At 35.4% G+C, this 288,358-nt stretch overlaps 1 protein-coding gene and 1 long non-coding RNA gene across 2 annotated transcripts; both read right to left on the bottom strand.

Annotated features, from left to right (window-relative positions):
- Positions 1 to 3,505: 3,505 nt before the first annotated feature.
- Positions 3,506 to 243,339, bottom strand: LOC136286003 (uncharacterized). The gene is made up of 2 exons (XR_010719670.1): positions 243,303 to 243,339; positions 3,506 to 3,576 (listed from the first exon to the last, which is right to left on the bottom strand). It is a non-coding gene; the product is annotated as an uncharacterized lncRNA (long non-coding RNA).
- On the bottom strand, positions 222,828 to 230,885 carry SLITRK6 (SLIT and NTRK like family member 6). Its single transcript, XM_066176346.1, has 2 exons — positions 230,351 to 230,885; positions 222,828 to 227,015 (listed from the first exon to the last, which is right to left on the bottom strand). The coding sequence occupies exon 2, from the start codon at positions 226,998 to 227,000 to the stop codon at positions 224,478 to 224,480; it is 2,523 nt and encodes an 840-aa protein (XP_066032443.1). The 5' UTR covers positions 227,001 to 227,015; positions 230,351 to 230,885; the 3' UTR covers positions 222,828 to 224,477.
- Positions 243,340 to 288,358: the final 45,019 nt, after the last annotated feature.

Genomic DNA, 288,358 nt, shown 5'->3' on the forward strand with positions numbered 1-288,358 from the left:
TAATGTCTACATCACATTAGAACTAAATCAGTCATCTGAGACAGTAATTCAGCTTTTGCTTATAGAGATGAAGGACTATCTTAATACTCAAAATGGATGGAAAAAAAATAATATTTTAAAAATGTCCACATGATTTCAAACCTTCAGGCCTTTCAAACCTTGTAGTAAGGGCCAACCACAATCAAACCATAACTCTTGATGAGAAAAAGTCACAGAACAGCTCCAGACTTTTTCCAGCTTAACACTTCAGCAGCACCTTTACCTTACAGATTTATTTGTCAAAGAGTGCCTCCAGTTTCAGAGATCATTAGAATTACATTTAGCATGAATATGCTTGAATTCATTTGAAAAGCAGTCCAAACTGTTTGCACTGTATTTTTATCACACATCAATATCTTAAAACTATGAATTTATGTCAGCTTTGTCTTTAGAGGACACTGTTCCATTAGGTTTTGTATTTGTGTTACTTTTTGTTTTATTTCACTATTTAATGAAAGCTGCATGAAATTCTGAACTATCCACTTGTGTAACAGCAATATAAGAACGTTATGAAGTACAGAAGTCTTTCTTTTTGCTTCCCATTCCTTTCAGGACTTAGTTATCACTGTGTGCCATTTATCTTTTCCAGGTTTTATATTTTGATAGATTAAATTAAATAGGTATAAACTCAAGAATAATCTGTCTTTGAATAAATATTTCATGTATCTGTATTCTGAGTCTGCTCTGTCTGGTACAAAATTCAAAGCACCATTACAAAAATTATATTGTTTCTGTAACAAAATATAGTAGGTACACCTGTCTGAAAATTATATAAATAAGTAAGAAATAGAAAATTACTTAATTCATCATCTATTCATTATCTTAGTTTTACACCTGCCTTACAAGCAATTCTGTTTAAATATTCCTTTCTACAGATGAAGTTTGAGGTTTCAATTTTAAAAATTCCAAAATGGTTTCCTCCCATCTTGAGTTTAGTGTTTACATCTCGTAATATGTTTTGAGTTTCCTTTGCAGTTACAAATGCAGGAGTTCACTATTTGACCCCTCATTTAACAGTCTATTTCTTTTCTAAATTGTTGCAAATCAATATATTTGGAAGAACAGATACATTAAAATAAAACTTCCAAAGCTTTTTAAGAGACATACACACATGGAAACACATGCACACTCACACACACAGTGTCACACACTGTCTACAACATCTGTGCTCAGCATTCCTCTGGTATGTGGTTGAATTGACTGACTTACCAGTAAAATTAAGCAAAATTAAGTGTTGAGAAAATCTCTTTCTTTTGTAGTTTTAGTATTTTTTTTTTGTCCCTAAAGTAAGCGGCTTTTTCTGGTTGCTCCATCTCAGGCTTTTTAACTGAATGCCTAAAAACTTGAGGATGCTTTTTCTGTGTTATTGGGCTACATCAGTTTAACAATGGGGTTTTTTGGTTAAAAAACAAATTTCCTCTAACAATTATGTTGCTAGAATGAACTGCCCCATGAATTCATTGAATGCTAGTCAAACTCAGGAAGTTTTCTCCTAGATCTATGTCAGATGTATCTGGTTACAAATGTGTGATCAGAGAAGATGTTGCCTGCATTTTGCCCTGGGGCATGAAATGTTTCACTAGAAATGTATCCAAGCAATCACAAAAGGCATTTCTTGAACTTTGGATCAAAAAACCTATTTCAACATTTTCAACAATACTTCCTTCACAAATTAATCATCTTTTTTATAAGTGGAATTGATACTAAACCAAGGAAAATCTTTCCATAAGGTGTTTAGAATAGATAAATCTGTTACAGGTTCTCAAAGATTAATGAGAAAGTTGCTTGCCAAGTTGAGCTCTCCTATACACAAGCTTCTTGTAATTTAAGATGTAAAGAAACATCCTTTTTGTAATCTTCAACTTTTAAAATAATACAGATTTGTTCCTTCTAACTCCCCTTTTCTTCTCACCAAAAAAGTTGTCCTCAGAATTACAAATATATAGGTCACCATGGAGCCTGGTTAATTACAGTGAGGAAGTATTTGCATGCCTCTTGTTATGACTTGACCAGACTTTTAATAAGGATAAAATAGCCTATTTTTTTGCATAATAATATAGAATTTTAATGAAGCAATACTGAGGTCACAGCAGTGAAATTTTCAAGCACCTTTCTTTCAGCCTTCATATTGAAATGCCAAGTAACACTCACTGCTAATTTCCTATATCATAAAAGATTTGGGGATTTATCTATTCTTAGTACTTATATAAGGAACAAAAGCAAACTAAACAGTGAAGATATTAAGAAATTTTGCTGTAAACTCTAAACAGACTAAGGCATCAAAGTCACTGCTGCAGGCATAAGCAACATACAAAACAATCACATTTCAAGCCAGTTCCCATGCTTATTTTTTTTTTTTTCATAAAACTAATCATACTTAAACAATGCCCTTTTTGAATTGTAATTTGGCAACCATTGTTTGAAACCACATGCTTTTCTTGCATACTATAGAAATAGCCTAAACCACTCTTCCATATTGTATATTTCTGTGCTGGAGGAATATGCCCATAACTTAAGATTTATTTACAGACTTAGTGTCCAGATTTTCTGTGTTTTAACTTCTCTTTTGTCAGACAAGGGATTATAACTAGTAATGAAGGTATTAAAAATAAATAAATGTTCTCAAGCACTGATATTTACACAGTGGGACAAGGGAAAGAAATATCTAACTGCTGAATACTGATTTTGATTGGCATTCAAACAATCAATTACCAAACAGGAGTGAGATTTGTGTCAATATTTCTACATGAAAGGATGTCTTAATATGTATGCTTTATTTTCTATGTAGCCACATGAAAATATTTTTTGGTGTAACTAAGTACCTCTTTTAGCAGTTTTCTGCAAAAACAGCCTCCCATGGTGAGTTTCAGCTTTTGGCAATACTGTAATGCAGATTTAAACAAAGAGTACATGCAGAGTCAGGATTAGAAAAGGATGGAGGGAGGAAGAGTATAAAAGAGATGGTCCCAGAACTACTTGAAAGCTCTGCAGAGTATAGTATTGCTGCTTTTAGTCAGAAAAAGAAAAGGAAAACATCTAACAGAATTAATTGGAGAGAGGGGTAATAGTCTCCTATTCACAAGCACTGAGAATTCAGAAGAACATTTTATGAGATTTAAATACAGAATACTCTGTCTCTGTGGGTGACTTAACTGGCGAGTATCCTCTTTGTGTAATATTTGCTACTGACTAAACTAGCAATGTCTATTGTTTTAAATTTTTATTGTTCTCTCCACACACATAAAGCAATAATATAGAACTTCTGAGACAGACATACTAGAAAAAAAAAACCACTGAATCCAAACTGCTCTTTTTCTCTCAACTTCCCTTGCAGAGGCCCTTGCATAAACTTTGTTTCTATTCTTCCCAAAGTAACAAATTCAGTGTAAATGGAAATACACACTGATAATTCTGTCCCATATCTCATCCTTCAACACCTGATAGATCTTACAGTCGTTCTCTTGCATTTTACTTTTTTTTTTTTTTTTTTTTTTTTTTTTTTTTTTTTTTTTTTTTTTTTTTTTTTTTTTTTTTTTCCTGTGAAAATATCTGAAAGGTTTCCAAGTGAGTAGTGCTGCAGGTAGATATGCTGGGGAGAATGATGCAGCTTTCCCACAGCTGCTAAAAGTTATGCCTGTGCTTCTGGGCATGGATTGGCTCCCAGGACCTTGGAGTGTAAATTCATCTCTAGTTTGATTTTACAATGAAATGCAATGACAGGAGGAATACCATCATTCATTGTAGGCTTTCAGTATATAAGACAACAAACACAGTTCTGTATGTATTTTTCTAGTTTTTTTTAGCTTTTTGTGGACAGAATAAGTCCTATGCTGTTCTGTGTGCAAACTTGCTAGACTATGTACAGGTGCCATCTTAGAATCTCTTATAGTCATTCAGATTACATTTTACACACTGGTTTGGTGGGTTTTGCTAGGGACAGATGGAAATAATTCACAGAGTCAGCAGCTAGCATCCTACAGGTCACTCTCCCATATGCTGAAACAGCCTCACATTACTAGGTAAAAACAAGGGTGAATGTAGTGTGATCCTCCTTATATGTCAAAAAGATTTCCTAAATTAATCCAAATGTCAAAAAGCAAATGATAGAGGACTCCTCTGAATATAGGAGTTTAAAAGTGAGAATGTTTTGAAGTGGAGTGAATCAATGTAAGGGTGACCTCAGAATTTCACTCTCATATTCTTAGAGGCATACGCCCTTTTACTACCGTCATTAAATTTTCTGAACAGTTTTCTATACTTTATGTTGACTACATGAGGAAATTGCTGTATACTTACATATATCAAAGATCAATGTTTAACAATTGGTCCTAGTTTGTAGTACTGTAATATCCCCCTTAGCAGCAACAATATTCACACATGGTCAGTTCAGTTTCTTGAGAAAATTAGCTGGAAAAAAGTGTGTATATGCTTTGTTCCAAACCTTGCAGTGCTCTCTCTTTAAACTGTCTCCGCATAAAAAGTAAAGATAAATAGACACATAAATAAAACACTGAAAAGAAAGAAAGAAAGAAAGAAAGAAAGAAAGAAAGAAAGAAAGAAAGAAAGAAAGAAAGAAAGAAAGAAAGAAAGAAAGAAAGATCAGAGTTAAGGAGAAGTAGGTTTATGTCTGTAAGCAGGAATTGGGAATTGGAGTTTATATTTCACCATATTGTTACTTCTAAATTTTAAGCATCTACTAAGGTACCACAAGTAATTGATCTGAATTAGATAGAAAATCAGGTTTAGACAGATACACTGGCTCAAACGAATTAACAATTTATCCAAGGAGATGAGTAAGTTTGACATGTGGAAAAGAAAGTTTATTTCAACAGTCAAATGTCAGTAAAATTTGCCTTTTTTTGCCTATTCATGTAGTCTTCCAGCAAAGAGGGAAGTAGTCCTGGTATGAGTTGCTTTGTTATGTTCATTTAAGCAAGATCTCTCTTTTCACATGGGCCACTAGACTACATAGTCAGGTCTACCATCCCATTGACAAAATACCAGTGTCAAGGCATGCTTAAATCTGCTATACCCTCATTCCTATTTTATTCAACAGTTTTCTGATTAAACTTGTTTTTAAGAGGTTCACACTTTCCAAAAGCAAAAAAATAGGACTGTGTAGATGAATTTTAAAGCCAGTAAGTTGCTGTAAGAAAAGAGAATAACCTCTTCCTTCACTTGCTGCTGTGTAGTACTAGCCTTACGAGATCACAAGTAGTGTCCTGCAGGTATTAAAACAAAACAAAACAAGACAAAACAAAACAAACAAACAAACAAAAAATCTGAATCATCAGCAATACCCTTAGTTTATGAACTTTGAACTTGTGTTTTTGTTTAACAGTCAGTGTCCTTTTGCTTAAGGAATTTCTGTTTCCCTCCAGAGGCAAGACTACTGACTAGATCTATTTTGAAGGGTGTAGCTTCTCTACCTTCTGAAGTATTTTTGTTTGCTTATCACCTGTCTGGTAGATGATTATAAAGAGTCTAAGGTGAAGGAAGCAGAACCCCAGTATGACTTTTTTTCTGCCACCTGTTCTGACTATGAGACTATTGAAGTGCAGGCCACATCAAGCCATGTCTCTGCAGAGAGCCAGGAATTCCACGAGGCACCCAAAGTTAGGTGGGACAGGCCTCGTGAAAGGGTAAGGTGCTGCTCATGCTTTGTGTCATTAAATACCTTATTGTCATGCTCTCACATTAAATTCCTTATCTTAAGATGTCTTTGCTTCAAGCTTTTCTTAGGCTGAGGCACTGCATTTCTCAACTGCAAGGACACAGCTAATGAATCCTAACTCACACTACTGCTTAGATAAAATGTTTATTTGCCTCATAAGCTGTCAGTAAATCTGGAGGTATGATGTAGAAAACTGCAGACAGAAAAGGGTATACCCTTGAGAAAGCATGTGTCCTCTTGGTTGTTCAAGTAGTCTGGTATTTATTTTTAATCATTCTCATTTTTTGTCATTTATGTTGTATTTTAATTTTTAATCCCTTATTCCTGTCCCTCAAATTATAAAATGTAAAATATAAATCAATAATCTGATAGTCCAGGAATTTAGTGAATATGTATATATTTATTTTTGCTACAGGTAATGCTGTGTTAGGCCGGCAGCTTGATAGGTGAATTATATTTAGCTTTTAGTTTTGTGACAGCAATGCAGTTCTGAAATTCTTGGCAATTTATCAATATTTTTGGCTGGTAACAAGAGAAGATTCAGCAGAAATATTGATGTGTTGGGTATCTTTTTGTTTGGTTATTTTAAGTTCCTGCCTGTTGGTTTGTACCTACAGATATGCACTAGATGTGTAGTATGTATCTGCTACTATATAAATAGATGTACTGCAGTTGAAAACATATTTACTTTCAAACACTGAACTTCAATTGTAATAAAAATGTTAGGGAAAACCAAAAAAAGAACTTTGACTGAAATGTAGATGACCTTGACCTTTTGTATACATTTTTCTCATTGCATTTGCTGGGCTACTTTCTACCTGTGACTTAATGTAAATGACAGTTCTGGGTTACATAAAACCAGAATTCTCAGCTAAATTCTTACTGCAAAATTGGTAATACTATGTGAAACTGAAATAGCTGACTTTGATTTCTAGGCCCCATGGTGAGTTTGAACAGCTGGTGCTTAGTGATAAAAGATTTTGTTCTTAAACTGAAGAAACGTTAAAAATGCAACACATAGAACCCTAACGTGACATGTTTAGCCACTCCCCAGGAATATAACAATTGAAGCCTAGTTTCTCTGACATTTTAATCTTTATTTTCAAGTTCTTCAACCTCCATTTTTTCTATGTTTATTTAAATAAAGCAACCACCATACCTATAGCTGCTTTCATAGTCCTTGTAAGCAGCTCTTTCCATATTTTCACTGATGAGAATTTGATTCTATAAAGCTATTCTGTTTTCTGATTATGCTTCGTTTTACAGAGCAGTCTAATTATTTTTTCTTTGACTCACTTTCCTTCAAACTATCCAAGCTATTTTTCCTGTCCGTCATTCTTAGGTAGTGCATTGATCTTGGATGAAATTATCTCAGACTGTTCTCCGTTGAGTTCATACAGTTAGTCACTTCTAGAAAGTAATTCTTAATATGAATCCTTTTGAAGGATTATTTCTAGCCTCTGTGAGACCTTACTTCTTAATGGATCTCCAGCATAAGGAAGAAAGGATTATTAGCAGACAGTCTGATGTCCCCCATTTTTCATCAAGCAGAAGCAGGGTATTGTCCTCCTGCCAGCAGACTTAATGTTTCCGTAAGGTTGTTTCTTGTGGCGTGTTTTCTCAGGATGAGGTAGCACAAAATAGATAGGGTTCTCCTAGATGCTTATATTCCTTAAGGAGTACTTTCTCAAAAGGTTCAGTGATCCTGATGTTCTGACTGTATGCAAACTTTGTCAGTTTTTCCTGTTTCCTTGGACAGTTTCCTTCATCTAGTGGAGGGTCCTTTGCCTTTGTTAGCACTGGGGGAGCAAAGGCACTTTCCTTGTTGGCCTGCAGCATCAGAATCCCGCTTGTTTATTCCCTCTGATGCTGCCAGTCTTGCATTCTTTTCAGGGCAGTCCAGTTCCAGCAAAGGGAATAATGAATGTGTGTTTCTTCTCTCTCTTTTTTTTTCCTCTCCAGCCTAGGGTGTTATTGAGGGCAAGCTCTGGGAAGTAGGAACAGAAAGATTAAATACCCTGAGGGTCAGGAAATCCTACAGAAAATCTCCAGCTCTCTGAGTGGACTAGTCAGTAGAGCCGTAGAGACTGTAACTCTCTATCACAGGGCTTGAAGTTGATGCTGAAGCCCAAATCAAGCAAGATGTCACCCAGTGTGTTTGTTAGTGGCACAGGCACCCCTTGCATGCTAAAGTCAGTTACCCACATTCTTAACTGCCACATTTTCAAAGCCTACTGCTGTTCATTCTTAAAATGAGGAGTTTAGATTTCTAGTATTGCAATGAGTGACGATTTCTGAAGGCTTTTTCTAAGTCTGATCTCAATATTTAGAGTGAGGATGCCTAAAAATTTTCCCTGAGTCTAATCTCTTATATGTGAGGTACAGTGGCTTAATTCAACTCTTGACTTAGATCACAAGAGAAAATAAATCTTAGTTCATTTCCTGTTCCTCTACCATACTACAGTCCACATGGTTAAGTTCAGTTTACAAAATGTCTGTATCAGAGGTAGTTGTTGTTGGGAAACAGAATTTGTCTTCAGAAGTAGGCTTATGTGGAGACCATAAAAAATATTTTATATTTTCTAAAAAAAAGTTAAAGTCACACACTCATGTTTTAAATATGGATTATTTATTATTTAGAGACACTATTTCACCGATGTGGCATCACTGAGTTTTTGGATGCTGGTGCTTCTAATTACTTGCTAGAAGAGACTGAGAGGGGAATGATGGTGCATATTCTAGAAAAGGCAATGCCAAAAATTGGTACCTGCATACTCTTCTACTTTTCTAAAACAAATGCAAACAAAAGAGTGAAGTTGAAAAACAAGCAATTAAAAATGTGCTGATGCTAGTTTCAGAGAGGCAATTCATATACTGCTCACATCAGCAGAGTAACTGAGTATGTCTGTGCCTTGGTTTAGATAGACAAGTATCAGCTCGGGAGGGTTGGAGACTCCTTTAAAATGTAAGCCCCTCCTCCCATTTTCCAAATTATCATAAATTTGCAATTAAAAGGCTGTCAGGCAAAGATTTTGGGAATAGGTATAGCAGTTTTTTACTAGGGATATAAAAAAAATACAGATGTTGTAGTACAGAAGAATAAGCAAACAAATAAACAAACAAGAAATGTTAGAAAAACCCTGACAGAGTCAGAAATACAACCTGACACCCTGTTGGTCAGGGTGTTGGAAGCAGTCCAAAGTAAGCCCTCCTGGATTGGCAGATGTGGTTCTGTTGGAGTAGAGATGGTCCCGTTGAAGAAAAAAAAGGGTCCAGGAATGATGAGATGAGTCTGGTCTTCTTCCAGGGATCTGGTAGAAAAACTGGAAAACTAGTGGTACTGTGGCTCCTTTTTATCTAGGTTAAGATGGTTTGGCTCCTCCTCCTCCTCCCTGTGTGGAGCAGCTTACAATAGTACAGTGTAATGTGTAATGTCATTGATGAGCTCTTAATGGTCCATTAGCAGAAGACATTCCCATGGAAGTAGTGAAACAGTGAAGAGAGATAAGTAGCACTCCACCATCTGATAAGTGACACTGACCCATTTGGGCAAAGATAAGCAATTCTGCTCCACCCAGATGGAATAGAATAATATGCTTTTTACAAAACCCATGACAGTCTGCTGTGCCAGGGTTAAAGAGGTGTGGCTGTTTTGGGCTGCACTGTGTGTTTTGTCAGAGGGAGAGGATTTTGTGTACAAGAATTTCCATTAGAGGGGTTTAAAAAGAAGAAGGGGAAAAAAACCCCAACAACTTGTAACTATAGGGGCTTATGTTTCTCAGCAATTTCATGTTGCCACCTACTTGCTCTACTCATGTTTTCCATCTTGTCACCTGGCATTGCCTCTAACAAGTCCTCCCAAGTGCTGAGCCATCCTCTGATACTATTAAGCCCTCAGTAAGCATAGACCTTTTTTTTTTTTTTTTTTTTTTAACTTACCTCAATTTTTAGTATTGTATCCTTTTTCATTGTACTTACCTTTCGATGGACTCTCCAGGTATGTTCTCTGAAGTGAAGGGAATTCTCAGCTTGGAAGTGTTGGTATGGGTTTATAGGGCAGTGACTGATCCCAGTAAAAATGTGAAGCCAAATGAAAACTTGTTTCGGAAGCCAAAGAGAGAGAGCCAAAACTGAGGAAAGAACTCCTGTGGGAGGAAAACGAGGGAGATTGCAGAGGCACAATATTGAGATCAGTTGTCTTTTCTGATAAAATGTCTCTGGCTTTTACTCCAAGAAGTCTTGAAAAAAGAAATATCCTCTTTTACTTTTGATTTTCCTAGATGCCTTTCTTCCCAAGAGTGTCCGCATGAATATGAAAATACCGACTACATCTCATTGAAAATATGGTCATGTGACAGTGGTAAGGATGTGAATGGCTCTGTGACAACTCATGGTTGTGACTGATTTCATGCAAAAGTAACAAAATTGTCAGAAGATATAGTGTCTCATTTTCTTTGAATGTTCCTTTTGTAGAACTGAAATGATATATCAGTTATATGTATGTTTGCTTTCTTTAAGTTTTTTCCTTTTTTTCTGCAGGTTCAAATAACTATAAATTAATAAATTGTTATGTCTGGATTTTGCAATAAATACAATCAGCATTTCTCTGTGAAAGGAATTTTGCTCTGTATGAAGTTTGGATTGTTGATGCTCAATCACCAACATAAAAAAAAAAAAAAAGTTTCAGAGTTACGCAAAACAGAAAAAATATTTAATCTACTCAGACTCGTAAACCTTCTATTTTTAATAAAAGATTTTCAGATGTAAGGCTTTAAATGCCATGCAAGGTTTTGGACATAACCTGTTTATGGCAAACTGAAAAAAAAAACAAAAACAAAAACAAAACAACAAAAACAAAAACAAAAAAAAAAAAAAAAAAAAACAAAAACAAAACAAAACAAAAAAACTTGTGAAATTTCTTATTGTATCTGCTTCAATTTAAGAACAGCAGCTCTTATCCAGACTAATGTTGTAAGTCTAGAAGCCACTTGGAACATAACTGAAAACTTGATGCATCTTTTGAATTAGACAAGCAGACTGATAAAATGTGCCTTAAATTTTCATGATGAGGAGAGTGGACTCATGATATGGTACCAAAAATACTAACTGAAATTATGGAAGGGATATTTACTAGATTGAAACAAAGGTCTCTTCTAAAATAACATAAAACAATGAAGTAGAACAGTACTGTTTTAGAGTGTCCATGCTGTTTATTTCCTTCTGTTTGACTCTGAACATTAAACTGAATTTTGCACCACACAAATCCCTTCCATGCTCTGCATCATGCTTCTCTTCCTTCCTTTCTTATCTTTGTGCTGCTGTTAATAAGTCTGACTTCTCTGCTGGTGTAATTGAGCAGAGCTGCTTGAGCCCATAGATCTTTTCAATGACTGGATGGAACAGAGAAGGAGAACCATTGTCAAAGATCAATTATTTCTTAATTGTGAGTAGTACCACAAGTCTATAAAAGACACTTCCTATGGGAAATGAATTATCAGTGCAACGGGTACTGGTGCCAAGGTGCCTCAACAATTCATACTTATTCAGCTAACTGTGTTCCACTTGACTATGCCTCAACTACTCTAAATAATCCATGCTTATAAGTTTTAATATCTCACCGTATTTCTGAAATGCCATGTATTCTTCCATTTTCATTAATTGTTCCTTAGCTAAATGGATACATACTTGACTTATTTTTTCCTTTATTTTTCACCTATTTTTCCTTTTGTTTAGTTACTCAGGTCTTTCTAAAGTCTTTTGAAATTAAGATCCTGACATTACAATTTTCTGATTACGAGGTAATACTTCAAATGTGATCACACTAGAGATTTGTAATAAGGGCTGTGTCTTTCCTGCGCTAGAATAATCTTCACACATAAATAACATCCAAAAATTATTTTTGCTTTCCTTTTATAAAAATATTGCTAATATTTTTATGCCTTTTTCATTGTAAAAGTCATCCTAAAAAGGATCTATCACTGGAAGGATGTTCTTTAAAGAAAGAAGCAGCAGTGTAATCACAGCCAGAAATGCTCCAGTGAGCTGGCATGAACTACCCTGTCACTCTACTAAACAAATGAGGAGTTGAAGGAACAGACTTAGTAGAATACGTTTTAAATTATATTTTTTCAATAAAATTTCAAGTGTTATGGTTTGTTTGACATTTGCACTGGAAATGGCATAGCTCCTGACAACATGGGTACTTGTATAAGGTAATGTTTTTGCTTTCTTCTTAGATATGTTACCGTAGGATTTTTTTTTGTCAGTATATTTATATGCAACATCAGCAACATCTTTCTTAGGTCACAACATACTCATACTCTAAGTACTTCCACCTTATCCACTTCATTGCTTTTTTCCTATAAATTGGCAAAACCAACAAAAGCACATACTAGAGATCTCCAGAGCTGTGACCTTTGTCCCACACTTCCATGTTCTCCCTTCTCTGCTTCCTCACACTGCAGGCAATAAATAGTTTAAACAGGGAGAAGCTTTAAAGGTCGGTGTTCTGCAAGTGCCCTAGGCAGTGCTGGAAAGTCCCTGACACTGTTGGGATATGACCTTGTCATAAATTCTCAGGTGCCACTCTCTGCCTTAGCACAATCTATTTGAGTTATGTCGGAAAATCTGAGATAACTGATTCATGGTGAAGGTTGACTTCACAAAGTCAGAGGCTTCTCTAGTTATTGATTTTATTCTATTTCCACACTATTAAACCACAGTTTAGCTGCTGGCTGACAGCCCTAGTACTGAGCAGTAAATCAGGAAATGAATGGTAGTTCAATGGAAATACTAGCACTTCAGTGGTGTATCTAAGATTCTGACTTGTGATGTGAACTCTGAGTACAAAAAGAGGTGTAATATGAAGTAATGATTACTCTACATTTGTAAGTGTAGCTGCAGAAAGACAATACAGGTTAGACATCCCACTCTCTTTCTAATAGTCCTGCTAAGCTTCCTGAAGATGTAATGAATGTAGCTACAACATGGAGCAGCCTAAATTTTATACCAGATGGTAAACACAGCAGCAAAGTAACAGTAGCTGAAAGTTACAAGGACCTGTTCTTAATATCTGGGAAGCAAAGGCATTCTGAGTATCTAGCTGCTAATCTGTGAAACAAAATTTTGAAGTATTATATCACAGCCTATGGTTCAAATAATTTTGACACTTCTTATCGATTTTTTTCCCTTTTCTTTTCTTAGCAGAAAATCTACAGTTTACTAACTTCTGCTGTGGATTTTTTTTTGCCAGTACAACAAACCAAAATTATACAAAGCCTATTTACCAAAAAATCTTTCTGAATAAACATTTTGAATTCTTTTCAGCAGTATTTCTAAATCTAGTCCGAAGAGGTTGGAGTCAGACTATAAACTTAACAGCTCCATCTTATTCTCTGTCTCTGGCTTACTGTCTGGGCAAAGTGCCCATGGCAGAGCCAGCAGTCAATAATGATTCAAGCCCTTTAGTTTTTGTCACCTGAATTAACTCCCTTGTCAGCATCTGCTCTGAGTTAATTCTGAATGTGAGCCTACTTGCTTCACAATTTTCTGGCTTTGTTTGTTTCACTTTCTTGAACATTATTGCATCAAATGTGTAGCAAAGAAACTTTCACTGACTTGTCTGTGTAGCCAAGATAACAACGGTCCTTTCTTAGATTTCTAGTTTCTTTGGCTGTCTTGGTTACTCAATAAAATAGCAAATCTAAACCTCTCTTACACACACACACACGAATATATATATATATATATATATATAGTGATTGTAATACTTTGGCTGGTGCTTTCATTTATCAATCTGAAATTATGTTTCTTCCATGTCTAAGTCTAGAAGATAGACAGAAGTCTTTGTGTCATTAGTTAATTAGTATTTTATATCTTTGTTAGGATTACTCTCTGAGATACACTTTTCCCATCCATCACTATCTGCATTCTTCCCTCTGGGATGCAGAACTCTATTTTAGACCATAGTAAAATAAATGCTTTCTAATACTGTAAATTTTGCCGTGGAAAGCAGACTTTTTAATATCATTAAACTAATTGTTTAATGTAACCTTAACAACAGTAATCTGTTAATTTCACCAGTGACTGTTTTCAGTCTGTGTAAATGATAAAAAGGTTAAACTTTGTAGGCAGACTAAGAACAGCAGATTTTGTGACATCATTTCTGAAAGTGGATATTAACTAGTCCTATCTATATAAAGCCTGATGCATCCTGCATAATAATATGTATTGTGAAGAACTTATTCATCTACTATGAGATCACTAATATAAATAATTCCCCTAAACTTTTAACTATTTGAAATAATACATCATTTAATTAGTTCTACAAAACAAATTTAAGCTTCAGTAAAAAGAAATATTGAAGAGAGAGAAAACCAAGTTTTGCATCAGTTCTGCCATAATTTTGTCATGAGTGCCAGAACTGTAGTGGCCTAATTGACTTATGAGTTTTTAACAATATAACCTACCCTATTCACATTTTTTAGATATTGGCACCATACTGGTTTTCTCTCAGGCAATTGTAATTTCATCAATTCCAGACATTTAGTGGAAATTGACCTTTATCTTCCAAAGCTTCCAGCTTCTAGGTCTTTTAAAATTGTCTAAAGCACATTATCTAGGTCTGATAGCACTACAGTTCTTACATTAATAAGTGCCCCTTATTGACCTCTTAATAGTGATGAAGTGGGAAAATCCTTATCACATGACATGACATTGACTTGGCTTTTTCATCTCAAGCAGTTAATAGGAATTTCATATTTTATATATGTGAATATATAAATATAGTATATATTTACAGTTAAATGTACATCCTGACATTTTTACCAATATCTTTGTTACTGTTTAGTACTTTTTTGTGCTTGCTCCCTACATTTTCACTTCCCTTATTAATTTTCTGAAGTTATTTCTGGCAGTGACTTAAAATGATCAATGTGTGCCCCTTTGTATATTACATGTATAGGTATTTTTATATATGTACACTTGACGTGCACTTAATGTTATCACAAATGTAATATTAACCTACCTAATCAATTCTTCAAAATGTTCGTTGTGGCAACTAAGGCGTGTTCAAATACAGATACTCTCTCAGCATCTTTTTAATTATGAGTATCTTATGACATTTATCTGACCCTTTTTGTTTAGTGCTTCATTTCTCAAGATGCTTCTCAAGATGAGGATGTTTCTGGTTCTGAATGTGACTTTTTACTTAAAACATTGTTTTGTATCTGAGTGCTTTCAAATCTGTGTTCATACCATAAGAATGGAAGTTCACCAAATTGAAATTTTTTTGCACATTATGAAGGATTAAAGTGTCTGGTCTTATTGCATGATTTTATAGCTTGTGGGGTACACCTTGTACTTTTCTTAGGCTTCTAATCCATAAGCAATCAAGATAATTTTTCAGTTATCAGTGACTCAGAAAAAGAAAATGGATTTTTCATATATACTATTTTTTCTTGTTGACTTATCTTCCTAGTAGTTTATAATATTTTTTCATTAATATTTGAGCCATGTTAATCTTTCTGTACAATTTGAGTAATACTGTTCAGAAATTTATTCTGACAAGCATAAGGACTGCGGTGTATAAGCAATTTTTTTCTATTCTTTTCTTCCTCATTTGCTCTTGTATATTGATTTCTTTAGTTCTAAATGTGTGGAGATTTGTTCTCTCCTTCTTCCATTTTCCTAGTTTGTTTTTAGGAATTCCTCAGTACAAAAAAAAAAAAAAATACATTCAGCACACAGAGAGGTTGGATCTTCTATAGGACAAAATATGACTGATCTAGAAGAAGTCTGGTGAATTTTGTGGTTACATTCTAGAAATGATGTGAGAGCACACACTCTCACATTTCATAGGAGTACACATCATCATGAAGCTATGAAATATCCCTTATGAGGCAAGGATGGCTCTTCCTGCATTTGTGCGAGCTAGGAAGTAATGATGCTAGAACAAGGATTGCCAGCTTCTTCAGAAAATTGTGTAGTAGCTCACATCAGAAGTTTACCTTACTGGGTCTCACTGTCGGAGCAAGAGGGATGAATGAGTTCCCACTAACTTTGGATTGAGCTGTCTGAAGAGCAAAGGGGCTTGAATGCACCAAAATATTCTGTCTGGGCTTGGCTGTGATGTGCAGGTGTAATCTGCCTGCTGGAGCTTCAGCTGGCAGCCGCAGGGTCACGTGCAGACAGCCTATCAACTGTGAAAGGACAGGGACCTAGCTCTGCTGAGGGACTTATTTTGCCATGCACACTGAATCAAAGCTGCAAAACACCAGGTGAATGAGGAGTGTAAACTCTGCAATACTTTCTCCTGGCCAGCTGAGCATCCAGGAGGAGTAGAAGGTATCTGCATGATTGAGTGTTTTCCACTGACTTTATCACCCTTTACTTCAGATAACTACTTTTGATAAAACTAGGTCAAAATTTTCTTGTATCCCACTAGTCACGTCCTTGGATATCAAAATTTAACGGATTATTTTTGTAGGGCTGTTTCCAGATTAAATAAATGACACATGAAAAAATTCTCATTTTCTGTTTTGATAATAAAGTAAGTCTGCAATAATTACATGGGAATTAAATTACAGCTGCATAGTACAGTATAACTGTCCTTAAACACCATAAAAAGTACAGTAGCTTGAGTGGGAACTGTTCTCCCCCTGTATCCTCTTGTTACTTAAAGCAGTGAAAAAGAATCCAAACTTAACTTGATTCTTCTCTTTTCTGCTTCAAAGACTAATATGAAAGACAACATGCCTTCTTTTATCAGAATCATATGCCTGAATTTATGTGTTCTAATTGAACACATGTATAAATTGTTTTGTACTGTGACTGCTGCTACCACAGTGGTCCTGAGGTTAAGACTTTACTCATAACACAAAGTTCAAAGGTCCCATCCAGGAAAAAATTCCTATGATTCCTACCATAATTGCTGCCAGAACAGTTTTACCTAGATACTATATAGCAATAGCTACCAGGCCACAGATGGAAATAAGAACAGATGAGCCCCAGCCAGCATGTAAATCTCCTTTATTTTGGTTATTAACCTGCAGCATGATTTCAGATTGTGGCCCTATAAGAATTTAGGTCCCTGCAGATGTTATGGTGCACCTCCATATGACACATTTTGAGGTTAGAGCATAATATGGAGGTATTTCAGAACAAAAGAACAGAATTTCATTTGGATGCATGTGAATTGCAAGATTTTTCCAAGAGTGTGTTTAGTGAACACCAGTTGAAAATGAGCATCAGACTAATTTGTGTGAATTTGGAAAAGAAAAAGAAAAAGAAAAAGAAAAAGAAAAAGAAAAAGAAAAAGAAAAAGAAAAAGAAAAAGAAAAAGAAAAAGGAAAAGGAAAAGAAAAAGAGACTTGAACTTCTTACCTTCAGTCAAGTGAGATTTTTAGCATCAACAATTCCTTGCTACAGATCCACTAGTTTTAGTCCCCAGGATATATTGACATTGACAAAGCCATGAAGTATCCTGTTTCTAATATGTGGAACATAGCTTCTCTGAAATTCATTGCCCCTACCCCCACCTCCTATGGATGAGGTAGGTTGTTGTTGGTGACTTCTGAACAAAGACCTTTCAAGTAAGCCCTGAGGTGCCCTGTAAAATAAAATTTGAGATGACAATGTCCCTTTAGACTTCCTTCTTTCTTTTGAGATATTGTATTCTCTGGATAGGAATAAAACTGAAAGATACTTCAAATAGATCCATCTTTCTTAGTCTTACCTGAGAATATGAAAAAAAAAAAAAAACACAAACTCATCAAGGTTTTTTCAACCACATACTCTTGACACTTTAATCAAAACCTGCATGCATTGATTACATTTGTTTCTTCTCTATCTTCATCCTGATTATAGTATCTCGAACAAGATTTCCTGAGGAGTAAATAATTGTTCTTTTCATAAATTCAACACATGACCCTATAGAAGGGTAACTGCATGCTTGACTGCAGATTGCCTGTTTACTCTTCATGGTCTGTCTGGCAAGGTTAATTACTGGAAATCAAAGAAAAGCTTTTTGTTTTTTCCTACTCAAAATAAGAGAAAAAGTACACATGGTCCTCATATTACAGGCATTGGAGGTTTTTGATCCTGTTCCTATTCATTTATAGTATAAAATGAACAACCAAGGGCAGAAAAGGCAGAATCTGCACCCAAATCAGAGGGGCTAACAGTGCTCTCATCTACTAGATTGAAACCATGGATCTGCTTAATGAGGTTTACCTCTCATCCAAATTCCTCCTTCGTGTAGAGGAATTTTAGTCGATAGTGGATCTTTAGGAGAAAAAGAAGGCTGCTCATTACATGCAGTCCCTGTGCCAATGTTATGCAATTCAAATTCATAAAATTACCACCTTAAAAACTTATACTGGTTGCTAAAGAAACTATTATAACAGTAATTTTAAAATTTGACACCCAATTGCTCTCTATCTCATAAGACTTCTGTGAATGACTGCTCTTCAGGAGGAACATATTTATTTCTGTTATCAAAGGTAATGATGTTAGGGGAAAAGATATAAAAGAAATGTGACTGAAATCTCATGGATGGCAATATGGAACAGATTCATCTAAATCATCTACATTTTTTCTGGCAGGAGTAAAATTACATCCAATGTGACTTGGAAGAAAAGTAAGAGTCCTGAATTTCCAAAAAAACATTTATATGCTGTAAATATTTAAAATATGGATATTTTGGAGAGAAACAATGAAAATATGTTAACTCAATTGTCCTAATTTTCTGTCATTCTTTTGCTGTTTTTTTTTTTAATTTTTTTTTTTTTAAATGGCATTTCAAGGTGAAAATCCCCTCCATCCCTTCCATTAAAATGATAGATGGTATATTATATTTGTCTTCTCAGCAAATCTGAATTTGTAGAATTCCTGTAAGGCTTGATCCCTGGCATTTTATATTGTTTCTTATGATAGAAGAAAAAAAAAAAAATCAGCTTTTGCATATCTAACTTGCCAAAGTATTTCAATGATCATTTTTGTGTATTATAATTGTGTAAGCACTGACTGTACAAGAAGGTTAATCGGTGCAAAAGTGCAGGGTCTGTGTGAACAAGTGGAGTCTGCTTCTGATACAATTTCCCAACCTCCTTGTATATACAGCGTAATGAAGACTTTTCATGTCTTCACCAAATGTAAGAGACCTAAAGGACCTGCCCAGAAGTAGATAAGTTTAATTGCACACAAAGAAAATAAAAGAATAATCCTTTCATATTTTACAAACACTTTTCTACAGCAGAGCACAATTGAAACCCTTAATCCTACTTAATTGATGACACCTGTATGATTAAAGGTTACAAAATCTTAAAATCTGGTGTGACCTCCTGCATGTCATGGAATGCCAAGTTTCATGCATAACTCTTGACCTCAGGGATTTGTTTGACTACTGCAAACATTCCAGAATGGAAAAGCAGTCTTAAAATTAATGTTGCAAAAGACAGAGAATTTCATTCTCAGACCATCACAAGAATCAGCAACAAATGAGATCAAACTCATTCAGACTACAAAAGATAAACCCTTTAAATGATAGACAGTAATTCTGGGAAAAAAAGTACAAAGAAAAAGAAAGTACATTGTACTTCAATACTTATGGCTTGTTGGTTTTATTTTTTGGTTTGTTTGTTTAGTTGTTTGGTTTTTTTTAATATTATAATAGTTTTTGAATATTATGACTCCGAGCAAAACATGAATCATGTAAGACAAGGATCCTTAAACTTATGCATAATATTAATGGCATGTAAGCCACAGGCCTGAACAGAGCTGCTTCTGCTGCTGTCTTCACTTACAACACAGAGCTTAGATCAGTTTTGGCTGCTGTTTTACATCATCTTTGAGGCCATCATTAATCCCAAACTTCTAAGAGACACTAGAGAGACCGCAATGCCTGGAAAACAGTAAGGCATACTCAACTATTTATAATGATATTGAGGCAGTGCAAAGGGACAAGTGTTTTCTTATTCACTTCAGCTCTGTATTTAGACATTGAGAATCGTAAAGAGAAAATTTGCTTCAATCAAAAAAAAACCCAAAACATTGTTTTAATTCAAAAGATAGAAACAGTTTGAAAGTTCTAGAGAAGCAAACTTCCAGTCAAAATAGGGTGATCATATAAGAAAATAAACTTATGTGAACCTGCTGAAAGTTGCGATTTTAATTCTCTAAATTTTGCTTTTAAAATTTCAATGGTGAATTTTATTAAATGTTGTTTTCTATTCTAAATTCTGCTGATAACCTAAATTGGCCAAAAACGTACAAGCAAGTGTGGCACACCATGTGAAACAAATAAAACTTTTCTTTTCCCTGTGGAATCATTGTTATGAAGCAACTTGTCATATGTACACATTTCTCTAGTGGTTGGTTGGACAGGAACTAAAAATAAATTCACCAGCTCTGCGTGCATTGTGTAGCCTTTGACCAAGATATATGAATCAGAACTGTCTCAGTCAAACAGTCTGGGTGAATTTAATTCTACACTGCAACCAGAGGCTGTTTGACAAGGAGAAAGGGTGCTGAGTTTTGGGTCTCCAGTGTTAATAGTTGTCATATAAGGTATCTTTAGAGAGGTCATCTTCATACTTAGGGACAGGAGACGGAGCTTTCTCTTCCTGCCGCTACTGCATCTATCTCTTGCCTGTAGAGAAGTTCCTGTCCCCAGGACTATATTGTTTATGCAGAATTTTATAGGGGTAGTCAAACTTGAAGACTAATTTAAATAAATCTTAAGTATGGAGGACACCATACCTAATATGTTGGAAACTTGTGATTGCAGCATGTCCTCAGAAGGACTAAGCTCTAGGCCTGCTTGCTTGCATCCACTTCCTTTAGTCCCTATAAAAGCACTAGAAATGCTAAAGATGGGCCTTCAGAGTTGCAGGCTGTGTACTTTTTGGTTTTAACTACCGCATTCAGGACTACAAAAAGGGATAGGGGGTAATTCTGTTAGGTAATGAGGTTATTGTTCTGTGCATTCCTTTTGTCAGTTCCACAACACACGTAATTTAATGACTGTTAATTCAAAAGCTTCATATAGTAGTGTCTTTAGCAGGACCCTTGACCCCAGCTGCTGCAGTTAAGAGATTCTTTTGATTTTACTGACCCAAATAACTATAATAATGTTTTGTTTCAAAAACCCAGGTTTCTTTTTTGGGTTTTTTTTTGTTTTTTGTTTTTTTTGGTATATAAAACATTCACTTCTCTTTAGAAGTAGTGAAATTATTGCAGATTAACATTTGCCCAGTAATGCAGCCAAAGTTCTCCACAAAGGGAAATCCTATTCCCCAAGCTTTTAAAGTTGAATAAGCACTGCTATTCATAAGCTAACTTTAAGTAGCCTCTTTTAACCATCATTTTAAACAATGGGTTTTCCAAGTCATTAATTTTGACGTGATTTTGAAAAGAGGGAAGATAAATTATTAAAAAAAAAAAAAAAAGCTGTTTCCTTCTCCTTCATCTTTGTCCTTCACTGCAGAGATTCCATGATTTTTCAGTTATTTTCAAATGCTCATTCTCTTCTATTTTGGATGTATCTAACATGTTGATGTAAGTGTGCAAAATCTCCTGATACAGTATTAAAGCAATTAAAACAGTAAAGAAAAACTGTAACTGATTTCATGGCTTTATGTCCACCAAAATAAAGCACTTGAAAGAAATTAATAGTACACAGAAACAAATACTGTTCCACATAATCAATATCTGGGATTCTATTTTACAGTCTTTACTTATGTTGACTGCTCTTTTATGGTCAGTCTGAAAGTAGATTGCATGTGTAAGTACTGTTCAGCCCTAGTTAAGATTGTCAAATAATGTCCTTTATATTGATTAGTGTTGTGCCAACATCTGCAGTGCTGCCTGGACACCAAATAGAATTGCTATTTAATTAAATAAACAATCACTCAACAGCTGACCTATTGGGAAAACAAGCAAAAAACTAACTAACCTTCTAAATCGCAGGAAATGCAGCAAAATCTAAAGAAATTCTCTGAAACAACACCACCACCATCCAGCCCTTTAAACAGAAACTTAAATAAAAACCAGAATCACTGGAAATGAACTTCAGATGTGAAAGAAAAGCTGAATAATGTAGTTGTAGTTAATTGACTATAGGCACATAAATATTTCAAATTGAATTTGAAAGAGTTGGAAGTTTCCAGAAGGGATCAAATTAAAATGACATTCAGCACAGTGTGCATTAAAGTTATTCTTATTGCTAAATTAGCTCACTCTAACTTCAATGGATTTTAGAGGGAAGGCTTCTATCTGTGTATGTATTTCACATCTCCCTCATCCCAAGCCTGTGTTTCTATAATATATTTAAAGCATTATATGCTGCCACTTTTTCATCATTATTTCAGCTCTGAGTTTTTGTTTATGCAAAGTCTGGATATTACTTCACTACCAGAGAAGGAAATTCCTTGTTTTCTACTTTGTTCTCTTCATTGAAATTTGCATAATGTCCAGCTGACCAACAACAACAACAAAAAGTCAAATGTAAATTTACATAATTCCAAAAGATTGCAGTATGTGCCGAGGCAAATGTATGTTTTGAGAAGGTACAACATGTTGCTGAAATATTTGCACTGCATTTGTATTTAAGCTGGAGAAATAACAATTAATACTCAATAGTTTTGTTCACCTCGAGTTAAATCTAGAAAATTTTTACTTCAAGACTAGCAAGCCAATAGTTGTGACATCACTCAGGAAAGTAAACAGTGTTTCCCTTTGAAAAGGAAAATTAAGTCATAAAAGCACCAAACAACTCTCTGTGTTTATCATTCTGTAATCTCCTTCTTCTGGGTCTTTTCAAATGTATCACAGGTTTACCTTATCAAAGGCACTAAGTGTCTAATGAACCAGTGAAATTAGAAATCACTGCTAATGCATCTGGCAGGATTTCTGCATTGTGATGAAACTGAGACTGAAGGCCTGCAGCTGAAGTGAACAAAACTGGACTTCCAGCAAGTGTGTGCCTGACATCCAAATGTATTATACCTACACCAAAAGGCTGCTGAAAGCCAGAGTGTCTCCAGACATGGCAAGAATGTATGACATACATAACCAGTGTTACACACACATAAAATATTTTGTAACAAATTACCAAGTTTGTAATGTGTATGTGTGAAAGTATTTTCTTCCACAGGGAAATACAGCAAAGTTTAGCTTTAGCTCATGAAGAAATAAACAACTCTTTTTGTTTCCTGATCAGCTTTTTGATGTTGTTAGATATGGAGACTATGGAAGAAAATGACTGCTGGCTGATGGAAAACATGTACCTTAGAAACAGCTGTACATAACACACTGTGAAAAAACAAACAACCAAATAAACAAACAAAAACATAAAAAAACCCTAGAGAAAATTTCCCCAGCTAACCAGGACTTTGGAGTTTGCACAATATAAGCATGCTATCATGCCTTGTGTGAAATGAAAGGAGGGAGAGGTGTAGCACTGTAAGGAGTGTTCCATTTCATCCATAAAATAGTGTCGTGGATTTTAAATGTATGCACTACAACAGGAAATAAAAAGGATTTATCTGTCTTCATTTTCTCCTCTTTCCTTTTGTGGCTGCAATTTGCCTGTTTTGAAGGAAGTCTGTTGTTTTAGAAACTACCATGGGAAGACAATTTTCTCAATTGCAGACCTGGTAGGCATATAACATTGCTAAAACAGATATAAAGAAACACAAATCAGAGTCTGGGCATAGATTTCAAACTCTTTGTGGACTATGAAGAAAACTGGTAGTATTCCAGATGAAATAAATAGAAGAGAATGCTCTTTGTGAATTAGTTTATGAAAAGGAAAGGAAAGGAAAGGAAAGGAAAGGAAAGGAAAGGAAAGGAAAGGAAAGGAAAGGAAAGGAAAGGAAAGGAAAGGAAAGGAAAGGAAAGGAAAGGAAAGGAAAGGAAAGGAAAGGAAAGGAAAGGAAAGGAAAGGAAAGGAAAGGAAAGGAAAGGAAAGGAAAAGAAAGGAAAGGAAAGGAAAGGAAAAAGAAAAGGAAAGGAAAGAAAGGAAATTAAAAAAGCTTGCGACATGATTTAGTTCAGAGGGAAAGATACAAATATTTTATCCATATTTCAAATAAACGTGTCATGTTTGAATAAGCTAGAGACTACTCCAGTGTCTGGGAAGAATGCCATAAAGTACCAACAGCTGACCCCAGCAATGAAGGAACGTATGGTCTAGCCTAAGAAAATGATTGTTCAGCTGGTGAAGTAAAATGAAGAAATCCTACAGGATCAGGAAGCAAATCTTTGTTTAAATCTTCCAGATATCTTACTTATCTATTTTTCCAATAGTAGTTTATAAGAATTTGATGTACTTCTTTAGCTTTTACTCCTCTATGCCAGTTTAGGTCAGAAGTAGAGTACCTTGTGGGCTTCAAATCTAGGCAAACCCAACACAAAAAAACTGAAAAGACATGGTCCTGATGTCAAAAATGTTACCCAATAGTTTTGTTTTAGTTATAAAATCACCCAACCATAGTCATGCTCAAATAGATAATGTTGACAAACACTACTTACTTTCCCAGGGAAACAGAAGCTATGGAGATACCAGTGTACAGCTAAGATTAAACCACTGTGTTTTGACGTCTCATTGTTCATGCTCAGTCTGCTGTGTGATGTATTTTAGTTTAATATACTTCTTTTATAATTGAGGCTGACTTAAACTTTCTTCACTGGCAATTACAGCCTTACAGTACATGTCTTAACACATGGTAGTACAACTGGTCCCCAGCTTGTACCCTTATTTTCAGACTAACTGCATGAGAATGAGACAGATAAAGATCTTCATTGCCAGGCACCAGTCCTCTGCTTGGGATATTGTTTAACAGAATGCTATTGGTATGGGAAACAAACAATTGCTCTAACATTAATAACACAAACCCACTGATTCTGATGTAAACTGAGAAAAACATAAAGAAAATCAAGTCATGAAAGAACAAACAAGAAACAAAACATTTTAGTTTTCTTTGACTAATTGCTCTGTTTCAAGCTGAAATCTTCCAGTTTGACATGGAAGGTCTGAGACTAATTTGGATATTTATTTTGCCCTTTTATAATTGAATAATGTTTAGTTCTAAGAGACCTTTTCGTTCTAATTTAAACATTACATTCTCCATGAATAAATATTTATTCATTGCATATGGTCTTTTCATTGCATGCAGACTGTTTAGTTTTCAGACCGAAAAAGGTCAGTTCATCAAAGAATGCAGGTATAATAATGAAACAAAGCAACCATTTGTATAGTTTAATGGCGGCAAGAAGTCCAAGCTTACAGCCTGACTAATGACTAATTCAACTTCTTTCAAAATTCTTCACTAAGGAAAATGTGACAACATCAAACATTTCTCATAGGAATAGGTTAAAACTGTGTATCTTCTAGCACCTAGAATACGGACTGAAGTCTCATTTATTCACAAAACTGGGTTAAACCCCTGAGGATACATGTATATTAAATAATGTTTTGGAATGTCTTGGGACAATGGAATGAGCTTTTATCTTATGTTCAAGTGTTTTAACAGTTCTCTACACACTTTTAGGCTACAGTGGTGATGATTGCCCTGGTCCATTTATCCAGTTTGATACTGCCACAAGTTGTCACTTTGGAAACACACTGATATGTCTTGGTTTATAAATAGTACCAACATTAAGAGTCATAATCAAGTTAACAGAAGAATCATTCTCCCTAATGAAAAGCATGTTTCTGTTAAAGGCAGCATACATGTGGTTTTACAGTTAACGTTTTTATTACTGGTTGAGATGAGTATTTATTAACAAGGTGAACTTAAACTTGCACCAAAACAATCTTTTTCTTTTCCCCCTCAAATTAATCAATCCAGCTACTAAGAGACATGGATACTGGAGAGAAAAGAACTCTAAAACAAAAGCAAGTGAGAATTATGAACTCTGCCATTTTTCAGTTATAGTCTAGGCCTATCCCTTTATCCTTTTTATGTTATATAACTCTAGATAAAGGCTTTTCAAAAAAAGGACAAAAAGGTTGGCACTGAAGACTGTATTACAATACTTCCTTACAAGGTTTGAACAAATTGAAGAAGTTTGAAACAAATTTTTAAACTGATAAATTTGGGAATGTCATTTTTTATGTCTACAGTAGTACTAATTGAGAAAAAAAAAGTTAAAATAGTTTTAGTTTTTGTTTTTTTTAAAAGTTCTTTCCTTTTCATTTTGCATTTTAATAAATGGAAGTGAAGGAAATATATGGAGATAAGGGTCCTATTCTCTGATCCAAAGTAATTTTTAAATAAAAAATACTTTCACCTAATATTTTCAAGTGAAATGAAATCGTTAAAGAAAGATGCAGGGCAGAAACAGACAGAGAGCAATATGTTAGAAAAACATTGTGTTCAGTGGCTGCATTACACTGCCTATCTCACAGAGCATGTTGTACCAACTATCTGAAGGCCAGAATGTTAGTGCACCAACCCATCAACTACACCCATAACCATACCATGCCAAAGATTTAACATAATTATCAATCCTTGTGCAATGGCAAAATGTCTATTTGTTGCAACTTGGGGAAATTAGGAAATTGAAGCAAAATAAGTGAATTCTAACAGATGCTGATATTACAACTTCCATGGAACTAGAAGGAAGTTATCTGCCAGTTTCAATGACTGGTAATGTATTTAAAGGCTGTTCTATCAAATTTCCCTTCTCTCTTTCCAAAACCAGAATACTATATAGCAGCTGAGACGGAGAACTAATGTCTTATGTCATTGCTTTTTGGTTTGGTTTTGGTTTTTTTAACACTCGTGAGGAAATATAGGCACTTTTTTCTTTTCTTTTCTTTTTCATATATGTGTCCAAGACCCATCATTTCGCAACTGTGGTCTTGGAGGTGCCATCACCTAGGAAGGAAAATACTGGGGCAGCTTCTGGGTTAGCTTCTCTGGGAGAAGACATCAGAACCATGTCTGACTTCCTTGATTAGTGGATTTCTAAGTGTTTCATGATCCATTGCAAATTTTTACCCTCACCTTCTGCTAACCCTTATTATTCCACAAGAATTAGTTACATCTCCCTCCCTCTCTTCATCTCAGTGTATAGTTTCACAAAACAATGGCTTTTCTTTCAAAGCCACTTTGGAGTAGCTGTGCCATTTTCTCCCTTTGATCATAGCTCACCTGCCCAACAGCTTGAGCAGCAGCTGTAAACTGGCTCACTGAAATTACCTGTGCTGGGAATATGACACCATTTTCACCCCTAAAATTTCATCCAGCTACATTTGTAGAAGGACACAAACAGGAACTATACAGAGAACTCATAAATTGTCTTCCCTGAAAAAAAAAAAAAACAGCGTCATGAAATTACATCTTTTACCTACTTGCTTTATCTTTTACTTCTCTCCTTGCTGTCAGCTGACTCCAAATGCTAACTACTCTTTTCTGTCAAACTGATCAGTTAACATAATGAATCCCATTTCATGGCAACTGTTCCCAGTGCCACTATAGTATCAAGTTTGGTTCTTCTATTTCAGACCTGAAGAATATTTGAAAAAAAAAAAAAAAAAACAACCCGTGACTACTTCTGTTTCTGTCTTTTTTTTTTTTTTTTTTTTTTTTTTTTTTTTTTTTTTTTTGGTCTTTTTTTTTTTCTTTTTTTTTCCCAAGTGCATCAGTGAAACAACAACAAAAAATTATTTCCTTTCAGTTTTGGCACCATGTAATAATGTAAAATAGTGTTAAATAGAAATGCAGAAATTGGGGAAAGAAGGTTTTGCCTTCAACCCAAGTCAAATAAAATTTCTGCTCAGGATTTACAGTACTCTTGTCCATGACATTTTTGTAGCTGCAGTATGAAATTCTAACTGTTCATTTGTACAGGCATGTTTAATTTTATTTTCTCATTTAACACTCCACCTCCATTATAGTGACATTTACAATTAAAATAGCAGTGCATTACACTGGGATAAAAAGAAACTCGAACAGCCTGCTGAAGCAGTGTCAAAAACAGTCTCTCTCCCTTTCACATTCCCTCTATCTGTAAAAGCTGTTAAAAATGTACTTTAAGGAATTACTGACCTAAGTTCATTATGCAACTATGTGACAGTTTTCCTTTTTCTATCAGGTAAAAAATAGTTCTGGTAAAAGATCTGGCATCTTTATTCACATGCATGAATAATCATTTGGATTAAAGCTGGATTGAGACCCAAGAGAGGATAAATGGTATACAGAGCTTCCATTCAATTATTAAATGGACTAATATCTAATGTATTCTAGAAATTTTTGGATTTATTCAAGTGCAGAGAAAATAGAACTTAGCTTGTTAAATTTGTTCTGGTTTAAGTTGTTTGACTTTTTCTTTTTTTGGAGGGGGAGGTAGGGAATATTTTTTTGTTTGTTTGTTTCTTTCTGTGTCAAAATATCAGGCTTAGTTATTCCCTCTCATATTCATCTGATATTCTAGAAAAAATTGGTTTAATTTCTTTTTCATAATGGAGTGTTTTATTTAGGGTTTGATCTAGATAACACTCTGAAAAGCTGTAGCCCACAGGACACAGCCCCTGCAGTGAAATTCTTCTATTTGTACTAGGAAAGATATTGTGAATCATGTAGTCCCTTACGTTTTTTGTGGGGGGTTTTTTTTGTGGTTTTTTTTTTTTTTTTTTTTTTTAAATTTTATTTTATTTTATGTTTATTTTATCTTGTGTTTTCCATACAGGCAAAATCTCTACAATTATTTAAATCAAAAAGCAGGTATATGAAAGCAGTTATCAATCTCCATTATTATATTCACTGGCATAGTAATATGAGTAAAGATACTGAAGACTTGAAATTCTGCATCAATTTAATTTGGGCTTCAGAGAAAGCCCAAAAAATCTGTAATAAAGAACTTACTTTAGGAACTGAACTTAAAGATTTTATTTTTGCCTGCTTTTTCTTCCACTTCTGAGAGCACACAGTCATAAGATGATTAATGTATTGAGATAGGTGGATAACAGTAACCATTTTTAAATGGATGTTTTTCACGGTTTTTAAAGCTTCAAACACCACTTGCATCTTGAACAACTTGAGTAATGCTGTCTGAGTATTGTTTGAAAAACAACAAAGCTCCTTCATCAGGATGACAGTCTGGAAAAAAAATTACAAATAATTCTTTCACGCAGATATTTTGAAATGTTGTGTTTTGATGGGTGAGATTAAGCGTTTTAGATGGAGGACACTTCTTGCTTAGAGGGACAGTGTCAACTTTAGCATCTATTTTCTTAAATAAAGCCTTTGTTTTGGTGCTAAAAACCACCTTATACTCAGACTTGACTTCTCTTCACCATGTTTTCTCTCACATATTTTGCACTCTTACTGCCTTTAATGTTTCTCATATTTTGTAAGTACAGGCAGTGTTGTCTTTTTTTCTTTCTATTTAACTACTCCAACAGAATAACAGCACATTAATAAACATTACCCAGAGAGTCTCCTCTTTTCATTCCTAGCAGGATCAAATTTGATATTCTTATAACGTCTTCCAGAATTGTGAATGATAATTGGATAAACTTTTTCTTGATTTTTGAAATAAACTCGGCTTAAAATTCAACTCACATCAGATATTTAAGGAGATAATATTTTATGTAATAACCTATTGTACGGTCTTCTTATCAACTGGAAAAAAATGGCACTCTGGACAACAGTTGCATTTTTATTTTTAAAAGGCCATCCTAAGTATTTGAATTCTGTTATCAGCTTTGTCTCCAGTTGTACCAAACTCACTGTTTTCAGGGATCCTAAGAAGTCAAAGGATGGTGCTGTTAATATTACAGGAACTAAGGGAGCTTGATTCATGCACTTTGTTTTACCACAGATGAGTTCTGTGATATTAAGCAAGTTGCTTTTCCTCCATTCCACTCAGTTTCATGCCAGCAATATAAGACAACAGGATGTAGCTCCTTTATTAGATTGTTGTGAGGCTATTCAAAGCCTGATCATTGCCCAGTGATGAAATCACTCAGCCAGAAGCAAACGACTGGAAAGCCTGTTACCTCATTTAAATTTGTTTTCACTGAACAATTGTTAAAGAATTAATTGAAGAGAAGGATCGTGGCCCTCCAGCCAGCTGCAGAAGGGCATAGCTAAATCAGATTCTTCCCTACCCCCTACTGAGTTGGGCCAAATGACTCCTGTTGGCAATATTCAATATTTCCTGTGCAATACCCTAACCAGCATATTTCTGTGCAAAAGTACCGTCAATAACACCTCTATGTTTTAGTTTAACCTAGCTAGTGTAAGCTGACTGTTGGAACTAAAGATGTTCATCCTTTTGAGTTTCATCTGTAATTTTATAAATTAATAGAGTACTGACTGCCTCTTTGGGCTTTTAAGAACACAAACTACCTACATGGTTTTCTTAATTTTCAGAAAAAAATATTTTATCTAAACTTCAGAGTATTTCTTTCAGTTGTGTACCAATTAATATACACAAGGAAATGTCCACGAAGACATTTCACTTCCTCACTTAAAATATCTACAAGAGGAATATAAATACTTGTGCACATAATAACTTAGTTTTCACAAAGTCTTCAAATATGTTTCTTAAGTGAAAATAAAAATGAGAAAACTACACTTTCTACTTAAATTTATTTCTATACATTAAGATATGCATGAGATAGGGGTTTATACTGAGAATTTTATAAGGAATTTTAGTGTTTCACTAGTGTGTTCTAAGGATGATTATCAATGGTAGAGGCTTATTAGCTTTACACCCTGACTTCAAAATATTTTTGCTCAATATTTAAGTATCTTTGCAACAGCATTTAATTACTTGAAAACACAGTGCATGAAAAGTTATCTTTGTTACATTAATATTTACTTCTCTAAGCTTGTTTTTTCTTTCTTGATTAATACCTCACTCCTTGGGGTTTTCTAACGTGGCACAGGAAAATAAATATAGACTATGTCTCATTAACACTAAACACAGTTTCTTCTTTTAACTTTCCCACATGGTGAGTGAAATTATCGTCCCATGAAAATAAATGGAAGAGATGTCATTAAGATTAGTATCATAAGAATTTCACCCATTTTTCTCTCAGCTACTGCATAAAAGACAGATCTTCTTAGATCAGGGAAATAAGATCAGGGGCTATAGCTCAGTGTTGAGCTTATCCTGCAAGCATGAAGGAAGCTCTGAGTGAAATCCTGCGTATCTCTTTTGGCTTGTCTGATGCTTTCCTCACGTGGATGACAGCGATGCATAGGACTGTCATTTCGTCACACGGCACTGCTGTAAAAAGAAGGGATTAAGGTCCCAGTTCAATAGGCTTATGTTGCATGTTTCTCAGGACATTTGTCTAGAACCATCCCTGTCTGCAAATACCTTGCAAAATAACACACAAAACCTGCACTTTTTGCCTATGTTATTGATTATGCCTAGGCCAGAATAGCCTGGAACTCTCACCAGTTTAACTTCAAGGTTCACTACGGCTCAATGACTTTCAACCAGAGTGTGACTTAACCATGCAGCAGTTTTCCTTGAGCCCTCATTTCTATTGGATGAAAAAATATGCTCCATCTGTGCTGGCAGGAAGCCATGGACTGCTTCTGAATACCTGAATGATGAGGGAAAGGAGGAGCCCAGGATACAACAGGTGTGTTTCAGCAGGAATTACAGGGATTTTCAAATGGGATGATTGCACATAACAGCATGTGGGTGCTTATGTCTTTGGAATACAAGGACACATATTTGTTAGAAACTCAATCCATAAATGATTTGATTTTTAAAATAGAATATATTTATGCTATATTTTTATAGTATATTTTATACTATATTTATGCCAACCATGTTTATCTCTCCTTTTTGTTAGTGGACTTTTTGTTTGATTGGTTTGGAAGTTGTTTTTATTTCTTTTCTCGCATTTTAGTGAGGATTCTGTAAGGTGAAACTTTTAGATTTATGTACCAGCTCAGGAATTGTCTACAGTGCAGTAAATATTTTTACTTATATTTGCTAAACTAACAAATCCTTAGAAAACACTTGGAAGGAAAAAGAATGCAGTCAACTTGTCTTGTAATAGAGGACAATTGTACTACATCATGTTAAGACCAAAACTACATAATTTGGAAGTAAGAATTTTACATTGTCTTGGGTTTTCTACCAAAAAAAGGAAAAAAAAAAATGTTTATTCAGTTAACTGAAACCCCGTTGAGGGGATTTTTTCTTTATCTGTTGTAACTCCAGAAGAGAGGGGATAACTGCCTTCCCTGATAAGCCAGCTGTTAAAACCAGGTGGGGCATTGTTTCTTATCTCTGCTCATCCTCCCGTTCCCTCCGTGGATGTATCTTTTGTTAATGGGCTGTTAAAGCTCACCAATAGCATGACACATTACATCATCCCATTGTGAGATGCTCTACCCAGAGAGGAGGAGCCAAACCATTTCCCCCTAGATAAAAAGAACCCACAAGTGTCACCAGACATCCAGTTTTCCACTGGATTCCTGGAGGAAGACTGGGTCCATCTCTCCATTACTGGACCCTTTTTCTACAGGACCATCTCTACTCCAAGAGAACTTCATCTGCCACTCCAGGAGAGTTTACTCTGGACTGCTTCCAACACCCTGAACAATAGGGTGTCAGGTTGTATTTCTGACTCTGTCAGGGTTTTCTAGGATTTCTTACTTGTTTGCTTGCTTATTCTTCTGTACTACAACTTCTGTATTTTTGTTATATCCCTAGTAAAGTACTGCTATACCTATTCCCAAAATCTTTGCCTGACTGTCTTTTAATTGCAAATTTATAATAATTTGGAAAGGGAGGGAGGGGTTTACATTCCAAGGGAGACTCCTGTGTTCCCTGGCAGATACCCGTCTATCTGATACCAAGACATACATATATTCTGCTATTATTGTTTCAGGTTGGAAAAGAGATTATTTATATCCCAGAAACTGCATAATAAAAGAATACTCAAGGATTATGCTATAAATATTTTTTTCATTAATCTTTGGGTCAAGTTTTATAGAAAATAGACCAAGGGTATATCTGCTATAAAACTTCTGACAGAAGGACACAGCAAAATCAGTAGTTCATTGACTTAAAATCTCTGTGTCTGTCTTCCTCTCTGTTGAGAGATCCATATCTTTGTGATCCATATTAAAACAATATAAACTTATTTGGATTTCAAATAAGTAGTCATCATAATTATCTTAATTCCTTTTAACACTTCCTGTAGAAATTTGAAAATTATTTCAGTAAACTAGTGCATACAATAACATAATCCATGTGAGAATCATTCTACGTATATCTTTGCTCATGATCTCTGAGCACGATCATTGCTCATATAGTTCTGCTTAGAATAGAAGTATTTTTTTAAAAGTAGGTTAAAAAGTTTAAGAAAATCCCAAGGGCTTTCCTTTATTTTATTATAACTCCTCAGTTTGTGGATATTACATTGTTGAAACTATTAGAGTTGAAATGCACAACCTTTTTATTTAGAATTTCATATCTTCTCATCATCCCTTTATCATAAGTAAATATCAGTGACCAGCCCTCTATTTATGGCCCTTTTCCTCAAATGTTTTCAGACAGAGCTATTCTTCTTATTTGGAAAACTAATTTTTCAGAATTTTTTATTTTCTGACTGTCCCTCTGATCTTTGCAGCCCAAAGAAAGGTACCTATTTTTTAAGGAACAAAAAGGTCTTCTGTTTCCTAGTTAAAATATCCCCTTAAAACAAAAAACAAACGACACCAAAACCGCCCATATGATTTGATTTATAACAGAGACTCTTCATTACAAACTTCCCATATTAAATTTTAGGTCTTTTTTTTTTTTTTTCAACCGAAATTCGACCATTCTTCTGATCCTTTACAGATAATGTAATTGCCATAAAAAGAAAGCTCTTCTGAGTAGTTCTACATAATCAAATAAAACAGGTCACGTTCATAAATTTTGCAAAAGTACTGTCAGAGTACTGCACATCAGGAGAGGTGTAAAATATTATAGGACTGTTGAAGCAAAAACAGGGAAAGTCTCCTTAAGTGTAATGTCCCCTGGCAACCAGCATGATATCAAAACTTGTTTAAATATTTTGAAATGTTGGCAAACTCACACTATATCATTGGAGCTGTAGTGGTTTGAAAGCAAAACAAAAGAGAGGCTCCAAATCAGAGATACAATTTAATAGGAAAAAAGAAAAGAAAGTAAAATAAAATAGATACAATAATACAAAAGACCACTGACAGAGTCAGAATACAACCTGAACAGAGGGAGCACTGCCTCGCCTGGTTTCAACAGGTCATGAAGATGGTGATAGAATAGACTTCAAGACAGGACAGGAAGCTAATTTGAGATTCAGGTTCCTGGTGTACGATGAGCTCATTTCCTGAGAAATGTTGATAAAAAGCCTCTAATTTACATAAAATAACATAAAATGTTACAAGCTATAAAAATACTCGGAGATATCTCTACCTTTATGAGAAGGTTCTAGTCCTAAAATGAAGAAATACAGAGAAAGCAGAAATGGCAGGGAGAGATGAGTTTAACTCTTTCCTCTTTACATAAAACAACAAGAGAGGGATGATGCTTTTCTCAAATACTTTGTTTCTAATCAATAGATTAGAAAATATATTTAAATATGTATTTTATGGGCAAGGAGTGGCTTTGAAAAGCAAGTGGGGACAGTTGCTTTTTTTCTGTAGTTATTTTTACACAAATTGGGTAAAAAGGAATTTTAAACCTGTTACATCTTCACAAATTTGAACCTGTTTTTACCATTTCTTTGTAATCAGAAAAGAGACCTTTGTCTCCTGAAAGTTAATGCTGTAACATAATCACCTTATTGCAAGACAGGGATTTTAAAAAAAAAGCATACACCAAAACTCATGGAGAACCAGCAAACATTAGCAATACTGACATATAATATTTGGACTCTGAGATAGGATTTCTAGCCTCTCAGACTGCCAGGGACCCTCCTTCCATCTTTATCACAGTCAAGGTCTGAAAGAGAATTTGCAGTCTGGTTCTCATCAGCACCACTAACTTTTTGAGTAGAGGTCATTCCTGAATGGCAATCAAATGGCAGCAATATTGAACAGCTGCCTCAACAGCTTTGCCAGTGCAGGGGGGGAGAGAAAGTGAGAATTAAAATGGAGGTCCCCTGGATGTTGTGCTACTGAATACCCCTCTCTTTTTTTTTTTTTTTTTTTTTTTTTTTTTTTTTTTTTTTTTTCATTAGAGGTTCACTGAAAGTTTGAAAGGCTTCAAGTGTGAGGTCAGTATTGCTAGGTCGCTTAGCTGCTTGTCAAACACTGCTTAGAATTAAACAAATCTGTAGAGGTCTCAAAGTATACAAATGCATTTTCTAGATGGGGCCAACATGCTTTTATCACATGTAACATCTGATTGAGGAACTGTCTTCTACAAATATTTGATGCAAATGAGAGCATGCTCTCACTTGAGGAGTCCTGCTGTTTTCTGTGAGAAATAGTAATTTGCAGCATTGAGACTGTTGTGTGGCCAGTAAGGCTCAGCTGGAAGCTTGCCACAGTCAGTTCTAAATTTGTGCAACATAGAAATCAGTCTGTGCATATTTCCGATAACTGCACCTTTGACTTAAGGTGGAGTTTTTAGCTGGTTGGTTGAAATCATTGCAACAACACTTTTCATTTATCAATTTATTTAACCAAAGAAAGCCACATATTATTGAAAATTTATTTTTGCTTTCTTTTTTATTAATTTTTTTAATTGCCTAAATATTTACCCTATTTGTGTTTTAAATATTCTATGCCAAAGCTAATTGAAAAATAAGAATTTAAATGTTTTCATCATATCAGTTGAGAGTTTGATCAGTTCATATATACTTAGGAAATAATCTCTGAGCTGGAAAGACGCTGATGAGGACTTAAATATGGCAACACCAGAGCAAGTCATATGCATTTCAGCCTTTTAACAGCTCTGATTCAGGCACCCACAGGATAACATGTTGAATCCATTTCTTTGTGAAAGTTGTATTTGGAAAGAAAGGGAATTTAATTAAATGTGTGTGTTGAGGAGGATAAGGATACCGGACGCCTGAAATTAAGTTTGTCTGTAACCTTCAAGGCAGTACGCAAACTAATGAGATGTAGAATTGCCACTACATCTGTTACCATTTGCTCATATTTAAGATGAACACTTAAAAAAATCCCATTATTATTATAGAACCCTTTTCGTTGAAAATAATATAATTTGTGCATACACATTCATGCTGTGTCTTTACAGTGCTTGAGGAAAGCAACTAAATGAGATACTTTTCTTCTCCTTTTTATTAATATTTAATTAAAAGCTCAAGATACTCTTGTTTGACAGATATTCTTTTAGCCATAGGAAAAATATATCTACAGTAACAGTTTTCTTGTTTGATCTCCTTTTTTTTGGGTCAAGTTACTTTCATACACAGACTCGCACAGATACTGCATTCCATGATAGAGACACAATGCTGTTAGCAATTTTTATGCTTAAGGCCAGGGAAATTGTATCACACTTGCTTTTGACTCCAGATCAAGAACTGTGGCTGTAGCATGACAAAAATAAAAATAGAGAAAAGGCTTTGAAGGTTTCAAATGCTGAAATTCTTAAGTCTGGCTTGTTAAAGTGGTTACTTGTTCGCAGTAGAATTTGCTGCCTTGCTAATGGTCTTCTGGTTGGGATGGATCCAGCCAGTATATCTGATACAGAAATTTGAAATTCCACAATTAACTGTTTCACCAAGATGTTGAGGGAGGAAAAGTTGCGGGGCGAAGGGGGGGGGGGAGGGCAGGGAGGGAGGATGAGCGAGACGGTGGGAGGAGAGGAGAAGCAACAAAAAAAATTAGAAAACAACCAGAACCATGGTATCGTGAGATAAAGAACATTCTTTTAAAATTATTTTTAAATAAGTGATTTCTAAGTCAAAGAATGTTATAGAATTGATACCCACAGCCTTCACTTATGCACGGTCAAAATTCTCACTGGAATAATCTTCTTTATAATCTAACAATCACAGTTTTTGAAATTTTTCATGTACCTGTCTTGAAAATAAATAAAAGAAGGGAAAATAGCATGTCTTCCTACCTTATAGCTGCATAACATAAGCAAAAGAGAGCCCTGTGTGCCCATAAGGCACAGACACCCTAATTAACAGATCCTCAAGCAGACAAAGCTGTCTGTTTTCAATTAAATTAAGGATTGTATAATGATTCTCAAAAGTGTCTCAATTCACCATTCTGTTTGCTTCTGAAAAATTATTACTCTAGAGGCCAAATCTTCTGTCAATGATTTACAGGCATTTCAAACAGAATCGTTTGAAAAGGCAAAAGGGCTCTGCCACAGGAAAATGTAGACACATCTGGAGATAAAACATTTTTTATTGATTAGTGATAATAAATATAAATACTAGTGTAAAGCTGTTGTCTCCTAATATTAATACTAGCACAGATGCACCTTCCATTAATATAGTTTCACCTCAACTGAGGCTATGATGAAAAGTGGAATATAGTTGTGTTCTTCAAAATTTTTGTCTTAATATTAATGAATGTGATGGATCACTGGGGAATTAAAGTATTACCATAGTAAATCTGTCCAATAGCATTACCGTTTAGGCAACATAATGATGACTTTTAATTACACGCAGATGTCATGATGCTTGGAATATACATTTCAAGGTGTAACAAGATTAAAAAAGAGAATTAGTGTGGAGAAAAAAAAAAGTAAAAAAAAATATTAATAACAAAAAGAAACATATATCTTGAAAAATAGTTAAGAGCAGTATATTGTGAACTAGCCAGGGTGAAAATTATTACCTGCATACAATAGCTGCATCCAGACTTCTTTCTTAGCTGCCTAGATGGCATCCTGTGCATTGGCACAAAAACCATGCACCTCTAAGCCTACACCTGCCACCTTACAAGACATCCCTATGCACATGCATCATGCATGAGTTCTACACATTTGAGAAAACTTAATTGCATCTACTCCATGAGCTGTCCAGTGTATATCTCATTTAATGGACCTTTACAGATTTTGTGTTAGAAGACTACTGAAAAGAAATGTCAGACCCAGCCCTGGGTAAATTTAACCACATGTGAGCATGGGATATAGGCTACTACATCTTTTTTCCCTGGAATTCATTTATTTCCCAGCTCTTAGCTTCCTGAAATTTTTCATTGTTAAGGTGGCAAGACACTGGAACAGCTATCTAGAGAAACTGGGGATCCCCCATCCCTGGAAGTATTCAAGTCCATGGGGCTTTGAGCAACCTGGTCTAGTGAAACATTCCCTGCCCACGGCACTTGAGTTGTAACTCAATGATTATAAAGGTCCCTTCCAACACAAACCATTCTATGATTCCTCCATGCAAGACACAAAGAAAATAATATCCATTTCAAAGCTTGCATTTGCAACTCTCAGAGAAGACAAGAAATCTTTTTTAATGGTACAAACAAATTGCCTTCGGTTCTTGTGGTGTATACCTATGTTTGTTTGTTGTTTTTTTTTTTTTAATCACAGTCATTTTCTGCATTGTCCTGGGTTGAAGTATATTCTATCACCATCTTCACTATCTGTTGAAACCGGGTGAGGCAGTGCTTCCTGCCTCCTCCACTCTGGATTATCTTCTGTTAATGGGCCCATCAGGCCTTATCATATGACTCACCATCCCATTGCGAGATGCTCTGCCCAGAGGGAGGAACCAAGCATTCCAACCTGGATATAAGCTGAGACTCTGAACACCAGAGTGGGCCTTACCCACTGGATTCCCAGAGGACCTGAGATACCAGACCTTTCTACAGGATCACTGCATCAGGAAGACCACCTCATCTGGACTGCTTCCATCACTACGCTCAGGTTGTATTCTGACTCTGTCAGTGGTCTTTTGTATTATTGCATCTATTTTATTTTACTTTCTTTTCTTTTTTCCTATTAAATTGTATCTCTGATTTGGAGCCTCTCTTTTGTTTTGCTTTCAAACCACTACATGCATGTAGTTAAATAGCCATCCAGATGGCTATGTGGGGCAAAAAAAGTTAATTTTCAAGCCATTTTAGAAACGTTTTTTGTAAAAGTAGCCAGAGAGCTCTGAAAAGGTTCAGGGAGCTCTAAATGCCACTGAAAATTGATCAGAAGCATGTGCATGCATTTCAATATTTAACGGTTTTTTAAAGAAATATTGTACCAGCAAAATCCAACACAAAATTCTAGAGAGGAATTAAGCTTATTACGACTCAGGTATTACAAAGCTGGGACTTCTTTAATTAAATTTAGTTTTTGCTATCAGATGGAAGGGAGGAAGAAGTTATCTTAGAAATCCTAGGCATAAGGAGCTATTCAAAGATGAAAAGCAGTCTGAGATATTATCTTATTTTTAGGTAACATAACAACCTCAGTTCTCTAGCTTTTTTATAGAGGAAGATTTTGCAAGCGTTTGTTCCTTTCCCTACTGCTCTTACATTGCAGACACACAGGGCTTCATCTTCTTGAGAATAGTTAGGCAGGTATATACACCAGACAGAAAAAAAGGGGGAAGACAGATTACAACATCCATGAATACACCACAAAGCCTATCCCTGGCATTCAGGCTAATGGATGCAGCAGGGCAGCTACAACCAGCTTGCAAAGCGTTTATATCCAGATGGAGTTCTCTATCATTCTCTGATAGAATTGCTATGCTGCCCTGAAATCCTGTGTGTTATAATCATATGGACCTTATGTCCCGCCAGAGTAATAGTTTTATAGAGGAAAAGTGAAATAATACATTTCTTGTTCTGGGTGCAATGAGAAGAGATGGGGTCTGTGAGGCATAAGTCCTGCTGAAACATATGTAGAGAAGAAAGAGCCAGGGCTAGTAAAATATTAACTGCATTGTCTTTTCTTTCAGTAATTCCCACATCTTCAAACTTCACCTTGGGTTTTCTTAGAAGCAGCTGGATGTTGCAGTCAAAAAGACAGCCAGGTAGAGAAAGTACATTTGTGCAATAAATGCACAAGTATCAAGGAATCAAAATGTAATCAAGGAATTGAGGAATCGAAACCAGGAGTGAAAAGAGGACTAAATTTCTGGAAGGGAAAATGTGCACTTTAAGAACCTGTAGCTAAGAGAATGCTAATTTTATAGTCATTACAATTTCTATTTCCTAGGTAGCCTGGTTAAATAACATTTTATAAAGACCAATGAGCTGTCTATGCTACTGTTCAAGATTTTATTCTATGCATGAGGTAAATCGTGACAGAAAGCCCTAAGGTAATCTTCGAAATTCAACCTACATGGGTTATGATGAAGAGAGATGAGAATTGGGCTTTTCACGCATTGTTAACCATTAAGAGATAACAATTAAGGCTAAAATAGGCTGTGACAGTCATCTGGATGAGTGTCTTATTGTAGGTATAATGGAAAGATGCTAATACAGGAATAATTTTATCGAAGTGATAAGCTTGGAAAAATAGAACAGAAGAGAACAGTTGATTTAGAAGGAACCTACAGTGACCATCTGGTCCAACTGTTTAAATCCGGTCCAACTGCCTCCATCCAGTTTAACTGTCTAGACAAAGAAGAATGCCAAACAATACATCCAGCATACTTTTGAATGGAGGTACATTGAACAATATCACATTTAAGTGCTGGAAAATAAAAGATCATAATAAAAAAACCCACAGCAATATGGACTTAAAACAAATCTTAAATATGTTACATAAAAACTAGGTACTTGAAAAATATATTGACGTACATATTATTGCTTATTGTTTAGATGTATTACTTCAGGTGTCTCACAGAAAATAAATTATTGTCATCCCCTGATTCAAATTAATTTGCAAACATTTTCTAAAAATAAAAGCTTGGATTTTTGTCAAAACAAAAACTGAAGCAAAATGCCTCAACTGGCATGAATGGATAATTTTTGTATCAATTTTATTTATTTGCTTCTTTGATTTGATCCAAAATTTTCATATCAGTTCATCCACAGCAAAACAAACAAACAAACACCAAAAAATAATTAATAATATTAATTATTTAGCCTATTTCTATAATTCGTAACAGCACCAAAAATACACCTATGAAATTGTGTTGATAGAAATCTTTAAGAAACTCTGCACTTGTTTTCTTGTATGGAATGGAAATGTTAACTCTCTTTTAGGATTAACCTGGCCTAGCTTTAAGTACACATCTGCAATCAGGCACAGGTGTCACAAACTGGGGATATCAAAACAACTAACTTATATAAGGGATTATAAAATATTTCCCCCCTGGAGATATATCTGGATGTTTATGCACTTTTTGCTTCTCAAGTGGAAAGTAATGTGGATCATTAATATCATCTTTCCGTGAATTAGGAAGTTTGGTTTTTTGTTTGTTTGTTTGTTTGTTTTTTTGCTAACAGAAATAGTGTAACAAGATAACAGAAATATGAACAAAAAGCTTTCAGCTGTTGTGAGGGTGAAAAATTATGACAGTGTGGTATACAGATCTTCTAAAGGCATCTGAACAGCAGGATCATAAATTCATTTAGTTGTACTCCTTCCTTCTTCCACCCATGTTTTCTTATTATTTGAATGGTTCAGGGACTTAGCACCAGATTCTAAGGCAATCAACACCCTGAACATAATCTTTCTCTATGCATATGTTAGTTAATAATCATCTTATACATTCCTAATTGCAAGGCTTTTCATGTCTTAGTCATTTTAGAATCCATTTTCTCCTGGAATGACCTTTAGGATGTTCTGTGTGTGTGAACACGCACACACATACATTATTCATGTACTGAAGCACAGCCCAGTAGAAGACCAGGGATGACATGGGCAGGAGCTCTCTCTACTTGCAGAATTTCTGTGACAGGAAAAACTAAATTTGTAAGGAAACCATACAAAGTATGTAGTCTTTAAACTATAGCTTAATTCAACCTTGGACAAAGAGTTAAGGATTCTTTGGGGTTTTTTTTGGTGTGTTTTTTTTTTGTTTGTTTGTTTTTGCTTCTGTTTTTGTTTTGTTTCGGTTTTGGTTTTTTTTTCTTTAAGGTTCAAAATAGCTACAGTACTACCGTAGCCTGTTTGTATCTCCACAAATCACAGTTGACCCACACTACTTGATTTCCTTTAGCATTTTCTCTGTAAAACATCTCTTTATTTCAGTGGCACAGCAGATAAGCTTTTAAAGAGGTCTGCAAGTACTGAAGGTTTTATATTCATACCTCAGTAAAAATATTTTAAATGGATTATGTGAGCAGAAAATCAGTGGCCATAATGTATGTTTCTCAGGTCCCAACTTCTGCTTCAATTAAATTGCTATCCAAAGAAAATCATAGTAGTGACTTGCTATTCTCTTTTAAAGGAAATGGAGATATTCCCTGTGATACAGAATAAGTCCCTAAATTGCTGATATTGAGCCTGTACCTCAGAAAGCTAAGCCTAAATACTTTCAAAAGCAATGAGAGATTACTTTTTTTCTTCCCTTACCTTTTTTCTGGCTTTTTTTTTTTTTTCCTTTCCTAGGTTTCTTCACACTAAGAGTCTCGTGATTGATGTTTGTAGACCTGCTATAAAAGTTTCTTTAATTGCTTTTGGATACAGAAATTCAGTTAAAAAAAAAATCGACCTCATTACATATCTGGCTACATATTTGTAAAGACGAAACACCTTTCTCCCATAGGGACCCAGGGGAGATCCAACAGTGCCAGAGGGAGTCTGTAATGCTATTGTAAGTCAGCAAACATATCCATATTTAGATTATATATGTGGGAAACCATGAACAGAACTGAAAGCCTGTTTCTTTTATTTCTTTTTAAATAACATTGGAGGACAGACTAAAAAATTAAAACAACATCCTGTGTTTAAAAAGGCTGGGAAAAAAAAGAAACTGAATGAACATTCCCCTTACTGCTTCACATTTCTTTTGCTTTGTTGTGAGGAACTTCACATGACAGTGAAAAGGGGAAAGAGCATAAAAAGCTTTCAAGTTATTATTCAGAAAAAAGCAAGCACCACTGTCATGAATATACATTATGATTATTCAGTTTTGAAAATTCCAGCTGAGTATAAAAATTAGTACATTGTAACTGCTTTTCAAGTTTTTATTTTTGTAAAATTTTAAATATTAAATAGAAAAGCCTTTGATACATGAAGGAGAGGAAACGTAAAATTTAATTTTGTCTTCAGATATTTACCATGGTCAGTGTAACTTGTTCCAGGTGCTTGATGAGATTGTTTTTTCTTTTTTTCTTCCTCCTTCTTTAATAATTAAAAAAAAAATTCCCTTAAAGTTTACAATCTGAAAATAAAAATTAAATTTAATTTTTAATGTTTCTTATAACATATTTGCTATCAAGAGGCAGATGTAGTCTGAATGTTATTAAATGTAGTTTTCTGTCCAGATAATTGACTTTAATACATTGCTTCTACCCTCTTGATAATTTATCAGTCAAGACCTGGAAAAAAAATTAAGGAATTATGATTAATTTCAATTTATCTATTGATAAGCAGTGATAATTAGTGTTTGATTATTGTCAGTTTGGCAATATTAGGTTATTCCAAGCATTTGTTTATGAATTATTATTTTGAAGTGGTTTTAAATTGACAAACTTTTGAAGATTCCATTCGTTTTGCTTTTCACATGCACACATACACTCAAGTGAAGTCGGATGACAACTGAAGCTGAAATTAGCAGTAGCCTAAGGGCATTACTGTAATTACTAGGCCGTTTAAAATATATCAGTATCATGTCTAATATAATAAAAGTAGAGTCATTGCTGTAGCACAGTTAAGTACAACAGACTCTGCAAAAGGCTGTCAGATTCTGTTAGCTGGAATCAGAGCTAAACTAAATGCATTATCTGTGTGATTATGGCCACTGTTCTTACCAGAAAATCATCTGCAAAAAGAGGCCCTTTGATAGGTCTGACTAATTTTTTTTTTGCTTTTTTTGTTGATGTTGTTGTTGTTTGCTTGTTTGTGGACTTTGTTTTGCTTTTTCCTAAAGTTGAAACAACATGAGTAACAGGGGAGCAAACAAAAATCAAGATGTTAGGTTGCATAAAAATGTAAGTTTTGTCTTGGAGTGTAACATAGAATTTGGATTAAAATTTCATATTATATTTTTTAAGAATTTCCAAGTTAAAGGGATTTTTTCTCTGCATTATGAAGAACCACTGACAGAAAAAGTTAGGCAAACTTCAAAATGGAATGAGAAAAAGTGCATCAAGGTTTTGGTACTTGATGTCCTGAGATTGTGAACTGATTTCCAAGCATTCAGATCTATTCAGGGACAAACTAATGGACATGCAAAGTCTACTGCTGTGGCTAGGAACAGGATGCTAGAGCCTAAATTAGGTCCATACAGTTCTTTCCACCAGGTGAGACATGTGGCCAAAACCAAGGCCAGGGCAGCAAAAACACCAGTCTGGAGAACACAGGTGTTTTGTAGAAGGGGGTGAGACACACAAAACCTGTTAGGCAGAACAACATCCTGCCAGAAGCCAAAAGCAACAAATAGATTGGCTTTGTAATTAGGGAATAGGGCACACTCATTCACTCCTGCAATGCAGTCCTCCATCTCCTTGAGAACTGAGTGCAGCCATGTGGCTATTTCCAGGCTTTGGCTGATTGACAGTGTGTGTGGCAGCATTGACAAGCCTCTTCTAAGTTCTTTCTATTTTTGTCTTCTGAGCTTGAAATGCCCCAAGCCGCAGAATATTTTAACTAGTTAGCTTGGCATTTTTATGGCTTTGAGGGTTCTGGTTTTGTCTTTTTAGTTTGTTTGGTTTATTTCTGTTTTTCTTTTTATTATGGAAAAGCATTTTTGTACCTAAATAAAACTGCCTTTGCAACAAGCATGTAAAAAGCCCTGAAAGATACCAACATAGAAGTCAAACATTTTCTTCCACTCAATTATTGCACAAGGGACACATTTAGTTCAGGATGTTCAACAGCTCCAAAGAGAAAAGACATCTGGGTTCAATTCATAAAAGCCTAGGGCAACTAAACAAACCTTCTAAAATGACATTAAAGTAGGAGGAGGAGGTGATTGTATCTATGGCCACAAAGAAAACTCATCCATTATGCAGGGACCAACAAAAAATACAGATATTTAAAAGGAAATGAAGTAATTAAGGAATATTTAAGGCAGGGAAAAAATTGAGGTAATGACTCTGGTAGGTTGCTTTTGTGAGAGGTAGGTGATTGTCTCCAGCCCTCTTTATTGCATTTCTAGAGAGAGACAAATGTGTTAAAGACTAGCTTTAGGGAAAGGCCTGGAAACAACAAAGTGTTTTATCTACATGACATTGTTATGCCTTACCAATTATCCAGGCCACCACTTGGGTGAATTCCTTCACTCTACAGTCTACTACTCTCTTTTCTTTAGTGATTTTTGTGAAAACACTTTGATATTCATATCAACATGCATATCTATACTCATATTCATATTTCATGTTGCATGTTTCATATTTCTTTTCAAATTTTTCAAAGGTATGTTGTAGAATAATGCTTCTTTGAGTGGTCAGGGTTGATCAATATTTTTGTGTAATCAGCAGAATAAAATCTATCACTATTTCATAATTCGTGTAACTTCAGCCTTCTTGCTTGATATAAACCACAATATTTAACAAAACAAAACAAAAAGGCAGGCCGATATATAGTCATTGGTTAAGTGACCAATAATGATCATTAGTTTAATTTCCCTTCATAGCCATTGTTGACCTTTTACAAGTTTTTAGTGTAACATAATGACAAAGCGTTTAAGAGCATGAAAGAGATCTATATAGCATTTAATACTTTTAATCCATAATTTTTTCTTTAGTCATCTGGTTTCTAGTCATAGACTGCTTTGCTTTACTGTTATTTTTTGTTTTGGTTATAATTTCTCCTTGCAGATCACTTTACTGCTAAAAAAAAAGAAAACAAACTAAAAAATCTGCTTTTTCTCTATCAAATCTATACTTACAACTGTCAAATACACTGACAAATTTTATGATATTTAAAATAATTTATGATATTTGCTCTTAATGGAAAGCATTTAGGGAAATACATAACTTGCACAAAAAAAACCCCAAAAAAACCCCACCACCACCACCACCACCCAACCAACCAAACAAAAAAATTCTGGGTAAAATTTCTCCCCCTTCTCCTGCATAGTATGCCCCCATGTGCTCAGGAATACAGGACAGTAGGGTGACTTTCAAAGAAACATTACATGAGATGAACATCTTAATAAAAGCATGAAAGAGGGAAGAATAGAAAATTGCTGTGCTAAGTTCTCCAGAGAATGAGCTACAGCTTGCATCTAGTAGTTTGCACAGGAGTGAAATACCTGAAGATTAGGAAGGTGTAATTTGCAGTTATTCTTTCTCTTTGATCTACCATGTTCAATTCAAGTGAAGAATGTGCCAATATAACATTTCTAAGCCCTACTGCTGAGGCTGTCAGGCACTAAAATGGAATTATCTAGTACAAAACAGATGTTCTATCTCCTTAAGTATTTACTATTTATTTCCATAAACAGGAAGAAACAAAAGCTGTCAAAAAAGTCTTAAACATAAAAAACAAGGGAAGAGAAAGACAAAGCCATTCAGAAAAAAATATTGCAACTGTAAGTAAAACTGAGTAAAAGAAAATGAGAAGCACTAAAAAGCCCAGCTAAAAAAAATACTAAAAATTGATAAATATTTAGCAAAGTAGAATACCTGCTTAGTTATTTATTGTTCTCTTTCTGAAAAACTTAAAAAAATACAAAGCACACAGGCATGCTTCTCTCACGGGAAATCAATATGCAAAAGTTGTGTGAGATTAAGGTTAAATTCAAAACATCCAAAGTGCATAAACAGATAGTTCTAAACCCAGATTCCCTAAAGATCTCTAAACTAGGGCTTTCAGTTGACTATGCACAGAGAAATTTAAGTTCTGTAACATTTTAGAATGAAAGGAGTTTCATTTCAGAATGTTTTTGATATTGGCATAAGATGCTGAGATTTTGTGGCTTTTATGACACTTAGCAACATGTCCGCTTGAAAAACATACCTCAAGAACTTGGCTTTCCTCACGCACTTTGGAAAGTACAAATCTCACAGGAGAATAAAGACACTTTTTAAGGAGAACAGGATCTGTCAGATTGAAAGACCCAGATGATTCTTCCCTCCTGTCTCTCTAGAAGCAATACTACTAATTTTCTCTGGCTTGATGAGACTCCTTTCCCCAAAAGACCTCCATGTGCCCCTTGAAGATCAGCCATCTCCTGCATGCCTCCACCTGAACTGTGACCTGTCAATGTCTCACAGCACTATTGGTAACTTCTGCCAGTTTCTCTCCCTGCTTTTGGACATCTTCAGTCTTTTCTCATCCCGTGCTCAGCAGTTTCTCCTCATCTGTTCTGTAAGGTGCAGCTCAGGCTTCTGCCTGCAACCTTAGCAGAACTGTGTTATAATACTGGGGAAAAACCTCTCATTACTTACCGTTGTACAACAGCTTAATGTTCACAACTCTCCTCTCAGCCCAGCAAACGAGACCCAAACTGAATTCCTAATGAAACTATTGGGTAACAGAAACTGAATTCTCCCGTCTTTCAAGGAAAACACCTTAACTGAGAGGCAATTTTGGCTACAAGGCAGAGGAAAGGTTATTTGTTGCTCCTCTCTGGGAGTCTTCATGCTCTCTAGTAAATAGTTACAGATTTGCCAGTTCAGACAGGGAACAAGAGAGGACATCACTCTTTAATGTCAGGGAGTGAAAAATCTCAGACTTTTGGTTGTTTGGTTGGGTTTAGGGTCTTTGTTATTGTTTGGTTTGTTTGTCTGTCTGTTTGTGTTTTGTTTTGGTTTTTTTTAGGGGAGGGTAAAATAGAGAACTAGGAAGGAAAAAAATCCAGCAATCTCATCACCAGTCTGGTATGGGTTTACAGGAAACTCTGTTTCCTGCATACTTTAGTAGCTACTGTGTCTGTGTTCCTCTTAGTTAATTTTATTACTCCAAATACTTGACTTCTCTACTGCATAGTAAAGAACTTTTCACTGCCCAATGGAGTAACTTCAGAAGACTATGTAGTCCACTTCTGATTTCAAGCTTAGCTTTGTTTTAGTTACCAAAGCATTTTTTGAAAGTTGAGCTCAGAAAATTTGAATCTCCTCAGTAATGAAAAGCAATAATTTGCCTGACAAATAATTCATCCATTAGGCAGTAATAGAAAGACTAAGCCCAGTTGTCTAGGAAATAAACCAACCACACTGTATGTTGGTGGAGTTCAAACATTTAGGCAAATAGCAGGAATTCTTTGTCCATTTTTATAATGAGTTCCTTGGACAGGATGAAAAAAATTGCAGAGTCCATTTAGGATTACACCAGGACGTCGATGACAACACACTCATCTCCATCAAGGCTCAGAGCATCACTTCCAAGCAACTCTAGGAATGTTTGGAAAGTGTTACATTAATGTAACTCGTGGGAGTGATCAGGATCTGAATCTCTGAAGTTAGGTCGTAATATTAGACCTGGTCTCCATTCCACCTAAACCTTACTTCAGACCTCTAAGATATTATCTGGAACTTGTCATAAGGATACTGTAAATGTTTTTGAGCTTTTCTAATCTGCAAGTTTTTCTCTTTTAACTGAATTTACTGATGTATAAATATGAGATATAAACACAAGACCTAATTTATATTACAAATTTTTTTTTGTATTTGTTTAAAATTTTATTTCTTTTGTGGCAAAAGTAACATCGGAGTTTAATAAATACGTTTTATAAAGTAAACTGTCCTCTGCCTGAAGGAATAGAAACAATAAAAAAGCTCTTTAAAAAAACAAGTAACAATTATTTTTTTACAAGTCTCTTCTAATTTTTGTTTTAAAATTCCAGGACATCAATGAACCACATTTTTTCCTTACTTGATGGACGAAACTGGAAATAATATGCTCAGGATTTCTTACTATTAATAAAAAAGGAAATCAAATAAAAATGTGACACTAAGAATGAAAGCATGTATCTCAATCTCACAGAAATATATATTCCAGATTGTATGAAACATTCTAAAATAGTATATTAAAATTCTTTGTTCTCACTCCCCCAGGTAAAGGAAAGAAAAGCTGAAACATAAATCTTATCAAGTGGCATCGAAAATAGTTAATTTCAGTGAATATTACCTCATCAGTTTTATGACTTGTTATTCATTATTCTTTTTTAATTTCTTTTAGCAAACGGAGATTAAATTTCACTATTCCAAATTAGGCTGTGAGTTATCTTCTATGGTTACTATGTGACATTGCACCCCAAAAATATCAACTTGATCTTCTTGTCATTTCTAAGCTATGTTGTGAATTAAAGTTTTATATCTATCTATATATTCTTTTTTCCAACTAAAACAGTTTTCTTAACCAGAGCAAGAGCCACTGAGGGTGACAAATGGAGGATGTACAAAGGGATGGAGGCAGGTGCAATGAGCCTGCATTGACACTAAATTCTTCATAAAATCTATGCACACAGTGAGTTTTTTTGCTTAGACTTCCTTTATACGGGATAGATAGAAGTAAATTAAGTCTGAAAGTCTGACACTAAACTTTAAGAAACCAAGACTTTTTCACAGTCTTCTGGTAGTTATACGTGATAATGTTTCAGGCATTTTAACTGGACATATAAAGCACAGGGACTGCTGCTCTAAAAATAGCTAAGTCCTTAGAAACAGGCTAGAAACAGAAAAGGAACATGCAGAGCTAAGAATGAAGAATTGTTCTGAAGCACAGTGATCAGTTTCTTGTGTGCCAGTTTCCTAAGACTCTGTCTTTTTTATCCACTGTTTTGTCCAATATCAACAGGGAAAGACTGGTTTCACCTTCAGAAGTCTGGGGGAAAATCAGTGGTTTTGAGCTTGCCCATCAGAAAACATTACTGGTGTCAAGAGTCATCTTTCTCCTGCTTTGCTGCATTCATCACAAATAATATTCCATTAATATGAACAGTATTGTAAAATATACTTTCATTTAGAACCATAATTCTAGTATCTAAAACATATCTTCTACAATATGTGACACAGCTTTATCATGATTATAGAAGAATAAGTGCTCTTGGTCCCCAGCTTGTTCTTCTGTTGTAAAATTGAGCTTTGTCTTTTTCTTTTCTAATTTAGAATGTTTTCTACTTAATATCATATTTCATTTTGACCAATAGAAAGGATTTGATAATCTGTTTTTAATTGTTGTCAGATGTTTAAGCCATTGTTACACTGGAATGGACTTGGGAGGGCCACTAGGATGGTCCAGAGCTGGAGTACTGGTCCTCTGAGGAGAGATTGAGACATCAAAGCTTTTTTCGGCCTGGAGAAAAGGTGACTGTGGGGGACCTAAGAGCAGCACCCATAGCTGTGGGGAGGTCAGGAAAGACACAGAACCCGGCCCATCATAGCAGTGGGTGGCTGGAGGACAAGAGAACAAACAAATAATTTAAACAAGGGAAATTCAGAAAGTGGTTGCTTTTTCGTGTTTTTTTTTTTTTTTTTTTTTTTTTTTTTTTTTTTTTTTTTTTTACCTTGTGGACAGTCAAATAATAGGATAGATTGCCCAGGCAGGATGTACTGTTTCAGTCCTCACTTGTTTTCAAGACCTAACCTTAGGCATCCTTATTTTACTTCAGACTTGGTTGTGCTCTGAGCAATATATTGGACAAAAGCCTTCCCAAGGTCCTGCCCACCTGAATTATCTCATATCTCTATGAGGATATGATTACCTTAATAGATTGGAAAACTATTTTTTTACTGTTTCTTCCAATTTGTGCACACATTGACTTGAAAATTACATGGCAACTTCCACCATCAAGTAAATTGCTCCTCATGGATAAAGTAAGTATTTTATTTATCTTGTTTTTCTTTTTTTCTTGACTTAAATATTAGTACATCATTCAAAGTGACAATCAGTATTTATAGTGATTATATATTCTTAGCATATTAATAAATATTTTAAAATAAGTATATAAATATAAAATGCATTAGTAAATAACTTGAATTTTGATTAAAATCTCCCTATATTTTTTTTTTCCTTTCCTAATTTTTTATTCCAATACATGATCTGTTCTGGGCTTACCCACTTCTGGACTTATACACTGACTTTCTGTGCTCTTTAAAACTGCAATAAAATAAGCAGCATTATATTTAAAAAAATTATGGTTCCTCTGAGGCATGAAGCTTGGCAGAAAATGTACTCTTGGAAAATGGGTGTACTAAGTGTTGCATGAAGTCAAAGACATTAGGTCACCCTTGCTCCAAAGGTTTTCTTTCTGAATACATCACAGGAGACATACAGATAGAAAAAGGTAAAATACAGGGAATCTGAACTGTTACTTTCACCAGTAGTGGCCTTTTGGTTAGGTATCTTTGAGCCTGTGTATTTGTAGGCTTTTTGGAAGTCTGAGTTTTTATTCCTAAGGGTTGTATTCTCTTGGATTCTCTCTGATTTCTCCTTTTTTTTCAGACAACATATGTTTGAATGGGATTTCCTGAGATTGAATTTGTGTCCATATTCCCTTGTCTATTACTGGATGGGTCTGAGCACAGCTGGTCTCTGTTTTCTTTACATCACACTTTTTTTACATGTATTGCTGAGGTCCTCCTGAACCTTCTGTTCTCCAGGCTGAACGGATCCCTGCAGTGGGGAGGAATTTTCTCATGCACTGCTGCTATTTTCCATCTAAGTGGTGGTACAAAGCACACTCAGACTCACCTAAGTGAGCCCTACAGATGTCAAACAGGAGGTGATCCAGATTCTGGAGCAGAGATTGCTCTGCAGCCCTCAGAGAACATGGTTAAGAAGGTTATCCCAGTTCTGCCTAGGAAGAACTGCAGTGGAGTAGATAACCCACCCTGTCGTACAAGAAGGACTTCACACAGTGGACCACGAAGAGTGTGCACTGGAGCAGACTGCTGGCAGGAGTGGAGGCCTATATGAGTGACCATGCTGGAACAGTCTTTTCCTGAATGACTGCAGTCCATTTAGAGAACTAATGCTGGAACAATCATTGTAACAAAGTCCTATGAGAAGGACACACAATGGAGTAGTTTTTGGAGGAAAGTATCCCACAGAAGACACCTCATGTTGGAGCTGCGAATGAGTGTGAAGAAAGAGTAGAAGAAACAAAGAGTTATGAACCTTCATTCCCCATCCTACTATACTGTTTGGGAGAGGGGAACGAGGTAGAAGAGCTGGGAATAAAGCTTAACATGGGAAGAGAAAGATGAAATGAAAGTACATTAATTTTGGTTTTGTCACTATCTTGATCTGGTATTAACTAGAAATAAATTAAATTAATTTCCTCAAGTCAAGTCTGTTTTGTCCATGATGGTAACTGGTGAGTGAGCTCCTTAGCCTTAGCTTGTCCCAGAAACTTTTATATTTTGTTTTCTCCTCCTGTGCTCTTGATAAGGGCAACTCACCACAGAAATTTACAAGAATTTTAACTTGGCAGAAAGGCTGAGATTTCATTTTGGACAGAAATAAATTGATCTACAGAAGAGATATGCATGTATAACTCTGTGCAATACTAAGCTGAGGCAGAAGAAAACCAGAACCAGAAGGAAAGAATCCTGAGAAGCCCAAGCTGAAAGCTGAAACAAGTGACTAAGATTTTCTAAGGAAAAGGAGAAATTTTGTGTGACTGACGGAGTGCATTTTATCTTCAAAAACAATTAATCCAAATTTTAAAATGGTGTTGATAAATATGTGTATGCTGGACTTTTGTGGCCCATTTGAGAATTTTGTAGTCTGCCAAAATTAACTTTAAAGGCATTGAGGCCTATAACAAAGGAAAAATTTTCTCCACCATTTTTTATTTGACATTTATGAGTTGGTAAAGGAAGTCTGCAACTTGAGGAAAATGTCTATTTTCTCCAGATCTTCTTTGTAACAAACATTTCCTTTAATGGAAGAAAAAGGTAGTTGAAAATTGGGTCCAAAGCTGAATTAAGCCTTAGCTTTCTCTTGAAGTATATATTTTAAAAAGTATATTTATTTATTTATTTATTTACTTACTTATTATTTCAAATTTCCTTCTTCAGAAGGAATACAACTAGAAATTCCCCATGGATGTATATAATATACTTAAAAGATTGAGATTGAAAAAGTGGACTCTGAGTTTAAGATTTCCAATACAGAATTTTATTTAAGCATAATTATTTATTATCAGTGTCTTGCAAAAATAGTAATAATAGTTACTTTTATAATTGTGTACACTGAAGTTTCTGTCCTAGCAATTTCTCCATATTTAAATTTGTAGCATCTAATGTCTTAAGTAATGTTTGCAAAGCTAAATAAAATAGAGAAAACTATTAGAGAGGAAATTTTACAAATATTTGGAATAGTTTCAATTAATTTTTCCTTGTTCTCCTTTCATTAATATTTCAGTTACTTTACGGAGAGGAACAATCATTTTCAATGAGCACATTTTTCAGTATTTGTACTAGAAATGCTTGTGTACTTATTCAGAAAGAACTCCTTCTGTACAGCGCAATATAGCAGGAATATCTAAGCTATAATTGCAGACAAAGTATACCTCCAATTTAAACTCTTTATTTAAAAGAAAAACAACCTTTTTATTTAATATAATTAATTTTATAATTTTGCACTAATCTTTAATTGTGATATTATTGTTGTTCATTTTATCCGTGAAGTTTTTAGTCGAATTTACAATATGTTAGATTTTTTTTAAAAAATTGCACATCTTTCCCTTGACCTTTTTATTTTTCTAAAAAAAAAAAAAGGGAATTCTGCTAGATGACTTTTCATTTAGAAAAGGAAGACATGTAGAGGTTAATATTCACATCTCAGGAGGAAGTAAATTTTCTGCCAGTGAAATCAGATGGGGTAAGGATCAGCTTAAATACGTAAATGAATGGAAGTTTAGGAGTACCTGTGTTGTATTCAACCATTTGGCTCTGAAATAAAACTTAAAACTTGCACTGAATACCTAGATATTACTATACATTCTTTGCTTATTTCTTTTATTTCTGTTCTGTAGACTAATCTTTTGTTTCTGTATCTTAATTTGGTGTTATAAGTTATCCTGAGTCAAAATTAATATTAAAAAATAGTTTGATTCCAAAATATGGTGCTATGAAATAACCCTTGCTTCCATTTTTATAAGGGCATAGGGAGAAAAAAAAAAAAAAAAAAAAGGAAAAAAGAAAAAATAAGAAGGAATTAGCTTTTTGTAACAATAAAATTTTCAGGAGTTTACATTTTAAAATAGCAACAAAAACATTCACTGCCTTCTTTTAGATTGCAGGATCATCTCTGTTACCATTGTACCCTGTCAGTCTATTTATTCTTCAGAAAGAAAAGGTAAAGCACTGATGGGAACCGACATTAATTTAGAAAGGGAACAGATATGGTGAAGATGCTGACAAAAACCAGCATACAGAGAATAAATAAATACTTAATGAACCAAATCTGCCATCTCCAATTACTGCCCTTTCTTTCTTGACCCTGTGTCTTTACAGATTCCCATGGGATCAGGTTCTCACTTGTAAAGAAATGACAACAAAGAACATCAGTTTCCTGATATTGAAATATATTTGAGGGGTTGTTTACTTAACAGAGCAGCTAAAAATAGCTTGAAACCTTAAAACTTGAAAAATTTCACTAAAATAAAGCTGGGCTGAATTCTAGGATGGGCTACCAAGAACTTGTAAACTTCTCTCTCCTTGTAGTTAACCAGGTGGAGAAAAACTCTGTGGCTACAGTATTGGAGTAAGATCAACATTTATGAATGCCCTAAAAAGACAATTATTCAAATTTCTTATGACATATCCATGTTCTGTATGTGCTATGTGGGTGAGTCCAAGCAAGCTGTGAACTGTTATTATAGAGTTTGGCAGCCATCATTCAGGAGCTTTTCTCTAACCTTCTCAGTGTCTGAGGAGCCCCAACTCCTTTAAATTGCAGGCAAGAATCTTTTGAAAGGAACTAAACCATCTACATGGCTGCTTTGCTGTTTGGACTACAAAAAAACACAGAAAAGATGAAAAAAAGAAATTGCTGCTCCTAAATCTCTTGACAAATGTATCTATGCAAGACCCCTAACGAGGAAAATTTCTCAAGTGCCTGGTTCTATCTCATTGCTGAAGCTACAGCACTCTCAAGTTAATAGTGAATAAATAACAGTCACAAGAATGAGGAATAAAGGAAGTTTTTACAGTTCATACTCAGCATTGAAGGGAACATTGAGGACGTTGAAGTAATCTGAAGGGCAAAGAGGTAGTTTGTGCCATTTCTCTAAAACGTAAAAGTATTTCATAAGGAATTTACTCCTCTGGAGTGAAAAGAGAAATACTTATTTAGGTAAACCCTAAGAATGTTTCAGACTTTCAGTCCTAACTTGAAAAGTATATGACTGAAGTCCAGAATATGCAGAGTTTCAGATAGATGTATTGCCTCCTCTTGTCTTTTAGATTTAAAAATGTTTAAGCCTCTGTTGCTGTTAAGGAGATGTTTGTCTTCATCCTTATTTCTAGGTACCATATCCAATTCCATCTCTGCACAAGAAAATGCTGTGGAAGCTGATTTTCATGAATGTTTGGACCATCTGTTTTTATGCATAAAGACTACTTGAATTAAGTGGACAAAAGACACCGGAAATATTAAAAGCACCTTAGAATAATAACAAGGCAAGAACTGTGATTTCAAAAGAAAAAGTTAAAATTGCTGTAAACACTGATGCCACTATGTAAATATTGCAAAGTAAAACTAGAAAATTTGGGGGAAAGTGTAATGTATGAGAAAAATAGGGATTCAGATGTAAGCACATAATTAAAACAAGTGTTGTCCACATTGTATAGAGCTTGACTTGCATTATGACAGATCTGATATAAATATATGACAAAGATGTTTTGGTTTGCATCAGAAACTTCTGTTAAACATCCTTTCTTTACAAAATCTTCTCAGTTTTTTGCAGAAATGTTGACAATGACAAAGGTTCTGGAGCATTTTTATGTTGTCACAGACCAAGTGATATTCTGCTCTGATTTTGGTCTCGTACTATATTGTACCTTTATTCAGAAGGGATACGGTGTAAAGTCTCATAAGAGCCATTGAAAAAGTTTATACTTTAAAAAATTAACTTTGAGGTACGTACTGTGGTCTTGTATATTAGTGCACGCATACATATTTGTGTAAATTCTTTAACATATGTCCATTTTTTTGAGGTTTTGTTATGTTTCTGAATCAGCTGAGTCTTGTGCAGGGACCATGTCTGTCTACATATTTGCATATGGCTGAATTCACTGTTGATATTCAATAATTGTAACGAGCTGTCAGAAGCTGCTTAGACAGGAAGGGTATGACTTTCTCCTTTGCATCTTTTTGTTACAGGCTCTTGGTGAGGAGAAGAGTGCTTGCTTGGCTGCCCAACTGATTCGCTCTAGGGTACACCAAGAAACAGCTCAAAGCTTTTTAGTCGTGCAGGCAAAATTTGGGTTTGAGGTGACAGCAAAAGGAATTTAAGGAGAAATTGGGGCCTATTAGTATTTTAAAAGGTTGATGATAGAAGGGAGAGGTTTGCCAAGGTCTAGAGCTGTTCTTTTGGGAGGTCGTGAATGAGAAAGGGAGTCTGAAAAAGTTAGGAGAGTGTCCTGGGAATGAAGGTTAAATTAGAGGGCACGGAACAATTAACATGACTTTCACAGTCCTATAGCTTGCTGGAAGAAAGCTCCTTTACTCACCTTCTTTAGACTTTTTAACATGATTTTACTCTCCTACCTTCTTTCCTGGGAATATGAAGCAGAGCTACTCTATTCTCCCATTCTACCTCCTATTTGGGCAGGTGATCCTCATCCATGACACAGACAATCATTTCCCTCATAATTATGTCTGATTTCCCTGTGATCATTCCTCCTGAGTTCCCTATGATCTCCCTTCACTCAGGACACCTGTTTTCTCTGCAGCAGCCCCAGCACACTCATCTGTGCCCATGCAGCAAGAAAGGGAAGAACATCATGAATGCCACAGTAGAAGCTGGGCTGAGAGAAAGACCTACGGAAAGCAGACCTTTGTCTGTCTCTCCCCAGGACTTGTAGGGATAGAGAAGGTACAGTAAGACACATCACATGCTGTCAATTTTCTCTTAAAGAAAGAAAGGAAAGGAAGTCTCTTGGAGGACATGTTGGTCATATAGGTAGTCTGTATCTCAAAGGAATAGAAAAAATTAGCAGTTCTCTGTAACTTTCAGAAGTGATAATTTTTTCAAAAATGCTCTTATGACATGTAATACTCAACTTTTATGTTAGGCATGCATGGAAAATCATGGTGTTGTGATACAAGGAAATAACTAATTCTTGTTCAGATATATTCAAATATGCTCTACATGTTCAATTTAATTTCTATAATGTTTAGAGTACTTGCAAAGAAAGGGTGAGCTTTGAAAGTAGTTCAAATAGAAATTAATGAAGTGAGAATTAGATAATTAGGATACTAGGTTGCTTAATCAGTTCGTCAGTTTTGTCACTGTAGTTATATTAAGGTAAAAAGTATCTGCCTCCATATCATTACTAACATACAGGTCATTTGTTTCTTCCTCCACAACCTGCCTTTTTTTTTTTTTTTTTTTTTTTTTTTTTTTTTTTTTTTGGGGGGGGGAGGGGTTTGGGGGATTTTTTTGGGTTTTTTTCTGTTTGTACTGAGAAAGCATAATTTAATGGCATTATAACTACTTTTTAATGGAGTTTTGACTAATCACAATTTTCTGTGTATAGAAGCATAAGAGCAATTCTTATAATTAGTCTTTCCTAATATTTTTCATCATTAATGATATTTACCACCAACTACAAGAGAAAATGGAAGCTTAAGGGAGGAGTTAATGTAAAGAAAACTGATGAAAGAGCATTCATTACAAAGTTATCACCTTTGTGAATTGCATTTTTGAAAGGCAAGCAAGTATTCCAGTAAAGTACCACTGTAATTCTTATTCATTATCATTTCTTTAAATCTGTACTGGCCACTGTAAGAGGCAGGAGAATAATTTAGATAAACCTTCCTCCTAACCCAGCAGGTTTTTATGTTCTGTCTTTATTTTATGGGTGATTTTTATGTGTACACATACTTGCTTTTCTAGGAGGGAGGAATAAAACCAGTGTTTACAGCAAGCCTCTAAAGCTTTGAATTCCCTAGGGTAAAGATGTACCATTTTTTGTCACCTGTGGGTGTAATAAGCTTTGTAAGATAATATTTAAAATGCCTGGTGTTTTTTGGTGTTTTATTCACAAATCAATATTTTGGGTTTATGTACATAAAATAAAGTTATCTAATAGTAATCTGAGATAGCAGTCAGCTAGGGCATCCCAGAATTGCAAAATTGTACCCTTATATACTCTTGTCTTTAGTTATATGATGATGTTTTAATTATATGATTACTGGTTCTCCAGTCATTTGCAGACATGCCATTTCTAGCCTCAGTACCAGAATAAGAGTGTATGACATAATTTGAGTGATTTGCATCATTGCAGACAGCAGGCTACTTGCTGGAGACTTTCCTCAGTGAGTAGTGGAGAGATGGAATCCCCCAAGATGCTTTGCTAAGTCAGAGTCTGGCACATTACTAAAGATAACACAGAAAATTTATTTTACTTATTCAGTTTAAACACTTAACCTAGATACCTAAATTAATTGCCATGGGTTCCTTGGTTCTCTTTGCAGTCAATGGTGGTGCAGGACTAAACTCTTCTTACTAAAGGCCTTAAAATTAGGCAAGATATTTTTGAGTTTTTATTTTCACTTGAGTAAAAACTGCTAAATTACTTAATGCAAATCCTTCTTCCCAATTCTTGCCTGACTATATACTAAAAGCAGAGTATATAATCTCCTATTGTTTTTCCTTCCATGGGATCTGTACTGAAATTACACATCAAAATAATTAATGAGTTCATAATGGTAAAAAGAAAATGTCTGGTATGATGTCTTAGAAAACTGTGAAGATTTATATGTAGGAAGAAGAAATTAAGAGTAGCTGAAACAATAGCTTCCCACACCTGAAAAGGAGTATTATTGATGGATCAGCAGGCAAAGACAGGGAAACTTAACTAATAGTAAAAACCGTCTTTCCTCAGAAATTTTGCAAATTCCTTAAGACATGCATGATATATACACACATATATACACATATACATATATACACACACACAGAGTTTATGTTTGGATACAACTGGTTAGAGGTACATAATTCAGTGTCTGGAGAACAAAAAATATAAGCAAATCAGAATTCAGATTCTAACATTTTATTTAAGTTTGCTGGAGATGAAGGAACAGCTAGACTTTTTCATGCTCCTCATCAGAAAGGATGGACTTAGGTATGACACATTTCTATTCCCCTGCACATTTATTAGCATTTGCAAACACATTCCCAGCACAAAGCTACAATAAGCATACAGAGCATGAATCATCATTCGTGCTCCTTTCCTGTCTGTGAGATTTTCCCGTCAGCTGCTCTGTTTAGCCACAGTAATCTCCTGTATGACAAGCTGGGTCAGATGGGATGGTGGCATTGTTCCACTAGCTTTGCCTTATCTCAACTAATGTTCTTTCCAAAAGTTTAGTTTAGTTTAATTAAGTTAACCCAATTAATTCTCAGTAGGAAACTCAGAGTTTCCAAATGAACTCCATGTAGATATTCATTTTTGTACTACTCCTTAGGTATCAGCTTTCACTTCAAAAAATATAATGGTACAGAATAATGCTACATGACAATATATAAAAAACTTTCAGATATTTCAGAAAAAGGACTACAGTAGTGTGAAGACTTATGACACAACTGAATTTTAGTTCATAGACTCACAGAGGAATTGAGATTGGAAGAGACCTGGAGATGGTCGGGTTCAAATTATTTGCTCCAGGAGAGCCAGATATAGCCAGTGTCCCAGGATCATACTGAAATAAGTTTTGAATATCTCCAGGGATGGAAATGTCACAGCCTTCTTGGGCATCCTGTTGCAGTGCTTAGTCACCTGCACAGTAAGAAAGGTTCTGATGTTCAGAGGTGGCAGTCCAGAATGAGACACAGGGTACGACCTCACCAGTGCTGGACAGGGGGAAGGATCACTCCTCCCACTCAACCTGAGGGTGAAATTTCTCCTGATGCAGCACAGATACCATTAAAACATCCTTCACCATAAAGGCACATTGCTGGCTTATGAACAATGTGTCAGTCAGCCTCCAGCATACACTGATGCAATTGTTGAGTTTTAGTTGCTAAAAATGAATATAAATCTTCTGGTATAGTCTGCATTTGCTTACAGAAATGTCTTAGTGCTATCATACAGTAACTTTTCAAATCTTATTTAAACACATGCTATTGCAAAATGCAATTAATTTAATAGAGACATTAAACTGATAAACATTTTACACAAATAAATACCCTCCTTAAAACCACAAGTAAATCCTTATAAAAAGTTCCAGTGTTTTATATTTCCATATACAATATACAAATACAGAAAAAAGCAAATTAATTTTAATACTTACTATTTGTAGATCTTAAAATGTGGAATTTTTCTTTTCTTATACCATTTTAAGATAACTATATTACAGACTTTTGAAGCACTTAGAGAATCTGTTGAGGTTGTGTTGGCTGCTGGCAGCATATACTTTATGTACTTTAAAAAGGAATAACTAACACCTTAAATATTGAAATTAGTTTTATTTGGATGTGATCCTTACTCTGAAAATTCTTTTTCTTCTTATTCATTATTATTATCAGTCTCTGAAAGTACATACTGAATTCATTAACTAGTCCTGACTAGAAAGCATAATTTTTACTGATCCTTCCTTGTGCCTATTACTGAATTAGAGTATTTTTCTTTTGCGATTCTAGAGAATGGAATTCTGATGTAATTATCTGTGCTCTTTTTTTACAGTAGAGAAACAAAGATATTTCAGTGGTGTGTTTTGACTATTTAAAGGTAAATGTCAAAAACTTATCCTAAGATAATCAGCTCAGAAGGCTGAAGTGACTACTGGACTTCTAAGTGTTTAGATTGCAGATCTTAAAGAGAAGGTGAGTTACACTCTGAACACAAGATCTAAAATTTATCTCATTTTCTTCCACTGAAGACATTCAGTCTTTAACAGCACAATCATACCTTTAAATTTAAAGTTTTATGCTTGTGGGACTTCAAAAACCCAGCCCTGAACCTTCATTTTTGTAATGTGTCTATATTGAAGAAAACTTGTCAGGAACTGAAGCTTTGTTAGTGTAGAGTTGGCAGAAATTTTGAGAAAAGATTCTATGAAATGCAGTGCTAAGAAATAGTTAAAATCCTTCTAAATAAATCCTTCTAAATATGATGAAGAAAAGGAAAGAAAAGCAAAAGCATTTGTTTCATTAGGAGAATCCACTGATATGTAGTAACAGTTTGTCTACTGAAGAGAAACTGGGCTTTCTTCATCTTCTCTCACACTTAGATACTGAATTTTAAGAAATTCTAATTAGACTCCTAAAGCCTCACTCTGTCCTTCAGTTCTAGGCTCATTGCGGCTCCTACCAGCTGTGCTGCAAAGAGCATAGATTAAAACATAGAAAGTGGTCATAATAGCAGAGAACAGGCAGTTCTTCCCTCCAGGAGCAGCTTGGCTGTAGAGATGAATGCCTTTTTCTAGAAAAGAAATAATTTTAACCTATGCCAGTCCATGCTTTCATGATTCCCTTGATCACAGAGCAGTAACTGCAGTCTTAAAAGCTTTGTGCAAGCTTTGCAACCACATATCACAATTTCCATATGACAGTCAGTTAATGAGAATTTAGCCTAAGTGGGAGCTGGTTTGTCTGGACAAGGATGAGTTCTGTCATTAATTACACGACTGCCCACATGGCCAATACAAAACACTGTCTACAAATAAAACATGCATAAAATGAGGTAGAATTCTGACCTTCATCTCCCAATGCCTTTCTTGCATTGTGAGGGAAAACACGATATCACAGACCAGATGGAGCTATTCACAATAGGCAGGGATGGTAAGATGATACTGAATTACCACAGACAAATAGGGCACACATCAGGAAGAAGCCATAGTACATTCTGTGCATCCCAATATATATGGAAAACACATTTTCTCCCTGATCTACTCAGCTGAATTTGCTGTCAGCTCAGCTGGGCTGAAAACCTGGAACCCTGTAAAGTCTTTTTTCCCTAATAATAGTAGCACTGTTGTCTGCCTCAGGCCAAATATGTATCTATGTTTACACTGCAACACTGCAGTCTATTACAAAAAAAAAAAACAAGTGTGTGGGAAGGTGTGTTCATTTTGTTGCTTTTGTTGTTTGTAATTTTTCTAAGAAGTTAAACCAGAAGTAAAAAATGTGGAGGAATTTCCATGCCACAGATTTTTTCTTTAACCAAAATACCTGATCTTATCTTCCAAAAAAATTGTTCTGCAAAATATCATTTTTATATGCTTGGTACTAGAGCCCAGCATATTCTGATTGTGCAAACCATGCTTAGCCCCTGAGGAACATTCATGTGTTGTAATAATTATGCACATGTATCCCTGGTAGTTTTCAGCTCAGGGCTTGAGAGTTTCAGTCAGGAATTTACTTTTGGGGTGGTTTCCTTTTTTTGTTTGTTTTTCCCCCTCATTAGGAGATATCATGATATTAAAAAGTGAAATTTCCATGTGGTATGGATTTAAGTTTCCCTGTGTTTTCTTCCATGAAAATGAATGGTCTATTTCAAGATTCTTGAAATAAAAAAAGTAAACTTTCCAGCATTGATTAGGGGAACTTATCTCTATATAGGCAAATATTTTGAAATTTAAGTTTATTAGTAAATGATATATATATATGCAAAAAAACCCAAAATAGGCACAAGTTATTTTATCCCCATACCTGCCAGACTGTCTCAATATAGTTCCTGACACAGAACCTATTTTGATGGGTTTTGCACTAGGCTGCCGCTGTGGATTCCTTGCAGTTCTATTGCAGTCTCTCTGACTTACTTTGATTTGGACAGAAATCCATGTGTTCAAATGAAATATGTTGGAGGGATACCTATTCTTGAGGCAAGCCTCTCAGGCCACAAGATAAACAATTAATTTCAACATCATAATGTTGGCTTTTATTTTCTTGTTTCAAAAATGCTCACAGAAGCAATTTTAAAATAAATAAATAAATAAATAAATGAATAAATAAATAAATATTAGGGTACAGACATACCTGTGAAATAGCTGGATAATTGCCAGAGAGCAAAAAATCAGAGAGCACAGCTATTTGGAAACAGTGACATATGAAGAAAGGGTGAAAAAGAATGTTCCTTCATTAATCACGTGCAATAGTTACAACAGTTAAAACGTTATGTTTAGATGAAGATATAAAGTTGCCTGGTGGTTCCTTTGACAGGGTTACCTGGCAGTTTGTTAAGGACATGAATTTTTACTCTGTACTTACAGTCAGATTCACTGTTCACCGGGCTAACATCAACAGAAGGCATTGCAAGGTGACCCTTTCAGTCTCTTGCAGTTTGCATGTCCTTGAGCAATTTAGCAAAGGAAGAGCATTAGCATTAGCCTTAGGGGAGATGAACCAGTTCTACTTCTCCTTCCAGGTAAAGAAGATGTAGCTTTTTTTATGCCTCGGTATGATGGGATGAACTGTACAACAGCCTGACCTAGGAGATTCTATTTCCTACCACCTTATGAACCCTGTGTTCCTGATAATGTTATAAATTATTAAGAGCCAATCAAAAAATCAAAGTATTTATTTAGCAATTTCCAAGATCAATTTTGAAATGCCACAATAAATCAGGACGACATCGATCGAATGTTGGGTGGACAAATAGAACAGCAGCAAAGGTGCCTTCCAATCTTGCCCACAAATGCTGGGTCTCAGTGTACGGTTTTTATACAGCTTTTCTGCCCAGAGGCAACATCCATTGAAAATTCCGAATATTCATGTATTCTTTTATTTCCAAGTGAGGTTTTGAAAGGATTTCCTGGTGAGTTGAAAAGACATCCCAAAAGATCTCCCACATCTTCTTCTGGGGCACTTGATGTACTCATCTCCTAGATCTTCCACCAAGATCAAGGTTTCAGATTCTTGAGTAGCTGTGAAAGTGAGGCCCACCCTTGATTAATGGCCCATCTCCAGGTTAGCTTCACTGTTTCTGTTGCAAATTTGGTAGTTTTCACAGCTGGACAATGGACTTTGGAATTTTGGAGATGCCCTCGAGTTGCTTCCAAGAATCCCGGTTTTAGTTACAATGTATAATTTTACCACTTACATTATTTTAATACGCGAATTTATACACTGCATCTATTACAATAAGAAATCTGAAAACTTGCAAGGGGTCTGGCTGGGCTGTAAAGGGCCTGCTGTTTACTCCTGAGTGAGGATCCCTGAAGTTAACTCACCATTGGTTATCTTCCTAGGGATAGCTGCAGAACTCTCAGAAGCAGAAAAGCAAGCCTTCAAACACCCAAGCAGGAGGCTAACAGGGAGTTCCAATCTTATTTGAGAGAAACCTGGCAGTGGACGTTAATGGAAATTATCCTTGGACAGATTTTATAGGAAAGTAGGAGATAAGTGCCATCACAGTGTAAATGGAGGAGCATAATGGGGACATGAATTAATGACATGTAATGAAGCGTCAAGCACTGCCATTACCGCTTCTTCCCAGCATGTCTTAAACAGCTGCAGCTGCTGTTGAAAAAACTTGCAATAGAGTCTTTTTAAAAAGAGTTTAGTAGAAATTGCACAGGGTTTTACAATAAGCTGACAGTTTATAAATTCTATTTCAATTCCCCCATTATACAATATATACACTTAATTTTACTATTTGACAGCACAGGTTCACTCAACTAAATCGTGCAGAATAAATCACCCTCTGTGTTCTCATGTCATAGCTCTCTATCAAGGGATAAATCACTGCACTTTGAGGCCACCCAGAATGAATAGAGAATACCTGTCTGAAAACTATCTGCACACCAAAATAAGCCCCGAGCTCCTAGGGAACTTTAATTGATATAGCCCCATTTATGTGCAAATGATGGGAGATGAATTCCCACTGATAATATTAGTGTGATGCATTACTGAAGGAAAAAAAAAAAAAAAAAAAAAAAAAAAGAAGAAGAAGAAGAAGGAGGAAAAGATAAGGTATCAGGCTGTTAAATGGCATGGTAAGAAGAAAGGGTACATTCCCTATGTTCAGCTACTGGATTACTTTTTTTTTTTTTTTTTTCCCTCTAGTCTGGAAACAGAAACCAGTCCTGTATTACTGTATTCTTCCCCACTGTGCTGTGTAGGAAAGATCCATTATTGTTTTCCAATTAGCTGATGCTTAAGTAGAATTAATACACTGTTCTAATGCATAAAAACAATTAACAAAACCCAAAGGAAACAAATATTCACTGTTAAATTCTAAGGAAATGTAGGCAATTTTTAATTATTGTATATCAATTATGCAGTTGAAATGGAGATAGTATCATTCTCTATAAACATTTCCAAACATCTGAGCATTTTAATTAGCTAATGGTTAATGTGATTAGTCCAAAATAGCATAGGAGAATAAAGATTTCACAATAATAGATCCAGAAATTATTAAATCAGAGAATCATGCATGTACAAAGACAAAAGAAATTGCTGTTATATTAGGAAAACTAGTTGAGGGTATATATTTATCCATTTCTGTAATCTGCTTTCTAATTTATGCAAATAAAATATCACAGTGGCTACTGGCCAACAAATATGAATAAAAATGATGGTCTACCAAAACTGTGTTTTATTTCTTTACATTTTTAATTTTATGTTTCAATGCAATCTCATAAATTATCCACTCTTAATGACTTTTAGCTGTATAGTGAAAGACACTGAAGATAATCAGTTAAAAACTTTTGAGAAGGTTTTAAAAATTGGGGTTTATATTAAACTTGCAGGACATGTGTACATACCATAAAGAGTACTTATTTTGTTTGACTGTGGAGTAAAAATCTAAAACTTATGCATATGAGTTTAAAGGAAAAGAATGTTTTGGTTTTTTCGTTCCAATTTAACAATACAATATTATGTTTCATTTCCTGCTACAAAATATTTTAAAATCAATTTCAATTAAAATAAAACAATGACTGAGTCAGAAATAATTGTTTGGTTTTATTGTGGTTTTATTGCCTACACAAAACCCATGATATTTCCTGTAAATAAGTTGCTATTATTTTGACAAATATTTTTATTCCCATGTAAGGAAATATCACTCCTTATTAAGTAGATGCTTGCAGGTTTTGGTACACACATCTCTTCAGACTCATAGTTAATTGATACATGGTACATAGAGATTTCCATGTTGATAATACTGAGATAGCCTTCACATTTATGCTGAAAAATTTAAGCCAGGGTGTAAATCTATCAGTACCTTACCTCTGCTTTGCTTTTATGTGAGTTATTTAATTCTGGAAATGGTACAATGAAATGCGCCTTATATGGGCAAGAACAACAGTTTACAAGTTGCCAAACGTGAAAGGCTAAGATACTTGTTGCATTAGGATGTCTTCGAAAGCCTGCTTAATAATACATACAGGGATTTCAACTTTTCTAAGTAGTGTTGAAAATCTCAGACAAAGTTTTATGTGAAAGACTTTTTTAGGTAGCATCACTTCCTTGCCCCAAAAAAAAAAAAAAAAAAAAAAAAAAAAAAAAAAAAAAAATCTATGCAAGGAAGCCTTGACACAGTACTTTTTATTTCTGTGAGCAAGACTAGTAGATTAGGCATCTAAAGAGAAGTTCAGACAACTGCCATGCTTTATTGTAGTATGCTTCTAGATGCTTTAATATGGTAGGTTAATTTATCCATCATTCATAGATATGGATAAAAAACTATATAGATTCTCAGAATAAAATATTTTGAAATTCATCTTGACATAATACATATATTTTCTCCCTTGTTCATACACTTTTTATCTAGACAAAAAATTGATTTTTAATATCTCTGTGCAATACAAAAGTAGTCTGGTAGTTATGAGTTCCTGGGGTTTTTTTTGTAACATAATCAGGCTTTTTTATATTTTTAAGCATTGTTTTTTCAGTGGTAAATACAGATCCAGTATGGACTACCTTATCCTGCAGTTATATACAGAGGTGGCATACATTCCCCAAAATGGTCGTGCTGTGATTCCAGCTTGTGCACTGTAATTACAGTACTGTCTCAAGACCAGAAGCAACAAGGGCTCTCTCCTTCCCCCTCTCCCTCCCCATTCTGCATTTCATTCCTGTCATTCACGCCTTTCTATGATCAAGGTACTTGCTTGCATCTTGTGTACAGCACTGAGGTCCTGTGAAAGACAGGAAATACTTATTTATTCATAATTACATTTCCCTTGCAACAGACTCTGCTAGATTAGATGAAGAAGATGGGGAGAAGGCACCTGATCCTCCTGTTTTCTATGCTGCAATGTTTAGTGCTGTCAGCTGGATGCTGTAGTTTAAGATGTATTCTTTCAGTGTGACTGTCACTAGAGTATATAAGAACATACCAGAAAATTTGCTGACATTTCTCATACATTGTATATTTTCATACTTTGTAGTAAGATGGAAGCAGGTGAGCAGAGTTCTTAGTTTTGTATGAATCTGTCAATATTTGTTCAGAATTTCTTTGTCCATGAGTATTCTATACACACGTTGCCATGTGAATTTATCACAGGCTACAAAGCCTTTAGAAATGTCAGAGGACCAGCTTAGGTTCCGTGTTCCTAAAATAGTGCAGCAAGAGTGACTTCTCCAACCTGCTTTCCTCAGGCAGAGTCCCACCTTTGCCCCTGTGACAAGCCTGGGCTGGCCATACAGAGCAGGTCCTGTTGCTAGTGGGTCTGATCAGGACACAGCCCCATACTTGCTCCTGCCTCACAGCAATTCCCCCTACCTTGATTCCTGTCTGATAATCTGGTCAGGTTTCAAATAGTTATAGCAGGAAAGAAACTTCCCTCAATTATTTTCTTTAAGGAAATGGAATTTCATTAAAACAACGGTGCTGGAGGTGCCTTGAGAGGCTTTCACAGCAAGACTACTAGCCCTAGTCAGTGCTGAAGTGTCTCTTCTGGTGCATTGGACCTGTCACTACCCTGGGAATATGTAGTAGATCTACAACAAATTGGAAAAAGAAAAACATTGCATCGCATTTTCAGTCTCTTAATCGGTTTCAGTCTTTTTCTTTTTCTCTTTTTCTTTTTCTTTTTTTTTTCTTTTTCTTTCTTTTTCCTTCAAAACAAAGATCTTTAATAATTCCTTTATTCTAAGACACTAGATTTAGTTTATCTGGAATTCCTCAGTCTTGGTTTTTCTTAACTTTGGAACCACACCTTGATTTATCAGTTGGAAAAATACAAGAATAATTTACTTTAAAAATGTAAGGTTGATTTGTTTCCCATCAATGTATACTTAAAAATTTCTCGGGTTTCTTTCAAACTTCTGCATTTATCCTCTATCAGGTGATAAAGAAAAGAACCACATTTTCCTTTTGTGAAGTGCACACACATTCTGCAGTCAGTAAAATTTACCACTAGCCTAGAAGTCTCTCAACACTGTTAAAAAAACCCCACCCAATAAAAACCCAAAACCAAAACAAACCAACCAACCAAACAAACAAAAAACAACAAAAACAAACCAAAAAAAAAAAAAAATGAGAAGAGGAATATCAGTACCCAGAAAATATTCTGAGGCAAAAACCAAAAGACCAGCAGGGACTATATGTACATTTGAATTTCAATTTTTTTTTTTTTTTGTGAAATCTTTTCCTTTCATCACAATTTCAGATAACTCTGATGTAAATGCAAAGGGTGAGATCTGAGCTTGTCCTCATCCTCACTACACCCTGTGTGTAGAGAATGACCAGCAATTCCCAGGAACATGAAAACTGATTTTCTGTGAAAAATGAGTGGCATAAAAAACAAACAAACAAACAAACAAACATTTTCTGTGAAAAATGAGTGGCATAAAAATAAAAAGAAAAAAAAAAGAACAAATGCCCCCCACAAAAAAAAAAAAAAAAAACCAACCAAACAAAAACAAAAACAAACAACCCACCAGTTTTGAATAACAATGATTAAATTTAAAATTTAACAAGGACTAAAATTAAAAACTAGCCCAAGGAAGTCTTATATGAACTCACCTACATACTCACCTATATACATAAAAGTATTGCCTTGCCCACTGTAGCATATTTATATTAATTTGCTCTGTGAAAGGTTTTGCAGAAGATGAGAAGGAAAAGGTATTCAACTGTTTATTCAACTGTCAGATAATCACATCATCTGACACCGGTTTACATTGTTGTTTTTATTGTGAAGTTGCACTACAGTTCTTGCACACCCTTAAAGATTACCTTGTTGCAATTATACTGAGGTAGGTGTACTTACACTATACAATCAGTCAATTTAAAGATTAGCCAAATTAGTGTTTCAGCAACTCAATACCTTGGTTCTGAGTCTTTCCTTGTTTAAAAGACTTTTTGTATATGTAGGTATGGCAAATGTGACTTCTAGGTCCCTTTTCTTAAGTGTCTAATTTATTTTTTTTTTATCTAAGATAACTAGCACTTTGAGACCTTATGTGATACAAAATACTTTCAGTGGTTAAATATCCAAGGAAAGAAAAGTATCTTTCTTCTACACAAAGATTAATTATCAAAAAATTCAAATAAAAGATAAGCACTTTTTAGGAATAAACTTCGAGTTTATGTACATCTGTCACAAGAAAAGTCCTGCAAACACTTTTCCTATGAATACAGAAAAAATAAGTCTGTGGTTAATGTGTGAATACACTAAATAATTTCCAATCTTTTCTAAACACCACGGGAAGGAAATTGAGACTTTTAGGAGTCACTTGATCTTAACAAAGTTGAAGTCTTCTGCTTCTCCTTCCTGTATTTTAATCACATTAAGACATTCTTACTAGAAAAAATTTATTGATTGCTGTGCAAGTTACAGACATGCAGAGAAGACTTCCCACTTCATCTTTCATTGTTTTTTATATCTGATGTGAAAAGAACCATTTTCTTCAGGAGATTTTTCTGTTTCAACCATCTAGTATAATTTTGAAACCTGGTCTTTAACGGCTATCTTCAGCATATGTTTTAATATAAAACTTGTACGGGACTTTTTTTGTTGTTGTTTGTTTTGTTTTGAGTGCATTGACATTGTGAGCACAGTTCAGTCAGTCCTTTTGAGAATATCTCTCTGGTAAAAGTATTCTACATAATACCTTGTCTCTAATAGTGTCCAATGCCAGATATTACTGGCTACAGTGGAACAGACTGAACCATACAATCCCTCAGGGTTCATCTGAGCTGATTTTTCTTTTCTTTTTGAGTAGATTTTATTTTGCTCTTTTTTTTTTTTTCCCCATGATTTTTTTTATCACTTTTAGAACCACCCTATGACTGTTGTGACTTTTGACCTATAGCATTATGATGAAAGATTATGATAAGCATTGTAATCAAATAACTTGATCGTCCCCTTTATTCCAACAGCTGTGTTCATACCTCCTATGCTGTAGATGCATCTTTTTGCACGAGGGAAGAGGAGAGAAAAGAGGTATTCTGAGATCCCTGAAACTGCAGTTTGTTTGGAGGCTCCCTCCTGTTCACAGATATTAACTTTTAAAATCCAACAAGAAATAACCTTTGAAAAATTGACTTCAAAGTCTCCAGGTGCAATAGCAACTTTTCGTGCTATAGCAGGTTTTAGATTTCCTTCACCGTCTCCACTGTGAGTGACACAGCAGGTATCTCTTTTTGTTCTCTGATACACACATGAATGCCTACCCACTGGCAGACAAAAGGGCCTAAAATCATAACTAACACATTTGTGTTCATTTTAAAGAAAACCAAATGATTCGTTCCAGGCTTTTCTATAGAAACCTGGGGAAATAAAAATTCAAAACAGTAATTCAGAGGAAATGCTGAGCATGATTTCATACAAAAAGAAGTGTAGTGTACTTTAATCAAACCTATCCAGAATAAGATCAGATCACAAGAAAGAGAAAATTTTATATGGCTTTCCATGCATGGAGCTGAAAGAATTTTCTGGAGAACCTAAACCTGCTCCTGACTGCTTTTGCCAGCCAGCCAATATATGGAAGTCACAAAGCAATCTGGCCTTTAATTGTGCTTTTCAATATTACCGTAAATAATTTTAAAATGCATTCCAGAAATGCTCCTTCTATGCACATGCTTTATATTGCTCAGATATGAAACTTTTCTTTGGATATTCACTTTCATCTCATGATATAAGAACACCAATGTATTGTCATTTCAGGCTTCATGAGAACTGTGACTATCTTAATGACCCAAACTTGCTTCAGAGTTTGTTAGTCTGGTTGTGGTATTTCAATATTCTCACCCAACATCCAGAGGAAGCACAGTTTTGGAAAACCTTTTTTTCCCTGCTCAGGTTTCTACAGCTTCCTCATCCAGTTCCTAAAAGGCACTTCTTCTGTTTCCTGTTTTTAGTGCTGGCACTTCCTAATTGCCGGTTTATTATTTCTGGCAAATTACAGGTTTTATCATTCACTTCATGTTCCTTTTCAAAACTCATTAGTGTACTTATAATCAGAGTGAATCAGAAAATGTTTTGCAAAGGATTTAGATCTGAAGTCTGACATTTTAACGCATACTAAAAGTGCGTTGTCAGGTACTAAGCCCCTTGTTTAACAGTGAGCAGATTTAATGTTCCTAATTAGAAAATAAAACTCACTAGAGCTATTACCATCAGACTTCAAAATATCATGTCATACTTCCAAAACTTCTCAATTACTAAGTCGTTCCTAAGATGCTATGACCAAGTGTTATTATTACAATAGTATATATACATTACTAATGCATATTACACAGTATAAAATATTTAAACTCTTTTGCCAATGTGCAACACCCAGTCACTCTTAAAATTTTAATGTTATAAGAAGCAACTATTTTCTTCTGGTGTGCCTCTTGCTTCTGTTTGCATTACAATCAGCTCATATTTCTAACTTGACTGTGAAAAATCTATTTGTATATTTTTAAGGTTGGGCCTTAGGCTGGAATATTCATTTCCTGCAAAAAGCCCACATGATTTTTTCACATATATTTACGTGTAACACTCAGCCAGGGGGTTGCAATCATCCCTTCCTAACTGTTGTATGTCAAGAGTAAAATACAACATTTTTTAGGGACTCAGAGGTCCCAGTGACAATTCTGCAGACCCAGGCAGCCATCAGTGAGTGCCATGCTGGCCTATAGAAGGCAAATTAAATCTTTCTGGTTTTGTTGGTGGCTTTTTTTTTTTTTTTTCCACAATTAACATATTCTAATGGCAGATGGCCATTACGTAGGATCTTGTTTTTAGGGCAGGACTCCAGATACTTTCCATGATAACATAAAGCAGTATATTATCATGGAAACATGATCATGAAATGTGTGACCAGAATTTCTAATGGGAGAAAGACTGGGAGTGGCAGATTTAGTTTGCTGTCACACTTGCGCCACAAAGATTACAGCAGACAAGATCTAGAGTCATGTTCCTATTAATTTTAAAAAATTCATTATCCCAGAGTGCACGTGCTTTTTTAGTCAGGTTTTCACAGGAATTAATATGACACTATATATTTCTTGATATATTGAAACAACAAAGATTAATGATGTAATCTCAGAATTTGTATTGCTACCTGACCTAAACTGCTGTAGAACTTTAGATTGCCACACTCACACTGATATCTGCTAGTAGCTCAGAAGGTAATGACTTTCTTGGAGCTGCACAGAAAGAGAATGCTGTAGCCACAGAAAAGAGTGTGTGTACTTTCAAAGGAGAAAAAAGGATTGAGCATGACATTAAAGAAAAGTGTCTTGTAAAGAATGGATAATAAGCAATGTATGATAAATTCCAGATAATTCTGAGGTCTCCTGGAAATTCTGGTCTTTTTAGAGTTCATTTATATAATCAGCTTTCCCATTTATCTCAAAAAGAAGAATGAAAAAAAAATTCCCTCAGCACACTTTTAGATAATATTTCACTGGATATGTTTAATGAATTAAAAATGCCTCTGTATCTTCAGTTATGCTGCATGGACTAGTAACAGAATAATTTAGGGTCATGCGCTTAAGATCCCCTAGGATATCTTTGTAGACATAAGGACCCCTTAACAGAAATTAAGTCCAATTGGCTTAATTTATTAATGCAGCAAAGGTACAGTACCTTAAGGATTAAATATTCTTTGATAAATCACAAAAGATTCATTCTTGCTGAAATGATTTAAGAAACCTTCCTGTGCAGCATGAATTCTCTTTTCTTAAGTCATCTTTCAAAAAAAGGCACACGCAGATAAATTCACCAACTACTCTTCAAACTATTGAGGATCGGAACATTAAAACATTGGACAAAGTAATTACATGTCCTGACATGTTATCTTCTAAAAATAGTAATTTAAGAATAATATTGCATCAGTTGCCTTTTTCCTTAAAAAAGGCAACTGTAACAAAGACCAAATAAAAATTCTGTCTTGTTTGTTTGTATGTGAGAACTAAACCAATCATTGTATTAATGACTGAATAGATAGCTTTATTGATACTTTTCTCAAGGTAGCCACATACTTGAAGGAACTGTCTGAGTCAGTTAAAGTGGGAAATCCTGCTTCTTTATTATTATATCGTTGAGCTATGAGATTGTTAGAATGATTTAATAGTCTGCTGGAAATTCCATGGCCAAGTAATTGGCCATGGAATTGTGGTTTTAATGTGATGGACAAGGGGTGGAGTGTGTGATAATTGACCACCGTTGTTGGTATTGTGATGAGGTTCTTTTGATTTTGGTGTGGGGAATTTTATTGCAAATCTGTGGACACCATTTTTGTGTCCAGTTCTGAGCTTCTCAGTACAAGAGACACAGAGTTCCTAGAGTGTCTTCAGAGGAGGGCAACAAAGATGATTAAGGGACTAGAACATCTTTTCAATGATAGTCTGAGGGGGCTGGGTCTGTTCAGCCTCAGGAAGAGACAATGGAGAGACAACTGTCATCAATGTCTATAATTATCTGAAGGGAGGGTGTCAAGAGGATGGAGCCAGGATCTGCTCAGTGGTGCCCATCAATAGGACAAGAGGCAGCAGGCAGAAGCAGGAGCACAGGAAGTTCTGCTAAAATAGGAAGGAAGAACTTATTTACTGTGCAGGTGACCAAGCACTACAACAAGTAGCCCAAAAGGTTGTGGATTCGCCCTCAGTGGAGACATTCAAGAACTGCCAGGACACAATCCTGTGCCATGTTGCCTAGGACCCTGCTTGAGCAGGGAGGGTGGACCAGATGAGCCACTGTTGTCCCTTCCAACCTTACCCATTCAGTGATTCTGTGATTATTGGTGAAAGTGAAGTTTTTGAAATGATGCATGCTATGTGGGATATTCTTCCCACATCAATCAAAAGGAAGAATTTGAGCCATTTTCTGTGAGTTCTCATAGTGGAATAATAGTTGAAGCAGAATTTTCAGATAAATTAAGTTTCTTCTTCCTTTCTCTTTCCTTTCCCTTTCCTTTCCTTTCCTTTCCTTTCCTTTCCTTTCCTTTCCTTTCCTTTCCTTTCCTTTCCTTTCCTTTCCTTTCCTTTTCCTTTCCTTTCCTTTCCTTTCCTTTCCTTTCCTTTCCTTTCCTTTCCTTTCCTTTCCTTTCCTTTCCTTTCCTTTCCTTTCCTTTCCTTTCCTTTCCTTTCTCTCTCCCTCTCTCTTTCTCTTTATTCTTTGCTTTGCTTTTCTTTGTTTTTTTTTTTCTTTTCTTTCTTTTTTATCTTTACCCTCAAAGATATACATTACTCAAAATGAACCTGCAGGTTTGCAACAAGGCAGTCAGTTTACTATAGTAAACCTGACAGTAACATTGTTGCTTTCTTTAGTACCATTCTTGTTTTCTTTCCAGATTTAGAAATAGAGGTTAATTTTCATTATGATTTAATTCTTTCTCGTAGACCACTGCAATCTACTGAAAATTATGAGAGCAGTTCCTTAACTAAATACTGTTGTACGAAATTGAATGAGATCAGAAGTGGTTCTCACAAATGGACTGTAAAGAATGAAACCCACCAAACAAGAAATAGCACCAAAAATCTACTGGCTGTTTACACAGAGAAATGAAAACAAGAAAGATCAGTAAAATAATGGGGGGAAACATTCCAGCTTAATCAGGCTGTCTCAAATGCCTGCATTCTGCTAACAACTGGAAAACTCAGACTGATATGCGCATTGTGTTGCAGATTTGTTATGGTTCAATTTTGCTTGTAAAAATTTGGATATGCTTGGAAGTCCTTTTGTCTTTGATTTAGTGCTGTCATACCTACTTTATGGTAGATCAAAATTCTCTTGATTATACTTTACTGTGCTTATATACACCTCTTGATTCTTGAAGCTCATTTTAAAAGAAGAAAAAAGCAGCTGTTCTCTGGGGGAAAAAAAAAAAAAAATCCCACTAAAATTCATGTCTACCACAACAGAAACTGTGTGTGAGATAATCCACACCAGTGATTATATTATCTGTATCAGCTATGTTTTTCCAGTCCCCATGTTCTGCAGTTTTTTAGATGGATTTTTTTAGATGAAAGTTTATTCCCAGTGAGACATGAAAAAAAGCACATGGAGTTTGTATCTGTATGCTGAAGAAATCCTTTAAAAAGAAAAAGATCAATAACTGTGTCAAATCCATGATCCTGTAACAGACCTACATTTAGCCTCAAAGAACATTCAGAAAGTGAGAGCAAAAGGACAGCGAGAGGAAAAAGAAAGCACAGCATTTCACACAGCTGTCATTGCTTATGTTTTTCTGTAGTGGTTTTTTTGTTTGCTTGTTTTGTTGTTGTTGTTTTTGTTTTCTGTTTTTCCTGAGGATTTCAGTAGTGATGATGACCCTGCACTCCACAGAATGAAGAGCATTTCTTTTTTCACTATTAATGAAGGTTTGCAAGCACATACTTGAAGTGTTAACAGATTCTCCTACTGTTTCTTCCTGCAGATATTTGTATTTCTTTTTTTAAATACAGGCTTTATGACTTCTTTAGTAGCTAAGGTAGTATGTTTAATATCTTCATCTATCTTGATATTACTCTTTAAATTCTTACCTTTATTCTGAATTCAGAAGTTTAGGGCTTTTAAAGATTAAAAAAAATAAAATTGAAAGTTCATAATTTTTTCCTCCCAATGAAGGAAAACTTAATTTTTCACTAAACAAGATGAATCTGTATATATCTAGGCTAAATCAGAATTTCCATGTCATCCTCTCATGGTAGAAATTGCCATTATTATAATTCTTACTGTTGTTACTCTGTCACTACTGAAATCACTTTTGAAATCACTATTGAAAAGTCTTGCTTTCATAACCAAATTTTTTGCTGAACACACAAAAATGCCTTCTCTTCTATTCTTACTTTGGATTTTGGGTATTCCTACATTGGAATATATTTGTTTAATACATTGAAAATTTGCTAGAACCTCTATTTATCATTACCTTACCACACTCAATTGATGTTGGAAACAGTGTGGGCACATGTTGAAAAGGTTTTGTAAATCCCGCCAATAGCCCAGGTAGTGACTGAATTATCAAAAGGAATTTGGAGGATTGATCTATGATCTTGAAAAAATTCTGTGCAACATTAATGTGAGCCTCATACATTAGAAGAGGTTTATTGTAAAATGATCTCATGTATTAGATCTTTAGATTTTAATAATTCTGCTACCTTTGTCTTCTGTGCATTCTGTAGTCTGATCTCCTAGGTGAAATCACACAGCTAAATTTGAGATGCATATTTAGATGCGTATGCCTCTGAAATGCATATTGATCAATACAGGTTCACCTCTATGAGAGAGAGAGGGAGAGACTTTTTCAAAGGCATGTAGTGATAGGACAAAGGTGAATGGCTTCAAACTGAAAGAGGGTAGGTTTGCATTAGATATTAGGAAGAAATTCTTTACTGTGAGGGTGGTGAGACATTGGAGCAGGTTGCCCAGAGAAGTTGTGGATGACCCAACCCTATGAGTATTCAAGACCGGGTTGGATGGCTCTCTGAGCAATCTGATGTCATGAAAGGGGTCCCTATCCACTGCAGAGGTGTTGAAACTGAGTGATCTTTAAGGCCCCTTTCAACACCAGTCTAAGACTCTATGTTCTGTGGGTCTATGACATACTGATGTTCGGGATATATTGTCTTCCTTGTTGTATGACATGTCTCCTAAATTCCAAAGAGAAAAATACCTTCTTGAATGCCATACTAACTGATTCATTATGCTTCTGTTCCTGAAATGGTGGTCTAGATTTGATGGAGTTTAACAGATGCATAAGTCTTCATAGTATACCCTCAAAATAAAGATGTCAGTCCATGAATAGCAAATGTATTTGTGAAAAAACAAATATAAAGATCCCCTTTCATTCCTTGAGTCACAGCACTATTCATATGAGATTATTTACTGTATCTTGTAGACTCAACGTTGTTTTTTTTTTTTTTTTTTTTTTAATTTCTGTGGAAGATCTCTCTATATTAAATACAGGAAATTCACCTAGAAACTTAGAATCATGTGATATATCATATGATCTAAATCAAAAACCAGAAAAAGAATGTCAGGGAACAAGATAAGTTTTAACAATTGCTATTACTATCCCAATTGAGAGGTACTGTGATTTCACATCTTCAGAAGGAATTTTCATTGTATAAATCCTCCCTTCTTGGGACAGATTACTTGTTAAATTAATGATAACCTAGGACATCTCAGGTCATCTAGTATAGATGTAGGCAGTGTTATTGTATGGAGTCTCTCTGGCTATCTCTGAGATGTCTTTGCAGAGACATTTACTAATTAAAGAATGAAGAAATTGTTAATCTCACTGTTACTGTCTTCATTAATAGCATTTCTTACAGAGATGGCAAAACAAGATAAATTTTTTGACGTCATATTAGGACAAAATGGTGGTTATTTATTTAAGTTCTCATGTATTTGCAAATGCATTTTCACATTTGTGAAGAATTGCTGGAAAGCCACTTGGTTTTGTAGGAACAGATATAATTATGAAGCCTTCCTTAATATCAAAAACCACACAAAACTTCGGAGCAAAGTCTTAGAAATCTGTTCCAACTTGTTTGCAATGTACCTGTTTCTATAAATGAAGGTAACTTCATGGAGGACAGAAATCATTAATGGAAGAAAAGGAACAAAAAAGGGCAAGATTTCAGGCTCTCAAATCTTTCATTAGGTGAGAAACAGATATGACCAAATAAAGTACAGGTGTGATGTACCTGAATGATTTGCCTGTTACTTTGTTTTCTTTTTAATTAAGGAAAAGCCTTCCCTGTGAAACAGAAAGGTCTGTTTCACAGGTCTTACTGATACGTGATTGTTTTTTGTGGATTAAAAAAAGTAAGAAGTTGTTTGCAATCTGAAGTGTTTCATACTTTTCAGCTCTGAAAGGGGTATGAAATAGGTGCATGCCATGTCCAAGCTTTCACCAGAGCAGTAAAGTGTGAAACAGAGAGAGTGCACTTAAGAAAGGGGAAGAGCTGCTAGCGAGATCTGGGAGAAATCTGTGAGTTCTTTAATGCAGAGTATCTATCTATCTATCTATCTCTCTCCCTATCCCTATCCCCATACCAACCTTAAATAAAGTTTTGTGAGTGCATGAAGAGTGTAATGCAAGTAATTCTCAAATGTTTATTTTGGTAGATTTGGGATTTCCTGCATTCTTCACAAACAGAACTTACTCTTTCCATACATGTCAACTTTAAGCATAACTGTCTACACTAATGTACAGTGTTCATTTTCCAAGTGGCAAGTGATTGCCAGTGGCAAAGTAGCAAATGATTGTGTAATACAACGCTGAAACAAAGATGTCAAAGTCTACCATTCATCTCTGGAAAATGTGGCAATATTTATGCTACTTGTAACACTGAAGATTTTATTTTTTTTAAAATAGAAATTCACTGTCAAAAATGAGAGACATTGCAGCTACTTTCAATCAACTAGGCCACTGTTAAATGAATTTCCAGTTGTTATCCTTCTGTTTTCAAAGGTCAGAAGATAATCTATCTTTGCTTTACAGTAGTGTCATGCAGCATGCTATTAAGTGGTGTTAAGCTTATTCAGTATTTTCTGTACTGGACAGGCATTTCTCATGGTACACATTAAACTTGAATTATTTTCACAAAAAAAAGGCAAATATGACAATCTGTAGGCATAAACACATAAATATATAATGCCAATGAACTTGTGTTGTTTTACACATCATCAGCTGGATGCATCTAAAAATAAAGCAGTGGGTAGTATCTCTGTGTAATTAAATATTTGGTATTTGGCAAATTCATCTATGATAATGTTATCCTTTTATTTGCTGTAACGGAGTTACAGTACAATGAGTACAGGTTCTACTGAACATTTAATTTCTAGCTGTTCAGAACTTCAATAGTTCTGAGCTGTCATCTTCCCAAGATGTTTGTGATGTAAGTTCAAGTACAGAGGAATCTGAAAACCTTGTTTTTATGTTAAATCAGCTGAATTCCTGAAACTATTACTGTGGATTTTGTGCATCTTGTGCATGGAAATGTGAATATTTGTTTTAAAAGAGTGTATTATCTAATTCAATTCCTAAAATGTATAGCATTTTTGAAATAAAAGGATGTATATTTAACATCTATTTTTTTGCATCATTTTTTACTACCAGTAAAGCTAGTATTTTTCAAGCTAAAAATACGGGGCTAAACACGAACATTGTATTGATATTGTATTATATTGTATTGATATTGTATTATATCTTCATTTGATCTTGAACAAAAAGTTCACATAGATGGTTTGTGTCAATAATAGAGAACTCTTCAAAATGCTTGGGAGATGTATCCACAGGAGGGAAAAATTGGGGGGAGGTATTTCATAAATAAAAAAGAAAGAGTTCTCTAATTATTTGCATACTGAAGATGGTGGCTCTCTGCCACTTTTAGATTATAAATGTGCCATCTGTGCTCAGTCTTGTGAACGTGTCTATTCTCTTTATTTCATATTTTGTTTCCATGTCTCTTTTAAGCCTTTCAATTATGGCTAGATCCTTCAAGGAAAGTAATATTTTTCCTGATGAGTAATCCCATTTCATTCAAATTAAATATACTGCAATTACAGATTATATAAGTGTGTCAGAGACCAGCTTATTGTCTTATTGGTTTTGAGGTTATTTTTTTTTCTTTTTAACTGAAATCCATTAACTAATATAAAAGAAAAGCAAAAACTGTGAATGACTAAGTGGAAAGGCTTACTGAGACTTTCTCTAAGGATTCAGCAAACTGAACCCCTTCATAAATTACCTTGTGTTCCGATTATTTTAGACTTTTGCTATTGCTACTCACTACTGTGGTAGTTTGTGATTAATGAGTTATGATTAATGATTCATGCCTTCCTGATTTTATTTGGCAATCTTTCATAAATGAAAAACACTTGCTTGACAAATAAGACTATTTTTTAAAAAAATAAATTTATTTAAATCAGTTGCCTTCAAAAGCATAGAACATTTAAAAGAAGGACAATTTTTGTTGTTTTCAAGAGCAAAACTTGTAGCAAAACTGTTTACTTGAGAAGTATACAGGAATTTCTGTTCCAATTTTCTTGTCATCATAAGACTCAAGATAAAATTCTGTTTTATGTACATGCTGAATTCCCCATTGATTTTGCCTTAATTATGTATGCAGTTTCTTGGATCAAGTTCTGCCTTCCCTGTTCACCTGTGGCAGTAGTTTCTTACCCTCCATGTTGTAACTAGAAAAGAATCCCACACACAGAAAGAATCACACTGAATATTCTGAGTTGGAATGGACTTGTTGAAATAATTCTCACACATGGGCTGGGCAAATTGAATGTATCATAATCTTGCTCACAAAGAGCCTTTGCAATGTCACCAATTAAAATTTGTTTAACCTTCAAGAGCACCTGCAAAACATGTACATCATTATTATATATTTAGAAATAATATTGATAAAATATCAGAACTTTTTCTTACCAGAATTCAGATGAAATGCACTTTGCAACATGAAAAAAAATACAGACGTGGTAGTGGGAGAAAGAAGAAGAAAGAGAGGAGAGAGAGAGGGTAATTTGATGTTTTTCCAAGATGGTCTACAGGCAACCTTGTCCCTGATAAGTCACAGCTGTGTTAATTACCAAAAAACAACCTTGCCCTTAATAGCTGTGTCCAATAGGGATGACTGTGATAAAAGAGTGGGGTGAGTGATTGGGGGAGGTTGGGCCAAAAGGCTGAGAGAATTGCTGTTGTGAGGTTAGAGTCTGCAAGGGAAAGCCTACAGTGGGACTTTGCAGTAGTCAGTCTACTGGAGTTGGAGTTTGTTGGCTGAACTGTGAGGAAGAATAAACTGGGATGCTTTCACACTGATGCACAAGAGTGTTTGCCTTGGCTTATTTCTATCTCTACTGTGAGGTCTGCTGTAACAATGGACCTCCCTAATATCTTGCAAAAGATAAAGACAATAAGTTGCTTAAAAAAAAATTACTCTCCAACTATAAGTATAGAACTATCCTAATTTCCTGTTTACAAAAACCTATTATCTCTACCCCTTTATATTGCATTTTGTTTCTTATGTGTCTATTTTCTTTTCTCAAAGTTTTATAATCAATTATTTAAAATTTTCTACCAAAAAGGAGAGGAGAGTGATATTATCCATAATGCCTATTTTTACTTCTCATTCAGTCGTTACTAAAACCACTGGTATTACTGTCATTGACTCTGATTTATGCATCTGCAGTTTTAAGCATCATTCAAGTATGAACCTGAAAAGTATTTTTAATCAATTCTCATGCTCCAGGGATAGAGTTATGATATGCAATTATATATTAGTCAAGCATCAAAACTCTCCTTAATGCTTTGCAGGTTTTTTGTGTGTGTGTGTGTGTTGTAACCACTGTGGATTCAAAGCAGCCTCCCAGATAAAATGCAATTTTTAAGATAATGAAGAATTCAAAGGTCTGTTAATGTTCATGTCTAGCTTGTAATTCTGAATACACTGTATTCATGTCCCAAGGAGCACACTTTGTATTCACCACTGTAGGTTTTGTTAGAATTGCCTTATTTATTAGAGAGATGAAAGGCAGTTACATTTTATTTCTTCTGATATTAAATTCTTGCAAACAGGTAAGAAACCTGTTTGAAACCTAACTTAGACTCTAACTCTTTAAGGCAGACTACCTATTTCAGTAAACATTCTAGTCATTTAAGAGATGGTCTTTTGGGGTGTTGTTTCTTCAGCCTGTTTCAGATATCTACTCTGATACACAAGACTCCTACTTTTGTCAGTATCAGTGAAGGTAGAGTAGGGTAGACAGTTGATGCACAGATAGTTTATGTCACTAGTGTGGCCTCACCTGGAGTCACTAGTGCAATGTTCTAGCGTTTAAGTGTTTTCAAAACACATTGGAAATACTCCTCTTGTATATGGGGAATACAGGATCTTGTTTCCTTTTCTAGGACTGTGCTTATAGTAAGATTCCAGTGAAGGAGACTTACCTTGTCCTTGCTTGCTTGCCAGGTTCCCCAGGACTGCCGTGTGGGTGTGCTGACCAAAAGGACTTACTATCCAACCTATGGTCTCCCTGTCTCTCAGCTTCCAGAAAAGGCAATTTAATCACCTGATGGCACTGGGTCTCTTGAAAGAAGAGGAGGTTACTGTTCTCAATTCTCTTTGCTTGGCTCCAGGTCTTTATGTGCCTATTTTTGCGTAGTTCCTTCTCTTCCCCAGGACTTATTTAATTTCATTAAAAACACCTTACCTTCCAGAATAGCTCCAAAACACCACACACACAATGTTGCTCTGTACTATAAGGGCGGCAATTTCTCTAAATCATCTCTGAGTAGGTTACAGAAACCACAAATTAATTCAATGTACCTTCCTTCAGTTTCTCTTAATACTACTCTCTGGTGCTAAAACTGCATTTAACGGATTAAAAAAAAAAAAAAAAAAAAAAAAAAAAAAAAAAAAAAAACAAAATAAAAAAACCTCCCAAAAAACCCTGATTTAATGGAATAAATAAAGAATTATTATGGTCTGTCTTCAGTTTGTGGAGTCAATTAACATTTTCTAGTAGAAACAGACAATGGCTCTGAATTTGTTAAACTATATGTGAAGTACCCTGCTTTCTTGAAAAACAGAACAAAGAACTAGTATTTCAGTAAAGCACGGGGCCTGTTTTCAAGTTGTTTATCTTTAATGATGCATTCTCCGTAAACACTGCTATACTGTGAGACTATACAGATTTTTTTTAAATGCCTTGTGAAATGAAGAATAATCAGATTTGGGAAATTGGATATTGCACAAGTTCTTCTGTGCCTTTTGCACTCAGATGTGGGGATGTTAAAATCTCTCTTTAAGAAGTTCGGATATGAAATGAGCCTTTTAATTCTCACACTGAACGTTAGCAATAAACTCTGAATTCTTGTACAATATCACAGTACATATCTCAAACAGAGAAATAACCCTTAGTAATAAGAAGAAAACAATTCCTATTTGAAACTTCAATTTTATCCAGGTCAGCTGTAAAGCAGAGAGCAACTTATTGCTTTCTGGAAGTGGACAGAAATATAATATATCTTGTAAACACCAAGTTATTTGAAGCAAGAAAGAATTTTGATGTTAGAGTTGAATAATTGGTGTAAATCTGTAGAATAGGTATTTCATTAAAATCGAAATATATGAATTATATGGTATGACATGTGAAGGCACAAGTAATTTAAAAATTAAATGTAAAAGGACTTTCAGCTTGTCTGTTTTTTAGTTTTGCCAGACTGATGCTTGTTCTGGCAACTGAAGTCATTACCGAAGACATTATATTATTTTCTAAGGAATATGCCACTCATGAGGAAAGCTCATAGTTTTTTAAGTGGTTTAATCATCAATGTACTCTTTCACAATCCAGAATTTATGAAGAAATAAGATACTTTTTTAATATGTTAAATCCTTTTTTGCTTTATATGCAGGCACATGTACATCGGAGGCTTAAGGAGTTCTAATTAGAAAAAAAGAAAATAAAAAAGGACAAGATTTTGAAATGAGAATGGAGACCAGGGCAGTAAATTTACACATTTATTTGTACTTAAAGAATTTAGATCAATTCACCAGAGAGATCAACCATGCAATTATTTACTCATACTTTTTTCTATATTGTTAATGCACATGCATTAACACAACTGAAAGTTGCTAAATTCTGAAAGTAGTTACTGTAATGCATAATAGAACACTATCCTCAGGGAAAAATAGAAAGTACAACTCTTATCCACCATGAAAGCTCTGATATTAATGAGATTTAAGTGCTCCCATAGGTCTTGTGTTGAGGGATAAAAAATAAAAAGCTGATTACAGATACAATTATAAACAAATAGACTTAATTCCTTATTTTCCACAGAAATACTTAAAGATTTCTGTGACAATTTCAATGGATGAAATACAAATAAAATCCCAAGATTTTGCTAAATTTTCTGAATGTCTTCTTACCAAATACAAAAAATTGTAGTGTCAAGTGAACCATTGTGTGACAAACATTAAACTTTTGTAGCATCAATATTTGTTAACTCTTAATCCAACTATGATTTTTCAGCATACTACTGGTTATTGTGGAAAGGTTGTAGATGTTTACCATATTTATTACCAAAAATTATTTGTCTTTATTTCAATTATTTCAGGTATGTCAGTCTAACCATGCTAGCATGAAATAAATTAAAAAGTTGTATCACCTTTTCAGAAAAAAATTTTGGGAACAGATTTTTACTCAGTGAAGCCTTTCATACTTGGTAGAACTCCATGGGTTTCAGTGGTATGTAGGCACAGACTGTAACTAAGGTCTTAATTTTGTTACTGAGATCTACCAGACAAATTATATACTTACTAAAGAAAGGGCAACTTCAGTGTAAGCAAGTGTATTATGGAATGGTTTAGATCAAACAAATATTACACCTTTGGAGGCAGAGAATATACAAACATTAACCACTGAACAAAACTAGTAGCTTCAGGAATGCTGTTTGCTATGAAAAGATATCTTAAATTACATCTGAATTATGTATCTGGGACATGTCAACCTTGAATATTCTCTGTGATGGCATGAGTTCTACATCCTTCCTTGACATAGTTCATTAAAAACTTAATTTCAGGTTAGCTTTTTCTTTAATATCAAACAAATACTCCCCACTGCTTCCTCTAAAGACTATTTTACGTTTGTTCTTGCTAATAAAAGAAAATAATGTGTTACTACCTTTTAGTTTCCCTTTATGGCTTGTTTTTGTTTTTGTTTTCTGGCAAGTTGGCCAGTCTCCTTTCCTCTGAATTAGCTGAATACTTGCTCATAACCATTCATAAGGTGCAAATTTCCTCATACTTTTTAATAAGTTTTTTATTTTGTGTTTCCTGATTCTTTTCTTTTCCCCCTCTTTATCGGATGTATATCACTGTATTTTCCACCACTGTTTTACTCTTTACTACAATGTCTTACCACCTGTTTAATTTTTCATTAAATATACACCTCTTTGATTTTTCTTTTATTCTTTTGTGAATTAGAAGACATCTTATGCCATATAAAAAAAGTGGCTGTAATAATTTTAAAGACAATGTAAATGAATCATTTTAATACTCCTTTAATTCTAAATATGCATCTATATAATGAGCCAGGTTAATTAATTTATTTCAAGAGATTGTAGTGGTTTGAAAGCAAAACAAATGAGAGGCTCCAAGTCAGAGATACAATTTAATAGGAAAAAAAGGAAAGAAAGTAAAATAAAATAGATGCAATAATACAAAAGACCACTGACAGAGTCAGAATACAACCTGAGCGGAGTGATGGAAGCAGTCCAGATGAGGTGGTCTTCCTGAAGCAGTGATCTTGTAGAAAGGTCTGGTAGCTCGGGTCTTCTGGGAATCTAGTGGGTAAGCGCCCCTCTGGTGTTCAGAGTCTCAGCTTCTATCCAGGCTGGAATGCTTGGTTCTTCCCTCTGGGCAGAGCATCTCACAATGGGATGGTGAGTCATGTGATAAGGCCTGATGGGCCCATTAACAGGAGGTAGTCCAGGAGGGGGTTATCTGTGAGCTGTGTAGCAAAGGTGCTGATGGGCCCATTAACAGAAGATAAGCCAGAGTGGAGGAGGCAGGGAGCACTGCCTCACCTGGTTTCAACAGTTCATGAAGATGGTGATAGAATATACTTCAACCCAGGACAGAGATGTATTGAACAAACTTTTCTTTTGTACTTAATCCCTCTTTACAAAGCAAGAAGTGTAATGCCCCAAACCCATAGATTAATTTTATTTAACTGGGCTTTAATTTGCTTGTTATTCATGGAAGAAACACTAATAAAGAGACAGATGGTGAGAGATTATGTGCTGTGCCAACTTTAATAACCTTTGTCACTTAATGGGGTTTCTAAGGCTGTTTCTTGTACTTTCCCTGCAATATTTTTGTTTATTAATTTCTTTGTCGATGACTTATGTTTCTGAGTTCCCTCCAGAACTAACATGAACAGCTCTAGAACTTTCTTTGAAACACAGGAGGAAACCTGCTTACAAAAGGGCTAAGTAAAGTCCATGTACTGCATAAGCCAAGTTAAAGAATCCTATCGCTTAAACTAGCAATTCTGATAAAAAATGAAATCTCATATTTTAATGATAGCTAAATTCCTTCTACTTTATTGATTGACAATAGTGTAGACAGTAATAGATATTTTGGTGGGTATTACTTAGGTTTTCAGTGTAATATTCAGCTCAATAAACTTTTGGGTTAGGTTGTTGTTGTGGTTTTTTTTTTTTTTTTTTTTTTTTTTTTTTTTTTTCCCCTCACTGATTTCATCTCACTGAAATTAGTCTGGTCAAAACAGGAAGATAAACATATTCATTTATTTACTTCTAACTCTAATAAATCACCCTATAGCAATTTTCAGGTTTATCCCCTGAATGAGATGTCTTTAAAAAAACACCATGAAAGAGTTTTCATGAATCCATGAAAGCTAAGATTTTTAAGAGAGAGGATGTTTTTAAGAGTTTATTCTAAAGACAAATATCTCTATTAAAAGGACTTTGTATGACCTTTTAACAGAGTGGCATCTGCATATATTCTAAACCTTAAACTGAAGGCAGGGAAGTGTCAAAGTCCTTTAGAATCCTAAAATTTCATCAGGAATATCTTCTGTTATTTACCTTCATTAACGGCAAAATTATTTGTGAAAGATGCATGAAAAACAGATGGGGAAAACAAAACAAAAAAGCAAAAACCACCTTAAATAAATTAATCTATAGTAAGATTTTTGTGCAGTGCCTATGCAGTGATGTGCACAGAGAACTTGTTGAGCTGAATTATCAAAAAAAAAAAAATTACATTATAGTCTAAAACAAATTTCTGATAGTTGGTTGAGATTGAAAGATTTACTAACTTATTCCAAAGAATTGTACTAGATTTCTGGTCTGTGACAGCCATGACTCTCAATTTTTTTTTTTTTTTTTTTTTTTGATAGATCAGAGACACCTTATTAAGGACAAGATAAAGTTTCTCAGTATATACAGGTTTTCCATTTATCATCTCTAGTTAAATATGGAAATGATATTAGTAGATGTCTGTAATGTTGTTTGACACATTTCAATGCCTGGGCAAATGTGTTAACCTACAAAATACCCTAGAGGGGGGGAAAGGGTGGACTAATTTTACATGATTCAATTCAGTTGTTTATTGAATTTGGTACAACAATATTGAAGAAGTGAAAATGGAAAATATGCATTTAGAATAAGAGAACAAAAGTTAAACTTCACACATTGTCAAAGTGATTAATGATCAATAACTTTAGAGGAATTAAGAATTCCATCTTTTATTGTTTACATCTAATTGTGTTTTTACATACCAGAAAACTATTATGTTCAGAGAACCTTGCAGCAATATCCTTTTTTATTTTATTTTTTTTTTTCTCCTGAGTACCTTGTTTAATCAGGGCGAAACAGATGTTTTGCACTATTGTAAAAACATCTTTTTCTCTTTCTCGAAACTTGAATGAGGAGACAATGAATGATGGCAGTGTTTCATGGGTATTTATACACTGAGATCTCTGAAATCAACATAATTGCAGTAGAGCTAGATTAGATCTTGGATCAGCCTCAAAGATTTTGTGCTGAAAGTATGTTTCTTTTATTACGGAGTAATAATTAAAAAAAAATAACAAACCAAAAAAAAACCCCAAAAAACCCCTATTGTTTTCTTTTTCTGTCATCAATATTATTGTATAGCTATTGAATGCTGTTGAATTGGTTGAAAGTCCCCACTGAGAAATATTGTTTCTCTGTATTCTTATCAAACAACGATGAGTGAATGAACTCAGTACACCAGAATAAAATGTGGTGAAATATGCTGACACTGATGTAATTCTTCATCGTGGTGTTAATAAATTCTACACAGGAGTTTTTACAAGACACTAATATGAGATATTCAGCTCATGGACTTTTTGATTGTTACCAAGATTGGTATTTAGCAAAGGCTTTTTTCATTAGACTTAGGGTTTCCCCCAAAAGTGCTTAACAAGAATAGCAAATTCCTAGTTACTTTCGGATAGTCTGGACCAAATAAACCATTTTCAATGCATTTGTTAAGATTCAAATTTCATAGTATTTTTCTGACTTTTTTTTCAGTTTTTGAAACATAACACAAAAAGAATGACAGCCAAAAACAAAAGAAAACAATTCTTGAACATGGCAGATGGAAAATTTTCAAAATTATATTTTCTCTAATGTTTACACACCATATTAACAGGCTTATCTTCATAAGGCTTCTTTAACAAGTAGAACTAGGAACCCAATATTTCATTTAAGAAATCCTGGTAATGCTTCATCTGAAGAATCAAAAGTGCTTCTGATCAGGAGTCTGTGAAGAAGCTGGAGAAGCTGGCACCTGAGATTCCTAGGAACTCTTAGAGTTCTAGGTTCTAAGAAATTGACTTCTCAGGAATTTGTGGATGTTTTTGACGACCCACTAGACAAATCTCCCAAGTACAGTTCAAGTGATCTGTTCAGTAGTTAAGGGAGTGACAAGGCTAAATCGAAGGCAGTGGGAATCCATTCTTGAATTATACACCTGTATTTGAACACCTGAAATGCCAACATCTAAGTGTGAGCAACTGACCACATTTTCAGTGCTGACAATGGAGTCGAAATAGTCACATATTACCCAAGTTGCAAACTTATGGTAAACACTTTAAATTGATTAGTTGAATGTGGTCTCTAACATCAAAATATAGAATATCCAGAGCTGGAAGGGACCCAGAAGGATCATCACAGTCCAACTCCTAGCCCTGTTTAGGACAGCCCCAAGAGTAATACCACGTGCTTTGAGAACATTGTCCAAATACTTCACAGACTCTGACAGCCTTGGTGGTGTGACCATTTCCCTGGAAAGCCCATTCCAGTGCCCAACCATGTGCCCAACCAATTTTAGAACCTTTTTGTAATATCCATTTTGTAATTCTATTTTGTAATATCCTAAAAGTCCCATGACACAGCTTCATGACATGGCCTCGAGTTCTATCAGTGAGAGGACCATTATCACCACAGAAAAGAGATCTGTGTCTGACCCTCATGAGGAAGTTGTGACTCCAATGAGATCTCCCCCCAGTCTCCTCTTCTCCAAGCTGAACAAACTGCGGGATCAGAGGCATTCTTCTTACAGTTTAGGAAATGAGTTTGTATTCTACATCTCCATTTACATTCCATTATTGCAAATGGATTTGCAGGAATACTTGGAAAGGTAGGAAAGTTGATTAATCAGAACTGGATCTGAGTCAAGAAATTACACTTATCTAATGTGATTTTAGCTGTCTGTAACAATGACAGCATAAGGGATTCTATATGCCCAAATTAGAATAAGAAATTTAAGTATTACATACAAAGCTGACAAAAATGTCATAGGAGTCAGTCAGAAATATAAAAAGGAGTTAGGATATGGAAAAGAAACAAACCCATAACCAAAATGAGGCAAACAGAGATAACCTAAAGCTAACTGAAAGACTTTTCCACAATCAGAAGGAACCTAGATCAAGAGAAAACACTATTAAATTGTATTATAAAATCTAGAATTCAAAGTGCTATTCAATAGCTATTAGCTCCTCAAGTCTTTTTCATGTGGAAAAAAATGTCCTTTTCTGTATGCGCTGGTTCCCATCCCCTACCAGATACAAATTTCAGTCACCTCACATCTTTACTGGGTTCATGCTTTGGGTTGATCAGTGAAGTACACAGGAGAATTGAATTGAGAAGGAAAAGGAGGAATAATTAGTTTGTATATTTTTTCAGTCTTAAGCTATTTATATTCATTCACACACACAAGCAAAACACCCCAGTGTAATAATCATACTACAAATGTAAATTCAAAAATTTTAAAATTCAGAAAGAGCCAAGGAAAGATTTTCTTTAAAACTCTAACAAATTAACTCCCTTATACTAACACATTTCCATTGTGGTTTGGTTTTTATCCCTCTCTTTTTTTTTTTTTGAAAAAACAACCAAAAATGTTAACTGAGGTAGAATTCAGAAGAGTTCTAGAGGGCAAATAATTACATGAAGTAGTAATGAACTAACAATTATTGTGACAGGGGACTGTTTACACAGTAGTCTAATGGATAAAGTTGGCATTAAAGTGGTTGAAAAAAAACCAAGGTAAAACACTTGTGCACACACATACATATAATTATAAATGTGCTTTGTAAGCTGAAAACTGTTTGAATGATTTTTGAATTTACTGAGCTACTTGATTTGGTAAACTCCCCTGAAACATTGACTCAAAAACTGTAAATATTTACCGTGGTGAGATATATTATTGCACAGTATAAACAATTATGTAGCTGAGAAAATGGTTCCATGTAAATTAAAAGTCTGGCTTTGTGTTAGGGAACCATATTTCATTAGTAACTTGTCCTTTATTTGTAAAGCAAGCGACATGAAGACTGTAGTACTGGTACATGTGGCTAAGCTATTAGAAACGGCAGAACAGTGTGGCTTGCAAAAGCAAAGGACAGTATGGATTCCATAAAAGATATCTTTTAAAAGATACCAGGGTTAGAAATTTTCCCAATGAAGAAAACTATAGGCAGATTTTTTTATTCCTTTGTATTTGAATTTCCAAGTAGAATTTGAAAGTTAAACTTTGGTCACAAGATGGTCAAACATGTTTTGTGTCATTGTACATTTAACATGAATTACCATATTGCAAAAAAGTAAAGTAGAGGAAGCTTCAGTTCAGGCTGCATGAGTTTACTATGAGTCTTGGGGTTTTATTCATGAGACTGACCTGTGTTGAAGTCTATAGTGGTATAGGTCAGTCATATATTTGGTGTAGTTTTTATAGTTAAACAAAGTCAGATTGTGTAGTTGTCCTCATGCTGCCAAGGAGAGACAACCTTAAAATACAAATCAGAATGATCAGATTATTTAGACATTATTTCAACGCTTTACTTTCAGTGGACCCCACTGAAGAAATAGTATCATGGATTCAATACCTTCCTCTAGTTTTTTTCTTACTTGTAAAGTTATTTCAAAGGACTTCACTAGCCAATAGTACAAGAAAAAAAGAAGAGAAAAAGCCACTGGTATTTCAATTTTAATTTCAAATTCTTGAAAAAAATACAGGTTACTGTTGTAGTCCCATCTAACAGCTGTTTCATACTATAGTTTTAGCTGCTATGAGATTTTTAACTAATATGCTTTATTTAAACTCCTTTCCTTTTTCTCTCTCTCTCTCTTTTTTTTTTTTTTTTTTTTAGTCTTTAGCTAATCAAAGGACTTGCTTGAAAAAGTGGGGGAATGCATTTCTGAAATTCATTGTATTAAGAATTTATGGTACACTTCTTGCAATGTTTGAAGTAAAAAGTTAAAATCTGTGTTTCTTTAATGCTTATACAATTTTATAGCACAAAACTGGAAATCTTCATATTTGGAAATTAGGATTAATCTTATTTAAGCATTAGATTTAGTTAATGCAATTTAGTCCTGTGGAGAAAACTGGTTGCAAATTAATCTCTACCCTTTTGGAATTAATAACCTAGATCAGTTGAAGGTAAAGTCTGGGATTAGTTGATAGGTGTACTCCAGTTTAGTGTCCTATATGGACAAATATTTTAGGTGGTTTTGCCACCTGTGTGGCTAATAGTAATCGGTTTCCTTTTATACAGTTACTTTTCGAGGTTCTTTTTCCGTTCTAAGTTGAAATGAGTTTTGGGCAATCTATTTGAAGAACAGATTTGGAAAAAGGGCTTTCAAATGGCCAGTTCTATGATGGCTGACATAAAAGTCCTTCCATTGTCTTCTTGATAGCTGTGTGATTACTTTTGGTCTTAATTTTTTTCAGTAATGCTAAGAATTAAAGCAAGGCACAAGATGTTTTACTATAGGTCTCACTGAATATTCTCCTTAATCTGAGCTCCTTGAAGAAAATGTAAAGGATCTTTCTGAACTGAAAAGGCCATGTTTTATCAGAAAACTAACTAGAACAATGAATATATTTTGAAACACTCAAAGTGATCAGATAAGACAGAATAGAATTTGTCAACTCAGTAACTCCCCCAGTTCCTATAGACTCTGCTATCATTAGCATTGGTTGTGCTCTAAGTGGTCTGTTCTTCAATACACTTCTTTCCAGCTCTACCTACCCTTCCATAAAATCTGGAAACTGCTGAGCTTGCTCATTCACTGCCAAAGGCAGACACAATCTCATGTTCTCTCCAGAATACCCATGACCCTCAGACATCAGGTTTTTAAGCAATGATATCATGGAAGGGGAGCAAACAGATAAAACACATTATATTCATCACAAAGGCTAAGACTTGCCTTGTTGCACTAAACAATATTGAACAGAGACATTTAAGTCATCACTCTTGGCAGCTCAAAGGAAAACACTGAAGAAGTGAAACTTAAGATAAAAAATGCTAGTGTTAGCATTACAGAAAATACAGAACTTTTAATTGGAAAGGATCTTTGCAGATACTAATACAGGACTAAGCTCAGAATTACATCAAGATCAAGGCCTTGAAGGTCCCCAACCATTATTATTTTCCAAGAATGAAATTTTTACCAACACTCTGGGCCTAACCACTCTCATTACAAAAATCTTCTTACCCTTAAAGGTAATTAGAATTTCTTCTGTGTCCGTTGTTTCTCCTCCCTTTGTATGTACCTGTGAGAAAAGTCCGGCTCCATCTATCTTTTAACATTTCTGAAAGTCACCAATAATATCCCTTCCTGTGGCATCTCTGGTCTAAACAAACTTGTCTCCTTCAACCTCTCCTGGTACATCTGGTGTCCCAGGCTCACCAGGTGACCTGTTACAGATATTTTTTAAGTTTTTGGCATTGTTCTGGCTCCGGAATCCCAAATCTGGTCATGCGTGGCCACTGGAGAATCTCTGGAATGATAATCACTGTCCCCAGTCAGCTCTTGCTGGGGCCACCTTTGTTCTCTGCAGGCACACTTCTACAATATACAGCTTGCAGTTCAAACTTGCCCACCACCAGAGCTAGAAAACTTTCCCCTGCAGCTAAAACTGAGCTCCTCTACATATGCAGCCCACTGGCAGTCATATTACCTGACCTACTTAAATTTAGAATTTATTGCCCCTACTCTGGGTAAGCATGAAATAAATGACAAGAATATGATCACTAAATTTCACTAGAAAACCTGTGTGAACAGCTTGCATGAGCAAAAAGTTTAACATCTGTCTCTATCTCTGATAAAAACATAAACACTTAGCAGAACAGAGCTACCACTTTTGAGAAATTTCTTAAACACTTTGCACATTCTAGATGTGTAAGCATATCTGGCAAGTGCCTGATCACTTGGGTCAAAGGATCTCATTGATCCTTTTTTCTTCCCCAATGACTTAGATGGGTTAAGAAGGCAAACATCATTGATTGAGTTCCTAATCACAGATGAAATTAATCAAGTTCTTTGGGAAAGGAAATCTAGTAACAGGTACTCAGTGCAAAGTGTCCAATGGTATTGATAACCTCAGGGTGGTGGTGATTTACCTAAATCAAGGGTACAGTGTTTCTTTGTAGGAATTTTTAAATAAAACCCATGCACATGGCACATTCTTGTTTTAGATTAAACTCCAGAAGGTTTGTGTATATTGCACCACTTTAATAGTATTTTGCTATTCTGTACTATATCTTTAGATTCTGTTATGGCAGGAAATTAAATTACTATTAGCCTCAAAGATAGACTTTTTTTTTCCTGTCCAAAAAGTATAAACAGAAAGATTTCCCTGTTTAACATTTCTTTGTGAAGTGTTCAAAAGCCGCAAAGGTACACTCGTTCTTTTAGAAATTATGACATTTTTTGGAACTATGCAGATTTTGCAGTTTATGCTGCCTTTGTTTTTTCTTTGTCTATTTTTCAGGGTGTTTTATGTGGAAATAGCCTTCCTAAAATTTAGACAATATTCCTATATCCACTCTAATATAAAACGGGAAAGTAAGTTCAGCTGTAAGTAGATTAACACTGCAAAATGTAAGAAGTATATTTTGATTACTGGTTTAAAGTGCTGTAAACTTGGATTTGTATCATTTGGAAGTTAAAATTAATTTAAATCAGTCTAATAATACTGACAGCTAAACCCACACATTTTTCTTTCTGTTTTGTGTCATGAGCATCATGCAACAAGGGAGGATTCCCCACAAGTAAAGAGATTTCATTCAGTGGTTCATGAGCACATGAGCTGAGATGAGGACAACCTGTATGTCAGATATGGCTGGCCTGACAAAAGCACAGTGTTCTGCGCACAGTTAGCAACCAGATTTTTCATGTCATGTTGGAAATGAGTAATTTGAGTTAGATAGTTATTAAAGGTACTTTGGCTTGATTACAGGTGACAGATGTCTTCTATTCCAGGAAACAGACATTTCTCAAAAAAAATTGGCATTTTTCTTCAAAAAAGAGGAAAGTGCAGGGAAAATCTGGATTAGGCTTAAGCACTTGGACTGCTATAAAGCTCATTTTCAGTTATATTCTCATTGCTACTAAATTGGATTGCAAACTAAGCTGAATAAAATAAGGAATGAGAAGGTAGGAAACTTTTTTTTTTCTTATATTGCATAACTAAGCAGATTTCTTTTTTAACAAGAGCAGCTCTATGTTGTAACTTGAATTTTTAACTTAGCTGTAGCTGAAAGATCTTCCAAAATAAACAAGATTACCGATCAATGAACAAAAGAGCCATATATTTTGCCAATTCATAAATTCATATATATATATATATATATATATGTATATATATATATATATATATTCGATTTAAATCTACAGAAGTTTTCAGTCTTCTGATAATTTTCATGATTAGATTTAAATCTACAGAAGTTTTCATTCTTCTGATAATTTTCATGATACATTTCTATGAGCAACCTGCCTATGCAGTAGAACAACTCCTTGGCCAGGTCATCTAGTTCTGTATAGGATGGGAGTGGGTAGTTTTCACTATATTTCTCCTAATTTCTAGAACTGTATGCTCATGGGCATAAGAAAGTAAAAAGTGAAAGTGAAAAGTATAACTTATACCACTGAGAAAAAAAACATTATCTTTTTCTTTATTTTACATACAGAAGTATGATATCCAGTTATTCCAGTTATTATTTAGAATTTTTTTAAAAAGTTATTTGTGTTCTTGTTTGTGAGCATATGAAAAAAAGGAAGCAGTTCTTTCCCAATTTTAATTTACTATCTTTTGTTGTTGTATATTAACATTGATTAATAATACTTACTAAATTGTAACATTTCAAATGAGAGAAAAGTTAGTGCAAAAACATTCCTTCTTAACAGTACCAAGCGTTGAAAAACAAAAAATAAAAACAATTTATTCCTACAATGAGACAACAGTAGTTTTAATGAAATTGAAATTAAGATGTATTTGATTCAGTGAATTGTTGGTTTCCTTCCCACAGTACTGAGTCAAACTATTTGCAGTCCCTGACAACATTAAAATTAGAAATTTAGCTTTTCCAATTGAAGTAAGTATGCCAAAATCTTGTGGCAATAGCCTTTATCCTTGCTCTAACAAAAACAAGCTTCTGTTCTTGTTAGGGCTATTAACATGATCTAGGAAGCTAAGATTTCTGTTTGTGCTGAAGAACCCAAATGCCATCCCACTCTGAGACACGTTGAAAATGCAACAATTTCTTCTGGAGGTTATGCTTCTCTCCAGCCATATTTTCCATTTGTTTGTTTGGTTGGTTGGTTGGTTGGGTTTTTATTATTTTAATTTTTTTTTTATTTCCCCCCCCTCCTATTAGCTGCTATATTATGTTTTAAGCATCTGTTTTGCTTTCTCAGTGGCTTAAGGTCACCAGACAGCCCAAGGGACTTACTTCTAGTACCCAAACCTGGAAACTATCAATGCAGCATGATTTCTGAAGCAGTAATAATGTCATTGGGTTGTGTTTCTTCCCATTTACAGAACAACACCTTACAACTCATGTTAGTGTTTGCATATACACATATATATCCATGCAATTTTATATATAGGTAGGTATATGAGAAAGACAAAGAAAGACAGAGGTTATATAGATCTGCAGCTATCTCTGCACATGTATATGTATCTCCATATGTATAGTATATCAGCTTATATGCAGCACTATATTCTGCACAAATTTGGTAACTACATTGTTGCACCTTACATGTGTAGGTGTTTGGGCTTTATCTTCAAAGTTGTGATGCTTCCCAAGATTATTCTTGTACTGGGACCAAAATGTATAAAAATGTCTTCCAGAAAACAGTCTTCTTCTCTAGATTTTATGAAAACAAACACAAACCTAGATACTTAAATGGCTTGATTTTTCAGTTGTAGAATGATCACAAGTTTATTTCCTAGTATGTTTTAGTATTAATCTAAAAAGAATCCTGAAAAAATCCAGAAACAATGGAGTTGTGTAACAGTATCATGCAATGAAAAATATGTGGTAAGTAGCATGCATTTTTCAGATGAGTCCAAACTTAACTGATGAGTAAAGGAGCAATAATGAAGGCCTTTGTCAAATTTTATGACATGGTGGAAATCTTGGTTTCCACCATCTGTTAACTGTCTGTTAATTCTGTTGCTGTATTTAACACAGTTGCTTCAGTGCAATGATGAAGAATATAAAGAGAAAGGTATGTTTTTCTAAGCATTATCAGCTGAAACTTCAATGTTTAAACAAAATATGAAGATTTTGAGTTAGTACATTTTAATTTATGGGGGGTCAGTATAAAGTAATTGTTTATGGGGCAGGTCCCCTTAGTGCCTTTTGAAAACTGTACATTCTTGCTGGTTGCTTCCTACAACATCTGTGAAATTTTCAGTTACTGTTACACTAATACTGTGATGAAAATATTCTTGTCATTATCTAGACAGAAAAATTGATTTTTCCAAAACTGACTGAAAAGTATGATTTATTTTAAATTCCGAGACAGTAAGGTTTGAAATAGAAAATATCCTATAAATTTTTTTTCCCGATTTTTCATGTAAGCCACATGTGCATGTACTGAAAAGTGTACTGAAAGAACACAATAAGATCACCGTGCAGCATACTATTGTGCAGGCTGAATAAATACAACTCTCTTGGCCTTTCCTCATAGTAGAGGTGCTCCATCCCTTAGATCACTTTTGTGGCCCTCTCTGGAACCACTCCAACAGTTGCCCCCTTGTGCTCAGGGTTCCAGAGCCGGATGCAGCACTCCAGGTGGTGTGTTGCAAGACTGGGGTAGAGGAGCAGAATCCTCTCCATTGTCCTGCTGACCACTCTGCTCTGGATGTAGCCCAGGAAACTTTTGGCTTTCTGGGCTGTAAGTGCAAATTTCTGGGTCATGTCCAGTCTGTCAGCCACCAGTACCCCCAGGTCCCTGCCATCAGACCTGTCCTGGATCTGTTCAGTCTGTATTGATATCAGGAATTGCCCTGACCCAAGTGCAGCCCTTTTCACTTGTCTTCGTTGTACCTCATGAGGTTCACAGAGGACCATTTCTCAAGCTTGTTGTCCAGGTCCTTCTGGATGAGATCCTGTCCTTCAGGTGGGTCAACCACACCCCTCAGGTTGCTGTCATCTGCAAATCTGATGAGGGTGCACTCAATTCCACTGCCTATGTCACTGATAAAGGCATTAAACATTACTGGACCCAATATGGACCCCTGAGGGACAACACTGGTCAGTGATCTTCATATCAATATTGAGCCATTGACCACTACCCTCTGGATGTGACCACTCAACCAATTTCTTATCCATCTAACAGTGCATCCATGAAATCCATCTCTCACTAACTCATGGAGAAGGATGTTGTGAGGGACCATGTCAAAGGCTTAACAGAAGCCCAGAGAGATGACATCCATAACCTTGCCCACTGATATAATCACTCTATCATAGAAGACCACATGTTGGCGAAGTAAGACTTGCCCTTGATTAAATCATTCTGGCTGTTTTGAATCACCTCTCTGTCCTTCATCAACCTTAGCTACTAATGTATTAGAATTAATGTTTACAAAGCCAAATATAATGCTCTTAAAGAGACTGTTTTCAACCTAGGATATGTTTATATGATCTCCGAAGTCTTTCACTTCAAAGGCTAAATGACTTCTTTGTAAATGGAATATTAAGTCAGGCAAATCATTTCATTATCTGCCCATTACATCAACACATGAGGATTCCTTCTGAATGCAGCCTGTTGATATTCCCCTGTCTTCTTTCCAGCTGGCAGTTTCTGGCACTACACTGAATTTTACAGATCAGAGTAACCACAACAGTAGAGTCCATTCATAATCTTACACTTTGGAAGTCTTTCATATAATTTAGGTCTAAATGCCATACGTACAAACAAATTCTCTCAGAGTAGGGTTCCAATAATATTTTTGGCTATTCTTTAAGGGAATTTTAAAATGTCACATATTTTGCAATACATATGGCATTTTTTTACCTGTTTACAGCATATAAATCTACATACATTCTGCATGTATGAATGTATACATCTGCATACATTCTATTTAAAACTACTACTTAAAACTATTTTTTTAAATGCAGCATTGGGCATAGACATGGGGATGTAAAGCTGTCACATCTGATCTCACCTTTATTTCTGAGCGTACTTAATTCTTATCATTTTTCCTCCTTTCTTTCCTTTGTTAAGTATAAACAAACAAACAAAACAACAACAACAACCACAAAAAAAAACCACCTCAACCTAACAAAATATCAAACATGCTCTGCTCTCTTCCAAACTTCACTGTGTGGAATTTGACTGGTGGCTGTTCAAGTTCTGTCTGAGCCAGGATATATGTTCTGCTTTGTAGTGACACTTGGCAAAACATATAAAATGAAAGCCTGGCTGGCCATGCTCCTCTTTTACTAACAGACTCCCAGAGGCACGGCATCTCTGAGAAGTAACTTCCTTTCAAGACAGGCTTCTCATTTGATCTGGGTATCAAGGTTAAATTCTTGATGAAGATTCATCCAAACAACTCTCTTAACTGTCTCCCCTGAAGGCTGTCTGCTGCAGCCTTACTTGGTAAGAGGAAGAGTTGACAAACTCTGCTTTTAGAAAAGGAATTTTGTCATTAATGGTAATGGAAAGAAAAGGATGTGTTGTCATAAGTGCTGCTTGATGTTTTGTTTTGTTTTGGTGGGTTTTTTTCAATTATTAAAGCGATATTTTAGCAAATACATCTTGCTTTTAATGGTTATTTTTTTACAGCCATTCCAATATCTCCTGATAAGATCTGTAGTTTGGAAAAAAATCTGTAAACTTGCTGAGGGTACATTGCCCCATGATCCAGACAACCATCTCTTTGGGCCCAGCCATTTAACTAAATTTCAATCCACCTCGCTGTCTGTTCATCCATCCCATACATCAACAGCTTGTCTATGAAGATCTTGTGGGAGTTTAAAAGGCCTTACTGAACTCCAGGCACACAGCATCCACTGTTCTCTCTTCTACTCAGTCAGTCATTTCATCATAGAAGTTTATCGAGTTGCTCAAGCATGCTTCTCCTTGATGAAGCCATGCAGATAGCTCATATTATCCATGTGCCAGGAAATGGTTTCCAGAATTAGCTGCTCTTTCACCTTTCCATGATCTGTGTAAGCTGCTTCTCATCCTCTCTTCCTGTTCTGTCAAGCAAGGCTGAAAACCCTTCCCTGTTGTGCTAATACAAAATGACAGTAAGAAATGTTTTAAAAAGTCAGTTCTGAGTTATTCACAGAACTCTAGAAGGCACAGTATGTAAAGGAAAAGACAGCATGAAACACAAAATGGTGTAGACATACTTGAGGGTAAGTTCTATGTAAGACAATATAGGAACCTTGGGATGTGTACTTGTATCAACTAGTTTGAGTTAATTATCCCTAATATAGGTGATAGACTTTCATGACCTTCTGCTTCTGCAATTACAGACGTTTGAACAAAAGCTTCTATCATTACTCAGGTGACAAAAGCAAGACTAGGGAAAATGTGGACCCATTGCTCAACAAGATAGGGAACTTGGTTATACAGACTGAGAAGGCTTACACTAATGTACTAATGAAACAGGGACTGAAAGGATCTTTTTGTGGTCTTCTACACCAGAGTCTGTTTATCTACTGGTTCCTCCTGGACAGTCAGAGAGGAGCCCTTCCTGCTCACCCCGCCTGGCCAAGCTGCTGCGTCTTGTCCTCACTGTTGTGTCACTTAATTCCTGACATGCCACACCCCCTCTGACATGCCATGATCCTGTTTACTCAGGCTTCTCTGAGCTCTACTTCTGGTTGGCTGCAATGCTTCTGGGTTCTGGTGGGGTTTAGGGATGCTGCTTGGGTGTGCCTGAGTTTGGGCCTCCCTGTATGGCTCAATCCAGTTTTCTCCCCTGGACTTACCCCAGTCACTGCTGCTGCCTCTGTAACTTACTGATTTACACAGCATTGTGCCTAAGTTGTTTGAAATATGATAAATATTATACAAATAAAAACAATTTTGTAAGAAAACACAATAAAAAAAAAAACAAAGAATAAAATCCATAGCAATGAACTGGAACATAATTTTTGGGGGGCAAAAATTGTTCTTCAAATGTGTCAAAGAGATGGAAATACATCTTTTCTCTCATTTATCAGTATCATGTGTTGTAGTTAAGGCTTATAAGTTCTGTTACTAATGAGCATTAGAGGAAAAATACAACCCAAATGCAATCATGCCCTGGCTTTTGTGGTTTGCAAAAAGAGTTGCTTGGGATGGAAAAAAAAAAGGATGACCAACAAGAAGACCGAAGGTTTCAAAACATTTTCTCTTCATATGAAACTATACTTTGACACATGCTACAAATGTAGAAGAAAGTAGGTGCAGCATTTCTGCAAAAGGATCCACAGCTCTGAGTTTCTGTGTCTTACTAAACAAAATTTTAACTGACATCTACAGAGAGATACTGCTTTGGTTTTTCTCTGCCTAATGAGTGATTTATTTTCACTCTAAAAGTCTGTGGTATGTTAAATATAGGTAATTAGAGAAGGGAACCAGCTCAAGAAAATAAATCAGTGGGAACAAAATAAAATATACAATTTGAAATCCCAACAACATTCGGGGTTAGGGTAAAATTGTATATGTAATATATATTAACCTTCATATATTGTATAGATTAGGAACACAGGAATATATTTTCCCCCTTAAATCTCCCAGTGTTGGGCCTGTGCTCTGTTGCAACAAAAATGCAGCTGCATATAACAACAGCAAGAAGCAAATCACATCATAAAAGTATTTCTGCGTGCAATCATACATTACAAAAAAATCATTTAAAGACAAGCACTCCTAGCTAAACTACTGTAGTAATGAAAACAGTCTGACTCGGGGGATTTATTCTTAATAAAATTTATGTCCAATTAGCAATGATTTCTGATCATTGATTTCTCTACTGGGCAGGGAGGAAAAAACACATGTTACAAACAAAATAAGAACCTAATTATATAGCTTTCCTCTCCCTTCTCAACATTCAACTTCAGACAAACATCTATTCTCACTCATTGTCTCAGCTTTCCTTGATTTAACTCCAGGTAACTCTCATTTTGTCCCATTTTCTTCAATGAGGTGAAGGGCAGCATTGGAACTGGGGTGTGGGGTCATGTGCTTTAGTGTTTTTTTACTGCTGCTTTTTGCTCATTAGTGTACCTGTCTTGGCATGTGCTGCCCATGGGCATCAGTCCCTCAGAGGTCACCCCAGCTCAGCACCTGTGGACAATCTTTCAGGAGCGTCCTTCCTTTGGAATGCATCCTTTCAAGAGTGCTTCTCCAGCTTGCTAGTATGATCAACAGCAAAATTTCCTACTATCTAAGGAAAAAAAAAAAAATAAAAAAAAAAACCCAAAAAACCCCCACCAAAAACAAAAAACAAAAACCAAAAAAACAACAACAAAAAAAACCAACCAAAAAACTGTAAGTGCAAGTAGCATGGATCAGAATGAGCAGATCTAAAATCCAAAACGTTTGGTGTTGGGGATCTGATGTTTACTTTACCTTAGACTATCTATAGCCTTGCCCCATTGACTAAATGCCCTTTTGCAGCTGGAGTGCAAGTGTCCATTTGACTTCATCTCCCATTTCAGCAAAGTCTGGAAATACACCAGTTTGTGCACACAATTATGTGAAATAAAGCATGATAACTGGACACAAATATGAGATTTAGTTTAAGAAATTCCCCCTGATCTGAATAAAATTTTTATGTGGATTGTATCCAAGAAGTCCCAAAAGAAAATCAATTACACATAAGTCACATATGGTAATATCATTTTTTATTACTTGAAACATGTGCATTGCATAAAGTCTGAGAGCAGTCTTCTTTTATATCACCACTGTATTTTTTTTTTTCCTTAAAATTTATTGTCTCAAAGGAATCTGACTGACTTTACCCTTCCTTGTAAGTATTCATCCTTCAGAATACAGTGAAATGTCCTGTTTGGGAAAAACACATGAAAAACTATACTAAGATGAGCACAGTTGACCCAAAATGTCCTATACAGAACTCCACAAATTAAATTCATCAAGTGTAATCCCACTGAATTATAAACAAAGATCAGCTCCTAATGTAGTGTCAGCTGCATGGACTGCTGGATTGTTAGGACACACAAAAAAAAAGAAAAGGGAAAACATGATAGGGTTCCTCAAAATGAAATTTTCAGTATAACTTACTTTGTCTGAAGAATTGAGGCTACTTTCACAAAATGTATATTAAAATGCATAATTTAAACCATGTATGCAGTGAAATAGCAATTCTGTCTAAAATAGGCTGTCATGATCATACCCAGAGCTGCCATAAAGCTACATGCAACAGCTGATTGAAATGCCTTTAATGTTCTGCAAATGTAATGCTTTTTCTAAAATCTATTAGTTGGAAACATAACTAATATGGCCTCATGTATCAGGCTGGTTTAGATTGGTGTGATTTTTAATTTTCTCATTTTCTCATTGTGATTACTCAGCAGTAGCCAAACAAAAGTGAGTATCCAGGATCTGAAAGGTGGTTCCACATCAGCTAAAATTTACTTTTCATTTGTCTATCAGTTTCTTCTGGTATTATTCATTATTGATGTTTGCTGATGCTGACAAATTACCTCACAGATATACAACTTTTTTTTTTTTTTCTTCCCCCCCCCCCCCCGATACAGGCAAGCAGAAAAGAAGGTATCAGGAGGAAATGATGGTGTTGATAAACACATGTTTGTGACAGACCAAAATGTTGATGGCCATGTTGGCTGATTTGTAAACTGTCACAGTTTATTTGTTACACATCAGTAATGTCAAGAACCATTTATTATGAAAGGTACTGGTTTTTAAATAACCTTTAATGGCCTTATTTAAAATATGCATTGTGTACAATAAACATGGAATGAAAATTACTACCAAAATTTTAAAATAATTTCTGTTCTATTATGATGAATCATCTATCATTTTGTGAAACAATGCTTATAATTTTTTACAGACTCACAGTTAAATAAAATTTATTATTTTTAAAGAATAAAGAATTTAAGGAGCTTTATGGATTTGACAAAAAATAAACCTATATTGAAGTGGCTTGTGCTTTATGAGTAAATAGAAAGATAATTACAGATATTTCACATCAATCCCAACTCTTAATGCCTTTTTGTTGTTAAATGGAAGTGCTCTAACTATTATTATTTACATTATTAGTCTTATTTCCCAAATATCAAGAAGAAGCACAAAGCTCATGACTTAGGAGAGATAAATGATGCCCATGTACAATTTAAGGCCATATTTTAATGATGAGATTTTTTCTGTTGTTTTGGTTTTTGTTTTTGTTTTGTTTATTTTTTATTGACCTTTCATTTTCTGTGGCTAGTCTCCCAATAGAAAAGAAAAGAACTAGGTAAAATGTAATGCATATTTTCTCCAGGAAAGAGTTTTTCTGTTTTTTCTCTATTTGAGAGATACTTTTCTCTAGTCAAAAAATTCTCATCACCTATCAGAAGGAGAACATATATTCTAACTTGAATTCTAGACTCCCTCATTTTTCATGCCAAGAGAAAATTATAGGCAGAAGAATGTGAAGTAATTTGAGCAGGCAAAAAAAAAAACCCAAACAACCTGAACCCCCCCACACCAAATGCTTGTGAACATATAGCAATTGAACATATCAATAATCAGTTTTTCATGTTCTAAAGCAATTTACATGCAAGCAGATATTGGGCTCTATCAGAAGACTGCAGATTAGAAAGAATTTCATCAAGAAATAGGAAAAAGGTCACACGTATTAGGATGTTATTTCTATTGTGGAATTTTTGTACTTTCTGTAGGAATATTTCTGTGAAAATTCTTCTATTGAGCCTAAACTCAATGTAACCCATGAGTATGAGCAACAAAATCGAAACAATAGATTGATTTTTGATAAGCCATGAATGCTAAAATTCCTAACATATGTCTATTTAAAGGCAAATTCCATTTTTTATTGCCTCTCTTCTCCTGGAGCTTTATTGATAGACTTCTTTATTTCAACATCATCACTGCCTGATCATTTTATAAATTCCATTTAGAAGCCACTCAGCTCTAGTGAGATAAAATAGTGTTTATATACCCCCTGCTCTTCTCTGTGAGGGGTAGACAAGACATGATGTGTTCTACACTTACAAAGCCCACTTATCCTTGGAAATTCAAATGCCTCATAGAGAAATCTATTTATTTCTTTTCCAGAGTGTAGCTGAACCTTATGTTCTTGATCTGAAGAAACATAAACATATATATTTACTAAATTTTAAAACTCTTATAATCCATTTTAAATTTGTCTTTAGATATACAGTTACTAATGTGTCTAATAAAGTGCAGATGCACCACATTTTAGAGTTCTAGGTTTTGGAGGAAAACACTGAACTAGAAGTCTAAATTCTCTGTGTTTCAATGGACAAGAAATCCAGCAACAGATAGTAGTGTGCTAGTAGACAGCTAACACTTCTCCAAATGGAAAAGCAGTCTTCTTCTGTTACACAAGCACATATCTTATCATCTTGCACTACATATAACATTACCCAGCAAGTGGGAGAGCCTGATGATAAATAGTCCTAAGCCTCACAGTATTTGTAACATTTGCCAAAAAGAAACTCTTAGCAAAATTCAATTCAATTGTTTTGATTCAGCTCTGCTGATTTCTCTTCACTTCCCTTTTTTATTATTGACTGAAAAATAGTTCATCTGCCCTAGGGGAAAGAGATGAGGTTTAGTTTTCTTCAGCTTTGAAGTGGTCTCTATATTGTATATATCTGATTCCTAAGATTTAATGCCATATATTTAAAAATAATAATTGAGGTAAAATATGGAACTATGTTAGGAAAATGAGTGAGGATAAATACTTTTCACATGCAGGGGGTAGGAGTGCCAAAAATCTTCTGATTCCATGATAAAAATGTTAGTAACTTATTTGTGGAGATATTTTCATTGGTTTGAATTGCAAATTCAAATAGTCATCCTGTTTTAAATTTCCTCAAATCTTCTATTTAGAGAAGGCCTACTATAATTTAGTCTTTGGATATAAAAGACTACCGGTAGTCTGAATTCCAGTTGGAGAAGTCTATTTGTCTTTATTGATTAAGGAATGCAGGAACTGAAGTTCCACATCAGAATTAATTCCTTAACCCACAAGGTGCACAATAAATAACTTCCACCCTTTCTTTGGTTGTATTTAAGGATGATATAGAAAAGAGTCTTCAGGTAGGTAAAGCTTTCATTCATTTTTAGAAGCAAAAATGGGTCAGCTCTCTGGTTCCTGCTGGCTGACCCAAATAAGGTAAGTTGAAGCCTGTAATTACTAAAGAATCTTAGTGGCTGGTTGAGGGAATGCTTGAAGCTTATTATTGTAGAATTATTTAAATTAGGGTTCACTTTTGGATTTAATCTTGTTAGCTAATGAGGAAGTCATCTGGTACTACAAAGCCAGGTAAAATAAATTTAATTTTCTGTTAAAGAGAATCACAAATCAAAACTTTCTAGCATTTAAGAGTTCCAAAAGAGGAAGAGAATAAAAACTGATTTTAGGATAAGCAGTCAGGAAACTACGTCACATTTAACTTAATTGGTGCATTCAATCCAGAAAATACATCATAATGACAAAACACTGTAAAAGACATTAATACTTTGTCTACTAATAAAAAACATAGATATGTAGTTTATTATTTTATCTATACTTATAAGTGCAGTGGGATCACACACAAAGTGGAACTTTATCTTTAAGATTTGGTAAACAAATTCCTTCTATCTCAAAAAAATCTCTTCAATGTAGATAAAGTTAATTTGGGAGATTGAAGATGGAATCTTTAGAAGAAATAGAAAGAAAAGAGTTGGACCTTAAGAAAGATAAATGACTACTGAAAAATCTCCATTTTATTTTTCAATACCACAAACATTTTTTCTTTATTATTCTTGCAGACAGATGTTAGTCAAGCAGTAACAATAATATTAAGAAAGCCTGTTTCAAACTAAAATCAAGAAAATATATTATTTCACTGTTCTCAAAATCCTTATTAAATATGTACCATCTATAGCTACAAAATCTTGTATGAGCTGACATCAGAAAAAATGCTACACCTACCTTACTTGTACCAAATTCTGTTGCAAAAAATTAAAAAAAAAATACCATGGCTTTGTAAATAATTCCTTCTTGAACTGAAATCTTTTGAATTCTCTTTTCAGAAACTGAAATTTGGTTATGAAGCTTTTCATAAAAACAATTTTCTTTTTTACTGAGTTGAAACTCATAATAACATACAAAAAATTAATTAAACTTCTCACCACTAAGCTAAAACATGTTTTGTTTGAAGCTGAAATTTGGTGCGTTCCCTCAATCTTTATACCACTTTCCAAAAGAGTATCAAAAGTTTATCAAAAGTGTTTTCCTTCCATTTAGAAAAGTAATGACAGACTCTGTCTCCATTTCACCTCACCCCTTTGAGTTAATACCTGAAAAGAATTTACTGGGGGAAAACAAAACTCAGAGAAACGAATACATTTTGTTCAAGACATGATGATGTTTGAGGACTTTATCATCATATTACTGAATTCCTTAATTTTGTTTCCGTTGTTGTTGGATAATTGCCCTCTTTTCTTAGAAGTCTAATGAGCTATAGGTGTCAGGTGGATGAAGACTGTGAAACAGTAGAAAAAAAAAATGTTACCTAATTTACTAGTTTCACAAAATGCTTTGAAGCACAGACAGAAATGTTGAAGAGAGATGAACACTTAATACGAACACACTGGAAAGTGATTAAGACCCTGGAGACCTGTGTTTCTGAGAAAACAATCTTATAAACTGTGTGCAAATATGGGAAGGGGAGGGACTTTTTGTTGTTTTGCTTTTCCAGTATATATATAATATATATGTATTTGTTTTTTAGAGAAAAGAAAATCAGAAATGGGCAAAATAACTCAGAGTGAGTCTTAACAGATGGGCAAATCTTGCAATCCTTCATAGATCCTGTGGAACTGTTTATGAGGTGTGACAGCCCCCTCAGCACTGGATTCACTTATCCCTCAGTAGCTGCAGGAGAATATTTTATTTGGAGTGCTCCCCTTCCTCCAGTACGCTGAGTTTGGTAGAAAAAGATATATTCCTTTCATGGATGATCTAATTCACTGACATTCTCTAAACAAAGTATTGAAAAATTTTTGTTTGGGGCCACAATCAGTTTCAGCTTGGCCACTATTCCATACAGTGAGCCTGGAACACACCCTCAGAAATGGGAGTGGTATGTATGACTTCCAGAGTATGTAATATTTTGTTTAGCTGCCTTCACTTACTAACTCATTAGAGAGGATCCTTCAGATGGGAAAACAGGGTAACTCAGAGCATTCTGTGTTTACCATAAAAATAGTGTAGATCAGTTTAACGCTGAACAAAGTGAGATGCCGTGGCTCAAATTTGTCTGAAAAAAAGAGGAGCAGCTAAGCACCAGCACTTTCATGCAGATGCCATGTCATAATTGCTATGTCAGTGATAACTAGAAATATTGCTTGGAATAAAAGTGTTGAATCATAAATTTGCTTAGTAATAAGTTCATTAAATACATTTTTTGTTCAAGGATGGAGACCTTACATTTTGAATCAATTAAACTTGATTTCTAGTTCAATTTTGTAATCTCCAACCATTTAAAGCAAAGATAAAGCTGCTGCTTAAATGATGCCTTATGTATAGATTTATACAACTACAATAGAAAATAAACGGAAAAGGACAGGAGAAAAATCTGTTCATCAAAAGCAGCTGAAATGTCTCAGACTGTCAACACATCTAGTTCAGTTGGATAGTTTAAGAAATGAGTCATTGCAGCATTTATCAGTGGTATTACAAGAGGTAAATTTTGTTTTCCACTCTGAGGAATCAGGACATGCTGACTCCTAAAACAGTCCAGTGGTGTATTGTTTTGTATATTTGTTTGTTTTCATACATGAGGGAAAAATACAGTCCCTAACATCTTAACTGATACAAAAATTTGCCTCTTATTGAAGTCAAATAAACTAAAGTCTTTGGAAAATCATTAGTCCTTTCAAATAATTCTGGAAATATGTGTTGCACTATTTCTTTTCCTCCAACTTATTTTCATTGTATTAAGTCAAACAGGTATTAACTAATGGTTTTACTTTCTAAATGTAAAAAAAAAAAAAATATGGATATATGGTGGATTTAATTTTTATCCTCACAAACAAGCATAATAGAACTAGAACAAATTTCACTCTTTCGTAGAGAGAGTCTCCTAACTTGCTTGATTATTACAATTACTGAACAGGACTGCACTTATTTGTGTGACCTGCAAAAATATAAGGCCAGGAAGAAATTAATTTAAAATCATTACGTTTCATGTGTATGCTTTAGAACATAATAAATACCAATGGCCAGTGAATGACTACAGTTTTTACTATTTGGAAAATAATCACTAAGGAAAACAAAAAAAAATGCAAAGAATTTGTATAAATAGCCCTGCTTTTGATTTATAGGATTTTTGACAAAGAAAAGTATGAATTATTTTTATAGCACTGCCTTTCATGTTTACAAACTGTCTTTCTTGCTGTTTCCAAATATATACAGTTTTAATCTCTGGAGCAGCTGTTAATTTGTACTGTCAGATAGATCAGCTTGTTATTGTAGATGGCTACATTTGGACCCAAATGCCTAAAAACTTTTTCTATACTTTAAAAAAAAAAAATATTCTCTGTGTTGCCTTTGATCTCTTTTTTCCCTTTCTTATACTAAAGTAAAATGTACTTTTATAGCAGTTTTTTAATGGTTTAAGATCTCCATGTAAGCAAGAGACCCAGAACAAATACCATGTGCCTTCAAACATAGTTCTTTGTTACTATTTCATGCTGCATTTTTCATAAACATTGAGACTCAGAATACCTATTAAAGACATTTGTTTGACATTTTGATATTTTAACAATAATTTTACCTTGATTTATAGTTCTTCTTGACACCCACCTTCTGCTTAATGCATCAGTTAGAAGACAGCAGAACTACAGTTTCCAGAATGATCTTTTGCTTGCTTATACAACAATGTATGCAGCTGTTCTGCAAAAGATGAACTTTCCTCCAACCACATTCTGCTTTATAAATACTGCAACCTATGACATGTCAACGCAAACTATGGAAAGTTATACTGTAGTTATAAACAGTTGTTTCCTGAAATAACCATTTCCATGTCCTGTGGCAGCCAAAAAAGCCAAAGAGGTACTTAGAATGAACATGAAACACTCTAGGATGAAGAGAGAGAACATTATTTCCTACCACATAAAATACCAGAATCCTGAGAGCTGTGTTTATTTCTGCTCTCCTAATTTCATTAACTTTGAGGTGGGTGTAGATGAGGTACAGAATAGAAAAGCTATACACAGATGATCAGGATATTATACCAGACTTAACAGTAGGGCTTAATAAAGCTGGAGTTCTTGTAAAAGAGTAGGCTGAGGAGAAATAGGGCTAAGATTCAGAAAATCATGAAAGGAGTAAATAAGTTGAACATTAACAGTTAGTCACTAAGGGACAATTTGTGAAACTTGAAGGACATTGGTTTCAGGTGCATAAAGGATGTCATTTTTTAAAACAAAAGTTAGGAAACATCCAAAACACACTGAAAAAAAAAAAAAAAAAGTGTAGAAAAGGTCTATGAAAAAGACACATCCAGAAAACCAGCTAAACATCTTCTAGGAGGACAACTCCAAAACCACATTTCAAGCAGATTTTATTTGGCTTATGTGACAAGATTTTTGTAGCAATAGAACTGCAAAGGTGGTGATTGTGGAAAAGAGATCAGGAGCTGCCCCTATGTGTTAGAAAGACATCTTCAGGTGGTACCAAGACAGATATGCCACTGGCCAAAGTTGAGCCAATCATCAACTTTGGTGGCATTTCTGTGATAACATACTTGAGAAAGGGGAAAAAAAAAAATTGGGCTGGAGCTATATGAGAGACGAGTGCGAAAAATGTGAGAGGAAAAACCCTGAAGGCACCAAGGTCAGTGAAGAAGAACGGGGAAGAGGTGCTCCAGATGCCTGCAGCCCATGGAGAAGACTGTGGTGAGGCAGGTTGTCCCACCACAGCCTGTGAAAAGAATCACACCAAACCAGATACCCACCCTGCAAGCCATGAAAGTCACCGTTTTGTGGTGGATGGAAGGAAGGAAGTAGCTTTCCATAGATACCCTGTGAAGGAACCTATTTTCTGGCAGAATCTGTAACCTGTGGGAGAGGTTCTTTAAGGAAGGACTTCCCATGGGAAGTACTCCATCCTGTAACAGGCATAGCATGAAGAGAAAGGGGCAACCAAGACAAAGTGGTGTGAATTAACCACAACCCCATCCCACTGCACCACTCAAGGTTAGTGAGTAGGTGCAAGAGTCAGAAGTGACACTGAAGGGTGTCACTTCTGACTCTTGGGGTCAGAAAGGGTGGGGAAGAAGGAGTTTTATTTTGATTCTTATTTCCCCTTATATTAGTCTCTTTTTAATTGGTAATAAATTAAATTGATCTTCCCCAAGTAAAATATTTTTTTCCTGTGTCTGTAATTTTTGAGTGATCTCCCTGTCTTTATCTTGACCCGTGAGCTCTTTCTTATTATTTTTCTCTGCCTTTGTAGCTGAGCAGAGAGAGTGAGAGCAGCAGATGGATATCTGGAAGCCATCCAAGGTTAATTTAGGACAAGGACTATGCAAGGGGATACTTTGTAATGTCCCTATTACAAGAATTCTGGATAGTGAAGAAATACAAAGGGGATGGAGCAAGCCATTATCTTGGATCATGCTCTTTTCCTGAAGAGCATCCCCTCTTGTCACTGTCTGAGACAGCATACTTAGCTAGACAGCTTGACCCAGACTGTCTGACCCAGTAGGATATTTCATATGTTCTCACATAATGGTGTGGCAATGGTAGGAGCACTAGACTTACTCTTCCATTTTCTTAGTATTTTAAGCACTAGACTGACTTACTTTTTTTGTATTTTTATTTCCTTTAAAAAATTGCTGGTTATGAAATGAAGCTGACTCGTGCATGCGTAGCATGATATCAGAAAGACAGACACTGACAAAATTTGATGTTGACATAGATAAAAAAGCCACACATAGTCAGAACTTATTCTTCTGGGAGTGTTTTCAGTATGATAGATATAAAAGCATGCAAACCTGTGCAGTTTATTAACAATTCATGGCATCAGGTGTCAGGAAGTACAGTCAGTCATTATTTTTCAGTCATTATCTTACCTGAACAAAGCGGCAAAACTCTTTGTTCTGCTTGACTTGGAATTAAATGAGGTAAGACTCATAGGGAGAGGTAATATATTTTGTTTGACTGGGGTAACTGAGAAAAATAGTTAAGCTTTTGTACACCAAAGGATTTCTATGGCTCTACAAGTGAGTTTAAGTGGATTCCATTGTCTCCTCTTTTCTTATGATCTCCTTATTCACCACATGAGCTGATGTCATGAGATATGATCTCAGGAACCGCAGCTCCACTTCTCTACTTATAAAAAGAACACATTTATTTCTAGTGTGACAGTAGTATTTCAACATTTTCTATGTGTTGGAAAATTGATGACCAGAACAGAAGGAAAATTAACCCATTTTTTTTCCATTTTTTCCCTCCTTAATGGCGGAGAAGAATGTCAGATATTATTGCTATGAATAATTTATATATATTTTATTTTTACATCTGGAGAAGAGTTCAGAATGCTCACAAACCATGATAAAGCTGAAACATGGATTTGGCATCATAATGAAAGAATTTGGAAATTCCCTTCAGGTTCTTGTGATAATAATATCTCAGAATAGTAAAGAAAGTATAATCCACCTATCATGGATTTTAAAGCAATTGAATGTCAAAGGCTTTCTCTCTAAACCAGAAGAAAATATCACACAATTTTATTTAAAAAAAAACAGTAACAAACTCTTAGATCTCAAATCTGCTGCCTGGGTGCTCTTGCCTCATTGGTTCAGATTCACTAGTTACCACCAGCAGCAGTTCACTGGCTCCACAGTGCATTTGTAAATACAGATACATGACAAAGAGAAGCAAGAACTGACTGCTTTTCTATGCTGGTTTTCTTTCATGGTATAATCATTCTACTCTGAATGAAAATAAAGTTGAGCAGCTGCTCATCCCGGTTTGGTTTATTAGCAAAACCAGAAAAAACACAAACAAACAAAATGCATGCTTAGGTACTAAAATACAGTGGAAGTTTTGAAATGTTTGGCTGCTTGAACTTCTTGTAGAATCAAAGCAATATCTCTCGTACATCAGCTTCAGCTTATAAACCCCATTGTTATTTTTGTAGATGGTCAGAAGTGCCCAGTAATTTTCCTAGAACAAAAAAGAAGAAAAAGATTGGCAACAACTCCCCCCCTAAAAAACCTCTTTATGACCATACACTCTTCTCCCTCCCTAAACACCCAAATAATCAGAAAATTAATACAAATTCTATAGATGTCAGAAAAAAATACCCGCAAAACAATGGATTCTGCTTTATAGGATAACACAGTACTTGCAGGTCAGGTTTAGGTGATTTATCACTGTTTATGCAAAGAAAAGGCCCTGTAAGTAAGATAGATGTACATGAGAAAGAAGAGTGGCAGCAGCTTTGATAAGGGTGGGTTGGAAACTGAGCATTGCAGTCCTGTAATATGAGTTTGAATTCTGTCCCTGTGTCAGGTGTGACAGTGGAAGCACAGCCTCCTCAGATAGTTTCAGGTCTCTTCAGGCTGCACTTGGGAATAACCATACAACTTCATACAATATCACTTTACCTTCTATATGATACTTTCAGGTGATTGCCACACTCATTAATTTTATCTAGCTCATAGAATTGACAATCCAGTGAAAACTAGAGCTCTGCAGGACTGACAGTGGGAGGGTAATACAAAATGGGAATATACAGAGGGAACAAATTTCTTGTTAGTCTCAATTAAAATAGAATGTATATGCATATAAGAGAATACAGGTCTTGATATATTTTATTAAAATCCGATTGAGGTTGTCACCTGCCATCACTTAAACTTTAAGGCATACCAACTTTATATACTATTAAATAAAAAATTCTATATTAAATACACAGTCTTAAACAAAAGTATAGAAGAGTACTGAATTTCTCTTTCTTCCCCTTTTTTATTTATCTTTGTTTAGTGGATTTTAGTGTGGTTTTATGATCCCACAGCATAGCTTAAGCAAAAAAACAAGTGTCTTCTTCATAGTGTAATTGGCATAGTACATCATATAAAGGATATTTTTAAACCATTAAATTTCTCAGGAGGGCTTTGCTTGAGAGCTTTACAGCGTCTCCAGAAAACTGAAAATAATGTAGAACAATTTATATTAAAATCAGTAAATGATGAAAAATATTTTAGGTTTGGTTCAGATATGCATAGAAAAAAATTTAAATGTGTATGAATATAATAACTTCTTAATTTATGAATCAAGCTGTAAATTAAAAACAAAACAAAATAAACCAACCAACCAAACAAACAAACAAACAAAAACCAGAAAAAAAAAACCCACAAAAAAAACCCAAAAAAACACAACAACAAACCACCAAAACATCTCTCATAAAACTTACATTTCTAACAGTCGTTTCAGCACACTGGGAAGTCTGACAGTACTTTTGTTTCCCTATCACGTGTCACTGTTTCTGTTCTGAATCATGAACAAATCCAGACAGTGTAGATATATACTCATACTGGTGACTGAGTGGGAAAGCAGAGGAGGAAGCAAAATTTCAAAAACCTTACACATTAGCAATATTTACTGAGCTAATCAAGTTTCACTTTAAGTACTGAAATATCCTTTTAAATATCTGAATTACCAGACTAATTTAAAGAGTAAATAGAGCTCAAAGAATCAAATGCATTCGAGACATTCTTAAGGAATTTTTCTCTTGGACATAAAAAATAGTTCCAGGTGCTAAAGAAATCCCAAAGCAATTTTGAAGTGATGAAATCAGGTATCTATGGTCATGAGAAAATACACAAAATATGGCTTTTGCTTTGTCCACTCTCTTCTCTTTCCACTTGCTTTCCCATGCGGAAAAAAAGTTTTCCCTGGTTGCAATTTTGGCGAAGATTCCTTTTCACCAAAGTGTAATAAACTGACTTTTTGCCAACAAATCACAGCATTTGAACTGTTTGGGAGATTGCTTTCTTAATAGGTTTTTCACCTTCAGCTATACTTACTGGGGTCTAATGCAGACCCAAGTGCAAATTTTTGTATAGTACGGACATGACTAATGTGCTCTTGAGGGTAATAGAATATCTACAGGACAGCCTGTGTAATTTGACCTGTGACTAGGAAACACTGTAGCCCAGGAAGAGTGTGAAGTGTCCTGTCCTGAGGCGGAAGTAGTGACAGTGACAACCTGTGATGAACTGATTGCAACCTCCATTCCCTGTTCCAGTCTAGGGAAAGGAGGTTCAGAAAGTCAGGAGTAAAATTCAGCCCAGGAAGAAGGGAGGGGTGGGGTGCTTTTAAGAGTTGGTTTTATTTCTATACTTATTTGTTTGGTAGTGAATTTATTTCCCCAAGTCAATTCTATTTCACCCATGATTGTAATTGGGAGTGATCTCTCCCTGTCCTGATCTTGTCCCATGAGTCGCATTATATTTTATCTCCTTGGTCCAGTTGTGAATGATAGAATGACTTTAGTGGACACCTGGTGCTCAGCCAGGGTCAACCCATCACCCTTCCTTCCTTCCTTCCTTCCTTCCTTCCTTCCTTCCTTCCTTCCTTCCTTCCTTCCTTCCTTCCTTCCTTCCTTCCTTCCTTCCTTCCTTCCTTCCTTCCTTCCTTCCTTCCTTCCTTCCTTCCTTCCTTCCTTCCTTCCTTCCTTCCTTCCTTCCTTCCTTCCTTCCTTCCTTCCATGTTCTAATATGAGTGTGCTTTGAGAAAAGAATAAATAAGTAATGAATAAAAACAGGATCTCAAGATGAACCAAAAATTTTTACATACTGGAGGAAAGATATGTTCTTCTGCTTTGGTATTATAGGATGATCAGGAAGAAAGTTTATAGTATTTTTTTATTATTATTTGATTATAAAGAAATTCACTTGTCTGTATAATTGACTTAATAGAATATAATTCTTGTAAAGAAAGAAAAAGTGAAATAGTCTTGTGCATATAGTTTGACTGTATTATATTCTGACTAGACTGTCCTATGCTTGATCATCTTTGGTACTCAATCATAACCAATAATATTGAAAAAACTAATACAGTGTCTATAAGATAATGCTATGGAAAAGGAATTGGAGACAAATTATTCACGAATATTGAAGCATTCTTATTTTTCCCACATCTGTATAGCAGAGAAAAAAATCCTATACCTCTCTGATTTCTGTTTAATTTGGAAATTGTATTTTTATATTTCCTATGTAACTTAAAATGCACAAGATTTATGATCCTGAGAAATTAGAGAACTAAAAATTGCATATTTAGTAAGGAAATTTCATTGAGCTAACACAGATGGTGATATTTATCTAATTAGATGCAGATATTTGCACTAGACAGTTCAAGTCAATCTTCTTTAAATGACAATGAAGAGAAATAATTTTTAAGATACAATTCATGTAAGTCTTACATCCATATTTTATCAAGTTAATTCATTAAAAAATGCTCTCTTTCCCTCTTTGTAAAGGGAGACTAGAATGTCTATTTCAGCCATAAATACTCTGAAGACCTTTAAGGAGGATGATTCCTCTAAGAAAGGAGGAGGATCTCCTTTAAGAGACTGAATAGTTATGAAGTCATTAGTCTTAACATAGCTAGTATAAATCAATTAAATCTGTACTTTCAAGGTTTGTGGTAAACTCAAATGATCTATTGAATGTTCAGATTTATTCTGAATGGCACTGCATTAATAAAAAGAGAACTGCGCTGTATCAGTAAACTTAAGTATGGGTTTACATCAGATCACTGAATATTTTGTCTTTCAATTTTCATGCAAAAAATCAGAAATAATAAATCCGAACAGATTTTCACTTGGTTGAGAAGTATAACAGATACTGGAAACTCTATGTCTTATCATAAACACAGGAAATGCTTGTCCAGGAAAGCATGTTCAGCATTTGTGTTTGAAATGTCATCAGCACATTGTGATTTCACCTACTCCTTATATTTTTTAGTGTATTATTCTTCTACCTCTTCTCACCTAAACAAACTTGTAAATTGCTATGTTTTCACTCTCATAACATTGTATTTTTCTGTGCAAAGGTCAGTTTTCATCTGGAATGGTCTGTTTTCTCAGACATTCATATATTCCTTAAAAAATTCATCCCAAAATATAAGATTCAAGATTGATTAAAATTCATCACTTCAGCCTTTTCCATCAGCAAATTGCTTATGTAGGAATTCATGCTCATTTTGAAACAAGTCAGGTCCCCGGCTGATATAATTTAGAGTTACACTTTGAGGTACACTGATCAACACCATTTGAAGATTTAGTTAATTATTTTTAATGGATGAATGACCAAAGTATCCTTCCAGCTTCTGAAGGCGTTTTGATGTCAAAAGAGGTGCACAGAACTTGCATTTTCTGTAGAACTATTTATTATGAGTGTACTCCAATATCATCAGCATCAGTCTTGTTACACAAGATGCAAGATTCAATGTAAGCAAGCTGTAAATAAAATAAATTTCTTGACAAAGTGAAAGTTCTTTCTCTATTTTTCCCCTGTCAGCACTTTCAGAATAGAACATAAATGAATTAATTCAAAAGGTACTTTTGGAAGATGATTCCATGTGTATGAGTTTTGTATCAATTGCTTCTTAGAAGATTTATTTGATTGGTCTTTAGATAGCTGGGGGTTTTATTTCTTGTTATAATATAATAGATGCACAACATAACCATGAGTACAGTTACTAAAGAATATTTCTTACAAGAGTTATGTGTATAAGGCATAGGGTCTTTTTGTTAAAATCTGAAAAAAGAAAAAGCCTAGAAACTTTGATGTCCTCCGTATCAAGTTTATCATGCAGTTATGTTCTGTAGGAAGTTCAGTATCTGTGAAATTCTGTACTGTGAGAACTACAGCTCTGCTTCGTTAAAGTCTCTTAAGCATCATATACTTTTTTAAACATTCATGAATAAATGAACTCTAGGGCTGCTCAGTTGAAATTGTGCTAAATAGCACTTTCTTCTCTCTAGTCTTCTTTGCAAAGTACAAAATCCTCACATGGGTTATGTTAGTCTTTTGGGAAAAGGCAAAGCTGACAGCACAGCAAGCTGTGGTGATGACCTAATTCAACATCGCTTTCAAGGAATTACTTTTTCAGTACCATTGTTAGAGGATTTCTATAAAAGTGGTATTCCTTCCAGAATTATCTTTTGAACAAAATACAAACCAGTGACCTCTCTGGCACTAATATGCATAACATACTGAATTATCTCTGTGAGGATAATTCTCAGCCATGCATTATATTAAATTTGAATGCGTTCATTCATATTGAATGATCTGCTGAGACTTTCTTCTAGCTGCAATAAGCCAGGAACTTTCATGTGTTTCTGTAATCAATCCTAGGTGACAATAATAGATCTTGGGAAAAAAAAAATAACATCTACACGACAACAGAAATGAAGACATAATTCTTTTTCATTGTGATAATACAGCTGAAGAATAACTGTCTTTTATGCAGAAACATATTAAGTTACTCATGAAGCCTTTTTGATTTCTTCAGTTAATCCTTACCTTCTTTTTTTTTTTAACACTTAGAGCAACATTTAATGTTGTACAAACACCTCTGTTATAGTGCAGTTTTAGCTGATTGATAAGGGTTATGTAAGGAACAGGGGAAAAAGAAGTTGCAGAAAAAGATTATCTGCACATTATTCTATTTTTTGTAGTCTTTCAGGTAGGTAAATATTGAATACTGTCGTGAAAAACTAGAAGTTCTAGGCTAGTGCTCGTTAATGTGAATATTTAAATACAGAGTGGAAGCATAGGAATTACCTGATGTTCAGCTCTTGAACAATGGACAAGTGGACTGGTAATTAAGTGTTTTTTCTTCTGACATTTTACATAATTAAAATAACTCTTAACCTTAAGAACAGATATATTTCTTTCTGCTTTATTATTAAATATGCAATAAATAGCTTTACAAACCTACTCCCTGGTATAATAATGGTAGAAATATTAGTATTTTTTCTTTCTAAGCATCTAGAGTTAAAAGGATTTCTACATTGTTTGCCAGTAAGGTGCAGAAAATTTCTGACTTGATTTCCAAGTGTGAGCTAATGAAAAATACTAAGAAAAGCATAAAAAATTATCGAGGCGAAACATATAACCAATACCAAAACATATAACCAGATATTCAAAAGTATGGATAATGATGATATAAGGATTAGAAAGCAGAGATTAGGTACTAATTAGGAATTTTTTCATCTGTTAAGTAGAGTTGCCTTTTTTATTGCGTTGCTCTTACTTGGAAAGACTCAAAATGAAAGTTGACTGAACAGAAGTAACCTGTGCTCTGGAACACAGGACTACATCCTGTCCTTACATTTCAGAGGAATTTAGGTGAACATATGAATTCTCTGCTCTGAGGCATATTAGCAACTCTGTCTCCCTACAGCACACCCCCAAGCATAATAATTTCTATTCGTCTTTTCTCTGGTGTCCAGACCAGATAGTTGATTTTCTACAGTCATTTGAACTCAACTCAAATAAACACAAAATTGAGTTTTCTTGTAGTATGAAACTTCTCAGCCTTCCCTATGGATCTTGTGAATGTTTTCCTAGAATTCTTGCATCAGTTCTGCACCAGAATTCATCCAATTCATGCTGCAGTCCGAAGTTTCCTGCATATCCATTTCAGTGTAAGTGAAAGAAGTAACATTTTTTTTGTGGCACAGTAATTGAAACATCCGATGGAAGACAAGGTCAGATTTTTATTTTTATATGAATAGCCTAATGCTTGATGAACTTTTATCAACCTCTTTACCTCAAAAGATTCCAGTGATAGAATTTACTGAAATATTTTTTCATATAGCAGGTATTGTTGGCCAAGCTTATAATGGTCTATTTAATGAAGTTTAAACTATGTCACTTGAACTTAATTTTTAAGATGATGAATTCATGTAAAACTTAAAAGAAACCACCCCTTATCCTGGAAATCAGCTGTCAGGTTTCAAGTCTTTTACAAAGTTTTACTTAACCTTGGCTTTCTAGCATAATGCAGCTTGAGATGGTAATTCTATACACTACCTTTCCTTTTGGATACGACTACTTTCTAAACTGGAAATTGCAGAGTACGCTGGCAGCTTAGTTGGATCTGATATTCTTCTACATTATTGAAAAGGATAAAGAAAGTAGGTCACCCGTAATAGTTTACAGTAACAAAGCACATGAAAGCCTTGATTGTCCGAGTGTCTCAGCAGGAACACTTCAACCTGTTATCTTGCAGGAGGGCTAGGTTTGAGTGTTCCCTCTATTGGCTGACAAACAGAACTACCTTATCATCAAGTTCAGCTGTCAGCAACTCTGCTCACTTTAAAGGAGGAGAGCAAGGTGGTAAGAAAATAGGAAGGAAAAGTATTACCTAAATAAAAGACAATTTTCTTCTGTATTTGAGAGCACAAAGAAGAAACCTTAATACTTCTGAAGCTTGTCGTATTACAGTGCCACATTTTCTGCTATAATTAAAAAAAATATATTTTATTATATTTTATTATTCAAAACATAAGAAAATAAATCTTCAAATTCACGCTGTACAAAGATGTCACATTTTAAATGTATTATCTATTTAAATGCTGAAGATACTTCTTTTGTAGAATAGGCTGCAACATGGAAGAAAGTTGAGTGATGGAAGTGTAATGTCATGCTCCTTTATCAATCTGGCCTGTAATACATGAGAAATTAGTAGCAATGAAGCTGACAAACACAATTTGCTTTACAAACAGAAGCTTAGTGAAAATTTAGCATGCCATTTAGACACAGCCCAAAGGAAGAAGTGTTGTAGAATTTCACTGGTCTGAGTCAGTGTCCTGAAGGGGTTTCTACCTGGAGGGGAGAATTATTTTCCAGACTCCCAAAATGTACAGCTGGTTGGTAAACAGAGAGGTCAGACCATAGTTGTCTTTTTATTTCTTCATTTTTCTTGCATTCAAGAGTAGGAAGCACAGTGTAATAGGGATATATATGTGTACTTGAAGCTGAATCCAGCTTTCTAAATATAAGAATTTGTAAACGCTTGATACAGCCTTGGGTATTCTACATGATTCACAGTTGCTTCTCCCTAAATGCAGGAGATTCCTGTATATCATAGAGTCACAGAGCCACTAAGATTGGAAAAACCTTCCACGATCACTGTCCAACACTTGACCAAACAACACCATGCCACCTTGGTACTATAGCACTAAGGGGCACCTCCAGTAATTTCTTGATCACTTCCAGGGATAGTGACCAACCACTTCTGTGGGCAGCCCATTTCAATGTTTAACCAAATTTTCAGTGAAGAACTTCTCCATAGCTTCCAACCTCCCCTGATGCATCTTGAGGCAATTTCCTCTCATCCTGTTGATAGTTACCTGGGAGAAGAGGCCAACAGAATTTGAACATTTTCTGTCATTTGTGTCAAACTACTCCCATCTCTCCCCACATTCTCTTTCTCCTGTATCTCTATCTTTCTAGAAGGTTTACAAAATGTCATTGATTTATAGATGATTGAATACTTATTGAATTTTTTGCCTGATTTCTGCCCTAGAATCTAATCTCATGATTCTTTAAAAGGAAGCAAAATAAATGTATGTGGTCAGCTATTCTTATTCCCTGGCTGCTTGAGGAAACAATTATTAGACTCAGAATCTGACAGGGTTTCTGTTTTGTTATAAGGCTTTTTATGACCTGAGAAGCTGTTTTTCGTCTGCACCACACTCTGTTGCATGTATCAAAAAAACTTTAAAACTTTCAAATTCTCTTCCTGTGCAATGCAATTCCATTTTCAGATTCTTATGTATCTGAAAACATTCTTCTGAAAAAAAAAAAAAATCCTCCTATTGATGTAAGGTGAACCCAATTTTAAATACTTACATCTAACATTTATGGAATTGTTTCTGCTACCCATGTAGAAGGCATAACCTAATCATGACCTTTGTATATATTATCATCATGCAAATTCTTACTAAGGAAGCATCTATATGAAGAGGTTTGAATTTCTGTAGTGCTCAGAGACTGTATTTTCTAGTATGCAATTTATTTCATAGGACCACACCTCCACACCCCCCTTTTTAGTTCAATTCTTTTACCATAATACTTATTCAAATAATATGCTGAAGGTGCCTCACTGTTAAGATTATTATTTTCTGGTTCAGAGAATTTCTATCCTTTGTACTTTTACTTTTTCATTAGTTTCATATTATACATCAGAATTACTTAGGCATATGGTGACCATAACTCTTGGAAATTATGTGATGTTCTCCAGGTGAAGATTATCTCTCTAAGACTAGCCTAAATTTCTGTATATTCTGTCACTGTGAGTCTTTTGCATACTCTAAAACGTCTTGACATTTATTTTTCCTTCTTTTAAAATTGAGGGGTATGAGCAAAGTTGTGACTAAATTGGTATTTTTTGGCAACTCTTTTTCCATGGATACTTGGTGATTTTTAGGTAATACCTACAATATCTTTATAAACATTTTTTGTTTGTACTTACCACTGAGTGAATTTAGCCTGAAAGCCAAGGCATGATGATACCTGATTTTCTAACTCAATAGGCTGGACTAATGTAAAAAATGCTATCTGAATATAAAGAATAAAACCACCTGGAGGTAAAGAGAATCAACAACTCACCTCCATGCTACCCCCCAAAAAAAACCCCTATGACTTCCCCTCCACTGCAATAAAAGTGAAGATCACATTATTTCGAATTCAAACACCTAATATATCTATTTTCAACCCCAGAGGAAAGTTTCCTCCTTTAATACACACGAAATTGCCTATGTAGGACACACACATATGCTCCTATGATGAGCAATTTACTGTTAGATACTAAAAGCACTCAGGATATTCCTGCAGTGCTTTTTGAAGATGGGCCACAAACTCTTCTGGATATGTTTCATATGTGCTGCTTCTTATCTATGTTACAAGCTGCTATCATTTATCTTTTAAACTGGATAAATCGGGTAGAGTTGTTTCTATGTGTCATACCAACAGCAGATGGGATCCTACAAAGATGATACTGATGTTTTAATGCCTATCCCTCAAAGCAGAATACAAACCTAATGTCTACCACTTTTAGTGTTGGAAGAGATTTTACAGTCCAAAATGGTTGAAAGGTTTTCTAAAGTTAGTCACTAGAAGACGTGGACTCCAGAAAATTCCTGAATCCCTGTCTTTTTACACAGCTCTTGCACCTCCATCAGATTAGCAAGGCTATATCTTCACCTAAGATGAAAACACAGAACATTTTCAAATGTCCATAACTTTTTTTTTTCTTCAAAAGGACTGATTACAAGATATTATTATCTATCTTTCATGTAATAGCCCAGGAACCAGAAACCTCGAAAAAATCTTGACATCAGGGTTGTAGAATGTCTAAAACACATCTTAAATAAGGATTATAACAAACATCTGTCTGCTGAGTGTGTTAATTTTCATACAAAAAAAAGTTTCATTCTCTTCTTATAAATTTGTTTTTTGTGTTTCTTTGTTTGAGTTTATGTTGGGGAGTTTTTGTGATGCTTTGAGAAGTTTATGTAAGTTTTACTGGCAACTACATCACTATAAGTCTACATGACATACCAATCAGTTTTATAATTATAGGAAGGATTGTTGAAAGATAAGTTTTAAACCTTTGTCACATTCCTGCCTGTTTGACGAGTGTCATTTCATAGGACATAGTTGATAATACTTATAACCTGGCTTCCCCAGTGAGAAATAGAAGTACAGAATAGTAAAATGCTTGCCAGAATGCATTTTTTTTCTGCTTCCCTGTGGTTTTTGAACCATATTTTGAACCACTTTCATAATTTCATACACTTGAAGAGACATCCATGTCACCTAACATTAACTATTTTATAGGCATTTTCTCTGATCTGTTTGGCCTGGTTTCTTTTATAATTAATAGAAAAATAAGGGACTTCTTGAACTTAACTTGTCCAAATTATTTTACAGATCTGTTTTAAGATTAGATTAGTCACTCTGCTATACATGCTTACATATATGCCACCATTGTTTACTAATATTGTGTGTACTCCTAAGTATTTGCTATTTTTTTGAATGCCAGAAGATTGGTGGTTTTAACTCTTCTCAGCTTCAAACAGACCATCTGTCTTCTCCTTTTCAATTTAAGATCTTTTGTCTTTAGAGGCATATAAAACCAGTGCAAGTTATGATCAACTAATTACCTTTTATTTTTCATTCATGACATTTGCTTGCTAGGATTAAGAAACACATTTGATACAACAATGGGTTGCTGTTAATAAGCCCTTGGGGTGTTCTTTAGTGTCTCTAAATATGAGCTAACATGCAGCAACTGAGTTTACATCTTCTTCCTTTTATTTGGACATAGTAGTGTGACACTTCAGTCAATTACTGTTTCAGACTACGTGAGAACTTCCATGGCAAAAATGGCAACTCCAATGTGGAAAAAAGTCTTCTTCAGGCAATTGTATGGATTTCTGGTGACAGTGGAATACCCAAATGGACTTGGAGGCCAGTCAAAAGATTTGTCAAAAATAAGAGGTAATATCAAGGCTTATCTTACTTGGCAAAGTACTATGGATATCAATATTCAAGATAATGGCAAAAGCTGATTTTATTTGTGTAGGCTCTATTTGTCTAACAATAATAATTTGTTCCTTCTTTTCTGTAGCAGTACTGCTAATACTTCATTTATCATGCCTACTATTTATTATATTTCTAGAGAGGAATTTATATTAGCTGAATATTGATTATGAAATCTGTTGGATTTTTGTATCACCAGAAGCTTACCTAGTCCATTCCCTGGAGTATGATTACTGATTGAAGTACCCCTATTTATCCTGTGCTTCTACACTCTCTAGTAAATACAAACTAAAACGTTTTTAATGTGAAATAATTTTTTCTATAGTGTTACTCTGATTTCACTCTGCTATTCTACTATTTCCCTAGACATTTGCTGCTGGTCGCTGCCAGAGGTAGATTTTGGTGGAATTTTATCTGTTCTTATTTGTGCACCAGATTCCTGAAATGTCAGTTCTACTGAAGGATGTTGCATCAATGCATAAGAAAGGGGCAAATACCAGTTCCATCACCTTTTCATTCCCCACATTATGACCAACAATAGCCTCTGAGAGGAATCAGTTTCTAAAACAATGAGCAATCAATCACAGAATAGTTGTCAATATTTCTGACCCAGTTTTTGAGTATCCTGTTCCTTTTAAAAGAAACACAGAGCTTGCCAGATGGCAAAATAAAATGAAAAACACTGACAACAATAAATCCAGCACAAACTAATTATATTTGCATCAATTTTAAAATCAGGTCATTTACCAAAATTGCAAAGGCATGCTCAGCAGCTTGTATCAGCATTTACAAATTCTTGGCATTGCTACACGGAAACTTAAGCTGACAAAACTGAACACAGAAAGCAGCAAAGAAACCAACACAAAAGTTAATGAAAACAACAGTATAGTGAGAAATTACAGTTAAAACTGAGGGAAGGTTTCAGTCTCTACTGGAAGGGGAACTAGGTGAGATATAGTGTGGAGTTCAAGAGAAGGTAGCGTGAAGGACCAGGCATAAGCAAGTCCGCATCATTTATCTGAAGCATTCTGTGTTGCAACAGGAGAGTTCTGGTTGGAAGAGAGGGTCCTGTGGTGGTAGAGCTGTGCTGTTCTGAGCTAAATTCCTTTTAAGTTGCTAGGTTTCAAGTTTGCCTTCAGACTCATGCTCAGTGCACCTGCATTAAGGGAAGGATTAAGTCCTTGGTACCTCATTAAAAGGGGCTTCAGGACCACCACAGACTCCCAACTTCCCCTGACTCATTTCCTGGAGGGTCTAAAGGTCTAGCTGTGTATGTGTAAATAATATGGCACAAATGGTGAAAAAAAAAAAAAAAATTACATAAGAGACATATACCAGGTAAATAAGGTAAGATGTAAACTGATTAGTCTCTCTCTCCTCTCTCTGTCTCTGTCTCTGTCTCTCATTGACTCCAGATCCACACCATCCATGGCTACAGACTGGTCTTTTTCCTCCTCTTTCTCTCCTTTTTCTCCTCTCTCTTGTTTTATCCCAGCAACTGTGTCAGTCATATTCTACTCCTTCATATCTGAAATTTGTTCTGAGGCTGGGGAGTTTGGTAAAGTTTATTTTAAAAGTTTAGAGCTTGTTAGCCAGCACTTTTGACACTAAATAGAAGGCTAGTTGCTGGAGTTAAGATGATTTTACAACAAAACGTAGGAGCTCCCTGTCACATGGATTGATGTTTTTGTTCAGCCTGTCAATTATTTATAATGAACACACACCTGCTTCTGGGTTGTGACAGAGGGTGATTGCTGACTTGTACTGTAAGATAATCTGCATGTTTCACAGTTAGATACTGACATAGAATCATAAAAACTCAGAACCATACAACAGCTTGTGCTGAATGGGAGTTTAAAGATCATGTAATTCTAATGATCGTGCCACAGGCAGGGACACCTCCCACTAGACCGGATTGCTCAGAGTTCCTTCTAACCTGGCCTTGAACACTTCCAGGGATGGAAAATCCACAGCCTCTCTGGGCAACTGGTTTCACTGTCTCACCACTCTTACCTCAGTGAACTTTCTCTTAATGTGTTGTCTAAACCTATCCTTTCTCAGTTTAAACCATTACCTCTTGTCCTCACTACATGCACTTGAAAAAAGTCCCTATCCATTTTTCTTGTAGAACTTGGAAGGCTGCAATAAATTCTCCTCAAAGTCTTCTCCAGGCTGAATAAAACTCTCTCAGCCTCACTTCATAGGAGAGGTTATTCTGGCCCTCTGATCATCCTTGTGACCCTCCTGTGGATTTGCTCCAATCGGCACATCTTCTTCTTCTGTTGGGAACTCCAGAGTTGTATGCAGCACTCCGGGGGGGGCTCAAAAAAAGGAAGTAGAGGGGCAGAAACATGTGTCTTTTCCTCATGGCCACACTTCTTTTGGTGCATTCCAGCGTGCAGTTGGCTTTCTGGGCTGAAAATGCACATTGCCCGATCATCTTGAGCTTCTTGTCAAATACCACCTCCTTCTCCTCAGGACTGCTCTCAGTCCATACTCAGATCATCCTGTGTTTGTTCTTGGCATTGACCTGACCCATGAGCAGCGCCTTGTACACTTGCCCTATTGAACTTCATGAGGTTTGCAAAGGCCCACCTCTAACACTTGTCAAGATCCATTTGGATGGAAAATGTGCGCTAGAAAAATCTCACATTAACAAGAAAGCCCTAAAGGTATCTAAAAGCTGATCTTCAGTCAAGATGTTTAAAAACATCAAGGTGACTGGAAGCAGTGAAATCATAGTGAGCATCCTGAACATCCTGATTTTGACACTAACAGCTGACACAAGAAAAATGAGTAGAATAACAGGCCAGGACAAAGGGAGCTGTGACCCTCTAACTCAGGAAATCTGATACTGTCCATGCTACAGGCTACAATCCATGATAACTCTGTGAGACCTTAGGACTAAGCCTGGGTAGGTGCTCTGTGTCTGCCCCTACTTTGGTCTTGGTTGGAACTTTGTTTCAGTTAGTTTGGTTGCAGCACCAATTGCCTAAACCCTGTTGTTGGGGGTTGAGTTTGTTCCTTCTTTCTCTGGGGAATTTTTTCCCCACGGGTTGCCAAGGGGACCGAGTGTTGGATACTTGAGAGTGCTTGGCTGAAACAAAGAGGTGGACAAAAGGTGGAAGGGGGAGATAACGCAGGTAAAAGACACAGCTTGAGGCAGCTGCGTGCTTTTCTGCTTCCGGCGTTCGGGAGACGCGTGTCGGCCGCTCCTCGAGGATCTCAGCCGCCGTTTTTCTGCCTCGCCGTCGAGCTGCTTCGGCGCTGCTCCTCTTGCTGCAGCGTGACCCTGCACTCCCTGCGCTGCCGGGACATCCTGCCCTTGCCTGCCGGGACACCCTGCCATCCCAGCTACCAGCCCGGGACTTTTCCACTGTTCCAGCTTGGTGCTCTGAGGATCCTGCAGGGACACTGAAACCAAACTGCTCTGGGTTTTGTGAAACAAAGCCCTCAAGGTTCTTGGAACTGTTGTCGTTTGTCATTAATGCTGTAGTTGTTTGGTGGGGGGGGAGTTTTTTTTTTGTGTTTGTTTGCTTTGTATTACATACTAGTAAAGAACTGCTATTCCTATTTCCCAAATCTTTGCCAAAGAGCCTCTGATTGTAATTTTACCTAGCAGATACCTGTCTTCCTAAACCAAGACAGATTTTGGCGCCCAACGTGGGGCTTGAGGGCACTGAGAAAAGAAAAGAGAAGAGAAATAGCAGTTCTTAACTAACCTAGTACTTTCTTTTGTGTGCGTTGAATATAAAAACCTCATTAGGCTGCATCATGTGGTCTAACTTAGCCTGGTTTGGGTGGCATGTGGTTGTGGCTGTATTCCTTCCATTTGCAGGCCCTTATCTAAACATGGGCCCTATAACTAAGGCTACTGTGACTGTCATCCAGTTTATTTTATGGCTTAATAAGGTAAAGAACTCATGGATTTTTAATTTCCTCTGGAAGGCAGGCACATAGATTCAGGGCTATCGTACACTAACTGTGTGTTTTTGGAGTTACTTTAACAATGGTACCTACTGTGAGGAAATGACACCGGGGGAAGTTTCTTTTTCCCAACCCTTTACCCATCTCTTTGGGTCTGCCCCACCAGTTTTTGAAAGGTTTAAATCCTCTCTGAATGCTAATAATATCATACAATGGCTAGTGCTGCTAATATGCGTATTCTGTTTAGCATTCAGAGATAAGGGAAGATTGACCTGGATAACCACCCTGATACCTACCCCACAAAATAGGGATGATACCCCAGAGCCTGACTCTGCCCCACAGCCTGCCTCAGAAAGGACCCACCTGGATTGCGTTGAAGTTCTGGTAAAAGAGATAGGCCAAATGCTGAAAGAGTACATTTCCCCAGCTCATGAAAAACCCTCCCCCTGCCCTGAGAAGGCGGAGACTGATGGTGCAGCAGTGGAACCCACAGATGTTACAACTGTCCAGGTTCCAGCTGAACCACAAGGGCAGCCACAGCCAGCAGCAGTCGCCCCTGTGGAAACAAGGAAGTGTAAAGTGAAATCGTCAGATCCTGATATTAAGGGTAAGAAAGGAGGGTCCTCACAATCCACAGAAGAGCCACAGGTTGAGATCATCACTGAGTCCCTGACATATGAAAGTCTACGTAATCTGCAAAAAGATATTGCACGACGAGGACGTGAGGCTTATACAGCCTAGCTACTTCGAGTCTGGGACCTTATGAGTACAGGTGTGCAACTGGATAGTGCTGAAGCAAGGAATTTGGGACCCTTGACCCAGGACTCAGGTATAAATCAGGTATTTGTAAGAGAGCAAGGGCCCCTTTCCCTTTGGGAACGACTTCTAATGAGTGTGAGAGAGAGATTTGTCCACAGAGACAGAATGCAAGAGCACAACAATAGAATGCGATAAAAGACCCTTGAGGAAGGAATCCAACAGTTGAGAGAAGTGGCAGTATTGGAAGTACTTTTTGGAAAGACCGGACAGCATGATAATGACCCCGACAAAGTTAAATGCACAGGGCACATGTTGTGGAATCTGGCAACTCATGGACCATCCCAATACGCCACATTCATCGCAACAATTAATGCCGAAGATAACCGAGAGACAGTGAGTTCTGTTGCCAACAAGCTCAGAAATTATGAAAGTATGATCAGTGGCCCAATGCAGGCTCATGTCTCTGCGGTGGTGAAGGAACTCAAAGAGGAGATAAAGGAGGTAAGAGAAGAGATGAGAAGGAACAGTTCCCATGTAGCACCGGTGCGAGTCACAGGCCCCAGAATCAGAGCCCAACATTCCCCAGCGAGAGAGAGAGGGTACACCCCTCGAGCTGACCTGTGGTTTTATCTGCGGGACCATGGGGAAGACATGAGAGCGTAGCATGGGAAACCTACTTCTGTCCTGGCAGCACGAGTACGTGAGCTCAAGAAGAGAAACGCTAACAGAGAGAGTTCCACTAGAATGAAAGTAGCCTCAGCCTCCCATGAGCAAGCTGCCAGGTATTACGGAGGTGGGAATGCTGTGTCAGATTCCCTCGAAGGAACCTCTACCATGTATGTCCAAGAAAAGAATAATAACCAGTGCTAGAGGGGCCCTGCCTCTAGCCAGGAAAAGGCACGGGAAAATCGGGTTTTTTGGACTGTGTGGATTCGATAGCCTGGCACATCAGAGCCACAAAAATATGAAGCTTTAGTAGATACTGGGTCGCAGTGTACTCTAATGCCATCAGGACATGTGGAGGCAGAACCGATTTCCATTGCCGGGGTGACGGGGGGATCACAGGAACTGACTCTGGTTGAAGCCGAGGTGAGCCTGACCGAGAAGGAGTGGCAGAAACTTCCGATTGTGACCAGCCCAGAGGCTCCATGTATTCTGGGCATAGACTTCCTCAAGAATGGATATTATAAAGACCCTAAAGGACTCAGATGGGCTTTTGGAATAGCTGCTGTGGAGACAGAGAACATTAAGCAGTTGAACACCTTGCCAGGACTATCAGAGAACCCATCTGCAGTGGGACTCCTGAAGGTAGAAGAACAACAAGTACCTGTTGCCACCTCGACAGTGCACCGTCGGCAGTATCGGACAAATCGGGACGCCGTGATCCCCATCCACAAGATGATCCGTGAGCTGGAGAGCCAAGGGGTGGTCAGCAAAACCCACTCACCCTTCAACAGCCCCATCTGGCCTGTGCGCAAGTCTGATAGAGAATAGAGACTGACTGTGGACTATCGTGCATTGAATGAAGTGACTCCACCGCTGAGCGCTGCTGTGCCGGACATGCTGGAACTTCAGTACGAGCTGGAGTCCAAGGCAGCGAAGTGGTATGCCACTATTGACATTGCCAATGCATTTTTCTCCATTCCTCTGGCTGCAGAATGCAGGCCTCAGTTTGCTTTCACCTAGAGGGGCGTGCAGTACACCTAGAACCGGCTGCCCCAGAGGTAGAAACACAGCCCCACCATCTGCCATGGGCTGATCCAGGCTGCACTGGAGAAGAGTGAGGCTCCAGAACATCTACAGTACATCGATGACATCATTGTGTGGAGAAAGACTGCAGCTGAAGTATTCGAAAAAAGAGAGAGGATCATCCAGATTTTGCTAAAAGCCGAGTTTGCCATCAAGAAGAGCAAAGTCAAGGGACCTGCCAGAGAGATCCAGTTCCTGGGAGTAAAGTGGCAAGATGGACGGCGGCAGATCCCCACTGAGGTCATTGATAAGATCACAGCAATGTCTCCACCGACCAGCAAAAAGGAAACACAAGCTTTCCTAGGAGCCATAGGTTTTTGGAGGATGCACATTCCTGAGTACAGTCAGATCGTGAGCCCTCTCTACCTGGTTACCCGCAAGAAGAACAATTTCCACTGGGGCCCTGAACAGCAACAAGCCTTTGCCCAGATCAAGCAGGAGATTGCTCATGCAGTAGCCCTTGGCCCAGTCAGGACAGGACCAGATGTGAAGAATGTGCTTTATTCTGCAGCCGGGAACAACGGTTTGTCCTGGAGCCTTTGGCAGAAGGTGCCAGGGGAGACCCGAGGCCGACCACTGAGATTCTGGAGTCGAAGTTACAGAGGATCTGAAGCCAACTACACTCCCACAGAGAAGGAGATCTTGGCCGCCTATGAAAGAGTTCAAGCCGCCTCAGAAGTGATTGGCACAGAAGCACAACTCCTCTTGGCACCCCGACTACCAGTGCTGGGGTGGATGTTTAAAGGAAAGGCTCCCTCCACGCACCATGCCACCGATGCCACATGGAGCAAATGGACTGCCCTCATCACACAGCGTGCCCGTATTAGAAACCCAAATCGCCCTGGGATTTTAGAGATAATTACAAACTGGCCAGAAGGAGAAAACTTCGGTTTCACGGACGAAGAGGAGCAAGTGACACGAGCTAAAGAAGCTCCTCCATACAACCAACTGCCAGCAGAAGAAACACACTACGCCCTTTTCACTGATGGTTCCTGTCGCATCGTGAGAATGAACCGTAAGTAGAAAGCAACCGTATAGAGCCCCACACGACAGGTTGCAGAAGCCACTGAAGGAGAAGGGGGATCAAGTCAGCTTGCTGAACTCAAAGCTGTTCAATTAGCCCTTGACATTGCTGAAAGAGAGAAGTGGCCAAAGCTCTACCTCTACACTGATTCGTGGATGGTAGCCAATGCTCTGTGGGGCTGGCTGGAAAGGTGGAAAAAGGCCAACTGGCAGCGTAGAAGAAAACCAATCTGGGCTGCTGATGAATGGAAGGACGTTGCCACTCGTGTAGAGAAGCTGCCTGTGAAAGTCCGCCATGTAGATGCCCATGTTCCCAAGAGTCGGGCTAATGAAGAACACCAAAACAACAAGCAAGTAGATCAGGCTGCCAAGATAAAAGTGTCAAAGATAGATTTAGATTGGCAACACAAAAGAGAGTTGTTCCTAGCCCGATAGGCCCATGATGCCTCGGGTCATCAGGGCAAAGATGCCACCTGTAAGTAGGCCCGAGACCAAGGGGTGGATTTAACCATGGACAGTATTTCTCAGGTTATCCATGACTGTGAGACATGTGCTGCAATCAAGCAAGCCAAGCGGGTGAAGCCCTTATGGTATGGTGGGCGGTAGTCCAAATATAAATATGGAAAAGCCTAGCAGATTGACTACATCACCCTTCCCCAAACCCGCCAGGGCAAGCGTTATGTGCTAACCATAGTGGAAGCCACCACTGGATGGTTGGAGACCTACCCTGTGCCTCATGCTACTGCCCGGAACACCATCCTAGGCCTGAAAAAACAAGTCCTGTGGAGACATGGCACCCCTGAGAGAATCGAGTCGGACAATGGGACTCATTTCAAGAATAGTCTTATAAGCATCTGGGCTAAAGAACATAGCATTGAGTAGGTGTACCATATTCCTTATCATGCACCAGCGGCCGAGAAAGTTGAACGGTGCAATGGCCTGCTTAAAACTACCTTGAAAGCACTGGGTGGGAGAACCTTTAAGAATTGAGATACTAATTTAGCAAAGGCCACCTGGTTGGTGAACACTCGAGGTTCCACCAACCGAGCAAGTCCTGCCCAATCTGAGCCCTTGCAAAAGACAGACAGAGATAAGGTTCCAGTGGTACACATGAGAAGTATGCTGAGAAAAACTGTTTGGATTAATCCTGCCTCCAGCAAAGACAATCCCATCCGTGGGGTTGTCTTCGCTCAGAGACCAGGTTGCACCTGGTGGGTGATGCAAAAGGATGAAAAGACCCGATGCATACCTCAAGGAGACCTTGTTTTGGAGTGAACTACCCATGACAATGTGGCTGCATCCATATTTGCATATATATATATGTAGTTTTACTAGTTAAAACTCAATGTAATATGTTTGTATGGGAAAAAAATTCGGGGTGGATAATGTTGGGGGTTGAGTTTGTTCCTTCTTTCTCTGGGGAATTTTTTCCCCACGGGTTGCCAAGGGGACTGAGTGTTGGATACTTGAGAGTGCTTGGCTGAAACAAAGAGGTGGACAAAAGGTGGAAGGGGGAGATAACGCAGGTAAAAGACACAGCTTGAGGCAGCTGCGTGCTTTTCTGCTTCCGGCGTTCGGGAGACGCGTGTCGGCCGCTCCTCGAGGATCTCAGCCGCCGTTTTTCTGCCTCGCCGTCGAGCTGCTTCGGCGCTGCTCCTCTTGCTGCAGCGTGACCCTGCACTCCCTGCGCTGCCGGGACATCCTGCCCCTGCCTGCCGGGACACCCTGCCATCCCAGCTACCAGCCTGGGACTTTTCCACTGTTCCAGCTTGGTGCTCTGAGGATCCTGCAGGGACACCGAAACCAAACTGCTCTGGGTTTTGTGAAACAAAGCCCTCAAGGTTCTTGGAACTGTTGTCGTTTGTCATTAATGCTGTAGTTGTTTGGTGGGGGGGGAGTTTTTTTTTGTGTTTGTTTGCTTTGTATTACATACTAGTAAAGAACTGCTATTCCTATTTCCCAAATCTTTGCCAAAGAGCCTCTGATTGTAATTTTACCTAGCAGATACCTGTCTTCCTAAACCAAGACACCTGTGATTCTTGCTGAACTTCACTGCAACTTTTTTTTGTGAAGTCCCACTGCAGCAATGCTTTTAATATGGTGAAATATTAGTAAAACTGACACATAAAAGCCACTTATTATGTGTAAAAAAAATGCTCTTCAGCCCTAAAATTAAAAAGCAATTTGCAGAAATGCAAATTTGTGATGACAGCAAACACTTTGAAACTGTAAGAGGTTCCAGAATTATAAACAAACCACTAATAGGCATTGATTTGTTATAAAAGGAATGTAACCTTGGAATCTGGGGTAAGCCCTTTTCTTTCAGCAGTAACAGAGAACAAGTATCCAAAGAACAAGTATCCAGAGTAAATAAACCCCAACATGTATAGCAAATAAAGATATAATGAGGAGTTGTGGAGCAATGGAGAAAGATCAAGGTAGGCAGTGTTACAAAAGACACAGAAATAACCCTAAGAGGATCTAGGGACAAGAAGCACTTCCCCATAATACCATACTCTCATGGGAAAGGGCTCATAAAGCTGACAGCTCGGTGTAACACACCCTCACAACCCCTGAGGGCATCAGGCTTAGGAATCACACTGGCAGTGGGTGAGCATAACAACAGCAGAAGGAAGGAGTAGGTGCACGAAATGTAAGCAGAGTAATTCTAATCAAATCATCAAATCATTCATCGGTGATTTTTTTGTTAGTTTTGTTTTGTTTCGTTTTTCTTTTTTTGTCTGGCTTTAGCTGGTTTTAGATTTGCAGTTTGGTTTATTTTTTCAATTTTATTTGTTTTTCTCTAATAATTAGATCAGGATTAAAGATAATTAAACAGTTGATACTAAAATTAGATTGAACATTAAGTTGGCTTTAAGTATGAGGTGTATCTCTTTTGTCCTTATAAATTGCATAACTCACAGTGCAATAAATTGGTGGAGAATGCATGCAGGCAAAGATGTAATTCAGATATAATAAGTCAAAACCAAAACCACAATAGGATCAGATGGGAAATCTCAAAATTACCTAGGCTTTCTTGATTATATTATACCACAAACCTAAACCTTTGAAAATGTTCCTTTAGTAGTGGAGGCTGATGACAGTAATTCTGATAAACATATTAAAGCATTTAGACAATGGGAAAGACTTTAGTGAGGAGAAAAAAAGCAACATAGAACATCTCTTACAGAGGAGAGAATTGAAAGAGTTCAGCTTCATCATTATTAATGATTAAAGATAGTGAGTCTAAAAGAAAGGGTGAGAGTGTTCAGAGTAATGGACTTTGCCTTCACAAGAAGCCATTACATGTGATGGCACCCTTGTTTTCCTGGAGATGGTTGAACACTTGCCTGGGAAGTTGAGAATTAATTCCTTATTTTACTCTGCTTCTACACATATCTTTTGCTTTAGTTATAAAACTGTCTTTCTCTTGAAACGTGAGTTTTCCAATAACAGATATATCCCATTCATCACCACAAGGAGATGAAAAATAAAAATTAAACTGCAGTGAAATCCACATGGATAACGAGACATGATTCAACTTCTAAGAACAGCATTAACACACATTAGCCATGAAGAGCTCACCTTAAAGACCCCCAGAAAACTAACAAAGAAAAAAATCCCCCAAATGTTAATTACACTTATTAGGACTGCCTTTTGTTATCCTTCTCAATAGCACTACGTACTGTGAGAAAAGTTAGAATTGTGTCAAGCTTCAAGAAAATTCATGTATCAGAAGGGCACAAATCCTCCATGAGAACTAAGCTCTTTTATCTACTGGCATATTTTCTTTACGCTTTCCTCTAAGAGTTAAAAGCATTGTAGTATCATGTTCAGAAGGAAGTTTGAAAGAAAAGTAGATGTTATTTAAATGGAAAGAGTCAATAGACTCCTCCTCTCTTGATAAATACAAACATCTTTTGTACAGTGCACCTGGTCTTGTGAACTATTTGCCACTGAGGAATCCAAATATTTTTTGTTAGGCAAATATTTACAAAGTGAGTATGAATAGCATTAGCCTCAACTGACCTCGCAAAAAAAGTACATTGTACTTACTGAGATTGTATTTGCTAACTTACCCCTTTTCAATTGTGACTAAGGCTTAGGAGTAACTTTTATGTTTAAGTGTTGAAAGCAGAGAATGGAATCTAAACTCCATCTCCAGGTTCTTTACTTCTACTGATCATGGAAACAGCAGGTGTTTTGAAAAGTATGCTCACCAACGAACCACTGACATTGTGAATAGAACACAAAACTTTATATCTAAACCAGTAAATACAGACTAGAACTAACTGACATACAATAGCTCAGGTCAATCTAATTCCTCCTCTTAATTTCCTAACACAGGATGGCCTTATCAAAATCAACTGCTGAGAAGAATACTTGGCCCATGTTTTATTCCTCACACTACAGTGTTGTCAGAGAAGGCATACACAGGGAAAGAGTATAGAAACAAGTATGTTAAATTTAAGGAGCGTGGAAGATTTATTAGATGCTCAAGCCCAGTTGACCAACTCTTGCTTTTCTACTTAGACAGGTTAGGAGACTGGAATGAATTCCAGAAATCAAATAAACTATTTTTGCTTTTATTTAATTGCATTCCTATCACAGCTGTCTCATACCATTTGAGACGCCTAAGGACACAGTGGCTGTCATCCCAGTGCCACACTGAGAGTCTCCAACAGGCTCTATGCCAGATCTGCAACAGTCATATCTGTTAGATGTCTCAGCTACCTCCATGCTTAGGTAGATGAATGGAGGCTCTGATCTCTGCTGACTATAGTGGAAATTTAAATATCTAACTTCTGTGCAGACTGTAGCATATAGGTGTTTACATGCAGTCTAAACACAAACTCCACTACGACTGTAGTTTTGATTTATTTTCAGAAAAATCTTTAAAATACATATCTCTTAGTAAACTTCTCCCCCTACCATCTACTAAGCTTAATATTGTTGGAGTCTGTCAGTCATTTAGGATGTACAATGTTGGCAGATTTTTTTGTTTATGTGCATTTTGATATAGACCTTAATGACCTGTTTATATGTCTCATGTCCTATCTAGTTGGAGTTTATAATGTATTTTACTGATCAGCTATGACTGTAAATTGTTATTCTACTTGTTCAATTTGAAATATCACAATTTATTCAGCTCACATTGTGTGAACACTTGTGTGAACAAAGAATTATGGACTAATGCACCACAAAAACAGTTTTTATAGGCATCAACTACTTTATAGTCACAACTGTGTTGTAAGAAAATTAATGCCATACCATTTCTACAAAAGAAAAACTGAAGGAACAATATTTAAGGTCAAGCTGTCTGCCAGTTTTGAATAGCCAAATAAACCATACTCTGGTGGTGTATGGAGCACACAGAAATGTGTATTACCTCTGTGCAGAACCTCATTCTTTCAAATCTTAAATTCCATTGATTTTTCAGTTACAGCTAAAAGTACTCAGCAATTATGTAGCTTATACCAATGAGGCAACTAGTGGATACAGGAAATGAGAAACACCATGATTAATGGGTCCCCAAATCACTTTTCAATAAATTAGTATATATCAAATAATAAGTAAAGCTCAAGCATGGAGAACCTGACCTGAGAGAGGGGTGAAATTTAGCTACTAAAATTTTCATAACATCTCAGGCCACCCAATGTACAAAGTTTCTCAATTTTCTAAGAACCTATTAATAATAGGTAGCTCAAAGGAGAGACTTGCAATCTCAAAATTTCCTAAGGGTAAACACTTTGTTTACTCATGGAAAATTTAGAATTGTAGTGTCTTGTTTAATTAGTAGGGTTTTTTTTTTGTTTTGTTTTGTTTTGTTTTGTTTTTCTTTTCATAATAGATTAGAGAATCTTCTGAGGTGTGTAAACATCAATTCTAAATCCGTTTTCTGGACCCACAATTCTTTTTTGGAACAGTTCTCTGTTATCCAGTTTATGATTTTGGATAGAATTTGGAGGCACCTCCTGAAATACAGCACTGGAGACACTTCCCTCACAACAGGGAGTTTCTGAGAGTGCATGAGTTTATCTCCATTGAAATTTTACTTGCACATCACCTCATGCAGATTTCACTATTTCAACTCTACCTTTATATTAAAAATCCCCTATTTTGTATCTCAGGTGCCCCTCTTTCTATGGTGCATGCATGCAAAAGAAGTAGAATATAAAGTTAAGTAATTAATACGATTATGACAAATCAGATGTCATAATCAAAAGAACAGAAATGCAATGATTATATAGAAATAAAAGTGCCAGTGGCATAATTAAAGTATTTTATGGATTGATGTACATGTGCACTCATAAAACTTATATATTTTACCACTTGGACATGTGGTATAAACTGAACTCCGAAATGGAAGGCAGGGCTCATTTTCTCATGTAGTTCCCGAAGAATCAGCAAATCAAGGATAGGCATAGTTTATTTGTTGTCTTTAGAGGCTGAGATAGGAGCGGTTCCCTAACTACAGAAGTACTGATTCATTGACATGTCAATAAAGGGATGAAGCAGAATAGGAAGATTTTTGAAAAAAGAAGTATAAATAAATAAATTGATTAGAAATCAGATATTCCTTTCTACATAATTTCACCAAGGCTGCTCTGCAGCAAGCCTCCATTTCTACCACTGATAAATACAGCTGACAGACTTACTAATTGAATAGAGATGACTGAGTATGATCAAACACGGGAATTTATTTCCAGAAGTGACACATACCTCTGTCATTAATAATACACTGATCTTTCATTTTTGAGAAACAGATTTCTCTTTCTTACACTTTGATTGATAAAGTATAAAAAGGGGTGATAGCAAAGCTGATTTTCAAAATGCTGGGAGCTGATTTGCTTCCTTGTGGGTTTAATAGAAGCTCCTTTGTTACAAGGGAGAAAACAAAAAAAAAGTATTTATTCATGCAGATAACATGGAAGTGTTTTAAAATTAATTTTTTAATATTAATTGTGGTTTATATCTCTTATAATTTATTTTAAATAGTGACAAGAAGGGGCTATTTAACCCACAGGGAACATAAATAAATACAGATAGGTTTGACACTGAAGTAAACAATGTCCATCAGTTAATTAGGGCTTTTGAAGTCATCAAGAACTTTTATATATTGAAACACTATGACAACTAATGGAGAATAAAAACAGGAGGTTATAAAATATTAGCAAAATTGTGATTATTTTATTTATATTCCTAAGGTCTTAAAAGACAGTATCATCACTTACACTTCAGGTAGTCACTGAGATTTGTCTGCATATTACACATCTATGAATTTTTAACAGAAAATTAAATTTCTTTGTAATGAGAAAGTGAGCATTGAAAAAATATTACTTTAGGCGAAGGAACTTTGTATTGTGCCTTAACAGCATAATTTGTGTAATCCTTTGCCATCATAGTTAATCAGAATGTAGAGTCTTCCAAAAATGTTTTTAATATCTCCCTAAATTGAGGTAGTGCTTTCTTACTCATCACATGACTGCATTCAGAAATTAATTTCTTATTGTTTATATCTCATCTGAGGTTGAAAAACCAAATAAATGAATCATGTTGACAGCTGTAAGCTGTAGCTGCATACATATGCATTTTTTACAAACTTCCTCTTTCCTAAGGTCCTAATTGAGCCTTCTCTTAACTCTGAACTCCTAAATTGGGTGCTAGCATTAACAAATTATATCAATATAAGGACAATATAGAGCAAATTAATCCAGGTTAGATATTCTAATAACCAAGGTCCTTTTATTAAAATAGTGAAATTTTAAATGCAATTATATTACATTAAAATTAAAACAATTGTGGGATTATTCTAGTAATTATTATTTCTTTAAATTTGTTGAGAATGCATATGAATATTTCTTTTTAGAATTTCTTTGCACTCTGTGTTGTATATAAGAAATATCTTGGTGTACTGAACATGTTAGGATTCAAATATGTTCACTGCATAAGTCTGTTATCTAACTGCACACATATAGACCTAAATTTAATATCTTTGACAGATTGTCTTAACATGGGTTTTTTTGTGGGGCTTTGTTTCTTTTTTTTAGTTTTGGGCTTTTTTTTTTGTTGTTTGTTTTGTTTTGTTTTGTTTTGTTTTGTTTTGTTTCTTCAAATGGGTGTTAAAAGGAATATTAGTAAAACACCGAATGGACTTGATTCAGACTCTTATTTCAGAGTTAGTATTTGAAGAGTTTGCCCATTCAGAGAAAAGAAAGGGGAAAGCAATTGCATGATTTTTTTTGTCTGGCAAGGTGAATGCCATATGCACTTAGGAAAAAATGTATTTTTATCAAGGATTAAAAATAGTTGACTTTGTCTGCAAAGAAAATTGTTTTTGAAATTTGTCTTTGAAAATTGTTCCATTGAGTTGCACTGAGAGTTTGCATATCTCTGTTTAGCTTCATGAAAGTTTTGGGGACTATAAAATGAAATGCAGGTATATAGAGAAAAACAGAGAACAAAAACACATTGGAAAGGGAAAAAAAAAAAAAAAAGAAACAGAAAAAAAAAGCAACAAAAAACACCAGGACAGGTTTTTCTTTCTGCAACTCATGAGAGCATGACATTATTTGCATTAGAATGAACAGATCCTATGGCTCAGGAAAGCAGAAACTTTTTGTTACAGCTGACCTAAATTTCACTACAGATACTCTGATGGAGAGAGAAAGGGTATGTTAGAGTCACATTGATATGTCAATTGGACAAAAGACACATAAGGTGTCTCAAATGCTAAATTGAATTTTGAACAACCTAAGAATAAAGGTTTAATAAAATATTTACTTTCTCAACATTTCAACAGAAAAAAAAAAGGATAAGAAAATTAATAGTACAAAAAGCTTTGACATTTAAATTGATCAATTACTACAGGAATCCCATTGGATTACAAGTCTATTTGTCTTGTAATTGTGTCATTTCTAATATTTTTAAAATAATAATAGCTGGGAGCAGTGTGTCAAAAATAAAACGAAAGACTGGTGTGGTAATGTGCATAAGTTAAATAATTTATCTTGATTTGTATTGAGTTTAACTGAGATTGTGACGAACTATATACTTCCACTTCTAAAGAGTGATCCAAATGAAAAAAGGGTTTCTCATATTTATTCAAAGATATGGCAGAATAGAAAGCAAACATTTTGGTGTCATTCCACTGACTTAACCTTTTTTTTTTTTTTTTCTTTCTTCCCCCCCCAGAGGTTTTGGTGACTTTTTATGTATTTCATTCATATGCTCTCGTTGACAAATTTCAAGGAATTTGCATCTCAGATGGACAGTGTGGATAAGCTCAGAGAGTCAGAGAGTCTTCTCACTGCTTTTGGTATGAGATTCTCTGGAGAAAAAATGAGATGAAGGAAGGATCAAGTTGGTATATAAGTTGTATGTTCTTATTCTCAGATCAAAACTTAAAGGAGGATTTCATTTGCCTGAAACAAAATTCCTACTGAAAGGTGACACAGGTCGGTCCTGCATCTCCCATGACTAAGGATATACTTAAAAAGAACTATTACCCTACCGTATTTTAAAAGAATTTTATTGCCTTTTGGGTTTTGTGTCACTTTCTAAAACTCATATTGCTGCATATCTTCAAGATTTTGCCCATTATTAAGGTATAATTCAGTGGTTTAGTTTTGGGTTTGATTTTTTTTTTTTTTCCAATAATGTGCAAGCTTAAGAATAGTAATAGCTCCGTGAAGGAAATACAGGTATCCAAACTTTCTGTGCCACAAAGCTTTATATTTGGTTTATTAAATGTGTGTTTTCACTAGCAGCTTGCAACTAAAGTCATCTGAGTCCCTGTAATAATTGGCACAGTGATCTTTCAACTACAAAATTAATCTAAAATATAAGCTGGCCTAGATTTTTTTTTTTTTTTGGAGCTACTTCTGTGCTGACTTTTACCAGTATTGTATCAATCAAATACAACATTGATTCAAGAGGCATAATAATAAAATCCAAAGAGTATCTTGCCCTACAATATTTAATTTGTGGCATATTTCAGAAAATAATACTGTGTGATTAATTTGCCTTGTTCTACATACAGTTAGTCTCATAGCACTAGATTTCATTAAAATATTAAAACTCTAGTGTTTTCCTTAAGTTATGATTAATCACTGTTTATATCCTGCATATAAGGAAGAAATTGAGTCATCAGGTATAATAGAGTGAAATACTTTTCATAGAATCTTAGCTGTTAAAAAACTTTACTATCATAATCATGATATATTATATTATTTTTCAAAGAAAGAAAACAGTAGAAAATTCAGAATTTTAAATATGCAGCTGAAGAATTAGAAAATATCAAATAACTCAGCATTGCAATTAGGAAAATACTGAAATCCTTGAAGTCAATAGAAACAAATCAAAAATCAAACATTTCAGAAACAACAACAAGGCAAAAACTAAAAGAATTATCTTTTCTTTTTCAGGAAATCTGAGCTGTGTATTCTGTACCTCTGAATAAAATGCAAATTATTGTGATGACACTGAAAAGATACAGCAAGCCATTATTTCTCATTCTTTCTCTCACTTCCTATACTCAGCAACTGTGAAAACAGCTTCCCGTCTGAAGTGATGCTCAAAAAGAAAGGAGCAGGTGCAGAGTACCCATGTCTGATCACATAGCCTTTTATTCTCTCTCGGAGGTAGGACTATGAACAGGAGCAGTTAGCTTGCCATATGGCCCTTTGTCCCAGGAGACCAGGAGAGAATTTAGGTCCTAATTCACTGGCCTCTGAAATTACTGGTAGTCATTTCACTGATCTCAATAGGTGTGGGACTGAATCTTTTAATTATGGTCCATCAGTCAGAGAGGAAATTTAAACAGGTAGGATTTTTGTCATGGCTAATGGCTAAAACATCCTGTCAGCTATGTAAAAACCTAGGCACCTGCTCTCTGACTATTCTTCAATGTTCTATGCTCTGCCTCGTATTACCTCTTCAGACACAATTAAAAGCCTCAGTTAAAGGGTTAGAGGTCTTATTTCCGATGGCACTTTGGCCATAAAATTATAGTGGCATAAACTCCATAGCTGAAGATGCAGGGCTGAAAGAGAGTAAAAAGTAAAAGCATCATAGAGCAGGAATATGCTGATAATAATATGTTACTCTTTTAAAGTATAAACAGCTGAGGCTTCACTTTCCTGTGGATCTGTGTTTCTGTGTATGATTTATATAATAGACATGAGTCATTTCAGTTAACTCCCATAATTATATGTTTATACAATATTTATTTTTCTATTATATATTATTATAGCAATTAGAAATATATAATAATTATTTTAATCAATCTTCTTAATTTGCATGCCGGAATGAAGACTTCCAGGTACACTTGTACTTAATATACGGTTAAATATAGGTTTAGGGAAACTGATTCTTCCAAATTTATTGAATTCTTGTCCTAGATATTATAGATAGATATCCCATGAAGAAATGTGTACATACCCTGGTGAGCACAAAAGGCAGGCAGACACATGTGCATCAGCAGTCTACTTTAAGATCTCCACCTCTTACAATACCTCATACATTATTTAAATAAACTATTTAGAAATCAACCATTAGTTATCCTTGATAAAAATACATTTCTGCCTGAGTGTGTCAAGCATTCACATTGCTGGACAAGAAATTTCATGCTGGAATGCCTGATTCAGCCTCACTAGAAAGAAGAGACAGGAGTAACCCAGAGCTGTGTGAAATTCAGCTGCACAAGTGTTGCCCAGACTCATTACTTTCATTTAGTATATGACACACCAGTACCAGTAAGGCTGGGCTGGCACTGCCTCCTGCCAACATGATTCTGCACATAGGAAAAATGGTACGTATTGTACGTACTGTGTGCACCTCCACTTCTGGCCATCAAATCTTTTATTTTGTCAACTGTTTTAATAGATCCTATCCCTCAGGGAATCTCTATCCTGCTGAAACGGTCATCCCATTTTCTTTCTAAGCTGCAAATGTGTCACATCTGTCTCAAACACAAAGAGAGATAGCATTTAATCTTGTTACAGTTTCCTGATGAGGATAACCTTCTCAGAGGATGAAATGTCAAATGAAGAGGAAATGACATAGCTCTCTTCCCTTTACACTAATTAGTATCTTTTAGTGAATTTTTCAGTCTTCCGACAAATATTGTTGTGTGTAGTCAGAATAGTGAAAGCAGTATTTATGTCAGTCTATAAATAATAGTTAAGCCTCTAGCACATTTTTTACTGAATTTTTGCCAGTGTTTTCCCTTTGCACTGAAAGTATGTTGACATCTTTCACTCTGTGTGGACTTCAGTAACTTGTTTTCATGAAACCTTTGTTTCATAATGCATTTTTCAGTGATCTGATAAATCTCATCACTTGCATTTATTTGAATTTTATCTGACATAATTTTTACTATGCTTCCCATAAGGAAGACCCCATGATATACCAAGAGACTCCTCTCCCTAAGCAAAGTAAAGAAAGATCTTTAAAGCTGGCAAACTTTTTAAAAATCCCATATTTTGACTCCTTGCACTGTTGGTGAGAAGGAAAAAAAGGCTGGGGAGAAAGATGTTCTAAAGGTTGATTTTAGTTGTCATTATCCTCTTTTAGTTCTGGGTTTTTTGGGGTTTTTTCTTTATACCTTTTAAATTTTTGAGCCTGTTCTGCCCTTAAAGTGTTTTCTCCTAATCCTTATCTCACACCATGAGTTTTCTTTTCCCCTCCACTTCTTAACTATAGCCGAAACGAATGAATAAATAATTTTCACAGGTGCACTGGCTTTTGGCCAGCATCAACCTGTCGCAGTTTTTCATGCACAAATATTTAAAATTTTTGAATTACAATAAAATTATTTTCCAATGAAAATATTGTATAAGATGTAAAATCAAACATTTCAATTTTATGAACTTGTGTTTACTTGGGTTTTTGTTTTGCTTTTGTTTTTGTTTTGGTTTTTTTTTAATTATTAATTTAGGATCTTACGTATTTTTTTGAAGTTAACAAAACTTATCTTAAAAGAACCTCTTTTCCATTAAAAGTAACTTTGAAATTTACTCTAGGTACTTAAATGATTTTAAATATTATATCTTTTTTTCTTTTCAATAACAAACTTATGCAAACTAATAATGAATGTATATTCTATCTTTTCTTGAAGTCAATATCTAATTTAGACATCAGTTAATATTCAATTGTAGTGGGTTGACCCTGGCTGGATGTCAGGTGTTCACCTAAACTGCTCTGTCACTCTCCTCTGTAAGTGAATGGGAGGCAGAAAATTTAGTGAAGGATTCACAGGTTGAGATAAGGACAAGGAGAGATCCCTCAGTGATCATCATCATGGTCAAAACAGACTCAGCTTTGGGATATTAATCTGATTTATTACTAACAAAATCAAAGCAGGATAATGAGAAATAATAAAAAAAAAAGGTCTTAAAAAACACCTTCCTCCCACTCCTCCCTCCTTCCCAAGCTCTACCTCCTCCCCCCAAGTGGTGCAGGGAGACAGAGAGTGGGGTTTATGGTCTGTTCATCACACATTTCTGCCTCTGCCCAGGGAGAGGAGTCCTTCCCCTCCTCCAGTGTGGGGTCCCCCCATGGGAGACAGTTCTCCATGTACTTCTCCAGCACGAGTCCATCCCACGGGCAACAGCTCTCCATGAACTGCTCCAATGTGGGTCACTCTTCTATGGGGTGCAGTCCTTCAGGCACAGCCTGCTCCAGCGTGAGTCCCTCAGAGGATCACAAGTCCTACCAGTAAACCTGTGCCAGACTCCTCTCTCCACAGGACTGCAGGTGCTTGCCAGGAACCTGCTCCAGCACAGGTTTCCCATGGTTCACAGCCTCCTCTCAGGCATCTGCCTGCTCCCTGAACCTCCTCCACAGGCTGAAGTAGGATCTCTGCATCCCCATGGAATTTCATGGGCTGCAGGGGCACAATTGCTTTACCATTACCTTGAACATGGGCTGCAGGGGTATGTCAGCTCTGGTGCCTGGATCACCTCCTACCCCTCCTTCTCCACTGACTTTGGCGTCTGTAGTGTGGTTCCTCTCACATATTCTCACTCCGATCTTCTCTGGCCACAATTACATATGTCAAATAGTATTTTTTTTTTCCCTTCTTAAATATATTATACAGAAGTGTTGCTGTCATTCCTGATTTGCTCAGCCTTGGCTAGCAGCAGGTCTGTCCTGCAGCTGACTGGCATTGGCTCTGCCAGAGAACAAGTGGGGGAACAAGCTTCTAGCAGCTTCCCATAGAAGCCACCCTGTAGCCCAGCCCTGCCACTACCAATACCACACAAACCTCATATGTCAAGATAGTTTGGATATTAATAGCGTAGCTGATTTTAAAATTTCAGATTGGTGTAGGCTGAATAATAGTTGCATAGGGTGCAATAATGCCTGAAATATCCTCATGCAAATGTCTCAAAGCTTTGCAAGTCACAGACAAAATGTGAAGGTGATAAAAGACCATACTTCATTTTAACATTTCTCTTTATTCCCTCATAGTTATATTTTAATCACTGGAAAGATCTGTGCTTTGGAAATAAGAAGATGGAACACAATTCATGAGATAGCTCTTAAAATTTTAGAAATCACTCTGTGGAAATTTCTGTTTCTCTACTAACAAAGGGATATTGGGAAAAATAATATTCATATTTCTGGGAAATATAATATTTCCCAGACCTTTCTCAGAGGCAATCCTGGCTGAAAAGGTAAGATTACACTAGATTATGTATTCTAATTGACTGGCAGTAAATAAAAAGCCCAAACCTGGTATATAGGATGTCCTGTATGTCACAAAGAGGGGGGTGTATATATATAAGTATATATACTTGTTGTTGTTGTCATCATTTACGCAGGGAGGTTTGTGATTTTATTTGGTGTGTCTGAGTGCATGGAACCAGCAAATATGCTAACATGTTCTGATTTGCAATAGTAGTGAATCTGTAGAGAGAAAGGGTTGTTGCCTATGGTCAACTCTGTGCTACTTTAGAGGGTTCCCTTATGATGAGTTCTAATCTAGTCACATGGACTGGACCATATTTAATCTGAACTAAAACTTGAATGCAGACGCAGTAGACACTAGATGACAGCTTCATGTCTGCTACTGACCTCCTGGGTAACCTTATCTGAATCATTTTTTGTCTTTGCACTTCCTTTTTTCTCTCTAAAGATGGTTAAGAGTACAAGCAGGTAGAATATTACCAGTATTTCAAGATTTCTGATAGACTGGAATTTAGAGTGGAATGGTACTGTTATCCATGTGTAGGAGAAAAAACAGCCAGCTAGCAACAGGTTTTTCCTCAACTCCAGTTTACTATTTCAGTGGTCATACAGGTGGAAGTATATTAGCAATAAATCTGGGAAGTCTAGCAGTTGTGAAAAACGGTTTCATGTGGGAGAAGAGTGTCTTAATGATTGTCTCTATCCTTGTTTTTCATCCTTATGAGAATAAGTTAAAGGTGTCCATTAATGAAAATTTAAGACAAAAATTGAAAAAAATAACAGATGAAGGAGTACAGACTTTATCACAGGAGGATTCTGCTTTGATCTCTTAACCAGGCAATTGAATTGTCTTTCCTCCGCTTGAGAAAGAAGGATTTTATTCTCTTTTATAACCTTATTCAAAGCAGTGGGAAAACTCATGGCTCTGCTCCATGTTAATAAGGATTAAAGATTGATGGGCTTTGTAAAATCAGTCTTTTTTTCTCAAATGTGTTGGCTCTTATGCAGTGCTGCCATAGAACTCAGGTATCATAACAGAGGGAACAAGGAACAGTTCAAAGCCAGTGAGTAACTTTTCCTGCAGACACCACTTTTTGGTGCCGTACAGCCAGGCATGAGTGATCCCACTGCAACAGCAAGAAGCATGTAAAGGCCATGTACCTTCTATGACTCACCATTTAAATTAGGTAATAGCCAAGTCAACCACAGGAGTCTCCTGTGTAGAAAAGACATCAGCTCTAATTCTCATTTTTTGCCTTTTTTTGGAGATGTGCCTGTGAACTTGTATGTGATGCCTGCTGCTTTGCTCCTCCTGAACATTGCTGCAGAGTAGTATGGATAATCTGCATTCAGTTGTTCTGTTTGACTTCAAAAATATGGTAACAACCACAGTTTTGTATTGCAGAATAAAAAACACTGCCTTTCAGGTTTTTTGGCATTCCATATATTGATGGGAAGCATGTAAACCTGACAATTTCCTTTTCCTTCTGCTTGCAAAAGAAAGCCAGAAAAAATAACCACTTGAAATAAGCTTCAGGGGAGGGTTTTTTTGGTGTTTTTTTTTTTGTTTTGTTTTGGTTTGGTTTGGTTTTTTCCCCTAAGGAAATGGGCTGTGTTCTTTGGAAACATAAACTTTTACCAGAACCCCTTCCTGAATCTGCAAACTATTTTTTTTCCAGATTTCATGTGCATCTAGAGAAACTGAAAAAAAATATTGAATTGAGAGCCTTTTTACATTGAGTGACAAGAGAATCCTTGCAGAATAATTTGCTGTACAGTCAAAGAATGTCAAGTGGTTGACCTTTTTTGAGTCTGCACTAGTTTATAAAATATACACAAAACCCCCAAGAGTTTTTGCCAGGGGTTGCAGAGAATTTGCCTGGTAAGCCTGCTTTGCACATATTAATTTTGAATATTTGGGAAATCCTATTAAAAGCCTTAAAAACACGAAGTTCAAAGCTTTTTAACTGTTCACTTCCCTCCAGGGGAAAGTATCTACACCAATTCACAGGGAAAAGAGAAAAAAAAAAAAAGAAAAAAAAAGAGAGAGATAGAGAAAGACACTATAATTAAAGAACAAGAACACAGAAACATTTCATAATTTTTGCATAGGGCAATTAGCTATATTTCTAGATCTGCAGCTTATCAGTGTATGTCTGACATTGTAAACATTCTGCAAGATGTATCATGATTAACTTGAAATATGGGCTAATTATAGTTGAAAAGAAAATTATTCTGTAATTATCTTTCTAATCATATTACAAAATGCCAGTGTATACCCTAATCAACCAAAATAATAACTGACATTTTTTAAGCGTTGTGTCTGAACATCTGTGTCTATATCTGTAAGCAGGTAATGTAGCATATATATGTCTGTATATATGTTTGCTAATAGATAAACAAACAGTGTGAAAAAAGCATAAAACATGAATTGAAACTCTGTCAGATGTTTATGAACTAACCCTGTAAGGAGAGCAAAAGCTTTAAATAAAAAGGAAATTCAGATCACTGTGCTCCTCTTTCTAAATCTTGTAGATGATTATATATTGCTTAGTGAAATTATCCTCTGTCCATATTCAACCCAACAAATGCAAATCTTTGCTTCAGCAGGATAAGAAATTCTCACACAAGATTTTCAATTTTTTTTTTGTAATTTAATTTCAAATGGGATAGGAAAACTTTGTTCTTCATTTGGTCCCATGACTAAAGTATAAGATACCAAAGTGTTTAATTTTTTATATTATCATTAAACATAAAAATTCCTTTAGAAATTATTAATGTATAATTCAATACTCCCTGGTCAGCCCAAGAGGCATTACTATAGCTAATTTCTTCCTTTAGTTACAAGTAACAGAGAAAAAAAGGTTAAAATCATCAAACAATTGTGGCCAGCCAACCTGAAAAGATTTTAATGTGCTAATAGAATTGTATATAGTTATTTCCAAACATTTCAATTTTCCAGTATTTTTCAGTCCCAGCCTCCAAGCCGGCCATGCAGCACATGAAAATGGTCTGATATACATTTGAGCATTTGAATTCCCACTGAAGCAAATCTTCCACTTTGCTATTCTTTCTGTTCATTTGCCCATTTTGCAGCAGTCTCAGGAATCATCAGCTGGATCCCTCATCCCTAACTAACCCTGACTCAGAAGATAAGCCATAAGAGGGACACTGCTGTGCTTCAGCTGCAGAAGTTTTCAGTTCCTGGGATAAGATCACACCAAGTGTGGGCTCAGAGTCCTGAATCATGCAAAAAATACATGTCGTGTCAATAGCACCAAAGATCTGCCAAGTCCAATTATGTTTCACACAGTATGTACTGCTTGTGCTGGCAGCAGCAATGAGCCCTCCTGTAAGACAAGCAATGAAATCCAGAGAGATGATCAAACAACAGTTTTTATATAAAGGTGGGAGGAACAGGTTTTCTGTGTTATACATAATTTGGTTCTTGGAATTTGCTTATTTCCAAGCAAGCTGGTAGTTTACTTGTCAAACCTGAAATTGTAAGCCCTTTTTATTTTCTCCTTGAAGTCCCCTACCGTATTTGTTACTGAAAATACGACTTCAGTAATTGAGACAGAAATCATACTTAGAAAAAATTTCTTTCCCTATGACAATGTAATTTCTTTGTAGAACATTATTTTTCTTTGTGAAGAAATGAATCTCTGGGGAGTGGTGGTGGGGGAGAGTTAAAAATAATAATTTTTTTAAAAAGTAAAATTTTATCTTACTCAGGTTTAGTCATGTGAAAATTAAACATCTACTCCAGTCTGTCTAAAGATGTAAATGTTTCATAAAGGCAAAGGATTCCCTGTGATTTCTTTTTGAAATAACTACAGAGACAATCTACATATCTAGCTTAGATTAGAAAGCATTATATGGATTGATTTTTAAGAAAAATTTCCTGTCCATGTAATCTTATTATGTATTTAAAAATGGCTAGAAATGCATCAAATAAAGAATTAATTATTCATCATAAGCCCTGATTCAAATGTCTGCAATTACAGAATATTTGGTCTTGTTACACTAATATATTCTTAATTATGAAAAAACAAGGCTGCAAAAGATTGCTGTATAGTATACTAATGTGAACACTGAGATGCTCAAATCCATATTTCAGTTTCTTTTTTAACTCTAATTTTTAAAAATGTGATAAAGATATTTGCTTGCTTTGGGAAAGATCTTTTTTCCCCTCTAGTCTATTAACATGTAATATTCATTTCAACAAAAAGTTAACATTTCATCAAAGATTACAAGATATTTATGTCCTCACAAACAATTATCTGACTTATAAAGTCATTAAATAATTTTGATTTGTAGAACTGAAAATTTTATTGTCTATACATAATAGCTGCTTTATAAGAAATACCAAAAAATAGGCAACCAGCTTAATCAAAGTCTTTTTCACCTCTGCAGTCTTTTCCCCAGCTCCTGAAACATGCTTTAAAAAAAGAAAAGTTGAAGTGTTCTGATCTATTTTTTCAGATAGGTTGCCCCACATTTCAAAACACAGAGAAACCATGTTAACATGTATTACATCTCCAGCTGTGCTGAAAAGCACTTTGAAGGCACATCGCTAAGTGGACAAAGCCAATATGAAAGAGGCACCCCACCAAAGGTGCTTTAGTCACTTAAAATAAAAAAAAGGTGATCCATCTTCAGTATTCTCACATAGTAGTCAAGACTGATGCTCAGTAAGAACAGTCATCATCATGCACTAGGCCAGCCGCTACATTATTGTATATATTGTCAAGTTAATCATAGATTCAGACCAGTTAAAAATAAATGTAGTCCTGCAGATCTCTTCCTTTGGACTTCAAATGGAGACTACATTTCATTAAAACATACAAATATGAAATTGTATACACTGTAATAGTTGAACAAAATTCCTAGCCCTTTATTTTAGGCTGAATGCATACATAGGAACTGGCTGTGGAAAAAATCTCATGGCAAAATACACATTAAATATATAAACTTAGGACTAATACAGTGAGATACATGCTCCCTCTAAACACCTTCATATGGGATGCCTGAGATTATTGTTTTGGAAGGCATTTCTGATAAATCACAGCAGGTTGTTTACATCTTGTCTAAACATTGCATATTTTTGACTTAAGATTTGTTTTCTGTTTTCAAAACCAGAAACAATAGTACAATATACAGCCATGTTGAATTGGCAATGGGATATTTGCCAAGTAATTTAGCCACACCAATCCACAGAGGCTAAAAGTTGAAAATAAAAAAAAAAAAGAACACTTATTCATTTCTTGTTTATGTGGAAACAAACAAACAAACAAAAAACCCCTACAATTCTATAAGAAATAAATCATAGCAACTCTAGGAAGAAATTAGTACACTCAGTCAGGAATTCCCTTCTGGCATTTAGCTAACATGACTGACTGTACACAAACTCAAGCTTTTGCAGCTTACCAGCACCCTTCAGCCAAATTCAGTGCATTAATTAGTTATCTGAAAATGTTTGTTATGTGTGCTTCTTAGATATTCTGCCTACTGATGACCCTTCCTAGGGGAATATTTAAAAAAATCCATTGTGATTCTTTTTTTTCCATTTAAAGAAATGTACTTTACATAAAAATAATGTCTTTTATTTGGTACCATAGGATACAACAGATCACCTAATTCAATGTAGTACTAATCTTATCTAAAATAAATATTTCTGCCTTCCAATCAGAAAATCATGTTAACATCTAAAATAAATTGTGTTCATATTTTCAGAAAAAACTGTTTCTATTGACTAAACCTTGGAAGTTATGTTAGAACCTCTTCACTCTGAAGAAGACACAAATAATCGAAGATGGTGATGATAAAATTGTTTGAATGCTCTCTTGAATTTTGTTTCTACAGCCACATCTGCATGATGGCACTAAATGCCTGGCACTGAAGCCAGCTGGCATAGTGCAGCTTGTGCCTAGGCAGGCAATTTACTCTGCCATGCGTACACTCTCTCTGCATGGCACAGGCCCTAGCATGGTAGGGAGCCTACTCATTTTACTCATACACAGGTATGACCCAGCAGCACGTCATGGAATACACCCCTTCTTCTGTGTCTCACATGGCACATAGAGCACACCAAGGGGATTTAAAGGGGCCCAGTAACCACATTGTCAGGTGAGGAATTACTCTTGGGATTGTCCCTCCACCCTGCTTGTGTTATGCAGGGGCACCAGACACAAGATTATGTGTGTTCTCTTTCATCTCTCTCCCATAGTCGCCCAGTCTATATTTCCTGACAGCAAGGACTGAAAACAAGCTTTATGTTCATCAGACATAACTTCCTTATCCAATCTGATGGCAGTGGAATCATAGAAAAGTGGTGTTTTGGCAAAGAGCCTTCTGGCCTGCATTAGGAAAAGCATTATCTGCAGATTGAGGTGGCAATTCATCACATCCTGTGAGGGAGGTGGTCCTTCCCCCTATGAAAGTCACATTTATTGTGCTGAGTCCAGGTTCAGGGTCTCCAACACAAGAGAGATATGGACATTCTAAAGCTTGTTGACAGGACTTAGAGCAATAGTCAAGACAAGAGAGCTGGAAGCATTCAGCCTGGAGAGAAGGAGACTCTGGAGCATGCTATCAGTCTGCAAAAACACTTGATGAGGGGCAGCAAAGAAGTTAAAGACAGACTCTTCCAGCAGGTGACAGGACAAGAGCCAAGAGAGACAAACTGAAATAGATGAAAGTGCATTTCAACATAAGGACATTTTTACCACAAGAATGGTCAAAGACAGAACAAGGTGCCTTGAGATGTTGTGGAGTCTCTGTCCCTTGAAACTCAACAGGGCAGGGCCTTGAGTCACCTGCAGTATTTCACCCTGCTCTGAGAAGAGGGAATTAGACCGCATGATTTGCAGAAGGCTTTTCCCACCTACAGTAATTCTATGGTTCTGGGAGTCTGCAGTTTCAAGCACTCTGTGGTGTCTCCCCTCTGCAGCCAGATCTTCAAAAAGATTTTTTTTTCTGAGAGTTGGCAAGTCTGTGGTGGTTCCAAAGGGGAGATCTGAAATCTCCAAACCCAGATGTAAAGCAATGAGGGGACAGACATAAGAGCTAAGTATAAAAGCAAATATGCTGATCTGTGCCAGCATGTTAAAAATAAAATCCGTCATTTTTACAAAAAAAAAAAAAAAAAAAAAAAAAAAAAAAAAAAAAAATCTTTCTCTGCAGTAATTTTTGAGTGTTTTTTTTCTCTGCCTGACATTTTGCTATTGATAAACTGATAAACCTAGCCAAAGCAAAATCTGCAACCCCAGCACACTTGGCCAATACCCCTGCAGGCTAAAGTGAGGGTGACCAACAAATAGGAGCACAGCAAATACAAATGCACAAATGCAGTAGTTTGTACAGCAGTTTGTACACAGGGGCATGTGGAAGGGATCCAGCAGCAAATGAGGACAGCACAGGACTGCTCAACACGTTGTGATGAGCCACAGGGCACAAAGCACAAGCCTCAACAACAGCTACCATCCCAGCAGATCAGAGACTTCATCTCAAAGTCTGAGCTGCAGGGCACCCAGAGGTCTCCCACTGAAACGAGTGAAAATGGTGCATATGCCTGCATCTGTTCTCTGGCTGAAAAGCTGGGCTGCCTAGCAAACAAACAAACAAAAGACCAACAACAAACAAAAAACGAAAAACCAAAAACCAACCAACCAACCAAAAAACCCCAACAACAATAAACAAAACACACTAAAAACAACAACAACAATAAACCCAAGCAAACAAAAAACAACAACAAAACAACCAAACAAGAAAAAAGCTTCTGGAGGAGGTGGACAGACTGCAGCACCAGGAGAAATGAAAATGAGGTTGATGGGATCCTTTCAGAGCCCCTGCAGAGGCATGAACCCAAGTTCCCAGCTGCACAGGAGGAGAAACAGCCATTAGATGTCCAAGAACACCAAGTCATCTGCATAGAACTGCAGACTGGACAGAAGATTTATGGGAGACATTCATCTGGAGTGGAGAAGATGGAGACCAGGAAGGGTATTTCATCAAGTCTGAAATTATTCTAGAGACTGATGTTTGAACAACTGAAGCTTACCTCTGTGTTTGGTGTGAGTCTATCGGTTTGGGAGCCCTGGACACACTGGTTGGTGTGAGTCTATTGGTTTGGGAGCCCTGGACACACTGGTTTGTTCTCTGCCAGACCCAAAAAGTGTTTAGCTTAATAATTTTTATTATATTTTATCTTAGATATTGAAAATATAGGTGGAAATTATGTTTTGAAAAGAAACAATGCAGATTACCATGGTTCCTAAACTGGATCATGTAATCTGTAGATTACAAATGTGTTTTGACAAATAAATCTGATTCCATGTTCGTAAGTGGCAGCAGAAGTTAGTCAAACAAGAAAGGAGAAAAAGGATGAAAACTAATGGTTTGGACTTTGAGGTATCTCCTACTCTTTGTTTCAAAATCTATATTACTAATTTTTCTACTTATGGATCTTATGATTGCCATCCTAACATCTCATCTGTTCATTTTAATATGGATATTGTATCACTGTTTTCAGATTCCTTAGTTTGAATTTGTTAACATATTCAAAAATTCTGCTTCCAGTTGAGGTATCTATAATAGTAAGATATAGCAAATTAACTGTATTTGTTGGTGGGAGAGAATATGGATAGTATCTTTAGCTACAATTGTCAATGAAGCAGAATTGAAAGTATCCTAAATTCAGATGTAGATGTTGTTAGTGACTGATATTTACTGCCTGCTGCTGAACAGTTGCACAAAATTGCTATAAGAATGGGATTAATATCTATATTCTTCAGACAACTACTGTTGAAGGTCTTAAAGGTTAAAAAAGTACCATTTTTTTTTGCAGACAATTCAGTATAAGGCTTTTTAGCAAGCACAGTCACTTTGCAAACTTCAGAGTATGAAACAGTTTTTTTGGTGTAAAAAGCATGCAACCCTCCAGAAAAGTAACTAAATTTATACATTTTGAAACAGTTTATGACAAATGTGAATATGCCTTTGGAATTATTATGCAAGAAAAAGGAAAAAAAAATAAAAACACAGGTTAAACATAAAAAAATTGCTTTCTAAAGAACAGAAAAGAGATCCATGAGAATCTCAGCATTACTGAAATACTTCAAGTTCATAGCAATGAAAGGGAATCTAGTTCTCCAGGCTGTGACTTTTAAAAAAGTATGGGTTAAATTATTTTTTTCCATATTTGTGATATCTTCAAAGATCTAATTTTTATGTGTTTTCCTTACATTAAAATAGATACATACTTACCTTACATTAAAATAGTTAAATACTTCTCTTCAAATAACAATGATACAATTCTGGAAGTGATTGTCTCTATTAATACTAGATAAAATATAGGCAGCTAGCATAAAGACTTTAAATCAAAAAGGAATCTTATTGTAAAGGTAAATATTGAAAAAATCTTATTTTTTATAAATATTATTTTGAAAAAGCAAAACATTTTCTATTTTTTATGTCAGAATTGAATCTCATTTCAAAATTTCCCTTTGAACCATTGTTCAAATGCAATTTGATATGTTACTTTTACTTTTGTTTACATTTTTTTTTACAAAATAAGGAACTGTTCATGCATTTTCATTTGTTTTTCAAGCCTCAAGAGTTTGGCAATGTGTGAAGCAAGAAGATAAGTGACAGCACTTGAGACGCAAGAACTTAATGTACCGCAGAACTGAAAGCAGGCAATATTGATAAAGACAGGGGAAAAGAGATGTAGTGAAGAAAAAGTCCAATAAGAAAATGCAATTTCTGCTGTAATTAGTGTATTACTTCTGCTTAATTAAAAAACCTGGGTTTATACTTTTAGAAGTAAATGAAAATTTAGGGATGAAACTTAAAAGCTTTGTGTGTTTTAAAGGATAGGCATGCATAAAAGTTGAGTTAAAAAAACATGGTTCTCCAGAGCCTAAAAATTTTAAATTAGTTTGCTCAGAAATTTGGGTGAGCTTGCATCAATGAATAACCTCCAAACAGAGAGGTTGTGGTACCCCTCAGAGCAGTATACATCTTTTTACTTTAACTGCTGAGGTTTTGAACTGTGATAATCTGAATAGTAAAAAAACATACTTTTGGAAATTCATGAAGTGAAAAGATAGAAAGAGGGAAACAGCTACAGTAACATATGAAGTGATACTGTTGTGATATTCCCTGACACCTCATAATTGTGACATGCTAAAAGTGGTCCTTTGTAGACAGTGAGTAAGATGACCCATGCTGCTCTTATTTATCTACTACATTGGCTGTGTCCCACAGACTCAAAACTGGTCTATGGATTTCTTTCAAAATTATTGTGCTCCTAGTACTGGATGTATCTACAAACACTTTCAACCTTATTGTTGTCTAAGGTACCAAGAACAGTTAGAATTTCTTTCACTCAAGCTATTTTGTATCTCAGTGCCAGCCCCATTAATATTATCAGGTATATCACTAGAAGCCCTATAGAATTTTCCGGTCTTTCAAATGCTGCAGGATTTCCATCTGTCCTATGGACTTCTCTATTTACATTCTTGGATAAAAAAAGAAGTCCAGTCTATTTGCTTTAACAAAGGCCAGGAATCATTTGCAGTGCAATTGTTAGACTCAACGGAAGTGTAACTAAAGCTTCTCCTCAATGATCTCTCACCACATGTTCTCTACGTATCATTCTCTGTATTATTTACTATTTTGTAGCTTTAACTGAGACATTTCTTACATCCAGATGGTTTCTTATCCTGGTATTAAGTACCTTTGTAAGAGACTAAACTTGGGCTTTTGCTTCTAATGTTTATTAAACGGTTTTCTTTTTGCTGGGTGCTTCAGCATACACATACTTCAGGCTGATATTACAAAACATCCATCATCATATCTTGAATTTTCTCAGCCAGGTGGGGTTTCATATATGTGAGTGACAATATAAACGTGACATTTTCTGAAACAAAAGAAATGAAAATCTTCCCAAAAAAAATATTAAAATATGTATTTGTATTTGAAAAAAAAATCCTATTTTTAAGTAGAGAGAAAAGAAAATATATAACTGGATGTATTTTGCTTTATATTCATTTGCTTTATTTCTTTTTATTTCTAGCGAAACACAGCAGAATGGTACCAGTGTTTGCTATTTATCTGCAAGTGTCTCCCCAAAAAATAATTACTGTTTGAAACCTGTTGCACACTCATAATAAATAAAAGGGTGCACAGAAGAGTGGGTCCATTAACTAAATATCTATGAGAAAGCATCACATTTTCACATCCAAATAATGATCCCAAAATAATTATTGATCACAATTTCTTGATAGTCTAGTTTGAAGATAATTTCCCCCAAACAATTTCACTTCATCCATGGAATTAATGAACAGCAAGAAAATGTTAGATAAAAGAATTTTTAAAATGTGCTATAAAACACCCTTTACAAAAGGTTATAAAAATCCACATGTACTTAACATATATACCCGTAAAACATATACTTAATTTGTAGATTCTTTGGTGAAATTAGAAAAGGGACAGAATACTTATGATAGTGGCTAAATGTAGTTTTTCAATGATCATATCTTTAAAAAATGGGAAAAAAAAATAACTCCAGTATTGCACTGGATTTGGCTCTGATGGAATTTATTTTCTTCATGGCAGACAATATGGCTAGTTTAGATTTATGACCAAATCAGTGTTGACAGCTTACCAAAGTTTTAGCTACAGTTGAACAGTGCCTGCACATGGTTAAGGTCTTGCCCAGCCCCCAAAAAGTGGTCTAGGGGTGGGCAAGAAGCTGGGCAGGAACAGAGCTGGACCAGCTGACCCCAATTGGCCAAAGAGATATCTCACAGCACATAACATTTTGCTCAGCAATAAACTGAGGGGAGCAACTGGGCAACTGTGTGGGGACTTACCTGTCAGCTGGGGTCAGCCATCACAATTAAGATTCAGGCAAAATATAAATTTCACCAATACTCATATATATACACCTTTAATAGAAACGTGTGAGACTCATTTATGGTGACACAAGGTTCTGTCTACATCCATGGTGTGCAGTATTCATATTTGACCTGAACTGTGTTGTTCTATTCTCTGAAGAGTTCACAATATTATAGGTAGTGATGTCTCCTCTATTATTTTGTAGAATTTCCATTTTCTTAGATGTGTCATGTCGAAATATGCTCCCTTACCTACATTGCCTTTTATACAACTGTGTTGCCTAGGGGCCCTTGTCACAGGCTAAGTCTCCCTTGAGCATTACAAACACTGAACAAAAAGGTGAACTTATCCCCCAGACGTTTCATAAGGTAAATAGAAAAGAAGATACTGCAGACTGATATAAGAAGTCTCATTCAGAATACAAAGAAGCAGTGAGAAGGTATAAGTCATGATGTTAGGTGTTTGCTTTGGTGAGTAAGATCAGTTTTCTAACACTTAACAGTATAAATGTTAAGAACAAATCCATAAGACCATGATAGTGCTTTTCAGGCATTTGTGGAAATGGGAAGAACAAGAAGGATAAAAGAGGTAAAAGAGATTTGATTATTTAGTACAAGTCATAAGGGCCCTTTTGTAGCATACTTATTTATAACTGAAGGAAATATGAATCAATGACTGGGAATGGTTCAATGATTTGGACTTTTTTGAAACAAGAAGTCATTTTATAGAGACGGACTAGGATGAAAAGGCTAATGGCCACACACTGCCTGCACCCCACTCCCATCAAAAACATTAAAACTAAAATTCCTTTTGGAATACTGAAGGTCAAAAGAAATAAGAATATTTTTAATCTCAAAAAATGGGTAAAATATTTATAGAAAATATTAAATTTATTAAAGTATACCTAAAAATATCAGGTAGGTCAGGTTTTGTAAAAATATCAATCCCAGTTGTGTGCGTGTGCAACACATAAGAGGGACGTAGTTTGTTTCATTTTTTTTTTTTAACTGCATGAGAGTTTTATTCTTTTATATGAATGGGTTTAAAAATGGTTTGCAAATGAAATATCTAAACTGGGAAATATGACATATAATATTAATTAAATAAGTACCACTGTCATACCACAATTGCCAGACAATTTCACAATGGAAAAAACAAACAAACAAACAAAAACCACAACAAAAACAAAAACAAAACAAACCAACCAACCAAACAAACCCCCATAAATTCAGGTTTAGAGATGAAAAGGGATCTTTATTTTCTAACACTTCTACCAGGATATGTCACATCAAATGCATCACCATCACCCTCGAAATGTGTTGTGAAGGGATGAAAAATAAGAGGCAACAAATTTGAGCTTCAGTCTTATCCAAGGATATGACCCTTACAATACTATTTTTCATTCAGTATGACTTAGTAAAATATCAATTAAAAAGTCAAATGCCACTTGAAATTGCATCTTTTTACTTTTGAAGTCGGTAAGAGTTTATATTTCTACAAATAAACTGCAAAGGATTATGAAGCTACGTAAAATATATATATATATATATATATAGATAGATAGATAGATAGATAGATATTCTTTAAATCAGAATCACACCAGTGGACTAAAAAAAATTCTAATATTTGAAAGAAATAAAAATAATGAAGGTAGGTGGAGTCCATATTATGGAAGGAGAATTCAAAGGAAGACAATGAAATGCAAGTAACTATCTGCTATTTATATTAAAAAAAACCCATAAAACCAATGTGCTATTTCGTCTTACATCAAAATTGTACTCCTCTCATTACATGATCTAACCTTTTTGTCCCAGAAGGTGAAAGTTAGGCACACAGATGTGTATCAACTGCTCAGCGTGCTTGTGTGCTGTATAGTGCTTGCTGAAGTATTTGGTATGAGTTTCCATTTAATTAGAATTACATACAGTCCATTTCAAAATCTATTAATTAAATTAATCATGATTTAGCACTTAATATTTTTTACTTGAATATAACAATAATGTTAGGTTCAAATTATAAAAATAAGTCCCATGCTATCCACCAGGTAATTACTACCTGAGAAAAAATACTTTTCAGATACTATTGCTAATAACATGCTTTCATGTGCACACAAACACATACAAGTTCACACAGAGATAGCTGTTCTATGTGTATTGTATTTGCACTTGAATACAATATAAGGAGGTTTAATACTGTAGATTTGTTTGTTTGTTTGCAGGCTCTTATCCTAAAAAATACATTGAAAAGTTTTAGAAAACTTCACTGGCATAAAGCTTTTCCTAGGACACATAATTTGAAGACCTTTTACACAATACGTAAATTTAAGCATAAAAGTCTTCACATCACATTGTGCTTGGATATTAATTTAGGTAATTCAAAGAAGCATGAATTTTCAACTTTGTTATTTCAAATATGGGAGTACACAAAGCAATTAGAAACCATGAAAAATCAGAAGAGCCATTATATGTTTACACTATTTTTTATTCCTAGCTATCTTTTTTTCCAAACTGTATTAACTCTGGAAGTGAAAACATGCAAAACAGATAATGCCGCATTTTCAAGGTGGTGAATGTATCTGGAAGAGGAAATGCACTCCACTTTTTTTTTTTTTTTTTCTTTCTTTCTTTTTTTTTTCTTTTTTTTTCCCCCCATTATCACAGTGACTGAGAAATTGTTGGAAGCTCATATAATGTGTCACATCCCTCTCATCTAGCACAGACAGCATAAGCTTGTGGCAGATGGATTACAACACATGCCTGTTGTGAATATTCCTAATGTTCTCAGTTCTCACAGGCAGCTGAGACCTGTGGTAGAACTGATCTGTTTCCTATTATTATTAATAAATGAGGCAGATTAGTAGAGGTTATATAAGTCTGGGAATATTATAGAAAGTGGATATGCCCGATGAATTTGCATGTTTTAAAGTATAAAACATTACATAATATTTGAAAACTATTAATTAATGGTAGCAATGGGAAAATAATATAATGGGGAAAAAAGATATTATAGCTACTGACTAACTGATTTGTCACTTTGAAACATTGAAGAAAAAATGGGGTTTTTGACTGGTAGGAAACAAATGGTTGGGATAGCAAAACCCATTACAGCATAAAGTCACAATGTCTTTCTTTTTGTTTGTAACTTTCTGTTTATTTAGAAGGAAATTAATTTCTAACACTGGTGTGTTTTTGATTAATTGTTTCTGCAGTATGAATAATTAGAAACAAAGTACGAATTTCATTACTACCTCTTTTTTAAAATAAGGGTAAATTTTTAATGCTTAGATTTTTAAAACACTTCTGTGAATGAGTTTTATAGAAAAAAATCAATCTGTAATGGATTCACAAGTAAGGCCACAGTCTAAAATTTGCAGCATCTAAATATTTTTAATGTGACAGGATCTGGAAGATTTAAAAATAATAGAAATAAAAAGTCCTTGCAAACCTCAGCCTTTTTCCTGTTGAATTGCTGATGCAATGTGGTTATTATACTTGTGAAATTCTTTAAAAATCAGACAGGGAAAAAGAAGACAATGAAAGTTCTTTTGAAGTACCAGTGAAATATGACTTAGGCAATGTAGTAGCTAGTGTGGAGAGACAGGATGTACATGTGTCTTGAATTAAGTAAAGTTCAGTATAAAAATTAAGTTTTTCATCCTATGGATAGAAAAGAAAGACATGCATTTCAAGTCACTTTTTAACATTTGCATTTTTTGTATTTTCTTTCCTATCAGTTTTCATTACCTTCAAATACAGCATTAATTTACCATAAAATGGTATCATTTTTTTAAAATGAAACTTACTTATCAGTTTTGACAGTTTAACTACAGTTTAATTATAGTTTAACTTCCTTGGTGTTTTAATAATTTGGTACAGTTTTGCACATATCCAAATTTACATAACTTTAAATTGGGTCTTTGTTTTCTATTCTACTTGCAAAATGAAAACGTAATTTCTGCTGCTTAGAAGGATGTTGACAATCCATTCTTTAAATGTGAAGGTGCTAATGAATCTTGGACTTGTAGCTAGAACATTTAATCCATTTCAAGCACAAGCTTCTGAAGGACACAGGATATCTCTGTGCACTCCATGTTCAGGACAACTTCCAAACCTTGACCATCGTGTTAGTTTTCTTCACTGCAAGTGTTGATCAGATCATGAAAATCAAGTACTTGAAGTTCTATTACAAAATTTCAAGATGAATTCAAGAATGAGAGAAAATCTCTACCATTGAATTCAATCTCTTTATTTTTACTGTGCTTTACAATCATGTGTTTACACATCATGAGTTGTCTTATTTACCCCATGAATGCTGATATTGACACAGAGCAGGTAGAATTCATTTCAGCCATCTGCAATCATCTAAAAGAATTCTTTAAATTTGAAGTACCTATCTTCATAATCTAGTAGAGATAGATGCTTTAAAAGTGTAGTCTGTGAGAAAGAAAGATGTTTGAGGCCACTATATTTTTTCAATTTAGACAACTTGGTTAAACCAGAACACACTTCTCTTCATAGGCATATTATATTAGCATATTTTAAAACTAATCTTTCTAAATAAATCAATCAAATACATTACTTTTTCAGTGTTTTTAATGCTTTTTCCAAGAAACAGTAGGACTAAAAAATGACTAATAATATTTGGAAAATTTTTCTCTAGCTGCTTTACTGAAACCTCCCTTCTACAAATGTTCACATCTTTGGACCTTCTAATTAATAGTTGCATAATGTGGACATTGCTATAGTGTTAAATAAAGAGAATAAGCATATATTGCATTGTCTATTTTGATTTTTGGACTAGCCCTTATGTGACAATATCAACATACACGAATGATTGTAATTAAAACAAAATCTATTTAAGGTTTGTAACAATCAAGACCTCATACTCAAGCCTCACTTCTATGCTGGAGCTGTAACTCAGTATTTCACAACTGGTTTTCTTTCAAAAATTAATATAATACTTGTGAAAGCTCCTAGAATCATAATACTGGAAAATTCATCTATCCAACAGCAGAACAGATAGAGCAGGGGCAGTGATGGCCTACAGTCTCCAACGTGGTCTGAGTCACTTTATGTCCTACTTACAAGTACAAGGACAGCTGTTAAAAACTGCTGATAAACTTAAATAAAGGACACTATGTAAAGGAGTGAAACTGTGAAAGTAATACCATTTTCATTCGTTAATAAGGTCTGATTTTGTGAACTTCTCAAACATTCCTTCTAAAGTATTAAACATAAACACACAGATCAATATTCTTAAGTCTGTTTATGCAACATAAAAAATATATAAGCGAACAAACAAACAAAAATCCTCATAATCCTTGGCTCCAAGAGTATAATGCTTTATTATATCAAGGAAACACTTCTGTACCAAATACGCTAAATATTAATAAAATGACATTAAAGTAAAAAAAGAAAGACAAAGCAGAGTACAACAAAAGTTTTTAAACCTGTTGTTTCTTTATACTTTTGGTTATGTTCTCTTGCATCTGGTAAACTAAAAAATAAATTAAAAAATTTTGAGAAGGTAAATCATGACCCCTTGTGCTTTAGGATCCTATAATTGTAAAAAGTACAATACAGCAATTTGGAATGTCCAGCTTTTTCCTGGTCTTTTCTGTCATATTAAAATGAGAGAAGGTATTTTGTTTGAAGGAGCAGTCCACGTTCAGATCAGAAATTAACAATTAAAAAGCTCTAAGTAAATGAAAATTAATTTTAAATTTAAAAAATTGAGAAGAATCACATTAATTTTAGTGAGCAGGAGCTCATATTCTTTACAACTGAGCAATCCTTTTATTGCTGTTACAGTTTCACCATCATTAATAGAAAGGTATGTGTGAGTGGAACTGTGAAATCTTAGGGGAAAAAAAAAAAAAAGCTGAAGCAAACATGCTGCCAATGAAAAGAGGAAAAAAAAAAGCCCCATCAAACCTAAAAAAAACCCACCAAAAACCAAAAAACAAACAACAAAACAAAAACCGAAAAAACCAACACCAAGCAAACAAGCAAAAAACAACCAACCAAGCATACAAAATTTGAAAGACAGAATAAAGGAAGTAAATTTCTCAAGCTGAGCCTGGGGACAGTTTAATTCAAATCAACAAGACCTTTAAAAATGAGAAAAATATCAAGGAATAAATTAATAAATAAAAGGCTGCACATTCAATTGAGCTTAAGAAGACCTGAATGTTTTTGATGTCATTTCTGAAAGAAATGATTTGGTTTACTAACAGTGGTAGCCAAGTAACATGGGAATCACTCTATAAGCACTCTATAATCCATCAAAGAATCTGCAACATTATCCCCAAAATGGGTTTGATTATTTGGTGACTTGTTCTGTAAATATTTCTGCAAATATTTGACCATTTAAGATATTGAAATTAGTGTCTATAACATACTTTTACATTAAGGGATGCCTGTACTTCTTTCCTCATTTGGTCCCACTTCTTTCTTAAATTAAATTAGAAACTTAAATTACACTTTCAGATGCATGAACTCTACTGGCTATTTTTTTGCACCTGCAAGCCAAGGGCCAGTATCTTCTTCTGTAGGAAACAGGCCACATCCATGTTACAGTGGTGTGCTACAGCTCTAAGATGTAATTATAATATCTTATGGGTTTCTTTCACCGCAGAATATCTGAAATAATAGTACCGAGCAAAGACAAGTGTTTTTTCCATAGAAGAAAATTAAGCACATATCTCATGTGAAAAAATGTGTTGTTTAAGGGTACCATGATGGCACTGGAGGATCGTGTAGATTTGTGGAATATGTAGAGTTCCAGTCATAACAATCCTACAGAATTGTTTTGGTGGGGGGGGGGGGTTAGGTAAGTTCCCCTTCCTTCCTTCCTTCCTTTCTTTCTTTCTTTCTTTCTTTCTTTCTTTCTTTCTTTCTTTCTTTCTTTCTTTCTTTCTTTCTTTCTTTCTTTCTTTCTTTCTTTCTCTTTCTTTCTTTCTTTCTTTCTTTCTTTCTTTCTTTCTTTCTTTCTTTCTTTCTTTCTTTCTTTCTTTCTTTCTTTCTTTCTTTCTTTCTTTCTTTCTTTCTTTCTTTCTTTCTTTCTTTCTTTCTTTCTTCCTTCTTCCCTTCCTTCCTTCCTTCCTTCCTTCCTTCCTTCCTTCCTTCCTTCCTTCCTTCCTTCCTTCCTTCCTTCCTTCCTTCCTTCCTTCCTTCCTTCCTTCCTTCCTTCCTTCCTTCCTTCCTTCCTTCCTTCCTTCCTTCCTTCCTTCCTTCCTTCCTTCTTTGTTGTTGTTGTTGTTGTTGTTGTTGTTGGTTTTGTTTTTTTCAAATGGAAACCTGTCTTTTAGCTTAAGTATGTCATCTGGGATTAAATTAACACTTATAGAATATGAATTATAAGGTGATCTGGGATGGAGAGTTGAAGTGTTTGGTGGCACATATAGATCTTTGGGTTTGAGTTCTTTGCCATAAGCGTATATTTGTTGCAGTACTTAGGAACTAAATCTTTCAATAAAACCCTAAACATTAAAAAGCATCAGGCTGTCTCATTCAAGCCATCTCAGACACTATTATATATAAAGTTTGCCTACTTTGAATATTGGCCAAAGAAGAACCCCTCTATTTGATTTTCAATTTGTAATGAATTAAGGCTTCCTATAAACGAGTAAAATGTCCTTCTAAGTTTGCAGTGCAAAGAAATCTGGTACTGTGACCTTGACTCTGCTCCAGTTATTTAATTAAATTCTCATATCACTGGAAAGGGTATAGGAAAAGCACCAATTCTGTAGATTTTTGTTAGAGCTCTCAGTCAGGTTCTGGGAAACAGGTTCATGTCTTCATCCAGCTGGTATTCAGCTGGTCATAAACTGTGGAACAAGTTCAACAAGAATACATAGAAAGGGAGAGACCTGCCTAAGAAAACAGATGAGCTTGTTCCTGGACTATATTCTTGAACAGCCTGTGGAAAGCTTGTTCAGTTTCAACAGAACTTTATATCAGACCGATATAGGGCTAATACACGGATAATACAGGGGCTTGCCATTCACTTATAACAAAATAAAGAGGTCCCTTAAATGTTTAGGCTTCTTTTTTTTTTTTTTTCCATTAAAAGCTACCTTAGAATTACAGTTGAAAATAGATGAGATTCTCATTAGCAAAGAGAAAGATTTAGCTGTGATAAAGACATCTCTTTTCCAGGGTCAACTTTTTGGTGTCTTCTTGGGGAAGACAAGTTGGGGAAATTTTTGTAGAGATTATATCTTCATAAAATAATACCAAGCTGTTTTTTTCATTAGGGTCTGTGTCAAAAAGTCTAGAAAAGAGTTTCTTGTAAAGGAGTATGATATTATTGACTTGCACAAGGGAAAACAGTCTACGTGCTCTGTCAAAATTAATTGTCTAAACAACAAAATTATTTATATTCCTTTGCATTACTGAAATGTTTCTGTCTTTCAACTTCCCCTAGAGTTCCTTTTCTTTCAAAATAATTAGATTTCTCTCAATTTTTTTTAATCTAAGCTTGACTTTACTATCAATAAATAAAGACATGGGATGCAAATTCTGCTGAAAGAAAGCTGAATATATCAGCAAAAATGGGCATCTACACATTAAAGTTGGATAGGTGATTGCCCAGACACAAGAGGAAGTAAACAAGCTCACAAGGACTGGTATAAAAATAGGTCCACTTAGATCTTGTTATATACAAGTAAATAAGTCCGCCATTAATAGTAAAAAAAAACATGAGTTTTGTATTGGCCTGACAGTACAGGCACTTGGGGCTGTCCTGAACTTGCCTTGGGCTAATCTGGCAATCAAGATTAGTGTTTCTAATAATAGAAAAGTATTATTATTGTGACTTTTCTATATTGATTAGGACTGCGAAGAATAGTGTTATTGTAACAGGAATTATTGTAATTGTTGCATTTTTATCATTCTGTTAAAATATTTATTGGGCTGTCAATAAATTCTTAGCTCCATATAGAGGTGGGATTTTTTTTTTGTTTGGTTGGTTGGTTTGGTTTGGTTTGGTTAAGTTTGGTTATTTTTTTTTACCACAAATAGATTTTGAGGTAACTTTGCAAAAAATACTGTTTTTAAAAATTATTACTTTCAGTGGACTTTCACTGAAGTGGATATTCAAAGTGCACTTAGGTTCAGCCTAAGTGTTATTGTGCTTGGTGCGTTTCTTTGCACCTTCTAATCTAGAATTGACATTACACCTCGTTCAACATCATTCATCAGTGGCAGAAGTTTTACTGCACCACCTCTTAAAAAGAAAATTAAATGCCACCAGCCCTTCAACAATCCTAAATCATGACAGCTAATTTGATTTCAAATATATGATGTATTCCATTTAAATTTCTAATATTCATGCACTCTACATGAGAAAAAAACATATTAACAATTATTTTAACATTAACGTATTTGATGTCCTAGAAGCTAAAGATACATTATTATTTCTCTTTTACAGATGGGTAATTAATGTGCAGAAACAATAGGGTGGGCTGACAGAGTCAGGTGTTTCAAATGAGATTAACTTCTTATCAAGTCTGCATTCCATTGGCTTGGAATGGGTCTCAAGTGGGTCATCAACCATATATGCAGAAATCAAAAATACATGCATGATTAAACTACATCTGATTGGTATCACACATGGTAATACTTGTTCAATTTTATATTTGATTAAAAACTGTTTAAAAAATATCTGTTGTAGTTTTAATATTTTCCAGATCCTTTGCATTCAGAGAGCTTCCTTGAGTGCATGTATTTCACTTTAAATGAGAGCAAACATCATTGAAACAAAAAATTTTCCAGAAGGCACACTTTATTATTTGGCTGTTAAGATAGTAGGAAGAAATTTAGCAGAAATTAAATGCCAGAAACATGAATTTTTTGCATGGTGCTGAAAGGTCACAGAACAAGATTGATCTTTTAAAATAGTTCAAGTGATTAAAAAATTATGTTTCTTTTGAAGAAAGATCTGTTGGTTTGTGTTGGTTTCTTTTTTCTCAGTTGTAGATCTTTTAGATATGGAAAGAGTCCAATAGAAAAAGGTCTCAATATTTACAGTACATTTGTGATTTAAATTAAAGTATACTAAATCATGTTATTAAATTCTGTAAATTGTTTGACTTTACCTTATTTTGTATGCTAGTGTGTTACTAACCTTTGCACCATTAAATGAAAAAATACATTAAAACCTGTAGTAAAGATACAAAAGAATTCTTACAGACTCGATCTTATGTTGACATAAATAGCCACAGAACACTGCAAAACTATCATACACTGTTAGATAAAGTTCAGTTTTAGTTTTAGCCATTAGTGCTACTGAAATGCTTATTTCTATATTCTGTGTGCATAAGTTTGTTTCAAGCAAATTATTCACCACTAGAATTTATTGCTATGAAAATATCATAGAATCACAGAATGGTTTGAAAGAGACCTTAAACATCATCTCTTGACAATCCTCCTCCCATGGACAGGGATGCCAGTCACTAGAACAGTTTCCTTGAGGCCCTGTCCAACCTGGCCCTGAACTTCCAGGGATGGGACATCCACAACTTCTCTAGGAAATTTGTTACAGTGCTTTACCCCTCTCTGAGTAAAGAATTTCTTCCTAATATCTAATCTAAACCTGCTGTCTTTCAGTTTCAAGCCATTGCCCCTAGTCCTGTTGCTATGCATACCACACTTACTATAAAGTGAAAAACATTCTAATTGGGAATATGGAAAACCACAGATTGGACCACATTTCAATGGTTATTGTCAGCAGATCATGCACACTGTCAGGAGCCTTGAATACCTGGCATATTTTGCAGGCACTGGAGGCTCAAAATAATCTAATACTTCCTACCACAGTTTGAAAGAGCTGCTAAGATAGTGTCAGTAAACTCTTCTTGGTGGTAGCAGATAATATAATAACGTCTAACGCCTTCAGATTCCAGCTTGGAACATTTGGACAGCAGGAAGTGGCTTTTGTACTAAAAATATTTGGATGAAATCTGAGTATGTTGCCCAAAGATGTTGCAGAACATTGGTCCTTGGAGCTTTTCAGGAGTCAACTAGACAAAGCTAAAGCTCAACTGGTCCTGTGATGGCAGTAATTCCTATGAGTTGGAAGTTGTTCTACATTACCTGTATTTCTATGATTCTTTATGAACAAAACAAAGCAAACAAAAAACCAAAACAAAATCCCAAACAAAAAATAAATAAACCCTCCAAAAAAATCCCAAACCAACCAACCATCCAACAACAAAAACAAAAAACAGCAAAGAAAGAGACTCAGACATATACCAGTTTCAATTTTTTTCACTGACAGAATCACAAATAGTAAGCAGATGACTGAAAATGGCCTGAACTTAACAGAATCTTAACATTTCTTAGAACAAAAGTTTGTTAGTCTGGATTTCATTATGTGGACAGATTTATTATTTCATTGTTCATAGAAGAACAAGAATAGCAATTGAATCATTAAGCAGAGAGAGAAGAACAGAACTGTGCATCAGTACTGTTTCACTCTTTTAGTAAAACTTCTTCCACTTTCAGACACACAGACATTTCATTGGACTTACAAATGAAGCACAGTTCAACCTTTCTGACAGGCTCACTGAATTTGCTAACTGAAAATTTACATTAGGCAAACTATTCATCCCCAAATCTAGTGTTAACAGCAACAGATCTTCAAAAACAGTGGAGTCAACATTGAATGTAAGCTTGCAAGTCCTGATCTTTATAAAACCATCAATGCAAGCAATGAGATTGTATTAAAATCTTGAGGAAGTTCTGTATCGTGTTGTGTAATAATGCTTTGTTCCTTTTTCCCTCTGTTTTTGAAAAATGGTATGTGCCAAGTCTACTTTTTGCTGTCAATTCTCCTGTATCCCTCCCAGCCTCCTCCTCTGAGTCCTGTCTGTCATTTGATCGCTCCCCCCTGCTTCTAGAAAGTTTATGGAAGGGCATTGAGTGATAGGATAGGAACAGAGGAAGTTCCTACCCTTCTTGTTATTATTGGATCCCCTGACATTCCCTCAAACCCTAACCCGCTCCAACTTTGTTCCCTATTGGTTGATGGTTTGATCCCTCTTTCTGTACATGTCCTGTTTATAAGTTGCTGTCTCCCCTCTGTCACTGCTCAGCTGGAGCAGCTCCCCTGAGACTCACGGCCCCATCAGGGACTGAAAAAAAGTCTTGGACTTTGCCCTCTGAGTCAGGCTCCTTCCTCCGCTGTTGTCGCAGGCCTCTCCCATGACAAAGGAAAGTTCCCTCAGCTGCCCCTCTGGTTCCCAAGATCCAGAGGAGTGTCCCCCGCATGTCTGCGGTGTCAGGCTAGCCCGGGTGGATGGAGACGCTGCTCCATGAGGGACACCGCGACAAGGGAGTTGCTGTGTTTGAGGAGTTAGTGACCTTGAGTGACACATATCTGGTCTATTGGAGTTTGTACTCAGGGCTTGAAAAGCCTGCATAACAGTGTGTGACCAGAGTGCAACCCCCCATATATAAAAATGCAAGGGAATGTGCTAGAACACCCCAGATAATTGTTGCTCTTGTGTGAAGTTCTTAGATATGTGTAGCTAGACATGTTCTAATAGGCATAAAAACCACCAGATTTCTTCCTTTCAAGACAAAATGTTTATTTTTCTTGCATCAGATGTAAGGAGCCATGACAGGGTTGAAGGCCAACCTCTTCATGGATAAGATATGCACAGTGTGCTGTGAGAGGATTGATCTGGTGTACATTTGGTGCTGCAAAAAATCAAGTTCACTGAATGTGAAGGGAAGTAAAATTTACTTGTTCTCTATATTTTTCTTCCTCTTTCTTATTATTAAAGACTTTTTATTTTATTTATTTATTTATTTATTTATTTATTTTATTTTTTTTTCCTGTGTTGTTTGGTCCTGTACCTTCCTTCCTGTGATCCAGCAAGGACACTGCTTCTTCTTTGTAACAGATATGAGTGAATAACAGTCAAGCATTAATATGTAACTCCTGAAATACATTTAGAGGCTCATATCTCTGAAAAAAAACAGGCCTACATCTATTATACCTCAGCAAATATGGTCTGTCTATAACTTAGACAAACCACCCCAGTTTTTATATAAATGCAAAGTTAGAAAATCAATTACTCTCTCTGCTTTTCACAGACTTCTTTTTCTGTGTCAGACAGATTTCAGAATAAATACAGACATACACAAGCTAGAGGTCTGGAAATTTTGCTTACATGGAGAAATGATTCCTGGTCACTTATTACTATAGGCAGCAGTAACAGTGAGAATACCATATCTGAATATTAATATCATTCAAATTACAGTTTAAACCTTAAAAATAACAAATCATTTAACTTCTTTTAGTACTAGATTTTTACTTAAAGTTGTTACAGATAAAGTTTGGGATTTTACTTTTTATGTATTTTTTTAATGTTGTGGGCTTTTTTTAAAGTTTGTCAACTGTTATGTGCTAAATTCCCTACTGAAAAAGATTGAATTTTATAGTAATTTGCTCTGAGTTGAAAAAGCAAGATTTTAATGCATTATTCCAAATTTCACAGTTTATTACATCCCTCTGCAAACATGTTGATCAAGGTGAAAATATTCAAACACATTTACCTACAGCCTGAGGTATATATACTATATTTTTAATTACCACTGGACAGAAAATGTCTGCTTTATTCCAGTGCTATACGTCTCTCTAAAAACTATTGGAAATAGATACATGAATTTAAAAAGTACTTGTTTTGTGCTGAGGAGAATGTGGCATAATGTGCAATAATTTTACCAATGTTAGCAGAGGTAATGGCCACCACTGTGAAAAGGAGTTCTCAAAGTGATAACAAACAAGGCCCAGAGTTTAATATTAATCATATTTTTTGGAATACAGTATATAATAATTATGTATATTTTAGCATATATTAACAGTGGTTGTTGTAATGAACTTTGAATTCAGCTTCACTTCCTGCAGGAAAAAGGCAAATTTTTCATCCTTACAGAGATTCTGTTTTCTGTATTTTATCATGAGAAGTGGAAATAATTTTCTGTTTCTTTTCCAAAATTAAAAACTTTCAGAAGCTGCACGTTTTTACTTTCATGCTTGAAAAAAGCTTTTTTCAGTTTTCAGACATCTACTTTCAGAAACTTTTTCTTTTTGATAGACCTTATGGCATAAGAATGACTTGTACAGTTTTAGTTTACCTCATCTCAAGTTGTCGTTCTCTTCTAGTTAATAAAATTACTTTTTCTTGTTACAAACAGTCTCAATTTAAAGCACATCAGTAAAATAATTTTACCACATGATTTTATTCCCAAAAGTAAAAAACAAAGCTACTTAACGATAAAATAATGTAATTTTATGCTTCTGTCCCAGTTGTATCATATTAAATGAGATATAAAAGATGTTTTATAATGGAAGATTTGTTTGGTACATCTGGTAATTGGTAATATTTGCTGGGAAATCAAATTCCATACCCAAAATTACATAGACAGAAAAAATAGGGGTTTTTTAACTACCATCACATCTACCATTACATCTCCTCAACATCCCAGCTAAACTCATAAATTAATGCAGGATGCCACAGACACACTATGGGAGTTAAAGGACAAGGTATAACTCTAGACACAAAAAAGGACTATATTCCATTCCTTAGTATCTTTAGAACATGCATTCTGCTTAGGCTGCTTTCAGCTTCATCTCTTTGGAGAAAGCTGTCATATGAAAACTATCGTGGAAATTGTCACATGTCAGGAGACCATCCAGTTTGTGTGCCTGCATTTTCTCCAGCAGCTAGCATACCCTGCAGTTAACAGCAGCATTTATAATGCATTTTGTGACAGCCACTTCACTGAAGCAATGCAGCTTTCTGCTGTTTAATGCACTTCAGCATCTCAGAATATTTAAAAGTAAGGTAGTATCTATCTGTTTCTGGCCATTTAAATAACTGCTTATGTTAAATCTTCTGTAATGTTCATTCAGATGTATCAGAATCACCTTGGCTGTCTTCTTCCTTACTTCCCTTTTTCTTTTTCTAGATTAAACTTCCCTCATCACTGGAATTCAGTCATTATTTAGAAATGAAATTTTTTAGAGTGATTGGAAATCATGTCACAGATTTTAAGGCCTTATTAAATCAATCTTTTCTTCTTTCTGGACTGATTTCTAGAAAATTTGAGTCAAAAGTATATGGTGGCCCAAATTTAAATCCCTGCAAACATTATGCCATAATATTAGAATCTAGACATTTTAAAAACTTACTTTCATTAATGCCTAAATTCTGAGGGAAGTTTCCAGGAGGCTTTAACAATCCATCAATGTACTGAATACAATGTCTACATTTTTAGTCTCCATTTCCAAGTTTAACCATGTGATCTTGAAGGAATGGACAAATGGTGGATTTTGGAGCACGAAAACATTAATCATTCTTCATAAGAGACCATCTCTATCTGGTAAGATTATATAACTGTCATTATCTATGGTCACAGCTCACAGGATACCTTTCTAAAGGTGATTCCATATAATCAGCATCCTATTCATCACTATATCTTCCTCAACATGTACTCTTTAAAATAATTGTCATTCATTTCTCCTGCAAAGATAAAGTGCTCTTGAATTAACAGAAACCAGCAATACAGTTGAGTTTATTAATTTGATGGAGAAAATTCTATCATTTGTACCTTTTTAGAGAAGCATGACTGTATCATCTTTTCGGTACTTGGAATAATATCTGATCAGTCTGATCCCAGGACTTTCTTTAGCTAAGCAAAATTTGTCAGTAGTCTTTATAGGAGCTATCATTTTAAAGCATTGTTTAGGAATTTAAAGTCTTCGGGAAGGTCCCTCTCTTTAGGATAAGTCTAGGTTTTTTTGCCCTTAGAAAGAAGTGAGCAATGTAAGTTGCCAGTTGTTTTATTCCATCTCAAACTGATGAAAACAAAGTCACAAAGGTCTTGCTGTGTCCAAATACATTAATCAATGGATCTCAGCATGAGTTGTCGCAATCTACTATTTTATATCTTGAATGACTTGAAGGAATGTCAGTTATTTCTATGGAAAAAAAGCCAGGTTGAAATTATAGAAGCATTACAACTCATCTCGATTTCAGACTTGAAGGCAGCCACTGTTGCATTCAGATAAAAGGAAAGTTTCTTGCCTCATTTATTCAACAAATGTTTATTTAAAAAAAAAAAAAAGTACTTGAAAATATTTTGGAAATACTTCTGAATTGAGAGAGAGAGTTATCTAAAAATAGGATGTTGGAAAAGTCTCAAAACAGAAAAGAGGATTTGGTGGGTGGAGATTTCTTTTCTTGTTTCCCTTGTGTGGGTTACTTTTTCTTTTTTAGCGTTTGACTAATTTAGTCTAACTTTCATTTGACCTTTTTTTTTTTTTTTTTTTTTTCTTTAACAGGATTGATGAATGAAAGAAATTCATTGTTATTCACTCTGATTTAATACTGCCACAAGGAAATGAAGAAACCATGAGATTTGAGATTTGATCAGCTGGTCAGAGCATGGTGTTAAGATGTCCACAGTTGTGAGTTTGAGCAGGACTTCAAGATCCTTGTGGGTCCCTTCCAACTCAGACAAGTCTGTTACTGCGATGTGCAAAATTATTAGCTATATATCTCTACAAGCTCCTCCAGTTAAACATCTCCAAAAAAGTCAGTTTCAGGAAGATATGAAATTTAATATCCAGGCTGTAGTTTGACCTCTGTTCTTTCTTTCATTTTAGTATTCATAGGCTTTATTAGAGGTTACTCATTTAGAGAACAAAAATCCTCTTAATATTTACTAGTTAATGAATTGGATCTTCTAAGTTTAAAGAGCCACTTGATTCTGAGGCTTTAAAAAGAGCTCTTAAGTATTTCAGTTCTAGTGTGAAAATAAAGGATATCTAAGTTGTTAGTTCATTAACTTCCTTGAGGCTTTTGTTCTCCTAACAATACTTTTATTATGAACTTCAATGGTCATGTTTTCCTGACAGTGAATAGATGGTGAATTTTCAGCAGAATGTGTGTATTCCAAGTGAAACATTCTGAACTGCAAACAGGAATGCTACCTGGCTTGCTGAGCACCTTCTCATTCATCCTCAGAAGTGAACTAACCAAAAAAACAAAACAAAACAAAACAAAACAAAACAAAACAAAACAAAACAATCATATAATATTTATTTAGGAGTCATCTGATTTAACTGCTTGAGTGTCTACCTTGCTGATGCCTAAATCATGTTTAGATGTCTGGCTTACATGCGGGCACTGCTGTGATGCAGACAGGTGTCTAAGTATTTTTATCACTGGCTGCCAAAATGATCAGTTCTAGCTGAGACCAGACAGCTCAAGTCCAGAGAAAGGTTCCATGGAGTCCCTGACACAATGCAATTGTGAAAGTCTGGTGTAAACCTGGAAGTACAGCAATATGATACAAAATCTCTGTTACTGAACAAACAAGATGATTAAGAACTTTTGTATTTCCTTATCATTGTAGTAGTGGCCAAAAGATAGGGCATTCATTTTCCCCAGTTAAAATGTTATTTTCTGCTGTAATGGTAACTTGCTAAGGGGTATACAGCTTGAAAAAATTGAAACCACAGATCCACGTCTGTCTTACAGAACAAGGAAGTTTTCATGTGGTCAGGAACAGTTCCAAGGAGTAGTTCTATTAGAATTTCTGGCTTTTTCTTATACAAGTAAAAATAGTAATCCTTACATTTAAAAACAATTTTCAGATAACTGCATTACAGTCTAAAAGCTGTCATTTAGCATGGTAACCATGGCTGCCGGTCTAAATTGTCTTCTTTAGAAATACAGTTGTGATCAGCGGATATGTCATTCTGATTTCGTATTTTCATGTGCTTTAAATTTCTCATCTGAAAGTTTTAGAAGTTTAATTCCTTAGAAAGAAACTCCCTGAAAGCCCCCTTTTCATCATCATTGCTCAGTCTTAAATAATTAGGCTGCATTTAAACATTGCAGCAAAGCCCTACTGCAAGCTTTGATCTTGCTCATTCAAATGACTGTACTTTCCACAAAAGAAAGAACCGAGAGGCAAGAACTGTGTTTTGGGAAGAAGTACACCACTGCTGTCTTTTCCATGTATTTGTATTTATGTAGTACTTATTTTATCATCTGTTTTGTGTCTTCTTTCTGTAGTACAAAAGCACAGCTCACTTACTGCTGCTTGCTACATATACATGCAAACCTTATCCACTGCTAAAACATAAATAGATGGAAACTTTATAGATATATATATGTGTCTACTACCAAAACTAAAACAATAATAACATGCAATAAAAATTATTTGCATAATTTCTTTAGGTTCTTGAATGACTAAATATTTCATTACAAGCAAAAGTTTGGTAGCACCAGTAGTCATCATAAGAGATAAATTTTTAAAATACAGTACAACAGAGGAATTGTACATTAAGGAAGTGAGTCAGCTAAACAGGTTTCTAATGGAATTCACTTGAATATAATTCTAGGGTTCAGTACATGTACTTTTTTTTTTTTTTTTTTTTTTTTTTTTTTTTAAATTTCAATAGTTCCCTGCAACTATACAAAGTGGATTGCACAATGTGGGTGTGGTAATGAAAGTACTTATTTTACCTCCGAGACTTTCAGTACATAGAAAAACGAGTTTGTCTAGCTATGCATTTGCTGTATTCGCTATTGCAGTAAGGAGGAGTGTCACCGGTCGGTTATACATCACAAGGGCAGAGAGATTTATGAAAGCAGGAATTAATTCTGTAGGCATACATGCTTCTTCTCATGCCCAGAGAAGGAAATGAGGAGTTCTGAAATACAAGACAACAGGTATAAGTAACTCCTGAAATTTACTGTGGCAAAACAGAGCAGAGAGAGTTTAGACTATACATTATTTACTCTGTTTTTAATTTTTATAATTTCTTGCACTGTTTTTCATTTTGATTAAATTTTTTGCACTCTGCTGTTTACTTCTGACCAAATCTAGTCAGGAATTGTAACACAAGGGTATATCAGATATAAATATTTCCATTCCAGCTCCAAATGCTATCAATGTCAATCATGAACTTTCTTTCTTTTTTTTTTCCACCTTCATGATTACAGTTTCTGTCGTCTTTTTTATATTCAGTTAACACAAATCTATAAAGATATGTCCTTCAGTCAAAAATTCAAATGGTTTGCTAAAGGAAACAGGTTTAATCACCAGTAAATTAAATTACTAAGTGAAGTCACCTGAATTGTAATGCAATGAGGACAGATCAAGAAGGCTGTCATCTAAACTGTTGAAATTTTAAGTTATTTGAATTTAGCCAGATGTTATGTTTGTGGTTTGTGGGGGTTTTTTGTTTGTTTTTGGGTTTTGTTTGTTTTTTGTTTTGTTTGTTTTGTTTAATTTAATTATCAGCAATTATTTAATCCCAATGATAGCTCTTGTATACATCCCTCTAGTACATTGTTTTACACTGCTGCTTAATTCTGCCATTATCTGTAGAGAAACAGAAATAAATTACTTCTATGAATTCTAGGTACAGAGTCATATTTCATTTAAGCTATCTTTTGATTTGAATTTCATTTAATTTGAAGTTGTTATGCTGCCAAGAAAAAGTGCATATATAACTGTTGTTATAGTTGTATAGATTAAGCCTTCACCCACAAGGTAGGATAAACTGGCATTTTGGAAATGAGTTTATACAGTTATATCCTCTCTAGAATTTATTGTTATAATATGCTGAACCAGATGTTCAACTTTAGAGCCTCAGCCTTGACCTACTTCTTATTTCAGGAATTGAATTTTTTTCTCAAGTAAATCTTTCTTTTGCAAAATTTTTGGGGGGTTGGGTTTCCCTCTCTCTTAATACATTTTTGTTGGTTTTTTTTGGTTTTTTTTTTTTTTTTTTTTTTTTTTTTTTTTTTGTTGTTGTTGTTGTTTTCTTTTTTTTTTTTTTGGTTGGTTGGTTTTTGGGGTGTTTTTGTTTTGGTTTTTTTGTTTGTTTGTTTTGGTTTGGTTTTTTGTTTGTTTTGGTTTGGTTTTGGTGTTTATTTGTTTGTTTGTTTTGGTTTGGTTGGTTTTGTGGGTTTTTTTTGGTTGGTTGGTTGGTTGGTTTTTGGTTTTGTTGGGGTTTTTTTCCTGCCTTCCCCAATATTTTAAACTGATATGAAATTTGCCTTAAAGTAAGGATAGGTCAAACTTGGCATGTTTATTTCTTGAGAAACCACCTTGTTGCTTATGATCATATAGGAACTTAATAAACGTTGTGTTCTCAGTCTGGATTATGTCCAAAGTGAAATACAAAAAAAAAGGATGAATTACCCTGAGTAAGTAAAAGAAGCTATTCCTTTTCTCCACAATTTTTTCCAGAAAATAGGATAGTCATAGAGACAGTTTGGGAGTTTCTTAGCTGTGTGCAAATCTTAGAATTGTAATTCAAGATACATAACATATACTAGGAAACTGGGACATGAACTGATTGCTGAATAGTCAGCTTATCCCTGTTCGTTCATATAACTGCAGTAAAGACCTCCAAGAAGAGTGACGATGTCATCTGTAAAGCTTTGGGACACTGAGTTGAATGAAGTTAGGGGAAAAAATATTGGTTCGTCTTTTCTGAAGAGTAGTAAATTTTGAAGTTTTCCAGACAGAGAATGACATAACTGAAGTGTTGACTCCAATCTTAGACCTTGGGACATATGAAGAAGACATTTTCAATGCCCATATAAGGAAGTGAAGCTGATACATCAAATTTTCATAATCACAGTAACTTCAGGTGAAAAACAGATCTTTTAAAAAAGTAGTTTCATTTGTTATAGGACGACATCCTTTGATAATATAATCCTGAATTATTTTGCAGACAACAGCGGATTTTGAAGGAGATCAACATATTTTATAACTTTGTTTGGTTGAGTGATTTTTTATGGTCATTTAAGAGCATTGTACTTAGTAAATTGTCAAAAGATTGGTTGCAAATTCTGGCATTACCTTATGCTTCTGAAAATATAGAGATATTTGAGACATAAGATCCTAAAAATTGTTTCAATTCTGACAAACAGTGGTTGAAAAAGAATTTTCTGAGGTCCAGCATTTTAGATGGTTAAGTGCCAGCTGTCATACATAAGAGGTAGCCATAATAACTTTACCATTTACTTTTAATAAATTCCACCACATTAAGAAACCTCCCATATAGTGCTAAATGGCAATGCTGTCGACTAAAGGAGGAGGGGTGACACATTTATTACATTGACAAAAAAGATCCTAGGGAAGGCAGTTCAGGGGAACATCTGTGGGGGGTAGACCAGTGTCCTGTATGACAGCATGTCTGATTACAGCTCTGCCTTGAAAAGCATGAAAGAGCCCTTTCCAGAAAATACAGGATGACAGACGAACAGGAATTTGACACCAGGTTTGTCTTCAACCGCAGAATGCTCTCTCATGGTGTTTGTAGGTCTGCAGATGTGCACTTCTGGCTGGACAGATGTGCCTGATGTTTCTGTTTCTCTCGTGTTTCTCTGGGGACATGCATCACCTCCTTCTCAGTAGCTCTACCCTAACATGAACTCCTCTGCCATAAGGATTTAGTTGACTGTAGAGCTGTATCCTAAAGTTCCTCAAACTTTAAAATAACTGTTTGAGGATTTGCTTTTTTTTTTCCATATTATTTTACAGCTTTAATGTCCCTACAGTTATTGGTACAACTAATGGGATAATGCAATAAGCCGAGTCTGCACAGATCAACACTGTTATCAGAGCAATTTCACATTTTATGTTACCTAATGTGTTTAATCACTAGCCTCCTTTTACTCTAGACCTACTTTGATACACAACAAACATAAGGCACATGATGATTAGATGATTTTATCTCCAGAAACAGAGAGTGTCAGCATTTTGAACTTCATGGATATTTCAGACATGTTTCATCTAGCAGCCTTTTATGGCATCTGAGTAAAGAAAATCCAGATATTAGTAAAGTGCAAATCTGCTGAAATTCATATCTGGGGAGTTTTGTTAAAATTCAGAATTATTTTATGCCTCTTAAAAATGCCTTAGTGCAAATCAGACAATATTTTAGAGAAATTACATGAAAAAAGAAACAAGACAGACTTAGTTAAATTTATTACCAGTTAATATAGATTTGGATAGTGAGAAAGAAAGACAAGCATCAAACCCCCACCTTTCTTCCACCCTCTCCCAGGCACTTCACTCTGCTATTTCCAAGTCCTCTCTGCAGAGGAAGGGACAGGGAGCAGTATGGTTTGAACATAGAGGTTTCACTCTTCTGCTACCCTCCTCTGGTGCAGGGTCTTCCTACTGGGTGAACTTCTTCAGGAGAAAAATCTGCTCCCATGCCAGGTCTCCACGGGTATCATCTCCTTTGGGAAAAACCCAAATCATCCTGTGTGCAGTCCTCCACAGGTTGCAGTGATGCTCTCCTCAGTGTGTTCTTTCAAGGGAATACCAGCTCTGTCTCCTTCACAGGGTAAAGGCGATTATCCCCTCCCTCAGAGATTTTGCCACAGACTGCAGCTCCCACTCTTTATTTTCTGACATTGGTGTTCACAGAACAGCTTCTTAGTTTTGTGTTCCTTCCTCTTCTGTCTGTATGGCATTTTCTGACCTTGGTTAAAAATGCTTCCCCTGAGATGCCACGATCTTGGCTGAGGGGCTCAGCCATGCCCTGTGGTGGCTCAGTTGGGGCCAGGTGGAACAGGTTCTCTCTGTCACAGACCAGAGACCATCCTCCTACCCCTGACAACCTCGACACACATGCGAACCCAGCACAGCATGGGTTTCTAATTCAGCTCATAATAACCTTCACATCTAATGAACATGGAACAATTGCTCTGGTATCTAATGGAGTTTCAGATCTCTGGCTAACATAGCAATATTTGAGTAATGCTAAACTTATACCAAAGCGTGTTCCAAATTTTACGAAAGACAATAAAAATCTAGGGCTGTAGAGTGATAACTACCTAATTTTGTTTCTCAAGAAAGGGTCACCTCTTACGGTTTGTGGCTGTTTTGTAAAACACAGGCACTTCCAGAAAAGTAGATCTGTTTGAAGAGGCTCATAGAAAGTTAATTATATCAGCAGTCTAGGACTTCACATTCAGAGAAGCAATCAGGCATCAAATTGTTGAATGGTTTTCAAATAAATGACAAGTAAAAATGACATTGGCATGATGGAAAGTCTTAAAGAAATTTCATTAGTTACCTCCCGTGATGGTCCGAGGTGAGATGAGCTGCACAGAGCAGTGGGGCTGAAGATAAAGCAGGACACCCTATAGTGAATTAATATTAAAATCTCAGAGTTTGGCACACTGCCAATTTTTCTGAAAGATTTAGCTAATCTAATTAGAAGACAGAAGTGAGAGGGCAAATTCTGTGTCTGGCTGTCAGCACTGAAATAAGAAGGAATATGGAATAGTAAAATGGCTGTAAACAAATACACTCTACACAAAAATTATAACCAAACTCTACATACTATTCACTACTCTACTGGAACTAAAACTGGCCTTTTTTATATGAATTCATCGTATCTCAGTCAATAATCTTGATATTTTTGCAACAGACATAATGAAAATATATTTTGCATAAAAATATAAAACAAAAATGAGGTATAAAAAAGCAGATGAGACAAAGAAAAGCTGATAATAAATGCTTCTAAATAAAATCAATGGTGGTTTTTCATACATTTGTTTCAAAAATTTGTTTTTTTTCTTCTCTGATAGGAAACAACAAAATAAGAATTAATTCTAAATTCATCATCCTTTTAGAAACAGAAACACTTGAGTTGAAAATCTTCAGATGACTGCCTGAATAAGATGGTGGAAAGCACTATCCTAAGGGGTCAAAATAGACCCTGTAATGAAAATATAATTTTTTTGGCTCATGCTTTATAGGGCAAGGCTAACTTTTGATGGTTTTATGACCAGTAGTATATAATAAGTTCTCAATTACATAATGCATATATGTATCCAGTTACAAAATATTACTGATATTACTTTGGCTTTTTTCATACTTTTGCTTATTTGGAGCTTATGCCAAAAAAAAATCCTGTACATATAAAAAGAATTTTACCATCACAGCGTGTGAATAAGGCATAAGTGAGGGTTTTTTTGCATCTCAACACTTCAGAAACAATCAGCTTCTATAGTCTTATTCTAGCTACTTCTGATACATACAAAGTGGACAACAGTTTTGGTGGCAGAGTTAGGAAGGTGACACATCTGCATTAGATGGAAAACGACTAATTTATTTCTCTGCAGTTGGTGCACATCTGTGCTCATTAAAATCAAAGCCAAGATTTGCATTTTCTTCATTGGTGTAAGATGAAGTAAAAGCATTTAAAGATTGAGCTATTTGCATCCTCAGAATTAAATATTTCTGTGCTTGCTGGGTGTTATGGATGGGGAATAAATCCAAGCTGAATATCTGTTTTCTGTCATTTATCTGTAAAGTTAACTTTTTTCAGTAATAATAATAACATTCCATATGGATTTTTAATGTTAAGTACACATTTAGCACTTTCTTAACATATGTCCTAGCAGTACAGTCTATTTCTTTGGTTAATGTATTACATATATCTAAAGATGCAATGCTTTATTTGTTCAGACCCATCTTAAGACGGAAAGCAAAAAATATGGTATTCACTGGCTGTCAGCAGGCACAGAATATCTCCGTAATAATAAGACTAAATCCTGTGAGAAATCCTAAATTTTCACCTAAGTATCAAGTTAAAAAACAAATAGGACAAAACTGAAGTACTCTAAACAGGAGCAGTACCAAAGATTAGATACAGAGAGTGGAGAAGCCTTGATATTCTCTTGAATGTTTTAGGTCATTCAAAGAATGTGCAGCAAAGGTATTGGCAGAAGCAAGTTTAATATAAAAGTGAGAGTGTGACAAAGTTCATCGGCAAGATCCACTCTACTGCTTACTAGGTGGTAGAAGCAAAGAGAAAAAATCAGACTAAAATCTAAAATAAATCACTCTATAACTAAAATCAATATAAAATGGTCTGTGTGGATGCTGGGGATAGAAAAAGTGCACAGATGGGAAAGAGTGGGTATATAAGGGAAGAAGGCCTGCTGTTCAGTCACCAGGTTCAGAGTGAACCCCCTTGACAAACCTAGCCCCAGACTTGATCAGTGGTTTAGGCCTTAATGTTTTACGAGTACTTAAACTTAACACCACTTAATCCATAGCCTAAATTAAACAATTTAACAAAAGATTCTGTAGAATCTAGAGTGGTAACTCACTTATATGCCTAACTTACTTACAAAGCTAATGTACTTGAGAGTCTGAGACAGCAACATACATAGTATATTCACATTTGGACCCACACAGACCCAAAGGAGCATGTGCAAGGTATAAACTAGTGAAAAATTCTGCTTGAATTCACTGAAGTACTCATATCAGATGTCTTGGCACCTTCTTAATGGTTGAAGGACTGGGGATATAAACCAGGGCTCTATTGTCAGCTGTCCTCAGAGTATAGTAAACTTGAGAATTTTCTCGCTCTGAGAGGTGGCCCACTCAGAGGCAGATCCTAGAAACATAGACTGTTCCAGGTCAGAAGAGACCTTAAAGATCACCCAGTTCCAACCCCTCTTCTTGAGCACCTCCAGGGGTTGGACATCCACAACTTCTTTGGGCCACCTGTTCCAGTGCCTCACCCCTCTGACAGCAAAGAACTTCTTCCTGAAGTCTATTCTAAACCTAGTCTCTTTCAGTTTGAATATATTCCCCTTGTCTGCTGTGGTTATGCCACCACTGTAAGATGTAAATTTTGTATCTCTGCTTAAATATGTAAATTGGGGAGGAAAAATTGGCAGCTTAGTACTAAACATTACAAAGTGTTGACATGGGGAGCTAGTAAAATTTTGCAAAATTCCATCAAGTTTTAGGAAACTTTCACTATATTTAATGTATTTGATGAGATCTTTACTGATTTCACAAAGGTGGTCAACACTTCTTTTGCTGGTGAGAGGAATGATCACAGAGACATACAAACAGGGATATATCATAAATTGTGTTTCTGTAGGAAATCAGATTAATAAAGAAAGACTCCAAGCTTCTGATTTAACTGTGATTGCAGCAACCTATCATTTCCAAAGAATGCATTTGCAGCATCTGCTAGGATGTAAACAAAAACCGAAAAGATCAGGAACAACTCAGAGGAAGAAAACTCTTGAAGTCTCTTTACAGAAAGAGTGACTAATCTTGGTTCCAGACAGTTTACATTTTTAAACTGAGATGTTTTAGGTCTTGGTGGAAGAGATGTTGTTCATTGAACTATTTACTTTTAATGCTTTCTCACAATGAAAGTCACTGTCCCTGGTACACTTATAATTTTATATAGGCAAAAATTTAACACATTTTGTACATGTACATGCTTTTTTTTTTTTTTTTTTGCTTAGCCAAAATTTTACAAATCAACTGTAACTAAAACAGTCAAAACTCAAGATGAGTCCAGTTACAAAAATACAACCTAATACTATAATTTTATACACAAAATTATTATTCTAAAATAAAATGTCACTTTGGAATAGGTAAAACTAATACCCTTCTCATAGGTGCTGCAGTCATTCTTATACTGTTTCCAGGGGTCTAACATGATGACAGCCATTTTTTCTCAGTAGAAACGTGGTCTGTTGTGGAAAACACTGATAATGTTTCAAGTTCTTCCCTGCATGCCTTTTTGTGATGGTGGTTCCTCCTTCATTGTCTTTGGGTTTGTTTATATCTTTCTACTTATTACTACAATCTAATTCGTTTTCATTGGTTTCCAATTACCCATTAAAAGTTACACAACTGCTTCTTCCAATTTCAGTGGATACAAATTCCAGTATGTTTTAGAAAATATCATATAAAGAAACTGCAGTATTTGCAAGCATTTGGTACTCCAATTTTGTTTCATGTTTTAGAAGATAGAATGAAATATTTCAGAAGTGACATCTGTTTTATGAATTTCTTCCCCTGCTATTATTCCCATCCTGCTGGTCTAATATCCTTCTGGTCATGATTTTAATTTCATGGTAAAAAAAAAAAATACAAATAGACATTACCATCATGTTATATAAAATTCAACGCAAAAGATACCCTACGAATTCCAACTCATATTCATATATGCAGTCGGTGCTCTTGAAGCAAAATTCAGAGATAACACACACAGTGTACTCCAAAACATATATGGTGTGGTTCAGAATTAATTATTTAGAACCTTACAGATTTAACATACAAAGAAAAATGTCACTTCACTTTCTGCTGACAAATACATAAATCATTCTGGTTTTAAAAAATTCCTCTCCATGATCATGCCTCCCATGCACATGGATGAGCAAGGAGCAATACAGGATCATAATCTTTTATAGAAGAGTTAAGAGAAAGTTTTAGCCTTACAGTCTATAAATGTCATCTAGTCAGACACTAAAAATTTCTTCTCTGTTGTCAGTTAAAAATTCTAAATCAGGTCTAATCATACAGTAAAATAATGCAGCAAATATTTCCAAAGAAAGAAGAGACTTAATCATCTTATTTGGGAACAAAACCACATTCGCTTATGAGGGGAAGAAAAAATAATGCAGTATCAGATTGTCTGTCTGGAGGAAATCTTTAAAGAACTGGGCAAAGCTTAAGAATATATTTAGATTTTAATAGGAGACATTATGATATGAGGACTTCTAGAATTAAATATTCATACCTTGACTTAAAAAAAACCCAAACAAAACAAAACAAACAAAAGAAAACAAAACAAAAAAACAAACAAACAACAAAACCCAAAACCCTAAAGCACACATCATGGGGTAGAACAATCATAAACAGTTCAAAAATGCTAAAATATACAGGAAACATTTTGCATTGGAAAATTTATTTTGAAGACAATTGTCAGAAATTATGTTACTAAAGTTTTAAGAGGAATGTAGAAAAAATAATTCAGCAAGAGATAGGTCAAGAAAAAAAAAAGCTCTCTGATTATTTGGTTTTTATGATGATTATGATGGCATAAAACAGAGGTGGCTTCACAGGTTTTCCTTGCATCATGATCTGGGTCATTGACCTTTATTTCAATAAATTAATGGAAGAAGTATATATATAAGGTCTTGGTTCTAATTTCTTGTTCTCACTGCTTTAGTTCTGCATTTGCACTCTAAAATGTTGAGTATGTGACTCTTACAAATCCGTGGAGAAAAATCAATCATGTCATCGTTGTCTTTTTAGGAGATTGTTAACAGAGACATATATCTGTGAAGATTTGTTATTATTACAATATTACATTGTTGAATTTACTCTCTAAGTACTCAATACTACATGGTAGCATGTAGTTTGGATTTCTCAAATCCACTGGAAATAAAATAAAATTAAAAACTTCAACAGATTTGGTTATTTGAAACAGGAACAAGATTCCTTTCATGATAAGAGAATTTCTTTTTTTCCTTACAAGTTGCACATCTGGAAGAAACCAAAAATACATTAATTGTATTCCCACCGTATGCCAGTATCGACCACTATTTTACACTCCATTGAAGCTTGTATGGAAACATTAAGTCTAGGTAGAAAGAAAAAACATGCTTTGCCCCTTTTGACAGGTTTTCTTACAGACCTAACAAAATGTTTTTACAGACCTAAAGATGTTTCATAGAATAGACAATATTTTATATTTTTTGGTCGCAGTACTGCTAAAAGATTAATGAATGGAATTGTAAAATTAAGTTGTTATAACTCAGAGAAATAATTTCATAGTTCATTGTCAATTTGTCATTGACATAAGTGACAGCAGTACATCTCCATGGATGAAGATACATGGATCTCCAAATTTTCTCATTTCCTTCTCTTACTCATTAGGGCCAGTGCTTGGACTGAGATCTATCTGATGCTCTTTAAACCAATACTGATAGGGTACAGCAGGGTAGAACTGGCTCAGAAATGTATAAGATGGCTCCTTTGTTTCAAAGACAACTAAAAAAGTCTCTGTGTTTCATAGAGGCTTTAGGTCCAACTTAAAACCAACCTAGGTTTGGGCTGGAATAGATATAATTTTCCTCTTCGCAGACATTTTCTTCTTCCCATCCTGCCAGTGAGTATGCTGAGGGTGTAGAAGTTGGGAGGCGACACAGCTGGGACAGTTGACCCTAGAATCCCCAGAAATAAAAGATAAGGGAAATAAGGAGAAGGAGAGAATGTCCAGATTCATGGTGTGTGTTTCTCCAAGTCACTGTTAGGAGTGATGGAGCCCTGCTTTCCTGGAGATAGCTGAACACTTACCTGCCCACAGGAAGCAGTGGGTTAATTCTGTGTTTGGTTTTTCTAGCGTGTGCTAGTAGTTGCTCTACCTGTTAAATTGTCTTTATGTCAGCCCATGAGTTTTCACACATTTACCTCTCCTACTGCTGAATTTTGCACTTTTTAAATAGAGATATCTGTACCTTGCAAGCTGAAGTATTTTCTTTATTTTGGTTTTCATATGTAACACAGGCAGTATGCTTCTGCACTCTGCAGATTAACTACAAAGGGCTGGTCTGAAATGAATATGTGCTATGTACTGCAAGTCCTTTAAACTTGACATGGTACACCTAAAGAATGCAGTCATTGCTATTGGAAGAAAAAAATAATGGAGGAAAAGTGAAAGCAAAAATAAATAGGACATGGAAGGTAAGGAGAGTAAAATAGATGATGATAATGAAGAGTATGTTTTTCATGCATAAGATTTCTTATGTTGGCTAGTAGCTAGTAACTGCAAAAAAAAAAAAAAAATGGAATGGTGTATCTTGTAAGCGATAATTTTCCACTGAATTCCTATTTGCTTCAGATGGGTCTGTTCTAATTTACTCTTCTTAACTAATTCAACCTTAAATCATCTTATTTCTCTCTGTCTTTGTGACTCAACTAGGATTTTTCCACATACCTAGTCATGAATCTAGTCATAGTCCAATAATGTTGCCAGCAGCTGCTAAAAGCTTTGTTCAGGGTGCTCAAGTTTAATTCACTTATTAGTAGCACTTAAAAATGCAGGTCAGCACTTTTTTTTCTTCTTTTTTTTCCTTTATTTATGTCTGTGTATATGTAGATTGTAAGTGTTTATGTAGTGGAGGGAGATATAAAACAGATACAATAACCATGTCTCTTTTTCTGTGTAAACAGTTCCAGGCAATCTCACATTCCCAGTTTATATGTTTTCATTAGCACTTCCACTTCTGGAAAGACAACTGCTTTATGTTTTACAAATTTAGACTAAGACTGTTCATACTTGTCATCTAGTTGAAGTGAAATGTGAAAAGGTGCTAAGAGACGCTATATTGGATTTACTGGACAGCTATGAAAGCCCACTGCTGTCTTTGTGTGTAAACTGTAGCTTCTGGAAGGGAAACACTCACATTGAATATTTCTTTCCTTTCTGTGTTAGTGAAGAGAACATCGTCTGTATCTAAATGATGGAAGAATTCTAACTAGTGGGATCTCAATTCTCACTGGCACAGAGGACAAGTATTCTTTTCATTCCCACAAAATCTTTCATGGAATTGTCATTAATTAGTGTTTCTGTGCTCACATAGAAACTCCATCTTACTTTCTGTGACATCCATTTCTGGGAGTTTTAGAGACTTAATAGTTGTAGTGGAAAGTTATCACCTTGTCTGAGATGAAGTTAGGAAGTGACTGAATATTAAAATCTACCTACAATTTCTTTGCCTTGCAGAATATCTAAAGGGATCAAAGTTTCTTTACATAATTTTTCACACAATGTATCATAAAATAGGGATTGAAAACAGTCTAAGGCAGAAGGAAAGATATAGAGCTGTTGGTTAGAGAAAAAACAAAAGCAAGACGCAGGAAATTATGAGCATTTTATACAGGAAGAATGTATAGTCTGGTGGCTAGGATGGGAGTCTAGAATTCACTGCTTCAGTGTCAATACCCAAATACCTCACTACGTCTGGCCTAGAAACAAGACTTTCACACAACACTTTCCTTCCCTGTATCCCTAAAGGGCTATGAAATAACAAATCCCTTGGTCTACATCTGCAGTAGAAGCTAATGTATAGCCAGAAAACAAGCTGAGACACTGATCATCTCATCATCTTCACAGCTTAGCTGATTTCGCATTTACTGTCTCTGTTACAGCCCCTCTGACTAACTTTTTTTACAAGTCAGGTATGTCTACAGAACATACTGCTTAGACTCTCTAAGGAATATGAAAGAAAAAGTGTGAGGTTATGGTGTCATTTGACTAGACACAAGTCCCTCCTATTTTGTTGGGTTTTGGTTGGTTTTTTGGTTCTTTTTGGTTTTTTTTTTGCTTTTCACATGATAGAGTACACAAGTGCTTAGCTTTGTACATCTTAAAGTATTAATTAAAATAAATAAATAAATAAAAGTCAGGGTTCAGGTGAACAGCAGAAAATTAATGGTATTCATCACCCATTTTTTGCAATGTGGAGATGTAAATAAGCATTTTACTGTTTAATATTAGTTTATATGACTTATCATTAAAAGTTATAGTGAGAAGGGATAATTGTAAGTCTGATATGAAACAATCCTACCTCACAGGATGCTATATCACAGGATTTGGGCATATATGTATTTTGTGGGGAAAAGGAAAACCACATGACCATATGCTTTCCTGAAAATATGATCAAAGAGTTTAATTTAGTCATTCACTTATGGACTTGATTAGTCATCTTTGGAAGAAGTGCAATGAGAACAGAAGAAATGACGACTATTGTCCTAAATCAGTGGTCTATGCGGCTCAGCATAGTAGTTCCTGTTACTGCAGTACAAGTGGCTATATGAAAGAGCAGCACTTCTGCACTCCATCTCTTCCACTCATGTAGTCTTGGACTGGGGAAATTAAAGCATACACTTCTGCTGGTTACCTTCAACATTTTTTTATGGCTAATGTTATCCACTCCATAACGAAGATTTAAATACCATGCAAAAAGCAGCAAATTGGAAGTTAGAAGGAACCGTTCTTTGCATCATTTGATTCAGTCTAAAACTATAAGGACTGCCTTCTGTCACGTTTTGCCGCATATTCTTTCATCTTCTAAAACTCACACATACACATATATGACATATCTTTTACTATAGAACGTATACATATGTAGTATAGTATACAGTAAATATACAATGCATATACACATAGAGTATGTAAACCATAGCATAGAATATTCTGTTTGAAGGATCAACCTACAACAATCATGCCATTCAATTGCCTGAACATTTCAGAGCCAGCCAAAATTTTATTGAGGGCGTTGTGCAGATGTCTCTGACAGGCTTGGGTCACTTCTTCAGGAATCCTGTTCTAGTGCTTAACCACCTCCCTTGAGGTAAAGAAACATTTCATAATGTCCAGTATGAAAAATCTGTGACACATCATTAAACCATTCTCATGTCCTGACACCAGAAACCAGGGAGAAGCACCTCCCTCTCTACTCCTTTTACAGAAAGCTGTAGAGAGCAAGGTAGTCATCCCTCAGCCTGCTTTTCTCCAAATTAGACAATTCCTAAGTTCTCTGATGCTGCTCATGGGACATTACTTCCAGCCTGTTCACCAGCTTTGTTGCCATCATATGGATGCATTTGTGTGCCTTAAGAAGTTTCCCAAGTTGTGTGTCCCAGAACAGCACACAGCACTCAAGGTAAGGTTGCAGCAACATTGTAAACACCAAGATAATCAGTTTTTGACTGGCTGGCTAAGTTGTGTTTGATGCACCCTGGTATAAATATATACTACACATACAGATAGACATTATAGGATATTTATCCTATTTATACACTGCATACCTAACATATCTACTATTAGCTATACTGTACATACTGTCTCTATACTAGTAACACATTACTCTATATACTATTCTACAATCCACACTGCATGAAGGACTGGCTGATGGTCAGGGCTCAAAATGTAGGGAATGGGACTACACCAGAGTGCCAGCTGGTCTGCAGCAGCATTCCTCAGGGTTCAGTTCCAGGCCTAGTTCTCTTCAGGATTTTTATCAATGATCTGGGTGCAGGAGCTGGATGCACCGTTAAAAAGTTTGCTGCTGATATTGGGTATTGTCTCTGCACATGGTGGAGGACATAGGACACAATGGTATTTGGGGTTCCTTCCAACCCCAAAAGGTCTTGTAGGACTTTTCTATGGTCCTACAAGAGATGGGACAAAGTGCCTTGCAGAGGGATTTAGATGTATTGGAGCATTGGACAATTAAGAGTAATTTAACAAATTGAAATGCTATCCAACTTCACCAAGGATGGACTCATGCCAGGCACAGGTACAAATCAGGAGAGGAATATCTGGAGAGCAGCAGTGCAGAAAGGAATGTGACAGATTCAGTGTGGGCCAGATGCATGCCTTAGCAGCCATCCTGAGATGTAGCAAGGACAGTGCAACCAGCCAGTAGATTTTAGTGGGCCCAGAGAAAAGCCACCACAGATATCAAAGGTCTTGAACACTTCTCTTATGAAGAAAAGCTGAGAGTGTTGGGGCTGTTTAGCACAGAGAAGAGATCTGATTGCTGCCTTTCAGTAGTCAAAGGGGGCTTACAATAAAAAATATAGAGAGACTTTCTAGAAAGGCCTATAGTGTCAGTAGAAGGGCCAATGCTTTTAAACTTTAGGAGGGTAGGTTTTGATTGGATGTAGGGAAGAAATTCTTAACAAAGAAGGTGGTGAAATGTTGAAAAAAGTTGTCCAAAAAAGTTGTAGCTCCTCCATCACTGGAAATGTTCACAGTCATATTGGATTGAGGAACCTGACCAGGTGAAAACCACTGGGACAATACAGTTGAAGTAGATTATCTTGAATTGTCCCTTCCTACCCAAACCATTCTAAGGCTCTGGGATATCCTTAACAGTGATGTGAAAAAGTTGTTTGACACTTGTCTGGAGCTTTCACTTCTATTTCATTTATAATTCACAGGGAAAAAAAAAATAGATAGATAGATAGCTAGACAGATTCAGAAACCATGACAGATACAAAGGAAATGTTACCATATGAACTGATAATTATGTTCTGCCTTTATATCATTTACATCATTAATTAACTTGAATTGAGAACATTCAATGGAAGAAACCACACATATGTGTATATATAATTCTCATTGGAAAGGGGTCTCAGATAGGGACCAGAGTTCATATAAATCCATCATAGTGCTGTTATGAGGCAAATGACTGGGAAAATTATAATGCTTTCAGCATTCTGAGATTTCAAATTAGTTAAAGATGAAACCTGAATTTTTCAAGCTATGAAAAGACAGGTGTTAACCTCTCCTGAGTCTTTTTCCAGCCACCTGCCAGTCTCAGTACAAAGACTAACACAAAAATGTAACACACTTTCATATCCATAGAAAGCCTTTATAAAGATTAAAGCTTTGTATTATCTTTCCTTCAGGAATTTTTTTTTTTTTTTTTCCCCTGAGCGAGGTCTTTTATAACTGATTTCTATTGTGTGCTAGATTTTTTTAATGGCTGTGACTCAGCTTCTGGTTTCTTCAAATACTCTCCTCCCCCAAATAAGAAGCACATTTATTAAAATTAAATAGAGGTGGCCACAAGCCGACACCTGTGTCAATGTGAAGAACGAGGACAAAAATTCCATGTCTCTCTTTTCAGAACAGAAGTACTGTTTTATTCCTGGAATTCTGAAAGTAGTCTAAAGGCTTACACATGTAGCCTTCCTTTCTAAATGAAAGAATCAATGTCCTGTAAATTAATAAATAAGTTAATAAGTAAGTTCTTGTTTGGGAAAATATTCAAGACAGAAGCTAAAATTCTATATCTGCCCTCTAAGATTTAATGTTTGATAGTACACTCCATATCATATGTGTATTTTTATACATATATTGCTTACTTTTAAGTAGACATTTTTGTCAGAAATTAAATACCTTTGTGCTAAGCGCTTGTACCTAAGTGCTGCAAGCGTAAATGCTGCTTATAAATAGAAGCTGTTCTTAACTTTGTCATCTGAATAGAAAACTTTACATTTGCACTTTAAAGGCATGCTGGCAAGTGCAGTTGTCCACAGGAGTAACCATAAGAGTTGTGTCTTATTTTTCAGAAAAGTGCTACATGAGACAGTCTATGAATCACAACAGGTGAAGTTGCAATTCTAAAAAAACTATTTTTCAGTAAAAACACATTATAGACCTTTAAAAGACAAAGGCTTTTTTGACTGTAAGATATTAGAAAATAGCATTTTAGAAGAGCCTTATTTTACTGGAGTTTGAAGTTTAAGTTTGCAATGAATTATTTAATCAAATGTCAATTAAATGCAAGCAGTCATATCTAATATAAGCTAGAATATAGAATATATCATGTTTCAAATTTGTGCTAATCATAATTTTATTGCTATTTTCTTTAGTGAAAAGTATGTGTCTGCAATGACTTCTCCTATATCATCTTTCATCCAGAAGATAATCCTTAAGAGTATGAAAATGAATCCTGAGAAAATTTTTCACCCAGAGTGTAATTGAGCAGTGGGACAGGCTCCTGAGGGAAGGCATCATAGCAGAAAGCCTGACGGAGTTCAAGAGGCATTTGGACAATGCTATCAGTCACAAGGTGTCATTTTTGGGGTGTCCTGTGCATGGACAGGAATTGGACTCAATGACTCTGATGGGTCTTTTCCAACTCAGCATGTTCTCTGATTCTATGATCACTCCAAACACATTGAAGATAAAAGACAACTCTTTTTGATATGATGTTATAACAACACATCCACATTTCTAGCACATATGACAGAGGTACTTTGAAAAAAATATTAGTCAAAGAGAACTGTGGAATTGTTTTTTCCTTTCAATGAAAACATCTTGAGAAAAAACCCTTTATATAGGTTGGGTTTTTTTAAATTGAAAATATTAAAGCATGAAAATTAGTTATTAGCTTCTCTCATTAGGCCATATTCAAGACATCTCTGCCCTTCACTACATTAATGTAAGAAGACAAAGTTCAATCATTCTGGTAATATTAGATGCATTTTTTCCATGACTAGAAAATCCACCAATCAAATATGTCTTTCTCTTTTCATTGTTCATGTAAAAGCCTCTGGCAATCATCTTAGAAGAACACATTCAACTTTCAGTTTTCTAAAATTTGAGTAGATAAAACCCTCCCTAGGCACCCTTCTGAGGTCACCCTACTAAATACTGAATAGACTTAGTCCTGCCTGGCTTAAAAGTCAAATGGCATCAAACCTTTGGTTTATATTCTTACACAGTACATCAAACATTATTTCTGGATCTCATTACATGCCTGTATGTGCTTCAGATACACTTTTATTTTTCACTCAAGTTTTTTATTTTGCGTGCTAAACTAGAAAAAATAGTTAGCCAGTAAGTAGTGATATTTTCTGGTTAAGAAAAAAAAAAATTATAATGAAGTAAAATAAAACAAACAAGTAAACAACAAACAAAACGTACAAACAAGCAAAAAATCATTTAACCAAAAGGAATTGTTTTGACAATATGATATTATTCTGGACGATGTCTAATTTGACAGGTATTTTGTCTCACTTTTAAATACAAGTCTTCTTTATTAAGAATATTTTGGTGTATGAGACATGTGTTCTAACAATATTTGTAGGCAAGTATCCCATAAAACAGGGTTTAAGGTTTTTTTTTTTAGTAGCTACATCAAATCAGCATGGTATACAAGCAAAGCGTAAACAGTATGGATTACAAGGTATCTTGATGAATTGGCATCTTACTATGGTAATTATCAGCACTTTTACCCTTATCACTCCAGTGCATGGGCATCATGCCAGCTGTCTTTATGTACTGCAGGGCCCTCATTCTGCAAATTGAAAGGCATTCTAAATAGCATTTATGCATTTATTTCCTAATCTCACTATTCTCAGTTAGTCATTACCAGATCCATTGAACTTGACATAAATCACGTCAAACTTAAAAATATTTAATATTTCTAAATATAATGCTCAAGAATATGTGCCATAATCAGTTTAACAACTACTTACTGTTTAATTCAGTGGCATTAACAAGCCACTCTTCCTTCTATGCCTTCCTGGAGGAAATACATGGATATATATATCCATATATTTATATATATTTATAAATACAAAAAAAAGTGGATACATACTTAAGGGTGAGAATATCAGACTACAAATAGAAACAGAAGCCTGGTTTAGACTTCTGAGATGAGAGACACAAATCTGAATACTTTGCATTCAAACTATTGTCAATAATAATGAGAATGTATAGTAACAGCAAAGAGAGAAAATGTCTTATCTATAACTTCATAGATTATACAGGTTAAATACCCTCAGGCGAAAAATGGATTTCAACAAAAATATGCATAAAAATATACACTTTAACCATTAAACTAGAAAGAACAAGAGGACCAAATCTATCACAACTTCTGAGAAATTACTCTGTGTGCGACAAAGGCCCTTCATGTCAGGAGATGGATCATGAACCCCAAATGGAGAGAGAAGCTTTTTTCCAGACCAGAATAAAGTGCCTCTCTTTAAGAAATGAAGCATAAGTCTTGCAGCTCTTAGCACTGTCTTCTATCAAATTACTTCTGCTTAGTTCAGCAGCTTTAGGTCTGTAACAGTCTTCAAGCATTTGAAGGGGCTTGGGCACTGAAAACAGAGTAGGTATTCTACTCCATGGTAAAATATATGGAAGAACAAGAAATTTACAGATCAGGCATTTTTAGACCTACCTCTTAAACCCAAAGGCTTTATTATCTAATGGCCAAGAGCTTCTTGTCAGTTCTGTGTAACCAGCTTGTTACCAAATTATAGAAAATACCACTCTGCCTGGCTGTTCTGCTTTCTGGTATTTTAAATGTGCATCTAGATAATTAGTGGAAGTTGTTGGTTTTCTTGGGTTTCTTTTGTTTGTTTGGTTGTTTTTTTATTGTTATTATTTAGGGGATTTTTTGCTTTTTTTTTTTCTCTTTCAGGAAACAGGAACTCATAAATCTGATATTGTTTCAAAGTTGTAACAGTTAAAAAAAGCCACTAATGATCTAACTGTAGTGTGTTTTTTTGGTATTGGTATAGTTGTTCATTTATTAGTTGGATTTTTTTTTCCTGTAGTAATATAATCTGGAGTGTTAAATCATCATGGAATGGAATAAAATTGAATTCAGCTGCTGAATTTGCTAAAGTCAGTAGTACCTGTGTTTTAAACCTGCTCATTCAGAGCAGACACTTCAGAGAGGCAGATTTTAATCTGATAGATATTCCTATAACACCACTGTGTGATTTTATTTTTGCCTATTTTGAAATTGAAAGTGCTGTACATATACTCATGGAAAACAAGATCCTTCAGTCAGCTGTCATACATGCAGAATTTATGCAGAGATACAGTCAAGTACAAGCTTGAATCTAGGACTTGTGCAACTCATAGTTATGTCTTTGTGTTTTTGTACTTTTAAGCTGTGGCCTGTGTGGTGGGCTGACCTTGGAGGGATGACAGACCTCCACCCAGCCCCTCATACCCACTCAGCTGTTCTCTTACTCCACAGGCAGGGAATATAAGATGAAATAGCTCATGGGTCAAGATAAAGACAAAGCTTGTGTGTTGCAGGGGAATGGGGAATGGAGGTTGCTGTCAGTCCATAAAAGTTCCTCTTTGATGCTCTCTGCTTATCCTGAAATTGGGAAGTACAGTAATTAATATATAAATAATTATTTTTCATTAAAGCCAGTATCATGGCCTTGGCCCAAAGTGTCTTTTTTCTTATTATTTATTTATTTATTTATTTCTGCCTCCAGGTAATTATATTAAATCTACTTCATCTTATGTGAATTTTTAGGGTCTCTGTGGGTACACAACAATGATTGCCACTTTTCCATCATATCATGGTCTTTTCCATAAAAAATCAAAAAAAACCAAAAAAAACAACAACAACAACAAAAAAACAACACCCCACCTTTCTGTAGTAAAATAAGCTAGGTAAAGTCTCCATAAGGGTTGGACATGTTTAAATGAGTTTAATTTATAATAACCTCTATAACCTCTATTAACGACTTCTTATTAAAGCTTCTTTAACAACAAATTTTAAATTCAATGAAACAAATAAAAGTTTTTCTGAGCTAAACACACTCATCTTGAAAACTGAAAGCAGATATGCTCCCTGATCAGACTGTAATTTGCCTTATTTTTCCAGCCATAACCACTCAGGGCAAGACTGTCAACACAAATTAAACATTTCTAGGGTAAGGAATAGATCTGGTTAAGTTTAATGTGTTTACAATCTGATTTATTTTGTCGACTGTATCACAGAATATTCAAGAAGCTGTTAGTATAGAAGAAACCAAGAAGGGTTTACGCCTAACTTAAAGCAGGAACAATTTTCATAGCTGTGTATTCAATACTTTTTTTGCTAAATGCTTCAGATTTTCTGTTGCATTTACATATAAAATTATTGCTTATTTTCACTTCTTTTAGTCAATATTTTTATTATTGCTACTAAAAAATTCTAATTTTATGAGGAGCAGGAAAATTTTATGCTCATGTTGGCAGTAATTGCATCATTTATATTTTACATAATTTACTTTTTTATCTGTATTTTTTTGTCTTCGTTGTGGCTGCCAGAAGGAAGTTTCTGGACATGTAGAGTTGGCAGTACAAAGCAATACCTGTCTTTCAACCAGACACAGCTTTCACTGATACTGGGCAGATCAAGATCGAATCTTAACAGCTTAGCCAACACCAAAAAAACACAGACATAACTTGAGTTCAGCAGGCTTTGGATCAGGCTCAAATGACCATGTTTTTCCATCTTCATTTTCCTCAGGCAAGCAAGTGCTTGTTTGCAGGAAACCCATCTGGTTCAGCAGTGTAGGAGATGGCTGCAGGAGGTCAAAATGTGAGGAGCACAGGCTGATGCAGAAATGTCTTCTTATCCCCAGGAAGCCCCGGGGCAGCACAGCACAGCTCTACCAGTCTCTCATGCAAAGAAGTTAAAACAGCTCCAGGCAGTAGCTGAGCAGTGGTTAGAAAGAAGAAAGAATTGAAACTTCCCTATTTCTCATGGATCAGAAAAAGATGTTCATTTAGAGTGTGTGCAGGAGAAAGACTGTGCTGGATTTTTTTTTTTTTTTTTAATGTGCTTATGTCAAAAATGGATTTCTGAATTTGCAGGTTTATCTGAAATGAAATTTTTTATAATGTCATTTTTTCTAACATTGACAAGTCTCAGCAATTTATACCACTTTTAAGGAGTTTATCATTAGCACAGGTAGGAATATAAAGGCAATCTGACAGCAAATTTTTTTTTTTTTTTTTTTTTTATTGTGGTATAGTTACTAAAAGCACTACCAAATTTCCAAAAGAAATCATACAGGACTTGATGTTTAAGAGTCTTGTTAACAGCTCAGATCAGGTTCAACCAAAGGTCAGTAGAGCTTTGAAGAGAACTTTACTACTGGTTTTGGGCAATTTCTGTGTCTTATACATGTATTTTGAAATAACAGAAAGAGAAGAAAATACCAAAGCACTTAAATTAAACAGGAAGTAGGTACCTAAAATTTTAATATCTACTCATCTGTCACTGAAGTAAAAGGAGTTTATACTAAAGCAGACTTTACAGATAGTATTACTAAACATTTCCAAGTTAAAAATTCTGAACATCATAGCATCTGCCCAATTGTTCCTGAAAATCCTAGTTCAAGAAATAATAAAACACACAAAATGTAGCTGAGCCTCCTGTATACTACTACAATGCTTTTGATGAAAGACTGTGAAATGCCTTTAAAACAAACCTGACAGGCTGAAGTATCTTTTTGTAGAACAAAAAATCTGCACTTCAGTTTCCCTACATGCAAGAAGGATTGCAAGTGTGATTTCTTATCCTCATGACAGTCACTTAAGCACTAAACAGGAGGCTGCCAGGTAAAAGAAACAGTAGTAACACTCTCACAGAAATACAGGATGGTTTGTAGTGAAAGGCCCTTAAAGATCATCCAGTTCCAACCACCCCTGCCATGGGCAGGGTCACCTTTCATGAGACCAAGTTGCCCAGAGCTCCACCCAATGTGGCTTTGAACACCCCCAGGAATGGGACATCACTTCTCTGGGCAACCTGTTCCAGGGTCTCACCATCCTCACAGTAAAGATTCTTTCCTGATATCTAACCTAAATATATTTTCAGTTTGAATCCATTCACCCTTGACCAATCACTAGAAGACCTTGAAAATAGTACCTCCTCTTGTGCAGAGTGTAGGAGCATTTTATTTCTAATGAAGGGTCCTCAGTCCCCTTGCATGGATAATTCTGGGCACAGAGGCACCCACTCTCCTTTTTACATCTAACAGTTTATGTGTGCTGTACAAACACACATAATTGCCACAGTGTATGCTCAGCAGTTGGGTACAGCTGAATGGTGGGTCAAAAAATGTAAACTTCATTTTCCCAGATACAGGCCTTCAAAAGACAGGCATAATATTTAGACGTAACTCATTGCACTGTTAAAGAATTTGCTAGAGGGCTCATCACTCTTCATTGACTTTGAAAAATATCCAGCAAAGTTTATGTAGACTAAAACTCTATATTGTTAATCCATTTTGAATTATGCCTCCATACCCACAAAATGATTAAGCCTTACCATTTAAATCAGCCTTCAAAGTACTCAACCTTGTCATGGTTTGGCCTTTTAATATTTTAAAACTGAGTCCAGAGCAGACATTTTCTGAATACATTAATTCAATTTCAAATACGTAACTTCAATCCATAATTAGTTGGGTTTTTTTTTTTGTTGTTGTTGTTGTTGTTGTTGTTTTCTATTTTATTCAATCATCCAGTGATTGTTAAAGCAGAATGGCCTCTGGCTTTTTGAGGCCCTTTAGGCAAATCACATCATGTAGCTATAAAATAAAAATGGTGTAGTCATGCCTACCACTAAAGAGATTTTTGATATAATGTGTTACGCATTTTCTTCAAGCTCACCAGTGAAAGATACAACATGAAAGCCTGGAAATTATTGCAATGAGATTCCTGTGAGGGAATTCTGTTATATCTTGCATACAACAAAAAGATACAATACTGAAGTGAAAATTAAGTGCTCATAATGACCATCATTAACTACCACAATCCATACATATTTTACCTTTGTTCAATCATTTGAATGCAAATTCAAGTTATTGTACAGATTCAGAAATTTAGTTTAAATTTAGATGCCTTTTTTCTGAAATATGTGCTGTGTAATTTTAGCCAATATTAAGAAAATCAGAAAACTTTCTCATTTAGATACCTTTTGCTCTATTCTGTTTTCAATTTCAATGTTAACACTGATCAAAAAGGAAGTTTTTGCTAGTAACTTTGCTGAGGATTTTAGAACTTTGAATACAGCTGCTTACAAAACTTACACATTTAAAAGATTAATTTATATATGTCATGGAATACATGCTAATTCAATGTTATATTAAACATATGTATGTAAAGTTTAGACTTGTAAGTTAACTGTATTGTGGTGCAATATCCATAGTAATTCCTAATGTCTATAGCAAAACTATTACAAATGTCATTATTGTGTCTTCATATGTAACACTGTAATGAACAGATTCTTTCCATAACTAAAATATAGTTTTTACTTCTAAAGCAGAACCACTATTCCAGTGAATCCTGGGGAGAAAAATGCATCAGTTTTCATCAGTTAATATGGTGGGACGTGGTTAATGTTTTTTGCATATTCCTCAGAAAAGGAAAGGCATTTATTTTTAATGTGGGCATCTATGTTTTAGCACAGATAACTTTGTTGATGCTGACGGTTGTTCTGTAGGCTAAAATCACTTAGAAAACCTCAAGCATGCATGTGACAGCAAATGCTTATATAAAATGATTTAAATAAGATGACAAAACCTATCTAGCAATACTAATGTCTCTGAAATAATGGAACAACTGTTTCTAAATTATATAATTCAAGAGACAAATTGTGTCTGTAAAGGCAAAACAACTGCAACATGTAAAGTACATGATGAACCAGAACACCTCAATACAATCTGGTGAGATCCTAGCTTATATTCCCATATTCTGTGGAAAGTTATTTGTTCTGGCTGCACTGGGAACGATATTGAATAAAATATTCTAATAACAGAGGTTATGAATGTAGGAAGGATGAAACATACAGACAGAGAGAAAGCAGCAGATGAGCAGATGTAGTTTGTCATTTATACTCATTTAGTAAGTTGTTAAATGTTTATGAAAATAGAATGTTGTTGGAACAACATATTGTCATTAATACAAGTAAATATAATCAATGAAGAGACTAAAACTCAACCCATCAAAAAAAAAATAAATCAGGTGATTCAAAAGACATGTAATACTAAACTTAAATTCAAGCTATTCAAGCCACTGGCCAGAGTAATAATTTAAAGCTGAACTGGTCATTCTTGCTTCGTCTCAATTCTTTCCTGCTTTCTCCGCATCAGCCTGGAGGACCTACTGATTTTCAATTTAAACAAGCCCAAGCAATCCCATCTCTTTTTCTGGATTGGTTCTTTAGGTTTTCTGCAATTATTCCTCATCTTTCCTAAAGAACGATGTAAATTTTGTGAGCTTTATCAACGTCTCCACACTTGCTGTTGAGCTTGTTCTATGGGAAGGAGAGAAGCTGAAATTCCTTGTACCAGGGAAAGAGGAAGTCTGTAACAGTGAAGATGTGCAGCTTTGAGAGCTGTCAAAGGCTACTTTACGTTCAGGGGATAATCAGACAATTCAGGCAAGAGAGGCTAGAGGGACATAGCATGTTAAAGATAAGCACCTACATTTGATCAACAGACTAATCTCTTGGCTCCAAGGGCTTTCTTACCTAGCCCTTCACTGACCTTGATGGATGGTTAGACAACTACATTTAGACACTAAAATTAATGTCTTTCTAGTCTAATACTGCATCAATTTATTGATTATTAAAAAAAAAAAAAAAAAAAAAAAGCCATGGTAAACTAGTAGAAGAGAAACAGATGAAGGAGGAACACCCTCCTAAAATTATTTTTTAGAACACTTTGTGGCCATAAAACCATTACGAGTTTCCCACATTTTTACAATCTTTAAAATACAGTAAATTGTAGAACAAAACATACATGCTATTCCTGAATATTCAACATACATGTTATTGTAGATAACAATTGCAATATTTCCCTTGTTAGTAGCATCAACCCATAGTGAATTTACGAGAAATACCACTCTGATTGTGGAATTTGTGTGTATATAGTGGGTGTGTGTGTCCATTGAATGGAGTATGACACGTTTTCTTTCAAAGCCTGAAATCATCTCCACTGTCACTTTGTTGCAAAATATTCAGAATTCAATGCATTTTGAAATTCCTCCAGATAAAAAATAAATATTTCCTTTGTCAACTGATAAAATTGTACAGAATCAAAAAAAAAAAAAAAAAAAAAGGAGTTATTTTGGTTATAGTTTGTATTGTCAGTAATAGAAACATCTAGTTCTTGTATAAAGAGATTTTTTACAAATATTTTATATGCCTATTATTGTTGATATCTATTGTCCCTTATTCTGACTTTCAAGTCATCTCATCTAGACAAAAAAATTAAAAAATACACCTTATTATGATTCTTTCTTTTGTATTAAAAAAAAGGATTTTGTTTCTATAAGTCTTACATCTGGTGAAGTCTGGAAGAAAGAGCTGGGAATTTTGATAGATATGAGAAAAGCAAAAACAATGAAAGATTTTAAGGCTGAGTACATGTAGATAAACTTACATTGCATAATATTGCAAAACTTCTCAAACTACCTTTCAAAGGTACCCATGCCCTGCCTACTGAAGCGTAGGCAATGCTCTGACATGCAATGTGAACATCCCTGTACCATGCAGTGCCACCCACCTTCAGCCACCAAAGCATTAGGAACCTTGTGGTTATTGGCTCACAAACCCTAATTTTGATTTTGGAGAATTACAGATAATTTAATGGAAATGTATAAAGCTCCATGTATCAAGTGATGATGATGCGCCCATGAATGATGTGGTGATTTGCCCATGGATCAGTCATGGCTTTAGTATGATGCACATTCATTTGGTGTAGTTTGTTCCTTTCAGCTTTGGCTGGCTCACTTTTCCTCACCTGTCCTTTGCTAGGGAACTGTTCTGAAAAGTGAGAAATGTACTCCTGCACAAGGAGAGGGGAAACAGATCCGTTATACACATTTTTCCTCTGTGTGGCCTTACCTTATTGCTGTGTGTGGTTTTGTTTTGTAATCCTGCCTGAATTAGTAAAAACAATTACAAAATTGTAAGTATAAATGCATGATTTGCCTGTTAGGCAAACGTGATAGATTACATATTCACTGCAAAAGTGGCTTGGATAATAAAATGTGAAAAGGAGAAAACAGTACACCATTTCTAATAAATATATATGTTTTAATAACTTTCTATTTTTGCTCTCCTGGTAGGACAAATCCACTTAAATATATGGCCCTCGGCCCCACGGCTTTTTGGTAGCATTGTTATTATTTATTTTGATTCTGTGCCACTGTTTTTTTTCCTTATCTTACTTATAATTTTTTTTTCTTTCCTTTCCAGTACAAATATGTGTTTTCTATTTTCCATTTTTCATAATGTTTAAATTCAAATCAAATGTTACCAATTATACAGCTACATGAAATGCAGTGATGTCGCATATGAAGAGACAAGATAAATTTAGAGATGGCTATAACATATTTCTATAAAAGCTCAGAGATATGTATATTTTTTTATGTACGTGTGTGTGTGTGTGTGTGTGTGTGTGTGTGTGTGTGTGTAGGAATATATATATTCCTTCCCTTCATAGATGCAGTCAGCTTTGGATGAATATATTAAGACACTTAAAATTTTAATATAAAGTATTGGTTATTGCCTTTAAAAGTCTCATGACTAAGGACAAGCTTAGTAATATAGTTGAGCTTTACACATCAAACCAGCTTTAACTGTTCAATTCAGATTATATTGCTGAAGCAATATATGCTATAGTGCATTCTCAAAAGGTATTTTCCTGAATTAATTTTTCAAAAGTTGCAATGTATTATACTCAATATTTTAAGTCTTAGTTCAGCACGTGAAGTACTGTAAAGAAAAACAAACACCCAATAATATGAAAAGTCAGTCTTCCAAAATGCTTTGTATTTGAAGAGGTATCTCATAAAATCATAGTCCTAATTCTTTGTTTGCCAGGCCATTGGGCAGTCATGAAAATTGGATGTTAAATATTTGTTTAGAATTATTTTCTACTCTGTGTTCGTACTTAAAAATAATTACTCTTGATGAAAATTCTCAACAGAATTAAGCCAAAGTAACACTTGCATTCTGATGAACAACTCATTTTCCTCTATTTGAACTGAAAGGATGAGAGGCAAATGCAGACTTAACATAGATATTCACATTCAGAGTTTTACGAGTATAATTTAGAAACATAGTAAATGGAAATTGTTTGAGCAACTGGTAAAAATTATAGATAATCACTACGGAAATTAATTTCATCAATTAATCAGGAAACCAATGGCTTAATGAATAATCAGAGCTATGAAAATAATTACGGGAGGGAAAGAATTAAAATGGCCATAAAATCAAGGAAAGCTTTTTTACCTCCCAGCAATACACCTTCAGTAATTCCCCTCCAAACCCCACAAATGTGATATTTATAGACTGTCAGTACAATTCTTTTAGGTAGGAAAGAATTTCTACAAATGAGACTCAAGGGACCTGAACTGAATTGCTTTTGCAAGATATTTCCTGTGAACTTGGAAAAATCCTGACAGCTCTCTGTGAGGATTCCATCTCATACAACTATAGAGAGCTATGATAAAGGTGTCTACATCACCTGGTCACCCATTATCATCATGAGAGAAAAACTTTTTTAGAGCAGATTCATCTGATTTACTTTAAATATCTACATTGTGAAGAGACAATGTGTCTTTCAGTCACAAAAAAAAAAAAAAAAAAAAAAAAAAAAAAAAAAAAAAAAAAAAAAAAAAAAAAAAAAAAAAAAAAAAAAAGACCCTGGGTTAAATCCCATTTTACATGTCTTTCTTTTGAGAATAGAAAAATGAAGACTGCAGTCCTGCCTTTCACCCAAAAAGAATAATGAAGAGAATTTTAAACATGAATTCACATGAAACATTGTGAATTGCACTGGGTTTAAATAAGATAAATACAAAATATCTGGATGTAGAACAAGAATTGATAGATCCAATTTTCAACAAATAATTCTGATGTATCAATCCACTAATGAATGAGCCATGTTGTGATGACTTATAAAGCTTAAAGGACAGAGAGAAATGTCAGATTTATAGGACCATAAATAAAAGAAATCTGAAACTCAGTCCCAAAAGTAAGTATGTCCCGAGAATGGGTCTGTTCTTGTTCTTCTATGGATAAATGTAAATACACAAGATTAAGTCAAGTTCTCAAGATCACAGAGTCATAGAATAGTTTAGGGTAGAAGGGACCTTGAAGAACATCTAGTCCAACATTCCTGTTATAAGCAGAGACTCCTTAAACTAGACCAGGTTGTTCAGAGCCCCATCTAACCTGACTGAATCTTTCCTGGGATGTGACACTCTTTTGGTGTTTCACCACCCTCATTGTAAAAAAAAAAAAAAAATAAAAATTCTTCCTTATATCTAGTTTAAGTCTAGTCTCCTTTAATTAAAACTCATTGCCCCTTCTCCTATCTCAACAGATCCATGCAAGAGGCTACTCCCCATGTTTCTTACAAGCTCCCTTTACGTATTGTAAGGCTGCAATGAGGTCTTCCTGGAGTCTTCTCCAGGCTGATCAACCCAAACCATCTCAGACTTTTCTCACAGGAGTGATGGTCTAGGCCTCTGAAAATTTCAGTTACTCTCCTGTGGATCCACTCCAGCAGGTCCACCTCTTTCCTCAGCTTAAGAACTCAGAGCTGAATGCAGTACAGGTGAGGTCTCAAAAGACCAGAGCAGAGGAGAGCGACCTCTACTGACCTTCTGGCTATGGTTCTCTTGTCTTTCTGTCCAGTTTCCATTCACCAACACACCCAAGTCCCTGGGCGGAAGGGCTGTTCCCACCCCCTTCAACCCCAAGCTTGCTTTGAGACTGAGTGTTGTCCTGACCTAGAAGCAGCACCTTGAATCTCTGAGTATGCATTTCATAAGGTCCCATAGACTTAGGTATGGACAAGTTCCACAGGTGGTCACAAACCTGAGCTTCTCTGTCCTCTGAATGCCTATTTTATTTTTACTGAATGACTAATTGTTTTTAAGATGATGCCTGATCTATAAAGATTGGTTTCTGTGGTTTCAGAAACTGGAGTGAGGGTAGGTGTGTGAATGAATGTGTGAGCACTAGTGAAGATTATTCTGCTTTTGACGATCAACAGGTGAAGTGGTTTATTGAGTGTGAAAAAAAAACCAAACAAAAACAGAGAGAAAGAACCTTGTTTGTCCACTGGCCTGTGTGTGGATCAACTTCTTTGGAAATGTTTAAATCCCCCCAAAATGGGTTGTTTATTCACCAAAACACAGAAATGAAGCCTTTAAAATCTTTTTTGAGGCATAATGGAAAAATGATTTTCAGATGTGACCTGAGGAACAGAGATGGGGACTGCGTTATGTTGTATTTTTTAAAAAAAGGCATGAGGAACAAAACAGTGAGTGGAAGTGTTTAGATGTACACATGAACACATCTGCATATTTTACACATTTTACACATAAACAATTTCTTTAACTCATTTTCATTCAGAGGGAAAGTTTTTACAACACTTGCTCTAAAGGAGAAAGACATCCATCTGCTTTTAACACTAAACAGTTTTCAACCTGAAGATGTAACATGTTATTAAACTTTATTTTCTTTACAGTATCGCTGTACTGCAATCATTAAAAAGAAATTGAAGTGTGGAATGATACACAGAAAACATCTGTAAAAAAAAAAGACGCATTTTAAATGGTTTTATGAATACATGCCCTGTGGTTAGACATAACTGTAGAATTATGTTTGGATGAAACCCGAGGTGACAGTTAAGGGAACACACTAATTTAATAACAGTTGATGAATTAAGAAACTGTATTACTTTTTAAAATCACTTAGGAAGCCTCCTTTCAAACCCCTTGGTAGTCTGGTTGATTCTTCTGGACAGCATGTCAAAAAGATTTGGAAACACACTGTCTGTACAAACCACTGTGTCTTGTTCAGCTTCTTTTTCACTTTCTAAAGAAACTTACATCAAAGCTTTATATTTCCATTCCAATAAAAATGCTCTGTAAAAGGGTTCTATTTTCTGGCCAAAATAATGCTGATTACCACAAAATTTATTCAAAGCTGAATACATCACCTGTAACATCCATCACTTTTATATATATTTCCTTTAAAAGTAGAAGAACATGTTAATGAGACAAAGTCCAAGCATTCTTAATGATGATGAACCACTCCTTCATATTTATATGCAACAAAAAACAAACCATTTACATCAATGTAAGTTTCCTGGAAAACTTATATGATGGCACAAGTATCTAATTATTGTAGTCAAATATCACAAACTTTATGAACTCAGTGTCACAAAAATAGGTATGGAACATTTTGAAATTGACAGTGGTGGTTTCTAAAATGTTTTCAAAACAGTCAGGGAATGATTATGACTGAAGTAAAAAAAGAGCTTACATACCCAAATGATAAGTCCCAGTACTCAAAAAACACCTCAAAGAAAGACATTTCAGTAACTTTTTAAAATGGATTTAAACATATTCTTATTTACCCTTGATATTCCATTCCTACAATAGATTATTTCAATTAGTTCTTTATGAACCGCAAATTAAAATGGTGCCTGATCTGACAAGAAATTAGTGAGTGTTCCTCTGAGTAGAAGTGGAAAGGCAATGTCATCATGTACAAAAAGACAGAACTTCTGAAGCAGATGTGTGTTAAATACAGAAGAGATGGTAATTATAGTACAAACGTTTCTGTGCACAAGTACATGTTTCTAAACAGCACAGGTTCTAGCTCCAACTTCTTATTTGTCAGTATTTGAACCTTATTAAAACCTCACAGTTACCACTGAACAAATTGTTTAACAATTCTATGAAAATACACTATTAAATGGAACAAAAAACACCTCCTAATTAATTTTCTCATGCTTTTGGAAGTGGCTCAGAGTCAACAATATCCTGAGTTGAGGGTTAAAAGTCTGCTCCCAAGAGAAAGACGTGAATTTTCTCCTCCTGCAGTAGAGATAATAATGTAACATGTACACTTTTTTTTTTTCCCTACTAGGAAAGACTAAGAGAATTTGGTTTGTTCAGCCTGAAAAAGAGACAGCTTAGGCGTGACCTAACTGTGGCCTTTCAGGACCTGAAAGGAGCCTGCAAGATAAATGGAGAGGGACTTTTTAAAAGAGTGTGTAGTGAAAGAGCAAGGGGGAATGGAATGAAATCAAACTGAAAGACAGTAGGTTTAGATTAAGTATTAGGGGAAAATTCTTTATTGTGAGAGTGGTGAGACACTGTAACATGTTGTCCAGACAAGCTGTGGCTGCTCCATCCCTGGAGGTGATCAAGGCCAGGTTGGATTGGGCTCTGATTAACCTGCCCTTGCCCATGGCAGAGTGTTGAAAGTAGATGATCTTTAGTGTTCCTTCCAACCCAAACCTTCTATAATTCTATGATTTATAGTATTTGACCCATGATACTGTGTCTCTCTATCCAGTCTACAGAACTCGAGTTGTATTCTATAAATACATACATTTAGTAGTCACAATGACTGTAAGAAAAAAAGACTTACCCCTTTTTCCTGGTCTTTTGTGTCTTAGAATGCAGCATTGATTATAACTGTTAGCTATGCAAAATCAAAAATCTCACCATCAATCAAAATCTTCAGCCTAAAATTCATGCTCCAAAGATGGAATAATTGTATTATTCTTCAGATTATTGTCCAGCTTAATTTAAAAACACTTATAACAGGGATTTAACAGCATCTCGGTGTACTTAATGATCTGCTACATTTTTGATAAAGTTTTGTGGGGATCTTTTAGCCTTATCTAATCTAATCTAATTTTCCCCCATTAAATTTTAAGGACCATTATTATTTTTGCAATCCTTTTATCCTTATACCTAAATTTTAGTTATTTAAAAGATTGTCATCTTCTTTCATGGCTTTCATTAGGATGACCAGCTTCATTTCATTCAATCTTTCCACAGAAATCACATTTCCTAGGCATTGATAATCATTCTGATATCTTGTCTTTTTCCAGCTGTTCCAAATAGTTCTTTGAGTATGGCACAAACCTGACAGTAGGTATTTATCTGAACCCTTTGCGTCTTTGACTGAACAGGAAATATTTGTATTTGCTACACATCTGTTTTTGTTGGTTTTTTTTTTTTTTTGCAAAAGTCTTTAATCACAGTCAGTTCATCTCTAATATTTCACCAAGAGGCTTGAAAATATACTTTTTGTTTTGTTTAGATGTGAGGTTTCTGCATGTATACATGTTTCTGCATGTCCGTATACACATGCTTTAGAACGTGGATATTTTATAAATGCATCTATGCATATTTTAGACTGTGATTTTGACCATGATGTTTTATTTCTTTTAAACATTTGGTTGTTTTACCCATAATATCTGCAAAAATATTTTCCTCATTGTTACTAGAGAGTACATGAGAACACACTAAAAGAAATGGTTCAGCACTGCACAGCTGCTTTGTCCTACCTTAACCTCTCCTCAACTAAGGTGGAAAAGACCTGTGATTCATTGCTGAAAAATCCAGACTCTATCACAGGGAATGAACGACTTGCATGTCTGGAATGGATATGTTTATACAAATAGTATGTTATGTGCAGATATAGATGGGCAAATACAAACAAACTTTTATGCAACGAAAGTGAAGTTTTTTAATTCCTGATTTTTTACTGAGATAAACAAATTAACACATCCTGGATTTAGATTGTTTAATTTTCTGTCTGCAAATATACATTTATGTAATATAATTACTTTATTACTTCTGAAGACCATGAAGCTACAGGTTTTTTTCATGGAAACTTCACAGGTCTCTGGGAGACCGAGTTAAATTCTTGTTATTAGAACTCTGAATCCAAACCTTACAATGGGATTTCTTCCATAAACCAGAGAAAATATCATTTGCTGTTAAATTCCACAGTAAACTAAAAAGAATGACGGTTAAGCTATTTGCTGTAAAATGTAAGGAAATCTCTCTGGAGACATTTAGAAAAATAAATGAACATTTGCAGTTTTGGACATCAAAGGGCATTGGCAAAATAAAGAATAACCCAACGTAGGTTTAAAGCTGTTTTTAGTTTTTTTTTCTTGTGCTATTCAGCTCTGCAAGTCAAAAGGGACAGGCACCAAAGATTTTTTTTTTTATTTCTCACTAACATGTTCCTGTGGACACAACCACTATACAGAGGTGAAGGTAAAAAAAGGTTTATCCTATCATTTCAGGGACTTTTTTATTCCATATATTTTAAAAGGTACATTTTACATTAAATCAATCTTTGATAAAATATTTATTGGAGGGATATCCAGTCTCTACAATGCCTTTGCCAGCATGAGTATGACTAGTGTTAGAGCAAAATATTATTAATTATAAAAAATTATTAAATTTATTACTTACGCTCTCAATGACTACTTCAGAAATAACAAATTTTTAATTCTTCCATTATTATAAAAAAATTATTTGCCCTGGTCCTGTAGTTTCTCAGGTTTAGTACCCTATTTAATTTCTAACTTTTGTTAAAACTGTTTGGAAGTTCGAATTTTCGGAACAGAGGGCTCTTAGATTTTTTGGGTTCTTTTTTTGTTTTTTGGGTTTTTTTTTTTCCCTTGCGTTTTAATACTTGCACAGCCTCCATTAAGAAGGAGCACCTTTCTTTCCACTATACTCCATCCTATATATATATTTATATAAAGAAGTAGTTCTTTATTTGAATAATGCACATCACAGTCTTTCTTGGAATATAGAGTTCTAGGAGCAAATCTAGAGAAACAGTATAAACTGTTTTATAGCGAAATACAGATCTCTTATTACTTAAAAAAATAATCTTGATAATCTAAAAAGCAGGATGCGTAATGGGGAAAATATTCTTCCTCTGTAAAAATATTGGAAGCCATTAAATTTTGATTCACAAAGAAATATCATCATAAAAAATCCACATTTTAAACTAAACAAAGCAATTAACAAAAATACAAAAAAGAAAAAGCTGTATGCATTATGAACTAATGATCTTTCAGAAAGATTATTGTAAATTGTGCTCTTTGAATTAAAATGGTGCAGAATATGACATGTTCATCCCTCATTCACTTCTGCCAATGAGAGATTGTTAAAGGTATAATATAAAAGTCAGTCTGCCTAAATTTTGTGTCAGTGTTTAAGCCTTAGCCTTTTTTTCTGCTTTATATGTGTTACTCAATCCTATTGATGCCATACCTGGCTGTCAACTTCACCAGAATTTTTTGTGAAGGTCTCTACTCAAACCTTGTTATAGGACAAAAGAAGCACATCATAAAGACAAAGCCAAAAATGTATTGTTATTTCAATTAATGTTTTAGCTGTCCAAATCAACTAATACAGAAAATCCTTGCTAACAGCACAGGTTTATTCTCAAAGCAGGTAGAGGTCCCAGTATCAGTACTTGGAGGGACCATAGCTCTCTGGATCTAATGAGGGTCCACTGGACCTTGCAATTTTTTTATGTGCCAGGATTTCGTCTTTGAAAGTACACCAAAGATTCACTACAAACCATAAAGGAAATACTTAATATATCACATTTCTTTCATACAAGCAATTCAAATCTTGTACCAAAGATGGATTTACTTGTTGAACATCCTGAATGTGAAGCTTAATCTGTCGATGGGCCAGTCAGGTTTTGTACTACAGTGCATGTTTAATAGGAATGACTGACAAACACATTGTCTTGGTTTAGGAAGACAGATATCTGCAAGGGAAAGCTGGAGTTTCCCTTGGAATGGAGAATGGAAACCACCCCCCCCCACCTTTCCAAATTATAAATTTGCAATTAAAAGGCTTTCAGGCAAAGATTTGAGAATAGGAATAACAGTTTTTTACTAGGAATATTAAGAATACAAAGGTAGTAGTATAAAAAAACAAGCAAACAAACAAAAATTCTAGAAATCCTGATAGATTCAGAAATACAACCTGACACCCTGTTGAAAGTAATCCAAAGTAAGCCCTCCTGAAGTGGCAGATGTGGTTCTGTTGGAGTAGAGATGGTCCTGTACAAAGGATCCGGTAATGGCGGGTGGGCCCAGTCTTCCTCTGGGAATCCAGGGCTTTAATCGCCCGTTAACAGCAGATATCCCCCGAAAGGAGGATGGGTTGTGGAAGAGAAAAGGAACAATGCCCCACCCAGTTTTTACAGCTGGCCCATTATCAGAAGGCACCCACACCTTTCCCCCTGGAGTTACAAGAGATAAGGAAGCACCCCCCCAGTCAGTTTCAACAGAGGAATAGAATAAACTTTTTTTGGTTACATAACCCAAGACACACATGTAATGTCTGCTGGAGAGGAAAAACTGTTCCATCACTACACCAACAGCTTAATAGAGATTTTTTGGGGAAGATGAACCAGGGAGACCCTATAAATATGATTGTTTAGCAAAAGATTCTGAAAATATGAAACCTATAATAGAAATGGAAGTTTACTTTGAGTTGTAGGATACCGAGTTTTAGTTACTATTTAACCTGAAAACAATAGCCTAGCCAGCTGAAGAAGAATCCCTTTCGATGGAACAATACCTTTCTGCTGTCTAAGGGATACAAAGGTCAATGTAGCAAAACAGAAAAGTCTAAAGAGTAGTTTTTGGAGTTTAAAATAAAACATAGTATGGTAATGTAGTAGTTCTTATAGGCTATATGTGGATTCTATAGGATTTTGTGTCTTGTATTGGTTGGTCACTGTAAATTAGAGTTCATTCATCACAAAAGGAGATATAAGGCATTGTAAGAAGGACCTTGCTCTCTATTCCTGGCTCTTACTTCTACATCTCTATTTCTGGCTCTTCCTTCTACCTCTCTTTACTCTTACCTCTTCCCCCTGCTCTCTGACTCCTGCCACCTGGCTCCCTTCTCTCTTAACTCATACCCCCTTGCTCCTCATCTCGCTCTCTCTGGGACTTTCCTTCAGCCGAGGCTGGTGGCTGAAGGCAAGGCCTTTTTTACCCACGACCTATGCAATACAACCACGTATTCTAGAATATCACAGGTCAGCAGAATTCCTTCTCCCTGCCATCCATGGATGCCCCTACAGAGATTAGTAGGTAAATGAGTAGAAAAACACACAAACCTCTGCCACAGATATGTTAGCAGTGAATCTTTTCTTTTACTCTCAGATTTTTGTTCCTCTTTTGCTGGTGGAAACAGGAAAAATATTGTCTTTAGGAATAATCTCACAGGTAAAATTGAAGTTTCAGTCAGAGGATGATGTTTAAATAGAAAAGAAGTAATAATCACATAGCAAAAAATATTGCACAGCTTCCTCTTACTCTACAGTAATTAGTCTTAAGAAAATTACACCTCTTTCTGCATATCAAGGAAAATGAAGTAGTTTTTTATGACTTAGATACTTGAGGACAAGAAAAGAAAATTAAAAATTAAGGAACAAAAAAATACTAAATCCATCAAAACCCAAGGAATGACAAGAACTTGCACAAAGCATGGCTTTATATTTTCCTAAATATATTAATTTAAAAACCCCTTTTTCTCAGTGGTTACCATCTCATGTCTCTGAACTAGTTAGAAGTGAATTGCAGTAAAAAATTTTGATCCACCACTTGAAGCTCTTCCAGGCTGTGGTAATAAGTTTCTTTGCTCTTTCATCTACCATGTGAACATTAAGTACATGGCGCAATTTATGTCCTTCACATTCTCCTTTAGAAGGTTGGAATAATCATCAGCAACTAATCCAAAAGCAGCTCCCACAGAGGCACGCAGGGCTGGCAGTCAGTTGGTATGAGAGATCCTATCCAGGAATGCATTTTAAGAGTCTGGCACACAAACCTAGCAATTTGTATTCTTATACTAGGGTAATGAGAACTGATAATCTTAGCATGCTATGCAAATGAGCTGTTGCATTTTACACATATTAGGTCAAATAAAAATTCGGAACTTCAAATTTGCTAAAGATTGTAGGAAAACAGGAAGCAAAATAAGAAAATATTTACTAAAAGTTGTTCATAAATCTGTTAAACTTTAAGGAATAGAAAAGCATATAATTCTTAAAGCAAAACATTCCACTTAATTTTGCCTGACCAAATTTATTCTGTAACAGATACTGAAAGTTGTACCAGAATGTCCATAATAATCAATCTTGCAATCTGTAGCTCCTCTTCTAACTTCCATATAACCAGGGCTTCCAGAAATCAAGCTAGATGGAAAATTTTAAATTTATAATGGAAGGTATTGGAAAAACTTTTTTCAAGTTAGGAAAAAAAAATAGACTTGCCTCGTAAAATTTCTACAGGGTTCTAGGAAGGACTAAAAGTCAGTAATATCAAAACACAATGCTCTGACAAACTCAAATGTTTAATTATTGACTACTGTGTTCAACTGAAAAAATAGGTGCTAGTTTTGGAAAAAGATCTTCCTATGAGAAATACTGAGGGTTTTGATTACATACTTTCCCATCAATCTGTACTTTGATGGAAAATTCCAAATCAACTTGAGATGTAATTATTTTATTTTCTCCTCCTCGTATAAATATTTGTTTGTTTGCTTTGTGATCTTTTTACCCCAAAAGAGAAAGGAACAAAAATAATGATTTATACACCAGTAAGTTTATTAGGACCTTAAGTATCACTGTTGTTTAAAAGCCCACTATAGAGATCATTGACCAGTGGTGAACAACAAACACTTAGACAGTTGCTACCTAAAACCCCACAGCTTAAATTTATCCAGGCTACAAAATTTTGCATGTATGAAAAAAAAGAAAGTTAAAAAAAAAAAAAAGAAAAAAAAAAAGAAAAAGAAAAAAAATTAAGAAGTGAAAGAGATGGACAATAAAGAGAAATATACAATAGGTTATCCAGAAAACAATGGATACATAATTAAAATAGTTTCATTATATCTCTTTACTTTTTTTTTTTTTTTTTTTTTTTTTTGGTGGGGTTTTTACAGTTTTGTTGGGGGTTTTTTTGTTTGTTTGGTTGGTTTTTTTAAATTAAAACATGACGTTTTTCAGTCATGTCTTGGATCTACCATTTAGAAATGAGACTGAGGATTCACAGCAGTATTAAGAGAATACAACTGTGTATTAAATCAGCTATTTTCCGTTATCTTTTTGAGCATTTGTTGTCTGAAAAAGCATTTTATGTCGGAATAAAAATTTCAAAACTTTGTGGCAGTGAATTTGCATATTTAGGTAGAAAGCAACTACATTTTTTATTGATGTTCATTGTCAAATAATTACATGATTGGTGTATAATCTGCTTTTAAATTGTAGGAATAACAAGCATATTTTGTCTATTTCTAAAAACTTTTGAACTTTTATGTTCATGTTTAATCTCAAGCCAGCATTTCTTCCATTGAATTTTTGTGGATGACTGTCTGTGGCTATTTCAATCCTTTGCTACCTCTACAAGTGGCTAAATATTTGGTCTGGAAAGAACATAACTGTGTTTGTACTATATTTCGAAGGTTTAATTTACAAGATTAATATATAACAGACCTATCAAAAGCCTACAGATTATAATAATTTTTATTAAAAAAGACTATAGTAGCAAAGTTAGGAAACCACTTCCAGATATAGGTCTAGGTAGATCTGAGCAATTTGGTTTCCACAAAGATATGCAAGTATGTTATACACATGTACATATAATGAACTTCCTAACAGCCATTCTAGGACAAATCAAAGATCCATTTAGTATCCAGTCTTCAAAAGTAGCTAACTTATACACATAAAGACTATAAGAAATATGGAAATATAATTGCATAAATATTTGCCCTAGATCTGTATGGAAGTATTGGGTTTCAGGTAACAGATAACATACCATAGAAGGATTTTGTAAAGGGTGATTGCTGATTAGCATGAAGCACTGCACTTAGACCAAAGAGTCATGTTCCAAATGCTGCTTCATAATTTGAAAGGTTTAAATTAGAATTTTTATATAAAAATATTTTTAATTTAAAACAGAAGTTACTCATATATTGCGTAGTAATTTGTCCTTTTGACAAAGAGAATATATTAAATACTTTAAAAACCTGGAAGAACTTTTGAAAAACTACGACTCTTACCTTTGAAATGAGTGAAGAATTACACTAGCAGTATGTCAAGAAAACAAGGATCATTAATTCAACCAACAGAGAAATGGATCATTCTTCAAACGTTTTAGATAGTTTCAGTATTTTATTTAGAAATCTGAAGTCACCTCTTCTGGAAGAAAGTGCTTTTAATAATAAACTTAGGTAGCCACAGTTCACCATCACCAATATACCACTATCAGAGAAGTACTGTTTATTTGATGCAGCATTCACATTACTGCATCTCTAAGTCTTACAAGAGTTACATGAAAAGCTTTTGTTTCATGACAGTGTTTAGTGAATATTGCCTTTTTCCTTAACTTTATATTCAGAAAGACTGCTTATAGAAAAAAAGACTGTAGACTATTTTACCCTAAATATCTTTTGCAGAATCATATTAGAACCAGAGATATTATCCCTGGAAGGGACCTATGGAGGCTGTCTAGTCCTTCTTCCTGCTTCAAGAAACTGAGGTTCCATGAGTGCTTTAGGTACTGTATCTCAGTGCTGCACTAGTGAAGAAGGTTTTCCTATTATTCAAATGTCTTTTAGGTGTTTACTGTTCACATTTACCTTTATAAAGGTCTTCTTAGCATACTTAGTTAGGTGTTAGAAAAAAATGAGGGGAAGAAACAGACACCTACCTTATAGTTTTTCAGGAGACCATGTCATGGGAGTCTTCAGAATAAATTTTATGAGGCATTTTTTGGGATATGGTCATGTCACATAGTTAAGAACAGGCACTGGTCTTGCCTAGTTCCAACTTACGTTGTTTGGAAAACAATTGGGTCCAGCAACACCCCAATGCATTTGTATATACTTTTTTTCTATATGTATCTGTGCAGACAAAACCATAGACTTCTAAAATGCTTCTACATCCCTCTGTATCTGAAAAACATAATTCCTAAGTTTTAATGGCTCTTAAGTCAGAGAATTAATCCAAAATTTGGAGGGGATTTTTTTTTTTATTCACATAATTGCTTTTATTTGGGATAATAATAAAGCTTCTGTATACTCTGTAGTCATTTTTATGAATAAAAATAATCATGGGGTCTGAGACTCCAAAAAGTCCAACTTCAGACAACATTTCAGTCCTTAGAGCCTACAATAAACAATTACTTTAAAATTTATAAAATATGATTCAGCCTTCGTGCTATCATGTATAGCAGTATGAAACTAGCTATATCCTCTGCACAACATTTCCCTTCAGGAAATCCGAATGTGTGAGTGATCAGTAGACAGCAATGCCACCTCCCACCGCAATGCCACCTCCCACCCATCTCTCCTGAAGTGATATATTACTTAAAGACACCTGTATAACACGAGGTAATTAAAATCTCCAAATATTAATCTTCATTTCATTATTATTCCATGGAAACATTGACCTTTGTGAACAATGACATCTAAATGCTACATATCCAATTCAGTTATGTTTTACGTTCATCCTTAAGTAATGTGATACAAAATTGTGGAATATTGAGCACCTCAAAATGAGCAAGATGAGAAAAGCAACCTAAGTCTTTAACTTACTCAAGAACCTTTCCTCTGTAAAAAACGATGGATGTTTTTCACTCTCCTCCAAGTATCCAAAATTTCAAGGTGTCTGGATTCCAATAAACTAGCCCAGAATTGTCAGCCTGGAATTTTGCTTATATCAAGTTTTAAACTTCTTGTATCAACTTTCATAAATATCTGATAGTCACGGGGTCTGATCTAACAGGTCTATCTAAAGGGTATTTGACACACAAGATCTTTTTTAAAAGTGCAGTGGGAACAGCCTTACACTTACAAAAGAGCATGCTTGCATAGACTACTAGTTAGGGCAAATCCTTCTGTTTTGCATCCCATATGAACTGTGTAAACACACTGTGCTTCAGGGATGGGAATCCATTATATTGTACTGTCCAAAAAGGATATTTAACAAAGATACAAAAGAATTTGTCTAAATTGGTCCCCTTCCCCAGGAAATGTACTGTTGTTTTTTTTTCTTTTTTGCACAGTACACTACACCATTTCAGTAGGAAAAATGAGAGAAAGTAGGAGATTATAATTGAAAACTTTTTTTTGGTTAATATGTCTTAGAATGGAACCATTTAATATGCATTCAACCCAAAAATGTGTCATTATGGAAATGTTATGTTGGCTTTGAATTTTGAAAAATGGAAAAATGCTGAGCTGTCTCTTAATTTAAAACTAAAAATAATACTAACTTTTATGGGCTGACATAATGAATTTCATAGTTTCTTTTAAAAAGCAAGTTTATGCTAGCATGCTACAGAATTTCTTCATGTATAAAAGGTTTCAGATTTCTTTCTATTTGAAAAACTGATTATCTACTCTTCTGCAGTTTTTTTGGTAAATATTCACAACTGTAAGAATTTAAAAAATTCTCAACTTGTAAAAAAAAATCCGAAAGTTAAATAATCTGGATTTTTTAAACAAAAACAAAGAGCTGAAGTTACAGTAACATTTCTCCTTGAAACATTAAACCATATTGTTTCTTCTTTTCTGTATTCCAACATTCCATTTTATAAACTATAAGTAAAAATCAAGTAGAAGTAGTCCTTTGAGTAGTAACATTAACATACTGTGAATGTTTTGAAGTTAATGTCTTAGAACATGAAACTTTGGTAAATGTTTTATGAAATGTACTGTGCGCATGTACTTGCACTCTTGCATCTTGGTGAAGTTGAATAAATAAAATAAAAATTCATCATCGCATCTTGCTTTCATAGAGCTGAACAGCATCTGGCCTTTTATGTTCTTCCTCGAGGTTAGCTGCTTTCCATTAGACTGTGGCTCTTTAGAATTTGTTCTGTTGTGTCAAAAAGCCAGGGCTGACTGTTATGAGATGTGCAGGAAAGGAAACACCATGCTTTATCTTTTCAGTATGGAGATTAACTTCACCATATTGATTCCAGTTACAGTTCACTTCTGTTTTAAGGAACAAAAGGATTTGGCTCTTCGAACAACATCAAGAACATCATAAACTTTGGAAATTTGAAAAAAAAAACAAAAAAAAACAAAAAAACAAGACTATTTTGAGTTATAACACAGGATTATCTTCTCTGTCTCAAACCCCCAATGATGCATCAATCATCAGGTCCCATAGGAACTTGCTGCTGAAGGCAATGTATACACTGAAAAAACTTTCCAAGAAGTAGATTTCAATTGCAACAGATTGTAATGCCAGACAGCAGTCTACGGCTGAGCATGAAATTCATTAATGGAAATGCAGATACTCTGTCTTAGGAAGTACAACAGAAGACAAATATGCCAGTCTACAGTTTCTAATCTTTTGAATTAAGTGTTTGATCGGTCTTTAATCTCAGGATGATTTCAGTACATCTACATGAAACAGAAGATTATTTTGGTGTGACTGATAAAGTGTTTTGCTGTAGACATTGACATTCTCAGAATGATAATCCAGAATTCCTTCTGGTGATAACTTTGAGATTCAGTCTCCATTTTCCTCTTGCCACTATTACTTTATCCTGTGAAATAATGTCTTATTTGTGGCAAATATAATTTTTATTAACACACAAGAAATGGATCTTTCTAAAGTGGTGTGGTTTCCCATCCTGGTCAAACTTATTTCTTCAGTATAGCATACTGTATAATTCATAATCTCCTTGTTAGGTAAGTGAGTGGTACATGGCAAACATCTTCCGTTTGGAGTCATGCAGGGTACAATTTTGTCATGCAAAGAAGGGCAGAAAACTGATCCTCAAATTCCAATCAGAGAAACAATTACTGCAAATTAAGAAGGATTATATTAAAATCTGGTAGGTTTGACACATCACTGAAAATAACTACAAATTAGATTTCAGTCTGGAATAGATGATGGAAGGTTGATCTGTCCTTCAAGTGGAAAAGAATGTGTGAAAATATTAGGCCAATTCTGAATAAGCAAATACCCTAGTTGATGTGTACATTTATAGTCTTTTTGGATAGGGGTTTTTAAGTGTAGGGTTGGGTTTTATTTCTTTTACAAAGCTTGGAGAGGCATCACTGCAGGCAATATAATCAAGTACCAGTACTAAAAGTCTGTGGGAAAATTACCTGTAACAGGAAGAAAAAGAAAGAGAAATATATTTGTCTTCTATGAACTTGAAAAGATACAAATAGTTTAAAGAAATAAAAAAGAATGTAATTAATTATTTTAATAAGTTTATTGAGGGAACAGGTCTGTGGTGTTACTTAATATTTTTTTTTCACTCAAATATGAGGCAAAAAAATGGTAGTTTTGGTTACCTTGAGGTACCCTAGCAACAATAACACAACTGCCACCTACACCAGTGTGCTTGACGAAGCACTGTTCTTGCACTCAATTAAACTATCATGCTTACAGGAGAAAAATGGATCCACTTTGTTGCACACTGTCAAACATGCTTCGCTTTCCAACCTCCATTATTCTAGCTAAGTAAAAATGTATCAAACCACTTAACTGTGCCTGTCACTGAAAAAATTTAAAAAAAAAAAAATGACCATAAGGTTTGAACAAGAAAATTTATGAATACCCTTCCCAGCTTTCTGCAAACATCAATACCGTTAATGACACATTTCTGGTCGTTATAATATTCCAAGGAACTTTTACAAATAGATATCACATCCTTTTTATGTGATGCCTTTTTTTTGTCATGATTTTATTTTTATCAGCAGACAATGATTTTCTTTAGTTGAAGAAGGATCATATAAGGTCAAAAATCTGTCCTTTTTTTGGTATGGCAGTGTAAATTTTCCTCATAGTTGGAAAAATCATTATCTGAATGTAAGGCAATAAGCAGACCCCTCTCTTCTCATTTTAAAACCTCACTACATGGCAGCCCAGTAGGCAAGGTGATGGTAGGAAAGTGGACAGCGAGTCACATCCTAGAGATTCCTGGATACTGCCAAACCACTTGCGGTGTTACAGACTGCCACAGAGCACAGTTGTCCTTGTAAAGTGGAAGGCATGACTCTCCCTTCTGAAGGAAAGCTAAATGGTAAAGGTCTCTTTAATCCTGCTGAGCCAGGCTCCGATACAGCTGTGTAGCTGACTTGCTTTGACACTAATTTAGCTCACTCTTCTTCCTGATGCTTTGAGACTTCAAGGGAAGAGAATGTTTGCCACACAGTTGTCCTCAACATTCTGCCAAGTAACCGTTAGCAGCTAAGCAAAGTGACATCTGTGCATGTGGCAATTGTCTTTAGTCTGAAGCTATTTCTCTTAAATCTGAGCCTGAGGGCTTGAATCACCATTTCACTGTCTTGCCAACTGCAGGGTGTTATTTTTACACACATTTTTTTTTATTTCAAAATAACTACAGAAATCAAAGACACTGAAATAATAAACTCTGTTATCAAGTACCATTTTCATCTGTATTCTGATTTTTTCTCTACACTAATTTGACATCTCTAATAATTTGAAAAAGAACAATTTAATGGACCTGATTCAGTGTAAAAAGCTTTCTAGTGTTATTTCCATTAAATAAATTCAATTTTTAACTGCATTTAATTATTCTACAAAATAAATTTAGTGGAATTTCTTTCCTGCATGAAACTAAATTCTTTAAATAGAGACATCTAGTGCCATTTTGATGCTCTAAGCCATCCCACCTGCTTCCCAGTTGCTCCTCCAGATCCAGGCATGGGCTTCCATAGGTTACAGGGCCTGTTCATGAAGCACATTTACATGTGCGTAAATATGAATGTACATATAAAATAACGTCATATAACCAATTTAATGCAAAGTTATTGCACCTACATTTTCCCTTGTTTCTCACCCTTACCTGCACAAGCAGAACTCAACATTGTCTTTCATTTTCTGGTATACAGATAGCAAGGAGACAAATACATTGTCACCACATTTACTCTTTAAAATCTTTCAAAATGGACAGGTTTTCTGAATAAATTATTCTCAGATATAGAAAGGAGATATAATATTCCTTCTCTAATAACTGAAATTTTGATTTTTTTTAGCCAACAAGTTTTACTTCCATAACAAACTGGTAACACGTCAAAAATATTAACAAGGAAGTAGATTTCTTAACAGAGGCAAAATGTGGTCAGATCCTCAAACTACAGAAATTAGTATAGCACCATAAAAGTTGTGATGTCTATGCAAATTTGAAAGAACTGAGAATCTGACTTTCATATGTAATATAGGAATTTTTTCTCTCAGAAACTTAAGTAGAAGAATATGAGGAACTCTCATTTGTATATACAAATAGGTAAGACATGGACAGTATTTTGAAGTAAAGAATATATCTTTTTACTTTGAGTTTATCAATACTTCAATGCTAAATTTAGCATACATATGTATACATGTAGTAATTAAGCTGATTTTTCACTTTACAAATAGGAATTAGAAAAAAAACCCTCATGCATAGTCAGTTTACAAAAGATTTGCTTGGAGGAAAATAAATGCAGGTCAGAAATTGTATTTTGGCACCATGTCAGTCATGCACAGAAATTGAATGGCCTTACTGCACTCAGGATAAGATGGTTCTGTCCACATGACAAGAGTGAGAATCATTGTGTTTAATTTCCAAGTAGTTTTATACTTGTTCATGCAGAAGTTGCTTCCTTCTTTAAAAAGTGACCTTTAAGAAAATGACATTTAAAAAACTCTTTATTTCTTTTTCATTAATAGAGAGCAGTTCCTTGATTAGCTTGAAAATCAGCCAGGAATAAGCTGTTTCTTTTCTTGTGAGTTGGAAAGAAAAAAATACAAATTTATACAGAATAAATAGTAAATATAAATCTAGTGAGACTTCATTGCAAAAATAAACCTGCAGTGTTCTACATGTTTGTAACCTATTTTTCCCACAGCACTTTATTTTCTTCTAATTTCAGAAAATATATTTTTGTACAAATAGCTAAATACTATTATTCTTCCTCATGTGTGTATTGTTGCAGTTATTCTGTCTGAGCGTTGCTTTTGGTTAGGTGGAAAAAGACCTGTATTTGCACTTGGAAATTCCTAGCCACAGCAAACTCATTTCCTTCAAGAATATTTAAAGCTAGCACAGAAGTAATTTATATACATATGTATATGTATGTATGCATATATATATATATATATATACAAAAACAAACTTATTAAACACAGTAACATATTTACAGCTGATTCTCAGTAGCTTTTCAAATTGCCCAGGATTATGACTTGAAACACCAGTGATGCACAATATTTATAGCAGCAGCTCAAGAAAAGATTGTCCAAACTTAGGTAAAGCTATCAGATAGGGAAAGTAGCAAAAGGCTTACAGTTTTCTTTGTTGAAGATGTTGGGTAAACATAGTCACATATTTGTCCTTCCACATACTGATACAGAATGCAATGAAGTTCTGTGTAAAATACTTAAATTTTTCCAGGCTCTGGGTGAATACACAAAAATATTTTATCTTTTTTTTTTTCCTTTTTAAATGACATTTAGTATGACAACATTTTAACTCCTTTCATATTTATTATAAAGGTATGTTAGGTGTGGTTGTGGACAGTGGTCAGGTATGCAGTGCATGTACTAACCTAACATATACACTCTAAGGTTATAAATACAAACACAGGTGTTGGGTTGGGGTTTTCTTTTTTTGGTCTTTTTGGTCTTTTAAAGGAATCTAATTAAATTGAGGGGAAAAAAAGAAGGGGTAAAGGTTATGAACATTTTTTTTCCATGGGTTGGGAAACAGAGAACAGAATGGGGAGTGACACACACACCTTTTCAAAATGATGAGGAATAGTGCAATAAGCAGTCTTCCTCCCACAGTTCAATCACACAAAATTCTCGTTTATCTTGGGGTGCAACATATTGCCTGCACATAACCCCATGGCTTCCCACAGTGATCCCTGAGTTTTTCTTTCCTAGGATTACTGCTGTGCTTAAGTTCTCACTGTTGACATGTTTTTATAAGGCACTTTTATTTACAATGATTCGACCTTAAAGTAAAATCACAGAAATTCGGCCCCAACCCAATGCATTATCACTTCACGTTTGCTGCTCAAGCACTTCCAGATAGTCAGGCTCAGCATGTAAATTAGCCTTGAGCTCAAAATACTCATTTTTTGTTTGTTCTAGAAAAACCTTTCTTGGCCTGGAGTACATGAGTGTCTCCATTAGCTTCAACTCTTCATGTGTACCAGGATAATGAACTTCCATGTCAGGCTGGAGCTGCACAATATTTTTCCTTAAGTACTCTGTGATCCCCAGTTGCTGCAGCTCTCTCTCTTTTTCAAGAATGTTTCTATACAAGCAGCTGGCATCCTGAAAAGACAGAAATTCAGCGGATTGATCTGTAGCCTTGTATTTGACATTTGGACCTGTAAGTGGTGAACTGTTCTCCCTTTCCAGGAGACTTCGGCGAAGATATCTAGAATCATTGGCATCCTTCTCACTTCCCTCCTCTTGTTGCTGCTCGGTGTGCTTGGGGTTGAAGGATGGGCTGTGGTACACCTGAACCATGGGGGTAACTATTCGTTGCTCGTAGAGAGTTGCAGCTGGGCGCTCCGTGGTGTGGTGTGTGGTCTTATGCCCATACATGCTGTACTGAAGGTGAACGGGGCTACTGTCCCTCACTTGTTCATCCACTTGTTTCTTTTTGCATCTTCGGCGCCGGTGCAGAACAAGAACAACTATTCCTGCTGCACAAAACACAATAGTTATGAACACAATGAGCAGTCCTAATATTAGAACAGAAAGTGGGACGGCATCTGTAAGGGACCGCAGGATGGTGTCTGCGGTGTTGGCAGTAGGAGAAGAAGTCGTCACAACTACAAAACTGGCATGAGTTGGTAGGGCAGGGCTGTTTATTAAATCTGGACACAAGACTTCACTGTTTAGGGATTTCAATTCTTTTTTTGCTAAGTGCCCAGGAGATTTACAAAAAATATCACCCATCATTGTATTCTTACTCAATTTTTGTATCCATTTTTGCAGTCCAACTGAATCACAAGTACAGTCCCAAGGGTTGTCTTCAAGTTCAATTTGTACCAGCATATCCAGTTCATCCAAGACATTGCTCACAGGCAAATGAGCAAATTGGTTTGTTTTCAGATTTAATCTGGTGAGGGGAACACCTGAAAAAATATGGGGTGGCAAAGCCTGAAGCAGGTTGTTATTTAGGTAGAGGACTTTCAGTTTTGGCATTACATTAAATGTCCCTGGCAAAACTTCTTTGATGGCATTATATTCAAGGTACAAGTACTCAAGGTGCTGAAGGCCAAGGAAGAGATTCTGACTTAGCTTTGTAAGATGATTGCCATTGAGATATAGTTTCTGTAGTCTAGTCAGATTCATAAAGGAACCTTCCTCAAGGATCTCAATGCGATTGTTCCCCAGGTGGAGCATTTCCAGGCTGGCATAGTCCACAAGGTCTGATTTCAATAGCGTCTGAATAATGTTTCCAGCTAGGATAAGCTTTTTAGGATTTGGAGGAGGGGGCCCTAAATCAGACAAGCTTTCAATATTTCGCTCCTGGCAGTGCATAAGAACTCCTGAGAGCATATGGCTGGTGCAGTGACAAGGGACAGGACAAGAGATTCCTGGAAATGTAGTAGGCTTGGAAGTATGAAGCACTAAACTTGGTTCTTTAGTAGGAGCTTTCAGGAGAGGAATCACCTTTGTTGATAGATGATTATCACTGATGGAGGTGGTTACAACCAAGGGTAGTGATCCTGAAGGGTCTTCAAGTTCATTAACTGGATGGGTGGGACAAAGTGATTCTTTTTTCAGCCGGCTTAATATGCTGCCTTTGATAACTGAAGGACTGTTGCATACAACATCACCTATTATGGACTGAGGAGGCATGTTTTCTAGCCATATCTTCAGCTGCAACAAATCACAGTTACAGGCCCATTTATTGTCTTCCAACTGAAGATCTAGTATTCTTCCAATGTGTTCCAAAAAGCCAACATAAGGCAGTGTCTGTAACTGGTTCCCACGCAGATCTAGATGGGTCAATGGCACAAAACGAAATATGTTCGGAGGAAGATACTCAATGGCATTATCATTCAAAATAAGCACTTTAAGCCTGTTGAGCTTGCTAAAGGCACTTGCTTCAATCACTGTGATGAAATTGTTGTCTGCTTGAAGAAACTCCAAATTTTCCAATCCATTAAATGTATCTTCTTTAAGGGTTTCCAAAGAATTGTGATTGATATGAAGTTGCTTAAGAAGGCTGAGACCATTGAAAGCCCCAGGCTCAATATCTGCTATATTGTTAAAACCAAGATGCAGAGAAATAGCATTAACAAGGCCAGCAAAATCATTCACGTGTAACATACTCAGACCATTGTTTAACAGATTAAGATGGAAAGGCCGTGATGGTGGGACATTTATTTCTGATATCATCTTGATGTCTCTCTTGTCACAGTTGATAATCATGGTATCATCCTTTTCTTCACAGGAACACAGACTCTGACAAGATCCTCTGACTGAAGAAAAAGAAGGCTGTGACTGGAAAGGATCAGATGCACCCACAATTGACCATAGAACAAAAATCCAAAGCTTCATCTTGTCCAGCAGATTCTATTTAAAAAAACAAAGAACAAAACAGAAAGAGAAAGAAAAAGTAAAAAGAAAAAAAAAAAAAGTAGAGTCATGATTTCAGAGAGTTTAGATTGTTTTTAGTTGTTTCCCACCCCCCCCCCCCCCCCCAGGGAACAGCAAGAAGAAAACATTCCTAAAGCTTGTCATTGAGCTACTTCACCTTCCAAACAATATCAAATCGTGCAAAACACTTGAATTATTTTCTAATCAGAGAATATATATTTAGTTTAATGTACTGAATGAATAAACAGAATCATAAGGGAAATCTTCAGTACTTTCAGGCTGATATCAAAAGCAGGAAATAATCAGGAGTGTGTTGGTTTTATTTATATGCTGTATAGACTGCCAGTGGACAGCAGTAATAATTCACTGTCCCAAGCAACTTATATCAAAGCTAATATAATATTTTGAATCATTGCTTTGTGTCACTACATAGCACTGCTAATTTAAAGAGTACCTTACTAAGATTAACTTAATGTTATCCAGCTGCTGAAGAGGAAAAATAAAATTTGATTTGGACCAGTAAAATATTGTGAGCAAAACCCCATTCTGTCAGGATAAAGGGAATCTCTCTATGGTTCTGCAAACCAAAGGGAAACCAAAGGGCATTTCCTCTGAAATCCTTGTACCCACAGATTAAAAAGAAGTAGACAAAAAAATCCTCTCTCTTTGCTTAAATTTTAATGCATATGTTGTGGTTTGTGGGTGAAAGTGGGGCCACAGCACACAGTAGTGTAATATTTGCACATAATATACATACAAAAAAAATTGTGTACACATTAAAAAGAGAACTGACAATGCAGTACATAACAGAAGAAACAAACAAGCAAAGGCAAACTTTTTTTGAGACTAATATTAGACTCTTCCCAATGATTATAATCATCAGTTTCCACAGTGAAAAATATATGGAACTGACTATGCTTTACAAATTAAAAATTATCACCAGTATCAACCGTGAGTTATCTAATATAATTATCACCTTTCAATCTGATCTTAAACTTTGAAACACTTGATAAATGCATCATTACGATAGAGCTATGGAGTTTCAAACAAAATTTAGATGTTAAAATCAGTCATTTATTATTGGTTTGAATTAATTTGTCCTACAATCTATTAGAAGATTCTCTGTTTCTTTCTGTCAAGGCTGTCTAATTAGCAAGACCAATGGTAACTCTTGATATATAAGGTAGAGTGAAATCACTGTTTAAAATCTTTAGTTAAGTATTTCCTCATTTCCAAAAAAAAAATAAAAAAAAAATTAAAAAATCCCCAAAATGCAATGGATTATTTAAAAAACATTAATGTTTATGGGGTGTGCTATTTATTTGAGGACTGAACTAAGCAAGATTTTAAGTAATCCATCTACTAAAAGTCAGAATCTTTCAAACTAAGCTATTGAAACATGAAATACAGAATGTCACTACACTACCAGCTGTGTTAGTTTCTGAAAGATTAAAACCTTTTACAAGGATCAATTCAACTGCATGCACAAATATTTTTATAGTGTGGCCATATGATTTGGCATCTCATCAATGCATACTTTAAATATCATGCACCTTGGTTACTAAAAACACTGTTTCTCAAGGCTTCCCTTAAAACAGATTGCAAAGCTTCACACATGCAGGCACTTAGATGCTGTGGCATGAGTATTATACACACACACACACATACAAAAAGAACAACAGCAAACGTGTGCACAGTGAATTTTGTTTTTCTCCATTAGTAGCTTCTGATAAGTGAGAGTAAAAACACAAGTTTAAAAATAGTAAGTGCAATTCACAGTGTGAGAAAAAAGTGTCCTTAAAAATAGGGACTTTTATCTTTGTTTTAGTAGTTGCAATATAATTTTGTTGTCTCATATAACCCTCCTTGAACTCCAGCTGCCTATGTTTAATATATATGCCTTTAAGTCTGTTTTCCAAAGAAGTATTGGATAAGACACATCATGTCAGGATGTTATTTTGAAACATGCAGAATAATTCTAGGATCATATTATGCTAGAGACTTATTCTTGCTTTACATGCATTACTATCCTTTCCAGTGACCCAAGGTAAAAAAATACAAGCTTTTGACACAGATGCCAGCTTCAAACCTACACTGTGACTAATTCAACTTTATTTCTGTGCACTTTTTCTCATTAGAGATTCCAGCGTCAATCCGCATCAAATTCAAACAACACTTATGAAGTCCCTGAGCAAAATTAAATTGAAAAAAAAAAAAAAATCTGTAAGGCATGTTGCATTCCATTGTATGTTGAGAAATCAGGTTATAAAAACAAAAGCCCTCCTCTCAGAGATGAAAGTAATAACATTTGTAACCAATTGAAAAACATTCACATTTTAATCATCGTCATACTTCTATAAGCAGCACTGCCAGAACTCTCACACAAATATATACACCCGCACAATAAAAATTAATAGGAGAGTTGTATTCTTTTTTTTCTTTCTTCAGTTCTTTTTTTTTTCCTTTTTTTTTAATGCTCAGAAACATGTAATGAAGTTCTCAGTGGGCCACTATTGTAAAGTAAAAATTGTTCTCATGTAACAGATCATTAACATTTAACTGAAATAATTCATAATACAACAAAATGTAATTTGAAGGACTTGAAAAACCGGCCTTTTCATGTGGTGAGGTTTTTCAGCAAGTTCTACATGGTAACTTAAGGGTTTTTTCATGTTATCTGCTTTTATGTAAGTCACTGCTGACTTCATACTGTAACTAAACTCTGTAGGAATTCTACAAGACTAAAAAACATCACAGTTCTTTCTATGAGGCAAAGTTAAATACTTCTAGAAGTAGTCACCTTACAACAAAGACATCTCATGCTTGCTAAGTAATAACTGATTTGGTTTTAAAACATTGAAATGGCTTGTTTAATTATGCTTGGGGGTTTATTTCTTTGGTTGTTTTAATTCAGAAAAAAACAAAAAACCCCACGAAAACATGTTGACGATTTTCAAAGCCCCAAGCTAAGAATTAGCAATTTCTAAAAGCCTTTGGGATTTTTTTTTTATTAAATCCTTAAGGGAATCACAGTCAGATGATGCATTTAGGACTACTTTTGCACTTGCGAAATAAAACCAAACACCCATTCCTTTTCCCTAAGGGATTCAAAACCAGCATTCCCTTAATGCACATATTCTACACAGTAATCAGTTTGAATAAATGTGCCTGCAAGCTGTTTAAAATACATTATAAACTGCCATCATTTAACGTAAAAGTTATACAAAATCATGCAGAAAATAAAAGCAACTCGTACTGAGAAATGAAATTCTCATGTGCTTAGCTAATTAACTAACTGAAGCCTTTCTTACCTGTACAGCAGCAGCACTCCCTGATACACTCAGTAATGCACAGTTGGAGCTGCTGTTTTCATGCAATGTAATTCCTCCCTCTGAAAAATGCACTTTCTTTCTTTTGAGTTTCCCTTTGCTGCAAGCTCCAGTAATACTACAGCACCATAAAGTTAAAATCCTTGTTCAGAAGACAAAGTACAAAGCGTTCAATTGAAAAAATCTTCCAGGCAGCCATGCACGTCAGACCATCCTGTAAGCAGTTGTCCTTTTTCCTCAATTAAAATTCACAGCATACTTCACAGCTAGGCTGACTTTTCTGCATATAGTTAACTGTTTGCAAGCATTTGGATACGGTAAACAAACAAGATGCTCAGCAGAGCTTGACTTGATCACTTGGTTTGTCAGATTTTTAGATGCAAGCTGTTCCTGTGTTCTCTCTGTTCTTTCTAGTCTTTCCTGTTAGCTCAGTTTGTTATTAGTCAGATTGCTAGGGGCTGGATGGTAGGCGTAAATACAAAGACTTCTTGGCTTTTGACTCAGCCTTTAAGCCCTTCCCCACCACGGAGCTTTAATCTGCCAATGTCATTTAATACAAGATACAGCTCCACCTTGAGACAGATCAGCTCCTCCTACTGCAATTTCTCTCACCTCCTTTTCCCCTTATCTAAGTGAGCCTCAGAAAGTAAAATTCAGCTAAATATCTTCTAGATTGCTTAAGGACTGTTAATGCCCGATTTTGCAAAACAGTAAACATCCACTGCAGCTCTTGCAGTTTGTTCTCTTGGGCAGACCTTGCATTTAGTTTGTATCTGAAAATGCTTGCTTTAGAAATCTGAAAGCACACCAGTCCAAATAGACTCCACAAAACACATCACAAGGGAAACTTTGTCCTCTGGAAAACATGTCTATCACACTGAAGTGTATAATTATTCAAATATATAAATGAGGCTGTAAAGCTCTCAACCCAGTCCACTCAGTGTGACTGGAGTAGGGTGAATATGCACAGTTGTACATACTTTATTTTGGAAAAATAAAATTATGGAATATTAGTGCTTATGCTTGCACAATGACTGCCATCAGCCCTTTTTAAAACTGCCCATCTTGTTCTATAGGAAGAAGACTGGGTTAATTGTAATTGTCTGTTTTACAGATGTTAGCACAGTGTCAGTATCTTTCCACATGAGATTCCATTGTATTTCCGTGAAGCACTGCTTTGATAAAAAAGGGTCTGCTTTGGGTCTGCATTTTTAAAGGCATGTATCATGCTTAAGGTATTATTTTCTTTATGCTCAAAGCCAAGTAATTAGCAGATACAGTACAGCTACAGAAAAATGTTTATTCCATGCAGTGAGGATTTTCCTTATCCCTCCTGCACTGCATGGGATGGTTTTATAAGTGGCAAATGCTACTTCCTTGTTCATCTCACTGCCACAGAGCCACAAAACCTTTTGATGAGCAACAATAGATGTGGTGCTCCAGCATATTTGCCCTTTAGAGTATAACATTTCTGTTTTGTTCTTATTGTGCCTTGGATTACTGTACAGACTGTTTACTACAGCCTACAATCAGTCAAATTCCAGTAAATTCTTTTGCACTGATAGATCTCGAGGTGGCCTCATTGACCTTGAAAGGGCTATTGCAATATACTGTTCCATGTGATTAAGGCTATCAAGGTCTTGTCCTATATTTATATTCACACACATATGGGTAAAATCTTAAATATAATAAAGAAAAAAAAAAATATATATATATATATATGTATATACTTTATAAATATAATTTATAGAAATATTTTTTTTAAAAAAAGAGACTATTTCTGAGGAATAGCAGCAATTTGATTTCCATTCTTTTCAACACAACACTTTTTTTTTCAGTTTTCTACTTTTGATGAACATTGTCACTCAATATCAACTTGCAGGCTGTTTTTGCTGTTAAGGCTCAATGTTCTCAGCTCTCTGTGACCAGCCAAATAAATCATTATTTTCTTTATTAGTTTTGAATTTATGAATTTTAAGTCATATTATTTCTATTTTTTGTTGAACATTTTTCAAGTGTCAACACTTGTGGTTGTCTCTTTGAGATAGAGAGTATCTCTAAATACAGATATTCACTTTAAAAATGAAAACAACATCATTCTTTTCTTTTGAGCTGACATCCACAAGAGTAAAACATGATCACAAAAATATTTCCAGAAATAAGTTGCTGAAAATAGGGCAGTTTCCCAGCCTAAGCAAACAGAATTAAAAACCACTGAGACTGTTTATCTATCATATTTGTCATTCAAAACCTGTATATTTATCAGGTTTATAATAATGGCTAATGATTGTTTTTCTACCACAATTTTATGAATCATTAAGAAGATTATTATAAAGAGTGTGATTCTGCAAGTGCGTCTGCATGTCAGTTGACACAAGTACACAGTACCTTGTGCATCAAATCATTGTCTTCATCAGTTGCTCTGACAATTTTAAATTTTGTGAACCCTGGATATATAAAATCTAAAACTGCCAGGCTTGTGTTTACTGCAGGCTTATGATTTACAGATTAGTCTTCAAAATGGCAGTTTTCATGGTGACTTGTTAATTTGTACCTTAAACATAACAGGAGGAATAAGAATCTGCATTTGCAATTTCAGTGAATAGAGAATATTTTTCCCCCATCGTCCCCAAGTCATCCTCACTTCTCAGAATGCACACAAGGAGCCATTGATAACACATAAGATGTAGGAGGTAAACAATGTATCCTTCCATGCCTGCAAGAAGCTTCAAGTCTGTATCAGCAACTCTTCACCTATATTTCTTGCAACATGAACCCTTTGAACTCCGTATGAGTACAGGTCTGACAGCTTAAATACCATATTGAAAGAAAGCATTTTCCTGGAACCACTAAGTAACATCTGACTATTCACATGTGAGAGAGCCTGCTGAGGAGCTCAAAACTCATACATATATAATAAATTAAAATTGTGTATGGAAGAACTGTCACCAAGACTTAACAAAGAACATGGCATATGAGCATACACACACACAAAACAAAACAAAACAAAAAAACCCATAATGCACAGTACTGTAATTACGTAAGCTACCAGTGCCTAATATATTATTTAATTTAGACACAGATCACCTATTTCCCTCACAGAATTAATGTCCCTTTTTACGTATTGGGATAGGTCCTACTCAAAATTTTCTGCTCTGAACACACTGTTTGTGTGGCTTTTTAAAGTCATGAACACTTTGTAATTGTGGAAATAAAGGTCAGGATTCCCCTCTACAGGTGATACACAGACCTAGAGGCTATTCTCTAAGCATTTAGTTTCTTTATATGACCCTTATTGAGAAGCAATTCTCTGAAAAATCTGCTGAAAAAAATCTTCAATTTGTACGAAAACTGTCAAGTTAAAGGAATAAATTTCTATTACTCTTATGCATTTTCTAACTAAATTAATTTAGACTCATATTTGTATACCTAATATATACGTACACAAATCATAAAATCATAGAATCATAGAAAAGTTTATGTTGGAAGGAACCTTAAAAATCACCTGGACAATCACCTCCCTCATCCTGCTGGCCACACATTTTATGCAGCCAAGGATATGGTTAACTTTCTAGGCTGCACCTCCATATATGTGACATTTTATGCATTGGTATCTACCATCATGCAAAATCACATTCCCTGAAAAAATATTTCAAAAAAAGGCATATTGAACTTTAAATTCTTTTTTTTTTCCTAGTTAAAAAGTCATACGGTACTTTTAATATTCTGCTTGAGTGAAAATGCATTTTATACTGCTATACTTAAGAGCTTGATTCCTTACAAAATATTGGATTCTTAGTTATTTAATAAAATAGTTTGCAGTGGAAACAGATGAAACCAAGGTATTTTCTCTTGCATACTTATTTAGTAATCCTGTTCTGTTACATAAGTCAGATCACTGAAAATGTGAAAACATTTCTGAAATTTGTGGTTTCCTTCTTCAGTATCTGCGCAATAGGTCTTGAATCTTCTTGATTTCTTGTTTGTTTGTTTGGGGGTTTTGTTTGTTTGTTTAACCCCTTGACAGAGAACTTCCAGTTCTACATAATATAAAAAGAGTTTAGCATCAATGTTAGAATCTCCTATTCTATTCTGAGATTGTTCATAAAGTTTGGTATTGGAGTGAGAAATATTTCTTGATCTGAACCAACTTCTTGGAACAGACATGTTCTCCTTGCCTCTCCTCCTGAATTTGGCAATGTTTGAATGTCAATTAAAAAAAAAGAACCCTAGAGATGATTGGTCTGTAGAGAACAAAAGTCACCTGAGTACTTGCAATCTTCAGTTGTGATAAATTAGTTGCATATTTTTCAACATGTGCTTTGCTTGCCGATGACCCAAGAACATACACACAAAAAATTGAGTCATGGTTTGGCCTGGTGTAGCATGCTAAGAGCACAAAAAGATCCTTATTAATCGATTTGTACTCCCTTTTTTAGTAATTTTTGAAACACCAGAAGCATTGTTGTCCATTGACCTTAATTACTGTAGGCTTATAGAAGTGATCCTCTCCACTACCACACAGACATTCAAAACTTTCTTTGAAGATGGACGGGATAAAGTACCTTCTGTCCATGTAGAAGAGAAAACCTAGTGCGAAACCAATAAAATTTGCCTGGACTTCTATGGACTTTGACTTCTCTTCCGATTATTTTGGGCTCCCTGTCAGTATCCATTTAAAAGTACTTGTAAGTTTATATATGTTAGCTATCTTTTGCATGTTTGTTTTTTGTTGTTTTGTTGGTTTTTTTTTGTTTTTTAACCATATAATTCAGCCAAATTTTAAAACCATGTCAGTCAGCCAATTAATTACTAACTGCACCTCTGAGTACTCAGCTTCAAATTGTAGTTATGAATATTCCAATTGAAGTATAGTCAGGTTTCCTGACTTTCATGCCTGAGAGCAGCTGACTGCCTAGCCCTCATAAAACTTAAAAAAATAACACTTCAGTACCAACAGTCAAAGCGGCCCAAAGTTATAAGAATTATGCAAATGTTTTGAAATTAGTAATGGAATATTTTCCTCTTTTGTACTGCAAGAGCAGTAGAAATAACCACTGGGTGTACAGTAATCAATAATCAGAACAGAGAATATGATATCATTTACTTTTTTTTTTTTTTTTTTTTTTTTTTTGGGTGGAGCACAATTCCTATTTTTATTCTTTTTCAATGAACATGAATAAGAAAACATGAAATATTGAAACTGCTATGTAAAATTATTTTCTTTCCTTTTGTCTATGAATAATGCATTGATATTTAACATTAGTATCCCGTTAAACACAAATTAATTTCTACATGCTGTCTATGCCTAAGCCTATTCATGATAATGTGAGCCTGTGCCTAATTTAATTGCACATTACATGCTACTGCTATTCCACCAAATCCAGCAAAAGTAGATTTTATCAGGCAACTTGGAAAAACAAATGAAAAGTAACGTCTCCAGTAGCCAATCAAGTTTAGTATTTTGCTAGATTGTAAATTGCCATAGCATTTTCTTTCTCTTGAGGGTACTATATACACAGTAAAATTCACAGACCCGGCACCACTTTAATCAAAGTAATGAATTAGTGTTTAAGCTCTGTTTGGAAAAAGATTTTATCTTTTTTTTCTGAGAATGTATACCCTTTACAAAGGCACTGTGTTGTGAACTCCAGCTTTGAATGCATCATACAGGAACTGAAGATAGTGAGCACGCATGTCAAAGGACACTCTTTGGATCTGTAAAGTCGTGGGTAGTGTTCAACAGAGTAGTAGACCTTGATGACTGGTAACAAGTTTCTCATCACTCTTACTTCCCAATACAGGATTGATGTGATCTAATTTTCAGTCTAAAAGTTCATTAATTATGTTAAAATTTGTCGATCTATTGTCTTTTTCTTTTAATGTATGGGCACATTTGGGTTAATTTTTCTTGTCTATCCTAAGATGCTAATCTTTGGAATGCACTACTCTGGAAGTCACTGTAATTCACTGGGATTCTAGAACTGAACTATCTATCTAAGCTGGCAGGTACCAGTGTATGCTGGATCTGTCTGGGGTGGAGTTGATGTTCACAGCAGTGTGTACAGTGTTATACTGTAGATTTTTGACTAAACCAGTGTTAATAAAATGACAGTGTTTTTACTACTTCTGAGAAGCACTTGTACCATATAAAGACTTCCTGTTCTTCAAACTCGGCCCCACCATGAATAGATTGGGAATAGGCAAGAAATTGAGAGGGGACACAATCAAGACAGCTGACCAAATGGACCAAAAGGATACACCGTACCATAAAGTGTGATGCTCAGCAAGAAAAAGCTAGGAGAAGGCCATTTTTGGGAAAGTACCTGTTACTCAGGGAGAAAATGAGCACTGGCCTACTCATGTGAGGTGGTGAGTGACCACTCTTACATACTTTTTCCCCTCTCTTTTCTTCTTTTGTTGAACTGTGGGTATCCGTCGTTTCTTCTCTTTTGCTCTTTCTATTCTCTTCCCCATTCCACCAAGGATTGGAAGTGAGCAAGTGGCTGCATGGTGCTTAACTGCCTAGGTGGTTAACCCACAACACAGAGGTACAATAAAGCTCCCCATCTCTAAATCCATACTGGCTATTTCCTCTTTTGCACCATATCCATGTAGTCAGACTTCTTAGGAAGTGGTAGAACTGGAAAAAGAACCTCAAACTCCTTATTTTGTCTTTACTTCCCAGAAGTCTATAGGCAAATTCACTGTTCCCTGGTGCAGTTGTTGTATGGATTAGTAAAGACTGCGAGAGTATTGGGCTCTAATTGGAAGTAAACAAGCTGTAAAAATCTGAATACACCTGACCACAGATAAAACTCAGGAAAGGTGTGACAGATCAGTTACCTCCTTGAGTATATTTATCTTAGCTTAGTATTCTGCCACGTAGCCATAATCCTTGTCTCCACTCACACTGTTATCACAGAGCAAATAGAGCACATTAAAGAAATTCTCTCTATTAGTTATAGCGCCCACTTCAGCCTTTCTGTCAAAGTGGAAAGAAGACATAAACCCACGTCTGCCAATGAGTTCATTTTTTGGCTTCTAATTTCAAACAGACATTTATTTTTAAAAAGCAACTTTAAAAATTGTAAGGTTCATGTTAGTCACCATAAAAATAAACACATTATGTAGAAAAAAAATACAATCAACAGAGTAAGAAGTATACAATTTCCCAAATAAAAAAAAAAAAGGAGTTTACACAAATTTCCCTTTATTCAAGAAAATATATAGTTATATCTAAGATCATTTTTTCAGAAAATGTTTCAGATTTCTCATTAAAAAATGCATACCTGACGTGCATAAAAAATACTGCAATGCACTGAGAGGTTTTTTTTTTTTTTTTAATCACTTCAGCATGTTATATCAATAGCTTGCCTCGTAATTTTGATGGCATGACTTCAGACTCACATGGTTCTCTTTCAAAAAGAGGTATGGGCTTATACAACTTTATTTAGCATTACTTTTTATTAGGCAGATGTGGACTCCTACTTTGCTTTTATGCAGTTAGACAATGCAGACCAAATGGACCTTTGTTTTTACTTTTGAGGTAAGAACAGGAATTTCAATTCATGTAAGACTGTATCTTACCTTCGACTGTTGTTTATGGTTCAGATACTGGGACTTCTTACATGGACCAGGAAGAATATTAGTACAGCATGATCAAACATTTTTTCTTCTGTAAAAGGGAAGAAAATCCTCTTTAGGCTGAAGAAATAAAAATTCAATTTAGTGTCCTCAGGGGTGAGGGATAAGGACAGGAGCAGGAATATTTCCATTGAAAAAGATGCAGAAATTAGGTCAGGAAAAGTGAACTTCCTGTTCTTTCTTTTATTAAAGAAGATGAGAATAAGGTAAAGTAGTGACTGTTTTTAGAGAGTTCATCTCACCAGCTGTGATCATGTTGTTGCACACCTTCATTTTTTCTCAATGACACTAACAGATACAAAAAGCAGGACTATATACATTATTTCTGCTTTCAAAAATCTATTGCTCTACACTCTACCTGCTATGTAGCTTTCCTATGAATAAATTATTTTTGAACACTTTATCTTTGCAAAAAATTGGCCTCATTTTTATGTGGAACTTTATAGACAAAGCATCTTTGTCTAGAACCCATAGTAAGGACAATTTCTGAATAAATTTTCTGAGTTTTCCATAAACCTTTATCTGACTGAAAGGTATAACAACAACTGACCATCTACTGGCACCTGTGAAAAGCCATATGGATTTCACTGAGTCACAGACCATCAGCAGGAGTGAGCTTCTCTGTAGGACAGCTACTGAGTCAGTAGCTGGGACTGGTATTCTGCATGACATCAGGGATAGATATTTTAACCACCTTCACTTACAGCATGGTAGTCGCTATCTCAGTCAAATTAATAATTAATAATGTGCATAGTGAATTACTACAGTGTGCCGTGTAACCTGACTGCATAAATAATAATTATTTCTTCTCCTCTGTTCTCAGGTTGTAGTTGGATTGGTTTTGAAATGATAAGAAAAAGGGGTTTAGAATAAACCATATTTTTCAATTTAGAGAGCACTGCTCTTTATTGTATATAATCTGTCTTAGTTAGAAGAATAAATATCTATCTTTAGTACTGAAAATATTTTTTCCTTTTTGGAGTTTTCTGTGTAAATGATGACCATATTTTTGCCAAAGCTGAACATGTATTTTTCATTGACATTTTGCATCTTTCAGAAGCTTACTATGCACAAAATTGACATCTTGATGTTGCAATGACTTCAAGTCATGAAGCAGGTTGCAGAGAGAGGTTGTAAGGTCTCCATCTCTAGAGTTACACAAATCCTGATTGGACCTGTTCCTGGTCACACAGCTGTAGCTGACCCTGCCTGAGTCACAGAGGGTGGACTAGATTATCTAAGGAGATCCCTTCCAGATTCAGTGGTTCTGTGAAATGCTTTGGGAATCCAAATTCTGTTTGGTTTAGAATTTTAAGGCACATCACTTTAAAATGATTCTCAAAACTGCATTACTATATCTCAAAACATAATAATTATCATGCAATTGGTCTTAGTCAAAGTCATGTACCATGGTATTGTTTTTTACCATGGGGAGAATGGTAAATAATACTTAATTTATCTTAAAACATACTGTAGAATCTCTTCAATACCATGTTAAAGTTACATAATTCTTACTAAACAAATCATGTGATATTAGCCTAGAGAAATCCCAATATATTAGGAATCTCATTTAATGACAACTATTATAACTACATGTTCTTTTTAAAAGTGTTATTATTCGATCTTACATACCTCTAGAACAATCTTTGATTAATTTATAATATTTATACATTGTCTGGAGCAAAACAGACAGTGATTCCATCACAATTTAAAATAATGACCTAATCCAGTTCTGAATGATACATTTTTAGGACAAAAATGTGAACTATTAATTCAGTTTACTTGATGTTTCTTATTCCAATCTGTTGTGGTTTAACTCCAGCCAGCAGCTAAGCACCACACAGCCACTTGCTCAGTCCTTGTCCCAACACGATAGGAGGAAGAAAATTGGGAAGATAAAAGCTAGAAAAACCGTGGGCTGAGAGAACGGTTTAATTATTGAAATTTAAGAAGAGATTTAGTTATTATTAATAACAACAATAATAATGATGATAATGGTGTTAATAATGATAGCAATAGTACATTTTAATGAAAACAAAAATAAAAAAGGGAAGCAAATAAACCTCAAGGAAGACAAGTGATGCTAATGAAAACAACTGCTCACCACCAACTGATGCCCAGCTGACCCCAAGCAGTGGACCCTCTGGCCAACCTTGCCCTTGGTTATATCTCCTAGCCTGGCACTATATGGTATGAAATATGCCTTTGGACAGCTTGGATCAGCTTTCCTGACTCTGCTCTCTCCCAGCTTCTTGTGCACCCTCAGACTTCTTGTTGCAGTGATGTGAGAAGCAGAAAAGGCCTTGGCTCTATGCAAGTACAGCTCTGCCATAATGAACACATCCCTGTGTTATCAGCACTGTTTCCAGCACAAATCCAAAACACAGGCCTGTACTAGCTACTGCAAAGAAAAGTATCTCCATTCCACTCAAAACCAGTAAAAAAGTGTGCAAAACAAAAAAGCAAATCCAATGAGATATCAGTTTATGCTCTTTAAAAAAACTGCCTGCACTTCTGTGGCATTCAGTATATAATTTTAGAAATGCACTCTATTATTAAGGCTATTTTAAAGGAAGCATTTTGATTATCAAAGGATGTAACTTTCAAAGCACTGGACACTTTGAGTGAACTTCCAGCTAAAACATGGACCAAAGAATAAACATTTATAAAACCTAATTTGAAGATCACAGGTGTTCTACCAAAAATTCAGTTCTCATTTTAAAATAGTCAAGTAATTGTATTGTCTAAACCACAAAACAAGCAAGCATTGAAATTCAAGGGACTGATGCCAATACATTGGTTATCAAAGTATGAGCCATCTTTTACAACCAGTCAGCATAAACACATATATTCCTTGAATAATCACTAAAGCTCAAACAAATCAGTGAAGATCTAACAAATATCCTTTAATTAAAATGCACTGCACTAGTCTATTAAAAAAACACAGTTAGAATCAGTGAATCTCTATTGGCTCAGTGGATGCAAGTAGGAAAAAGTACAATGTATTTTTCCATTCTAGCAATGCTGCCACATTTTGTTTTCGAACTTTTGCATTATTTTTATGTTTGAGATAATTTTTTTATTCTTTTGACACTGTCAGCATTATGCTAATTCTTTCATTTCCTATAAATATGAATTGCATTTCATAGCTGCAAGCTTTTAACTGTGTCTTTTTTTAATTGTGGAAATATGAACTGTTCAAGAGCTTGAACATTAATGTTCTTGTTTATTATTTATACAGATAGCAAATAAATTATAACAAATAACAATGAATGTCTGAATTTGAACTTTTGACTGCAGAGCAAAATAATGTAGAGTAATTAAAATTATATATATATATCTAGAGAGAGTATTGTCTACATAGATATGTCCATATGATTGCAAAGATAAAGAAGGTGTTTACTATGTGTTATCCTATTGCTGTCCAGTTGTGTCACTTTAACCTAGGTGATGTTGATTGAGACTCAACTGCTAAAATCTCATTAGAACTAAGGCTGAAGTAAACAGCACCCATTTATTTCTATGAATGCTTTTGCTGACCCTCCAGAGTTATTAGAAATAAATTTGTATATTTGGATTTTTTGAATAGTTGCTAGTTTATAAACAAGCAGTTGAAAAAAGAGTGCTAAGTAATATGTTACCATTGAACATGCTCACACTTTCCCAGTAGTAGCTTGCAATTTTAATTTCTTTTTCATCTTTTATTCTTTACATTTGACCTACAAAGGAAGAAAAAAGTCACAAAGAAACAAAAACATTCAGCAAAATATTGATACCTAATGATCTGAATATTAAGAGCTACTCATAGTATGTAAAACTTGTTTTCTTCATTCATTTCCAGTTACTATCCTGCATCACAGAGAAAACATATGGAGGAGCAGTTTCTAAGTACAGGTCAGTGAGATACAGATATAAATTCTACAAAAATTAGTTCATTAGTAGAAAGGACACAGATCAAGGTGAAAAAGTCTGATGGCATGTTGGCAGATCCTCAGCATGAAGCTGCTGGATCTAGGTTGCAGTATGGTTGACTTGAGAGTCGGTGGCACAGAGCTAAGGCATCTCCTGGTTGCAAACACAATTTCATGGTACAGACTGTTTTATCAAGTAAAGAATGGGGAACTGATAGGAACTATAGAAATAATGCTGCTTTCCTATTTTCCAGTTCATATAATAAATTTGTTATGATTAATTTTGCATCATATTTTGGACACCACCACAGGAAATAACATTTGCCAATCATAATCTGTAACTTCTTTGTAAATGAATAGGTGAAAATAAAATGATTCAAGAGCAAAAGAAAAAAGGTTATAAGAAGAACTTAGATGATTTTTTTAAGCCATGGTTCTCATTATATTGCCTTTTTAATATGCATACACACTTATAATATACAGTCATATTATTATGACTCATTTTCAAATGTTTATCTTTGGGGTTGGAAGGGTGGAAATTCAACAGAGAAATATTCTCATTCTCTATTCTTTCTGAAAATTTACATAGAGTATATTTGAAAGCCTTAAAATGCCCTGGTCTTCTTTGTTCTAAGTATTTGTCAAAATAGAAAGCTTCTATTTATGCAAAATATTGTACCTAGACTCAAGTGAAAACTGAACTTTCAGTGAAGACAGGCAAGACTAACTTAGATTTATAGCTCAACACTACCCTCTCCTGGTAGTACATATCAGATAAAATGCCATCAGTGGACAGCTCTGAAACTTTTAGGTGTCTTCTTTTATTGATTTCAAAATACTGAGATAATTTTTACTAATTAAAACATTATTTTTAAATTAATGGAGAAGAAGCATTTTTTTTCTTCCTGTTGAGAACTGTAATCCACTAAACTAAAATATTCTGGGTTTACTAGTTCTCTACTTTTAGCCCCATAAATCTAAGGTATTTTATTTTAGATACGTTTAAAAGTAGGTACAAACTTCTCCAGCATTCAGACTGTTCACAGTCCATGTGCAGTTAACACTGTTATATTTTAACCACTTAGAAAACCATCATTTATTCCCTCTATTGACTAATCTAGACTTCAAGTGGTTAGGGAAAATGTATCATCAAAGAAAAAATACTAAATTTATTACAGTTCAAATATAATATGAAAAACTGAAGAGAATAACACTTGAAATACTGGGAAGAGCAATAAGTAATGAAATAACGTATTTAGATAACTTATTTTGTTTATACATTGCTGTATAAACCAAATACAGCAATGAGGAATTAGCAGGTTGAGGAATAGCAGATTTTCCATCCCTCTATTTACCTGCCAGCTCTTTGGAACAACTTTTTTTTTTTTTTTTTTTTTTTTTTTTTTTTTTTGTATCTATATGTTTCCTATCACAATCAGTTTCAAATCCTGAGTGGGTCTACTGGCAAAATTCCAACAGGCATCTGAAGAAGTGTATTGCTATTGTAAAAGCAGTAGTCTATCCCGTCACGCAAAACCCAAGAGAAAAGATGTTGCAAAGGTCATCTGGAATCAATTCCTGTTAACACCTTAATTATTAGCAATCCCAAAAGTAATAAGCACGTGAGTGTGTAAATTGAAAATTGATGACCCCTGGCATGAATTTGTTTTCAGGGGTCAACATCTTTTTCCACAGCAACCCAGTGATTGATTTACAAGCTGAACGTACTTTAAGAATGGGAAATTCATGTCTTTAAACACTGCTTCATCCTAAACCTTGATATCCCACAAAATAATGTATTTCATACTCCCAATATAACAATAATCTATCGAACATAATTTACCACTTGTTATGGGAAAGTCTCATAGAGTGGTTTGGGTTGGAAGGGACATTAAAGATCAGGTAGTCTCACCCCTCTGCCATAAGCCAGGGCACCATCCAGTAGAACAGGTTGCTCAATGCCCCATCCAACCTGGCCTTGAAAGATAAACTATCATTATCTACTTTTAAATAGCTATGAAGTCTTAAATAATTGAAATGTTGTCAAAAACTGGAAAATGACATGCTGTGATACTGCAAGAGAATAAATAATAAAATATAACTTGGCTGCCTAAATATAAAGTCAGGAGTCAATAACCTTTCAATTACATTGTTTCCACCCTCCAGTAAGAAAAACATTGTGAAATACAAGCTCCTCTTATGTTGTCCATTACTTCATGTTTTTCAAACTGTTATGTCATTATATTTTAAATGGCTTAAAACTATACCGAGTTATTAGCTTTTGATGACCTGCTAGATTGTCTCTTTACTATGATAAATAACAGTAGCAGGTAAATACAACTGTAGACTACAGTCTGTTAATTATAGTTTAAATGTTACTTCTTTATTTTAAATATATACTCACAAGCTATAAAAGATACTGAATAATCTGAGTTCAGGGTAATTCAACAAGAATGTTCCTTCCCTATTTCTGTTTTTCATTGACTGTTGTGTATATTTTTTTATATTTTCTAGAAATTAATCAAGCACATTACATATTTTAATTTGTTGTAATAATCTGTGCACATATTAAAGTACTTGAAAGCTGAAACCTTACATAAAGAGATGCCATCATATATGAAACAGGATTATTTTATTTCCATTAATGAACTTGCATTTATCCAATTTATGATGCGGGAGAACAGAAAATAATTCTTAATGAGTATTTAGATCAGCTGGGTGTTCTTAGATTAAAACACACAGAAGACATTCAATCAGATGATTTGTGTCCTAAAACATTTTCCTTATGGCTTTACCTTTTTTTCTCCATCTTCATTCAGAACTTTGAGTTCCCAAGAATTGTCTTTTTTTCTAAATTATAACATGATCCTGTCCATATTGTTGCAATTGAGTATCTTCATTCAGACCATTTACTTTTCTATTTCTGTCCTTCTGCTTCTGGGAAAAGCATTCAGAATCATAATAAGCACAGCAATTTACTTATCCAACAATATGGCTACCAGGTGATGATCTTGAGGACTACATGATGTCTTTCATTCTTACTTTGTTGTTACTTTTTGCAATTTTGAAAACCATTTGCTCAGTATGTGGGGGAGAAAAAAAAAAGCACTGTTCAGGGAAATGATAAATAGAAGCAGAATCCTTCAAATTAGTCATCATCCATTATTTCATCTTCTGTCTGTTTTAAATATTCTAGAAGCACTTATATATCTATGTAAGGGATATTTTGCCCCTAGAAATCTTGCAGATACCATAATTTACGTTCTCATGTTGATTTACAGATTTCATTATAGTGTCGGGCTTTGAAATCACCATTAAGCTTCAGTGGGTTGGGCCAGCCTTACCTGGAAAACCCTGACAATGGACTCAGAAGCTTCAGTTCAGCTTAGGCCTGGGCATCCATTGCCTCTGACCAGCTCTGTCCCCTGATGTTCCTGACTTGCTGATGGAGGTCTTGCCTTGACTTTAGCTGTGAATTTTCACTTTGTGCTTGTCTAAGAATCTTTGGACTGTTGGGGAGACCTGTTGTTGACAGCAGCCTTGCATTGGCTGCTGTCAACCTGCAGCCTGTTTTGCTGCTGTGGGGTTGCAACCCCTCAGTAAGGGCAGTCTGCACCGGGGTTATCTTGGCTCCATGTTCTTTCACCTAGAAACCCATTCCTTCTGCTGCCTGACAGATGTCATCAGGTCATATAGCCAGCTGGGAAAAACTAGATTTGAAATTGACAAAGAGAACAAAGCAATAACATCAAAGATAAGTAAAAGGCACTGTTCATAGTATTGTTGGTTGCAAGGTAGAAGTGCAAACCAGTGAGAAAAGAGCAAGGATATACAAATGCATTTGCAAGCATGCAAGAATAGTCCTAACTGATAAAATATCAGTCAACCGATAAACTGATTTAATAATCCTAACTACTGAAAGGAATAAGGAATCATCAACATGAAGGTCATATTTTTTCATGACAAAAGACTTCAGAGACTGAAAATGGCAATGCCCTCCCAAATGCAACCTAAATGAAGCCACCAACCTTAGGATTCTTGGGAGCCCAGGAAAGGTGAGCATAAGAGCAGGAAGAGGGGTATAAAAGAAGTGCGTGTACAACAGTTTAACTGCATTATTATTTCTTATTCTTCCACAACAATTAGATGCAGACTAAAACTGATTAGACTTTTATAATCTTATTTATATTAACAATAAATTATTGATTGTACTTCCTCTTTCTCTATAAACCAGATTTTGAGTGTGACACCAGAGCTGGTCTTATTGCTTGCATAAATGCTCACGTTTTCCCAGTATATCCTTTGTGGGCTCCAGATGCTTCCCCAAAGTTGCAACTTTCCTATAATTTGACCATCACAGCTGAAAAACCCTTCTGAATTATTCCAGCTGTTGAAGTTGTCTCGTAAATTAACAGTTTATGTTCAGGTAACTAAATTAAATCCCAGTACTCCACTGAATATTGAAATGGGTCAAGAAAATACATTTTAATGTTTTAAACCCTGAGGTGAATTTCAGCCAGATAAAGACTTCTTAGCTAAATTGGCGATGCAGAAAATTCACACTTTTACTATTACTATTTACTTTTACAGTTACAAAATGAATTTTAGCATTGTCAGATTAGTTATTATAAACATTTTACGAAGACATCAAGAAGCTAATAAAAGATAATTAAGTGCATGCTTAAATGTGAATAAAAGGGTGCATTCTTTCTAATGTAGCATGTGAGGACATTTTATGAGGTCAACAAGACAAAACGTTAAACATTTACACATTTATTTATATATTTGTATGTATATGAGTTATTTGAAAGTATGTGCTATATAAAAGTAGTTAGTATGAATATTCTAGCAAGCCATGAAATAAGCCATATATCAATTTTCAATCCGGAATTTTGTTTCAGTAAACATAGCAATCCGTATCAATTTTTTTTCCCCACTCCCCAGGACATACATGGAAATACTACTTTCTCTTTGCCCCAGTTAGCATTACTATTTCCTTTCATAATTGTTTTATCATGCTCATATATTTTCTTCCCATTATCTTATTCCATTACTGATTGCATGTCTCATCAGTAGTTTTGCAATTATCTTAAATTATGTCCCCAGTAATTTTTTAAATTGTTTTGACTCACATACCTTAATTAATGGTATTCAAATGAATGTTTGAATTTGAATAGGTCTTTCATTCCTTTCTAGGCAGTAGCTAGCTCAGGACTTCATTTGCAGTCCAAAATTGCTAACTTGTTACAAAAATAGTACTTCTAAAAGGAATTATGGTTAATGTATTTAAAAAGTTATCTGTCTCTGCCCTCTAGTGGTCATGTCATTTCTCAAGCAAATCTTAAGAGGAAAAAAACTCCACGACACAACTGAAAACTAAAAATCCTTACTGATTTTAGTGTATTTAATCATAGTTTACTAAATTCAATCATTTTTTTTGTAGAAAATGGTTTTGTGAAATTCTTTTAGATTCATGCTTCCGTGCTTTCAAAATAAAAAACAAATTCTTTGTAAACAATCAAATAAAGTGATTTTTCCATATCCAGTACAGTATAAAGTAGCTTTTAAATTATGTTGCCCTGCAGTTTTATTGAACCCATTTAAGAAATTTTCACACTTGAAGCACTGCAACATGAGAGATCCTACCCAAACTCATTCAGGGTAATTTACTTAAAATTCCAAATGTTTTTGTGTTTTTAAATTTTTTTTTCCAAAACATCATGCTATAGCAATTATTTTATTTTAATAAATCTAATAAATATGTTTTAAAAAGTAAACCAGTGTAATTTTTTCTTTACAAGAAAATAATTCCAAGATACGAGCTTAACATTAGCGAGATTTTTCCTTATGTGGGAAGAGACTTTTGCTTCTAGGCTTTTTGTCAAGGAAATAAGTAATTTCCTGGCTGGCAGCCAAGTCTAGAAATCCTCTTTTGGCCCAAGGACGTTTACTTTTTCCACACCACTGAAACCTGTCTGACAGTTTGTTAAGCCTCTCAACATCTCAAGTGAGGTGCAGGTGGAAGCCTCATCTGCTCCATGACTGTTAATTCTGTCTGCTCCAGACTGTTGACTCTTCTTGAACCTTCTCTCAAAGTTTAGTTCCTCTCAATAGACAGCAGCAGCCTCCTCCATTTGGCAAGTTTCACCTGACTTTCCCTTGCTCTTTGGAGGAGCACAGAATTATAATTCCAGTTCAAAGGGAGCCCTAGAGACATCAGTCCTAGATCAGTAAAAGGAGGACTTATTTCAAACCCGAATGTTGTTGCATAGGAATTTGTCCTTTCACCCTTTCAAATTCTTCAGGGATGAAGAATTCACAGCCTCTCTAGGCAGTCTGTTCCAGTGTTTGATCACCCTCATTGAAAAGAATTTTTGCTTTTTCTTCTTGTCCTATAATTTAATACTCTGAAGGAGTCCTGAGACCACAAAGACTGGAACATGATACCAACTCCTCAATCAGTTAGTGGCTTGTCTCTATTGGTGTTCCCCAGGGCTCAGTATTGGTGCCTGTCCTATTTAACATCTTTAATGATGATTTGGATGGGGGGATTGAGTGTCCTTTGTCAGTTCACAGATGACACCAGGTTATATGTGTTGATTTGCTTGAGGGTAGGAAGGCTCTGCAGGGGGATCTTGACAGACTGGATTGATGGGCTAAGGACAACTGCATGAGGCAAAATGATGGGTCCTTCAGTTGGGTCACAACAACACCATGCCATGCTGTGGCATTAAGGAAGAGGGGCTTGAGAGCTGCTCAGCAGAACGAGACTTGGGGGTGCTGGTTGATGCAGAGCAGAATGTGAGCCAGTGCGTGCCCAGGTGATGAAGAAAGCCAGTGACATCCTGGACTGTATCAAGGTTAGTGTGGCCAGCAGGAGCAGGGCAGTGACTGCTCCCCTGTACTTGGCACTGGTGAGGCAACACATAGAGTGTTGTGTTCAGTTTTGTGTCACTCACTTCAAAAAGTTCATTCAGGAGCTGGACTGTGTCCAGAGAAGGACAGCAAAGATAAGGGGTCAAAGAAAACATCTTATGGGAAGTGACTGAGGGAACCGGGATTGTTTAGTCTGGAGAAGGGGAGGCCCAGGTGGAACTTCACTGCCCTGTACAATTATCTGAAACGATGCTGCAGTGAGGTGGGGTCAGTCTCTTCTGCCATGTCTCAATTGAAAGGACAAGAACAAATGGCCTCCAGTTGCACCCCAGGAGATTCCCATTAGAGATCAGAAAAAAAAAAAAAAAAAATGTTCACTGAAAGATTTGTTAGGCATTGGAATAATTTGTGCCGGGAGGTAGTGGAGTCACCACCTCCAGTAGTGTTCATGAAGTGTCTGAAAGTGGCACTTGTCTATGTGGCTTAGGAGTGGCTATGGTGGTGATAGGTTGGTGGTTTGATTGGATGACCTTGAAGTTCTCTTCTAACCCTGATAGTTCTGTGGTTGTCTACGATTCTGTTACCGGCAGACTTCAGCTGCTCCTACTCACTTCTTTTCAATTGTCTGACAGAAACAAGGACATCTCTGTATGAAAAACTATGCCACTGTTCCTTACACTCAGAACCCTATGCTAATCCTTGGTATGCTCAGCATTTATTTTGATGGTATCATTAATGCTCACATGGATGAGCAGCAAGAAGCACTTGTCCAGGGCCTCACTAATTTCTCCAAACATCCTGGATGCAAGACCCTGACAAACAGCAAAACCTCTCAGACAACTCAGATAGTGAGCAAATGGTGCCTTCACTACTATCCCACCTTCACCCTGCAGCAGGAAGTTTCTAAACAGCATCACAGACCTGCCTATCTTTGTGTCATATAATACTTGGTTTCCTGATATGCCTTTTCTGGCAGAAGTTGTTCCTGCTTATCCATTACCAGGTCTTAGTTCCTCCTCTATATGAGCACTTCTGCAAGAGGAGAAAGCTTTTTTCTTGTTGCCTTAAAAGTCTGTCTTTCAGCCTACCCCAACTTTGTCATCTCCAAGCTTTACTGATTCAAGCAGTCTTAGCTCTTGTCTCAGAGCAGGGCTGAGGGTGCTGGACTTCCAGGGCTGTTGGACTCTACGAAAAACTCATCAATCTTCTTGCTGCTCTTGTGTTTTGATGATTATCCATCCCTTACTGCAGCCCTTTCAGTAAGTGACTCAGTGCCTAACTGGAGTTTACCTGCATGGGGATCAGTGTGCACAACTAGCCCAGCTCAGTCCTGGGAAGGCATACTCCTTTCTTGCAACCTAATACTGGTAAACTGTCCTCTCGCAGGACTCAGTAGGGTAAAGCCTTCTGATCTGCCCTTGAAGTCTACTGGTCAATGCTAGCCAGGACTCTGCCTTGTGGTGCATCAGTAGTACCAAGTTTGGCAACCTCAGTCTGTCTTGAGCAGGGTCTCAGGACTGCTGCCCGCACAAGATGACTATCAAATCCTCTTTTTGCTGCCACAGTCATTGGTAGAAAATATTAAATAAACACTCCATGGTTTTATTAATATCTCCCCATGCAGAAAGAACTTGAAGGTGTAGGTCCTCCTTAGTCAGAGACGTCTATTTCTCTGAATAGTCATCCAAATATACAGCTCTTTTTTATGCCAGCCCTGTTTAACTTTCTCAGTTTGATGCAGCTGTAGAAGGTGAAAGGACAAAATCACTCTTTTGTGCAAGTCATTTCAACTTCTTTCAACCTGTGGTGTTTTATTTGTATGAAATTATGTATATTATACTACTCTAAAAAGGCATCAGACAAGAAATCTCCAGGTGTGCAGCACAACAAAGTCTAAAAAAATACTGTTGAAAATAAAGACCAAAATGTGATAAAGAAGAAATGCTTAGGAACCAGAAGGGATTACCTAAAACTAAACAGAGGAAAAAGGAACTGACTTTCCAGGCTGAAATCAAGCTTGGAACAGAGGACCAGTCTGCAAGGACACAAGAGGCAAAAAACTTTTTTGCTTTATTCTTGTCTCCTCTGAGTTTATTTTTTAAAGTTACACATCTTACCACGTGAGGTTTTTATCTTCTTTTCTTCCTGTTAGAGCTGGGATTATTGCATGAGAGATGCAGTTTTCTAGTGTTTGGACTCAGTGTTTATTAATTCTTACCTGTAGTACAGTCTCACAAGTTGTGAGGTCTAGCTAACAAGGTAGAAAATGTCTGTCTCTAACTCTTTCCATGGTATTTTAAGCATAATTTTTCCAATAACGAGACCACACCTATATTATTTTTACTTTTAACCCAATAACTAACCACCCGAGGTCCACAATGTGGACTTTTTAGTCCAATTAGAAAACACCACCCAAACCCATGAAGAAGGTGAAAGGGGAAGAACTTAGCCAACACCCAAAATCTACCATCTTGCTCGCTATATATTAGTATATACTAAAATCTTAAATCCTACATTTTGCAACCGGTGATATCACACACTTCTATTCGATCTACACACCCATAATCCCAGTACTATCACTCAATTTTGGAAGCCTGTTCCACAGCCTCAGGTAAAACGTAGTGCCTGCTTGAGGGTCAGTGCCTGCTAGAACAGAAAGCCTGAAATTCTCAGCTTCCAGGGTTTCAACATTACCATATACTGACTTTTTTTTTTAAAAAAAAAGCACAGTTTTGGAGGTTTTTGGGTTTTTTGGTGTGTTTTGTTTGTTTGTTTTTGGGTTTTTTTTGGTTTTTTTTTTGGTGGTGCTTACCAAAATAATGGCAAAATATTTTAGATATCTTTAAAACATGTTGTCAAATTAGGTTTTGTACCATAATTCTCCTAGCATTTAGCATTAGTTTCAATAGCAGAAGTCAGCTTCACCTGTACTTATCAATCAGTTTCTGTCATATCTACATTTTTAGGAGACCTTCCCTGAGGGAACCAAGACATTCCTGTGTGTCGTCTCTATTAATTTCATACATAAGACTAGAACCTCTGCAAGATTTGAGAAGAAGAATTTTTCATGGCCTGCTCTGCTTTTGGTAGTTTAATTTCCATGACCTAACGGCATACTGGCTTTTTAAGACAATGTCAGATTACTTCCAAAGTGTTTTTCTTATGGCTGCCTGATCCACATTCCTGGTACATGGCTCCTAAGATTGCAGCTTGGCACAACTTCTGATGTTTAGCTCATGCATATGTTGTCACTACTGTGTTTTCTCCTTCCAAGTGTTAACCACTATCACTTCTTCTGTCACTAGTACAGAGGATGTGGTTAAAATCCTCTCAGCCCATGCTGGAGTCCAACATTCCCTGCAATCTAGAACTGAGAATCCATGTCGTCTCACGTAACTAATTAAGGAAGAGTAGTGAAGCAGTGTGTACCCGAAGACTACTGCAGCACTTCTGGAACAGTGTCAGGAGTTACTTACTGATGATTTATATGAATAGTATTTAATTATATTTAATCATTCACATTTTTATTACCAATACAGGAATGCAGTGAAGCATTGGCTTTTGTATGAACTCCAAATAATAACACTTACTCCCTTCCTCTCAGTTCTTTAGATGACTAAATGACCAAAGGTCTCTCTCAGGAATTTGATGCAAGGAATAATACAGGGATAATATAAAGGGAGTTTTAATAAACTGTTTTGTTAAAATACTTCAGTTCTTGAAAATTTTATCTCAAACTAATTTTCATATGCATATGATCCACAGTGTTACATCAGACAGTGTTAAACTCTCCCCATCAGGGGAGGTATGTGGGTGTTCTCACCTGAACCAGAATATATATTAACTCATTTAACTTTGTGTTTCATGGCCTTCTCCCACTCACAACAGATCAAGACTGCAACCATGTCTTCAACCAACAGACTTCTAAAACATTCCAATCAGGAGAGCTATCCTACCACGTCTCCATAATCACAATGAGATCAAAGTCCTGTGGCTGCACACAAATCTCCAGTTTCTCGTGATTGTTCCCCATACTGCCTGTATTCATGTACCATTTAAGGTATGAGCAAAGATGCAAAGGTATGAGCTCTAAGTGATTTAGTTTTAACTCCACCAGATGGCATTGTTGAGAGGCTTAATTAAATTCTGACAGCATAACATCTTGTTAGGTAATGGTGGCAATCAAAAAGGGAATGAGGGACAGTAAGAAAAACAAGGCTCATTATTATTCTTCTGAACTGGCAATCCAAATCATTAAATAACTTTACTATAAGTTAAGCTCCTGGAAGAACATTTTAGTTTAAATGAAATCTAAATTATAGATTCTCAGTCCTTGTGTGTTAGGAGATATATTTCTTTCTGTTCTCTAATGCTCTCAAATCCCTTAATAGCCATACAGGAATATTTACATATAATTTAATTAGTTTACATGTTATTATTTAAATGGCATAATTAAAGCAATGTCTTTTAGCTCTCACCTTTTCTGCAGATGAATTAAAGTTTTATTATTGTGATGCCTAAAGCTTTAGCTTTCATATTTGCAGATTCTGTGCTGCCTAAGGATGTAGTTCTGAGCCTCATATTAAGTGCTAGCGAGTGCTCTTCACAGAGTAAGTAGACAAAACAAATCCACAGATCCTTTTCCTGCCGAGAACCAAGGACAAATTTCAGTCCAACAGCATAAACAGTGGTGGACTGAAGAGAGAAAACAAGAAGGATGAGACCTCACAACCTGCAGCTGTAATTGGACAATTAAACCCCAATATGCAAATGAACCAAAACTTATAAAAGTGTAAGATCTTGTGACCAGCCAGCCATTTTGTAACCATTCAGGATCCACCTTGGCTGCAGACTTTTTCAGTCTCCTGTCCTACACAAGGTGGACCCTGAAGGCCCTTCAGTAAATACCTATTTTATTCTCTAGCTCTGTCCAGTCTCTGTTTCAGGTCAGCCTTCCATGACATCAATTGTTTTTTGCTATGATATTTTTTTTTGTTTGGTTGCTTGTTTAGTTGGTTGGTGTGGGGGATTCTTTTTTGTTTTGGTTAGCTGATTAGCTGGTTGTGTTTTTTTGTTTGGTTGATTTTTTTCTTTTTTTTTTTTTTTTTTTTTTCCATTTGGTAGAACAAACACACAATGATATCTGGTGTAAGAACCAACTATATTTTCGGACTCATGTCTGAAATGTTTGATAAGGTTGATGATACTGGATCCTTCCTATTGAACTCCTAAGTCTTCAATATATTTGGTGAGACAGAACACAGTATATTTGTATGCCATGACCTGTGAATAGCTGAATTATGATCTTGCTTTCTCAGCATTTCCATTTAAGTGGACCAATAAAGAAGAAAGAGAGGGGAAGTAAGCTTACACACTACCTTGAAGAAGCAACATAAATCTAAATTTAAATTTCCTCAGTCATTTATACCAAGAGGGAAATCTCCACTTATATTAATCAGCTCTTCAGAAACATCTTAAAAGTGTCTTGTCACCCAAAAAGTCATGAATCACACAGAATACCTTCTTGCCTGTCAAGGAGGAAAAATGTTTTCTCCTAAATAGCTTTCAGATACAAATCAAAGCTGAGGGTTTGGAAGGAGAGGTGGAGAACAGGATGCCCTCTGTTCTTTTATTGTACTTTGATGATGTTTTCTTCACTCTGCCTTTGTACATTGATGGCAGTGTCTGTAGGTTTAGAGGAGTATGAGTCAGTAGATGACCACAGTGATTTGTGAAAGAATTGCAGTACTTGCTAATATATAAAACAGCATCTACAGACAAAAGGATAGGAGTAAATTATGGTTGTGACTGCCTGCTGCAGGTGCATTTGACATCTCTGAAACTCCCTTTGGAAGATTGATGTTCCTCTACTCAAATGGAAACTTGTTGTTTTTTGGGTTTTTTTTTTGGTTTTTTTTTTTTTTTTTACAAAGAATAAGAATGAAAAAAAAAAGGGGGTGATAAATACTACAACTTACTCCACATCCCCAAGTGCTTCTATAACATGATTAACCATAATAATAGTGAATAAAACCAAATTTTCTAATGGAAGTAGTAATAAGTTATAGCTCCACTTCCCAAGCTTGAGTGACTGCTAAGCCCCAGGTGGATATTATGGCAATATCCCAAATCAGTGACTAAGAGAAACTTAAGAGCACACCAACTTCTCACTGTAGTGGTTTGAAAGCAAAACAAATGAGAGGCTCCAAGTCAGAGATACAATTTAATAGGAAGAAAGGAAAAAAAAGTCAAATAAAATAGATGTAACGATTCAAAAGACCAATAATAGAGTCAGAATACAACCTGAGCAGGGTGATGGAAGCAGTCCAGATGAGGTGGTCTTTCTGAAACAGTGATCCCATAGAAAGGTCTGGTAGCTCCAGTCCTCTGAGAACCCAGTGGGTAAGACTGCTTCTACTGTCTCAAATCCTAGATTATATCCAGGTGAGAATGCTTGGTTCCTCCCCCTGGGCGGAGCATCTCACAATGGGATGATGAGTCATGCAGGGGGTCCTTGATGGCCCATTAAACAGAGATAACTCCTGCATGGAGTTATCTATGAGTCATGGGCAAGGCATCTGATGGGCCATTAACAGAAAATAATGGCCCAGAGGGAGGTGGTCTGGGAAAACACTGCCCCACCTGGATTCAACAGTTCATGAAGATGGTGATAGAATACTTTGTGCCCATCCTATACTACAACCCTGGACATTCACCTTCTTTTACAAACTGGATTTTGGAAATTAGGCCAGTCAGTGGTTCCCAGTGTTAAGATTAAGTACTTGGTCTGGAAATTTACAAGTTCAGGCCTCTAGGATATGCAGTGTAGTAACCTACGGTTAGTATGTTAACTGAACAGAAAACAAAACAAAACAAAAATCAACTTTGAAAGTAATGCAATACATGTTGACAGTTCCATAAGGTTCTGTGAATTAAGTAGCCTCTGTGTAATTGGAATTTGACCTGGCTAATATGCTTCTATTTTGTACATAATTTCATATGCTTCTATTTCTTTCAAATGTTTTTTTTTTTTTTTGTAAGTAAAAATGCAAACCATAAGCAATATCAATAATTATTCAGTGATTATTCATTCGGTTTTTGCAATTAAAGATATGTTTTCTATATTATATAATGAAAGTCAGCTAGATTACTGACATTGTTTTTCTTCAAAGAAAAATGACTTTTTTTTTGCTTGTTTTCATATGCGTCATACTATAGAAGTCACTTATTTCATGGTATTTAAAAGAAAAATCCTTACTTTCTATTAAAAAATCTTTTTTTATATAGACTCTCAATTTTTTTCTTTTCCTTTTTCTTTTTTCCCCCATTTCTTTCTAATTCTCTGAGCCTTGGTTTCCTTTTTGTAAAAGTAACTTGATTTCAACAGGAGATAATCACAATTGGGATAATAACAACTGGGGTAATCAGAGTATCACGCCTTCTGCACCAAAAGTACTTGTGTCCTGCTCGTCTAAGAGGCCCTGCTTGGAAAACAGAGGATGTGGGTTGTAGTCTGAACTTTACAAAAATGTCTTCCACTCTGTCCAAAATACATACAATGATATTGTTTCAACTTCTCCAACAATAGTGCTAAGTCATGGTGGAAGTGAATGCTGTGTTTTATGCTGGAAGTGACTCTGCTGGGCTTTGTAAAGGGAGGTGGTTGAAAACATGCTCACTTGGACTTCTTTGGAAACAGAACCTGAGTTTCAAATGGCATAAAGCAAAAGACAGGTTGTGAGTGGCTTAGATGTACTTGTGTAGTGGTATCTCTCAGCATGGCTGCATTATACATTATGGTTCTGACCAGAAGGGTCATTTTCCCCTTCTTTGTCCATTTTTCAGTAAATTGCTTATTTTCACTCTCTGTGCTAAAGTGCTGTCCTTGTAGGGATCTCAAAATGTACACAATGGGCATCTTTCCAATTATACTTTGCCAGAAAAAGCTCTCATTTTAACTTCTGGAGGGTTTTCAGTACACAGAATCAGCCTATGACTAGGCTGGGTTAAAACACTGAAAATGCTTGCAATGTGGATGCCAAGGTCCTCAGCACTATTTGTTTTGCTGTACTCTTTATTGAATTAAATTTACTACTAATATAGATAGACTCTCACATTTGTGGAAGTCTTGGAATGCAGGGAAGTACACCAGTTCTGCTGAAGGTATCTAGGGAATCTCTATTGCCTAATAAGTGTTGATATGGGTTTTTGGTGGGGTTTTTGTTTGTTTGTTTTTTGTTTTGTTTTGGGTTTTTTATTGTTTGTTTTGCTTTTCATTTGTTTGTCTTTTTTGAAAAAAAAATACTAATTATATCCAAACAGAAATGCATTGAGGAAGATTTAGAAAAACTTTGATTCTGTTAGTTGTTAAGAATTCTCCAGTAGATGGAGGTAGAGAATAGGGTGTTTTAGAAGATGTATGAAAATATTTTTTTTCTCAATGGTAGTTTGTACATTTTCTGTCAATCTTCCTAGGATGTTTATCATAACTGTTAATAAGTTGCTGTCTGAGAAGATGCTCAGGAGATCACAAGCAACGGCTCTCAGATAAGAATTCAAACCATCTCTGCATATGAAAGCTGAGTTGAACAAGTTAGCAAATGCATTAACAACTAATTTCCTGCTTTCCTAGCTCTCATTTCACTCACTGTCTCAAAAAGAAACACATCTCTATTTGGTGTTTTGTGCATAGACAGGCACTTGTAAATTTTTAAATTGAGAATAATAGATAAAATGTATGCTTTTTATTTAAAATAGTTTATTTGACATGCAAACTGTCATCCTCATTATTTGACTCATCATCATACTAGTGAGTGGGAGTTGCTTGTTTATATATTCTTTTCGTTATACTAGCACATCATAAGTACTGTCATAATTTCCTTCATTTTTAAGTTATTTTGTAAAAAAAAGCTGAGTTGGTTACTTTACTTCACAATTTATTTTTCTGTGATCTCTGCAGAAGCAGGAGTACCCTAAAATTAGAGGAAAGACTATGGGAATATAAAGACTAAAATTAAAAAAAAAAAAAATCCATGTAGTCACAGCAGGAAGATACTAATGACGGGAAAAAAAAAATACAAGATCATTTCTAATCTTGTATTCAGATAATATTATACTCAGATATGCAAACACCCAAAAATGCCAGGGCATGGCTTCCCAAGAAGTGGTGTATTTTTCTGCTTGGAGCCCTTAAAACATCCACCTGATGACAGACATTTAGACTCGCCATAAAATATTGACTGCTGTTATTCAGCAAAATGGATATAAAATCTCCTGGAAGAGAAGCTTGTCTCTGAAATAAGGAATCATTTGCATAAAAATATCTTAATTTTAATTTTTTCCTTTTTTTTTTTTTTTCTTTTTCCATTCATCTACTATAGGTATTTACATGGATTTATCATGGTCACACAGAGACACTGATTAAAAATATTGCCTCTTTTTACCAGACAACTTGCAATGAGTGTTGATCTGATGTTAAAAATAAATGGAAACCTTGAAAGTTTTGAAACAGTCCTGGAAAGTGGTGATGATGAGTGATCATTGTTTGAAAGTCAATTCACGACCCATAGCTCAGTATCTGACAAAACTGCTGCATAAACCTTGTCTTTTTCTCAGGGCTGGTGCTCCAGTTGTTACAAGTGTTTATGATCAGATGGGAAAAAAAAAAATCAACTGTGCCTAAAAACTTGAGGCTAAAGAGAAAAAACTGAGCTTTGAGAAGCTTCAGGGGTTTCATTTTTCAAAGAGCCTTAAAGATATGTAACTTTATCAGTAGTTTAGAATAATGCCATGCATATTTTCCAAAAGTCAGGTTATGCAGAAATTTATACTTTTGCATTGAGAGCTTGATCATATTTCTGGAGAAGACATTCATTTTTCTCTCACAGTGTAAGAATTTTGGTTCATTTGTGGTTTGGGTTTTTTTAGTTGCTTGATTTTCTTCTTCTTTTTTTTTTTTTTTTTTTTTTTTTTTTTAATTATCTTTTCCCATGTAATAGAAAGCAATCTTGAGATTTCTGAGGATTTATAGAAAGAAATGATTGAACTGAAAAAACACTCTTTAAGGACAGATTGTCTTGAAATCATTCTGAAGAATAGGGCAAAGCTGTGGTGCAACATCTTCATCAATAATGCAGTGGTCTCAGGAGCACTATAGTGTTGGGTGGGTGAGCAAAAGATCTCTTTCATTAAGAAAGAGATATTGAAAGACTGACCTTGTTTCTCAAAAAGCAAGTACGAGAAGAAAATTTCATTGGAATACCACAGAGGAATTCTTGATTTTTTTACCTCAAAAAGCAGGAGTCTCTGAGTAAGAGTGGTTGCAGTATTTATTTTTTTTTTTCTTCTTAGTCCAAGTGCTCTCTCCTACTACCACTTTTTCAGAGGAAGTTTGCAAGGAGCTTTCTTTTCCTTGTTTTTTTTTGTTTGTTTGTTTGTTTTTTTTTTTTTTTTTTGTTTGTTTTTGTTTTTTGTTTTTTGTTTTGTTTTCGGTTTTTTTTTGTTTTGTTTTTTGTTTTTTGTTTTGTTTTGTTTTGTTTGGTATGAGTTTGTTTGTTTTGGTTTTGGTTTTGTTTCTTTTTTGGTTTTGTTTTTCGGTTTTTGTTTTGTTTGTTTTGTTTGTTTTGTTTGTTTTGTTTGTTTTGTTTGTTTGGTTTGGTTTTTTGTTTTGTTTTGTTGCTTTGTTCTTTGTTTAAACCTCTTTGCTTAGTGAAATAATGTTTTCTGATGGTCATAAATGAGGAGCAGTGCACAGTAGCACTAGACATTATCAAATATCATAGTATATATGTATGTGTATAAATACATACATAGATAGGTGAAGACAAGGGAAGTGTCTTTAAAGTTGTATATCATGCCCTAAACTTTTTCACTAACCGTAACAGCCCGGTTTTCTGTCACTTACTGAGATATGAATTATTTTGGCAATAGTAAGAATTGTCAGGATTTGTCGCATTCTCATCCTAGCAAGAGTTCACTTAACCAGAACAGTGGGGATTTGGAATATGTCATGGACAGCAAATACAGAAAATTTGTTTTTCTCTGTGTCTTGCTGCTCTACAGGTCAGTCAATCTCCCTCTTCTACCTGGGATATGTAATAATGGGATTCTGGCACTGTTTTGCAAGCATAAGAAGTCAGCTGAATTTGTTGTTCTTTGTGCTAGAAGCCCCTGAAGCCATCCACCAGAGAGAAATATTTGTAACTTTGTTTATAAAGTGAGCATTCAAAATGATTTTCAGCACTTTCTGCTGTTCTTTATTCCCTTTATTCTTTCAAATGTCTGATTTTTCATCAGCTTACCTACATTAAACCTAAAGTGCAGTCCTGACAAAAGGCTCATTTGGTGACAGAACGAGCTGCAGGAGAGATTGATCTGTACAAGAGAGGTCTTCTATGGTCTGAATATTTTCATTTTTTCTTGCCTTGTCCATGGATCTGAGATGAGTGGATGATCTCTTCTTTTACAAATGAGGATCCCTGGTTAAACATGAAGAAAAATAATTGGTGTGGAGAGGGTGGGAGTCAAAATCAAATGTGTAGTTTGAAATCATAGACGTCTTGTAATCTATGGTTGTAATATAATTTTTTTTTTTTTTTCAGGGCCATATGTTTTGCTTACATCAGTATAACTGCTAAACCCATTTCAAAGTACTGTACTCCAGGTCTTACCAATTACACAGTGAAAGGATTGGCATTTTACTCTGACCTCAGAGTTCCCCCTTACACTGTAACTGCTGCTCTGCTCTGTACTGCAGATGACAGCTTCCACCTTCTACATTTCCAGGCTGACTTCATTTTCTAGGAATCATTAACTGCTTTGGAAGTACTTTAGTGTCAGCAATAATGGATTTAACAAAAAGAGTTTGTAACTGACAAGTTATTTTGAAAGGAGAACCATACTGTTTGCTTTGGGGAGCAGAGTCCTCTCTCTCTAGATATTATGGTGTCTCAAGAAATAGTATAATCCTCTCCATCACCTCACCCTAACAAGATCTTTTATTTCTAGCTTGTTCTACAGTATCTGATTGCTTTTGCCAGTCAGGTTCTCAAAAGTTAAAAAGAAAAAAAAAAAAAAAGAAGTTACTGTTCCTTGTCTTCTTCCTTTCCTTTAGTCTCTAAGCACTGATATTCCAAGCATGTAACTTTACTCTGCAAACACTACTTTGTAATATTTTATTTTAAAACAAAGCAAAACTAAAAAAGTGGATAAATATGAATTTCCTGTTCTACCCGTTCTACAATGATTCATGCAAAACCAATGAGAAAGAACAAACCTTTACATACCATGATATGTACCTGTATCAGGCTGGTAAGTATCACTTATCACTAGTGAGTCTTGGAGTTTTTTTTTTTTTCCCGTATATATTAGACTAAACCAGTTTTACATGCAATTACTATAGTTTTGTTCAATTTCTTTTTTTGAAAGAAAAATAAAACATAAGATTTCATGAAGTCTTTTATGAGATTTCTAGCAGAATGTCACTTTACAGTATCGTTTAACAAAACACCTATTTTTGAGCTTTCTTTCTTTTTCTGGCTCTGTATGATTTTTATTAAGTTCCACTGTACTTTTGTTTGTTGACTATAGATATTTCTTTTAAATTTCACTATGCCATAGCAACCTCATTATCTGCAAAAAAAAAAATACACCTTGGAGATATTATTTTCAGGCACAAAATACTTCAACTAATACCTTTGCCTTAATAACTTTTACTATTGTGGGCCACAATCTTCTATACGTACAAGATTGTGTAAATTCTTATACGTGAAAGAGAGCAATGCATTATTTACTGAACAAATAAATCCCTTGACACAGAAATTTCTGGCAACTGGCACCTGGTTCACTTGCTTTCTTTGTGGAAGTCATGGAGCAACTTGGATGTTTATATTGAAATCATTATGGAAAACTGCTTACTAAAAATTTTGAAAAAGAGTGCCTTACTCTTCTTAGGCAGAAAGAAGTCACACTGGAGTTTATTCTGGGTAAACCCAAAAAGTCTTTGTTCTGCTTCATGCCAAACTAAATCTTTATGACAGCACTAGTAAACCCTTGCCAAGATACCCTTCCAATGTAGTAGGGCTGTATTGCAAGGATATCCCTTAACAGAGGGAAAGGTTAAAAAAAAAAAAAAAAAACAGACAAGAAAAGAAGAAATAAAGAAGAAAAGACGGAAATGCTCCCAGCCTCAGTGTTATTCCACATTTTCATAAACTTCATCTTTGTTAACTGAATTATTTCTTGGATATGTGCAGATGCACAAAACCAGAATTGTTCCTTCCACTTGCATAAATATTATTTGATCATGTGCAATAGTTCACTGTTTTCATTTTTTTTTAATTGTTGATTTCTTAACTCTGATAACTACTATGGCAATTTTAAAAACAAAATTAATAATTAAGCTACTCTAACAATTTATTAAATTATGTAAACATTTTCATAATTTATGCATGATTGCTGTCATTCAAAATATACAAGGTGTGATTATAAGGGTAATTTTGGAATAAAGCAAATCATCATCATTTATCTTTATATTGTTTGAGTGTTGACTTCTTTTTGTCATGTCCCTGTGCTTTAAATTTCAGGGTCAGTCCAACTTATGAAAATAAATTTTCTGTTTAAAGTTCACAAATGCTAAACTTCATTAACTTAATAACTAAATAAACACAAAAGGGTAAAAATAATTCTTCAAGAAATTTTCATAGTTCCAGCATATAATGAAAAAAAATAACAGAGATTTATAACATTATTTATAAGTTGTAATATAATTATTCATATCTTCAAGTCATGGGGTAGTTACAATAAAGAAAAATATCACATGGAAGCATTGTTAGATATATAATAATATTTTTAATTTTTTTTCCTCTAAAATATGGCTCAAGTAAAAACAATTCAAGAATATTTGGCTTGACATTTAACACATTTTTCAAGATCAACAAGAAAAAAAATTAATATTTTTATTCTAAGCACATTCATATATGCCTTGGTTATCTCCTTACTTACTAACTAAAAATAATTGTGGAGTTCTTAGACTATATTTAGAAAATAAAAGATTCATAGTAGAGATACCCTTGTTCCCTATGTAGTGTGTGGAAAGAACTAGAAATAACAATTTAAACCTGGTTACAATGTTTAGAAGGAGCATTTTGCCTGAGGCTGAAATACCAAAGCAGCTGATAACAGGTAGTCTGTAAGAAATACTTGCAAAGTGGTGAAAGACAGAAGCTTCAGTTCAAAATATCAGAGAAAAGTTCAGCTCAGGTCAAGACCATGATATAGCTATGGATGTGACTACTAAACAAATCTGTGTGGTTTTTTATTCCTTTGAAACATGAACTTGAAGAGAACATGCTCTGGAGTATCTGCAGACCTTTTTCTTAAAACACATATGTGGGTTCTGGTCCCAAGTCTCATGGATTTTCATGTAAATTTTATTTTGCAACTGCTTCATAAAAAGTACACAAACTGATATAGCAACAAGGAAAGAAACTCTCAAGTGTCATACAGTATCCCTCCTCTCTAGCACAGGGAATCTCAGACTTTCTTACATGCAGAGCAGCTTCTACAGCAAGTGTGGAGAGAGCAGCAATGGAACCATGCTGGGGAGGCTTCCCAGCAGTGACATACAAATTTTGTGTCCACTGTGTGAGACTTGACGCAGTTACATAATGACCTATAAAAAGCTATGTCTTTAAATACTAGTGTGGGTTTACTGGATGTATCGCATTGTGGAAACATGTAATGGCATGTTGGGCCATGTGGATTGATAATAAACTTGCATAGCTATTGAGAGTATTTGTGGGTCATAACTATGAAAATTATCAAGATAAAGGAAAACGGAACAAGATTTCTTTACCCCTTTTTTAATTAAACAGAAGGAAGGCAGACTGCTCAATTGACCTATACATTCACTTTGCATTTCAAAGACTATTATGACCTTTAATCTTAGCAAGTTTTGTGAATGAACATCAACCATTACACCTTCAACACCCCAAGTGGCACTTTTGTTACACACTGCTTGTTTCAATGACATTGCAAATATTTTTCTTCCCCTATAGCTCATACACAAGCATTAATATAGCACTATATAAAATAAAGGTTGAAAGTGCATGCAATGGTAAATCACCAGGGCAATAGGAAACTCTTCCCAACCTTACAGTGTTGATTTTCCATTTCAGAAGCTCTAAAATTATTATTTTTGCAGAAATAACCATCGAGCTGGGAGCAAAAAAGAAAACAGTACTTTCAAAAGCCAGTTAGATGGTGTGAATCAAACTATTGTTAAGACATTTCAGTTTTGTGTGTATACCTGCTTATATTTACCCACAATTTGATGTGGGTTTTTTCCTGTTAAAAGAGTGAAGGTTTTGAAATGAAATTCATGACAAGTTTATGAAGCACAAGGATTATTATTAATATCTTACCACATTGCTCTTTTGCCAGTACGGGAAGATAGTTTCCACTAAAACATTCCTTGCTAAATGTCATAGTGTAAAACTTAAAACATTCATATTTTCTACATGTTTTATCTCAGATACCTTGAATGCTCTTATGTAACATATGATTTTTAAACTAGGTAATTTCTTTGTGGTTTTGAAATAAAATATCCACATGACCATATTTTTATGAGAGCCTGTGAACATGTGAGATAATTTCTATCATGTCATAAATCTTCACTAATCTTTACAAGTCTTTGGATTTACGCAGTACATACATTAATAGATTAACCAGAAGAAGAATGGGTAGAATGCCTGGAGAAAAGATTAGAACACATATGACCAGGACAGGCATGAGATCAGAAATCTGTATAATTTCTTTTTCATTAGACAGCCCAATTACCTCTATCTTTAATAAAAATCCTGCAGGCAGATAAGAACAGAAGTCCTTACAGACTGATTTTAATCAAGTTGCCTTCAATGGGCTGTAGTAAAGAAAGGGCGTGGAAAGTTATGTCAGACACTGATAGGAATTTTCTGAATGAATTAGTGATACTTGTGGCTTTAGGTGGAGAACAGAGAGGTTGAGATTTTACTTCCTTTAAGGAAAACAAGAAAGTCATCAATTTAAAAAAGTATGTATATGTGTGTGCAATATGTAAAAGAATATATTTTAGTAAGATTGCAAGAAGTAGAAGTCAAAGGAAAAATAGTAATTCAGGCAAAGCATTTATGATCCATATTTTTTTATCTCAGAAGCCTCATTGTCTATTTTTTCCTCCAGCTCTTTGACATAGTGGCTGCAGAATTTCTTCTGAGTGTTACTATAGGAAGCATTTTGAAAAGAAAAATTGACACACAATCTCTAAACACCTAAACTCCTCACAATTTTTTATTTTTATTTTTATTTTTATTTTTATTTTTATTTATTTTTATTTTTATTTTTATTTCTATTTTTATTTTTATTTTTATTTTTATTTTTATTTTTATTTCTATTTTTATTTTTATTTTTATTTTTATTTCTATTTTGCATAGCATGGAAAGAACAATATATGTTTCTCACTTTTTCCAGTATGGTTCTGCATCCAGCTATAACGTGGCAAGTTTGTTTGGCCCAAGTCATATATCTCCCCTGATTCTATTTGATTCTGACTTGTAAGTTGTTCTCAGTGACTTCCATCACACCAGCATTGGTGCATTTCCACAATTACATATTGTCAGACACATTTACAACATCATTGTTATGTTGTCTGTACTCAACTAATATAAAGTAGTCTTGGATAAGATTGTGATATCAAATGTGGAATACACTAGGGCTTTTCTAAATGAGAAGAATAGTTAGTGAAAGTGCTGGAGAATGACAAGGGTAAAACCTTTATTAATACAACTAATAGAAGTGACTAAACAACAACATGGAATATTCTCAGAGGTTTTGTTATTCTAAAATCTCAAGCAAATATACACTGCAGGAGTCATCACCCTCTTAAAAACCTCCAACACTGATAAACTCGTTTTTCTGAAAGATTTGGGACAAACTATGCTTGTCTAACACAAGGCCTTCAGGGAATCCCTTTGGCAGGGGTTCAAGGGCATCACTTTTGAACTGCTCCACAGACATTAGAATAAAAAATTATCCACATACACCATGCTAAAAAAAGAGCTGTAGGACATAAATCTAGTTAAAAGTCCAAGGACACGTCCCTGTAGAATTCCCCAGAGTGTCAGAGGAAAGAGTATCTCTGCACATCATTGCATATTCTTCATAATTACTGCAGGGATATTACCAGGAGAACTGCTGCCGGGAACAAAAAGCCCTTGGGTTACATATATAATTCCCCTGGTTATATCAATGTGACACACTGTTGCACAGACCATTGTATTAGAGGTTGTCTGAAGAAAAAAGGAAGTTATATCAAAATTAGCATTTGGATAAGTGGAATGATTTTCAAATGTACTATAATAGGGATCTGGGGGAGCAGTTTGCATAATGAGCCTCAGAGGTAATGAATCCCATTGCTCTTTATCCATGAGATCTCTAGAACAAAGACTAGGCTCTCTTGTAGCCACAAAACATATTCAAATGCAACAAAAAGAATACATTATATTAATCAAAAGAGAGATTGTGGTGGATCACACTGGTGGTATGGATGCTTTGGTCATCCAGAGGGAAAACCTTGCCCCTCAACCTTCAATTTCTCAGGTGTGGAAAGTAATATTGATCGTCAGCTTTCAGATTGAAAATTGATTTCCAGTTGCTTCATGCAGCACCCTCTATCTGTTTTTTTCCTTAAAAGCACCAAGAAGCAAGAACAATAGTTTTGTATCAGGATGAGTTCATTTTCTCTTGTAAGTGCTTCTTTCTGAATCTCCATCTATCTGTAACTATTGGCTCAAAGACACTGGCTGGAGCTGAGAAATTTTCATGTCAGCGAGTATAAAATCACATACAGACTCCCAGGCTCTGGCCCAGGTGTGACACTCATCAGGAAGAGTCAGGAAGCAGAGTACCTTTGGGACTTAGGAGGGGTCACTGCCTAGAGGTACGGGACACATTATGAGATGCAGGGGAAGAGCCTTTTGGGATAGGGCAAGATTTACTGTAGGATGCTTAGGGAAAGAAATGAAGGTTAGGAAAGGGAGGGAAGTTGTTGCTTTTTATAAGACCAAAAAAAGGAATGTGGAGCAATAAGGCGATGAAAGTGTGGATTCCATGTAAACCCATGGCTGTTTGTCTGGCAATGCTTGTGAAATGGTTTTAGTTCACTAATTTCTATTTCCTGGCCAATTCACTAAGTATTTGTTGGAGCACCCACTAGAATTATTTAGTCTTTTTCTGCTGTGAGATGGGATTAAGAGAAAAGCAAAGCAGGCTCAAACTTTAAAAGGTATAAAGAAAGCTTTATTAACAAAAATATGAGAGAGAAAAAAAATTAATCAGAATCAGAATAAAACCTTCAAAACACTTCTCTTCCCCTCAAGCTCCTTTTCTTTCTCACTGACAATGTGCAGAGACAAAATTTAAGGTTAGTTTAGCACCTCTAAAAATAGTCTTTCATCAGTTCTTTTAGAGAGTAAAGTCTCTTTTTCTGTGTCGTGGAAACTTCTCCACAAGAAAAACAGTTCTCTTTTGGCTCTTAATTCTCATAAATAACAGCTGCATTTGTGAAGTCCCTCCCATATCCCGCAGCCTTCCCACAGCTGCATTAAGGGTCATGTAAACTCATGGGGTAACATTTTAAAGATGAACAATTCAAAAGCAAAGGTTCTCTTCATCTTTTTCTAAGATAATTCTATCTCTGGGAACAAAGGTCTTCTTCTCTTCCTGGGGGCAAGTCTTCATCTCATCTATCTCTCTCTGCTCAAGCTCCTTATAAAATCACAGCTAGTTCAACCTTTATTTACTTTAACACAAATACTTTCATTCATGTATTCAATTTGAACACTCTTATCTCCCCAGTAGAGTTGTTTATGAATTGAAGGGACGTTCTAGTACATCACAGTCCATCACCATGGCTCCACAAAAGAGTTTCAGCCTAAAACCAAGGCATCTTCTCATTCTCTTCTCATTTAGGATGTGACTTCTCCTTCACTGATCTTAGTGTCTTCATATTGTCCCTCTGCATGTCTTTACTCCATCCTTTTCTCTTACTTCAAGAGAGGATTAGTGCTTTGCGAGTTTCATCTGTGCAAGGAAAGAGCTAGTATTCTCACCCAGGCCTGCAGAGGTCATGATGGTTTCTTCTGGGCAGTGCAGAGCTGCCCCTGGTCTCAAGCTGTATGATCTCTTGCATGGCGGGGCCACTTCCTTGGCAAGGGGTCTTGGGAACAGTGGCAGGAGCTATTTATAGTAGAGAATTCTTCAAAAGCTGCACTGAAGTGGGGCGGGACAGCTAGGATCTCATCAGTAGCATGCCTGGGGCATGGGCTCCCCTCCCTTCCTCTGCCTGGCAGCCACTGAGGCAGGGAAGGCCATAGTTACAGGATGTTAACAGCCGCCGGGGCCCGATCTGGCCAGGACAGGGCCTTCTCTCCTCCCCTGCCCCTGCCTGGCAGCTGCCAGGCCCAGCCCTGGCCCAGGGCCGGGTGGGCTTCCCGGAGAGGGGGCTGGCCCCTTGGCAAGGGCCACCCAGCCTGGTGCCCCACCATAGGGAGGGAGCCGGGCCCGCTTATTACCTCTTCCCAGGCCAGAAGGAAAGAAACCTTCATGGGATTTTTCCTGATTTTTAACCTGTGTATTCCCAGAGGTGTGTCATCTTTCTTGTGGCTTCACCAGATGTCAATATTCAAACCTAATCACTGACTGGTTTTGCCACAGCTTTTCTTAGAAACATCACTTCCATGGCTGGCATCTTTTTCCTCACCAAATGTGAGTAATTGCAAAATAAGCACAGCTTGGCAGGTCATCCTCACAGTCTGCCCTGATTTATAAAATGCTATTTCTAACTCCTTTTGCAGTGGGTGGACTCTCTTTCATTGTTGAGAGGTAAATGAAGGACAGAGTCTGAGTGTCAGCCCCTAGTCAGCCCACACACCAGCAGGCCATGGGGTCACCGTGCCAGGAACTGGAGACAGCAGAGAGGACTAATGTGCCAACAGCTAGAGTAGGACCTCAGTGTCATAGATATCTGTGTGCCTGTCCTGCCAGTTATTGGAGAAAGTGCAGCTGTGGAGGTGAGGGTGTGATCACTAGCAAACATCAACACAGACTGGTCAGAGAGCAGATGAAGCTGCCTAGGCGGCCAGGCTACATCTCTTTTGGAACAGGCATTTAGCATCTATGTGTTTTAGGATCTTGCAAAGCATTCCACTTTTTTTCAGAACATAGTGTGAAGTCTGGTTAATGTTTCATTTGGGTAACATCATTCAGTCTCAGGGTTTCTTTCCCCATGAATATATATTTCTTAGAGGCATCCAGAATGGTTTTGAAATCAATGTACATAAACCCAGGATAAAATTATTTGTCTAAGTGACAGTGCAGACAAAGCGTGGGATTTTTGACAAATCCTGAATAAGGAGCATGATGTGATTGACATATTTGGAGACCTGTGCACTCTGATTCAGAGTACTGAGAACTAATTGAGAGCAGAGCAATGAGCATGAAATCCAGCAAATGTGCTGGAGTTCATTGCTTTCTTGAAGTCAAATGTTAATGTAAGTTAAATTATCCTTGGTAAAATAAGTTTTGTTCTTTCTTTGTGCTTGTTCACAATGTGTTCATTCAGAAAGCATTTTATTCACCTATCAGATTTATCCATGAGTCAGAGTTCCTTGTAACTTAACATGCATTTCCTAAAAAATAAATTAAATCTGGAAATAATTAAAATACTTAACATAATATTTAAAACTTAAATTACTTCTGTCTGACACATATGTTGAAAAAAGCTGAGTTCATAATTGAAACCTTCATACAGAATAGCATTTTGCTTCCTGGTTGCATCTACTGGTTCTTATCTATGGTTTACACATAGAAAAAATTATTCAAATTTTCCATAGAGAGAAAAAGAACTGAACAACTAGACAGATTTTAAGCAGTGCTCAAAATAACCTTACTTATCTTAATTTCTTAAAATCTAGTTTTATTTTCTCTCTTTTTTTTTTTTTTTTTTTTTTTTTTTCCCGTTCTGGTAAACCATTGAGATCCTGTTGTTCCTGGGGCAGTTTCACCTGAAGTAAGATGGTTTGAGCAGTTTGTTGGGGGTTAGGTTTGTTCCTTCTTTCTCTAAAGAACTTTTTCACCATAAGTAACCAAGGAGACCAAGTGTTGGATACTTGAGAGTACTTAACTGAAACAAAGAGGTGGACAAAGTTGGAAGGGGGAGATAACTCAGGTAAAAGAGCTTGAGGCAGCTGCGGGCTCTTCTTTTTTCGGCGTTCAGGGACAGAGAGAACAGCTGCTGCTGGCTGGAAGAGTTTCACTGTGGCCAAAGGGATCCAGTCCTGGGAAATCTACTATCACCGGTTCGGCCTGAATCCTGAGTTTTCTCTGCCACCTGCGGGAGCTGGGCCAGCCCTGCCTCACTTTGGGCTTCCTCGGCGCTGCTCCTCTTGCTACAGTGTGACCCTGTGTCCCCTGCCTGCCGGGACATCCTGCCCCTGCCTGCCGGGACACTCTGCCATCCCCAGCTACCAGCCCGGGACTTTTCCCCTGTTTCAGCTTGGTGCTCTGAGGATCCTGCAGGGACACCGAAACCAAACTGCCCTGGGTTTTGTGAAACAAAGCCCTCAAGGTTCTTGGTATTGTTTTCATTTGTTATTAATGCTATGGTTGTTTGGTGGGGGTTTTTTTGTGTTTGTTTGCTTTGTAATACATACTAGTAAAGAACTGCTATTCCTATTTCCCAAATCTTTGCCTAAGAGCCTCTGATTGTAAATTTACAATTGAAAAAGAAAAAAAAAAGGGGGGGGGGGGGGGGGGTTACACTCTCCTCCAAAGGAAACTCCAGTTGTTGGGGTTTTTTTTATTACCTGGCAGATACGTGTCTTCCCAAACCAAGACACAGTTTTAAATATTTTTATTTATAAACTCTTTGTGTTGATATAGGCTAGAGGATATACACATTGTACATGATGATCCCAATCTATTTACATGAACCTTATTCAAGTCAAATTTCTTTTCAGACCTATTAATCTCTGTGATATTTTGTATTTCTTTGTACTAGCGTGTTTCCTTTTCATGGTGATAGTAGCAAGGGAAAACATTTGGATGTATAACATCCAAAATTATTCCTTAAATGGAGAATCCTAATTCTTTAGAAAGTTAGCTTTCTCATGTTTCCAATACTGCTGATGCCTAAATAATGACTTTATTTTAGTTTAGATCCTGTGAAGCCACAGAAAGAGCAAGGGAGTACTTTCATGGATCTAAATCATGTATATTTCAGTATAAATAAACTTCCTTTGCAAATATATAACCATAAATAAAACTACTATTTAAAGGATATCAAGCACAATTTTCCAGCAAAACCTTCAGTAAAATATGGTAGCTGGTTTTCATTGTCTTCTATCCTAATAAAATGCCTTTCTTAAAAGCATTTCTGCATCTCATTTAACTTGCATTTCTGCAAGTTAAATGAGGAAAGTTAAAAGTAATTATTTATAAAAATATGCCTTGTTATTGAAACAGTAATATTATACGTATATATATAAATAGCAAGGCATATTGGCTGAATTTAGTATAACAGTGGTCATTGTAGATAATGTAAGACAAATAACTGAATATACAATGAGGTGGAATATTGTTTTCAGATTAAAAAGCACTTAGTATTTCAATCCAGATCAACTGAGACGAGAATTAAGCAGACAACTGAAATAAAGAGGCTCAGGCCTGTTTCCATGCTCTGTTGGTTACTGTGCATCTGGCAGCTGATCAATACCTGAATAGTTCCCTTCAAAGGAAGAACAAATAGTATTTTTGGTTTTTTATTTCCATTATTTGCTATGAAGCCAAAGTGTCAGGTATTAGTAAATGTCTTCATTCAAAACTGGGTATGGTCAAGAGACTTCACTTGAATAAGTGGAGAACTTTGAATAGGCATCATCTGTGGTGTTAGAAATTGTAATATGAAAGTCAAACGTAAGACTATGATGTGAATGCTGTTTTGCAACTATCAGATCTGAAAAATTTTGAATGTGCAAAGTGAGAGAAAAATGAAAGTTGTTTTGGAGCCAACAGGAAGCAACAGATGCATTTATACTTCTGAAAAGTTCATTGCGTATGTTGTCAATATTCATTTTGTTATTTTTCTTGGTTGATCTGCACAAGACTAAGTTCACTGGGAAGATTTTTTAGAGATTGTGAAATACAGAGCCTTTTTGAATTAGAAGTAGATGACAACTACTCTGAATGTCAAAGAGTCAATAACAAGAAAAATGAAGCATGTTTCAATGATGATAGTATTCCATATGAAACCTTAAAAAAACATGAGGCTGTGAAATACAGTGTGAGCTGCTGGTTCTAGGTTGTCCATTCTTCAAAGTAGTAAGATTTACCTTCAAAAAAGGTCTTGTCAGTTCCCAGATGATATGAAAGAGTGGATGCATTTAGTTCATCTATCAAGGTGGTTCTCCATTTTGTTTATGTTAATGAGTAAATGTTCTGTGTAGTTGTGCCAATATGAAAGGCTATGATAAGTTTCATCTCCTGTGGTGATGACTCAGTTCCTGTTGGCTGACATGAGGTAGGGGCAAAAAAATGGTTCCATTATTTTACTGATTGCTTGCTTCACAGTTATAGTAGAACCACAGTTATAGTAGGACCAGGTATGAAAATTTCTCTTCTATAACAAGATGCCTATTAATTCTCTAATTACATAAGACTAAGGCTATGTCCTTACTCTCTCTACACAGAGGAGGCAAGAATTTAGGTTTTCAAAAGGCCAAATAATTTATGATCCTAGGATAATTATTTTCCTCTGTGATTCAGTCTCCTAAGCATATAAATCACATTAAAACATTATGCTAAGTTATACTCTGGGCCTCTGAGATAAGAAAGGTGAGACACGTGGAAAAAAAGTGTTTGGCAAATGTAGTTTCAGCCACCTAAAGGAACCAAAAGGAAACAGGAGGATGTTTTTCTGTGACTCAGATGCATTAAATACTAGTCCATCTAGCATTTGGATAATCTTTCTGCAAAAAAACACTGGTGGATGGCTTGGTAGTATCTCAAATTTGATGACAAGAAGGAGCTTACTGGTCACGCTTTGCACAATTTTCATATATATTATGTCCCATAATGACATGCTGATGTAAAAATATATGGATTGGAGGCTTTAGCAATGCAATTATGATGAGCTATTGACAAAAACCAACAACCAAATAAAATGCACACCTAGAATAAGTGTATATGAGAAGATACTGTAATTAATGAAGGATTTTATATTAAAAATATCAGGTTTATGAGTTTTATTTTGCTTTCATAAAATAAGCTGGTCCAGGGAGAATGTGTGCCCTCTGAGGAAGAAATGGAAGTGCAACACTTGAATTATAAACACTGGTTTGCTCAAGGACATTGAGTGACAAAAAAGGTAAAAATACTGTACTGATCCATCCTCAAACTAGGCTATACTGAAGTTTTATATCAACTTTTGACTGTATTTGAAGAATAGTAGGTATAGAACTGAGAATCATGCAGTTGCAATTCTTTCCTGAGGCTGTTCTTATGAGGCGGGTCTTACCAAGCTTAATATTATCCCTGCATTTTCCCAGCAAGCACAGCCTCAGCAGTATCTGGAATTTGATCTGGATAATGATATGTCAAGTTTAAGTTACATTGTTTTCCTATGTTCTTTTTTTAATATTTAACAATTATTTTTGCATAAACTCAGAGGCTGAAATATGGAAAAAGTATCTCATAAAACAAAAAGTCTATGTATTCATCAGGAACGTGACCTAAGACTTGTTTTGTTTTGGTTTTTAATAAGGGGCTTTAAATATTGAGCTACTTAAAAACACACCTTAAATATGTTCATTTATATAGTGTCTACTAAAAATATTTTTAAGAACTGGTAGCCTTCTATCTCTTTAGGAACAATTTAGTTTCCATTTTTAGTATTATTTAAATAGATACAATTTGTTCAAGGGGAATGAAAACAGCCAGAAGTCAGGATATATAGTTCTGCAGTGATTCACTATAGTTGTCTTCTGTTTTATTTTAGGTGATGCGTCTTCATAAATTCAAAGAGTTAGCCTCTGAGCTCATCTTTCATTTTCCTGGAAACTGGAGCATTGTGAATGAGTGCTTGGCTCTGACCCAGAGCTGAGTCATAAACAGTTTCAGCATCTGTGAGAGAGTCCAAGATCTCTCCTGAAGTCAGAAGCACGAACTTAATTCTGTGTAGATCTTTCACAAGTCACATCTCACAGGATTGTTCTCATGTAGCCCAGGTACCTAAGTGATGTCTAAATTAGAGCCTACTTTACTCCATTGCTTGCAGTGAATGCAAATAGAAAAAAAAAAAAGAAGCCAGAAGAGGAAGGGAGAGTTTCAAGCAGATGGGCAATTGTGCCTATGTGTCTGTGTTTAAAACAGTGGGCTCCTGATCTCCCCTGTGTGCTGCCTTCATGTAGAGAGGAGGTGTAGATCTGCATTTCCCTTTCTGATGGCAGGACACATGCTTAAGGACTAGGAGACTGAATTTCTGGATATACAGTGACACTACACGCTGCTAATTCTAGGTGCAGTGCATTGTACTCCCTCAGCGAAACAAAGAAACCTCTCCCCTAACACAGTTATTTTAACAGGGCCCAAACAGCCGAATGTGTGAAAAAATGTTTGCATTTTACTCCTCACCTGCAAAATTCAACTACTGTATTTAATCATAATATATTTATGAAGCAATTAAACTTTGCAAAAAAACCCCTCTGCTGTTCATCCACATATTAACTGGAACTCAGTATAGCTACCAAACATATAAATAATGCTCTGAATTTATGATCTTGTCAGTGATGATCCAATAAATTGTCTGTTTACCTGCAAAAACAGGATGAAAGCTAAGAGATGGGGAGCATTAATCATGAACTTTATGTTGCATTCCCAGCAGTTGAATGCTATATACACCTGAAGCTTTCTTCATTTATCCTCAGCACTCAAAGTAAAAATAACTCTTTTTTTCCTCTTTGTTCTAATGTGTTTTTTATATAAACAAGTTCTTAAATATATTTATGTACATAATTATTTAAATATTACCAAAAGTGCATTTTGGTTGTCATAGTTATAATGAATAAGCAGCTCACTTTTCGTTACTAGTATGAGGCTTTTTAAATTGCATGCTCAATTTTAACAGTATTTGAAAAAGAAAATGTCCTTGTGAATTAAGTTTGGATTAAGTGATACATCTTGCTGTTCTTTTATTCAGTAGAGCAGACCAGTCCTGTTTGTTTATTGTCTACATAGTTTTGGAGCAAATTTGTTATGGGATGTCTGAAGTTCCTTAGTGAATCTCAAGTTAATCTCATCTCTAATGCTTTTATATAGTAGCTATTTAATCTTCTTTATGGAGAGGACAGAATGACCTTATTCTAGACTTTTTCTAATAAAACTTCCTACAGTTCAGAATTTCAATGAGGGTGAAGACTATTTTTGTCTTACTGAAAAACAAAAATATGGAAATGTCTCTGAGTTAAGAGTAACCTTTTGTTCCTAAGATGTAACTAAAAAAAACAAAACAAAAAAAAACAACCCCAAATAAAATTGTTTTACTGCTTAATCTCTTGCCATTCTATGGTTGTTTTCAGGCAGTGATTTGACTATAATGGAGGAAAATATAATTATGGTTTCCACTAAATTCAGAGGTATTAAAAATAAAGGTTGTAATGTAGAAATATGTCCTAAAATCTATTTTCATCAAATAAATTATTTTATTCACTGAGTTTAACAGCTTACCATTTTGTCCCGTTTTTCTTTAAAAATGACAGATACTGCCAACATTCATATTAAATTTCTCTCTGTGAACAGATAAAAATGCTCTGTTTTGACAGGATTTCAAAAATACAGAATGTTTTAAAGAAAAGTCCTTACAAACAGAAAAATATATTTAAGGTGATTCACTGCTGTCTTTTTGACTGGAAAAAAATAACAACTTCAGTTACAGCTTCAACTTTGGCAAAAGTAACATGAATGCATAGAATAATCTGTAAAATGGTCCAGAGGATGCCAGAATTTTGAACATCATGTAATTTATCTTAAATTAAAACATATTTAGATTAGAAGTACTTGTGTAACTTTATATTTAGTTGTCACTATCCAAAAAAATTGGTGTAATCAGGATTAGCCCCGTTCACTTCTTTGGAACTGTAATTGAGTTACAATGAGTGTGCCTCCCAATATTTATTTATCTCTGCATGTGTGTGAGTTTACACACATACCTGTTTGTGTGGGTGGAGGATAGGCCCAGAAAGAGTGGATTGAAATAACAGCAATAAAAATATCTGTCATCTTCAATGAAAGGCAGACATATCTGCACAGTTTTGAAAGTCCTTAATTTTGGAACCGTGCAGAAGAAAGAGTCAAGTACCCTTTGCTCTTCTTGTTCAGTCTTTAATTTGATTAAGATTTTATTTTTCCCTGCTGTGGTATACAAAACGAGAGGGAATATGTCACTATTTGGTAACTTACTTTACACATTACATTTACATTGCACAAATAAATTATAAACTTACCCTACAATATTTCAAAGACCTCCACAACCAAGCATATTCTTTAAAATATTATTTTACTTGATTTTACCACCTGCTTTATAAAATAGATACAAGAGGATTTTTAGAGGGTTTATGAAATAGTGTCCTATAACTCCCTGATGGCAACTTTCTGTTTAACGTGTTCTCCACTGTTCTGCCAAAAAGAACAGAGGGAAGATCTGTTTATATTTATCAAAATCATAGATCTCTTTAGTCTGCAGTGGAAAAACATGCACAGATATTCTGAGATCACTGGTACTTCCAAATTCTGAATTAAAGATGACAATGTTTTAACTAGAACAAAAATATGTGGAAAAATTCCAGTTGGTGACATCCACTATTCTTTCAAAAACACATAGGACTTCAGCTTAGACAAGAATAAATTCTGAAAACCACTTTCTCTCAAAGTATCTCAGAAATATTGCAAAGTTATTTTTAGTCAATATTTGGAGGCCATTACGTATGTGTGGACAAAATTAAACAGAATACTATTAATTCAATAATTAAACATAGAAAATGAATGTGTTTATACTACTATCACCTTGATCTCATCAATCTGTGTTCTGGCTGTTTTTTTTTGTTTTTTTTTTTTTTTTTTTTTTGTTTTTTTTTTTTTTTTTTTTTTGTTTTTTTTTTTTTTTAATCTAGTAACCAGAAAGAAAGACTCTAAAAATTTTAGATAAAATCTTTCATAGATTTTGGAGGATTTTGCCATTCTCTTAGAGGATTCTACCACTCATAGACAAAAAAAAAAGTAGGTTTAAAGTTAATTTTTACTGTGAGTAAAAACACAAACCATGAAGAAAACTTATGAATTATGGAAGTTTCCAAGTTTTAAAGTCATAATTTCTCATCAGATAAATCTTATTTATGCTACAGTGAATGAACTATCTTCAGATAATAATAAGTCAGCTGTTTGTAATGATAAATATTCATAAAAGATCCTCTGCAGTTTATCTGCATATATGTGGTTTCTTAAAAATGTCTTTGACATTTGAGTGTTTTTGGAATTGATTAAACATATTAAACCACTGATAATAAGTCTACATAAGCATGTGATATTGAGTTTGGATAAAAGGAATTTACCTCTTGACATGAATTAACTTTACTGGAATGTGCAAATGAGTAGCAAGTGGAAAGTCTTATCTCTGTAGTTGTTCTAATTAGGCAGTATCATCTAACATCACAAGAATTTGAGATAGTGGAAAAGACAAATAATTGAACTTGTTATTGTTATGGTGTTTGTTAAACATGAATATTAATGTGTTTTTGACATATTTCAGAGTAATTCTATACTAAGTTTTCCTTAGTAATTTGGAATATATTAATATTATTGCAGATCAACTAATCTAAGTAATTGTGTTTGTTAAAATTTTAAGATTATGCTTAGACAACAATAAATCCTTGGAACTCCAGTTCCGTAAGGTTCATTTCCTTTTGACCTTTGCATTCTGGGTCAACACTTAGAAACGCCTAACAAGGTCAGCAGCAGTTTGTACATTGTCATGTTGAATTATATTTGTACAATACAAAGCCATGTAAACACAGTCATTATTTTTTGGGGGATGTGTTAGAAACTGAATGGAGGTATCTTGGCTCCTTGACATTAATTAGGGTCACTTCATTCACCTCTGTGACCGGAAAATTAACCAGTGATTTGGTACCATATTGTTTGCACTCTTGACCAAGTGATCTTGAGATGGCTTTAGTAGGGTTTAACACATGCAGAAAGTTTTCTCTTTTTTTGCAAGGGTATAAGAGTAGTTTTATTGCCTTTTTCCTCCTCATTCAGATAAACCTTGAGCCCACAAATGATATCAAAAAAGATTATGGAAGATGAAATATAAGACAGGTGTTAAAGATTGTACTGTTAAGAGAGAGGTTGACAGTGTCATAGCCTTCTATTGATCAGGGTGGGAGGAGGGAAAAGCCAAAAATCAAACACCAGTGTATGAAGGGGAGAGAAGAGAGGGAGAGACAGAACCTATAGTTAGATACTATTTTCTTCCTAAATCAGTGGATTGCAATATCTGTTAAAAAATAGGTATGTAAATATTATGATCTTCCTGCATTTGCATTGCTATGCCTATAAAAATAAAACAAATAAACCCAGTTTATCACAGATGTTTTTCACAAGCATGGCTGTGTTTTTCTTCAAGTACTTGTTTGAAACTAATTATATTTAATTATAAATGTGGTTCATTATGAGGTTACCTTGGCCAAGGAAAAGAGGTATATATATATAAATTGTCTCTGTACCATCCAGCTAAATAACAATCTTTCAAGATGTTTCCTTCATTTCATGGTGTTTTTTTCAAGAAATGTGCTGAATGTTACAATCAGAATCAATGGTATTTAAATCTTTAATGTTCTCACCTCATGGAGTTGAAACTGCATTTCCAGTTCTTAAACCAGTAATAAGAGTTAATGCAACAAGATATTCTATTTGAAGAAGGTTTTTTTATCATTATTATTTTGCTTTCTCTTTTCCTTTTTCATCTTAAACCATCACTGCCACCTCTGAACTTTAATCCTTGTATTTTATCTTTCATTTTACAGTCTCGGATATAGAAAAACTTCCTCAGATAAAAGTTAGAGATTAAAGTCAGGAACTGTCTAGACTTTCATGACTTCTTTATCTGTTGCCTAAGGACAGATATATTGTACAGCATGCAGCCTGCTGAGAAAGTTAATATTTAATTGAATAAATGCCACTGGATATTAAAATAATCATTATCAACTCTGATGTCAATGGAGTTATGGGGGAAAAATTCCCTAAACCTGTCTGTTGATCTTCCAAATTGAGTTTGTTGAATTCATGAATAGCAAGAAATAGGAATTAGCACTTCAAGATATCTATCTAATCTTGTGTTCCTATGCCTCCAATATAAACAATGGAGAATGGACTCAATCCTACTCTCTGTGTCATTAAAGAAGATGTTAAAGAGCATTGGGCCCAATACAGACCCCTGAAGGGCATCACTAGTGTCCATCTGGACATTGAGTCATTGATTACTACCCTCCAGATGCAACCACCCATTCAATTCCCATCCATCAAACAGTTCATCCATCAAATCCATAATTCTCCAATCTAGAGAGGAGGAGGATGTTGAGGACTGTGTCAAAGGCACTACAGAAGTCTAGCTAGCTGACAGCCGTAGCTCTTACTTTGTTCACTGATATAGTCACTCTCTCACAGGTCACTAGGATGGTCAGGCAGGACTTGCCCTTGGTGAAGCCTAAGCACTTCCTTGTCGTCCGGGTGCCTTAGCAGAGCTTCTAGGAGAAGCTTCCATGATCTCAGGCACAGAGGTGAGGCTGAAAGGTTAGCAGTACCCAGGGTCTTCCTTCATATCCTTTTTAAAGATGAGTACAATGCCTACCTTTTTCTAGTTACCTGGGACTTCATCTGGCATAACTTTTCAAATATGGTGGTGAATGACTTGGTGATTGCATCAGTCAGTTCTCTCAGGACTCTGGGATGCATGAGATCACATCCCACAGACAAATCATGTTCCTCAGATGGCCATGAACATGATTTTCTCTATTCTCTTAATACCTTTTTTTTTGATTGTTTGTTTTTTAAGATGAATGTCTAGCTCTTTCTAAGGCAGTACCCTATATTGATAGATCAGTTATCAGTGGTACCAGAAACTGGAGCAAGTGTAGATGTGTGAATGAATGTGTGAGCACTAGTGAAGATCAATCTTGGTCATGACCAAGCAGGTCATGAATCTGATCTTCTCTTACCATGGGAAAGACTTTGCTCCTCCAGTCCTTGTATTGTGATCCATCCACTCAAGGGATGTGGGAAGTGAGACTGCCAGTGAAATTGAGGCAAAACATGTTGAGTATTTCAGCCTTTTCCTCCTCAGCTGTTATGCTTGCCAGTTGGGCTCATCAGGGGAATATGCTTTCATTTGCCTCCCTTTTCTGGCTTTTCTGGCTAGCATACCTTCTGGCTGAAGTCCTTCTTGTTACTCCTTACATCAAGTTCTATTTCAGCCATGCCTTGGCCTTCCTGACCCCATCCCTACACAACTGACCTGTGCCTCCAGGATACCTGTATCTGCTTCTACTGCCTGTGTTATTCCGCTTGCCCTTCAATTTGCTCAGCAGGTCTCCACTCAGTCATGACAGTCCTTGCCTTCCTTTCTTGATTTATGACACATGGAGATCAAGAATTACATTCTGTGGAAAGCATCCTTAGAGGTCTGCCAGCACTGTTGTCCTTCCTTGTTCCTGAGGGCGATTTCCCACGGTGTCCTGTTGTCTAACTGTTAAACAACTGAAATTCTGCTTTTCTGAAGTTCTTTACTCTGAAGACTTTACCCACCACCTGATCTATAACCCTCAGGACTGTGAACTCCTCTAGTGTATGATCGCTGCAGCCCAGGCTGCCTCCATTCTTAATGCCCATGATTAGCTCAGTGTGGGTGGCCAGCTGGTCTAGTAATACATCCCACACTGGTGAGTGCATATAGGGGTGTCCTGGGGTGCCTAAAGCTCTCAGAAATTGGTGTGGCTGAAATCCTCCAGCAGGAAAAATGCCTGAAAGCACCATGCCTCCTGTGGATAGAGTAAGGAAGTGGCCTGTAGTGGATACCAGGCACCATTTTCCCTTTGATGCTAGTCTCTAATTATGACTGTCAACCTGGTCATGGCTATTATTCAGAGACATCTCTGCACTATATCACTGTCTTGATGTAGAGGGCATCTCCTTCATCTCTCCTTCCTCTCCTGCCCCTTCTGAACAACTTGTATTCATCAATAGCCACACTCCAGTCCTGTAATTCATCCCACCAACAGGGTTGTAGCTTTCTAGCACTTTCTAGCAGCATTCTGGCTCCCATCTCCTCCTGTTAGTAGCCCATGCCATGGTGCAGTTTGAGTATAGAGATGAGCTGTCTCATAAAGAAATGATGAAGAAAAAATATCGATATATAAACACACTTTAAAGTGAGTAAAAACATCAATTATGAGGCATTTTTTCATGTGGAAGGCATGACACAAATTTTGCTAGTCAGAATTTTGTTCAATCAAGATTATTAATAGAGACATCACGCTACATGCTGGAGCACAGTACTCCCTCCTCACTATTTCCAATGTAATAATGTCTTGCAGAACTGACCCAGGGATTTTTCTCAGGATGCTGCAGATACATATATCATCCTTCTAGTGAGATAAATTTTCTTCTACTTGGCTCTATTATTTGTTAATTCTCAATAAATTAATTGAAAACCAAAACAAAACAGTTTAGTACTCTCAGTAAAAGAAGTGGAAAAAAAAAACCCAAAAAAACCATGCCCCACTAACATGACATATAAAGGAAGGACTTAGAAGTTTTGCAGGAGATAATCTATTTTGTGTAAGACTAGAAAGAATCATAATTCAATGATTGTGGCAGTAGACAGTTCAAGAGATGTAAATAAATGGAGATTTTACTGTTGCACTTTACAGTGTATTTGAAGCATAGGCTGGAAACCCTTAACTCACGATTTTGATATTGATCTTGCATAAACATATTCAGATTTGACATGTACACTTACATTTTTCTTATTTGTGTGAAAGACTGACAAAATTCAGATAGAATAAGTAAAAACAAAGCTGACTAGAAATAACACAGGTTCTTACAGTCCATGCAGCATTTCTCATTCATTTGAATCCTGTGCAGCTTCATTTATATATAGGAAATGCAGATCCATCCATCCAAACTCACTCTTTCCACATCAGTGCAGGAAAAGATTGTTTGGAATTTTTTAACTCTATTTTTTTTTCTTTCTCCTGTAGAGAGGAAATAGAAGTTAGATATCCTGAAGAGACCTCCCCTATGTAGAGCGAAATGGGTGATTTCTTCTTATATGGGTATTAACAAAGACCAATGTAAAACAATTGAAACTCAGTCCTAAGCATGAAATGAATCTTCCTTGTGGAGATGATGGTAGAATAGCTATGATACACTCTTAAACATTGGTTCTTCTGAGTCTTACTTAATTATCTCCCATGTTCTCCTGGGCTGTTACCAGCCCATGTACAGACCTATGCACTACTGAGAAAAAAGTCTTCTTCCTTCAGACTTTGGTCTATGTGTCTAAGTATCTGTGTTACAATTTTATTTTTCAAATTCAGGAAGGTGTTAGGATGATATTTAGTTACTTGATATGACATTTTCTCTGCATAGCAAAAAAAAAAAAAAAAAAAAAAAAAATTCTCCCCAGCATAGGATAGTACGAATTTAAAGTGACTCTTACTATTATGACATTGTAGTATTATCATGTACATAACTTCAAGATGAGTAAATGTCAAGTTTTATCTTACATCAAAATAGACTAGAGTCTCAAGACCCTGATTTTTTTTTTCTTTTTCTTTTAGTATCCATGCTGCTACAGAACTCAAGATTTATGACTCTCTATTAGCATGAGCTTAGACATTTTTATTAGCTGGATTTCCAAAATCCTTACTACTAAGTCAAGAATGTTGGAACACATATTATATATATTTTATGTAATCTATAGGCCTAGAGGTTAGAATGAATTTTCAATTTATGTTCATTCATGACCTGAAGCTGCATTTTGTATCTCAAAATACATGGTGTCTGAATCTTAACCAAACTTTAATTTATTCAGGTATTGTAATGACTTCCTGTACAGATCATCTCTCCTTGAATATATTGCAAATTGTATATCAACTAGATTATTTCAGTCTTTAGATCAATGTCTTCTTAACCTGTTGCTCTCACAGGAGGAAATCTATTACTCAGAACTTTCATGACACCCACTGTGTTCTTTGGCCCAGATTTCACCTCACATGGCCAAATTTATGAGAGCATGTAAATTGCATTTTTTAATTTATTTTTTTCACTTTGTTTGGTTTTGTTTGTTTGCTCTTTTATGGTTTTGGGGTTTTTTGGGGGGGGTTTTTTTGGGTTTTTTTGTGGATTTTTTGGTGGGTTTTCTGTTTGTTTGTTTGTTTGCTTTGTTTTGTTTTGTTTTTATTGGGAGTTGTTTTTATCACTGAAATACAGACTGTACTAAGAAAGATACTCAACAGTATCACAGTTCAGAACCTTCCCTGATATTAGAAGGATATGAAAATTCCCTGTGCTTTTCCTTCTTCATTTATACAGTTCATGCAGCCTTGTAGTGTGGCTGACCTTGAAGTGGTTTCTTTCCATGGTCTTTTGCATCAATTAAGATATAAGCAGTCCGGGACCTACTTCTATTAAGTACAGGCATCATCTCTTATCTCTTGCAGGAGTGGTATCCATTTTTCTCAGTGTTAGATGCTATGGATCTTGGTCTTTCAGTCCTTCCCATAATTGCTCCGTAATGCTCCATGCAGTAATATCTCCAGGCTTCCTTCAAAGACAGGATGCAGTGCACTACCTGTATCTTCCAAACAACAGGCATTTACTACAGGGAAAATCATAGCTACTTTGCCTTCAAGGATGTGGAATATTTTTCGGCTCAGTTTCATGGCCTGCAGTAGCTACACTTACTCTGGTGACTTTCCTTAATCAGTTTGGTAGCATGTCAGCAAGCTGTCGTGTAATGATATGAGCTAAAGAGCCTGAAAGCATATATTACTGCATGCAAGTTCAGAAGTTCTATTCTTCTATGAACTTTACAGTTTAATTGTAGTCACAGTCCCATATCCAACAAAGAAATCCACAAAACTATTATTCCTGCATGCTGCCAGAATAAAGCTGTGGTGCCCTGTGTAGTAAAGGAGCCTCCTTACCTCCATGCCTTGACAAAAACATAGCAGAATTTCAGTTTTAGATTTTCAAAGCTATCAAGTTTACTTCAATTAATATTACTTTCTACCATCACATTCAACTCACTTTTGAAACTAACAGCTAGACAGACATTTCCTGTGGTTTTATTCTTTTATATAGAACATGTTAGCCAGATTGGAACAAAGTTCCTTCAAGCCACAGAAGATGCTAATGAATACACATCTTTATATATTCTTCTCCAAGCATTGCTGAAGAAATCTTCATTGAAGTAGAAACTACAAAAGATGAGGGACTTCCCTCTACCCCCAACACCCGATACCAAAGGAATTTATGCTTTACCTCCAAAGCAATGTCATGCAAATATCCATGTTTACTACACACTTTTCTTACATCCAGCAGCAGCCTAGCTGGGAGGGCAGAACCAGTAAGTCCACTGCACTCCTGCAAAGTGTGCAGGCAGTGCTGAACGGCACATAGACATATGCTCACATTTCTGCATTAAGCTACAATATCTAGAGTGCAACATTGCTTCCCGTATCTAAGTTATCCTTATGGAGCCAAAAAAAAGGTAAAAGCTTTTGAAGTTTTCACCACAAACTGGCCTCTTATTCTTACTTCACACTTCTAAATGTGTTTTGGTGTCTTAATATCTTGTCCATTGTAAGGAAGGGTTGATTCACGATACAGTTTGAGAGCTATATTTACTGTGCTTTTAGAGGTTATCACTACAGCCACAACAAGCACAGTGATGGTTAGAATATGTAGAATATTTTTTTTCATTTTAATAGCCATAGCACATTATTAATTAGGAAACTATTCTTTGCTCATAAAGGAAACTCAAAGAAAATTAAATAATGAGTGTTATCTAAATGTTAATATGAATAATATTATTATGGTTTGCCACTATAGGAATGAGTGCAAAAAAGCTAGAAAAACAATAGAAACTATATTAATTAACACGGATGAGTCAGAAATGAGTCTAAGATGAAGACAGAAGTGGTCTTAGATTCAAAATATTTTAAAGTAATTTTAGCTGCTGAATATTTTCTTGCAATGAAATTATGTTCAAAAAAATACAAGCACAACAATAAATGCAAAACCAGAAAGTTGAGGCATGCAGAGACATGGCAAATCAGGCCTTTGCATATTTACAACTCATAAATCAACAGTACTTGGAAGCAATGCAAAATAGTTTATTAGAAATGAGAAGTGTGTCAGAGACATAAAAGAAAGCTCTATTAAATTAATATTAATCTGAAGTGTTTTGTTATTAAACAAACAAACAAACCTTTAAAAACCCTAAAGCAAAATGAAATAAAAAAAACAAAACAACCCCCAACCTCCAAAAACCAAAAAGCTAACAACATGATAGTTCAACACTACTTTAAATGGAAATCACAAAATTCAAAATATTACTTTGCCTCTTAATTTAAAACACAAGGAAACAGATTTCATAAAATCAAATGTAATTGTAATAGAATAATAACAAGCACAATTTTTGTACACTAACTTGCCATATTGGCAAAAGAAAGCCAAATTAATTTATTACTAGCCAATTTTTTGAATATTTTCTTTGAGTTAAAGCAAGTTCTGGGTCAAAGTTCTCAGGAATCAGATGAGACCTTAATTAAAGTGTAGACTTTAAATACATAGTAGTTTATTTTTTGTCTCAAATGTTATAAAATACATGATCAAGTTACTTTTCCCAGACTCTACAGTTACAGTAGGTTATAGGTTTACTCGCTGGCATACTGCTCAGATGCTTAAAACTCTGATTTATTTATCTAGCCAAATGCAGAAGGGACATACATAATTCAGTTCATACTACTTTAAATATCAGATCAGTAGAACTGCTGTTTTTCTAAAATGAAAATGTTGCCACATTTTGTAACATTGATCTAAAATGCTTCCAACTATTTTGAACTTTATTTCTAGTATATGGAATAGTAAGTAATATACTTTGGAAGCCCTTCATCTGAATATATGGTAGGTAGTGTAATATTGTTATACTGTTGAGTTGACAGTTCACTGAAAGGCACTTTTTCTTGATTTTACCAATCCCCTTGTGGTCTTTACAGTATTTCCTGGACATTAATTTTACTAATTTGCTTCATGAAATCAGCAGAAAACAAACCTAGGGGTAAAAGAAAAAAAGGAAATGGCAAGAAAATACATTTCCACTCATCATTGACAAACTGGATCAATCATATGCCTGATAACAGAAGCAAAGGCTGCATATTGTTGCTAGCAAGGATATAAAACTCTTTCTCAAGTATTTTTTGCTAACAGTCTGAATTTATGTAAAGATCCATATAAGAATTTTACACAACTAATTTGTACAAATATAATTTTTCTATTAGCGATTACAAGAACAGAGCTTTACAAAATTATAGAGAAAACTGCAGTTCAAACTAATCTAAGTATATCAACACTGCAGAGCATGGAAAAAAGGGAGGAGGGAACGAAAAACAAACCATGAGAACTGTAACAGGCTGGTTTTAGTAAATTTGCAGTGAAATAAGAATGATGAAAATAACAAGAACAGCATCTCTATTCTTCCTGTGCCAAGGAGTGGGGTAATACAGCAAAAGCATCTGCTAAAAATTAAGAAAACTCTAGAAAGGCAAGAAAGCGAGGAAGAAGGTAAGAAGTAATGGTACTACGATATTGAAAGGAAAAAATTGAATGAAAATGTAATACAAGAAATATTTGAACTTAACAGGAACCAAAAAGGGCATTTATACTCAGCTTAATATTACTTATGATATCACTCATGACAGGTATTATCTTTTGAAAAATGAAACTAGATAGCAATTTTTCTTTGAAATGTATTATGACTTTTCTCACCCTCAAGAATAACATAAGGAAACAAATAAATGGGTTCTTACATTAAAATATATGTTAACTTCGTTATTTCTGTGTGACCTTTAAATAGTGACCTTTACAGCAAGAGAAAATTAATAAATGCAGATACTTGAGTGATTCCACAACTTCTCTTATATGTATACTTACTAAAACATAATCTTGCTTACAAACAAGCAATATGCTATACCCTTAATAATACAATTATTTTTTGAGGCAACAGAAATGCCAGAGGGAAGTTCAATGCACTACAGTGTAGTATCAGTACTGGGATCACAAGAATACTACATCAGCAAGGATGTTTATTTTGTTCACAGTGTTACCATTCTTGTTTTCACAAAGTCAAAAATTAAAATCTCCATGGGCTGCTCTCCTTAAACAATTACAGTCATAGGAAAGGTCAGTAATTTCTACCCCAAAGCAAAGGTAGAAAGATAAAACACATATTAAAAAAAAAAAAAAAAAAAGGTGTAATGAAGAAGATTCAAAACTTCAGGTGACTAAGATCAGGATTCCATTGTCTTGATATTTAAAATGGAAAAGCAGTCTTCTAAGTTGCATTACAAAAAAATGCAGGAACTAGAGATATACTTTTGTAAACAAAACATGAAGCCATGAGCTGGTTGGAAATAAAGACTATTATTCATGCTCCCTCTCACTGAAAGAAAAGCATTCACAAATCAAATACGTCACCCTGCTGTGCTTGCAGTCTTTGAGAGCACATCAGATAGGCTGGTGAGTTTGCAGATAGGCAGGCAGAATTTCTAAGGTTCATCCATCTCTAAGATTAATATAGCCCTCTGTTATAGCCTTTTAAATGTAGTAAGGCTGTATTTCCAGTCAGGTATTGCCTGGTAAGTTCTATATTCAAATCTTAAACTGATTAGTCACATTAGTCTTTAAGTCCCAGCTCTGATGTATATTTATGGATTACTGATCTGTAGAAGGTTTTTACAGCAAAAACAGCAATGCAGTTTTCAGCTGAAATCTGATGCTGCACTAAATAAAAAAAATCTTTCTGTACAGCTACTATCCTGACCGCATTTCAAAAGTGAATGAAATTTACTCTGTTTTATGGCTTATTTCCTTTTCCTGTGGAATTTATAATCGATATGCAAAATGGTTTTTTTACAATTAATGCTGTCAACTTTTAAGTTGAGTGTTGTCATCTGTTTCGTTTTTTCCTCCCTTTCTAATAAGATCTACCTTTCAATTCATGCTAGAAAAATGACTATGGCAAATGGCTGAATGGCTGAGCCCAGAAGGCTCACCTGAGATGTTTTGTTTAGTTTTCTGTATAATAAATATGGAAAAGGGAACAAAAATAAGATCTGGACAGAACATAGAC

The sequence above is a fragment of the Chamaea fasciata genome, unplaced genomic scaffold (assembly GCF_029207755.1).
Source record: "Chamaea fasciata isolate MVZ Bird 193981 ecotype frontalis unplaced genomic scaffold, bChaFas1.0.hap1 SCAF_2, whole genome shotgun sequence".
Classification (NCBI taxonomy): Eukaryota; Metazoa; Chordata; class Aves; order Passeriformes; family Sylviidae; genus Chamaea; species Chamaea fasciata.

Bases quoted from the DNA above. Each gene is read 5' to 3' on its own strand.
- SLITRK6 (XM_066176346.1), bottom strand. From the start codon at position 227,000: ATGAAGCTTTGGATTTTTGTTCTATGGTCAATTGTGGGTGCATCTGAT.